The sequence below is a fragment of the Stegodyphus dumicola genome, chromosome 3 (genome assembly GCF_044657685.1).
Source record: "Stegodyphus dumicola isolate Sdum_Otavi_A_Nest chromosome 3, ASM4465768v1".
Taxonomy (NCBI): domain Eukaryota; kingdom Metazoa; phylum Arthropoda; class Arachnida; order Araneae; family Eresidae; genus Stegodyphus; species Stegodyphus dumicola.
This window is the reverse complement of record NC_140770.1, coordinates 53,180,651-53,466,431: the sequence shown is the minus strand read 5'-3', so window position 1 is coordinate 53,466,431 and position 285,781 is coordinate 53,180,651. Positions and strand designations below refer to the sequence as shown.

The 285,781-nt window shown below is 33.5% G+C and overlaps 2 long non-coding RNA genes across 3 annotated transcripts; one reads left to right on the top strand and one right to left on the bottom strand.

Moving 5' to 3' along the window:
* Positions 1-64,518: 64,518 nt before the first annotated feature.
* LOC118191502 (uncharacterized) lies at positions 64,519-243,804 on the bottom strand. 2 transcript variants are annotated; one of them, XR_004758609.2, is made up of 4 exons: positions 243,657-243,804; positions 134,834-134,918; positions 70,203-70,324; positions 64,519-66,026 (listed from the first exon to the last, which is right to left on the bottom strand). It is a non-coding gene; the product is annotated as an uncharacterized LOC118191502 (long non-coding RNA). The 2 variants fall into 2 exon arrangements; XR_004758608.2 differs by lacking the exon at positions 134,834-134,918.
* On the top strand, positions 226,617-232,162 carry LOC146997985 (uncharacterized). Its single transcript, XR_015039982.1, has 2 exons — positions 226,617-226,874; positions 232,033-232,162. It is a non-coding gene; the product is annotated as an uncharacterized LOC146997985 (long non-coding RNA).
* Positions 243,805-285,781: the final 41,977 nt, after the last annotated feature.

The following is a 285,781-nucleotide window of genomic DNA, read 5'->3' as shown; positions in this document are numbered from 1 at the left end:
ACTTAAATGCAGGTAATAAAGATTTAGCAAATTTCATGCCAAATTTGAAATTTTTTTAGGAGTTTTGGAAACTTAAATAAAATTCAGATTCATATATTATCAAAGACTTCTGGAATGGCTTCGCAATCATTTACTTTAATTTATAGAAACAAAATCTCTCGTTTTTATACATTTTTACGACGTTTTATATATTTTATTACGAGAAATAATGCCATTTTCTCAAAAATCTCACTTTAACTCCGTCGATTTTAGAATATAAACATATTACATATACACAAACATATTTCGTATTCATTTCATATATACAAACATATTATATATGCACAAACATATTACATAAACATATACACATATTTCTTTGTACCCTTTTTTTCTCGTTTACTCGGTTTTCGTAACAATTTCCCGGAGAGAGAAATAGGATGACATTTAAAAAAATTTTTGGTACTAAATGTATTTTAAACTAGCGGAAGCATCCGATGCCAGTTAAGTTAAATTGAGAGTAATGTATCTAACAACAGAGAGAATGATACCGCTGTAATCCTTCCCTAATAACGATGCAAAAAATACGATTCATTAGTCATATATTTTCAGTCTGATGCGATATGGAACACACATAAAAAATTTCGATAGAAAAATAAACTAATTCTCTCTCATTATATCAGTAACATTGGCACGCAGTTTTTAATGATTTTCGTCTTTCTAATCAAATGGTCGTAAAAGCTCAAGTCCCGTCCACCATTTCACCTATATTCAATTTTACTCAATTAAATGTGGCAAAAAATTGATCATAATTGATCAGAAATGAATAATACGAACAAACCCGCAGTCTTCTTTATACATATATATAGATTTCGTAAAACTTGAAAATCTTTGATTAACAAACTCTACGATTTGAAAGCGAGCAGTAGCAACACTTTTCGAAATAAAGCATTTTTATCTCCAACTCGCGAAACTGTTGCCACTCGGAAAAATGAGAGCGAAAATTTATGTTTTCGGAGTTTTTAATTAATATCTCGGCTGATTAAAGTCGTACGAAGATGGGAATGGTCGAAATGGCTTCCCACGAATTTTTGGAATCGGGAGTAATGTATATAATATTTGGCAATGCTATTTTTATTTCATTGTAAAACTTTGGAAATTTTTATTAACAAACTCTATAATTTGAAAGCCAGCAGTGGCAACGCTTTTCGAAATAAAGTAGATTTTTATCTCCAGCGTGTGAGACTGTTGCCACTCGGAAAAATGAGAGCGAAAATTTATGTTTTCGGAGTTTTTAATTAATATCTCGGCTGATTAAAGACGTACGAAGATGGGAATGGTCGAAATGGCTTCCCACGAATTTTTGGAATCGGGAGTAATGTATATAATATTTGGCAATGCTATTTTTATTTCATTGTAAAACTTTGGAAATTTTTATTAACAAACTCTATAATTTGAAAGCCAGCAGTGGCAACGCTTTTCGAAATAAAGTAGATTTTTATCTCCAGCGTGCGAGACTGTTGCCACTCGGAAAAATGAGGGTGAAAATGAGCGTTTTCAGAGTTTTTAATTAATACCTCTGATTTTAGCTATTTCTTTTTTGGGAAAAGTGGACGTCGAACTTTCCCATGACACATCAGAAAAGAATTGTAGAAAGTTTGGTGACGATAGCTATAGTAGTGACTAAGTTAATCGCAAACAAATACAAGCACACAGACTTTCTTCCTTATATATATAGATTTAATTTAACAACAAAAATGTGATCTGCATAATTAGCATTATTCTCTTCGAAAAACTTCAGTTTTTCTTCTTCTTTTTCCTTTTTCTCCATTCTTCGCCTCTTAAACAACGCCCTGAAAGAAAACGTAAAAGAAAATATAACATTTGGACAATCTGCAGACTGGAGTTACATTATTACCAACACGTTTCAGAGCTTAATCTAACGCGAAACTCAATTAAGAAAGATGATGCATCGATTAATCAATCACTCGTTCTTCGTTTTATTACTCAAATATAAGAAAAAAAATAATGAATGAACTTATTTCAGGTTATCGTAATTGGCCAATTCATTTAATACTAAATAAGAGCTGTTAGGAAAGTTATTTTTAATAAAACTGAATATTTTTCTGAAAAGAAATTGGAATAAACGTTTCTTTGTTACGTAATTGACCTTTCAGCATTGATTTAGTACAGAAAGGACAGTCACAAAAAAGGTCCATCCATCACAGACATAATAAGAAATATCGAAATTTCCTGATAATACTTGTACGCGTTATCATTTCATTTTCATTACAGAGTTGAAAAGAAACTAAAGCAAATAACATATTAGATTGGTAATGGAATTCATGAGAAAAATATGTATTAATTTGTATGTTCGTAATATTTCTTGTTATTATGGGCAGTTCTTAGTATGAAAAACCAGATTATGAATAACGATTTCACAAATAATGTTTAAAATAATAATAAACAGAAATTAATGCTGAAAATATTGCATTTGTTTGTAATATTTAAACATTAAAAAATTGATGAAATATTGGAAGTTTTACGTTTTGGAAAAAACTGTCATATATGAAATACCACTTCAAAAATTCTAATGTTAAAAGTATTCACCCATGATAATAAAAAATTGTTCGTTTAGAAGAAAACATGCTTACGCAATTTTACCTCAAAATATGGCATTTAAACCAGTTAATTACAGAATATCTTCGACATGGCTGTGACATAATATATAACTGTTTTAATTTTAAAAACTTATTTTAAACTTTCAAAACACTCTTAAACATGAAGTGTGCGGTTATCTTACATTCGAGCCAATATATTTTTGACATTATGAATGTCAAAAACACAAGAGGATCAAATAACAACTATCTGAATCCTCTCCCCCTCCCCTTAAAAAAAAGAAAATCTGAAAGCTTTCAGGTTTTATATTAAGCCCAAAAAACTTTTCTTTTTTTCATTTATCCATACATACATGTTTCGAGAATATTTGGGCTAACGACCCTTTGGGCTAAAAATATTTAAAAACAGCATATCTTTAGAATTTCCGATAGACAGTCTCGGACGCTGGAGATAAAAATATTTTATCCCGTATAGTGTGTTGCCACTGCTCGCTTTGAAATCGTTGAGTTTCTTAGTCAAAAATTGGTTAAATTTTAAAAAATATGACATAGATAATAAAACAAATTCGAAATTCAAGAATCGGGCTTCCAGTTGCACATATTCGGGTGGACGATATGTATTCAAAGTTTGGGGGCTCTAGCTATCGTTGTTTATTCCACAATGCGAGAAACATACATACATACATTCATGGAGTTTCTTCGTTATTTAATTTCTTTAAATAAGATACAGGGCGATAATATTTTGTGGCAATAGTTTGAAAAGTGATATAGCCATTTATCGACGAAAAATGTCGTTTCGAGACTAAGAGCCCTTCTGGGCTAACGCCCCCTTAGGGCTAAAAAATAAATAAATAAAAGAAAGAAATAAAATCTGAAAGGTTTCAGAATTTAAATTACGTCCAAAGGGGCGTTTCTTTAACGGTTTGTGTGTTACTTTTATTTATTAAATATCATATTCTTCGCACTTAAACCACAAAATTAAGTTCAACAGCAATATCGCAAAATAATTCTAAAATGAACACATCTTTGGAATTTCCGATACACGGTCTCGCGCGCTGGAGATAAAAATGTTTTTTTCCCCCCATACAGTGTTGCCATTGCTCGCTTTGAAATCGTTCAGTTTGTTAATCAAAAATTCGTTGAAGTGTTACAAAATCTGAAATCGATAATTAAACAAAATTCAAATTCTAAATTAGGATTTCCACATGCCCATATTCTGTGGAAGATTACGTTATTCAAATTTTGATGGCTCTAGGTTCCGTTGTTTTATCACAGTACGAGAAACATGCAGATTTTTCATTATTTAATTTCTTTAAACGTAAGACAGGGCGATAATATATGGTGACAACCATTTGAAAAGTAATGCAGCCTTTTAAAAGTTTTGGACGCAAAATTCCAAAACGAAATTAATAGTCCTTCAGGGCAAATTTCCCCTTTGGAGTAAAAATAATTTATAAACGAAGTTCTCTCTTCATGTACTTGGTAAGTACTTTTTACACGCACATGTACAAAATGCTGTCAGCATGTACTCGGTATGTACGCTTTGCATAAGATTGTACAAAATGCTTTGTGCATATATAGCATTATATTACTATATTTGTATGTAAAAGCATTGTTACGTATTTGCCATTATGTATTATGTCATAAGTACAAACGACACCATCTGTCACATTTATATTGTAACTATAAAATTGCAAATATGTCAAAATTCTTCAAAAATAATTTTCGAATAAATATAATCGGGCACTTGGAGAATACTCACATTGCCAAGGTTAACCAATGGGTGTCATCTGCACTTCAAAAGCCTGACGTTAAGAATTTCTTTAAAGTAACCTTTCCAAACAGTTATGTTACGTTAAGTTACCATATGCGCATCATCTACATGACTACATTGCGTGAAAGTATGTATATTTCTCGCATTGTGAAAAACAAAAACGCTACCTAGAGCCATCAAATTTTGAATAACGTAACCTTCCACCCGAATATGACCACCTGAAAGCACGAATTTAGAATTTGTTTTATCGTCTGTTTCATATTTTGTAAACATTAACTAACTTTGAATGTAGATATGTTTCTCGCATTGTGAAACAACAAACATACCTAGAGCCATCAAATTTTGAATAACGTAATCCTCCACCCGAACATGGACACCTGGGAACCCGAGTTTTGAATTTCGAATTTGTTTTATTATCTATTTTGCATTTTGTAAAAATGTAACGGATTGTTGATAAACACAATGTACGATTTCAAAGAGAGCAGTGGCAACAATGTACAGGGGGGGGAAAATTATTTCCAGCGCGAGAGACTTTTTATCGGAAATTTTAAAGATATGCTGTTTTTAAATATTTTGTGATATTGCTGCTGAATTAAATTTTTTGTGGTTTAAGTGCGAAGAGAATGATAAAATAAAGGTTACATGCAAAACAATAAAAAAAGTCTTTTAATAAAAATTTAGAAAATCTGAAAGAAAGAATATTTATGTTTTAATAGCAAATTGTTAAAAGTAACCAATTTAATTTCAACGAAACATGGTCTGAAGAAAGATGCTTTTTGTTATTTATTATTTCTTAATTTTCGGGATTCAGTTTGTTAACAAATGTTTACTTTTATATAAGTACTACTATCTGTAGAATGTTTTTACCATCAAAGATCCTTGAATATTTTGTGTTTTTTGATACAAAGAAAAATGAACATTTCAGTGTATATCGTGGAAACTGTACAGTTTAGAACATAATTTCTTGCAATAACAATTTAAAATATAAGAAAATTACACCAATGATTTCGTAGTCTTTGGGAAGCAGATTATTTTTCTACCTATAAAATGCCAAAGAAATCTACTAACATCGGAGGCATAAGAATACAATCAAATATCTAATCCTTCAAATTTACACATCTGTTTTTGAAAAGAAAAGGAAAAAGAAGTTAGATTTTAATCTCATTCCAATCAATATTTCATTTCCTCTCACCTATTATTGCTCACAGTCATTTTCAAGATGGAGTACTCTTAGATAAAGCCTCATCGTTTACCATATTCGTGCAGAAGGTAGCGATTTTCATTTTTCGCATCTCCTCTCGCATTGTTTGGATGTAAATGGATACTTAAGGGGTGGCCCTCCTTAATGAAAGCCGGCCTCTTTTGACCTCGGAGGGTCAAGAGGGCTGCTGCCACGTGCGATTGACAAATTACCAAGAAGACGGCCCATTTAAGTCCAGTAGCGCTGAATAGCTGATAATTAGCGGTCTTGAAATACGGTGATTGGGGCTTAATGGAGGCCTGGCGGTGCTAGATTAGGTAGCCCAGAATCACGCGAACGCTCTATTATATTGGGGGATGGTTTCATTCATGATAGCCTTGCTTGTGGTTTCGTGGGTAGGGTGGGTTGATCGCTACATAGCAATTTATACGGATATATCTAATTCGGTACTTCTACACCCGCTTAGAAGAAGATGAATGAAAAAGGTTTCTTCACTGTATGACTGATGAGTTGGCGCATGTGTAATGTCTTGATAAGTAATTTTTGATTACTATCAAATTTATTATTGCAGCAAAACTTCAAATTTCCGAATAAGATCAAAGATTATGAGAACATTCGAAAAATTTAAGTTATTAGTCCAAAGGGATTTGAATCCCGAAGGACTATTAGTTTCGTTTTGGCATTTTGCGTCGGACTCATAAATGTCGGTTCACTTTTCAAACTGTTGCCACAAAATGTTAGAGTCCTGCATTATATTTGAAGAAATTAAATAATGAAAAATCTGCATAAATGTATGCATATTTCTCGTATTGTGATAAAACAACGGTACATAGAGTCATCGAATTTTGAATAACGTAATCCTCCAACGAATATGAGCATGTGGAAGACCAAATTTGAAATTTGAAATTTGTTTTATGATCGATTTCCTATTTTTTAAAACTTTGACGAATTTTTGATAAACAAACTCAAGGATTTCAAAGCGAGCAATGGCAACGTTGTGCAGAAAAAACATTTTTATCTCCAGCGCGTGAATCTCTGTATCGGAAATTCTAAAGATATGCTCGTTTTAAAACTATTTTGCGATATTGCTGTTGCACTGGATCTTATGGTTTAAGTGCGAGGAACATGATATTTAATAAAGAAAGGTAACACACAAAATGTTAAAAAACGCCCCTTTGGACGTAATTTAAAATCTGAAACATTTCAGATTTTTTTTTTTTTTTTTTTTTTTTTTTTTCCTTTATTTTTTTAAAAGGGCAAAATTGTATTTACAGTAATGCAAGTGAAAGAAATTTTTTTTTTTAATTGATCGCACATAATTTCGCCAAAAATTATATACACGCATTTAAACAAGGTAATTATTTAATTACCTAATACTTGCGCTAAAGCTGCAAAGTAATCAAATAATAATTTATTTCCTAGTAGATTATTTTACATATTATCTCCTTTGAAAAAGGTAGTTAGAATTTTTTTGAAATGAATTTACTCATAAATACTATATATACTATATATAGAGAGAGATATAGATATAGATAGATAGATAGATAGATAGATATAGATAATTTATTTACTAGTGGATTATTGAGTGTATTATCTCCTGAGATAAGGTTAGTAGAATTGTAGAATGAAATAACTTAAAGCACTGAAAATTGAATTTAGAAAAATATTTTTAAAGGAACTTCAATATACATCTATTGAAAATGAAAAAATTGAAAAGGAAACTCTTGATAATGAAAAATTAATCAATCAACCAATTTCCGATCAATGACAATAATTACTTCATTTATTGATTAATTTTTCATTATCAAGAGTTTCCATTTCAGCTTTTTCATTTTCAATAGTTTCCATTCAATTATTTCATGATGCACATTGAAGTTCCTTTAAAAATTTATTGTTGTAAAATAATACAATTATAAAATTAACAATAATATGCAAAATTTCATGAAAACGTATGCACTATATTACTTTTATACAATTTACATTAATGGAAAATTTAATAGCAAAATGCGAAATAAATTGACAACAATCATAAATTTACTTTCCTAAGGAAAATCAAATGGTGCAGTTCAGCGAAATTTAGGTATGAGAAAATTTTTAGGATTTAGAAGCGGCACGGATCTGCAGAATATAAGGGCAGCAGTTACTTTCTAAATTAAGGGAGGCACAAAAGTAAGGACACGTCAAGATTGCAGCGGACGGCAAAAACCTAGGACCGGCCCCGTTCTGCGTGTAATTTATGTATTACAAGGACTATATTATAAAACAATGCATGAATGGCAAATTTAATATTTAATTAAGAGTCTAACATAAATAATATTCATAATTTTTTATAAAAATCTGTCATGGTGGTATTCTTAATAATTAATTTCCATATATGTTGAAACTTTATAATGTATTTCATTAAAAGAATTAGCAAGAAACTCGAAAATAAATAACGTAATAAATAATTTAATAAATTATTATTACTGAGCTAATAATACTTGTTAACTATTTAACATTATTGTAGTAGAAACATACTGGAAGAAAGCAAGTAAAAGTACAATTTGCTCTCCTTTCGATTGACTGGTATTTAACATATGCCACTCTCCCGCATTTCTTATACTATTAAAATTATTTCTGTATAGTAAATACAACTATTTTTCAGTCACATTAAAAAGCATTAAGTTCTTAGTCTAAATTAATGGAGTCTGTTATGTTTGTATTTTATTTTAAGTAACCGTAACTTTCGTGAATGTAAATTTCTAAATACCTAATAACTTTCACTTTAGTGACAGTTTCAAGCTATACATTACAGCAAATCTTATTTTATTTCCTTTTCATTTTTTAAGCCTCATACTACCTTATTACTCCTTTTCATGGTACATAAACTACACTGTGTAAGAGAATAAACCATTGAATTCATATGCAACAGACTTTATTTGTTGCCGTGTGACATGCATACAGATAAAGTCCGAGACACAAGAATTAAAAGAGGAAAAAACAGAAAAAATTATTTATACGAATTTTAACACTTTTCACGTTCGAGCTCTGTTTTAAATTATGTTTACTAACCCTAACTTTAACCTACTGTCATTTATCCCGAATATTATCAACTCCTACTCTTCGGCAGTGCTTTTGAAGTGCAGACAAGTTAAGGCTCTTGAAAAAACAAGCAAAAATTTTATTTGGAAACAACGTTTAACCTGAAATATATACGACACAAAGGCTCAGCGGGGAAGATTATCGTTCACGGTCCCGGAGATTTTTGTCTGCTGAAATGCGTTTCAGTGCCGCCTGACCCCAAACCTATTGTCAGCGACCCGCTGCCGCACACTGTGAGGTCAGTAGTGTCATCTGCCCACCACGAGCTGGGGTTGCCAACTCAGTGGTCATCCGCATGTCAACTTTGCGGCGAAAAGTAGGCACACGATTTGCAGTCTATGCTTAACATGATTTTTAACTCGATTTTGCAATACGTGATACACATACTGCCAATGTTAACTATCAACGGATGCAAGTATAATCAATGTCCTGATTTGGTTTTTTAAACTAAACTACAATGTTTACAGGAATTCCCTATACTACATTTATAAGGTATTTCTCCCGCTTTCCTAGCGTGCCTTCGTGGTGTAGTGGTCAGCACACTGAGCCGGTATTTCGGAGGTCAGTGGTTCGATTCCCGGCGAAGGCGTTGCTAATTTTTCAATCTCTCTCGTTCCAAAAATTCCTAATGTCTCTACAGTGGCGCCCGAACTAAAAGAATTGTGGATGATGAATCGCCACACCCAGGATTTGGCGATTGGGTCCCCTAAAACCCCAGTCGCCCATTAAAAAGGGGAGTATATAAGGTATTTCTTCTGCTTTCCTAGCGTGCCTTCGTGTTGTAGTGGTCAGCACACTGAGGTCACGGTATTTCAGAGGTCCGTGGTTCGATTCCCGGCGAAGGCGTTGCTAATTTTTCAATCTCTCTTGTTCCAAAAAATCCTAATGTCTCTACACCTTAACATAAATCCTTGTTAATATGATGTAATGTAGAGAACTCACCTTCATAGATCCTTTAGGTAATTTTCAAGAATCCCTTGCAAAAGATCCCTTGTACTACATGTTCCATTTAAGCTTTTGTTACGTAGGCGTCATCATCAACTACGTCACATACTTACGTTTCCTATGAAGAGTTTAATTTCGTTTCATTATTTTAAAACATTCCCTGCAGAAATAACGTAGAGTAGAGAGTGTGAGTAAACAAGTTAACACCAACAGACACACTTTAATAATAACATACTAAAGTATAACAAAGAAATTGAAGTTAACCAATTTATAGATTGGTTGAGGCTTCCTTATTTAAAGTGAACATCTGAAATCAACTATTACGTATCAAAGCATTTATTTTCAATTTTACCACAACAGTCATTTTTAGTTATAGGTTCAAGGCTTCCTTATTTAAAAGCGAACATATGAGGTCAATTATCAAAGCATTCATCTCCATCTTTACCGCAATATTCGGTCTTAGTTATGGATGACGCTTTGTAATACGTAATATATATTATATAATAAATATATAATATAACTTCGAGAAGAGCTTTGACAAATTTAGGCGATAATTTGTGAGAAACTGCTGCATAATTGAGCTCCATCATTTAAGGCAACGGCATCTTTACGAAGATTAGTTTTCAACTTGAAATTATCAACCTTCATATAAATGCTGGTAACATCAGCCAAGGGTACCACTATGCAAGTAGGAATTTCATTTGTTGCATTAAACAGAATATAACAACTAATAATATAAGTAGGCTACTCAAATTATAGGGCACTGGTATAAGAGAGCCGGTGCTTTTCCTGGCTCACATTTGCTAAGTTTTCTTACCTTGTGAATATTAACCACCTTATACAAAACTCTACGCATCTCTAAAATCAGGGTTTGATTGCTGCGTAGGCTTATAAAGCCCAGGTTTAGGATCCTAGATTTTAAGGAGTCTCAAAATAGCCCTGTAACTCATCATAACCTCAGATCTGATTTTGTTCCTTCCCCCCCCCCGGAGTACCAGCTCCTATATTCTTCGAGAATCGTCGACGTCGCTATGTTTGTTTTAGATTCTTTTGGTCCTATTTGACCTTTCAGAAGTAACCTTTGGGCAAGACAACAACAACCTCATCATAACCCATCTTTTCTCTTCTGCAAACAAAGGAACTGGGCGTTGAAGGCCCGGAAAGAATGATGCGTCTAGCATCCATTGCTTTCTTAATTGGGCCTTGTTTATAATGAGACACATTTATGAAAGTGTTCGATTTAGATTTGTCTGGAAATGAGGTACGGTGAGACTTTATTATCAATTGTATAATGATTTGCACTTTTTATTACTAAAGTGCATTTAGAAATAAGTTTAAAGGAACAGGTTCTGCTTTCATTTGCCTAAAAACTGACTATCTGCCTATTCAAGGTCAGCTAAAATGGCTGTTACTTAAAAAAAATTTTTTTTTTTCTCTGTATTCGGTAAAATTTATGTTTATTAATGTGGTTAATTCTTCAAATCTTTTGAAACTTTCTATGGGTTTATCAATGCGAAAATAACAAGTATTAGATTTGTAACATTTGTAATTTTCCTCATTTAATAATTAGATAGTTTTTTTTTTTTTTTTTTTTTTTTTTTTTTGTGGGAGCTTTAGAAATTTTTGCTTTTGTTTGCAGAGTTTAATCGGGAAATAATGACCGCTCATTACCTCAGACGCAAAAATTAATTTTCTTTTTTTTTCTTTTTAGCCCAAAGGGGGTACCAAAAACAACGGTACCTAGAGACATCAAATTTTGAATTACGTAGTCCTTAATTCGAATATGGGCGTTTGGAAGCCCAAATTTGGAATCTGGAATTTGTTTTATTATCTATTTCCCATTTTCAAGGAATTTTTGATTAACAAACTCAACGATTTCAAAACGAACAATGGCAACACTGTACAGAAAAAAAAAAAAAAAAAAAACCTTTTATCTCCAGCGCGCGAAACTGTGTATCGGAAATTCTAAAGATATGTTGTTTTTAAATATTTTGTGATATTGCTGTTGAATTGAATTTTATGTGGTTTAAGTGTGAAGAACATGATATTTAATAAATAAACGTAATACAGAAAACGTTAAAAAAAGCCTCTTTGGGCATTTTCAGATTTTATATATACATATTTTTTATTTCATTTTTTATTCCCCTCTCCCTCTGTTCTATTTTTATGATTAAAGAAAATACAGAAATCTCAGGGCAAATAGCAAACAATAATTATGAATATAAATGATAGTAATATTACATAATATCTTCGTATATATATATAATTAAAATACACCCAATATGCTACGCCTTCTGTAACTAAATACATGATGTAAACAGCATAAAATTAACATATTTAACAATGAAGGGGAAAACATTCTGAATTTTTACTTCCTTATTATATTATTTTTGTAATCCCTCACCCAAAAGCACTTCCATTTATAGAGTTTGGCTTATTTTGGGAGCATAATCCAATTCCAAACTAAACATAAAGCGAATTATCACCTACCAAACGTAAAGCGAATCATCTCCTACCAAACGTAAAGCGAATTATCACTGTATCTGAAATAACTACAGAAACTGAAAAAGGTTTAAAACAACCTTTTCATTAAAAGAGAACTTTGAATATATAAACGCACTTCTTGTGCTAACAGAATTAACTATTATTTGTGTCGATACAAATAAAGTAACAGTTATATCTAAATTTAAATCGTACACAAGTAGTCCAGGACTACACAGTTAAGTCTAAATCTAAGCTGGCTGAAATACTCTGACCGGCGTATCAAATTTTAATGTCGGCAGCAAATACCGCAAAGCCGAATAAAGAGTTGGCAGAAACTACGTAACGTGGCCACGAAAGGCAGAAACACGCTCTGTCTTTCAATCCAAAAGTCTCAACTTAAACACTCTCTAAATCATTTATATTTCTGGTGAGAAAACGGAAAGGGAAAATTACAGTATAGGTTGTAATTATAAATAGCTGGTTAATTTAAATAATAACCTTATACACTCTTTAGCAAAGGCTTAAACAATAGGTAAATTATACTCCTAAAATGTTGTTCTTTAGTGATATCTGCTAAATATACAACTATACATATATACAACTAATATATGTATATATACAATTAATAAAACTACACTTATATTTTTATATATAAATGAGATTTAAGCGGAAAAATGAACTTCATCTACACATATGTCGTTTGAAATGATAGAAACATTTTTAAAGAAGTCGTTGGTCTTCACATCGATTAAAAATTTTTCTAGAGAAAATATTGTTATTTCTCGTATTATCTATCCATAAACATGAAATCATCTCTAATTAAAGACTAAGCATTAAACATTTAGATGAAGCCAAAAGGGCGATAACTTGCCAAATATTTGAGCCCCCAAAACCTCAACGTTGGCGGTTCTTCAACATCTGCTGATAACTAGCCGAATGATGCACACGAATTGTCTTGGACTTTGGAGTTATGAAAATCGCCAGCTGGTCTCACAGGGGGTTCATCTTCGGCACGAGACACTGGCTACTTATGTCGAGGATGGCGGCGACATAAGTAGCCACCCTTCCTTTTGTCACCATAATTATACCCATAACTGGTCGGATAGAAGGGAAGAGCACACTAGAAGTACATCTTTCATGGTAATCTTTCTGTGACCATATGGCGAAAATTTTCTAAGTGGCCACAATAAAACTACTCATACGCTGAATTTACAAATAAATTTACTGCAAAGTTTCCTTTGGGGAATTATCTTGAGTGGAAATAAATGCAAGAAAGAATAGCCTCATTTTAACACTCTTGATAGAGTATTTCACCTTTTCATTTAACAGATTAGCTAGCATCCTTGATTAATTAACATCCTAAATAGCATTCTTGCTATTCGGCAAAGAAATGTATTTATTTATTTTTGTTAACATGCTCTTTCAGTTTGCAGAACAATAAAAAGTTGTGTCTTCCTTTTTCCGCGATTCCTGTTTCCGCGAAATCATCAATCTTTATTTACCCCATTCCCAAAGGGGTTACATAGTGGAGGCCGAGTGGACCTTGGCCTCTCTCGAAATGTAAGAGAGCAAAAATTTTTAGATTTCAAAATAATTTTTAACAGAAATAATCGAAAAATATTTACGATCTCAGATCTTTGCATGAATGAAGCTAATACTGTATTTAAAAGGTGAGACAAAGAGAGAGTTCAAACTCTGCGATTATTTTGCCAGTGAACTAAAAGATTGTTTCCTAAAGTAAAAAACAATATTCTCCCATTGTTTCCTAAAGTAAAAAACAATATTCTCCCATTGTTTCCTAAAGTAAAAAACAATATTCTCCCAAAGTTCTGCATAAAGGTGAATTATAATAAAATCTTTCAGAATAAATATTCATTCTAAAACTACGTTCTTTCTTCTAACGTTCAGTTCTAAAACGACGACTTCTTTGGTCTTAATTGCGCTTTTGCAGCTTTTAATTCTTTCTTTTATGCAAATCCAATAAACTACATTTTCCTTATTTTTATTCGGAATTCGGTTCTGATAACCTTTATAAAGGGCTAAAGTTTTTTTTTTTTTTTTTTTTTCTCCCTCTTTTAGTTCCAATAATGTCTAAAACATCCGTTTTGATTAACATAAGATGAGGAAATAACAGCTAATATTGTAGCAGGATTACAAATGAAATGAAACTAAACATTTCGAGAGGAACCTAAACTGATACAAGTCTTCAATCTAACGAAGAAACTGCAGAAATTCACAAAGAAACTGCCCAGCTCTTCTTAATGTCTCATCGTGACATCTCCTAAGGAACTGTGGGAGGGATACTGTGCTCTTCGATTTCGCGGGAACAGGAATTTTGAAAAACTCGGAAACAGAACTAATTCATAAAATGTCCCCCCCCCCTCCCAATAAAAACGTTTTAACTGAAATTTTGCTTTTAATTTTTGATATTGGAAAAGTAAAATTCTGTATTACCGATGAAAATTTAAATAATCATGTCCACCGATGATTAATGCGTTGGAATACTGGTAACTTGCTCCACGTTCGATTCCTCATTTCTCATTTATTTCCATAAGTTTTTTTAGGTTTTTCTCGCATATAATTTTATATAATTTGTTATTATTCCGTATTTTATGCAAGATAAATATGTTATATTTTCGATAAGGAATCACAGATTTATCGAAGCCATGTATGTACGCAGTAGTAAAATGCTCTCCCTTCCCCGTAGATTTTAAATCTAAACATTTAAAGAATTCAGGAACAGGCTTGTCGTATGTCTTGTCTATGTATTTCATAGAAGAGTGGTTGGCAGAGCCTGAAGGAGGTTGGACTTCTACTTCCACCTCAGTTTTTGAGGTAGAGCACCCCGGGGAAGTGCGAGGGTCTTCCACTCCTCTCCCTACCGCCACCAAACCACTTGAAATGACTTTCGGCTTGTCATATTATAAGATATTTGTCCCGCCTTCTTAACATGCCTTCGTGGTGTAGTGGTCAGCACGCTCGACGGTATTTGTGGTTCGAGTCCCGGCGAAGGCATTGCTCATTTTTTATCTCTCCTGCTTTAAAAAAATATCTAATGTCTCTACAGTGGCGCCCGAACTAAAAGGTGGTTGAATGATGATTCTTCACCGCCAGGATTTGACGATTGGGTCCCCTAAACCGCAGTCGCCTTTTAAAAGGAGAAGCATAAGAAGCATATAAGTTATTTCTCCCGCGTTCTCAGCATACCTTCGTGGTCAGCACGCTCGACGCGTATTCGAGAGGTTCGTGGTTTCAGTACCGACGAGCTCATATTTCATCTTTCCTGCCTTTTTTTTTAACTAATATTTCTACAATATGTTTAGAGTTCCCTCATGTTGCACAGATACTATATGTTTACAAACATCCATGTCTTCTCCGGGATTCGAACCCGGGCCCTTCGGTACTGCAATAGACAGACATCGCACCTTCAGTATGGCATTAACTCTTCTTGAACTGGCACATTTATTAACCTGAAGACAGATTACTTGCTCTGCGAAGCATAGCAGTATGCACGTTAGAACTATATATGCTAGTTCAATATGTCAGCAACAGAGTATATGTGATATGTATATTCAATATGTAATTTTGTATATATGCAGTGCCAGGTTTTCATACACAAAGTTTGTACTGTATCTGTACATGTTTATATCTTTTATTTATGGTACCTAATTTATACTAAGGATCACGCGCACCTCAATGGCATGCTTCATGTAAACTTTAACTATCATGATAACGTATATTGTATAGATGAATATATGAATATGAGTGAGAGTATGTATACTTTTATTTGTTTCGGACTATATATGTATGTAAGTGTGTAATATATTTGTATCTGAGTTGGTATTTATATGTATAGACATATATTTTTATTGTTCTATTCTTCAAGTCCCTTGTATGCACATGTATATTTCTATTTTGCATTTTATAAATGTCGTCTGCTCAACGGGGCTGCGGCGTGGCAGTGGTTAACTCCCGCTGAGTTGGTAACCAATTCTGCATTGATAAATCTATACCTGGGTCGGATGCCAACTCAGCGGTTTACTCCCCTAACCGCTATAAGGAGGAGTCTTACAATATGGAAGTAAATAAAATAAAATATTTAGTAATTTCTGCTTTTATACGCATAAATAATGTTAAAATTTGTTATGATAATATTCTGTTGCAAGATTTGCTTTTAATTCTTTCTTGATTTCTATGCAAATAATTTCAAATTTGATTTGTTAAATTAATTTTAGGTAAAAACATTGATTGCGACTGAATTCAGCTTGTTTGGATCACAAATTCCCAACGAGGTCTGTATGGACCCCTAGGAATCTCTTAAATGAACAGAAGGCTCTACTTGTGAGATTAACGAACCTCCGCTACTTTTGGATACTTAACGTAATATAGGATGAAATTGATTTCAACGCAAGTAATCCAGTCTCGAGAATACAACACAAAATAGACTGCTGAAGGTGATTCAAGATAATTAACAGCGCGTATTTTAAACGTCGGCTATCAAGATGCTGAAGCTGGAATAAAATTTTGACAGAGTTGGCGATATATGATAGCTCAAGCTAATAAACAGTCAAACCTTCTGCTTAAGTACACAACAGCTAATTTGCATTCTGATGAGGATTACAGAAAGAAGAAGTAAAGTTAAAATCATAATAACTGGTTAATTATCATAAAATCCTATAGTTTTCTTCACCAAAGTTTAAACGAATCGCAAACGAAGGGGACCTTGGATAAGAGTTTAAATTCTAAAATCTAAAAGCAAGAATGAGACTTTACAAAAACATTTTTCAACTCTACAAAATTCCATCTAACTTCAATATTTTCTTTTCATATCTACTTCCATACTTTTTTTTTATGAAAACTTTCTTATATTTGCTAAATTAATAAAAATTATATCAATAAACAAAATTTTTTTTCGAAACTTTTGTTGCTATTCACAATCTATTTTGTTACATACAAGTTATTTAGGTGTAATTATTTGTAGTATGATGATATTGTCGTGTAGGTGAAGTGATCATACAAATGAAAACGCTCAAGTCTGAATTCAAAAATCTATTGTTCGAAATGAATGAGTAACCACTTATATACACCTGATAAACGAGCTGGAACATTCTAAACATGGAACGTTCCAAAACATGGAGAAAATTCCCCAATATATGGGACATGAATGTTTGGTTTATGTGATTACGGGCACATAAACCAAACCTTCATGTTCCATATATTTCCTTAAGCAGTTATATAGTTCCTATTCCCTTATATGGTATATCAGGTTCAATGTTCCTTCTTACCTTCTTCGGGAACATACAAGGACCTGACTCGGAACAGAGAGCTTACTAAAGCTATGTTCACTAATTGTGGTAAGTAAACAGGATACACATGAAGGGTATACAAAATCCTTTATTTTTCTCTATATACAATAACTTCCGTACTTCGGAATACACTGACCCGCCACTTGGGGTCTAACGTAAAAGTATAAAAATAAAACTAAACTCTAATTTAACTTTAAACTAATAAACGTGGAAGATTGGCCTTATATTAACAGGAAGCGTATGTAGTACAGAGACTGTGAACACTACAATACGTTTAAATTTATCAAGAGGATTAAAACCTCTGGCCTGGAAGGCAAACAGCAACTGCGTAACTTCTAAGGTAAGCGGCCTGCTTTGACTCAACTGCTTCCTCTCTCTCGCTTGGCAAAAAGCCACAACTTAAATACTTGGCGTTCGCCAGACAACTTTGCATAAAAACCTTAACGCTTATAATTCTGGCCGGAAGTAGAAAATAGTAAAGTGATAATAAAGATTTAAAATAAAATAAACGTTAGTAAAACTTAAGATCCTTACATACTTCCCGCCAGAGTTAATTAGTTTGAAACTGAGGTCTAAAACGACCTTGTTGAAAACTTTTAGCTCTAGAATCTAACGCGAGGCCAATCTTTTACAAACATACTTCGCTAGAAACTAGAAATTTAAAAGAAAGAAATTTGTTTTTTTTTTTTTTACAATAGCAGCTCCCAGGAAATACAACAATTTTTTTTCATCTGTACTGCATCTAAACAGGAGCTTTCATTCAATTCTGGTTCCTCCAGAGATCTGGAAGGAAAACTAGTTTAATGAAATGTTACACAATGAAATGGCAAGTAACATATAATTATACTTCTCTTAACATTCTTATTTCATTCATGACTATTTTAATTATCTCTCCCCGTGCTCTCTGACATGTGTTGTAAAAGAACACCAAACACGAATGTGTTTCTGTCTACGTGTTCCACACTTCCTCCTACAATCAAAACATTAACGTGTTAAAATTCAACATAACCAGACCTCTTAACACACCCTAATTTCAACTCTAAACTCTGAGGTACTATTCTGAAAGTGTCTAACTCTAAAGTGTAGCGTCAGAGAGCCTAACTACATCATTCAACCTTTAACACATATTCTCCATGCTTTAGTCTTTTTACAGTCACACGAATAAAAAAAATTTTAACATTCAGTTTTACAATATCACGGTATTTCTTAACATTTAAAATAACAGTTCACATTGTATATAAGAATATATCAACATGCCGTTAATTTTACACATTTGAAAACATACATTAGTAGTACATTGTTAACTTCTATTCTTTTCAAAGCAAGTGCCAATTCTTTCTACATTGAAATACTACATTTCAAAAAGTCTTTCAGACTAAAACTTCTCTCTTGCTAGAATGTTTTAAATAAAATTTATACAATAACTTTTTTTTCAATATTTAAGTCTTTACACAACGCTATTATACATCAACTTTAGTTTTACGCGCGAGTAATTTAAAAACATAATACGAAAATCGGTAACAACTCATTTCTCGCCCTTTTGGCGATAAAGGTAGACCTCGCATGAGGTAAAACTTCTTGAAATCTGCCACTTGCAGTAAGAATGAAAGATTAACTTAAGTTTGCAAAGTAACATAAAATTTTACTTATCTTTGTGATATTCGGACATCCTTTTCTGGGCCCAGTCTTTAAAGGTATTGCAGATAGTAGTGTGATTTATCCTCCTTCTTGTACGGGCTCGCCCTTCAGTGCTTTCCTCTGGAAGCTTCCTTTTTTCACCAGTTCGGTCACCCTTGAATACCTTCTTTTTCTCCTCTGCTTGTGGTCTTGGCCGTTTGATGGCAGCTGGTCTTGGCGGAACCGGGAAACTTCTGTCGTGTTCCTGCTTGGACCTCGTTGTTGGCCGTTCAAATTTTCCTTGTAACTTTTCCTCCGCCGCTGATGGCCCTTCCGCAGTTCGGCTACATTTACTGCGGAGAGTCCTGTCGGATGAGTCGATCTTCCGATTTAGAGCCGGGTTATAGTTGCCGTCATTTCTCCTGGTTCTCTTCACATACGTCGTCCTTCTCCCTTCTTCATTCTGGGGGTGTTCGTGAACTCTCTTTTCTGGACGGTGGAACGGCTTCTTTTTCTTGCTACCTTCAATTTTTCCGCGGGGCAATTTTCTTTTCACTTGCTCCTGCCTCTTATTGGCTTGCCCTTGTACTTGTCGTTTTTCCACCTCTGGAGCTTGTGCCTGCGGTGTCTGCCGTGCCGGATCCTGCAAAAGATCTGAAAATATTTGCATTTTATTACGATCGAAGTAGGGCTTGATTTGATCAATGTTTGCGGAACAGGTTTCACCATTTCTGGCTTTTAACACTACTACAGCGTGAGTTATTTTTTCTATAACATATGGTCCTTCAAATCGTGGAAAAAATTTGGCAGTTTTATCTTCTGGTGCTGAAGAAAGTGAATGCTTAATTTTTAAAACTTCATCCCCTACTTTATAAGTTACTCCCCGTCGTTTCAAATCATAATAGAGCTTCTGTTTTCTTTGTGCTACTTCCGTATTCTTTTTTGCTTCTTTTATTAGTTTTTCTATATCACCCATTTTAAATTCTGGGGCTCTTTGTTGCACATAAAATAATTTATCTAACGGTGTTATAATCTTTCTGCCTAGAAATAACTCAGCAGGAGTTTTGCCCGTTGTATCATGTTTTGCGGTCCTAAGGGCGAAAGCAAATTCATTGACATAGTTATCCCAGCTTTTATGAAAATTTTTAACATAACTACGGATAATTTTCACTATATTTCTATTGACCCGTTCCGCTATATTTGATTGCGGCCGATACGGGACCATTTTTAAATGACGTATGCCCAGTTTTTGGCACATGTCTTCAAATATATTACTTACAAATTGAGGACCATTATCCGATATAACTTTTAGGGGCGCCCCGTATTTTAAAATATACTTATTTAAAATAGAATCAGTAACTAATTTCGCGGAGGCTCGTTTTAAGGGAACAATTTCGGTCCATTTACTAAAATGATCAACCATAACAAGGAGATAGCGACTTTTGTTTAAGTGACTTTTTGGGAAAGGGCCCAATAAATCGATGCCCATTATTTCATTTGGAAATTCGGATTTAATACTATTTAGAAACCCGGCCGGGCGGAAATTAATATAATTAATGGCTTGACATGTTGAGCAGGACTGGACATACGCCCTTGTTAACTTTTGCAGTTCAGGAAAGTAGACTGCCTCGCGTACGCGTTGGATAGTTTTTCGAATACCAGCATGAGAAGCTAAAGGGCTGTCATGGAGCTCTTGCAGGATATTTAATCTAAGACTAGCTGGGATAACTAAAGCTATGTTCACTAATTGTTGTTGTTGGAATTCGTAATTGTTGTTGTTGGAATTCGTAATTGTTGTTGTTGGAATTCGTTGTTGGAATTCGTAGTTTTTGTATAAAATAATAGACCATCTATTAGTTCGTAATGGGCCGCCCTATTTCTTATCGCCACAATATCTTGGTGGCTAAAATTTTCAGGATCCTTCAAATACTCATAAATACTTCCAAACTCAGGATCCTTACCCAGTTCGGTTATTACAGTTTCTCGGGAATTTATTGTACACGCTGTAAGCATTGCAACTTTTACAGTATTACCCTGTTCGTCTAATTTAATTCGTGATAGGGCATCTGCTACGATATTTTCCTTTCCGGGGGTATGCTTGATTACCAGATTATATTCTTGCAGCTTGAGTGCCCATCTTATTAACCTTGGGGATAAATTTTTCCCTGAGTACAATCTAGTTACCGCCGCATGATCAGAATATACTGTTATCGGCGCCTTTCCAAAATAGATTCGGAACTTTTGCACTGCTAACAGAACTGCAAGTGCCTCTCTCTCGGTCGCGGAATAGTTTCTTTGTGTTTGATTTAAAGTTAGGCTAAAAAATGCCACGGGCTGCTGATTTTGCGAAAGTATCGCTCCTACCGCATAATCCGAAGCATCCGCTGAAATTTCTAAATTTTCATCCTTTTCAGGAAATTTCAACACAGGGGCTTGCGTTAATGCTTGTTTTAATTTTTCGAAAGCACTATTGGCTTCGGCCGTCCACGAGAATCTTGCCTTTTTCCTTTTTAATTTTAACAATGGTTCAGCAATAGCTGCAAAATCTTTTATAAAGGACCTATAATATGAACAAAGTCCTAGAAAAGAAGAGAGCTTCTTCACCGTGTTTGGCGGCGGATACTTTTGCACAGCGATTATTTTTGATTCGTCTGTCTCGATTCCTTTCTGAGATATTTTGTAACCTAAATATTTTAATTCAGGGGCTGCAAATTTGCACTTTTCGACATTAACTTTTAGACCGGCCTCATTTAATAAAGAAAACACCTGTCTTAAATCCTGTACATGTTGGTCGAGATTATCACTAGTAATAATGATATTGTCTAAATAGATAAATGTGGACTTTCCAAGAACAGGTCTTAACACAATGTCCATGCATCGCTGAAATGTTGCCGGGGCCCCTGAAAGGCCAAACGGCATACGCAAAAATGCATAAGTGCCAGACTTGGTTATAAAAGCAGTCTTAGGCACGTCCTCAGGCCTCACCCCTATTTGAAAATAACCAGTCGTTAAGTTTAAAGTCGTCATAAATTTGGTTGATTTTATGTTCCTTAGAATTTCTTCTATAATCGGTAACGGATATACCGGATATTTAGTTATGGAGTTTAATTTACGGTAATCAATAGCGAATCTCCATCTTTTTGGATGCGTCAAAGGATAGTCATTATTTTTCTTACATAAAACCACCGGGCTAGCATAACTACTTGAGATGGGCGTTATGATCTTTTTACGTAGCATATCGGTAATATGCCATTCTATAATTTTTTCCTTATTCTTATCATACCGGTATGGTTTTTGACGAACTGGCATTGCATCTCCGGTGTCAATACTATGGTTAGTAACCTGAGTAAATCCTGGAATATCACTAAATAACGAAGCAAATTCACTTACCACTTGTCGAATTCTATCTTGCTCGTCATTAGGGAGGTGGTCAAGTTTTAACATCGGCGGTTCAGCGTTTTCTGTACGAACTGGTTTCATTGTCAGCTTAAGGGACGCTTCATTAAAATCCAGCGTAGCTTGTGCTTCTGAAAGAAAATCTATTCCTAAAATTAAATGTGCTTGCAGATTCTTTACTATAAAAAACATCACCTTTACTTGTTCGTCCTTGATACGGATATACAAAGGTACTTTACCTACGCACTTACATTTTTCTCCTTGCGCCGCTAACACTGTCGTATTATCCGCATTATATATGCGGTATTTGCGAAAATACTTCCTAAAAAACTCTTCTGCCACACAGGAACACTGCGCGCCGGTATCCAGGAGTGCGGTGGCTGGGATATTATTCACCAAGACTTCGATCTTCGGAAGAGTCAAATTTTTCACCATTACTGTATTTAACTTGTAGGAAGAGGGGTTTTCGTGGCCTTCGGATTTCCGCACCCTCTCGTCAGCAGAAATCCGTTTTAGTTTAAATTATTTTTCCTTTCCGTGCTTTCCTTCTTTTTCCACTGGCCTTGAGACTTTTTTCCTGGGTTGCTATTGAACTGTCGACGTTCGCCGGCTGTTTTTGAATGCTCGGGTTTCCTTGCCCACTGACTCGCTTTTTCTCCGTAGCCGTGTGCTTGAGTTTGCTGTAGTCTTGGCGTACCAAATTGGTTTCGCTGTTGATATTGGCGTCTTCTTTCGACGTCCGCCGTTCTTCTACTTTCAAACTGGATTGCTAGCTCAAATAACTTTTCCAGTGTAGTCGGATTTCTCAATTCAATAAAGTCTTGCACTTGGGGCAGTAACCTCGGCAAAATCACTTGAATTATTTCAGGATCCGGACGGTTTCCATACAAGAGCTTGAAAACGTGAATTTTTCTTAAAATAAAGCTCGAGAGATTTTCGATTCTTTGTTGATATATACTGAAAAGTTCCGTTTCTAATTTCGCACGATCCCTTACAACAGGGAAGGCTCTTAGTAGGGCAGTCTTGAAATTTTCGTAAGTATAGGTGGGACTTCCTGCTTGACCCAAGAGACTTCTGCCTATACATTTGAACCAGTTAAGCGCTTGGCCCCTCAAAGCGCTGGTAGCTAAGGTAACTTTTTGAGTCTCGTACACGGGGTAGAGCATGAAGTGGTCATCCAATTTTTCCAAAAAAACTGGTTACCGGTGAGTTTCCCTTAAATGTTGCTTCTGGTTTCATCGAAGCGCGCATGGTCTGGACGATGTAACCAAATCCTTCCAGGGCGGCAGCTGGCATTTCTGGATTCTGAGCCGTTTCTGCAGGCAGCACAGGTTCTTCTTGAAACTCGGCCATGGTTATTCTTCTTCGTTGGGCGCCACTATCAGGGTCAATGTTCCTTCTTACCTTCTTCGGGAACATACAAGGACCTGACTCGGAACAGGGAGCTTACTAAAGCTATGTTCACTAATTGTGGTAAGTAGACAGGATACACATGAAGGGTATACAAAACCCTTTATTTTTCTCTATATACAATAACTTCCGTACTTCGGAATACACTGACCCGCCACTTGGGGTCTAACGTAAAAGTATAAAAATAAAACTAAACTCTAATTTAACTTTAAACTAATAAACGTGGAAGATTGGCCTTATATTAACAGGAAGCGTATGTAGTACAGAGACTGTGAACACTACAATACGTTTAAATTTATCAAGAGGATTAAAACCTCTGGCCTGGAAGGCAAACAACAACTGCGTAACTTCTAAGGTAAGCGGCCTGCTTTGACTCAACTGCTTCCTCTCTCTCGCTTGGCAAAAAGCCACAACTTAAATACTTGGCGTTCGCCAGACAACTTTGCATAAAAACCTTAACGCTTATAATTCTGGCCGGAAGTAGAAAATAAGAAGTGATAGTAAAGATTTAAAATAAAATAAACGTTAGTAAAACTTAAGATCCTTACAGGTATACCACTTATATAGTTCCTATCCCCTTAGGCAGATAGTCCTAAAGGTTACCTGTCTAAGGGGAGGGAGATCTTCATGGATGACTTTCTAAGGGAAACTGGCTCGTATGCACGTTATACATGGAGAAAACCACGAAAACGCCCATTCAGCCAATCAATTCTATGTATTCGAACCTCGAATCGAACTACCAGTGTTCAGCGGCTTTACCGCTCGGACGCTGGTAGGCCTGCGGAATATAACAGGAACAACTTTTATGCAACTTCCGTTTGATGGGTTTCGAGCTCGAGGCCTTTGGTTTCCGAATCCTACGTCTTCTCCATTAAGCCACAATGTGCTCATGCAAAAGGAACAATTTTCGCTACAATCGGAAATTTTGCCATTTCGTTAGATTATTTTTAATAGAATCCCGATTAAAATTGTTTTATTTCCCCGTGCAATGCAGCGCGTGACGAATTTTAAGAAAAAGCTACTTCGGAAAATTAAAAATGCAAGAGCGCGTGCATTTAACATTGAAGAAAAGTTTATCACTGTAATTGATATTTAATTTGAATAAAGGTAATTTGAATAAAGAATGTAATTGACTTTTATGATAACTGTAACCGTAATTCTACGCTTTTTGCTTTCCAGAAATTGCTAGAACTATCTCGCGCGGCCGATTTTAAAAAGCTATAAAAGCCGGAAAGAAACATCTCAGCTCAGTTGTTTACGTAGTTGTTGTGGTTAATGGTAGCGAATTCGCTGTAAGATCGAATTAGCTTTCTCTGCGCTTTGGATTGCGTTCTATTTTATGTTTTAGTAATATAAAATATAGCTACTGATTATATTGCGGGATATTGTGATATTGTACGAATATCTCTGAGGAAAAATCCAGCGTTTTGTTATATTTCTTGTGATAAGAATAAATTTTATTAACTTTTTATCGGACTTGTGCATTCAATCTGTTACGAACCCTTACGCACGCAAGAATATCGTATGCCGTATATTATAGAGAAAAACATACCATTCTTTAAAAACCATTCTTTTAAAAGGGAAAAAAATAAGGCTAGAAATTCCTGGTTTAGATTCTCTAGAGTTTAATTCCCCCTTTTTAAGAAAATAAATAAAAAGCATAAGACTATGAAAAATGTTCTTTCGATCTAAAGGATCTTTTCCTTTGGCACAAAGAATTTGATACATTAGTTCAGCCTTTAAGAAGAAATGCATGTGCTCTTTGGAAACAACACTGGATTCGCAGCATGATGTCTGTGTCATTAATGTTTACAAGAAAACCATTTTTATGGTTTCACTGTCATGAAATGTTATCCAATAATACGAAATGATTTTACTTTTTTAAACTAGACATCTTTTATTCTGCGAAAAACGATTTACCCTTATAATTTAAAGGATAATCCAGCACAACATTTTTCCTTATTTTGCTCCGAAAAAATTTTTTTTTTTTTTCTTTTGAGGAAACTTACACAATAAAATAAGAGTATTAACTCCACTTTTTAAAAGGAAGTAAGACTGTACAAATTTCGTTGGGAATTCAATTAGGTAAAATATTTTGTGTGCGTATGATCTACACTGATGTGCAAAAATTAACGACGAGACGGTTTTTTCAATATAACTTTGTACAAAAGCTTTCCAAATCAACACATTTAATACCGTAAGATCCCCAATACGTAAGGACATGAGTAATGTAAGCAACACTTACTAAAAGAGAAATCAGAGGGATAAAAAGAACCTTTATTGAAAAAGTAGCATGGAGCGCAATGCGACTGAAGGCCGAAACATCCCTGTGATGGGTGTCCAGCAAGAAACATCCGGTGTTTAATAGGGGATATGATCTCCCCTGACTGCCAGGCAGGTTTCACAGCGTCTGCCCATGCTGAAAATGAGGGTGTCAATAAGTTGTTGAGGCATTGCTGCCCATTCGTCTTGCAGCGCCAATCGAAGCTCCGGAATCTTTACTGGTAGTAAGCTACGAGCTGCCAAGCGTCTGCCTAGAAAATCCCATACATGCTCGATGGGATTGAGATCCGGAGATCGTGCCGGCCAATCCATACGTTCAATATCCTCACTCTCTAAGAGCTGTTCGGCAGCTACTGTGCGATGACATGGTGCATTGTCGTCCATGAAAAGGAACTGCGGACCCATAGTGCCTCTAAAAAGACGCACATATGGAAGAAGAATCTCGTTACAATATCGGGTTTTGTTGACTGAACCTGCGTCGAAGATGTGAAGGTCTGTACGACTACCAAGCATGATGCCTCCCCAAACGAGAACACCGCCACCTCCATACCTGTCCCTTTCAATGATGTTCGAGGGATGATTGCGGCTTCCCCGCTCTCTCCTGATGAGAATCGCTACTCAGACTGAATCTGCTCTCATCTGTAAAGAGTACTCGTCCCCATTCATTGTCTCTCCAATTCCGGTGCTCCCGGCACAACAGAGAACGCCTTCTCCGATGGGCAGGTGTTAGAGGTACACACCGTACAGGGCGTCGTGCAAACAGACCACCACCGTGCAGTTTTCTGGCCACGGTAAAACGCGATATCTGTCGTCCAGTCGCCTGTGTCGTGTGTCTAGCGATTTCTCCCGCTGTCTGCCACCTGTTTTTTCTGGCCTGTCAGGCAATATACCGGTCATCTGCGGGTGTGGTTCCTCGTGGACGACCACTACTAAACCCCCGGGTAACTGTTCCTGTAGTTTGAAATTGTCTCCAAAGTCGTGAAACGATGCTGTGAGCAATTCCGAACTCTGCAGCCACACTTGTCATACTGCGGCCTTCCTCCAACTTCCCAATGATTCGACCTCGTGTAAAAGCATCTAGATGTCGTCTAACAGATTGATTATTCGCCATTTCTCGCTGAGGCAGCAACTCGGTGTGATTTTAACTGCTATACGGCGTGCAATCTCTTTGCAAGAAATACTGATCTTACACCGACAACATACTTTATACTACTCACACTCCCCCATTATGCCTACCTGCATATCTGCGCATGTGCTACCGTACATCACCTTTACTTAATCTCCTAATGGTCTTTCTGTCCGCTCTGCCTCTTCGTTCAGCTGATATGCTAATTTTTCGACTTCGTCCTTAATTTTTGCACACCAGTGTATACACCGTATGCTCGAACATTTCCGAGACGAATTTTCTTCCAGGCATAACTGGGATAAAACTAGCAATGCAATTCCCAGGTGTCATAGATTGGTTGTGCAAGTGGATTTAGTGGGCTTATTCTGAACGATAAAAAGAGAAGGATTTATTCTTACTGCACGACAATATACTCACTCACACGGCTGGAACTGTGCAGTTTATAACAAAAAAAAAACGTGTTTAGTACTTAACCACCCTTCATGTTCACCCGAATTGGAACCGAACGACCTTTTTTCATTTCAGGAAATCAAACTTTCGCTATCATGACGTAACCGACATTCAAGCAACAGGGACACGCAAGTTGAATAACATCTCAAACAAGATTCTTTTCCACTGTTTTATAAAGTAGTATTATAAGGTAATTTCTCTCTTCTTCCAGCATGTCTTCGTGGTGTAACAGTTAGCATACTCGGCCCGTATCCGAGAGGTCCAGGTTCGAGTCTCGCTAGGGCATTGCACATTTTTAACGTAATCCTGCTTCAAAATAACCTAATAGCTCTACAACGACGCCCGAAATTATTCAATAATTCCTCACCACCAAGATTTGATGATTGGGTCCCCTAACTTCCAATCGCTCTTACAAAGGGGGAGTATATGAGGTATTTTCTCCTTCCTTTCTGCATGCCTTCGTGGTGTAACGGTAGCACACTCGGCGTGTATCCGAGAGTTCCAGCTTTGAGTCCCAGCGAGGCATTGCTCATTTTATTGTGTTTCATACTTCCAAAATCCTAAGGAATTACAGTATGAACGTCTTGTTGATGTTGTTACTTATCCAACTTGGTCTGACAGTAACATCAGAACAATCCCAGGAAATTCATCCTGGTAAGCAGTGCAAGATTGCATCTGTCGTTGGCAACAACCTTAAGCACTTTGCAGGTGACATCGTGAGCTCAGTTCCGCCGCCAATTTTGATGAAGAGCACCCCGGGAGAGACAGATCCGAAGGTCTACTACCCCTCTTCTCCTACCACCAACCCCTCGGGGGAACTTTCGGCTCGCCGCATATTTAGAGTGCCCCCATGCCGCACGGACATTTCCGTACAGTGTTGCCATTTCTCGCTTTGAAATCGTTGCGTTTGTTAATCAAAAATTCGTTAAAATTTTACACAATATGAAATTAATTTCCAGACATCCATCCCTTCTCCGGTATTCGAACTCGGGCAGTCAACGACGCTAACCACTCTACCGGTGTGGCAGCTTTTCGGCACTTCTGTATGTAAATATACTCATATACAATTTTTCTAAGGCCCAACTAGCGCGCTGAACACTGGTAGATCGGTCCCAACAACTGTCCGAGTTTTGAACGGACTGGCTGCATATGCGTTTTCGGGGTCTCACCTCATGTGTAAAATGTGTACGAGGCAGTTTCCCTTAGAATGTCCTCCACGAGGACATTTCTCTCTTTAGACAGATAGCGGTCAAGTACTTTGCCAAATAAACCAAACAAAGCCATTTTTCTAAGGCTGTGTTAGAAGAACACCTAACGTAACCAATACAGTATAGAGCGACAAATTAATAAAAGAGAAAAAGAAGAAGGAAAAAAAAACAGGTACCAGAAATTGTTTTTTAAGAAATATCAAATGTGAAGGCAGGCTAATGTAAACACCACGCCAAATTTTTGGTGTAACGAAACGAAGGTGAAGTATCATAAACTCTCCCATCTTTACTTTTATGGGTGGAAAACGAAGGCTAATTTGGGAATAATGGTCGAAAGCTCTTTCTGCTTCATGCTGAATCGGTAATAAAATCGTCAAGGCTCTTTTGCGATAAAGCTATTTTAAGACATAACAAACACTGCCAGGCGTTTTTAAACAGTCGTAATTAAAAATAACGCAAAGATGGGCGTTCTCTCGGTTTAATTTAAACATAATTTTGCTAAATTTGCTATTTAATTCAGTGATTCAAATAAAACTTCTATAGTAATGTGTAAAGGACAGCTTGAAAATCTGTTGAAAGAGCACCATAGAAGAAAATAAAGAAGATAGTATGCGTTTACACATAATTAAAAAAAATTCCAAACTTAAAAATGCAGTATGTGGATGCTAGGTATCCCATGGTTTTGCAAACATATGTTTCTGATTAAATTTTCATGAATAAAATATTATAATCTGGAAAACTTGCAAAGCAAAATCGGATTTTCTTTCTACTAGCACAGCATCTTCCGATACTTTTTTTATAGCGTGAAACTAATGTATAATATCGAAAAAAGGTTAAAAATAACTAACAAAAAGCTCAAAACAAAAACCTGGCAATTTCACAATGCATGAATTTCCGATTTCACACGTAATGTTGCTACATGGAAGTTCCTGCATTTCGGACATGATGGTTTACATTAGCTTATCAGCCAATATACTGCAGTTCGTCTCCTCCATCTGTAGTGTGTACTATCTGTATGCAGGAAAACTTGAAAATATAGTAACTATATAAACGGCAGACTTATGCTGTTAAAAAACATTATGTTTAAAAACAAAAAAGAAAATCTGAAAGGTTTCAGATTTTAAATTACGCCCAAAGGGTCGTTTTTTAAACATTTTGTGTGTTGCCTTTATTTATTAAATATCCCGTTCTTCGCACTTAAACCAGTTAAAATTCAGTTCAAGAGCAATATCGCAAAATAATTTTAAAATTAGCATATCTTTAGAATTTCCGATACACAGTCTCGCACGCTGGAGATAAAAGTATTTTTTCTGCCCAGCGTTGCCATTGTTCGCTTTGAAATCCTTGAGTTTGTTAATCCAAAATTCGTTAAAGGTTTACAAAATGCGAAATCGATAATAAAACAAATTCCAAATTTCAAATTTAGGGTTCCAGATGCCCATATTCGCAGTAGGATTACGTCATTCAAAATTGGATGGCTGTAAGTACCGTTGTTTTATCACAATGCGAGAAACATACGTACATTTGGTTCAGATTCTTCATTATTTAATTTCTTCAAATATAATACAGGGCGATAATATTTGGTGGCAACAGTTTGAAAAGTGAAACGGACATTCAGAGTGATTCGACGCAAAATCGCAAAACGAAAGCAATAGTCCCTTAGGGACAAAGCTCCTTTGGACTAACAATAAGTTTCATCAACACACTTGTTGTTGTGTATATATATTTAGGGAGCTAAAATTTTTATGCAAAAGCTATCTTTAATTATGGCTAACTTTTTGTGTAACTGCAAAGCTCCCTTATTTGGGTAAAATTTTTTGTGTACATTTTTTAAACATAAAATTATCAACAATATAAAAACAAGAGTTTGGCACAATTGAAGGGTAAAGTGACGGCGAAAATCACACCGAAATTTAAACAAGAATAACTATAATGGCAGTATTTTCGATAACATTCAAGAGCACTGCACACAAAAAATCACAATTTAATCTTTAAGTACAATAAATAAATAATAAAAAAAAAAAAAAAAAAAAAAAAAAGAACCAAGAGAAAACAGAGCTACTCGGCGACTCGCCAGCAGTAGAGTGTGTGTGTGTGATTACGGCAAAGCCTCGAGGGCTATCTGCCTAACCGGAGGGATGCCTTCGTGGAGGACTTTCTAAGGGAAACTGGCTCTTATACACGTTACACATGGGGAAAACCACAAAAACGCCCATGCAGCCACCCCGTTCGGGGGATTCGAACCTCGGACCGAACTTCCAGTGTTCAGCGACTTTACCGCTCGGCCGCTTTCGGGCCCCAGGAGTATAGTAGTAGGACCACTAAGTACCGGAAACTCGATATCGTTTCATATTCCGACCAACGATATTTCCATGAATATTCCCATGCGCAACACTAGCCAGTTTCCTATAAAAATTCTGACTGGCCACATAAATTTACATTATTTTTATGGTTTTCTTCATGCGTAACAAGAGGGTTTACTTTAGAAAATCTTCCATTGACATCCTGCATAAGCTTTCAGAAATCAATCTTGTAAGAGATCTACGGAAGTAGTTGGTTTAGCCTTTGTTATTTCCATTTCGAAATCAGTTTTTAACAGTTCTTTCAAATTAACTTGATATCGTCATTTAACTAAATTTCTTTTCCGATTTTAATCACATAAAAAAGAGGAGTTAGAAGTAATTTGCAGTACAAACAGTTGTTCAGCCAATCAATCAGTTCAATAAAAACGGGACTTGATTTGTAATATAAAGATCCATTGCTTAACAAAAGGAGAATATTAAATCTTACCTTGAATTATCTCGCAGATTATTAATCTTACTTGGAAATCTTTAATCCAAATGTGTCAGTATACATTTAATCCAATGTTAGCAACACTTTTTGTATTACCATATTCTTTATTCGAAGCACAAACAGTGTAAAACTTTCAGTATTGTATATTCCCGGCCGATGCCCCAACTGTAAAGAATATAAAAACTATATTTGTTGACTTCATAAGAGAGAGCTGGTCATACTTAGTACTAATAGAAGCCAATACTTCAACATTTTGCAAATATAATCATTTTATTTACAAAAACAAACCCGAAATTCATCAGTGGTTCTTCATACTTCCGTATCATAATACAGTGCAAAGTCTGTAATCCGGACGTCCATAATCTGGAATGATCTATAATCCGTACCTCAAAGCTACAAACTTTATGCGCATTATAACGGACGGTATAAGCTAGGCTAAAATTATCTACGGCATTTCAGTTAATGTTGCAGATTGCGCCTTTCCTTAATCTTCTAATTGGATCCGGCTTATTATTTTTTGCAGACTGTTAGAACAATTTTATAAAAATTAAGCTTGAACTTTCGATTATGTCAAAAAGAGTTTCCAATTCTGGAGCTGCTAAAGGATCTACAAAGCGAAAGCATGTTTCGATGTCCATTACACAAAAAATGGAATTGCTGCAAAAAATGGATAAAGGCCTAGCCGTCTCAAAATTATGCAAATTATGCGAGAAGTACGGCATTGGTAAGTCCACTATATATGACACAAGAAAAAGGAACTTTTTGAATTTTTTGTGGAAGCATTTTAAACAACTTACATTGAACGAAATGTTTAATAAAGTAAACAAATAAATATTAAGCTTTTTTTTGTAAATTTTGATATCCTTTAGATCATAATTGTTCTTTATTTCATAAATTACACTTTCATATTTTTACTTGTATAATTTCTGCCTGCCATCTTACCAGATTTAAATTGATGATCTATAATCCGGAAAATCCCTAATCCGGAACCGTCGAAGTCCCGACGAGTCCGAATTACGGACTTTGTACTGTAGTAAACTAACACTGTTTCCTAAGAAGAGAAGCGCCTCTAAAGGCGGTACAAGTAGTCCTTGTTTTTGTCAGTTAAACTAAACGGACTTTAGAAACTCGTCCACAAAGGCATCCTCCTTTATATAGGTAGCTGTAGTGTGCTTTACTAAAATTAGTCAAACAAAAACGGAGCTGTTAAAGAATGAAATTACAAAGATAATTAAAATTTGTAAATTTAACAGACTGCGAGATTTTAATGAAAAATATATCGAGGTCAATTTACCTTGATATTTTAAGAACAGGGTCTCTCGAAGTTCCGATAACCCCAGGGATACGCAAAATATTTGAGAAATGCTATCTTAAATTAATTGTCGTTTTCATAAATATCACTGAAATCTAAAGTAAAAAAACTATTTTTCCTAGGGTTATTTTCAGGAAGACATGAAATACTTTTTATTACATTGACCTTTGTTCTATGTTATAAATGTGCTAACCCTCATGTCGATGATGTATATTCTCAAACGCCTCAATTTCAAAACCAACTGCTTGCGTGTTTGCAATTTATTAAAGCTGATGATACAAAGGTCATTCACTCTCGAATATCACGCGAGCATTTTAATAACAAGGGATTAGAGATTAGCTCGTAATGGATTTGTTGAGTGTTTTGAAAAATTGTTCGATCAAGTAGATGGATTGAACACATATCTTAAAGCATTTACTGTATTAAAAAACAAGGCCGTTACATTCTGCGGCGTTGAATTAGAACAGAGTAGATCTTATAAAGCCATAAATAACAACATAATGTTGCTTTAGGGTATTAACTTGTTTTGCGTGAAGTTTTATTCTGAAAACAAAAGATTAAAAGAGTTTTGCTATCTTTACATTATTTAGGCTTTATATGTTTCCCAATCATATAAAGAAATCGAATTAAAAATTTAAGCGAGTTGGTTATTATCTTTTTTCCATCGCATAGGAGAATTTATTTATATCATCCCCCCCCCCGAAAAAAAAAGAAATTTAATTAATTTTCATTCCCTGAAATGTAGACGCCATATTAATCATTTACAACTGCTTTCTCCTGGGCAAATTCAATTTTCTACAACATAACAAAATGGTGATGAAAATGACGTAAAATTAAATTTTAGGAATTTTCAAGAAAGTATAGTTTTCATTTTAATAAGCGACCATTTTCGTATTTTGTGAGTTACGGGACATATGGCACATAAATGGGCGTTCTTTTTTTAACGTTTTGTGGGTTACCTTATTAAATATCACGTTCTACGCATTTAAACCATAAAACTGAGCTCAACAGCAATATCGGAAAATTTAAAATGAGCATATCTTTAGAATTTTCGATACACAGTCTCGCGCGTTGGAGATAAAAATGTTTTTTCTGCACAACGTTGCCATTGCTCCTTTTGAAATCCTTGAGTTTGTTAATCAAAAATTCTTTAAAGTTTTACAAAATATGAAATCGTTAATAAAATAAATTCCAAATTTCAAATCAAAATTTGATGGCTCTATGTACCGTTGTTTATCACAATGCGAGAAATATACATACATTTATTCAGATTTTTTATTATTTAATTTCTTTAAATATAATATATAGTATACAGTATATAAATTTAGGCAGTATTTTTCGCACATGAGATAAAATTGTATGTAGAAAACGGCTTTGTCGCCCTTAATATGAGAAGTAAAAATCGCTCGAGATTTAACTTCTTATTGTAGAACTTAGGTTTGTTTTATTCCAAGTCACTGTTTTATACGCACTGAAAAACTACTCAAATTAAAAAATGTAACGCTTAAAAAGAAACAATTCTGATATTTTAAGGACGGCATAATTTGTAGAAAATTTGAAATTCTCTTGTAAATTGTGTTTTATGCATATTTATCGTAGTCGATAGAAGGCGGCACATTTTATTTCGATATCCTCTTTAGTGATCATAACCGTAGAGTCCCTCACCACAGCAGTCACTCTATTTCCAATTACTTTTGTAATTTTTTTTTTTTTTTTTTTTTTTTTTTTTTTTTTTTTTATGTTTAAAGGGCTAGCCAGAAGGGCAATTAATTTCGTTTTGGTATTTTGCGTCGAAAACATTCAATGTTCGTTTCACTTTTCAAATTGTTGGCACCAAATATTATCTCCCTGTGTTATATTTAAAAAATTAAGTAATGAAGAATCTGCATAAATGTATGTATGTTTCTCACACTGTGAAAAAGCGACGGTACTGAGAGACATCAAATTTTGAATAAGGTAATCCTCCACTCGAGTATGGGCATATGAAAACCCAAATTTGGAATTTCGAATTTGTTTCATTGTCTATTTCATATTTTGTAAAACTTTAACGCATTTTTGATTAACAAACTCAAGCGAGCAACGGCAACACTGTACAGGAAAAACATTTCGATCTCCAGCGCGCGAGACTGTGTATCGGAAATTCTATGCTCTTTTAAATATTTCATGATATTGCTGTTGAACTGAATTGATTTAAGTGCGAAGAACGTGACATTTAATAAATAAAGGTAACACACAAAGCGTTAAAAAAACGCCGCTTTGGCAGCTTTATAAGATCTGAATGTTTTCAGATATTTTTTAGTTAGTTTTCTTTTTTTTTTAATTTAAAATTATGTTTAATTTTATTTGTATTTTGGGCACTAACTTTTTTTACGCTTTCACCACTGCAAAGGGCCAATTTATGATGCATTTATGGCGTATTTAAGATGTAGGCGGCCGCAGGAACTCCTACGAAAGAGACAGACAACTTACATCCAGTTATTGAGAATTCCACCGGGATTCGAACCCGGGCCCTCTGGTATCGTATCATAGTAGGCGCTCGTAACCAGCGTTAGAGCGGTTCTTTCGCAAATCTTCTAAAATGCATTTTGTTCTGTATTTATTTTTAACTGTTAATCTCTAATTCCTGCCATTGCTCGCTTTGAAATCGTTGAGTTTGTTACTCAAAAATTCGTTAAAGTTTCACAAAATATGAAATCGATATAAAACAAATTCCAAATTTCAAATTTGGGATTTCAGATGCCCATATTCGCAGTAGGATTACGTCATTCAAAATTGGATGGCTCTATGTACCGTTTTTTTTTTATCACAATGCGAGAAATATACATACATTTATGCAGAATTTTCATTATTTAATTTCTTCAAATATAATGCAGGACTCTAGCATTTTGTGGCAACAGTTTGAAAAGTGAACCGACATTTATAGGAGTCCGACTCAAAATGCCAAAACGAAAGTAATAGTTGTTCGATATTCAGATCCCTTTGGATTAAAAACAGAATTCATGCATTTAAGGGTTAAGACTTCCGTGCGTTCATTAATCGACATTAATTAGCCAGCTGACTTAACCCTCCCAGATTTGGATAAGAAAGGTCTTTGAAGACTCCATCCAAAAAAAAAAAAAAAAATCTGAAATGTTTCAGATTTTAAATTACGTCCAAAGGGGCGTTTTTTTAACGTTTTTTATGTTACCTTTCTTTATTAAATATCATGTTCCTCGCACTTAAACCATAAGATCCAGTGCAACAGCAATATCGCGAAATAGTTTTAAAACGAGCATATCTTTAGAATTTCCGATACAGAGACTCACGCGCTGGAGATAAAAATGTTTTTTCTGCACAACGTTGCCATTGCTCGCTTTGAAATCCTTGAGTTTGTTAATCAAAAATTCGTCAAAGTTTTAAAAAATAGGAAATCGATCATAAAACAAATTTCAAATTTCAAATTTGGTCTTCCACATGCTCATATTCATTGGAGGATTACGTTATTCAAAATTCGATGCCTCTATGTATCGTTGTTTTATCAAAATACGAGAAATATACATACATTTATGCAGATTTTTCATTATTTAATTTCTTCAAATATAATGCAGGACTCTAACATTTTGTGGCAACAGTTTGAAAAGTGAACCGACGTTTATGAGTCCGACGCAAAATTGCAAAACGAAACTAATAGTCCTTCGGGATTCAAATCCCTTTGGACTAAAAAAAAAAGAATTGGTACATTTGTACTGAGCAAATTTTCATTGCGTTTGGTCCTGCGACGTTAAAAATGAATGAATGAACAAGTAAATATATTGCAACATTATTTAAAATAAAGTAGCCAAAATAGTGATAAGTTGCCAAATATAGAGCATTAATCGCAAAGAACGGTTACTATGGAATGCAGTCAAGCGACTGGTCAGGAAAAGACGTTAACGTTGTTTGCACTCCACGAGCAAGCACTTTTAAAAAGTTACGGACATTTCGACGAAAGCTCGATAAATCACACTGACATTCCAAGACGCCACGCCCACTAATATCTCGCTTTGTTCTCCATCTTTTAGGTTCACCAGACTGGCAACAGTTGCTCCGATTTTTGTTCTTGTTGTTCCCGAGTTAATAAATCGGAGAATGCATTTTTGGCGTTCTTATCGGATGATTATTTTTTCCTTCTAGCGCGAATAACTGGTCGAGGCGTTAATGTGATTTACGGATTTCGGAATCGGTAACGGAGCAGAGGAGAAAAATCCCTAGTCGTACATTAGACACAGATTCCAAAGTAAATGAGATTAGAAATTACTACTATTTGGGGTCATACGTCACTTGAGTTTTTCTTCTATTTTTGTCGAACTTAGTTTGGAGTAATTTTTATAAATTCTTATTCTTAATTTGGTACGTTGATTATACACTTTTTAATGCGTTATATATTTGCATGTTATTTATTTAGCTTGTTTACCTTTACATGTGTCTGGAATTAAGTGATTAGTCACAGAAATTGGTAATTTGCCATCGCTGTGGCTGTTGTTGCTTAAACGCGCTGTGCAAAGCAGCAGGAACCAATTACCCATAAAAAGGTCTTCAGTGTCATGCCTTCTCAGGCAGTCTTCGAGCATTTTCTATAATTAAAGAACCTTTCGACTATTGAGGCATCATAATTAGTTCACATTTCCAGTGAACCAGAAAGCCTGCATGATGATTACTGTATTTTATGCAAAGACTCTCATTACCGCCTAGGCCTACAAGACCCGATTTTAGGGCCACTTATTTTAGAAAGTCCTCCAAATCATCCAAAAATTCTTCTTTACTATTTTACTTTCTGTACTGTTTTTCCTAGAAAGTCATAGTATTAAATATTTAATAATAATAAGTCTTTATCTATTAAATGGTATTTTATTATTCGTTAAGAATTCTTTTTGTTACAAAGCATTAACAACGTTTTTTGTTAAACAAAAAACGTTGTTAATGCTTTGTAACGGAAGAATTCAAAATTTTCAGATATGGTATGTTTCGCGGCGGAAGTTATGTCCCACGGTTATAACTTAGGTTATAGTGTATCATGTACTGCGATCTTTAAATATATGGATATACTCTATCCTAGGTTATAGAACGGGCGGGGGGAAATCCCCCTTACTTCTTGTATATCATATTGAAAGCGGCATAACAAATTAATAGTTTTTTGTTTTTTCAAAATTCAATAGTTCATCTGTATAGATCAGGGGTCGCCAAACTTTTTTGATCATCGCCCCCTATATAATTTTTCGAAATCTCCATAGACCCCCACAAAGGTAATTTTCAGGTAATTAAAATAAAACTATATATTAGTCTAAATATTTAATAAATCAGAAACAGTAAGTAAAGTAGCTACAGATTTTTTACTTCTTAATGAGATGAGTGTGCCTGGTGTTTCTTGGCAAGGTTCGCTATATTGGGTTCGAAATTAGTCAATTTTAACCGTAAATCCCCTCGAAGCTCCACATTTAATTTATTTCTGTTTTTAGTTAAAATTGAATTAACGTGACTGAAACCGGCTTCAACCATATACGAACTTGGAAACACCAGCATAAATGGCTGAGCCATTTCGTAAAGTTTCACATATTTTTGCTTTATATTTATATTAGTCCAAAATTTGTGTATTGTCAAATTTTTAATAAGCGTTTTTGCTTCAAGATCGGACAATATTAATATTAAGTCAATTATAAAAATATTTTAAATTTTTACGTACGCAGTTAGATATGTGTGATTTGCGTATTAAGAACTGTTTTTCCTTCGAGTCCCAATAGACCCCCATTCGACCCCTTGGGTCAGATAGACCCCCTACTGTTGTTAAATAGACCCCTAGGGTCTATATAGACCACTTTGGCGACCCCTGGTATAGATGATTCTCATACAATGCACAATTTTTATTATTGAACTATCTCTTTTTTATTATTGTGTTTCATCTAAAATAATGCATTTTCATTAATATAAAGAATTTCAGCTAATTACGATAATAATTAAATCTTCCAAAGAGAACGCCTGTTTCAAACAATGCCCATAAAATATTAGTCAAGTAAATTTTTAATAATTTCTTTGCTTGTAAGTCGAATACAGGAAATTCTTATATATCTGCTACTTAAATAAGAGTCGTCCAACTGGGATAATGATTAGCGACTCTGAAGGCCCGGGTTCGAATCCCGAAGAATAGGCATGGATGTTTGTAAATGTATAGTGTCTGTGCGGCATGGGGGTCACTCAAAATATGCGGCGAACCGAAAGTTCTCACGAGAAATTGATGGTAGGAGCAGAGAAAAGCGAGAAACTCGGATCCATCCCCCCCTTTCGTGGTGCTCTACATTAAACTTGGGGGCGGAACTGTCAGACAAATGAGATAAGTCACAAAAACAACAACAACTTAAATAAGAAAAGTGTTATCTAAATGCAACATCTAAGGGTCCAAAACTTCAACTACTCATCCTCAGGCAAGAGAAATATATTGAATTCTCACATAACATTTAAGTCATACTAGCGGTAAGACAGTATAATAATGTATTATTATTATCTTATCTCACCATTGTTCTTTAAGACAATTTAAATAATTTAATTAACAGAGAGCTGACATTAGAAACCTTGTTAAAATATTCTTCAGGCAAGACTTTATTAGCATAAACCCTGCACAAAAAATGAGTAATAATGCACAGGATTTCCTCATGTAGAAGATTAAATAAAGACTATGGAATATACGAGTAGTATTGTATGCAAATAAAACAGCTATGCAGTGAAAAAAAAAACCTTAGTAGATTAAATGAAATAATAACCGGTTTGGAAAAGTATAATTTTTTATCATTATTATCTGTCTGCTTTGTGGCATTATTATTTTATGTCAAATGTTTAATAAGGTTCAAAGAAAAATAATTGTTCTCATATAAAAGCTAACTCTATACAAATCATCTGTTTATTATATTATTTATAGGCGTGGAAGTTTTCATCTTTGTCCTTTAATTGTTTCGTTAACTATGATTTTGAGTTATAATCATCGAAAGAGATTATGTTAATAATTTGAGCCTTTATAGAAAAAATTAATTTGATTGTCGCCTGAAGGACTATTAATTTCGTTTTGGCATTTTGCGTATAAAACTTTAAAAGGCTGTATCACTTTTTAAATCGTTGCCACCATATATGATCGCCCTGTCTTATACTTAAAGAAATTAAATAATGAAGAATCTGAATAAATGTATGTATGTTTCTAGCATTGTGGTAAAACAACGGTACCTAGAGCCATCAAAATTTGAATGACGTAATCTTCCATAGAATATGGGCATGTGGAAGTCCTAATTAGAATTTGAAATTTGTTTTATTATCGATTTCAGATTTTGTAATACTTCAACGAATTTTTGATTAAAAAACTAAACGATTTCAAAGTGAGCAATGGCATCATTTTAAGGGGGGGGGGGAAATTATCTTCAACGCGCGAGATTTTGTATCGGAAATTTTAAAGATATTCTCATTTAAAAATTAATTTGCGATATTGCTGTTGAACTGAATTTTATAGTTTGAGTACATAGAACATGATATTTAATAATTAAAGGTAACACCCAAACCGTTAAAAAAACGCCCCTTTGGACGCAATTTAAAATCTTAAACTTTTCAGATTTTTTATAGATTTTAATCTATATTTATTTAGTTAGTTAGTTATTTATTGTCAGTTTTTCAGTCATCTCTGATTTTAACTATCACGAATAAATTAGTAATGATACTGATATTACACACTCTTGAATCGGAAAAAAAAAAAAAAAAAAAAAAAAAAAAAAAAATTTTATGGAATTTAAACCTTGGAGTCAATATCTACCCAATAATTATCATTGTCAATGTCAGTTGTTGTTGTTCAGAGTAATCTCATTTGCCTAACATCAGGAGAAACCCACGAAATTCATTTTGGTAAGCAGGCAAGATTGGATCAGTCGTTGCCAAGAACGTGGCACCTAACAGGTAACATTACGACTTTGCTAAGTTCCGCCCCCAGTTATGAAGAAGAGCACCCCGGGGAAGCGACAGGTGCGAGGATCTTTCCTCCATCTTTCCCCACCATTAGCCTCTCGAGAGGACTCTCGGCTCGCCGTATATTTTGAGCTCTACCATGCCGCGCAACACTGTTACATTTACACACATCCATGCCTTCTCCGAGATTCGCTGTTTTGGTTTATTTGATTAAGGTAATAATTGATTAAGGTTTATTAGATAAATAACCCTCTAGGGTTATTTGTCTAAGAGGAAGGATGCCTTCGTAGAGGCCTTTCTAAAAGCAACTGGCTTGTAAACATGCTACTTACGAAGAAATCCACAAAATCGCCCATGCAGCTAGCCCGTTCGCGGGATTCGAACCTCTAACCGAAGTACCAGTGTTCAGCGACTTTACCGCTTGGCTGCTGGTGGGCTCTTCGGGATTCGAACCCAGACACTTCGGTGCGGCAGTCAGAGTCACGAACCACTATCCCAGTAGGGCGGCGTCACTATTATTTACTCGCGTATTTTCTTTGCTAATTTTACTAATTTTATCCCATGAAAACCGAGAGGAGAAAATTATGTGAATAATTTAATTTACAAAGGATGCGGTTACAGTAAGAACCTAACAAAGGAAAAGTATTCATGAAAAGACTACCGATAATAATCATAATGTTATTTCCTTAAAAAAAAAAAAAAAAAAAAAAAAAAAAAAAACCTACATTCCAGTAAGGATACATAATATTATTAACACTGCTAGTTATCCAATAAGACATCTTCATTTCTACTTCCTGTATCTTGAATCCCCCCCCCGCTCTTATCTAAGCTTCAAATTATTTTTTGCTGCCGGAACTCCTGTCTGCGTCATCTTCTGTAGTCGCTTTCCTCACTATTGTCATCGACTTCTTCAGCGTTCAGCCTGTCTTCCCATGTGCAATGATCTTCAGAACCATCATGAGCATTGGATATTCTCGTTTTCTTGTAGCTCAGCGCTGTTGTTATTTCATTAGTCAGAAATCCTGAAGCACCGGCGATCCCTACGTGGTAACCAAAACATTGGGTCATTTACCATTGAGTTCTATGGGATTTGAAGCGTTCGGGTGTAAATATTTTGTAATTACGTAGCAAATATACATATAAATGTATATATTTTCTTTTTCTTCAACACTTCAGTGTCCTAAGTATGTGAAAACAACATATTTTTAAACAACATTTCATTCTGAACGGAATTAAATGCTATGCTTTTCACAGGACAGTTTTCTCAGAATGGTTTAATTTGAATGAAATATTTTCACAAGTTTTCGTTAATTACATTAGAAAAAAAAATTAAGGTAATTCGATTTTATTCGGTTAAGGTACAAAAATTAAGATCAAAGTTTATTGTATTATTAATATTAAAATTATGCATTATTTCTTTTCTATTTATAGAGCTTCTTCCTAAAATACTTTCTTAAATATGACATGATTTTTTTTGGCTTCTTTTAAATCGAAAAATGTAAGTCAATTTATAATTAATGCTCTATTCGGTCCATTTTAAATTAGAGAATTATTAGGAATTAGCGAAATACTTTAAATAAGTATTTCGCTAATTCCTAATAATTAAATAGGTATTAAATAGCATTTCACTTTCTCTGAACATTTCTGAAAGGGAATAAAATAAGTTTTTTTTTTTTTTTTTTTTTTTTTTTTTTTTTTTTTTTAAGTATTATTTAAAACTTGTAACTGAGTTATTATAAAATGTAAAGGGAATAATTCTTTTAATTATACCTATCAGATTTTTTTTTTTACCCTTCATTTCAACAATACATATTCCAAAACTCTTTATTACGTTCTTAAGTGCGCATCTCATAGTATTTGCTTTACAATACCTTTTAACAGATTGCTTTCGAATACGAACAATTCTTGCTTAAATAGTTTTATAACGTATTTGTCAACAGGATTTCAATTTATGTTTACAATTCAATATTAAGGTTATTATATATTTAGATAACATTTATAATCATTATAAATTAGATGCATTTAATCATTAGATTTCTTCACAGTACTTTCACAGTTGTTTGTAAGTGAATAAATTCTTCATTTCAAATACATTTATAAATAATTTAATGAATATTTAAGTATTTTGTCAAAGGCAGATACATGCTTTTTGCAAGCACAAGCATAAATACCCATACATATTTCCTATTTATCATTTCCGGCATGTGCAAATCTTTAATTTCTGTGCATTCACTATATTTTTCGTGTAAAGTAATTTACACTAATTTAGCATACACCCGAAAGTTTTACATAAAAAATATATATGAATATAATTTGAATGAAGATTATAAGTATTATTTTTAATACCCACTCAAAGGTCAGTTTTTCTTCAAAATTCCTCCACGATGGCATCTCTCTCTTTAGGCAGATAGCCTTTGCATGCGTTACTCTATTTAATAAAAACTTAATCTGACCTATGTGCCTAATTACAAATATTTTAACATACATAATTTTATATTTATGTTTAGCCATCAAGTTTCAAACTTTTCAAATCATCTAGAAAATAAATTTTGGCAGATCTCTTTTAGCAATTTTCTTAAAATCTATATTTTTGTAGTGCAACAGCTTAGAATTTTATAAAACAAATTCATAATCAAAATCGCTGTTGTTAGTTATCGAAAAATAACCAAGATGTGATTTTTGCGTAAATGTCAGTAAACTATATAAATTGCTATTATCCATTACGCTATGAATGTTTCTTTCATGCGAGAGTGTCCCTTTTCCGATTTCTATGGAACTGTCGTGTGTCGAAATACTATCAGAATCTTGACAAGCGAGCTTCTGAATGTAAACAAAGAACACCCCGTCTGGTGACCCAAGCTTCAAAGCAGTGCTTCACTTCTAGCGCGGAATGGCGCCTCCTCCCTTTCCTACCTCCATGAGTTTTACCGAACCACCATCCTCAGCTGCAAAACCGCAAATGAACAAGATAGGAAATAATGATTAAATAAGATAAGAAAGCCTGGACAAGAATAAGCAAGTGGCGCCATCTTTTGATGAAACCACAACTAAAACATAATTTCTTTAATGGTCGAAGGCAAAGATGGATTGGAATTAGGATCGTTAACTAGAAAGGAAAGATTTTTTTGAATGTGAAATGCCTCTAGAAAATCCAGTTCTCCAATAGAAGATAATTTTTGAATAATTTTGGCAGCAGAAAAATTGAAAGTGTGATTTTCGGACCAACAATGAATTTACTCATTATATCTTTTTTTTTAATTTTTTTTTAAACAGTGCTCTTGCAGGGACTCGAACCTAGACCTCTCGAATAAGCGCCGAGTGTGGAACCGTTACACCACGAAAGCATGCTGAAAGGAGGGAGAAAATACCTTATATACTCTCCCTTTTAAAGGGCGACTAAGGATTAGGGGCACAGTTGCCAAATCCTCGTGGTAACGAATTATCTTTCACCACCTTTTATTTCGGGAGCCACTTGTACAGTTATTTTGAAGCAGGAGGCATGGAAAATGAGCAATGCCCTCGCCGGGACACGAACTTGGACGTCGCTGGACCACGAGCTGAGTGTACTACCGTTGTGCCATGAAGGCATGCTGGAAGGAGAGTGAAAACACCTTATACATTAAATCATGAGTTTTCATTTTTTTCCCGCTTAAAACACATTTAATGCTTAACTTCAGCTGAAATGCCCTTGACTTCAGTTTTATTGACAAAATGCATAATTTCTGCCAGTCACTCCTGAATTTCTGCCATTGCACTCCTGAATTCTTGCTTAAACTGTAGAGAAATTAGGTTATTTCGAAGCCAGAGAGATGAAAAACTAGCAAACGCCTTCGCCGGGAATCGAACTACGGGCCTCTGGATACCGGCCCAGCGTGCAGAATCACTACACCACGAAGGCACGCTAGGAAAGTAGGAGAAATACCTTATAACATAAGTATTTAAACCATTGCTCTCAAACTCAAATTGCATGTGGACTGAACGCACTGTCTAAAAACAGTTGACGGAGCAGACCATTTTTTTTAACAAAATGGATGTTGTTTATCAAAAAAACAAAAAATATTATAACTAAATTTTAATTTCCCTTACTAAATTCTTATCAATACATACATAATCAATAATAACGTAAAGGAGAAGAAAATCAAATTTATATTTATTTTCTATCTGAGATCTAAAGTCTGGCACTTAAATATTAATATTTCAGACCGATATTTATTTCAAATAATTCTATGTTCAGTCAGTTGTTCAATAATTTAATTTAAACTAAAAACAAGCAAATTATGAAAACTTTCCAGACGAGACAAAACTTATAAATAAATAATAATAATCTAGTACCTTTCTCTCATTTATTAAATTTTTCTAGGACACATACATATAGTTTTGTGTAAATAATCATAAACTTTTTTATTCCTTATTACAGCTTGACACTTCATGGCGTTATGATTTTGATAAATGCCTTGCATAAAAATTGTTTGAAAGTATTGTTGTAACGGATAATTGATGCTCATCGGACAATCGAGTTTCTTTTTTTGACCAAAGGGGTAATTTGCACAGAAGGGTTATTAATTTCGTTTTGGCATTTTGTGTTGGTTCACTATAAACGACGTTTCACTTTTTAAATTGTTGCCACCAAATATTAGAGACCTGCATTACATTTAAAGAAATTACATGATGAAGAATCTGTATGAATGTATGTTCCTCGCACTGTGAAAAAACTACGGTACCTAGAGTCATCAAATTTTGAATAACGTTAAGTCCTCCACTCGAATGTGGGGATATGGAGGCCCAAATTTGGAATTTGTTTTACTATCAATTTCATATTTCGTAAATCTTTAACGAGTTTTTGATTAACAAACTCAACGATTTCAAAGCGAGCAATGGCAACACTGTACGGGGAAAAAAAAAAAAAAATTATCTCTAGCGCGCGAGACTGTGTATCGGAAATTCTAAATATACGCTCTTTTTAAATTATTTTGCGATATTCTGAAACAAAATCTGAGAGCTTTTAAGATTTTTTAAGCTAATTTTTTTTCTTATTAATTTTCAACAGTGAGAAAAGATGTTCACATTTAAGTGCGTTTCCAAACAAAGCCGTTGTTCTTAGTGCAAAAATTCGTAACTGAGTGTGTTTAATTTTTTGACAAGTATGGATAACAGTCAATAAAATCAGTACCTTCAGAACTTTGAATAAGATTTATATCACATTCTGAATTAATTGGCTTTATTTATAGATTTACTGATGCGTTATTTATGTTCGTTTTTCCTGGCAATAAAAATAATGCAAACTCTGAATATTTAAACTAAATTTTGAAATTTTTTTAACAGTGTGTTTGCAACAAATACATAATTAAAGTGCGGAGCGGTAAAGTCGCTGAACACTGGTAGTTCGGTCCGAGGTTCGAATCCCACGAACGGGCTGGCTGCATGGGCGTTTTCGTTGTTTTCCCCATGTGTAACATGTATACGAGCCAGTTTCCCTTAGAAAGTCCTCCACGAAGGCATCCCTCCCCTTAGGCAGATAGCCCTAGTGTGCTTTGCCATAATTAAAATACATACACACATAATTAAAGTGCATTCGCTGGCTGCATAAAATTGCTTATCGGGCCTCAAGTTTGAGGCCATTGATTTAAACCAAATATTTAGTTGCGTTTGAGTCACTTGATATCGGTCTAATTTCTAATCGATAACTATTGCTTTTGGCAACTTTCTTACTTAACTACATGTCTTAAATGTGTCATAAAATTAAAGCTAAGTTTCATCTTTAATAAATATTTAAAAAACTGATCCTTGAATACTGGAGTAAAAATTACATGCAGAAATTAGTCAAAAAGTCAAATGATATATTAAAAACTATTTACGATTTTTTTAGCTTTAGACTCTCACACCATCGTTACTTCTTTGTTAATTTATTTCCTTTTTTTATTATTAATTTTAGCATAGAATTTGAAATTTAATATCTTTATTACTATCTTATGTATTTTATTTATATTTTAGTCAATGTTCTAGGTACTTTATTAGAGGTTCTGCACTTTTTCTTTCAAGAATCAATCGTACAGCGTATCTAGCTCTTTGTATATGTTTTTCAGTTAAATTTTATTGATCATTTCATTAATTAAATGTCAAAGATACGCCATTTAAATTAGGCACTGAATCAGGTGAAAACATATCTGAAAATAATTAATTAGCTAAACAATTATTTTAAATTATTCAACAAAATTGCTTTAAATTATAATATTTTGGAACGGTGTTTCCGAAACTTCTGGTTGGGACCCAGCAATGGGAAGCAGAAAAAAATAAAGTACAATTACTGTATTTGTAACTGCTGATTCACCTGCAATAACTAATTTGTTCTCGATAATTGTATATATTAATTTATTATTAATTCATTATTAAAAACTTTTCTATAAATTTCCTTCTTTTCCCTTTCTTTTTACATATTAGTAGATGTATTTTTAGGCACAGATGCGAAAAATTAGAGTTTTTTATCCAAAATTTTCTAAGATATACGGGAATTTACGTATTGGCGCGTTTTGAAATTTGGAATCTTTTTCTTGGGGGGGGGGAGCGATAATAACGCCAAACGTAGTTTATGGATTTTGTTAAAATTATTTGAAAGTATAGAACGATATTTTTTTTTTTTTTTTTTTTTTTTTTCCGCTCGTGTACAATGAAAAAATGGAAAGGAAAATAGGTTGCTATAAAGTAAGAAGTTCGCCAAGGGAATTACTCTTGGCGGAAACTGAAAAAAAAATGTTTGAAGATAAATTTTTAAATTTCTGCATAAATTTTGCACCAAAAATTACAAAATTTAATACCCAGGCATACTTTGAGTTGTAGAATCAAAATATGGAAAAAAAATTGGCATTTCATTTCAGAAAAAAGTCCGATTTTGTGTTAAAATACCTATATTAGAAAAATGCCATATATAAATCTAATATATATATCTTAAGTTGCGCTTTCGAGACATGAAAAAAGCAAGTTGAATTTCGTCAATCGCCTCAGTAGAACGGGAGAAAAACTGTCCCCTTCCCCTTTTTTTTCACAGTCTAAATATGTGAGTCAAATTAAATCACAACCATACGAAGGTGGATCTGCAGATGCATCGCCGTGAGAAACTTTGGGAAACACTGTTTTAGACAATGTATCAAACTATCAGATGAAAAATTCATTTTTCTCTAATAAAAACCAGAATAGTTTACTTCATTAAAAATATATGATGCATTGCTAATATCAAAGAATACTTCATTAAAAATATATGATACGTTGCTAACATCAAATAAATATTTTTATTATTTCTTAGAATAACAGTATTTCCAAATTTAATTAAATCTAAGACTGGCAAGAGATTGAACGATTCAATGGTAGCCGGTTGAGTAAAATTATACGATGCAGTTCCATGTTCACTTCTTTTTTCAACATAAAATACATGCTGTCTCTCTCTTTATATATAATTAAAATCTTAATTCTTGACCTCACAGATCCTTTTTGTTTAGTTCATAAGCTTTTCTTACATTATCTCTCTCTATATATATGCAATAAACTTGGTTTAAACTACTATTGAATATGTGATTTAGAGAATTTCATATGAAGTAAAGTATGATCTAGGGTAAATATTGAATTAAAGCTATGGAATAAAGATGTGCCATTAAAAGCTAAATCAACTTGCCTCTTCATTTGGATTAGCTACCACTCTGCAAAAACCATGCCTGAACTTTGAGGCCGAAATATCACATATATATATAGTTAGTTATAACTACATATGGATATCTAATGTGTATTGGATAAATGAGAGTATAAGCTTCAGGAGAAAATGTTCTAATTTTATAACAATGATAGCTCTATTTTGAAAAGTTCTTATTCTACAAAGTTCAAGTCTTATTCTACAAAAGAGATCCTGCAATGTATTTATAAAAATAATCGCAATATTTAATATCATAACAAAAGTAACAATTACTTTTGAATAATGGAGTGTATATCTCATTTCTTGTCTTCGATATACCATTTTTATTCAAATATAAGACCTCCTTTACAGTTTCAGAAAAATTTAGAAAAATAAAAATGTAGGTGACAACAAACTAAATGGCAGCAGGATTTTGATTAAAATTTATTTGTTTCTACTTAAAGTGAAAGGTAAGTTACCAAATTAAATACAGTATTTTACTATATAGAAAGAAAAATTATTAATAATAAATACTATATAGTAATAATAAATACTTGAAAATACTATATAGTATTTTCAGGCATGCCCAAAAAACAATATAGTGGGTGCAAGCCTAATTAAAACTATTCAACAAAACATGGCTATTAAATTAGCAGCAGTTATGCAGTTTATAAATAAATGGCACGAGTATATTCGTGCCATTTATTTAGTTTTAAACAGTGTAATTCTTCTGTTGAATTTTCTGTAATTCTTCTGTAGAATGATAATTATACTCCTTATTCTGGAATTTAACCCTTTGTTGTATCATGTCCACTCTAGTAGACAAAAGTTTAAATTTGTTTATTCTTCTGTAAATGCCTTAACAGATTCCATTCCTGTGTTTACTCATTTTATATTATTAGAACTTCCAACTGTCAATCATGGATGGCTGTATAGCATCACTAAGTAAACCACTGCTATTTGAAAAATGGCTGCTACTTCTGTTTCCAAGTTAGTACAATTTCTCATAGCAAACATTACATAATATTGCTTACATTTTCTTATACTGGCATTTTTTATTCATAATTAGTAATTTTAGACATTTTATTTTAAATGTCAGTTTGAGAAAATTGTGGAGTGGGTAGATAAAGATCTACCGAAAAGAGTGAATTGAAACCCAAATGTACTGCTTATCGAGCCAAAACACCACTGTGAATGTTTATGTTTAGCAAGGAATTTCTAGAACATTTGACATTTGAATCCAATAGGTACAGGTTACAAAATCGTAGCAAAATGAATTCAATCACAATCGACACAAAGGTATTTTGGGGGATCCGTATGTACATGTCAGTTGCAGATTTACCATTTAGAAGATGGTAATGATCACTGCAAACAATGCAGGAAATGATTTCAAATGCAATGACCGTAAATCGTTAGGAAGAGATTTGTATGCATGTACGTATATGCATGCTGTCCACTGCAGTGAACAAACTGTAGCAATTATTTAAAACGAAATTTAAATAAAATATTTTTTTATTATTATTACTAAGGTTATTTTAAGTAGAAAAAATACAAACATTTTTGTTTAACTTCTCTAGATTATTTGTATGCAACAAAGGGTTAATTAATCCAAATGCACAATAATTATACTCTGCCAATGTTAGAATAAGAATATAACAAAAAAGCGGATCTTATTTTCGACGAAAAACAGCACTTCACTAATAGAATAAAGATCATACTAAAAAATAGAAGAGAAAAGAATATTTTCTCCAAAGGCGAAAATTTCTTATCACGTGGGCTTCTTTCTTGAGCAAGTGCCATCTGCTCCGTAGTAAACAGTAATATCTCTAACACTTCATATATTGTCTCTGTCTTGTCTAAATAGAGCTAACTTTCGCCGAGCTTTTACCAGAACAGCAACCTTTCCCGTTTTTCGACACCCCTATCTACAAATCACATGAATTTTGTTATTTTTTGCTGCTACACTCCCTCCCCCAGCCTCTCTTTAGTAGAAGTATCTCAGCTACAAATGCTTATATCCACCATTCAGTTAACGTACACGTACTTGAGAGGGGTAAAGGTACGGGAGTGTGATGTAGAAGCGCAAGAGTAAGACCGCCATTTGTTCTGTTTTTCTTAACTTAAACGATTCTTTTCTTCGACACTTTACTCGCGGAGTTGTGCGAATTTGTTGTTTTCATGCTGACTCCCACTCGTGGTTACTTATGACGAGGATGAAAAAGAAAACCCGTCTGGAAAAGACATCCTATCTGTATCACAATTTTACTGAGGTTAGTCCAAAGCCATCTTAACGCATGGACCCACCGGCACTTGCCAGGGATCCCCTTGCTAATCCATTTACATCTAATTTCTATGAATGGTTGTCATATTAAGGGGACCTTAGCTCACCGATTTGCCCAGGAATTCATAATGCTGTTAAAGGCGGCGCTGGGTTAGTCATTAGATTGCCATGCTCCCATGCTCTTGGAGAAAAAGATGCAATTTTATTCAAGACATGATCTGCAGCTGTTTCTTTATTTTTTCGAGGGGGGGATATGGGCATCATTTTGATTGTTTGAGTGATATTGTTTATAAAGACTTTCTTTACCCTTTAATTAAATAATATTCCTTCTATACTGTCAGCCATATTGCTTATAAAGCCTACATGGTTTAGTTAAATTATGTGCCCTTGGCATCTAGAACCTTGGAGAAGAGAACAGCGACTTCTTGCTGTTCTTCTTACAACTATAGAGACAAAGTCCAAAGAAGGGATAAAATACCCTTTTATTCCACTCAATAATAGCAGTTGGCCTATCTCGGGTTTACAAGAAAGCCTGCATTTGGACTTAAGATAGAAAATAAGAAACTAAACTAATTCTAACTGACTAAAATGTAGCCGAAGCTGTACAGAAATAACTTATCGAGTTGGCCTTAGCGTGCGTATATTCAATGAGACAGAAAGAAGTAAGTAGTTAAGGAAAGGTTTTGGAAGGTGATTTTAGACAGTGTTCTGCCTGCATGAAGACCACATTGCTATCTTTGATATGCTAGCGATTAGATTTCTGTGGCGTCGAGCACTTTTAGCCATTACGCTGGTTTACGTCGACCTTTTTACGTGTTAGAGCTTGCCTGTGAAAACCTGTGAGACCTGTGAGTAACCTGTGAAAAACCGTTATGCTAACTTCATTCTATTCTACTTATTACCTTTTGAGTTAAGAAAAAAGTGTTGGCTTTTTGCACGCGCGAGTTGGCGCCATACGGTAACTAACCATACTAGATATTTAAACCAACATTACTAGGATATCTACGCATCCTAATCGTTTGTTTATGAGTTTAAGATAGTGGAACTACCCCCCATCATACCTTAGATGATTCATATTGATACGATTGGCATCGTCATGGAAAACGTGATGTTAAATTTCTAAAAACGTCAAATATGTTTAATATAGGAAGTATGTATACGATTATATAAAATGTGATTAATTTTTGAACAGTTTCACGTATTGTTTAAGTTGGTACTCGAGAATTCTAGTTTATCTTCTGTATATAATGTGGATTATCCTGCTTTTTCTTTTAGTCTACACTGTGCAATAGTAGTATTATGTGAAATTTATTAATGTTGAGCTATGAATATAGGACTTAAAATAGTTCTGTTCAGTAAAAAATATTGTAATATAGGAGTAAACTTTAATTTATTTGATGTAATAATTTGCATATGAAAGATATAGACTTCTATTTTCGGAAAAAATACCAGAAATGTATCAAATCATGTGATAAGTGTGGTTGGTCTTCAAGTTCGACTGAAGTGATATATCTTCGAATATAACTTTATATAAGAATATCTAAAATTTTCTATGGGAATTGAGATTTGGAAATATTTTTATATTTTTGATACTGTTTCATCGCACGAAGTCTTCAAACTTTTATGAGATATCACTATTATTCATAAGTTTTCATGAAGGATGAAAAATATTTGATTTTGTTCTTGAAAGGTTTAGTGTCACTCAGTAAACACCTGTTCCGTAATTAATGTGAAATGATATATGCTCTTTGAAAAAGATTGGTATATGTTCTAAGAATCTACGAAATAGGTGAAATGTTTAGTACGAAAAAATAAAAAACTTGCATGAAGTTCAGTATATTTTCACTCTCATTATTGAAAATCTCTTCCTAAGATCTGAAATAGTGATGTTTTTACTCTTATTATTTTCAATATTTGGCATTTTATGAATTCAATAACTGTACAGATGTACTAAATTTTGCTGAAAATTCAAATATTTTACTAAACGATTGGTTTCCTTTAAATGCAAAACTACAAGTTTGTTAAACAGTTCCAGTCAATACAAATTGACTGGTATTCCAACAATATAAAGCACATATTCTAAAATAAAACGTCTAATGGAAAACAGAAACTAATTCCCAATTAAAATAGACATAAAATACATAATTATTCAGCACAAATTATATATTAGAAGTAAAAGAGCGGCATGTTTGGCATTTGTTTCAGAAATATATCCGTATTTGAGAACCATGTAGATAATGTGCCTGAAATTGATCTAAATTTTTTAAAATATATAGGTGCTATGATGATGTTATCATCTAGAGTGTCTTTTCTCTTTGCAAATAATGTTTAGATTTATAATTGGAATTGAATCTTCTTTCTAGAGCAGAATTTATTAGTATTTCTAGAAGAGGAATTGAAAACAATTTTTGTGTTTTTATAAACAGTAATGTAGTATCTGGCTGTCATTATGGTAAAAAGTGTTTCATTCAAAAGTTTCAGAGCGGTAAAATGAGATTTTGAAATGAAGCTTTCTGAAAATAATCAATGTACTTCTTAAGGGTATTTCTCAATAATATAAATTAAATTAGTCAAAGCTGGAATCTTTTAAACAATATGAGTATGAAAGCCACTTAAATGTCTATTGCAGACGTATAAAATTCAACTGGGAGATGATATTCGTTGCATGTATGATTAAAAAGCATCAAAATTTGGTTTGAAACTGAACCACTGAGTGATAAATATAGATCTGTTCGTAACTGTTTCAAGGTCTTTTAGTAGAAGATATCCTATTTTTTAAGTAAAATCATTTTCTTTTTCTGATCAAAGTAAGTCTAAAGCTAAATCTATGGAAAAGCGAAATATTCCGTTTTTCGTCTGTTAGGAGAAATGGGCATGCCTTCATAGGAACAAAATGGGAGTTTCATTGAATTTTCTCTTTCATATAAAAGGGTAGATTTAGAAAAATGAAGGAAAATTCCTAAAACCGTTTTTTTATTACCTTACTCGTGCTTCTTAAGGGTTAATAAGTTATCATAAGAATACTCTTTTTAACCGTATACTGCTTATAGGAGGAATTAACAAATTATTATAGGAAATAATTTGTTACTCAGGTTTTACACTAATTCTTTACAAGATTTGACATTTCATGAAAATATGCATAAAGTTTTGCTATACTATTGCATATTTCCATGAAATGTCTATTGTTCTTAGTGGGCATGCGGGTCTTGGATACTTAATTGTATTTTCTCCCCAATAATTTTTGTGACTAATCTAATAATATGTAGCATAATTATGCTTATCTTTTAAAATTATTAATTAAAATTAGTTGAATCAGTATTAAATGTATCTAAAGTGCTGATTGCACTTCACAATGATTCATGGTTTTTATGTGTATAGTGATAAGGCTAGATAAAGCGAACTTCAGGTTTTTCCCACTGATAGTAAATCTGAAGCCGATAAGAATCTGTTAAGACTCATTTTTAGGTAAATAAATTGCTTTCTATAGCTCATTTTCTAAAATTTGTTGGAATTCTGAGTAAAAAAACTTAAATTTGGTAAAGGTTCTATCCTCATTTTGGATAAAAGAATAAATATTCTACAATGGACAATGCTTCTTTCGTATTTAGTTCTTCAGAAAATAGTTCTAAGATAGTTATTCGGTGCTGAGGAGATACTGCAGGAAAAGGTGAATGATTTGGATATCGTTTAGAGTTTTTCTCTTGGAAAAAGGTAATATGTAGCAACATTAGTTAAATTAGAGTTCTCAAATATGTATATAAAGTTCCTATAATGCAAACATATGTGTCCAATTATAAGAAAATGTAACAATTATTTGAATGTAATTTTGTATTGAAAAAGGGGTTATTCCTCATTAAATGATTATTAGTAAGGAATATTTAACTGATATAATGAGTATTTATGAATAAATTTCTGTATTAGAGATGGATGAACGTTAAAATATTCGAAAATATAGCGGAGATTTGGGTAAAGGATTTCTTACTGCTTCTTTCTTTGGTACGTTCTGTAACTATATGTATATTGGTAATAATAATTTATTTACTAAAGAAATATTCATTATATTATCTCCTAATATAAATTTAGTAGAAGTATAAAAAAAGAGTGAACCCATATGTAGGAAATTTAATTCCGAAAATTGTGTTTTAAAGTAACTTGAATGTAAATTATTAAAAATGTTTTACGGGGACTTGAATTAAATCATGAATAACAAAATTTCAAACTTTGAAAAAGAAATTAAATTAAAAGCAAGTAATTATCGCTATTGATCGGAAATTAGTTGACTTTGCAAGGGGAAAAAACCAACTCCCGTTCAATGAACATATTGGTAATGATATATGTTGTGTAAAGGTATGATGGTGTTTCACAAGATTTCGTTCATAGTACAATAAATTGGTAAATAAATTAATGAAAACTGACATTCACGAAAGAAAATCCAAGTATAAGAAATTAAAAAATAGACTATATATGCAGTTGTCTAGGCAAATTTAGTTGGAACTGAACTAGGTTCGAAGAAATGTGTTAACATTATGCAATAAAATTATATCGATTATACAAAATTTCAAGAGCTGAAATGATAACCAATGGGTAAAATCGATGGTCATTCATCTCTGATCCGATAGCGGAAATGTTTATTTTGGGATTTTCTTTTGTACATGTAACGTAAATAATTTCTAATTTCACTTGAAAGTTGTCCATGAAAGCAGAAATACCCGCACTTGGTGCAGAAAAAAGGTGCTAAATTTAAAATTTGCATAGTAGGGGCATTTAAACTCTAAAAATTACGGTATAAATGCAGTGAATTAGCAAAAAATACCGGATTAAAGGGTATGAAACGTCCAAAACGATATGAAAGATTTCTGCATGTGTACATGAAACAGTGAATATGATTCTAAAATTGTAGATTAAAGCTGAGATTTCATGCTAAAAATGCGGAATCTATCAAGTTAACTTAATGAGAATCGAGGTTCAAAACTGAGGTTCAAAATTGTTAACATTGAAGAGCTTAAAAACATATATTCAGATAAAAAGGGTATTAATAATTAGAAGGAAATACAAGGATATGCAGAAAATGTTAAAGTTTGAAAATGCGAATGAAGTTAATAATGAAGTAAAATAGTAGGATCAGTCATGGTAAGAGTATTACAAAATGATAAATTGTAGAGTTGGCAAATTAAAATAGCACTATAAAATATAGATTAAGTAAGGGCTATTCAACGAAATGGATAATGAATAATAGTTAAAGGTTATAAAATAAAATGCTGAATTGAAAACTATCTCTATGTTTAAGAAATTTAAACATGTAAATTTAGCTGAAATAGTAAAATCTAAAGCGTGATTACAGTAGAAAATTATAAAAAAAAGAGTTAAAATTTAAAGTATGTTGGAAACTAGAAAGAAAAAAAGTATCAGAAAAAGTATAAAAATTACATCTAAAATTAATTAAAGTTCATGTATATGGTAGAAAAAGGTAATAAACAAGTTCAAAATTAGAGTACTTTAAAAATTACGAAGGTTTGCAATGTACGGAACAAGTTGAAAATAGCATCTAAAATTAAATAAAGTCCATATATATGGTAAGAAAATTTAGGAATTAAGCTAAAATTAAAAGTATGTTTAAAATTATGAAGGTTAAAACATATAAATTAAATGAAAGCCCCGTACTTAGTGTGAAAATATAATAAATTATGTAAAATTCAGACAATGCTGGAAACTGAAAACTTTAAAAAATGGATATGAAGGTAAAGTTTGCATCCAAAATTAAATAAAAGTCAGGTATGTAATCTGAAAATATAGGAATTATGTTAAAATTAAGACATGTATATATCATGTATATAGCGTAAAAATATTATGAAGGTTAAAATGTATAAAACAAGCTAAAAATTTTACATCTAAAATTAAGTAAAGGTCATCTGTATGATCAGAAAATACATGAAATAAAATACAGTATATGCTGAAGATCACTAGCGTTAAAAAGAGCGAAAATAGTTGACATCTAACATTGAATAATGTAATACACAAAAAATCATATTTTTTAGTAATTACACTCGTAAAATATAACAAGTAAGTTAAAATGAATTATATCCCATCAGGTCAGTAGTCAAAAGATTAAACTACTGATCTCATGAAATATTTTCATTCCGAGTTCAAATCCCGGTCTCGAAAACGTAATAACCGATATGCACTTATTCAAACTAAAACATTAGTACTACCGAAGACCCCAAAATTAAATCAGTATAAATTAAAATTATAGCAATAAGTATTCATATTGTAGTATGACTACTATTAAAAATGATTATATGTGCGTGTGTGAGAAACTAAATGATGAAATTTATTCTTTACAATAGTTTTAACGGCAATTTCTTTACAGAAAAGGACATTGTTGCCTGGGAAACACTTATGACACCTATTTTTGGATTTTCCTTGGATTAGGAATTTTACTTCTAGCTGTGTGGATTTTAAGTATTAGGTGCCAATACATTTCCTTACACAAGTCATCGTGATGGAAGAGAATCCTTGAAATTTCATGGTTCTTGCAGACATGAACACAATAAAATTCAATTAAAACTTCTTGAATGAGTCTCTATTTGAGAATTAACTTAAAAAATATTGATGACAGTGCACCAGGGAGAAGGGGCTACTAGACCAGGCTTATTGAATGCCTTATACGGTAAAATGCCCCAATCCCTAAAGGCGATCCAAGGTGATTCTCGACCTCGGTCGGCGTCCCTCGGTCAACCCAGAGTGACTTATATGATGCACAAAGTCTGGGAATATGTTTCGCAAGTCAAAGGTGGATGACAAGTATCCACCAACAAAGTAAAGAATAAAGCACATCGTAGTCAGTCTCCGAGTGTTGAGCAATGACAACCTCTGACATCAAACGCACAACCACGGGACAGACAGTATCAGTACAGTCCCTGCCAAGCCTGAATCTACCACCGAAAAAACGGCGGATCTAGTCATTGTGAAGGCTGGTTATTGATCCTAGAAGTCCAGTCTGTCTAGGTACAGGTCCTACCCAGAACTTCGGCAGTTGCCCCCCCCCAGTTGTCCCCAGGGGGGAATACAAAATAGAGATGACAGTCTTGTTAACCATATATTAAATTCATGATAAAAATTCATAGCTCAGTTTTTTTCCCTAAAAAGAACGGCTGTTCTATTTAACGTGCTAAACTTTCAACCGTAGCTTATCGTTTCGGATAGGACTTCTCTAGAATCAACTACATCGGCCAAGATTAAAAATCAACTGCCACACCAACAGCTAATTTTCGCGAATCCATAGCTGGGCTTTCTTGATCCACCACGCCAAGGAACAAGCTCGGGATGATGCTCTTCAGACAGCAGACAACAGACCGCTGATAGACAACTTCCATGGTTTCGGTTATCCTTATACTCCAATGCTCATCTGAAAAATCTATATAACGAGCTGCGTAACTAAGTGATAGTAAAGTTGCAAAGTGAAATCCAACACTTATTAGTTAAAAATAAACTACCATACGCTATGCTGCCAACATCAAAGGGATTCTTCAGTGTATTCCTTCAAAGTGAACTACGAGTCTTATCACTTACCACCAAATAACAAGCTGAACATGACGTACGTCAACTCAATATGAACGAAGTAGGTTTGCCTAATATGTCTTAGCAGACCTATCTCATAAAAATCAATTGAAATAGTATCGGGAGATTACACAAGAATACCTATAAATGAAATATACTTTCTTACAAATTTCTTTTACCGCTTTACATTATAAATTTTGCTGTCTTATTAGACATACAGTTTAAGTATTGGTACTCTTATATCCATATTAAATTTTTCTCAGCACTCTACATTTGGTTTATTTTACAATTATTCCTTGGAGAACTATAGTTGTTGTCTGTTAGGAAATTTGCTTTCCCCTCTTTGCGTCTGGGCAGTGCTGAAGAGGATAAAGTATACAATCCCGGGGTTGAAGCCAAGAAATGTGTGAAGACTATGTGTTCTTCCGATGTGTCTATCCGGGATGCGACGGTTATCGACGTGGCCAGCACATGGAGGTAGGAAAGGGAGGAGGGGCCATTCCGCGCTAGAAGTGAAGCACTGCTTTGAAGCTTGGGTCACCAGACGGGGTGTTCTTTGTTTACATTCAGAAGCTCGCTTGACAAGATTCTGATAGTATTTCGACACACGACAGTTGCATAGAAATCGAAAAAGGGACACTCTCGCATGAAAGAAACATTCATAGTGTAATGGATAATAGCAATTTGTATAGTTTACTGACAATTACGCAAAAATCACATCTTGGTTATTTTTCGATAACTAACAACAGCGATTTTGATTATGAATTTGTTTTATAAAATTCTAAGCAGTTGCACTACAAAAATATAGATTTTAAGAAAATTGCTAAAAGAGATCTGCCAAAATTTATTTTCTAGAAGATTTGAAAAGTTTGAAACTTGATGGCTAAATGTAAATATAAAATTATGTATGTTAAAATATTTGTAATTAGGCACATAGGTCAGATTAAGTTTTTATTAAATAGAGTAACGCATGCAAGGGCTATCTGCCTAAAGAGAGAGATGCCATCGTGGAGGAATTTTGAAGAAAAACTGACCTTTGAGTGGGTATTAAAAATAATACTTATAATTTACATTCAAATTATATTCATATATATATTTTTATGTAAAACTTTCGGGTGTATGCTAAATTAGTGTAAATTATTTTACACGAAAAATATAGTGAATGCACAGAAATTAAAGATTTGCACATGCCGGAAATGATAAATAGGAAATATGTATGGGTATTTATGCATGTGCTTGCAAAAAGCATGTATCTGCCTTTGACAAAATACTTTAATATTCATTAAATTATTTATAAATGTATTTGAAATGAAGAATTTATTCACTTATAAACAACTGTGAAAGTACTGTGAAGAAATCTAATGATTAAATGTATCTAATTTATAATGATTATAAATGTTATCTAAATATATAATAACCTTAATATTGAATTGTAAACATAAATTGAAATCCTGTTGACAAATACGTTATAAAACTATTTAAGCAAGAATTGTTCGTATTGGAAAGCAATCTGTAAAGTAAATGCTATGAGATGCGCACTTAAGAACGTAATAAAGAGTTTTGGAATATGTATTGTTGAAATGAAGGGTTAAAAAAAAATCTGATAAGTATAATTAAAAGAATTATTCCTTTTACATTTTATAATAACTTACTTACAAGTTTTAAATAATACTTAAAAAAAAAAAAAAAAAAAAAAAAAAACTTATTTTATTCTCTTTCAGAAATGTTCAGAGAAAGTCAAATACTATTTAATACCTATTTAATTATTAGGAATTAGCGAAATACTTATTTAAAGTATTCCTAATAATTCTCTAATTTAAAATGAACCGAATAGAGCATTATTTATAAATTGACTTACATTTTTCGATTTAAAAGAAGCCAAAAAATCATGTCATATTTAAGAAAGTATTTTAGGAAGAAGCTCTATAAATAGAAAAGAAATAATGCATAATTTTAATATTAATAATACAATAAACTTTGATCTTAATTTTTGTACCTTAACCGAATAAAATCGAATTACCTTAATTTTTTTTTCTAATGTAATTAACGAAAACTTGTGAAAATATTTCATTCAAATTAAACCATTCTGAGAAAACTGTCCTGTGAAAAGTATAGCATTTAATTCCGTTCAGAATGAAATGTTGTTTAAAAATATGTTGTTTTCACATACTTAGGACTCTGAAGTGTTGTAGAAAAAGAAAATATATACATTTATATGTATATTTGCGACGTAATTACAAAATATTTACACCCGAACGCGTCAAATCCCACAGAACTCAATGGTAAATGACCCAATGTTTTGGTCACCACGTAGGGATCGCCGGTGCTTCAGAGCAGGGTACGGAGAAACTTGTTTAGGGCGACTCCATCTTACTTCCTACCTCCATGGGCCAGCAGCCGTGATTCTCTCCAGGGTGGTGTGCCAATGTGATATTCGGAATCCTGAAATGGATAGCTGTCGAAGGAAGGATTAGGAATATGGATCTAGTAGAGTGTCTCGGACAGCATTTCCTACGACGTCAAGTACCTCCCGACCTAAAAGGAATTGCCAAGCAGATTCTACTACATAACGCAGCAGTTTATACCACTGAACAGCAATGATTCAGGTTATGTTCTTTCCTCACATGTCATAGGTTGACATATTCTGTTTATCTGCTTTGTAAAGTTCAAGATAAAGCACCTACTAAAATTTCTGTTTCATCATACATCAGGTACGCTTCTTTCGTAGGCAACCGCGTTTTAAACTATGCAAATACTTTCACCATTGCTGAAAACCAAATAACATTGCCAAAAATAAAGCTTATCGCCATCTTAGTTTTATTTTCTATCTAGAGTGAAATATAAAAAGGTAAGGTAAGTCATGACTTCCGAGTTTCGATTGAGCTGTTTTATGGTTTATAACAAAGCAATAAACTGGACTTTTTTTCTTGCTTGAAGTTTGATATCGATCTTAAGAAAATGCCTCAATTTCTATTTATTTGAATAAAAAATAGGAGAAAAATAATCTTCTGTGCAATATATTATAAAAATAAAATTAAATAGAAGCAATGTGTTTTAAGTTTTGTAAAGATATGTATTAGTATTATTGTTGTTATGGGTTAACATTATAAACTAGATTTTAAATTTCGAAGCACTTTCAAAAGCATTTATGATGAAATGGATTTTGAGTGAACCAGAGACACTGGTGTTTTTCGATTATTTTTACGACGAAAAAAAAAAAAAAAAAGAAAAGAAAAAAGAAAATCTGAAAGGTTTCAGATTTTAAATTACATCCAAAGGGGCGTTTTTTTAACGTTTTGTGTGTTACCTTTATTTATTAAATATCACGTTCTTCGAACTTAAACCATAAAATTCAGTTCAAGAGCATAATCGCAAAATAGTTTTTAATTGAGAGTATCTTTAGAATTTCCGATACGGAGTCTCGCACGCTGGAGATAAAAATGTTTTTTCTTTACAAAGTTGCCATTTCTCGCTTTGAAATCATTGAGTTTTTTAATAAAAAATCCGTTGAAAATTTAGAAAATTTGAAATCGATAATAAAATAAATTCAAATTCCAAACTAGGGCTTCCACGTGCCCATATTCTATGAAAGATTACGTTATTCAAAATTCGATGGCTCTATGTACCGTTGTTTTATCACTGTGCGAGAATTATACATACATTTATGCAGGTTTTTCATTATTTAATTTCTGCAAATATAATGCAGGACTCTAACATTTAGTGGCAACAGTTTCAAAAGTAAAACGGACATTTTTAGTGAACCAACGCAAAATCGCAAAACGAAAACAAGGGCAAACAATCAACGTCCAAAGGCCCTTTGGACTGTAAAAAAATGTGATGTCCACATCCAGAAAAAATGCCATTCTACATAATTCGTAAAAACAATTTGCATCGTAATTATATTAGCGTTTTAACACAACTGACTGCATATCCGATTCAGATGGCGTTCACAAGAGAACACATAAAACCTCCTCTCAGGCTACAGTCCAAAAGGGTAGCCAAGCTTCCAGGATGTAAGGAATAAGAAACTGTGGAAGACGGTATAGGATAAAGAGACATTATAAAAGGAATAATGCCTAGCAGTGATTTAGAGTGCTTAATGCTTGACAAACAAAACTAGGTTCGTGAACATCTAGAATCAATATACTTTGCTTTACAGTGATATATTGAAAAAAGGCTTGTTAAAATATTCTTGAGTGTGAAAAAGCTGTGGTAATACCGGTCAAGAAAGATATTTTGAAGAATGGAAGATTTAGGGATTAAATTAACAGCCTATCATTTTTTTATGTGTAATAAAGTTAAAACCCTCGGTTTCATGAATGAAATAACTTTGTTTTATTATAATAATGCCTGCAGATTTTTTTTATTAATTTAGTTTGGAACAAACACCGAGTTGTTACCAAATGCATAGGTGGTAGCGTATGTTTTTCAATCTCGGTTATGCGGATCTTGTATAATAGAACAAGTTGTGGCTCGTCCTCCACACAAAACAATCTGGAAATGTTCTCGCAAATGATATACTGGATGGGACTATCAATCAAATGTCTTTTTCCATTTTCGTGGCTTTAACGCCGGTCTGAGGAGGGCTTGTCCACATCAGCCAATTTATGAACTCCCATTTGTCCTGCAGAAAACGATTTCATTTTCCAGTGAGGGAAATTTTTACACGCTTGCGATCCCTTCCTGCCCTCCCCCCCCACACTTTCTTGAGCAAAAAAAAAAAAAAAAAAAACCGGAGGTTGTATGGGGGAAAATAGAGAAAAGAAAAAAACCTCTTTGGATCCGGGTTATACTTGTAAATCGCGGCAGAAGCTGGACTCTGAGATCATCAGGAACTACCTGTCACTGGGCCATTGCGCATTGTGACGGAATTCCTCCCCGAGACACGTGGCCCTGACCCGCCCCTCTTTCGCTAACACCCTGTCGCCCCCGGGCGCCGTATGCCTCTCGCACCTTGGCGAAACAATCTTGGCGACCACCTATCTTCATCTTGATTTTTATAATACCTAGAATGGCGGAGGTTACATCAAAGAATATGAAGAGGGATTCAAATTCTTGGGTTACATCTCCAAAATTGCATAAAGTTACCTATTTTGAAAATAGCCACAGATGAAAGAGCAGAAAACTTAAGATTACAGAAAATTATTAGAAACTCAAGTTTCTCCGATTCTTAGGTTTGCCAAAATTCTAAACATGAAATTAAAGGCAGAAAAATTTTCCCTGTACTTTATTAAGGTTAATAATAAAGAAAAATCCTTACAAGTTATTGGCCTTGGTTAATAAAGATCTTTTAAAATATAAAATATTAGTGTTAGGATTTAGAAAATAAATTGACTTTTTAAAATAATTTAAAATTTCATTATAAATAAACTGCAACATATAAAACCAAATTTTTTATATGTCTTTGAAAATGTAGAATGTCCTATAAAACTCAACGTAAAGATTTAAAAATTAATCTTCAAATCCTCAAATTCATCTCGATTTTAATACCCTCTCCCCGCCCGAAGGTGGAATGAAATGTACAACAAATAGATGCTGGAAGCTCGCTTGATAGCGATTCATTGCGTAACCATTAATTTAAATGTAGAGTGTCTTTATTAGAAGAATATATTGGATGATTTTTAATATATGACACCACTGAAATTATTCAAATTTGTTCAAGACAGTGACATGGCAATGATATCAAGACTTGGGAATTTAAAGCCCAATATGTTCAATGTGTGACCCTTCCTTGACACGGACATTGTGCAACCTAACACTCAAACTGCACATCACTGTAACTAATGTGTCGCCAGAACTGTCGAAAATTTCTGCCTCTGTTGACTGTTTCAGTTTGGGAATCATACTGTAGTTGAAAAGTGCTTAGCACCAGGCTACGTTGGCGCGGGGCCCTAACCCAAATCGAACAAAATTAAAACTTTCCAAGTACATTTCCGGGAATAACTAGTCCAATGAAGAATAAATTTGTATAAGTTTTTTTTATATCTATATAATAATGTTTTAAGGTAAGGTAATGTACTCGGATGGTGACTAATACATAGATACATAAGGTAAGCATGAATTACAGATGCCAGATTAAATAACAATATATACAGTGTATACAGTATAATAGAGATTTTTTTACAAGACAGTAAATAAAAGATACATCAATCCTCCAAAATTATACTAGGGTTCAGTACTATCATAGGACTTTTGTTACTAGCAGTATTCCTATAATCACAGTTGTAGATATTTAGTTCAGTATTGTATAGGGCATCTTGGCAGGGAAATTTATAGCTAAATAATAATAATAAGCACGGAGTGCAACAACTGTTAGTTCCCCATGAATTGCGCACGTACCAGGGTGCGTTACAGGTCTGATGCACAACACAGTTCTGCGCCTTTTGTAATTTTTCTGCTAGATTTACAGAAGTATGCCAAGACTGGACAGCGTAACATAGCATGGGACATATAATCTGTAAGTGAGTAACCTGTTATCTATGGATAGAACACTGTTTCGAGCAATCAAAAAGTGGAAAAGTTTTGCTTTACGCACTCGGCGCTTCTTTATGATATCCTGTGTGTGTGGGAATCCTGTAAGACACTTTGTGAGGATCACCCCAAGATAAGTGACTAGTTCGGGAATAGTTGCAGGTTGTTTTAAACACTCTGTCTGTCTCAAGAAACAGTCACATGGAGGCAGCACATCCCGTGATATTAGTGGCCATTCAAGTCCCTTCCAGCAACACACGTTAGACAACACAAGTTGATGAAATATCTCATGAAGATAATAGAGGCTTCTTCTTGTCGCGTGAGGTCTTGCATCGTGCTGTTGAAATTAGCAAGTTGAAGGATCATCAAGCATGTCAAGCAAAAAAGAAACACATTCTTCCTGAAGAGTCCTGAGCTACACTTCATTCATGATGTTTCTATCAATGAACACTAGAGAGAAAATGTCAACATAAAATATTTCCCACCACACGGTAACCAGTTCTAAATTTAAACGATTATTAACAGCGGCATGTGGACTCTGCAATGCCCATAATCGTAAATTTTGTTTATTGGTATATCCGTTTAAATGGGAATGAGTCTCATCTGTGAACCATAGGTTGTTCGACACATCAGAGTCACTTCCCAGAAGTTGATTGAAAGCAGTTGTAAACTCGAGCCTTTCTCATTAGGCGACAAAGGTTGAATGAGTTGCATTTTGTATGAATATGCTGACAGACCACTGCCACAAATTTTTCTAGCAAGCAGTACTATGCAACAATGAAAATTTTGGCAAACTTGTTCTGGGACTTTGCAACAGTATAATAGGTGATAATCTCGCCCTTCTGCAATTCTGTTCGGATTCCTGATTGTTTTTCGTCCATTTTTGTATTTTCTTCCACCACAAGCATTGCTAGTATTTGGAATTTCTGTACTAACCTTAATATTGTATTTTCGTGTGATATAATCCACACATTGAACTGAATGCGGTAGAATTTTTGAGTTAATGGAGTTTCCTTTATTGTAAGTGCTTCAGAGTGACGAATCTTTGCTCTTTATTCTTTTACCCTTCCATTTATCTCTTGTTAGGGAATAACAATTCCACAAGTTTGACACTCCATACAGCTCACCTGCAAAAAAAAAGGAAAACATTGATTTAGAATCGTTTTGGCCATAATGTTCCTTCTTCTTTTTGCTTTCTTTATCTCTCTCTCAAAATATAACATGGTACTAAAAAGTAGAAAAATGCTTCAAAGCCATTTGCACTACAAAACAAATTACGCAATCTCAGATAATGACTTCGTAGTACAAACCTTCTACACCGAGTACTCTAATGACTACTGACAGCAAAATTCAAGTATTGCAAGTTACACGGATGTGGTATGATTCTGTTTCTTTAAGATTTTGAAGACAGAAATATTTTCAGTGGTGCCTTCCATGACTATTTTATAGCTAGAAAGCAAAGGACTCGAAAATTTAATGGTTTTGATGTATGCGATTTAAAGAAAGTGTACACAAAGAATACCTGACACGTCAAATTTTTATCCTTCCACCACCTGTAATATATGACTCACATTTGCATTAATATATTATGGTTAAAATTTGCATTATTAATTAAATTTTCTCCTTCGTTATAAAACATTAGATATTTTACCACATATATGTCAGTTAAATTCTAAGTTTGTCAAATTTTCATACGAAAACTAAAAGCATTTAAAGTTTATACTGAATGTAGTATTGTAAACAAAAGAGCCTTATTCATAATCAAATATTTTCAAATTAAACTACCTATCAGTCAGTTTTATCCCTTCAATACGAAGACTTCTTAGCAGATTAAGTGATTAACGTGTACTGTGCAAGCCAGTTATTGCTAAGCAGGAGTTATTTAATAATGTTACAGTATATATTATAACACACTTTGACAAACTACTAAAAATAGTTAAAAGCAGACTTTTTATTACAACTAAAACGTTCGACTGTTATTATTGCAACCGTTATCAAAATTTTCTCTGCTACGACCGTTTTATTTACACTGGTTATCATAAATTACGGAAAAATCACAAAAATCACGATTACTGAAAACGTTACATGTAGAATTTTCTGAAACTTACCCTCAATATACAACACATAGTAAGGTATCAAATAAAATAAAAAGAAATTACCAGACAATTATGGTAGTATAGAAATTAGCACACATATAAAATGAACAAATCGAAGATGTCAATTTGCTATAGTAAAAGTACCTTCAACATGGAATATAATCGCCTCTAGAAGCAATACAGCACATTCAGCATTGTGTGATGCTTTCAATTATGCTGTCTATCAGTTCCATAGGAAGCGAGAGCCTATGCTCTTGCAAAGCAGTTGCAAGCGCGGCAAGGGTCTAAGGGGGCGGATTGAGAGCAGCTAGACGTCTCCCTAAAGCATCCTAAACGTGCTCGATAGGTTTCAAGTCAGGGATTGAGCTGGCCACTCCATGCGCATAATTGTTTCCTGTTGAAGATAATCACATACGATGCGAGCCCTGTGTGGTCTTGCATTGTCGTCCTGTAACAGGAAAGCATCATCTATTGCCACAGCATATGGGCGCACATAAGCATCAAGGATGTCATCTCTATAAACATGAGCATTCATGTTTCTCCTTGGAAAAACATGAAGGTCTGTGCTTCCACCCAAAGAGATGCCACCCCAAACACTGACACTTTCCCTTCCGTATGCATCTCTTTCACGGATGTTTGACGGAAGATAACGGGTTCTAGGTTCTCTCCATATCAAATAACGCCTACTATCGCTTTCTAGACTAAACCTGGACTCATTCGTAAAGAGAACCGCCCACCATTGGTCAGGCGTCCAGTGGACATGTTGTCGTTCCCACTGAAAACGGTCCCTCCTATGGCGTGACTTGAGCGGCACGCAAATGGTTGTTCGCCTCGCATACAGACCACCTTCGCGAAGCCTTCTACGCATAGTTGACGTTGACACCAGCCTTCCGGTGGCTGCAGCATGGGAGGATCTAAGAAGAGTCGGAGTAGCGGTTCTATTCCTGCGTGCACATAATGTCAAATATCGGTCATCGGCCCTCGTCGTAGCAGTTGGCCGTCCTTGGCTGAACCTCCTAGATACCGAATCTGTGGTTTGAAATTGCCTCCAAAGTCTATGAACCACAGAAGTACTCACATTTAGCCATCTGGTCATTTCTGTTTGACTTTGTCCTGCCTCTAGTCTCCCAATGGCTCTCCACCGCAGTTCTGCAGGCAAATGATGCCTGGAGGTCTTTATTACAAATTGGCTATCTCAGATTTCTGATGTCACTGTCACAGTGAAATATGTGGGCTTGCTCTCAAACATGGACTTTTATGCTCCTCGCAGATGACGTATTCCGAAAGCAGCGCCACTAATTTGCATATCGCAGTTTTACTCAGCTACTCTTACTTAGCAACATATTCAAATTTTACACCGTTTAGCTTTTTTTTTAGGGAATTATCGCTATTTTTGTGATTTTTCCTTAATTTATGATAACCAGTGTAGAAAATACTATATTCATACTATATTCATAAAATACTATATATATATATAGTAAGGCATAAATAAGCTAACATGTATGTTCAAGAAAATAAATGATCGCTAGCTGGAGTTCTCAGCCCGTAGGGGGGTGGGAATTCTCTCCTGGAAGTGAATCTCAGTGCCAGGGGGGGGGGAATGCGATCAGTCAGATTTCAGAATATTTAGAAATATCCCATCTATGTTTCTTATTATGTTAACTCCCAATGTACGAATGTTCAAACGAACCTCATAATGTCAGGAGGGAAATGCAGTCAGCCTTTTATTTAGTTGTTAAGTATTGAATTTTAGCTTATGAATATGCAGATATAAACTAGTTTTATTAAATTTTCGGTATTTATCAACATTTTCTGTACTTTTTGTTGTTTAACCATCTGAGTGGCACGGCGTTTTGAATCTCCTCATGAAAGCTTGTATTTAAAAGTGCTCTAGCTAAATTTTTCTAATAATTTGTTTTAGTCTCTGTTTCCTTAAACTTCCATTCATTAAGATATAATTACATCGTTAAATAAAGTAAGAAAGCAAAATATTTAAATATTATTTTAATTATTTATAAAATTATTGTAAAATAGCTTAAATTATAATCTAATATGCATCAAAAAGCAACAAAATTCATTGCAAGAGAAAGGCGGTCATGCCACTCAAGGGGTCCATTTATTCAATATGTTAAAAATAATCTCAATGTAAATAAATATATATACGTATATAGTATTTTTCGAATTTTGGAGATGATGTTCTAGCGATGGTAGAAGGGGTACGTGAGGCAAAACCGATTAAGAAACACTGATCTAGAGAGAATATTTTTGATTCCGTTATTAATCCATCTGTATATTGATGCTGTTGAGATGTAAGATATCTAACAAAGGTTCCTTCTTTGAAAAATGTTCTCTGAAGAATTCAGAGAGGGAAAGAGAATACGAGACACTTCGATTTCAATCAGAACTGTGATGCATCTTAAGCCCTGAGGATTAACAACCCCTCGTAAATTATTTGAATGTCTGTAAGAAAAAAGATAACATTTTAAGACTGATCCATGCTATGATCAAACTGATAGAAAAAATTGCTTATAAAAGGCTTGACATTTTTTTTTCTGGAAGACATTTTCACCAAAGAAACTAAGCATAGGAAAGTATCATTAATGAACATCATTAATGAATCATTAATGAACAAAACGTTTAAAACTAGAACTACGAGTAGAAAACCGTGTGGAACTAAAAAAACTAAGATATCGAGCTGCAGAATTTGCACGAGCAGGCAAAAATCCTCTTTGACGGAAAGAAGAAATTATACTAAAAGAACCTAATCATAAAAGCTGATTAATTAACATAAAATTACCTTACAAGCTATTCGTAATCAATTCAAATTTCTGTTTTCAAGCTCTTGATAAGAAACACTTTAAAAGTTTCAAAACCTACCATAAAGAAAGACTTGAATATTCCTAAGTAAAATAAGATTTTTGACTCCCTATATTACAAAATAAAATTAATGTTGAACATATGCTAGATTAACTAAGCAAATGTAACCCAAACAAGATTAATGAAAAATAAAGACATGAAATTTAAATTAGAATATTTTTTTTTTTTCAATACTAGTCGTTCTATATATTCTATATATTATCATGAAATAATTGAACTTTTAGAAGTACAATGTTGTAATTTTAATAATGCATTAATATTGATGTAAGTAGTAACAGTATGGAAACATGAAAAGACATTTAAAATTAAGCATTCCTAACATAAACTTACTTAATTTTTCCTTTATTATTTAAATAAGATGTGTTTTTATAGTTCATCCAACTCAGCCAGTCACTTTAATAAACTTCACAATTTTCAGTTGCATATGTGGTTGGTAACTCTGCTTGAAAGTTCTGCAAGAAAGAAACAGAAATGCAGGTTATTAGAAAATTGTTTCTTTCAACTGCATTAATAATAATAATAAAGTCCGAAAGCTTTCAGATTTTATATTACCCCAAAGGGACTTTTTTAACGTTTTTTCTGTTACCTTTATTTGTTAAATATCATGTTCTTCGCTCTTAAACTACATAAAATCCAACAGCAATATCACAAAATATTTACAAAGAGCATATCTTTAGAATTCCTGATACGCAGTCTCGCGCGCTGGAGATATATATATATTTTTTTATCCGTACAGTGTTGCCATTGCTTGCTTTAGTTCAGTTTGTTAATCAAAAATTCGTTAAAGTTTTACAAAATACATAATAAAATAAATTCAAAATTCAAAGTTTGTGCTTCCAGGCACCCACGTTCCGATGGAGGACTAACGTTATTCAAAATTCGATGAATCTATGTACCAACGTTTTTCCACAGTGCGTGAAACATACATACATTCATGCAGATTCTTCATTATTTAATTTCTTTAAAAATTATACAGGGTGATAATATTTTGTGGCAACAATGTAAAAAGAGATTCATCCTCTATAACGAAACGCCACAAAATGCCGTTTTGAGACTAATAGCCCTTCTGCTTAATAGCTACAGCTCTTTTGGGCGAAATTAAAAAGGCTGTTCTTTTAAAGATTAAAAAGTTATTTTCTTCCTCCTTTCCGCATGCCTTCATGATGTAACTAGAAGAATGCTCGATGCGTATTCCGGAGATTCGAAGTCAGAATCCCGGCGACGGTATTGTATATTTTTTATGTTCCGGCATCGATTTAATGACTCACCAGATTTAAAAAAATAAACAATAGTATAATATAAATTAAAAAAAAACTAAAAGCTTGCAGATTTTACATTACGAGGGGCGTTTTTTTTAAACGTTTTGTGTGTTACTTTATTTATTAAATCTCATGTTCTTCGCACTTGAATCATAAAGTTCAATTCAGCAGCAAAATCGCAAAATAATATTAAAATGAGCATATCTTTAGAATTTCCGATACACAATCTCCCGTGCTGCAGATGAATTTTTTATTTATTTATTTATTTTTTACAGTGTTGCCATTGCTCGCTTTGAAATCGTTCAGTTTGTTAATCAAAAATTCGTTAAAGTGTTACAAAATATTAAATCGGTAATAAAACAAATTCCAAACTAGGTCTTGCAGATGCCCATATTTGCAGCAGGATATTACGTTATTCAAAGTTTGATGGCTGTACATACTGTTGTTTTAACATAATGCGATAAACATACAGTCATTTACGCCAATTCTTCATTATTTAATTTCTTTAAATATAATACAAGGCTGTAATATTTGGTGGCAACAATTTGAAAAGTGAATCGACGCAAAATGCCAAAACGAAATTAATAGCCCTTTACGTTAATAGTTTATATTATTTGGTAAATTAGCTAAATATTTTAACGAAATTGCAGAAGTGTCTAATATATTTCAGTTTATGCTGTATTTTCATGTTTTTCTAAGAATAATATATGGAAAGAGGGGTTTGTTTTCGAATGGAAAATGTGTTGGTTAGATGTTTTTTTTTTTTTTTTTTTTTTTTTTTTTTTTTTTTTTTTTTGCTGTAAATTATTTCTTCAGAAGTAATATTGCATTATAAAATATGCAGATGCAACAAATGAGAGAACAATTATATTTTGAGTAAATCTGAACTCACTTCTAGAAATTTCCCTATATAATAATTTATTCCTTGCATCATTCATAAGCTGTTACAGCAACTAAGGTGCAAACTTCTGCCATCTGTTATTAATAAAGCTAATTTGACAGAGGTAAACCGTTATTAATATTTTAATCGATGTGTGAATTGCAAACTCAGGGCAACAGAATAACTAGGGTTGAACAGTATAATCTATTTGGTCAGTGGTAATTTGGTAATAAATATGGATGCGATGTTGATATTGATTTCAAGGAAAAAAGAGATGTTATTAAATAACGGCAAAAGGATTGCAAAATGTTTCATCAAAGTATTATATTTACAAAATAAAACTAAACAAATATAATAAAATAAAAATCCAGAAACGAAATGCAAATAAAGGTGTAAGGATTATGCTAATTTTAGTAACAGTTAAATTTTAAGTTAAAGTTCCTTTCCTGTCAAATTCTTAACTTCAACTTACTACTTCCGGCCAGAACGTAGTTTTGAAATCTTATTGAATATTTAAAGAGGAGGAGCGGTATTTAAACCACTAAGTTACTTACAGAGTGAGAGAGAATCAGAGTTTCTCGATTTACGCGAGTCTGCCCTTTTGGCCACTCTCTCTCTCAAAGCTGCTATTAGACTCGTCCGTACTCAGGCCCTTGCTAAGCTTCGTAGTCAAATAAGTTAAAGGGCCAACTCGATTTGAATCTTGATAGCTTCGGCTATATTTCTTTAGTTGATCTTAGTTTTAGTTTAATTCTTAGTCTCTTAAGTTCAAGCCCAAGTGTCGGCTTTGTTTGTACACTCCCAGGCGGAGTTTTGTTAAATCTTATTGGAATAATAAAGTTTTAGTTACCCTTCTGTCTTGTTGTTTCTTGTCACCCGAACTTAAGCGATTATTCGCTTATCAGTTCTTAAGATTCTTCACTTCCAACATTAACTTAAAAACTCTACAAAGGAAAGAAATAACTTACAAAATTTGACTTTCTGTGGTAATGTAAATTAGCATGAAATTCCTAACAAACGTACAGAGAATCATCTCTGTGTCTAAAGTTAACGACAGAGATTGAAAAAAGTTAAAATAATCTTTTTGTTAAATCAGAACTTGAACATAAAATTAGCCAAAAGGTTGAAAACTGCTGGTCTAAGCTCTTAAAAGACTTGTTTAGATGTGATTTGTTTTCATTTCGTTTCAATCCTCAAATCCTGAGCAGAACATAAAATTGAATATAGGCGGGGAAAAAAAAAGAAGCTGCGTTGAATCCACAGAAGACATAAGACTTTTCACAGACCTTGTGAATTATAGCAATATGTTGTTTATAGTAGAAGTAAAAAGAAAAAAAATATCAAGTAAAAGAAAGTAAAAGAAAAAAAAATATATCAAATTAGTAAAAGAAAAAATTTAGTAAAAGAAAAAAAAGAAAAAATTAGTAAAAGAAAAAAAAATATCAAGTAAAAGAAAAAAAATATATCAAATTAGTAAAAAAAAAAAGGAAAAATTAGTAAAAGAAAAAAAAATATCAAGTAAAAGAAAGTAAAAGAAAAAAAAATATATCAAATTAGTAAAAGAAAAAATTTAGTAAAAGAAAAAAAAGAAAAAAAAAATATCAAACAAAATGAAACATTAAATATAGATTCTTTCTGCTAATAAAACTTGATGATGATAAATCTCAATAGCAACAACGAAGTGATAATTCAAGTGATAACAATTTTCAAGTTAAGGAGTAATGGAGAGCTTGATCACTACTTAATAAGATCTGATGGCGCAAGGCTCAGATAACACAGATAAGATTACAAGGGCTCAGATAATATTCTCATCAGAAATTAAAACTAAATTCCAGGTTTAACTTCCGTTTCTTTTATTGTTGTTACTAGGCTCACTTCTCTGACAATGATCAGCACAAGCCCACGAGATTCATCGTAGCAAAAAGTCAAATGCGCCTGTCATTGGCAAGAGCCTTGAGGACCATATAGGGGACAGCCCGACTTTAGCCCTCACTTATACCTTGTTATTACACCTTATTATTCCTGTGCATCATCCCACTACAAATTGTCTTTTCTCTGGTACCCTTGCTGCATATATACTTACTTTGTAAATATTATCTGCCATAATAATTGCATATGCACGTTCTTTACTTGCGCACTTACCTTCGCCTCAGGCCTGCTGCCGTAGGTGTTTTCGTTCGGACTCTCCCATATGGTGTATACTGCATATAGTGACTTTCACATTTCGTTGGACTTTTGTGTGTTATTTTCCGATTCCAAGTGCTCGTACAACTCAAGGAATCGAAAATCGACTACCATTATGGCGGGTTAGCGATCATATGCGAGCACCCTTTTCTGCGAACTTTTTAGAGTTCGCCTGAGCCGACTTTAGCTCAGTCTCGTCCTCAATTTTAAGAAAAAGCACGTCAGGGGAGGAACGGGTCCAAGACTCTCCTACCCCTCTTACTCTACCACAATCTTGTAGAGACATTAGGTGCTTTTTTGGAAGCAAGACAAATGGAAAATGAGCAACACCTTCGCCAGGATTCGAACCATGGATCTCTGGAATAGGCGCCGAGCGTGCTGACCACTACACTACAAACGCATGCTGAGAAGGCGGGAGAAATACCTTATATGTCCCCCCTTTAAAGGGCGACTGGTGTTTTAGGAGACCCAGTCGCCAAATCCTGGGTGTGAAGAATCATCATCCACCACCTTTTTTTTAGTTCGGGCGCAAGTGTAGAGATATTAGGGTTTTTTGGAAGCAGGAGAGATGAAAAATGAGCAGCACCCTCGCCGGGAATCGAACCACGGACCTCTGGAATACGCGCTCAGCGTGCTGATCACTACGCTAGGAAAGCGTGCTAAGAAGACGGGAGAAATACCTTATAATCCCTCCAGAGGATTTTCGACCTGCCGCATATTTAGAGTGCCCCATGTCGCACAGACACTATTCATTTACAAACCCCATGTCTTCTCCGGGATTCGAAACCGGAACCTTCGGTGCTGCAGTCAGAGTCTCTAACCACTATCAAGGTTGGACGGCTGGCTTCTCTTTTATTAGCCATAGGGACTATTTGCTTAATTAAACGAAAATCAAGTACCAGGTTACAGCCGGGAAGCAAAAAATTTTACCTGAAAACTGAGCAAATTCTAAACATTAAATAAATATCTTACTCTAAAATTTACATCTTCCGGAAGAGTTGAAGTAAAGCAATGGGCAGAAATAACTTGAACCAAACGAGTTTAAAAATAAAGTTTTATGCAAATATTTATTATTAGATGGTAAGTCTGAGTATTAGGTTTTTATTTCGTAGCATCTGATTCTATAAATTTTCAGTTTACGTAATTTACCTTATTAATACGAACAAGTATTGTGCACTCATCATTAAAAAAGTTCAGTTCAGGCCTTTTTGATTGACTTTCCAATATATTGGTATCTAAAAAATTCACGTGATTTAAATTTCCTGTATTTTCAATAGATTGTCGTCAGCTGTTAAAATGAGCTAAGTAAGAACGTCATTGAACAAGCGTCATTCACCTTGCATTTGTGCTTTTCATGAAATACTTATTAAAGAAATCTAGTTTGTATATATATTCCACACACTGAAAGCACAATTAAAAGTAACCTTACATAACCGAGATGCTTTTCTGATTATAAAACACAAAGTGAACTAATAGCAACGCAAGAATTGAAATAGTAGTGTAAATGAAAAACTCGTTACAAAATTTTAATTAAGGCAGCAAGTAAAACATAGCTTAAAATAAGCTTTAAAAATCTGATGTGTATACCACATGACTTCCTTGTACGGAATATTAAATTATACGCATTTTTTCTTGAATTTCATTTAAACTTATTGAATTGAATTAAATCTTCTTCGCCGACAGCGCATAAACCACGATAGAATAAATGCATTCTTAAAAATTCACTCTAGTATTTGTTTACCATAGCGACACTCTGGCGCTAGATTCACTTAACAGTATTATATTTCGTTCAAATTATAACTCATAATGCATAAAATTTATATCATTTAAAGAATAGAATTATCTAATCGTTGCCGCATGTTCTATTCAAATACTATAATAAAGCTAGAATGATGTATAAAAGAAATTAAGCAAATAAAACAAAAAATAAGCAGTTTTTCACAGGCGATTGAGTATTTCTCATTCAATTAATTCAGTTCTCACTTCGCGAGAAGGTAAAAATACATAAAAACTCAAAATATCTATATTAAAAATTACGAAGTAAATCTCAAACACTTATTTCCTCGAGAAAATTCCAGAAAGGTTTAAGCATGATTTAATTGGCAATAATAAATGAAGCCGTTATCTTTGTTGTTGCGAAGCTAAGTTTCTCTAGATTGGCAACAAATCCACTAGTCTGCTGTTTCAAATGTAAACATTAATGGCCGCCATATAAAAAAGGCTTAGCGGCACATAAACAACTTTAAAATTGTTGATAATTCTAAAAATATTGCATACAGATTTACTAAAGGCATAAAAACCTTAACCGGAAGATAAGAACAACATAATTCAATCATTTTTAAAGTAAAAAACGTACAATTTACAAACATATAAGAGTAAAGAAACTGAGATCACGAGCCGGGTAAAGAGTGGATATATATATAAATATATTTATATACGTTTGGTGCGGCCGATTGCAACCAAAATACGAGGTGCACATCTACATGTTATAGCAGTCATATATACAAAATTTCAACTTTCTGAGGCTACTCGTTTTTGAGTTATGCGAGATACGCACGTACGTACATACGTTCGTACAGACGCCACGAAAAATTCTTTTCAGAATTAATTTTAAAGCAGTTTTATAATTTTTTTGGAGGAAACGAGTCTTTTATTCTGTCCTTACGTACCGATATCACGCAAAAACATCGTTAAATTGCATTCGATAGCGGTCAAACTGGATATTTTCGTTGAAATATGCTGCCTGAAACTTTTTGTGATTACAATACTTCCTTTTTACTTCGTACAAGGAAGTAAAAAAAACTGAAATTATTCAGATTTGAACTTCGCCCTAGAAGATTTGTTTAGGTTTTTTTATGCTTTCGCTGAGCTCACAGTAAACCATTCTGCTCTTGGATTCTCTCCTGCTAACGCAACTTTTTTTTTTTTTGTCTTTTTAGCTTTATTATTAAACACCACTTTCTTCACACTTACACCACATAAAATTTTAAAGAAAAATCGTAAAGTTTTTAAAAGCAGCATATTTTTAGAAATCCCAAAAGCACAGTGTTAAATTTCACCATTTGTGGGGTTTTCCCACGCTTTTCTCAGTTCATCATATCAATGTTCAGTTTTCTTAATAAGGTGACTTACACACTTTTTTTGTTATCTTTTTTAACTTAAGTAATTAAACGTCACCTTCTTCGTACTTAACTTACTTTGGCCACATAAAATTCGATAGCAAAATCACAAAATATTTAAAAACAGCATATCTTTAGAATTCTCGATGGAATGCTAAGTGTTGCCATACATTCTTTTATATTCTTTATAATATTTGTTTCAAAATAAAACATGATGATAGCATTTGGGGTCAATATCCTTTTATTTAAAAAGTGATACTAACAAAAAATTGAGGACAGAGTAACAGCATCTCTGGAGCTAAAAATAAGTTGAAATGAAACGATTATTACATAACCTTTATTTTTCTCTCCTGTGAGGCCCACCAACAGCTGAGCGGTAAAGTGGCTGATCACTGGTAGTTCGGTCCGAGGTTCGAATCCCGCGAACGGGCTGGCTGCATGGCCGTTTTCGTGGTTTTCCCCATGTGTAATGTGTATGTTACGGTGAAACACCGAAATCTGGAGAATGTCGACTTTTACCGGTGAATGTCAACATTCACATAGTCTCTTGGTGTATGTCCGAAATATTTTCCAAATACTCTTATTTCTGACTTACACCGGTCAATGTCGACATTCACCATGTACTAATGGTGAATGTTGAACATATAACAATGTTATACTTTCTTCTCCGTAATTCAGTCGCGAATAAACGCACTTGAAACTTGAAATAAGAACATGAGAACCTAAAACACGCAATACATTCAAAATGAGAAAAGTGTAGTGGTGTGGTGTATTTAATTATGGCAAAGCACACTAGGGCTATCTGCTTAAGGGGAGGGATGCCTTTCGTGGAGGACTTTCTCAGGGAAATTGGCTCGTATACACGTTACACATGGGGAAAACCACAAAAACGCCCATGCAGCCAGCCCGTTCGCGGGATTCAAACCTCGGACCGAACTACCAGTGTTCAGCGTCTTTACCGCTCGGCCGCTGGTGGGCCAAAATGAGAAAGGAAAATAATAGAAGTTAAAAACTTACTTAATTATACAGTACGTTCTAAATGAGAAAATAAAATAACAGTCATAAGAAACTTACTAAATTATGTGATTCAAATCTTATTTATTGCAACAACTTAAACTATTATGGCACTTTATGATCTCTCTTTTCGACTTTCACCAGAGCATATCTGTGATTGTCGACATACACCGGTGAGGGTCCGAATATACAAGAATGTAGTGCAATATTCGATCTTTCACCGACGTATTTGGTGAATGTTCATATTCTTCGGTGAAAGCCGACATTTCGGTCTTTCACGGTAACATGTATACCAGCCAGCTTCCTTTAGAAAGTCCTCCACGAAGGAATCCCTTCCTTTATGCGGATAGCCCTCGTGCGCTTTGCCATAATTAAATAATCCAATCCAATACTATCCTTTCCTGTGCAGTAGGGATACTTAATTTTACCTTCAAAAATCACTTATAATATTGAATATTAATTAAAAATAAGCCTTCTTATTCTCAAATAGATTGTCCTTAGGTTACCAAAATATAAAGAGAGATATCAAATCGTTACATTCTCCACGACACAGTATTTTACGGCTATCTCAATCTTCAGACAGCAAAAATCTGAACCTGAATGTTTGGAATTCCTTTCTTAACGTGGGGTACGAAAATCAAGTTGTTCGAAAGGGAAGAGAGCGAAAGAAAATATACTATTTTGGCGAGTTGGCGAAAAAAAAAAAAAGTTCACTGGGCTACCAGAAGCTAGAGTAACCCACATATTTTATTTATTTTTTATTCCTTCGTCCGGTTCATTAAGTTTTTTTCGAGCGAGGCACATTCCAGTTGTCGACACCACGCAGTCTGGGACTCGCTGCCGTGCCCTTACCTCCCCCCTTTTTTTTGGAATTTTTTTTTTCCCTGCTTATTTCACAGTTCTCTCTTTTGTATAACATCTTCGGTTTTGCTTTCTTTTTATTTTACTTTCCAATCATACCTGTCTTCCGTGGGTCATAGCGTAGGGACTATACATAAATTTAATTTACTACGCTCTGTTATTCGAACAGCAAATTGTTGCCACTTGTTTTGTAATAATAATCTGTCTTTATTATACAATGCAAAGTTCCGAATTTTGTAAGTAACTTTCTTCTCAATGAATGTTCATAATTATCAGGATTACGGTGTAAAGCACGCAAGGGCTACCCGTCTAAGGGATAGATGCCTTCGTGGAGGAAATCTTCATAAATGCGTTTGCTTCGGCGCAAAGTGCACGAATATAGCTAAATTTATTCGCAGTTCATTCAGAAACGAATTTAAGAAATTATGTTAATTCTTATTAAAAATATAAATAGTAATTCCGATAGTTAAAAACTATGTAAGAATCCTGTTAGAATTATTGAACCGGAAGTGGTAATTTTTCATCGAAAATTTTACGTTACTCTAGTAGTTATAAACTTTCTTTATAAAGCAGTTTCTTGACGCCATTTTGAGTTTATTACACATTTTCAACCCAAAATAGCATCAAAAGACTGCTTTGTGAGTATTTACTAATTAACAGAACAGGTATATTAATAATTGTTAATAGGTCTAGTCACAAAGATAGCTTGGTTGGGAAAATTGCCTTCGAAGAAGCGATTATGAGGAAAGTTTCACCGTCTTGCACGTAAGCAAAGCTAAGAAAACTTCAATTCATGAAGAGGGAGTGTTCTGCCGAAAATAAAATGAACTCAGTACCAAGCTGTTTAACAATCTATGCACACATGTTATAGATTCAACAATAAGAAGTAACTATTAGTTCAGATATGTAACGTTTAAAAACTTTTTTGCTCCAATGGTGAGCCCTCGGCCGACTTCGGCTTGGCCACCACTAAGGACTTACTCACTTAACTACCAGCTGAGTTGCTGTACCGCCTGTTATATGACTATCAGCATTAAATCTCTTTGGGATATTAAAATTTGTAGCGGAATTTATAATGTTCTTTCAGAAGATGAGTATTTGTCACCTGTGGTTATGGAAGAGACCCTGTCAAGACTTTGCTGAATGAGGATTACTTAGGGCAGAAGTGGTGGTCATTTTATTATGGAGGCAACTAATAGGTGGGCCACCTTTGCCTCCTATGAAAAGACGGACAGTTTCATCCATGCCATCTTCGGGATTCGCACCCAGGACTTTTGGTATCGCAGTCGATTCACCTAACCATTATATCATTAGGGCGACCCGTTTAAAAACTTCTAATGCCTAGTTTTAAAACAAGCATTGAATTCTAATAATTCTTTCAATGATTCTCTTAACATTAAGAATAACAACTAAGTTTCTCAAAGATGCTTATGAATAGAGAAAAGAAATATTCCGTCGGCTTAAATATATATATGTGTGGGTGTATTTGAATACTTTTTTTTTTTTCCTTTGTAACGAAATTCATTTTGTTAAACCAATTTTATTAGCCCAAATGGCGTTAGCCCAAAAGGGCTATTAATTTCTTTTTGCCATTTTGCGTTGATTAACTATAAATGTCGGTTCACAAATTGTTGCCACCAAATATTATCGCCCTGTGTTATATTTGAAGAAATTAAGTGATGAAGAATCTGCATAAATGTATGCAAGTTTCTAGCATTGTGATTACCTAGAGCCATCGAATTTTGAATAAAGTAATCCTCCACCGAATATTGGCATCTGGAAGCCCTAATTTGGAATTTGTTTTACTATCGATTTCATATTTTGTAAGACTTTAACGAATTTTTGATTAACAAACTCAGCGCGTTCAATGGCAGCACTGTAAGGAAAAAAAAAAAAAAAAAAAAACTCCGGCGCGCGAGACTGTGTATCGGAAAATTTAAAGATATGCACATTTAAAAATTATTTTGCGATATTGCCGTTGAACTGCATTTTATGGTTTAAATGCGAAGAACATGATATTTAATAACTAAAGGTAACACATAAAACGTTAAAACAAAACGCCCCTTTGGGCGTAATGAAAAATCTGAAAGCTTTCAGATTTTTTTTTTTTTAAACTATGATAGATTTGTTTATAAAAAAATTGATTAATGCTATCCGAATGTTATTCTTCAACATATGTTATCATGTTTTTATTAATTTAATTGGATTATCAAATTATTCCTCTGTAAATTTTTATTTATGTTCTTATATAAATTTTCAATTATTTCATATCACTTTGTATCATTAACATATATTAATGAATTCTTGATTATTCTTTAAGGCAAAAAATAATTTGTAAAGTAGTCGGTTAGTAAGAAAATCACACAATGTATCTAATTAAAATTCAGTTTTATCTTATCAGAACAACTGCGGTTAATAGTGAATTTCATAAGTAATAATTATTTTCTCCTTTCCTAATTTATTACTTAAATATTTTCGGCTTCCATAGGTTCTGCATTAAAAATATTTAGACTAATTTGCTAGCGCTTTGGTTTTTTTCTAATACGCATACGAACTTGCATACGTTCGAATGTGCAAGTATCCGGTTATGACGGTCCCTTAAATGTTTGTTCCTTTTATCGCACATCCCCTGCTTTCCTTCGACCATATTAGAAGCATAAAGCCGTGACTCGCGGATAAAAAAATAAAATAAACTGTAACCGTCTTCATCAGAGTTTTCATTCACTAAGTGTCAGTGAAGTGATGTGAAGCCAAGCCGAAACAATTCGTTTCCCAAGTTCCGCTTAACCTGTTGTTGTAGCAATTCGCACGATTCCTTTTCTTTATTTTTAATATCTATTTTATTTATTTTTTTTAACTATAATATGAACTATATGAGTGAAAAGGACAAAAGATCACATAGCTGAAATTTTCGTTTTTGGAGCTGTGTAGGTTTTGTGAGTAAAACAATTAAGACGGTAATGAATGAAAATGGATCGGACGGAATTCCCACTGTTGCCATTCACGGTGGTAAATAACGATGGCATGGTAACAATTATATTACAAGGCGGCACCCCAACGTCATAGATCCGTTGAACACTTTATATCTAGGTCAGTAGTTTCGCTAGATTTTGGTAACAGAGCTCTGTATTATATTGAATAAAATTTTTGCCTTTTCAGAAACATTGTTTAAACTTCCAGCAAATTGTATTCACCAGTAAAACAATATACAGGAAATTATCAAAATGATGGAAATATCCATTTCTAAAAATAGAGTGTCGAAGTTCTACAGAAAGCCTGCAGTACAGGTGAAGCAAAAACAATTAAATAAATACATAAAATCAAAATTTTATATTAAGCCCAAAGTGGCGATTTTTCACGTTTTGTGTGTTACCTTTATTTATCAAATATCATATTCTTCGCACTTAAACCATAAAATTCAATTTAATAGCAATATCACAAAATAAAAACATCACACAATTTAAAAAGAGCATAATGCTTTAGAATTTCTGTCTCGCGCGCTGGAGATGGAAGAGTTTTTTTTTTTTTTTTTTTTTTTTTCCCATATAGTGTTGCTATTGCTGGCTTTAAAACCATCGAGTTTGTTAATCAAAAATTCGTTTAAGTTCTACAAAATATCGAATAGGTAATAAAACAAATTCTAAATTTGGGCTTCCAGATGTCCGTATGCGAATGAAGGACTACGTTATTCAAAATTTGATATCTCCAGGTACCGTTGTTTTTTCACAGTGCGAGAAACATACATACATTCATGCAGATTCTTTATTATTTAATTTCTCCTCGCAGAGCTCTATTTGATGGCAACAGTTTGAAAAGTGGAACACCATTTATAGTGAACCAATGCAACATGTCAAAACGAAATTAATAGCCTTTCTGAGCAAATTGCCCCTTTGGGCTAATATAATAATAATTAATTAATAATTAAAATCAAGCAATGTAAAAGAGGTAAATAAAAAATAAATAATTAAACTTATAATATATAAATAAATAGCAAATTTAAGTACCTAATTTAATGTTGTTTAGAGCTTCAGCTAGAATCACGATTTTAATTAAAAACTCTAAAGTGCTGGTGTGCTCTGGCTCTATTTAAGCTGCGAAAATATGTGCCAGTAATGTGTTTTTTTTTTTTTTTTTTTTTTTTTTTTTTTTTTTCCAGTAGCGTGCTTTGCATTCATAAAGTAACATATATCAAGGGCAGTTTTTGCCCTTTCTTTCCAAATAGTATACACAATGTTTTTAGCTAACTAACTGTAGTTAAGCTGTACGATTAAGCTATTTTGTGAGTAGTTTAAAATGCCAGATTTTACAGACTTTCAAAGAGACAAGATTGCTGGTGGCCATCTGATTGGAGCTTATATCATGTGAACTTACAGAGCATTGATTGTTTCGCACCGTACGCTATGGAAAGCTATGACAGTCCGCTTTCACGAAAAAACATCTTTTGCAGAAAGCGAGAGATATGAATGACAGAAGCGAATTAGAACATGGAAAGAAGACAGTTTCAGACTAAATGATCACAGGACACAAACTACATCTGCAGGCTGGAATATCAGCCATCACATGATGGCAAAATTGTAATTTCTTAGATACGAATGTAAGAAGTATCTGCAGAGTGCCACAAGCGCAAACTCATGTCAAACGATGTGTGTCTAGGATAATTTAGGTTAACTGATTAAGGCAATGCCGTTCGAAATCAATCTGCCTATGAGGAGGGATGCTTTCGTGAAGGTTTTTTTTAAGGAAAGCTGGCTTCTATCCACGTTACACACAGAGAAAGCCGCAGCCGGCAGCTGATGGGTCCAATTGCTGTGTGGAAGAAAATAAAATTTTTCACGGTGCTTTTCGTGACAGAATATGCATAAGTCTAGAGAGCACATAACAAAGCATATGACACGGATTATCTCCCTCTGCATAATTTTTCTATTTAAATATGTATATATATATGAAGAATAATTAAGAATAATAGAATAACTACTCGTATATTCCTCTAAATATAGTAATATAGAACATGCCAGTTTGAAAGCGATTTCTTTAGGAATTCAAAATATTTTACAGACTTGAAGTAAAAATGTTATAACAAAAAGAATTACAAACAGATCAGATATACAGAATTGCAGACAGATAAAGCTGTAAATGAGTTTCCTGAATACAAGTTGCACATGACTAATCTAAAATTTTATTCAGAAACAATTTTTGCATGGTGATAACATTCTTCAAGGAAATGCTGAATCCAACCTCTGGTACATTTCCGATTATAATGCTTGCAAACACATCGTTAATAAAAGGGGGTGAGAGGAAATCGCCTTATTAGAGCTTACAAAATGTATCATAGAAATCCGATTAATTTAGACTTATGTGCAAAGAAATTACGGAAGCCACAAGATCGCAGCTCCCATTCTGCACGCGTGTAGGCCATCTGTCATAAAGCTCCATAGTATCATCCAGCGGGGATCAAAGTCGAAAATCTAAGATTTTTATCATCTTTTTTTCTTTCGATGTTGGTTTTGGTGACTCCTGATCCTATTGTTCGCAGGGACCAACGCATAACATCCTCCATCAAACACGGCCACGTGCCCCCTGTGTTCAAGCGTTTATATTGGTAAACCTATAAGTTACTAAAGTTGCATTAACGTATGGAGGCCTCTGAATTGATCGTGGGATCCCGTTTGCCGGGGCCAAGTGTATGGAGAGGCCTGCAGGGGGGCTGGATGCGGGTTACAGAGAGGTCGCTTTCGGTAAAAAGGGTGGCGGATATGAATATCCCTTTCCAAAGTTAATATGTTATTTATTAAAATGCAAAGGGACGATTATGGGAACAATTTTTAATGATTTTCCTGAATCGTAAATTTAAATTTATGATGCAACACGTTTATTACTCGCTCAATTCATTGCATAAAATGAAAAAAAGAGTTGACTCTGAAAAACGTTAATATGCAAACTTGCAAAATTATTAAAAACGACAGCGACGGGGGGCGGGATGAATCATATTTAGAAACGTGTAGATTCTTTGGGAAAAGTTGAGTAGAATTCATTAACCAAAATAATAATCTGAAGAAAGTTAAATAGAATCTCACTTCGGGAAAAAATCTGAACACTTGCAAAGGGATTTTTTAACGGCTGGATTTTAAGTTCTTCAGCGGAACTGCTTTTCAAGGCAAGGATTCTATAAGAAACGGTATTTTGCCTGCATAATATAGTTTATATATATATATATATACGTATTAATTCAGAAGTCAAACAACAAGGAGGATTTTAGGAGATTATAAAAATTCTGTTGTCATTCCCTTCTTTCCATCAATTAGCTATAAAGTTGCACATATTTTGCAGAAATTTAACTTTCGGGTTGTTTACTCTCCCATCAATAAAATTCCAACTTCTATACTCAAGGACCCCATTCCGGATATGAATTCCTGGGGTATTTATAGGATTCCTTGCCAGTGCGGTTTAATTTACATTGGCCAAACTAAGAGAGCCTTAAAATTTCGCGTCAAAGAACATGAGGCATATGTTAGAAAAAAGGAAACACAGAAGTCTTCTGTTGCTCAACATTGTTGGTCCGAAAATCCCACTTTCAATTTTTTTGCTGCCAAAATTATTCAAAAAACATCTTCCATTGGAGAACTGGATTTTCTAGAGGCATTTCACATTCATAAAAATCTTTCTGTTCTAGTTAACGATCCTAATTCCAATCCAAATTTGCCTTCGGCTTTTAGAGAAATTATGTTTTAGTTCTGGTTTCGCCAACAGATGGCGCCACTTGCTTATTCTTGTCCAGGCTTTCTTATCTTATCTAAACATTATTTCCTATCTTATTCATTTGCGGTTTTGCAGCTGAAGATGATGGTTCGGTAAAACCATCGAAACTAGTCCTGTGAAAATTTTGCAAATTTACGCTGATTTTTGTTGTTTGAGAATTAGTATTTATTCGGCGTGTTATTGTGTCTTAATATATACGTATGTTGTGTTTTCTGCGCTTACATTATAGACATCTGTATACTTTTGAAATGATTAAAAACAATTAGAAAAGTGAAGAAAGAGTGTTATTCAGAATGAAATTGATGAGGTGGAAACAAAACTTCCATAAAAACGAATGAGTTTACAAACTAAACACCAAATTTTTCCGGTACTTCTTTTTTTCTCGTGAAAATGTAATGCATTCCCCCCCTCTTGAATGAAGAGAAGTATGCCTGGTCTTTATGCATTCCATAATATGTGTGCGTTGACGTAAGATTTCGTTCTATGTTTTCATAAATATGACGTAAGACTTTGCTCCAGACGAAAAGGCACCTAAAGTAAAATGCATCAAATATTTTTCGCATTTAAAACCCAGTAAAGGTTTAATTTTATCAATTATTAATTAAAAATTTCTTGCACGAAGTTTCAGGTTCAGAAATTTAAGGTTCCATAAGGTCGGTTGCTGTATAGTTACATGAAAACTATTACTTATTAAATCGATAATTAAATTATTTATCTTTTATCTCTGTCGTGTTATGCAAAAGAAATGCTTTAACTCTATTTAATAAAAAAAAAAAAAAAAAAAAAAAAAAAAAATAAAAATCAGAAAATAGAAAATAACGCTATAAACATTTTTGTGATATCATTGATGGGAAAATCGTATTTCGGATATTAAAAAACAGTGAGATTGCATTTAACGTAACAAAGTAGAATTTTTGTTTACAATCACAATAAAAAAAAATCGAATGTGTACTTCATATGACTTCCTTGTACGGAATATTAAATTATACTCATTTTTTCTTGCATTTCATTTAAACTTATTGAATTGAATTAAATCTACTTCGTCGATAGCATATAAACCACAATAGGATAAATGCACTCTTTAAAATTCACTATATTTTTTTTACCATAGTGACACTCCGGCGCTAGGTTCACTTAACAGCGTTATATTTCGCTCATATTATAACTCAGAATGCACAAAATTTATATCATTTGAAGAATTATCTAATCGTTGCCACATGTTCTATTCAAATACTATAATAAATCTAGAACGATGTATAAAGGAAAATAAGCAAACAAAACATAAAAGAAACAGTTTTTCATAGACGATTCAGTATTTCTCATTCAATTAATTCAGTTCTCACTTCGCGACAAGGCAAAAATACATAAAATCTCAAGATATCTGTATTAAAAATTACGAAGTAAATCTTAAACACTTATTTCCTCGAAAAAATTCTAGAAAGGATTAAGCATGATTTCATTCGCAATCATAAATGAAGGCGTTATCTTTGTTGTTGCGAAGTTTAGTCTCTCTAGATTGGCAACAAATCTACTAGTCTGCTGTTTCAAATGTAAAGAAGCATAACCCCCATGTTATATCAAAATTAGGCTTAATCCCACTTAAACAGCTTTTAAATTGTTGATAATTCTTCAAATATTGCTTGCAGATTTTTCTAAAGGCATAAATTATTAATATAGGCATAAATAGTAAATATTGATACATTCTACGGGTTCGTGGATTTGGAGTAGCTGATGACAACACTTAATGAAAAATCAAAACACAATTTATTTGCCATTATTACACAGGAGAATTCCAAACACACATTTACACTCGTCGAAAAACTGCGACAAGAAAGCTAAAACAATCAGCAACGCAGCCTTTAGGCTGTAATGGTAAAGACAGCTTCACAGCAAAGCACTAAAGTGCAGCTCCCGACTTGTCCGATCACTCTGGCGCTAATCTCGGAACTAAAGATATTACTCGCTCTCAGGACAAGCAGAGTATAAACAGCTTTAACCTACCTTCGAGAATATTCTCGAGAAAACCGCTAAAAATGAGGTCTAGAATATTCTTGCTCCGTCTATGACATGTCGCCAATTTTACCGCCTAATATTACCAAATGGGCGATTTCGCGTCACATTTGGCAACCCTGCCACTTTCTGGCAACGCTAAGCCAGCTTTGCGGGGAAGCTATCTCATTGTGTATTTTACAGCAATATATAGAACTTTCGTTGGTTCTTGATCTATTCAGTCTATTACGGCGAAGCCTCGAAGTCTATCTGTCTAAGGGGAGAGATGCCTTTGTAGAGCACTTTCTAAGGAAACTGGCTCTTATACACTCTACACATGGAGAAAACCACGAAAACACCCATGCAGTCAGGCTATTCGCGGGATTCGGACCTCGGACCAAACTACCAGCGTTCAGAGACTTTTACTGTTCGGCCGCTGGTGGACGACACTGGTTAAAAGAGAACAGTTTACTGAATTTTCTAATGACACCGACTTTAAGGAAAGGTATAACTTTTCTTCTGTAAGTTCATTAATACTAATAGGGCATTAAATGGATTTTAATAAACTGTTTTTGTAATAAGTAAGTATACTATATGCTAAAAAACTGCTTTCGAGAGGGGCAAGAATACGGTGATCCGCAGAGCATTCCAATTTATGAAAATAGTCAGAACTTAAAAAAAAAGTTTATGAAATGATGATTTAATGGATTATCTGCAAATGGAAACCACCAACTTTACTATTACACCAGACCCTAAAACATTTGCATGTGACAGAATTCTAACAATTTTCCTTCCCCGAGCGCTTCAGCTAATGAATTATCAGTGATATGATGTACTTCATATTTTATCAGAGATGAAAATGTCAAAACACGTCCGTGGCCTTTTCAGAAATATTAAATTCAAGTAACAGGATTTAATTATTTCAGCACATGTATTGAAATTTATTTCCAAATCAGAAACATTCACAATACATCTGTTTTGCAATACGTATTGTCAACTATTTTCCTAAATCGCTTGCTTATTTTACGAGACTAAACAAGGGAGGTAGACCCCATTATTGTATCCCCTCTCTTGTCAACGTGGGTGGCTCAGGACAATAGAAGAATATCATCCTTCATTCACCGAGGAATCCGCTCCATCTGATCACTTTTGTGTTCCAGCGCATTCTACAAAAGGCGGAAGAGAGAACGGACGATGGAAGCTTTGTTGGCCGATCCAAAAAATCCTTTTCTCACTCAAAAAAAGATGAATCTCTCTTGAAACGTTTTCTTCCCACGCTTTGAATTTCCGGAGGGGTGTCTGTCCACCCCCGCAGAAGATAATGGCGAAGGGGGATTCGATCGACTCTACCAGTTGCATCATGCTTTTTATTCAGTCCCTGTCATAAAGGTGGTAATGAAACAAGAATTTTATGTAGGAAATGTGGCATACTCCCCTCATGCTGAATTGCGAAAATTCTGAGGTGTTCTTTCTAAGCTTGAAATTCTATTCTTTTGTATAGCAAATTATTTTCCACAGGCCTACGACAAATCAACATTTTAGAACATTTTTACTTGTTCCTAATGTAATTCAGTACAATAGCATCAAAATTTGAATCTGCATTAAAAGTTATACATCACATACCATTTATCCTCCAAATATACTTTTCACTTCCTTGTATGAAGTAAAAGAAGTAATGTAATCACGAAAAATTCCGGGTCTCATATTTCAATGATAATATCCATTTTGACCGCTATCGAATGCAATTTAACGATGTTTTTGTGCACATCTCTACGTAAGGACAGAATAAAGGACGCCTTTTCTCCAAACGAATTATAAAACTGATTTAAAATGGATTCAGGTGAGATTTCTAGAGATTTCTTTGTCGCGTCTGCACGTATGTACGTACGTATGCATGTATGTATCTCGCTTAACTCAAAAACAAGTAACCTCAGAATGTTGAAATTTTGTGTATATGACTGCTATAACATGTAGTTGTGCACCACTCGACCTCACCGATAGTATATAAATACATATTCAGTGTTTTAAGTGAGCTCAGTTTTTTAAATATATGTGTTGGTAAATTGTAGATTTTTTGCTTTAAAAATGTTTGAATTATGTTGTTCTTAAAGTTAAAGTTCTTCCGCTTAAGGTTACTAAGGCTAATTTTTAAATAACATGGCGGACATGTTTGTTTACATTTGAAAACAGTGGAACAGTAGATTTGTAGCCAGTCTAGAGAGACTAAGTTTCGCAACAACAAAGATAAAGCCTTCATTTATCATGGCGAATTAAATCATGATTAAGCCTAATTTTTTTTTTTTTTTTTTTTTTTTTTTTTTTTTTTTATACTATAGCAGTCGTATTTGCTTACATTTGAAATTTATTAGAATAGTGAATTAAGTCTTTCTGCTCCTTCAGTATCCTTTTGCCTAGTGGGACGAAAACGAAACTTTTAGTTTTGTGCACCGAAAAAATTTGTCCTCTTGCCTGCTGGCCGAATTGCTTGTCTTTTGCGTAGAAACTGTAATTTTGATTGTAAAAATTGTCTTTTTAATTGCTTTAACTGTATTTGGTGTTTCACGTTTTTCTGTATCTTTCAATTCTTAATATATTTTGAGTTTTCATGTATTTTTGCCTTGCCGCGACGTGAGAACTGAATGAATTGAATGAGAAATTTATCTTTAATGAAATTCGAGGAAAGTTTAAATGAAATGCAGGAAAAAAATGCGTCTTATTCCGTACAAGGAAATCATCTGGTGTACACTTCAGATTTTTTTTAATACCAAATACTTTATATCACTTGAGAGACCCTTCCTGAGAGATATTGCTTACCTTCCTCTCAGATGGGGAGGAAAGAAAAATGTATATTTATCATTGCTAACTTCATGGAGCTTGGCGACTAGATTGTGCTTGGTAACCCCAGCATGGCCCTCTGCAATCGGTGAAATATGGGGGCGATCCAGTTGGGAAAAAAAAAGGAAAAGAAGGCGGTTCAACCAAAATAGTTCTCAACAAAGGACCCCTTGGGTTCTCTGCAGCATAAAAGGAAAGCCAGCCCTCAGAATAAATATTACACTAAAAGATTTCTGGAAACCGAATGCGAAACTGTTTCGGTTATTCGACTGAGTAATCGAAGGGTCGTTATTCACTCTTTCAAACTTATTCTTTAAGTTCCACAAACTCGCGGGCTGTTCCTTCTCCCCCCCCCCATCCAGAGAAACGGGAATTCAAAACTGCTTTCATATTTTTAATATTTTTTTCAAAAATATAACTCCTTTTTTCAATGGTCCGGTCAAGATGAATTTTTCGGCCATGTGTTCGTGATGCCATTGTCCAGCTTATGTAGAATTTATTTTTGGAAAGCTTGTCTCTAATTTTTTTTAAGGGCTGATATACGAGCATTTTAGTTGGGCTATTCAAAAATTTGAGCAAACTAAAATTCAAAGGGGTAAAAAATATCGTAACCAACTCTAAAGAGGGAAAATGCCATTCGTCTTTTTTAAAATGGTTTACTAAAACCTTTTATGTCTTGAAAGATAACTTTAGGATTTTAAAGAATACTAGCGGGCTGCGACCAAAGCAAAATTTATAAGTTCTATGTACACCTGAGAAGAAAATGCATAAAAACACTTCAATATGAATGAAATCATTCTTTCCAAGAAGCAAACAATTCGTAAATAATTTTTTTGTTGCCAAAGCAGGAAACAAAAACTTTTGACACTTCAGGTTAATATGCGAACTTATAACGTCATCATTTAAATGTAATATACTATAAGAAATTTATCTCAATAATCAATAAAAGAATTAACGTGGCAGTGGCAAACTGTGTCAATTATCCTAGCCCGAAACAAAAAAAGTTGCCAACAGAGCTGTTTATTTAAAATGCTGACATTAGCGAAATATTTTCTATATACAATGACGTCACATGCAATCGTGTGCTTTCTTCAACGTCAGAATATAGCCTTATACAATAATAATATATTTAATGTTTGGCAATGCCATTTTTATTTCATATTTGGCAAAACTCACAATTTTTTTATTACTAAACTCTACGATTTGAAAGCGAGTAGTGGCAACACTTATCGAAATAAAGCAGTTTTTTTTATCTCTAGCGTGCAAAACTGTTGCCACTCGGAAAAACGAAGGTAAAAATTAGCATTTTCAAAGTTTTTAATTAGTGTCTCAGCTGATTAAAGTCGTACGAATATGAGAATGGTCTAAATGGCTTCCCACGACTTTTTCACGAATCAGGTGTAACTCTCTGGTGTAACTCTCTCGAAAGCTCAACTCGCAGTTGTTCCGGAGGAGATGATGTCACAAACAGACAGATGTGTAGAGATTTTAATAGTGTAGGTGTTTAGCGAAAATTTCACAATTGAAGTCCAAAATGTTATCTGCAAGTATGTGCAATCACAGCACATCCAGGAAAACAGTATACCTTCTATATGAATGCAAATTGCAATGATTACGTATATCGGTGTCCACAGTAGTCATATAGAAATTATAGTTTTATTACTTATAATATTAGCTATTGTAAGGATTAGGCTAATTTTATTAACAGTTAAATTTTGAGTTAAACTTCTTTCCTGTCAAATTCTTAACTTGTGATTCTAAAACTACGTACTTCCGGCCAGAACGTAGTTTTAGAGTCACGTCTGAATACATAATAAGGAGGAGCGGTATTTAAAGCGCGAAGTTCTTCGGTCTTAGCGAGAGAGTTACCAGGTATTCTGTCTGCACGCGTCCGCCTTTTTAGGCTACTCTCTCGTAAGCTATTATCACCCTCGGCCGTACTTGAGCCCTTGATAGTTTCACAGTCAATTAGCGTTAAGGGGCCAACTCTGTTAGAATCTTGATAGCTTCGGCTATATCTCTTTTAGTTAAGATTAGTTTTAGTTTACTTCTTAGCCTCTTAAGTTCAAGCCCAAGTGTCGGATTTTATTGCACACTCCAAAACGGAGTTCTGTTAAATCGTATCTGAATAATAAAGGGTTATTTACCCTTCCATCTTGATGTTTCTTGTCACACGAACGCAAGCTATTATTCGCTTACTAGTTCTTAAGATTCTTCACGTTCAACTGTAACTTAGCATTTACAAAATGGGGAACTCTACACTGTATAAATATTTTATTAGATAGCGAACCTTTTTATAACTTTTATGTTTGTCATACTAATGTATTAATTAACGATGCTGACATGTTGGAACTCTAATGACTTCCCTGACAAGACTATATCGGCTGTAATTCTTGTATCGGACGCAAATTCTTATGCCATTTTACTGCAAAATTAATTAAAGAATTAGATTTTATTGTAAATGCCATGTTAAATGATTGTAGCAAAATTTAATATTCTTAACAAATAATTAATTTAAAGTTTATCATTTCTTAAAACATTAGAATGTTTTCCATAACAATGATTTTTGTAAATTTGCTTTACTCAAAATTTAATAAAATATTATTTATTTTTGGTTGCATAAACGTCTGTATGTTCTGTATTTTGCTTAGCAGGAATGAGTGTAAAATTATATTCTATCTTTTGGAGCTGCTAAATTAATTCTCATATTTTGTCCTAAAACCTGTAACTCCCTTTTGGGAATATACTGTAAAATGAGTTTTTAAAAACAGCTCAAAAACTACTGGATACAGATACAAATAAGGCTTCAAAAAATTCGAACATCTCTCTTGAAAATTAGTTTAAGTTAATTACCGCTATGGAATCTTACTTAAATTGAAGTCTAATCATAGAATTATTAAAATTACAGATTCAATATTTTTACTCTGTATACCATAACAGAAACTTTTACAAGATTTTTTTCCGTAAAGTAGGGTTTAAATATTATAATATTTCTTTAATTTAAAAGCAACATGTGTGTTAAAACGTATTCGGATATTTTATTATAGTTTTAATAAAATACAACATCCTATCATGTTTATGGTGTAAAATTATTTCGCGCTTCCACATCGAAACATTTAACTGAAATACGAGAAAACGAACACTACAATCATAATAATAGTAACAACGCATTTTTTTAAAAGATTTATTAATTATAAATATAAATTATTAACCATGAAGTCTATTACTTTTGAAGAAGAGGCTTGAATATCAGTCTATCTCAAAATCGACATACAGTGGATGGACAAAAATATGGAAAAACCTTGTGAAATGCATGTTTGAAAAGAAAGATTGATTTTAATGAAATATGTAGGTGGCGCTGGCGTTTTTGACTACTGACGCCACCTATACAACTTCGTAAATGTGCTAAACAGTTCAGTTGTTGTCTAAGTACTGTTATGTGAGGTTGTCATTGTATTATGTCAGAGTTAACAGACTTCGAACGTGGGCAAATTGTTGGAGCACGTATGGTAGGTGCTTCCGTATGCAAGGTAGCCGAGGTGTTTAGTGTTTCAAGAGGTACTGTATCGAAGATTTATTCCGCATATTTGAAAAGCGGAAAAACATCATCTGCTAAATCACAGCGCGGACGAAAGTGTGTCCTGAGTGATCGTGACAGACGATCATCAAGGGCAATTGTGACGAAAAATAAGAAGACCACATCTGCAAAAGTTACTGTTGAAATGAATGTTGTGTTACCGAACCCTGTGAGTACCAAAACAATTAGAAGGGAGCTTCATAAACAGGGAATTACTGGCCGTGCTGCAATTGAGAAGCCACTCATCAGTGATGCTAATGCCCGTAACAGGAAAAGGTGGTGTTTAAGTCATAAAGCCTGGACTATAGAGCAGTGGAAGCGAGTAATATGGTCTGACGAGTCTTCTTTCACATTGTTTCCCACTTCTGGCCGAGTTTACGTCTGGAGAACGCCATCTCAAGCCTATAATACAGACTGCTTGTTGCCAAGAGTGAAATATGGCGGGGGTTCTATTATGGTTTGGGCAGCCATATCGTGGTTCTCTGCTAGCCCCATGATAACTGTGTCAGGGCACATGACTGCCAAGACTTATGTGAACATTTTGGCCGATCAAGTTCATCCCATGGTACAAACTTTGTTCCCCGATGGTGATGGTGTCTTCCAAGACGACAAAGCCCCTGTTCACACAACTCACATTGTCCAGGACTGGTTTTCTGAGCACGAGGATGAGTTGTCCCATCTCCACTGGCCACCACAGTCACCAGACCTGAATATTATCGAACCTTTCTGGTCTACATTTGAACGGAAAGTGCGTTCTCGTTATCCACCGCCAACATCGTTATCTGAACTTGCCACCGTTTTGCAGGAAGAATGGTATAATATTCCCTTGGCAAAGATACAGGAACTGTATTTATCCATTCCGAGAAGACTGCAAGCTGTTTTGGATGCCAACGGGTTTCCTACACCATATTAAGCAAAGAAACATATTTTTTTAAAGGTGTTTCCATATTTTTGTCCAACCCCTGTATATTACGTATGCATGTGTGTGTGTGTGTATATATGTATATAGTTATAGTTTGTAGTGTTATTGTCATATTTTAACACTTCCTGAAGACGTTAAGAATCTGAAAATGATAATTTAACTATATAATTTTTTGCTTTTTAACATTTATTTTATTTATAACAAATTTTAAAAATAATTTATACTCTGAAATTTTTCGACATCATCGACACTGGAGATTAAATTTTGGAGCATCCGAACATTCTTCATAGCGGCTGGAATAATAACATTTAATTTTTTAATATAAAGAATTTGTTTTAAAAATATGGGGGGGGGGAAATGTAATTTCATTAATTAATTATAATATTAATTTATATATTATTATATAGAATTAATGATAAATTTAATTTAATCACAAAATTGTCCTCGTTTCTTTTGGCTTTACTATGCTATAGCCACTTTCGCACTGTAGTAGGAGTGTAAATACCGTTAGATGCCCGAACAGTATAATCTTGATTTTTATCCTAATATACAATATACAATGCTGAAGATAGATCATTGTTTTCTACTGTACGCAACTAGTGTTGGTGACGAGAATTTTTTCTGTTATTCAGTTATTCTACTCCGGTCCGTAAGCTGAGAAGTAATAGAGTTTCTACTAAATGCATTTATAATTAGCCGAAAAAAAGGTTATTGGTCTGGAAATGAGATTTTGCGTTGAATCACTGTAAATGCGTCTTTTCACTTTTTATTCGAGTCTGTTGCCATTCGACAAAATATATTTATCTTTCAGATCGAATTTGCTTGTTGTAGATTAACAAGCTACGCTGTTTGGAAGCGATAGATGCAGCTCTTAAAAATTTTTGTTTCTTACTTTTAAAACCGATTGATTTAAGTAGTGAAAATGCATTTAAAAAAGCAGTGGCAACACTGTTCGAAATAAAACATTTTTTATCTCCACCGCCCGAAACTGTTGCCATTCTGGAAAACACAAGATAGTTAACTTTGAATTTTACAATGAAATTACACTAGCTGGAGTTATTAAATTGATTACTTTTTATGATGATTGTTTTAAGCGGCAGGCTAGGCAAGCAGCTAATTTTTAAAGAAGTAACATAGGGAATACAAAAATATGTATAGTATTTATCGGGGGCTCTAATATGCTGATTTTGAATATTCTGTGGTTCTGCTATTGAACTGAATTTTATGTGGCGTTAAGTGCGAAGAATGGAATATTTAATAAATAAAATAAACACACAAAATATAGGGAAATAGAAAGACAAAAAAAAAAAAAAAAAAGTCTTGGAAATTTTGTAAAGCCATCTTAGTAAGAAAACTGAACATTGATACGATGAACTAAGAAAACTGAACATTGATACGATGAACTAAGAAAACTGAACATTGATACGATGAACTAAGAAAACTGAACATTGATACGATGAACTAAGAAAACTGAACATTGATACGATGAACTAAGAAAACTGAACATTGATACGATGAACTAAGAAAACTGAACATTGATACGATGAACTAAGAAAATTGAACATTGATACGATGAACTAAGAAAACTGAACATTGATACGATGAACTAAGAAAACTGAACATTGATACGATGAACTAAGAAAACTGAACATTGATACGATGAACTAAGAAAACAGAAAAGGTATCGGAAATTTTAAACATATAACCGCTATCCTGCTTTCAAAATTTTTGTAATTTCGCTGTTGAATTGTATATATAGCGTAAGTGCGAAGACAATGATGCTTAAAGCTAAAAAGACAAAAAGAAAAAAAAAAAAAAAAAAAAAAAATCTGAAAGGTTTCAGTTTTTAAATTGCGTACAAAGGGGCGTTATTTTAATATTTCATTTGTTATCTTTATTAATATCACATTCTTCGCACTTAAACCATAAAATTCAGTTCAAGAGCAATATCGAAAAATAGTTTTAAATTGAGCATATCTTTAGTATTTCCGATACACAGTCTCACGCGCTGGAGATAAAAATGTTTCTTTCCGTGCAAGTGTTGCCATTGCTCGCTTCGAAATCGTCGAATTTATTAATAAAAAATTCTCTAATGTTTAACAAAATATGAAATCGATAATAAAACAAATTCCAAATTTGGGTTCCAGATGCCCATATTCGAATAGTTTATTGAAAATTCGTTATTTATTATTTAAAATTAGATGTCTCTAGGTGCTGTTGTTTTGCCACGATGCGAGAAACATATATATATTTATGGAGATTCTTCATTATTTAATTTCTTTAAATATAACACAGGGCTCTAATATTTAGTGGGAATAATTTAAAAAGTGAATCCCCGTTTATAGTGAATCAATGCAAAATGCCAAAACAAAATTAACAGCCCTTCTGGGCAAATTGCCACTTTGGGCTAAAAGGAAAAGGTTAGCAGGAACGAGTGCAACCGCAGACTGCAAGCTCAGCGACAGGGTAAATAAACCTTAACAAAACTTTTTGAGCAACCATTAAAATATGAAACTGTTTAGATTTTTTAAAATTTTGATTAATTAATTTGCAATTATAATAATTATATAAATCTATCTGCTACAATTTCATTATTAAATCATTATCAAAAATCGCATATACTTATTATTATAAAACGCAATAACATGCATTCCACTCGCTGTTGCTAAAACGCTTATGAAACATTAATGCATAGCATTCGTATCCATCCAATAAATGCTTGTCAGATTCTTCAATAGGTAATGTTTACACGAGAAAAAGTCAGATAAGAGTGAATTCTTTCTCTCTCTCGAAGAAGAAGAAAATATGTTAAAAGGTATTTCATTCAACGTTTTCTGTCATAATTCTGTTCTCCCTTTTGGTGTACTATTTATCGAGACACAACTCTCGATTGTCGCTGCGGTGTCGGCGTTCCGCAGCTTATCCAATCTAAACCCAAATGTTGACAAGGGATTATGGAAGCTTTAAAACGCTTCCGCGACCAAAGCATCGGCACTCTGAAGTGAGTAATCTATCAGCGGGAAATCCACGCACTTTCATAGCAAGTCAAGACCCCCGTGTTATCGTAACCCCCGAAATCCCTCTATTCTGAAAGTCCCCATGATCGAGGAGGTTTTCCACTCTCTTTTTATTTCTTCTTTTCGGTCTTTCTCCACTCCTTGGACTGTTTATGCCCATATAGAATAACGAAAGAAACGTACCAACAACCGTCGAGTGTTGTCCGTCCGTCTGAGGCCTTTTGTGGATAGACCCTCACCCCATCAATTGCCCGACCCCTCTTTTTTTAATCCCTCTCTCCCCTACTTTTCTGTAGAGGGGGAGAAGAGTGTAGAGAAGAACACTGCTCAGTGTTATTTACTTAGAAATGAAATGTTCCTGTTTCAGGCAAATCTCCCTTACGGTGAACAACAATACCCTGAAATTGCTTTTGAAATGATTCTTGAGAAAATGACAGAAGAGCTGACATTTTGTAAATGAACAGTTTGAGTATGATACTTCTCAAATAACACTCTTTTCTAAAAAAATACCTTTTAAGGTTTATTTCCTTGCAGAAACAAAATGATTATATAATTAAAAATGACAGAAATAGGATAGGGATAGCAAATCAACATTTTTAGATAGGGCTGATATAACGGAGCCCGATTTGTAGCTTATCTAAAAAGAATTGTCCTGTACTATCAGCTTGTGGAATTATCCTGTATTGTCAGCTCGTGGAATAATGCTGTATTATCAGCTCGTGGAATTGTCCTGTATTATCAACACGTAGAATTTACTGCATCAAAAGTCAGTTACAGATCTGAAGGCTCAAGCTTAAACAAGATAAACTTAGATAAAAGATAAAAAGATCCTGTATTCCAGTATATCTGGTGGAATTGTCCTGTATTATCAACTGGTGGAATTTTCCTGTATTATCAGCTCATAGAATGGTCCTGTGTTATCAGCTCGTAGAATTTAGCGTATCAAAAGACAGTTACAGATCTTGAAGGCTTAAGCTTAAGCTTAAGCAAGATAAACTTTTTTTTTTGGCTTTTCCCCCCCCCTTTTTTTAAATAAGTTTAATCATATCCTAAAAGAATTGTCCTGTATTTTCAGTTCATAGAATTCCTGTATTATCAGCTTGTAGAATTTATTATATCAAAATACAGTTACAGAGTTGAACGCTCAACCTTAAGCAGAATAAACTTTTCTTTTTAAATAAGTTTAATCATATCCTAAAAGAATTGTTTTGTATTATCAGCTCGTAGTATTGTCCTGTATTATCAGCTCTTAGAAGTGTCCTGTATTATCAGCTCCTAGAATTTAGCATATCAAAAGACATTTGATCTGAAGTTTCAGGCTTAAACCAGATAAACTTTTTCTCTTTTTTTTTAACTTAGTTTAATCGATTTCTAAAAAAATTATCCTGTAATATCAGCACATAGAATTGCCTTGCATTATCAACTCATGGGATTGACCTGTATTATCAGGTCTTTGAATTATCATGTGTTTGAATTATCATGTGCTCGTAGTGTATACTATATCGAAAAACAGTTACAGATTTAAAGACTCAAGCTTAAGCAAAATAAACTTTTATTTTCTTTTCCTTTCTCAAAATAAATTTAATCGATTTTTAAAAGAATAATTTCTGCTTATCCTTTGTATTAGACTTCCTCAACAGCTAAAAATAAAATAAGAACTCTAATGATACAGAGCAACACTTAATAATCACCTTTATGCAACATGTCAGGAACAATCGACCTCTCTACTTGGTCAGGAGCAACATGATGCAAAATGAATCTGCTGTGGATCCAAATCTATAGAATGAATTTCTGAGATTGCTTACATATTAATCTACAACGAGCAAATAAAAATAAAATTCTTCTTTAAAATCTTTAAGATATACGACAAAAGTTAATAGTTTCATTTTCCACCACTCCTTACAACACTGAATAATCCCGATTTTTATTGACAACAGGGATAAACTTCTTTTTCGAACAAATACTATTTTTAGCAGGCTTGCCAACTTCGTTTCAGAATCAATGGAGTGTGGAACGAATGTTCCACATTTCAAGCGGGGTCGAGATCCCCTCACCTCACAATTCCTTGGTATAGAATTTTGAATTCCTACCCCCACAAACATTACTCTTGTATCTCCCCACCTTTTCTATGGGATGAAGGTACACATTATTCTTTCTATGAAGTACTCCCTGGAATGTCTTGCAGTAGCTCAGCGCTGTTGTAGGGGTAGTCTGTTAGTCAAGGTCCACTGCTATGGGTCAGAGGGGTGTGTGGGATGTAAGGGAAATAGAACTGGGATGGCAAGGGCGGGTGGTTCTTTTCTTCAAATGGGGCGCAGAATTCACTGATAACAGAAAGTAAAACCATTTTGTATTTTTGAGTCTTATACCATGCCGAATTGAAAGCGCAGAATAATGAATTGCACTGAATTGAATTTATGTATAACCCTGTAGGGTTTATAGTTATTTTAACTAACATTTATTCTAAGTTTAAACTATCTTTCCTGTCAATCCTTACTTTCCCCTGGAACTGCCAATGCCAGAATATGTAAATTTGAGTAGAACGCGCAAGCATTCAAATTATCAGCGGAAGTAGTATGATTTAAATAGAAGGAAACAAGTTCGGTGAGAGAGAGTTATTCTTACTTAGCGAGCGCGGAGGTAGTTATAGAGATTTGAAAAACCCCGCGTTGCGGCCTATGTGCTTGGCGGGAAGTAGTTGCAATTGTTCCAGTGAGCTTCAAGTCTGCTGAATTAGCAGCCGTATTGTAAAACGCGGTGAGTTAGTTATTTGAGAGAGCCTCGTAGTTAGAATATTGTCTTTAATTTCTTTTCAGGTTTTTATTTTTATTTTGACTGCCGAGTTGGCACCGTTTGTAAGCGTCAAGAGAACGCAATTGTAAATTAGTACGTTGAACAAAAAGGGACTTAAACCCTTTATAAGACTCTGTGGTTTATACAAGCTTTCACAGTCACCTCTTGGTTGCGTGCTAGTTAGAGGCGCACAACGTTATATTGGCGCCCGAACACTTATCGAACTGAAATGGCCGAAAACTGGATGGAAGCCGCTGGACAACACCAAGAAATGACAACGCAGTTAGAAGGATTTGGATACCTGGTCCAGACTTTGAGAGCATCAATCAAGCCAAACGTCTATTTCGACGGAAAAAATTCGGTCTCCGTATTTTTAGAAGGTATAGAAAACCACTTTCAGCTCTATCCTGTGCCCGAAAGACAAAAAGTTGCTATCGCCACATCAGCACTAAGAGGACAGGCCGCGCTATGGTGGAAAAATATAGGCAAATTTCTTCTAGGTGAATTTGGAAGCCCGACGTATACTTTTGAAAATTTCAAAAAATCGTTAGTAAAGGCCTTCCCCATAGTGAAAGATCGCGCACGGCTGGAAGCCGAGCTATATAGTTTCTATCAACGGGATACAGCACAATTGACGGACTTTATTTTACGAAAAATCAAGCTAACAGATATGTTGTATGGGAAAAAACCCGATGCGGAGATTATTGAAATAATATTACCAAGATTGTTACCCGCTGTCCAAGACTACTTTGAAATTAGAAACCCAACCACATTGCAGGAACTTTTCGAATTGGCGGTGAAGTTTCAAAATCGCAGAATCGCGGAAAGAGCGAGAGGGGAAACATATTCTCAAAGTACCAGAAGGAAGGAGGAAACAAGAAATGGAAATCGCTCATATGGGGGAAAGAACTATCAAGCTAACGCATCGAAACTTGAAGGGCAAGGCCCAAAAAGAAAATTTGAAAATAAGCATCCGCGTACCCAGAAGACACAGATTGAAAGGAAAGCTTTAAACGACTAGAGGGGCCTGTGAAAGGGAGGGTCCAGACCCCGGAAGTTTTAGAAAAACCCTCAAATAGACATCTAAATACAGTCATCGTAAAAAACTCACAGCTACCAATTATACAAGTCCTGGTTGGCGATGTACCAGTAGAAGCCTCATCGATACAGGGGCAGAAGGCAATTTCATGAGTGAAAAGTTCTTCAAAAAGAATTTTTATAGGATACGACTCTTTAAAACCAGAAATACGGAAATTATAGCGGCGCAAGGAAAAACATGTCACTGCATCGAGAAAGTAGCATTAAACGTACAGGTAAAAGAGGAAAATCTCAAAGTATTAATTTTTGTGGTGAAACACCTCCAACACTCTCTTATTTTAGGTATGGACTTTTTAAGGGCCGCGAGGGCCAAATTAAATTTTCAAGATAGTTCCGTGGTGCTGGAGATGGACCAGAGGGTGGTGGAACCGGTGGAGACAACTGAATTGGACCTTAGCCATTTGAATGACCAGGAAAGTAAAGCAATACAGCAAGTGGTGAGTAATTTTTCTCATTTGTTTTCAGAAAAGCCGGGAAACTGTCAGATTGTAACTCACAAGATTCAATTAAATGCCGAAAAACCTTGTAGGACTAAACCTTACCGCTATGACAAACAAAAAGACGTAATCATCGAAGAACATATTCAGGAGATGTTAAAGAATAAAATAATAACGCCCATAAATAGTGAATACGCGAGTCCAGTCGTACTATGTAGGAAAAAGAACGAGTTTCCTCCTTCGGATAAAAGGGCTTGGAGGTTTGCTATCGATTATAGAAAACTAAATAGCATAACTAAATTCCCAGTTTACCCTTTGCCGGTTATAGACGAGATCATTAGACAGATCAAATCGACGAGATATATGTCTACTTTGGACTTAACGTCTGGCTACTATCAAATAGCTATGAGACCCGAAGATATACATAAAACCGCGTTTATAACAAAATCGGGCACTTATGCATTTTTACGCATGCCTTTTGGGTTGTGTGGGGCCCCGTCAACATTCCAGAGAGCTATGGACATTGTTCTAAAGCCTGTCCTAGGAAAATCAACTTTAATTTATCTAGATGATATAATTATAACGAGTAGTACGTTGGAACAACACATTAGTGATCTCGAACAAGTTTTTAAATTATTAAAAGAGGCCGGTCTTACAATTAACGCCTCAAAATGCAAGTTCGCAACTAAAGAACTTAAATATCTCGGTTATAAAATTTCGCAAAAGGGTATAGAAACGCAAGATTCAAAAATAAAAGCTATTAAGAATTTCCCACCGCCCAACACCGCCAAGAAACTTTCGTCTTTCCTTGGACTATGTTCTTACTATCGATCTTTCATAAAAGATTTCGCTAATATTGTTGAACCACTCTTAGTAATCAAAAGAAAAAAGAGTAAATTTACGTGGACAGCGGAAGCTAACACGGCTTTTGAAAGATTAAAAGAAGCGCTTATTAATCCCCCTGTTTTAAAATTCCCTGAGGGGGATGAAAACCTGGAAATTGCGGCAGATGCATCAGACTATGCGGTGGGTGCGGTTCTTATGCAAAATAACCATCCGCTGGCATTTTTTAGTAAAACATTGAATCAAACACAAAGGAATTATACAGCTACAGAAAGAGAAACATTAGCCGTATTAATGGCTGTACACAAATTTCGAGTTTATTTCGGCAAATCGCCAGTAACTGTCTTTTCGGATCATGCGGCTGTTGGTAGACTTTACTCGGGAAAAAACCTAACGCCCAGGTTAATAAGATGGGCTTTAAAACTCCAAGAACATAATATCACAATAAAATATAAACCGGGTAAGGAAAACAATGTAGCTGACGCACTTTCTCGTATAAAACTGGACGAGGAAGGTAATGAACTTAAATGCGCTGTGTTGACTTCAAAAATTTTAGATTCTAGAGATACGGTTATTACTGAACTGAAAGCTGATCCTGAATTTGGAAATATCTATGCTTATTTGAAAGACCCCGAAGGCTTTGAGCATACAGATATCGATGCGATAAGAAATAGAGCAAAAAACTATGAAATAATAGATAATTTATTATTCTATACGAAAACAACGAACGAAAATCTTGAGTATAAGCCAGTCATCCCAGCCTCGCTTCGATTAAGCATTTTGAGGGAGTTGCACGAAAAAAAAACAGCGGGCCACCTCGGGGTCAGAAAGACTTTAAAAAGGGTACGCGAGGCGGTATATTTCCCGCAATTATACAAAATAGTAACGGCGTATGTCAGGTCCTGCAATCAATGTCAGTTAATAAATGATATTAATTACAGCCCGGCCGGGTACTTAAATAGCATTCGCGCTACATTTCCGAATGAAATTTTAGGCATAGATCTCCTTGGTTTCTTCCCCCAGAGCGAGTTAAACAAAAATCGTTTTCTTTTAGTAATAGTAGATCATTTTTCAAAATGGATAGAAATTGTTCCACTTAAACGCGCGTCAGCCAAAACAGTCGCAGATGCATTCTTACACAGATACATTTTAAAATACGGTGCACCGATAAAAGTCATTAGCGATAACGGAAAACAATTCATTAGTCAAATATTTGAAAACATATGCAATGGACTTGATATACGCCATATCAAAATGGTTCCGTATAGACCACAGGCTAACATAGCAGAAAGAGTTAATAAAAACATTGTAAAAATAATTCGCAGTTACGTTAGCACACATCACAAGCGCTGGGATGGCTACATAAATGAATTAGCTTATGCTTTAAGAACGGCACATCATGATACTACGGGAAAAACTCCAGCAGAATTATTTTTAGGCAGAAAGTTAATTACGCCTTTAGATAAATTATTCTTTGTGCAACAAAGAGAGCAGGAATTCGAACAAAAGGACGTGCAAAAACTAATTGATCAGGCGCTTAAAACCTCAGATACGGCAAGAAATAGGCAGAAAATTTATTACGATAAAAAACGCCGTGAAGCAGATTTTAAAGTTGGTGATAAAGTATTGAAACGGAAATTTTCTTTATCAAGTGCCCCAGACAATTTTATGGCAAAGCTAGCTCCAAAGTTTGAAGGCCCCTATGTAATTCAGGAAATCAAAGGAGTAGTTTTATATCTTAAAAACGAGAGAGGGGAAATCTGTAAAGCAAGTCCCGACCAGGTGAAAAAATACTATAATCCCAATGATTTTGAAATCCTTAAAAGTTCTTGCAGGACTCAAGTCTAAACGAAATAGAAGGGCCAGAGACTGCAACAACTATTCCACCACCCAAGAAACGGAGAACTGAAGAGAGACCTAGCACTTCTACAACCCGGACGTCGGTATCAAAAAGAAAAAATGATTATCAAACTCCGGCGTTTAAGAAAAACAAAAGTACAGATGAACCGGGTAAAGAAACCGTGGTAAAAAGAAAAACACCACCTACAAAGGATGGCAGGAGGAATTACACATCAAGAAGAACGCGCACACGGCCACAGAGTCAGGTGCCAGCAAGGCCGCCGTTCCGGAAACTGAAACGCCAACAGGAAGCACAGAAGTACGAGGAACAGAAGAAATTCAAGGACTCCAGACCGGAGGACGTCAAGACCAGCCGTCCCAGGCAGAAACGCAAAAGCCAACAACCAGACGATTACTCCGTCAAGAGGCCAGCATGTAGAGGACGCAAAAGAAAGATCAACGGGGACGACAATTGGAGATCAACAAGGAGAAGATTGACATCCATGACACCTCTAACTTGGGATCAATTTTGTCAAAAACGGATGACGGAGTTTCAAGCATCGAAAACTCAAAGATAAGTTAAAACCTTCTATAAATATTTTTCTCTTTTGTTCCGAAATGTTATGCATAAGTACGAAGTTCTATGTTTTGACGAAAGTCAATATGTCTCGGTTGAGACTTAGTTTTGTTTTACTTTATTTAGCTAAGGCAAAAGTATTATTTTCTTTAAGTGTAAAAGCTAAAAACAAGCATTTTCTGATGGTCGAAAGACTAATTCTCTTATATTAAAGCCAAAATTTGGCCGGAGATAAAAATAACTTCGTATTCTTGTATGTACTAATAAGAATTTTAGTTTCAGTGCCGCCAGCTTGGCGAAGATTGAGTAAAGTAAAAATTTATTTCTCTTATTCATTTTATGGTAAATTGTAAAAAGCATATGTATTAAACTTTTGTAAATGTATGTAAATACTTGCATGTTATGTAAAAGTAGAATTTAGTCTAGAAGCATAAAATTGTAGATGCTAAAAGTGAATGCTTAAAAGCAATGAAGTCAAAATTTAAGTATTAAACTGTAAAGTCATGCTTTAGAGCGAAAGCCTGCATGTTTAAAAGATGAATGAGGGGGAAGTTAGAATGAATGTGTTTTGTAGGGTTCTCCACCTACATTTGAATTTTTAAGAATATTAAAGTAGCTCATTGAGTTGTAGAATGTCGAGTAAGGTGTGTCTATTTGGTTGTTGAATTCTAACAAATCATGGTGGTTAGGGGAAGTGTTGTAAGACTAAAACACGAATATTCCCGTTTGACACCACACACGGTGGAGAGCCAGGGTAAAGTTAAATTAATGCTTGAAAAATTGAATGAATGTGAAGTAAGCAATAACTAAGAAAAACGAAACGTTAAAAACAAAAATTTATTGTGTCAAGAAAGTGTAAATTATATGTATGTAGAAAGATACTGATACTTATTCCTTCCAGATGCTGGAAGGAAAGACCAAGATTGATTGATGAAGTCCAGGAAAAGTTGCTGTAAGAAGAAACCTTTGTAAAGAGTAACAGAATTTTAATTGTTACATAAGATTATTTTTGTGTAAACGAGGCTTTCGCCAGTTAGTTCAGAATTAGATAAACTTACAACAGGTCGTTTGTAGGACCTGCTTCCAAGTTTTCCAAATTCTGGCAGCGGCAAATGTAGGGTTTATAGTTATTTTAACTAACATTTATTTTAAGTTTAAACTATCTTTCCTGTCAATCCTTACTTTCCCCTGGAACTGCCAATGCCAGAATATGTAAATTTGAGTAGAACGCGCAAGCATTCAAATTATCAGCGGAAGTAGTATGATTTAAATAGAAGGAAACAAGTTCGGTGAGAGAGAGTTATTCTTAATTAGCGAGCGCGGAGGTAGTTATAGAGATTTGAAAAACCCCGCGTTGCGGCCTATGTGCTTGGCGGGAAGTAGTTGCAATTGTTCCAGTGAGCTTCAAGTCTGCTGAATTAGCAGCCGTATTGTAAAACGCGGTGAGTTAGTTATTTGAGAGAGCCTCGTAGTTAGAATATTGTCTTTAATTTCTTTTCAGGTTTTTATTTTTATTTTGACTGCCGAGTTGGCACCGTTTGTAAGCGTCAAGAGAACGCAATTGTAAATTAGTACGTTGAATAAAAAGGGACTTAAACCCTTTATAAGACTCTGTGGTTTATACAAGCTTTCACAGTCACCTCTTGGTTGCGTACTAGTTAGAGGCGCGCAACGTTATAACCCTATGCCGGGAACTGGAAAATCATGGGTTGATTGAATGTAAGTTTCTGCTACCACGTGAGCCATGTCATAGAATTTTCAATGCGTTTCCGCTTCACAAAGGAAGACTGGAGCATTAAGATGTTAATTCGGAATGAGACGACTGTCGCAAAGGAAATAAACTAGATTTTGAAAATAATTATGGTATGTTACTGAAAATGGTTTCATCGGAATGATATGAAACAGAAATGAAAAATTAAGATAAAGGGTAGGTAAGCACTATCACGAGCCCCCTTGGAAATGTAAAATAAGCAGATTTACTGAGCATATTTTGTACACCTAAAAATATACTGGAAAAAAAGTTTAAAAAATCTCAAAGGGTTCGAATAATAAAGATCGCCAAGAAAGTCTCTTTTAAAGTTTAATATATAAAACTTCTGTGGTTTATCAATAGAGACCATATATAGTTTATAAGGTATTTCTCCCACCTTCTGAGCATGCCTTTGTGGTGTAATGGTCAGCACAATAGGCGAGTATTCGAGAGGTACCGGTATAAAACGTATGTCTCTACCCGGCATAAGCATATGTTTAAAAACATATGTCTATGCCGGGTTTGTAGACATACCTAATGTCTCTACAGTGGCGCCCGAACTAAAAAAGGATTTGGCCATTGGGTCCCCTAATCCCCAGTCTCCCTTTAAAAAGGGGAGTATAGAAGGTTCCCGCCTTTTGAGCATGTCTTCGTGGTGTAATGATCAGCACACTCGGCGCGTATTCGAGAGGTCCCTGGTTTCGAGTCCCGGCGAGGACAGTACTCATTTTTCATCTTTCCTACTTTCAAAAAATAACCTAATGTTTCAGCAGGTTTATCAATAGAGATGATCGATGCGATGGCTCAAGCGGAACATACATTTCGAGAGCATTTGGACTAACGCCCCTTTGGGTTGAAAATATTTAAAAAGCATATTTTTGGAATTCCCGGTAGACAGTCTCGCGCGCTGGAGATAATACCTCCGTACAGTGTAGCTTTTTAAAATCAAAAATTCGTTAAAGTTTTACAAATATGAAATAGACTATAAAGCAAATTCAAAATGTAGGCTTCCAGGTGCTCACATTCGGATGGAAGGCTACGTTATTCAAAAATTGATAGCTCTAGGTACCGTTGTTTTTTTCACAATGTTAGAAACATACAGGCGTTCATGCAGATTCTTTATTATTTAATTTCTTTAAATATAATACAAGGCGGTAATATTTGGTAGCAACAATTTGAAAAGTGATACAGACTTTTTAAGTGATTCAACGCAGAATCCTGTTTTGAGACTAATAGCCCTTATTGACTAACCCCATTTGGGCTATATAATCCTGAAGCAAAGTACTGACTTTTCACTTGGCATATTTGTAATTGATTGAATGTAAGTTTCTGCTACCAAGTGAGCCATGTCATAGAATTTTCAATTTCAATGTCATAGAATTTTTCCCCTCTGCCAAATAATCTCTCTTTCTAAACAGCGGTGGAGTAAAGAAAGACAGTTCGTTTCTCAGTCCAGGGTAGTTAGCATCTGTGAATAAATTTCTATAATTTGAGTACGTTTTCAGCTCGTTAATACGTTTTCAGTTTCTAAACTCTCTTACAGAAAAAGACTTTGTTACTAAAACTTACAGACCTTAAGATAAGTCTTTTATGATTATTCAGTGTAAAAGTAGTTCGCCTAAAATAATGTTATGGACCACACAAGCAGGTTTTTCAGACTAACGTGACAAACAGCAAACATATGCAGTCACGAGAATGATGTAAATTAGAATAAAATTAATTAAAGTGTCAAAATGCGTGAATGTGAGAAGGAGTTGCAAAAACTCCAACTCCGTAAATATTACGAGAGGGGTGGGAAGATACATCCGACCTCGAAATTACTCTTGTTGAATCAGCGAGCTTGTAGAGTTCAAAGAGAGGTGGCAACGCCTGTTTTTATGACACAAAAGTAAGAGAACGCGAAACACAAGCGGGGCGAGTCGTGCGCTCGGCCCGTTGCCACTCCATCCCAAACAAAAGATGCTCACCAAAACAGCTGCTTTCGAGCCATTTTTATTTCTTTTTCATTATGAGGTTAGTCAGACACGTAGTCGTAAATCTCAGCAGAATGGTGGGATTTCCACATTTATGTTCCTAACTTGTGTTTATATGCTCAAAAGAGAGAGAGAAAAAAAAAAGCATTTCCCTCCCCCCCCCAAAAAAACGTGTAATTTAGACAACGTTTCCTCACTTTATCTGTGAAGTAATTTTATATTAGGGTCTTTATAAATATAACAAAGAATGCTATTATGCTCACTCAAGATGTAAATAAAAGAAGATTCTCGAAGAAATATGTGCTCTGATGGTGTTTTTTTTTTTTTTTTTTTTCCATTAACCTGGAAAATAGGCAATTTAACACTAGAAGCGCCAAGCTTTCTCCCTAACTAGAAGCGCCAACGGCAGTCAAATTGACTGCTCAACGAATCAATGTATATATTCAAATGTAAATGCTTTATAAAGCTTTTAAGAATATTAATTACTATTGTTGAAGAACTTTAAAGAATAACAGATTATTTTAATAAAAAATAGAGGATATTTTATTATAAATTTTAGCCTACTCTTAATAAAACACATTTTACAGCTTTTCGCAATTTTTACAAAACGCAACTTTTTCAATATTGGAAGTGCATTTTCCACACACATAATATGAACATTTTTTACACACATCACTTGTTTTGTTGTTGTTACAAAGTCCAATCTGGCATTGATGTCTTTTCTTCGAGAGTCTATTGCTAGATTTGGAAATTTCCTGGGGCAATTTTGCGGTTTTTCTTCTGTTTAAATAAAGCTCTCTTAATTCCTCTGCTAATTGAAATAGGAAGTCGTGCCTTGTAATATTTTTATCACACAATTTATGGTAGATAATGCAGGCATTCGTCCCTGCTAAGTCCAGCATATTGTAGAAAACATGCACAGGCCATTTACGTGAAGCAGCGCGAACAGAATATTTACGCGTCTTCTTGTCAACGATATCAACTCTACATTTGGTTTTGTTGTAGAACTCTACAGTTTCTGGAAGCTTTTTCTTATTTTGTGAGTCTATATTTACACTTTTGGATGTAAGGTACTTAGTAGTAGGACATTTTTATTCCTTTTTCCCTGATAGACAGTGAGCGTAGTTTCACCATTCTTTAGCAAAACTGTTTCAAATGGCCGGGTTTTTGATTTCCTTACTTCATGCGGAATTTCTTGTCGATGTCTTCTTATTGTACCGACAAAACTTGTGTTTTTCATTTTAAGTCTTCTAACTAATGATAGTGAGGAAGAATAATTGTTCGTTGTCAAATTTCGACCTGAATTCAGATAATGGCTTAGAAGACGCATTACTACACTTTCAGGAAGACTTTCAGTTTCACTTCTCGATGTATTTTTTCCAAGATATGGAAAAGCATTGCACATATACTTCGAGTCTACATCGACTAACATCCAAAATTTGATACCGAATTTATCCGGTTTATTCGGCATATACTGTATAAACTTACACCTGGCTTTGGATAGAAATAACTGCTCATCCAACAACTAGATTTTCTCCTGGTTTATAGGAAATCGCACAGTTCTGTATAAATTTATTCCAAATATCAGAGAAAAGTGCAAATTTATCACTTTCTAAACGCTGAGTCCTAGTTGACTTCAAGTCAAATCTTAGATATTTCATAATGTCTCGAAAACGATTGCGAGACATTGTTTCTCGGAAAATAATGTAATTCTTCCGTAAAATAATGTAATCCCTTCTGTAAATAATCAGTGAATGAAAGGAATATATATGTACGCCAGATGTTTTTCCCAAGAAAAATATTTTCTGAGCGAGAATACCATATAAATCTACCCAGTATTACTAGCAGTCATTATGACTGTTCGTGGCGCTTTTAGGTATAACTAATAACATCTCCGTTAATTTTAATTTCATTCGATTTATATTTGGTACCAATAATTTTCGGCATATTTTAGGAAAATACCAAAATTTGTGACTTCTTAAGATAAAGGGTTCTTAAGGAATCCAAGGTCAAATGACGAAAGCAGTCAAAATGACTGCTCTGGCGCTTCTAGTGTTAAGAAAGATGATGCATTTTGAAGTGGGAATTTCGACTATAATGTCTTCTTGTTTGACCTCTCTATTCAAATTAAAAATTGGTTTTCCATATATATATGTAAAACATTAATTCTTCCTCTCTATTCTAAAATCGTAATAACTTATCTGCATTGCGTCATTCAAATTAATCATGCGATCTTACGTAACCATTTATTCCAGATGCCTCTTGACAACCAATCACCGAATTGTAAACCAAAACTTTTCTCTTCGCGTGCTTCCATCTTTCATAACTACGCACTTCAGCTTTTGCTCTCTACTGTGCTAAGATGTAATTTCGCTGGCTTGCTTTCTATCTCAACAATATCAAAAATGTAAATCTTCTGTGGAAAGGCACGACTAGAGTGTCAAGTGATTGTGGCCACAAATATCAATTGGAAATAAAAATGGAATTAAAACTGCTTCGACTGCCAAGTTCTTTAGATATTACCAAGTTAGCATTACTAGCATACTACGCAATCAAAATTCTTCTTCAATATGGGTCTAATCACGCATCTACAGTGTTCCGTCATTTCCTTTGCTTTTATTATGACATATATATATATATATATGATATTTCAAGGCGTAGTCGTGATGGCTGAGTGGAAAAGGCAGGACGAAGACGTTGACGAAACTGATTTCAGCGAATCACCATCTTTATTTTTAGGCACATCAAAAATCATTTCTTTATAGATAATATACTTTTCGATCATAAGCAATTACAATAATTTTTATATACACGTTACGTCATGTTGGATAAAGAACAAATGAGGGCATAGTAGCGTAGAGATGTTTGCATGGCAAAAGTTAGAAAAAGGAGTGACGTAATTGCTCGCGAAGCAGGATTTTTACTACGAAGGTGCATAAGTACAGCTAACCCGTGACTGGTTAATTTTAGTTTTAGTTGCTTTTTTCAAACAGCGTTATGTAATATGGAAAGATCTCGAATTTGGGAGAACAGATGAACTTAGGGGCGAGAACACCAAATTTAGAACAGTCAGTTTTGATGTTCGCATTATATCATCTCCTAAGATTAATTTTAGTAGAATTATCTTAAAAGAATGAATCCATACTTAGTAAGCTCAATTTCGAAAATTGTTTTAAAGTAACTTGAATGTAAATTGTTAAAAATGTTTAACGGCGACTTGAATTAAATCATGAATAACAAAATTTCAATTGTAAAAAGAAATAAATTAAAAGTAAGTAACTAAATTAAATGCAAGTAATCTATGCCATTGATCGGAAATTAGTTGACTTTTCAAGGGGAACAAACCAACTCCCGTTCAATGAACAATAATTAAGAAATAAATACCAAGGTGTTTCGTCCTTTACTCGAGTAATAAGGCGATGCCAAAACGGCAATTCAAGCTAGGCCAAATATTTTTGTGAATGGTAAGGATCAAGAACCAATGCAGATAAACAAAGAACTCATTCCGATTAAGCATTTTAGCTAATTCAATTTTGAGTGAAAAGTAATTTCTGCAGTAAAATTGATATTGCTCGAGTAATTGTCCCCCGACACCCTCGTGTTTATGCACTTTAATTCAAAACTATTTGTAAACATCAAACATTGGAAATTGGCATTATGAAATAGAATTCAAAGTAATTGAAATAAACATTAGAAAATTTCAAAATATAAGAAATATAAGGCAATCTTTGCAAAAACAAATCAAAAAAATAAAAAATAAAAATTTAAATTTAAAAAATATATAATAAGAAAAGGGAATTGAAAATGTAAAACGTAATGTTAAACTAGAAAAAAATTTACAAGTTTCACGAATATCCAAAGGTGGATTTATCAGGTTCTAATTAAAAAAAATTAAGTCTGTTTATTGCAGAAGAATGGAAAAATTGCTATCAAAAATCATCAGAGCTAAAAAAAAATTATATGGAAAATATGAAAAGCAAAATTCCGTGGGCTAACTGTAATAATAGCAGATAGTCATAGTATTTGAGAACTGTTCTGATCCATAATAATGCGTAATTTGGAATATGTTAACATTAATTTAGAGTATTCCTTCAGGGTGATTCAAAGAAGCTTATTTCGAAATGACAGTGTGGAGGGGTCTGGTAGAGAATTTCGCCGTCATTATAATTTAGGAAGCCGTGTTCCATCAAACTCATTCAAAATTTTATGGCTCTACATTCCGTTATTTTTTCACAATACAGAAACATTCCTACATTCACGCACATTCTCCTTTATTTAATTTCATTCAAAATAATACAGGGCGATAATATTTGGTGGCAACAGTGATTCAACGCAAAATCCCGTTTCTAGGCTAATAATCCTTCTGAGCTAACGCTCCTTTGGGCTAATAAATATTAATATTCCAATTAATGAGATAGATGAGCATGCCGATGATTCCTAAATAGCTGTTCTATATTTGGATGTATGCTGGCAACAAACACCACACTCATAGTGGTTTAAATCCTTCTTTTGTTTCTAAGACTAGGGTGGAAAATCCGTAGGTAAGATAATTGGGGAAAAAATTTCATAAAATGTCGGTGTTGGAAGGAAAAGTGACAGAAGTTTGCTATGTGTAATTTACAAACTCTGTATGGTTTTGCTTATTTTGCCTAACAAATTTACGTCAAGCTTTTTTTTTTTTTTTTTTAAGTTTGTTAACTTTCCTGAACTCCTCAAGTTCCCCTCACATTTTCTCGCCAGGATGTAAATTTAAAGTTAATTAAAGTGAGTCTTTCAATGGGTGAATCTCTGAGTTTATTCAGAGTGTGTTTTCGCTAGACAGGGCACGTTTCGTTGCTATTTCGCTGTTATGCTAGTAAGCCTCTTAGCCATCTCGGATTATCGTCACGCCTGTTGAGTCAACCTGTTAACCTGTGCTAATCCAGCACTACTTTATTTTAGATTTTGACTTGAATTATATTTTGCGTTTCAGTTTCACAGCAAGTTGACGGTACCATTGTAAAGCATAAGGATCATGCCTTTCTGTTATTTATTTGAATTAAATTGTAAGGATTATGTTAATTTTATTAACAGTTAAATTTTGAGTTATACTTCCTTTGCTATCGATTCTTACCTCAACTTACCACTTCCGGGGGAACGTAGTTTTAGAATCACGTCTGAATGCTAATGAGGAAGAGCGATATATAACCGCGAAGTTCTACATGCGACATGCAACGGAGGACGTGGGCACCACCCCTCTACCAATACGGTTAATCGGTAAAGCGCCACGTCCACCTTTATCCAGATAATCATACGTAGTCATTGTGTTAATACACTAAAACATAAACATACATATAAATTTGGTACTTAATACAGTGTTAAAGCTAATTAATGTTAGACACTAGATAATGCATTGCCATGTTACAAGGTGTATGCAAAAGCATAGATACGGTAGTATATATACATAACGTGTGTACTTGTATGTTGGTTACACTATGATCCTTTGAAGCATTGTCATTAGATACACAAGACATGTTAATACTGAAACATTAGGTGCATAGTCTTAGTGAGAGAGATACCAGATATTCTGGCTGCACGCGTCCGCCTTTTTAGGCTGCTATATCGTCAGCTATTATTACGCTCGGCCGTACTTTAGGCCTTTGATAGCTTCGCAGTCAGTTAGCGTTAAGAGGCTGACTCTGTTAGAATTTTGATAGCTTCGGCTATATCTCTTTAGTTAAGATTAGTTTAGTTTAATTCTTAGTTTCTTAAGTTCAAGCCCAAGTGTCGGCTTTATTGTACGACTCCGAGATGGAGTTTTGTTAAACCTTAATTGGAATAATAAAAGGTTATTTCACCCTTTTATCTTGTTGTTTCTACTTAAGCGATTATTCGCTATCTAGTTCTTAAGATTCTTCTCTTTCAACTATAACTTAGAATTACACATCCTACAAAAGAATTACACATACTACAAGTGGGAAGGCCTACAAAATAAAGGGTCATTTTCACCTTTTATGGTAATTTATTCACGTCTGTGCGAGAATCCGCCGGGTTCATTGTAGGATCTAGTTTAGTTTACGGGGAATAGCAGGGACAGATCTTACAACTCTGGAACTTTCATCTACAGTGTGGTTGGTATAGGCAATTAATTTACATTTACCTTTTTTTTGTCTTTTTTGGAAATCTAGGAGGAAGACAAGGACTGGCTTTGAGGACAACTTGTGATCTGCCCATCACAGATCGGAAACGCTGGTATAGACAAACATCAGAGGGGGAATTCATATTTTACTTTAAAATTTCTTTATTTAATGCAATGTAGCATATGTGTTTTTTTATTTATTTATTTAAATTCTAATATACTAAGATTCAAATGCTGTTTTTCATTTGCATTAGACAATGTATGGAGAATCACCTTCACATCACACGGAGAATCACAGCACCTTCGTGAAAGGTTTGAGTTAATTTGCAGTGCCACGCCAAACCACACGCAGCCGCAGAGGATTTTGACAAATGACTGGAACTCAATCATTCTAAAAAGAACTTCTTTAGACCTGAAGACCGTGGAACGAATCCTCCTGAGAAACCATAGATCTCGGGTGGGAATCCGGCATCGAAATCAATTCCAGAAACCCCAAGAGAAATACAATGATACCTTGATTGCCGTAGAAAGACTCTCCCCGTAGGGCTCCTGCCTAACGATACTTTTATGAAAAGACCAGCCGTGGCAGGCTATTGTAAGACCCCCAGGTGGCTTACTGATGTATCTGAACGAATGATATTCACATTTACACGTCTGTGACCGTGTCCGGTATTCTCGTCTGTTGGGATTTAACCAGCATGTAATGTGAGTCAAAATAACAAGTTGACATTCTCATTCGAAATCTTGAAATGGTATTTAAATTCAGTTACGTCGAAATTTAATCTGTAGCAAAATGAATGTTGCGAGGTTATAGTTAAATAGATCATTATTCATAATTTAAATCGTAACATTCATAGCTATTATTCATTCAGGTTACATTTAGTGTTCTATTCCAGTAAATGAACGTAGTTAAAAATCATAAACTTCCTCTTACGTATTTATTTTAATAAATTAAGTACTAAGTTTTTCCACCGAATTTACTCTGCGTGTACTTGTTTAAGTTTTTTTTTTTTTTTTTTTTTTTTTTTTTTTTTTTTTTTTTTAAATATATAATTTCCTATTTTTTAGACCAAAGGGGCAATTTCCCCAGAAGGGCTATTCATTTCGTTTTGACATTTTGCGTTGGTTCCCTATAAACGGCGTTTCAACTTTTCAAACTGTTGCCACCAAATATTAGAACCCTACATTATATTTAAAGAAATTAAATAATAAAGAACCTGCTTTTGTAAAATTGATTTAAAATGGATTAAAAAGGGATTTTTTTTGTGACGTACGTTCGAACAGATGTATGTATCTCGCATAATTCAAAAACCCTTAACCATAGAACGTTGAGATTTTGTATATGGAATCGCTACAACGTCTAGTTGTGCACCTCCCTTTTTTTTATTATTTTTTATGTACTTACAACCTGGTTTATAATATATATATATATATATATATGTGTGTGTGTGTGTGTGTGTGTGTGTGTCTATGCCGGTTTGGCTTGACCTTATTACTCGAGTAAAGACGAAACACCTTCGTATTTACGTATTTATTTTTTAATTATTGTTCATTGAACGGGAGTTGGTTTGTTCCCCTTGAAAAGTCAACTAATTTCCGATCAATGACAATGATTACATGCATTTAATTTAATTTTTCCTTTTACAATTGAAATTTTGTTCTTCATGATGATTTAACATTTTACTTTCAAGTTACTTCAAAACATAACTTACTAGTATGGATTCACTCTTTTAAAATATTTCTACTTTAATTAAACTTAGGAGATAATATAATCAATTAATCAATATTGTTTAGGAAATAAATTATTATTAACTTACTTCGCAGCAATTGCGCAAGTAGTAGTAACTTGTTTTCGCACTAAATGCATTTAAGATCATACAACATTATATATATATATATATATATATATATATATATATATATACCGACCCCCTTGCCCGATTTATTTTGTACCCATCGATTACAAAATAAAAGCAGTGTACTTCCAATTACAAAAGTGTTTTAAATGATGAAAATATTCATGTTTGGGCAATGTCAGATTAAAAAAAAAAAAAAAAAAAAAAAAAAGACAAATAACGAAATTTAACTACATACGAGTATACAATTTAATAGCAATTTATTTATGTAATTAATCTAATAATAAATACCTAACAATATTTTTAACATAATTTATTGATGTAACTATCCAACCATATTCAATATCAGCTTATTGTTGTTCTAAAAAGAATATATAAGAAGTCTTACAAGAACGTCATGTGGTGTCCACATTACATTGTTTTTTAATATGCTACAAAAAGAAACAGTAGAGGAAATATCCGATCTTCAGTTTCAAAATTATGATGTGATTACACCATACTATTCCATACCTTAAAAACAAGAAAAACCATAAGCATTTAAAGTTATTTTCAGTGAAATCTACCTCTCCATTTTTAACGTTTTTTCATTTCTTAAGTTTAGATACATCTTTCTCAGTATTTCATTTTAAATTTAATTTATATATTTTTATAGTAGTACGTAATTTAACATTCCTTTGAGGGATTTTAAAATTCTGACATCCAAAAGTGTAGCTATTAAAAATATTTGAAATTTTCAAAGATTATGAAACACACTCATCAACCTCTTTTGAAACAAGAATTATTTAAAAATATTAATTACGCGACTTTCTAGAATTTTAATAAGTTTTTATTTAAGTCACTCATAGTGTTTGTCACTGTGGACAAAACTTTGCCAACAGTTTTAAAACTATTCGTTGATAAAGTACCGATTTCCAATCTTGCAAACATTCTCATTATGAATGATTGACATACAATGCATTGCAGCAAGTTTTTCAAAATTTAATTTAGATTTTTTAAAATTTAATATTACAATAGTTCATCTCACGTATCTTTGTTAAATAACCAAACTAATAAAAGTCTCGGGATTATACTGTTTACACTATCGGACAGAGCGAAAAATTTCTTTTAAATGAAGTTTTTATGATAATTTAACGTAATTTCTGATTCTTTGGGACAATCGTTGAAATTTTTCGACCATGTGATAGAACAGAATCATTGGAAGAAAAGGAAGATTACTGATTGTTGAAAAATTTTTCTCAAGTAAGTAATTTGATTAACAGCGTACCATTGAGATTAAAAAGATGAAAATAAAAAAATAAAACTCACAAAATCATTAATGAACTAAGAAGAGAAAACTAATTTATAGTTTAGTTTAATGGGAACGAGATGTTAAATAATTCTCTTTACAAAATTCATCTACAGTTTTATATCAGAATAATAAAATCAAAAATAACGAAATAATACATATAACGGCATATAAATAACGAAATGGAACAGTCAAATTGAAATGTCAAAAGCATAACCTGGTTTCTGTTCGTATTTGTCAAGGGCGCTCTAATATATACATGTAAATATATATATGTAAAATATACAATGTATGAAAGATATAAAATGTATGTTAGATATAAATACGTGTAAAAAGGTACGTAAGATGCAAAAATATGAAGGAAAATTATTAACAAATTACTAATTTAATTGGCAAGAGCCCTTTAAATTTCTAACTTTAATTTATATACAACCCTCTTCAAAGCATCTATACTGCTTCACTGACGTCATTTTTTCACTGCACTGAACCGCAATGCGAAAGCTCTTGCCCAATCGTCGTTAAAAATTCAAACAAAGATAACAAGCTGTAAATGCTCCAGCTGTGCAATAGATATCATTGCGTTCTTTCTTACTTCTGACACCAGTTGTTACGTTATTTTCTTCCTTTGCGTTCATACGGGGTTTGTAGATTTGGAATGAATAACGACGACACTTGATGAAGTATCGAAACACTCCCTATTTAACCAATACTGATCAGGACAGCTCCAAAGTCACGTTTTACAGTCGTCGAAGATCTACTATAACACGCTGACACGATCAGCGACACAGCCTTCAGGTTATCAGGCTATCACGGTGGAGACAGCTTCATTGCAAAGCACCGGAGTACAGCTCCCGAATCTGCTTGGTATTTCTCGGAACTCCACTTACTCTCCAGACTCCACACGCTGCAACTCGCGATGCACTCGAGGACACGCAGAGCACAGCTCCTGACTCTTCGGTTCAGTCGTTCTCGGAGCTCAACACGCTCTCTCGACACTACACTACGCGATACCGCGATACACTACGAGACTCTTTCAGTGCCCTCGACGACCCACTCGGCACTCAATGCCCGGCTGTCAACGCGATCGACGAGACACCAACTCGATACTATCTCGCACTCCAGATGAGGCGCACACACTGACTGCGGACCAGCAGAGTTTATATAGCTTTCGGCTCGTGTTCGAGAACATTCTGGGCTAAACTGGTAAGAATTCGTTCCAGAAGGTTCTCCATCTGTCCATGGCGTATCGCCAATTTTGTCGCCAAATGGGCGATTTCTCACCAAGTATGGCAACACTGCCTTGCCATTTTATGGCAACCCTAAAACTGCTTTGCGGGGAAGCTGTCTCACCGCGCCTGTACAATTCGTAACAATATCACTTTCCCGCCTGCTGTAGCTCCGTAAGCATGTAATTAACCGCTCAGCATCTTCCTTTATTGTAACAATATAATCTAGGTATATAAAGTGAGACACTTATAGCCCCCTACTGTTGTACCAATTAAGAAGATACATGATATGAAATTCGCCTAGAAATAAAAGTGATTTTTAACCATCAGACTGGTTTGTGCTTTTCCCATACTCCACTCACCTACATAACGGTTTAAGCTTTTGTGACCGCTTTTTGACTCGGCATGGCCTAGAGGAACTCATTTACAATTTTATATTTCTACATCATGAAAGCATGATGCGCTCGTGATAAGTTTATACAGATTATGCCTTTTAATTTCCATATCATAATGTGCATTAAAAACAGTGAATAAGCAAAGCTTAAAACAGGTGATCTCAACCAGATGAGAATTTCATAGTTTAAGGCGGGGGGGGGGAAGGGAATATGATCAGCTTTTATTTGTCTGTTAAGTATTTAGTTTTAGTTTAAGCATATAAAACACTATTTTTTATTAGTCCAAAGGGGCTTTGTCTCTGAGGAACTATTGTTTTCGTTGTGCGATTTTGCGTCGAATTACTCTGAATATCCGTTTCATTTTTCAAACTGTTCCCACCAAATATTATCGCCCTGTATTATATTTCAAGTATTGTATTCCCTGTATTATATTATTATTTTTTAAAGTTTTGGTAATATCTATACATTTTGTTGTTTAATTTATAAAACACGTTAAAAGAAATCGAAATCTTAATAAATGCATATACGTATTTTTCATGTTTTGGGAAGGACGAGGGGGGCGAACAGGGCCCGATTAATGTATAAGCTACATAGGGGTTTCTTGGGGGGTTCCCAAAAAGATTAAAATATAGTATAAATAATATTAAAATATATTATAACAGACTTTTAAAGGGCCTCATATCTCAAACTGTTTATCAAGTCTAAATCTGGCTGGGATCTTTTAGCAACGGTAAAAAGGATGAAAACCATTGGCTTAGATCATTTGTTCAAATGACATGCACCAGTGCATTTATAATATTTAGGCAGACTTACTCATTTAATTTTGTTTCTTAAACTGGTCTTTCCAGTGTATGGAAATTGAAAAGAACAGGAGATAAAAAATGCATACATGGTAAAAAAAAGAATTTATGTTTCCAGGTAAGCTAAAAGATAACAGCGTTGCCAATCAATCCATCTTTCAGTGATTTTGGTCGCGTCAAAACGCATGTTACGACGATAAGAACGGAAAATTTGATATCGTTTTACGAGCACGATGACAGCTGATGATTAGATTATAAACGCCCATGTTATACAGTTATATGGTACGTAACAGTGCTCAGAAAGCTCTAAATGGCAAAGTTTTCGACACTTTAGACATTTCAAGATAAGTTATCGTGTCTTATGAGGACAACTTTTTACGTTTGCTGTTGCTTGCAAATTTTACATCGCAAATTGCAGAATTTCTTCTCGAATATTTTTATTGTATGACGCTATGCCAGTTTTTTGATTTTCAATATTGAATTTGCTGTTTCAGTGAGTTAACGACTAAACTCAAAATGATCGTATTTCCTTGTTTCATGAATCCTGTTACAGCATCCAAGTTTAACGGAAAGTGTGCGCATCACCATAGATGTTCAATTATAATCAATGACTTTTTTACTTCGCTATACGAAGTAAATCATATTTCAACGAAAACATCCATTTTGACCGCTATTTTGATGATGTTTTTGCGTAACATCTGTTTGCATGGATAGAATAAACAACTCTTTTTTTGTATGTAGACATGCATATATCTCGCATAACTCATAAATAAGTTTCTTCAAAAAGTTGAAATTTTGTGTATGGGAATGCTATAATATGTAGTTGTGCACCTTTCTTTCTGGTTGCAATCGGCTGCACTAAAAGTATACATATGCATGCATACATCCATTCCGTTACCCGGCTCGCTGAGCTCAGTATTTTTGTTTTTCTGTGTTGGTAAATTGTGCATTTTTTGCTTTAAAAGTGATTGAATTATGTTGTTCTCATGTTCCGGTTAAGGTTTTTATGCCTTCATTAATGTGCATGCAATAGTTGTAGAATTATCAGCAATTTAAGCTTATAATTAGCTTTAAGCTTATAATTAATTTAAGCAATAATTATCAGCTTCTTTAGGCTTAGTCGCTTAAGTGCAACTAAGCCTAAAGAAGCCGTCATTTGTTTCCTTTTAAAACTCTTAGTAGAACAGTGAATGAAGTAGAACAGTTTCTGCGCATTCAATGTCTTTTTGCCGAGTGGGACCAAAAGTAAACTTTGAGTTTGGGCACCGAAATATCTACCTTCCTGCCCTCTGACTGAATTGCTTGTTTTTGCGCAGAAACTCTTAATTTTAATAGTAAAATTGTTTTTTAACTGTTTTTAACTGTATTTGATATTTTATAGTATTCTGCATTGTACAATTTTTTATGTGATTAAAATCATATATCACTTATTTCTTTGTGTTTTCCTTGGTTATGCCTTAAAAGTAACATATGTACTTAGTTTTACTTCAAAGTAAAACCGTCTGTTACAACTCCCTTAACATACCAAGCTCATTTTTACATCAAGCTGTTCTATTTACAAGCGTTTTATTTCATCTATAAAACACGTTTAGAATTGCAAAGTTCTGTCACATATGAGGACGTACTGTATTAGCGAATACAGTAATGTCCCAGTACCATTAAAACATTGTACACTAGTACCGTTTGAAAGCTCTAGTACAATTCAAATGCCTTAAAGGCATAAAGGTGTCTACAACATACTGTTTATGAGCTTTTAGTTCCAACAAAAATGGAAAAAACGCACAATTAAAGGTGGCTCGTCGAAAAAATGTCAAGTCAACTAACACTTTTAGGGAAAATACGACTTGCAAAGGGGTGTTTCTTTACGATATGTTTCGAACTTCGTACTGACAAGTTAACGTGACGATGTTATATTTACATCAAAATTAATTTATTATGCACATAACATTATTTTATGATTAATAATTTAATTTAAAAATATTAATAATAGAAAAATATGAAAACTTTCAGATTTTACATTACGCCCGAAGGGGCGTAATTGTAGCAGTATGTATGTTACCTTTATTTATTAAATACCATGTTCTTCGCACTTAAAAAATTCAATTCAACAGCAATATCGCAAAACAATTTTAAAATGAGCATATCTTTAGAATTTCCGATGCAAAGTCTCGTAGAAATATAAGATACTGGAGATAAAAATACTTCCCCCCCTCGTACAGTGCTGCCATTGATCGCTTTGAAATCTTTGAGTTTGTTAATCGAAAATTCGTTAAAGTGTTACAAAATATGAAATCTATAATAAAACAAATTTCAAATTCTAAATTATGGATTCCAGATGCCCATATTCGGTAGAAGATTATGTTATTCAAAATTTGATGTCTCTAGGTATGTTGTTTTATCACAATGCGAGTAACATGTGTGCATTTATGCAGATTCTTCATTATTTAATTTCTTTAAATGTAACAGAGGGTGTTAATATTTGGTAGCAGCAATTTTAAAAGTGAATCAACGTTTATAGTGACTCGACGGAAAATGCCAAAACGAAATTAATAGTCCTTCTGGACAAATTGCCCCTTTGGACTAAAAATTTTCATTTAGTTTTAAAAAATCCCTGTAAGACTTTTATTGTTTTTTGATTTAGTATTATTATTTTAATTACATTATTTTATGATTAATATTGATAAGCGTTATCTTGAACTATTTATTCAGTAGTTATTACTGAATTAATTACCATTCATCTAATTCTATTTTTAATTCAAAGGGGTTTTGTCCCTGAAGGATTATTGTATTCGTGTTGCGATTTTGCGTTGAATCACTATAAATGTCTGTTTCACTTTTCAAACTGTTGCCACCAAATGTTAGAGTCCTGCGTTATATTTGAAGAAATTAAATAATGAAAAATCTGCATATATGTATGTATATTTCTCGCATTGTGATAAAATAACGGTACATAGACCCATCGAATTTTGAATGACGTAATCCTCCTACGAATATGGGTATGGGGAAAATCAAATTTGAAATTTGAATTTGTTTATGATCGATTTTATATTTTATAAAACTTTAACAAATTTTTATTAACGAACTCAACGATTTAGAAGCGAGCAATGGCAACGGGTGTACAGCAAAAACATTTTTATCTTCAGCGCGCGTTTCTCTGCATCGGAAATTTTTAAGGATATGCTCATTTTAAAACTATTTTGCGACATTGCTCTTGAACTGAATTTTATGGTTTAAGCGCAAAGAATGTGATATTTAATAAATAAAGGTAACATACAAAATGTTAAAAAAACACCCCTTTGGACGTAATTTAAAATCTGAAACATTTTAGATTTTCTTTAAATTAAATTGTTATAAATATTATATTTTTATTTTATGAATAATGATTTATTTAAAATCTAATATTAATAAAATTTTTATGACGTAGTGAAACAATTTTTTTTTCCGTTAAGAGTTTTATTAGTTAAGAATGAAAAGAGTTAAATTCTAATTGTACAGCAATTTTAATTAGGAATTAAATCTCCTCATTTATAGAAATAATTACTTTGATGATGTTTATCAAGATGACGCTTATCAATAAAACAAGTAGAGCCAACGGAAAACAATATATTTGTTAATATTATTTTTATATTATTCGAAGACAAGAAGATTACAAGTATATAAGATTTGCCTCTTGAACTAGACCATAAAAATAGCAAAAACTGTCACTCCAAACCTTTATTTGTCAAGATGAAAACTGGCGACTTTAAAAACGAAAAATCCCTCGGAAAGCGGAGAAATAGGGTAGTTCCATAGAAAGCTGTTGATCGCAAAAGAAAACGGAAGAGGAGAGTGAATGTTGTTTGCAAGTCAAAGTATGACAACAAATGTCGTAATTTATGGCACTTGCGAGAGTGTAAATGGGTATAAACGGCAAAATATTTTTAAAAAATAAATAATAAAAAATGATGGAAGCAAAGAAATATATGCTCACTGCTTCAGGTGGTTTAAAAAAGTCCCTGCCACAGGTTACAAAAGAATATTAAAGGTCAAATTGCAAGTTCTCTTTTAGCCTTGAAATAATGATTAGAAATATATTTTATTACTTCGAGCGGAAAACATTTACGACCACGCGAAGATTATATTATAGCACGGCCGCAAGTGATACGAGAAAGGTTAATCTGTGCACATATCTCTTGTAATCTTTCATTCATAATCGCATAAACTGTCGCCAGAATTCACGTGTCGGCACGTGAACAAGCAACCTTGCGCGGGGAGCTCGTAAAACCATTTAATAACGCAATTCGGACGATGCTCAGATCACAATGGTGATTTAATTGAGTGGCGATCCGCAACGCCTTTCCCGTCCGCAATCAATATTCATTGAGCTCTCGTCGTCTCCTCCCCGCCCTTATTCGATTATGTTTTCATCTTGCTGCAGTTGATTTACAGCAAAGACTTTGGTTTGTTTTTTAGCCCTTAGGACGCTTAGCCGAGCGCGTCGGTTCTTTTCAAATTATGCAAACGTTTCAGTTCTCTGCTTCTTCTACACCGTGCCAGCTTTAAATAGATGAATAAATGAATAAAAAGCGAGAGAAAAATATGTAAAGGAAAACGGTTGCAAATGATTGCAACACGGTTGCATTTATTAAAAAAAAAAAATTCTTAATTCTTTTCCCTCTGATTCAATTTCTATTTCGATTTTATATATATATATATATATAAAGCCTGAGTAAAAACTTTAAGGCCAGTAAAAATATTTGAGAAAATGTAAAATGAAATAAAAGGGATTCAAATAATATTAATTATTAAAGTTCATTGATAAGAAATAAATACTATAAACATAATTTGTAAATACATAATTATGAGAAACATGTGGTTATTTACAAAGTTAGTATTTCTGCCTGAGTAAAAAACTTTAAGGCCACCAGTCATTTTTTAAAAATAAATATAATATAATCGTGTAATTACCATTGCAACTACTAGCTTGTGACAACGCTGCAATTTTCATATTTGTCATACGTTTCTTCGAAGTATTGGTGATCTTTGTGAAGATGGCGAAAGGTAAGAAGTTAACCGATCGTGAAAGAGGAGAGATCGAAGTTTTGTCTTCAACAGGAATGAATAGTCGTGCTATTGCGATAAAGATAGGAAGATCAAAGACTGTAGTCAACAATTTTTTAAAATTGAAAGACAATTATGGTAAAAAGAATACTGGGGGGAAGACCTAAAACTTTGTCCTCGCGTGATGAAAGAAGAGTTTACCAACTTGTATCTACTGGAAAGTACTCAACCAGGAAACTGATTCCGACGACAGGTTTAAAAGTTTGTCAAAAAAAGATTTATAACACAATTAGAAGGTCTAGGTTCACTTATACAGCAAAATTGACTAAGCCTCAGTTACTGCAGAGACACAAAATAGAGCGTTTGAACTTTGGTCAGAAAGTCATGACCTGGGACAACCAATGGATAGAAATTATTTTTTCTGACAAAAAAAATGGAATTTGGATGGACCAGATGGCTGGTATTTCTACTGGCATGATATAAGAAATGAAAAAGAAATATTCTCCAAGCGCATTTTAGTCATGACTTGGGGCTGTTTTGCTTACAATGGTGCGGGCTCAATTGCATTCGTTTCAGGTAGAATGAATTCACAAAAGGATACCAAAATGTCCTAACAAGTCATCTTTTGCCAAATGCTGAATGTCTTTCTGGAGAAAATTGGAAATATCAGCAAGACAATGCATCGATCCATTCGAGTAACAGCACAAAAAATTGGTTCCAAGTCAACAATGTTGAAACTGTGAAATGGCCAGCTAGATCACCTGACCTCAACCCAATCGAGAACCTTTGGGGTGACTTCTGACTTAGCAAGAAGAGTTTATACAAATGGGAGACATTTTACATCAACAACAGAGCTGAAATCTACTATCGAAGATGAATGGTATAAAACCGACCCCACCCTTTGTCAAAAACTCGTTTTATCCATGAAAACAAGAATATTTGAAGTAATTCGAAGAAAAGGCTTCAACACAACCTTATAAGAATTTGTAATTTTTTTCTTATATGTTATTTTCTATGTTGGCCTTAAAGTTTTTACTCAGGCTCAAATATTCATCTGTGTGTTCTGTAATATTTTCTAATAATAAAATATTTGCAAATTAATTTTTCTACTTTTTTTACTTTTATTTAAGCTCAATAATTAGCAATCAAATGCTATTTTAATTCCTCAGTTTAAATGTTTCCATTTTCTCAAAAATTTTTACTGGCCTTAAAGATTTTACTCAGGCTTTATATATAATTTAAAGTAAAGTATTAAGAACAAACGAAAAAAGACCTATGTGGTCAAAAAGATAAATTATAGTACGCACGCTAAAAACTTGCCAAAAACTGTGGCTCCGCGAAAATTTCAACATAAGCAAATTTAGTTGCTATGAAATGCGTGAAAAAAGAGAAATATACAACATTTGAATTAACAAAATTAACAATTGAAAATTAACAAAAATAGTAAGCTATAGGCTAAACGAATTAATTAGATTTAAAACACAGTAAAATACTAATCAATTAATCGAGGTAAAAATAGAAATAAAATAAATATTAAGAAGCGGTAAATGGTTAATTAGCTCAATTCGAAGTTCATTTTGGCTTCTCAGGGGAAATTTTTTTTAAATGAATTTCGAATTAAGCTAACTCCATCACGCGTTTCGCCGAAACAGACAATTGAAATTGTGCGCGACAAATTTTTTAATGAATTAAATAAACTATGTCAAAAACTTTAGTCTCAATTCTCTGTTCCAATTTCCCGACGCGTCCGCTTACATTGACACATTAAGGTGTAAAAAAGATAATAAATAAATAATGGGAAGGCAATTCCGATGTACAGAAAAAAATAAATAGCGATATGCTATTAGTCAAAATATACAAGATCTTATGGGTGGACCTGCGAGCTTGAAAAGTTAATACTTTGTAAAAGTACTGTAAATTATATTTAAATCAAAACGTAAAAGATAATATAATAGACGAATTGAAGCATGGGTCTTATCAAGACCAAGAAAAAAATTATTAAAAACAGACCTGGATCATAGCCGTCTTCCTTGCTTTCAGATTGTATATTACGCCCAAGGGGCGTTTTATACGTTTTGTGTGTTTGTGTGTTACCTTTATTTATTAAATACTAGCCAGCTGTGCGGCCAGCCTTCGTTTCGCTTTTAAATGTACTAGAAAATGCCTAACACGAAGCATTAAATTTAAAAACTGCACAGAATTTTACTCTGCAAAACAAATTTATAAAACAAAACAAAACAAAAAAAAAAAAAAAAAAAAAAAAAAAAAAAAAAAAAACCTGAAATGTTTTAGATTTTAAATTAAGTCCAAAGGGGCGTTTTTTAACATTTTGTGCGTTACCTTTCTTTATGAAATATCATGTTCTTCGCACTTCAACCATAAGAACCAGTTCAACAGCAATATCGCAAAATAGTTTTAAAATGAGCATATCTTTAGAATTTCCCAAACAGAGACTCATGCGCTAAGGAGATAAAAGATAAAAATGGAGGAGGAGAATAAGGATTAATAATAAGGATAATAAGGATAATGGATATTAAGGAGATAAAAATGCTTTTTCTGCGCAACGTTGCCATGGGTAGCTTTGAAATACTTGAGTTCGTTAATCAAAAATTCGTTAAAGTTTTACAAAATAGGAAGTCGATCATAAAACAAATTCCAAATTTCAAATTTGGTCTTCCACATGCCCATATTCGTTGGACGATTACGTCATTCAAAATTTGATGGCTCTATTTACCGTTATTTTATCACAAGGCTAGAAATATACATACCTTTATGCAGATTATTCATTATTTAATTTCTTCAAATATAATGCAGGAATCTAACATTTTGTGGCAACAGTTTGAAAAGTGAACCGACATTTATAGGAGTCCGACGCAAAATGCCAAAACGGAAGTAATAATCCTTCGAAACTCAAATCCCTTTGGACTAAAAAGAAAGAAAGAAAAGAAAAAGTAAATCTGAAAGGTTTCAGATTTTAAATTATGTGCAAAGGGGAGTTTTTTTTTTTTTTTTCCAATATTTTGAGTGTTACCTTTAGTTATTAAATATCATGTTCTTTGCACTTAAAACCACTTTGCACTTAAACCACAAAATTCCCCATATTCGTAAGAAGATGACGTCATTCAAAATTCGATGGCTCTATGTACCGTTTTATTACAATGCTAGAAATAGACATACATTTATACAGATTTTTCATTATTTAATTTCTTCCAATATAATGCAGGTCTCTAAAATTTGGTGGCAACAGTTTGAAAAGTGATTCGCAGTTTATAGTGAATCGACGATAAATCGTAAAACGAAAATAATAGTCCTTCAGGGAAGAAGCCCCTTTGAACTAAAAAAATCTCAAAGTTTTCAGATTTTAAATTACGTTCAAAGGGATGTTTTTTAACGTTTTGTGTGTTACATTTATTTATTAAATATCATGTTCTTTGCACTTAAACCATGAAATTCAGTTCAATAGCAACGTCGCAAAATAATTTTAAAATATGCGTATCTTTAGAATTTCCGATACACAGTTCCGCGCGCTGGAGATAATAAGGTTTTTTTCCCTCCGTAGAGTGTTGCCATTGCTCGCTTTTAAATCGTTGAGTTTATTAAATTAAACAAAAAGCTGTTTTTGTTTTCATTACATTTAAATCACGTATTGGGGGGGGGATCAAAGGGAAAAAAAAGAGAAGTCAGAGAGAAAAAGAAGCTGTTGCCAAATCACATAGCTTGATAATTCATATTTATACAAATCGCAGCAATGAATTTTTAATCAAAGAAATGAAGGAGCCATTTAAAAATAACATGAATCCTTTTAATTATTATATTATGGTATGAAAAAAGCAAATCTTACTTAAAGTAATATCTTAGCTACCTATTTTGATGCATAACAAAATTAAATTTCGTTCCATTACATTATAAATAAATAATCTCTTTTACATCATAACGATAACCGTAGAAATTTATTATGTGATTTTAAAACAAAGGGTTGGCTGTATCAAAACATATAGCCAATGTCGCTATATATATTTATGTATAAAAAAAAAGAAAAGGTTTATTGTTTTCTAATTTTTGCAGCTCAAAGCGCAAAATTCTTGACCGCAAAGGTCTTTCCCCTTCCGTTCTCCCTTCTTTAAAGAAAAAAAAAAAAAAAAAAAAAAAGGTACCTAAAAATTCGAAAGCTTTCAGATTTTATATTACGCCTAAAAGGGTCCTTTTTTTAGCGTTTTGTCTATTGCCTTTATTTATTAAATATCATGGTTTTCGCACTTAAACCACATAAAATTAAATTCAACGGCAATATCGCAAAATTGTTTAAAAAGAGCATATCTTCAGAATTTCCGATACACAGTCTCGCGCGCTGGAGATAAAGATGATTTTTTCCGTACAGTGTTGCCATTGCTCGCTTTGAAATCCTTGAGTGTATTAATCAAAAATTCGTTAAAGTTTTACAAAATATGAAATCGATAGTAAAACAACTTCCAAATTTCAATATTGGGCTTCCAGATGCCCATATTCTCAGTTGGATTACATTATTCAAAATTGGATGGCTCTAGGTACCGTTGTTTTATCACAATGCGAGAAATACACATACATTCATGCAGATACTTCCTTACTTAATTTCTTCAAAAATAATACAGGGCGATAATATTTCGTGGCAAGAATTTAAAAAGTGATTCGCTGTGTATAGTGAAACTCCCCAAAACGCCGCTTTGAGAACTAAAATCCTTTCTGGGCTAGCGCCCCTTTGGGCTTTAAATATATATATAGATACATAGCGTATATAGCGGGAATAATATTGCATACATGTAAAACAGGGATCGATATTTTTCAAGTAAGGAATAGTTTAAAGGTAATACCATACATAATTAAACAAATTATTAAATTTGCTTCTAAAAACGTTGCGCGGAATCCAGTTTGAATACCCATTTGTTTCTTAGTTACCCCCCCCCCACATACACACACACACACACACACAAAAAAAAAAAAAAAAAAAAAAAAAAAAAGAAAGTTTTCATGTTTTATATTACGCCCAAAAAGGATTTTTTTTTCCCTTAACGTTTTGTGTGTTTTTTATTTATTAAATACCATGTTCTTCGCACTTAAACCATAAAATTCAATTCAACTGCAATATCACAAAATAATTTAAAAAGAGCATATCTTTAGACTTTCCGATACATTCTCGCATGCTGGAATATTTTTTTTCCCTGCACAGTGTTGTCATTGCTCGCTTTGAAATCATTGAGTTTCTTAATCAAAAGCTCATAAATGCTTTACAAAATATGAAACAGATAATAAAAGAAATTTCAAAATTTGGCTTCCAGATGCCCATATTCGGGTGGAGACGTAAGTTATTCAAAACTGGATCGCTGTAGGTACCGTTGTTTTATCACAATGCGAGAAACATACATATATTTATGCAGATTCTTCATTATTTAATTTCATTAAATATAATACAAGGCGGTCATATTTTTTGCTGGCAACAATCACAACAAAAGTGAAACGCGACAAAATGCCAAAGAGCTATTAATTTCGCCCTTTGGGCTATATATATATATATATATATATATAATATGCTACTCATGCATGTTTCCACAGAAATTAAATATTTATCAATACTTTTATCTATTAAATCTGTTTTACCTTCCCTAATATAAATAAAACAATTTTAAAATTAACTTAAATATTTACAATATTAAATATTTACATGCACAACTATAATAATTTTCTTTTGCCTTTTTTTTCTAACATTTAAGCAAGACAAAACGTTAAGCAGTCTAGCTAGCATACATCAATACCATCTTCATTTGAAATGCTTGTAACCTTAACAAAAATAAAAAGTTTATCATAATAGAAATTTTAATCTGTCTTTATTTGATAATAACTGCGAACATTTGTTGCTTTTCATACCGTCCGAATAATTAAATTATTTTTGTAGCACTTGTAATGAGTATTGTTCCAAAAGGAATATTATAGTGCCAAACAGGCGATATCTCGCCAGAAACTATACTTTTCCAGAATGCTTCGTAAAGAGAATGGGGCCGCAGGGGGCCCATTCTTTGGCGAGCTCGAGCTGTCAGGCCCCGTAGATGGATCGCCAGGAGACTGCGCCCCTAATTTCATTTGCACCCTCATTCGAGCGATTCGGGGGAGGGAGGCTCAATTGATTAATAATTCCTTGTGACAAAAAAGGAAAAACAACAAATGTTGAAAAAAAGTGAAATGACACTCCTTTATAGGAGCTCGATGGTAAATTGTAGTTACAAACCGCAAAAGAAAATGAGAACAACTCTCCCTGACTGCGTTCGCTATGTCGGCTTGTCAGTAAATCAGTTTTCATCAGACATTGTGCACGATCTATCATTATTTGGATTAAATTATGTATGAAAAGACTGAAGCGTGTGATAAAGTTTATACTCTTCTCATAGCATTTACCATTCAGCATTTATTAACAAGTAACTCGTGTTTTCTCTTTCGATTTTCGACTAGAAGAGTAGGCAGTTTTACCTTGAATATAATATAAGCATTTATCATCTCAGTGTTTCGACTGATTAGATTAAAAGTGAAGGTAATAACCATCCAAAACTTTTGTCACATTCTACAATTTTCGGTAAGACAAATGTGATCTACTGGGCATTCTGGGCTATTACTGAAAAAAGGATAACTAATGGGCTCCTCGAGCCTTTTAACTTAGAAAAGTGCACTGCTCGTGGTAAGTACATCAAACCACGTTACTTTAAAAAATATTTTAGATTCCTGAATCGAGTGTTAAGGAAAACTAATTGAAAGAAATCTTTCGGGAAGGATAAAAAAATCCCACAAATTTATTTTAGCAAGAAATTTTGGATATCTTGGGTCTGAGCCAGTCTGAGGGAATTTGCAACATGAAATGTCCTGAATGTCTTTTCGCCATTTGTCCACGTGGAAATTTGTGTTGGTTTGCATCGCTGTCCATTATTTTGACATATAGTTTACTTCGAATTGCTTCTGCAAAAAGGAGATGTTTCATGTTTTTTAATGTAGTAATAAATTCAGATTTTGTGATTGTTAGGTATTGGGTAGGTATGGCATTGCACATTTATTCTTGGTCTACGAAGAAGTCACTTCCACAGATATGAAAACATGCTCAATCGCAAGTGCTTGCTATACAACTGCGTTGCAGAATTACATAATTCCAGAACTGCACCAGTGAAATGTCATTAACGACACTGATGGATGCAAGATAGTGCTCCTCCAACGTCACTACATTTGTTCGGCAATCAAACGATGTCCTTTGTCACTTATCCTTAACCATTTTAAGCCTCCATGCCCATTGTGGTCCATACAGTGGTGATACATTTCCGTCGGCATTTATTAATGTGACCTATAATGAACTCTTGGTCACAAAAACCTTTGTAAGATTTGTGAATTTCCCAGCGTGACTATGTAATTTTCATGTATTTCATGTCTTTCAATCGAAAAGCTGTTAATAGAACAGCGAGGATATCCGCTTAGTCCTCCCCCCAACCCAAGCTAATTGACGTGGTCAGTATTACAAACGTTTAGTAAGGGCCGTATCACACATTCAAAACACTTCGGAAGAATAACTGTTCAATAATTTTTCTGATTTCTTACATAATATACAAGAGCCAGTCACCATGGATGACTTTGGGGTTACCATATAGAGAAACCTGGCTCTTCATTGCCGTAGTCTGTTACTTTAGAACAGGCATTTCAAGGCCATTTCTTTCCTTCGCGGACTATAATTCGTAACCATGACAACAGCTGCTGCGAAAGAAATGTTCGAATCCTCCAATTTGCCTAATGCCTTTGTACGGCGATGTCGACACACGTGGCGATCGTCAATGAAAGGAGTGTCGTTACGACCTTGAAGTGCCTAATTTAAAATTGTAGACTATAAGAGACTACAAACAAAAGAATCCCATTCAAAGTTCTTTAGTTTGATGCTGATTGAGTGAAAAAGTATTACCCACACCTTTTTAAAGAAGGGAGGAAAAAATCGTGTTTCTTGCAATGATAAAGCTGGTATAGAAATAGTTTAAAACAATCATTTGTCCAAAACAAACTAATGCATGATAAAGCCTTAAGAGTGCTTTTTTTCTTTGCGTATGTATTTTGTGAAATTGATTTTTTACAGACTGTTTTACTTCTTAAATTTATTAAATTTTCAGATTTTGTGACAATATTATGCTATTAATCTTATATTAATAATTTATAAAACCTGGTTTTCCTAAACTTTAGCTTAAAATTTAGAAGACTTTTAAACTGAAATGTACTAAGATGTGAGTGATAACATAGTACTTGACTTGGACTATCATAAATCCAGTTATCTGTTAGGTGAAATAGATAATGTGGTAATAAAATAGATAATGTGGTTATCTGTTAGGTGAAAGTGATGAAGCATATTTTTTTTTAAACAGATATTGTTAAAAAAAAACATGGACATTTAGAATAGAATACAGTGATAACAAAAAGATCATAATTTTCTCATTTGAAACACCACATTCTAGAAAATAAAATTTTATTTTACCTTCAAGTATTTGACGAATTGCAACAACTTTCTGTACCCACTGTTGAGAAAACTTCAGAAAACTTGAACGCAAAATTCGCCTAAACTGGTAAAGCACGGAGAAGAAAGACAAATAATTGTACGTTATTAACTATACCAAACAATACCTTGCATAATAATAATAAATGTTACTAATTATCAGCAAATTCGTATTAATGTGCAATATGTAAATTTATATAGGATGCTGATTCATATAATTGACTAAAATTACAATAAAATTATAAATAATTTATCTTATATAAAAAAAGACGTGTTTACTGGATAACTAAGCTGGATAAGCTTACGTTTGCCCATTCTTTTAATGACTGAAGTAATTTTTCCAAAGTAGACTTTGAAATTATCTTAAACATCCAACCTGATTTCACATTTATTTTTATAAAGCTGTTGAAAATCTAAAGTCAAGTTCCTAAGATAAGCCGCAACAACGGTACAGTTCAGCTACTTTATTGTTACTAGACCTAGAGACTTTTGAATTAGATCCATAGCAAAATCAACGAATTTCTTCAAGAAATTTCTCAGCGCTTCTGTAAGGTATAAGCGATAAGCAACGGAGGACGTGGGCACTGTCCCTTTACCAAAAGGTTAATCGGTATAGCACCACGTCCACCTATATCTAGAGCCTAAAGAGGAATCACAAGACGCCACGCACCGGGCTCCCAAACCCAAAGCCAAATTCAACCCGGGGGCAGTCCAACAGACCAAATGCCCACGAAAGACAGTCCTAACAACCGCCCAGGCCCCACATTTATTAAATAAAATAACAAAAGCGTGCAGGGCCAAAAAGGGCGAGTTTTGACAATAAGCAAAACTTTTACAAAGGTGTAATACACACAAATATAGAATATACATAAGCTAAAGTACAGTCTGATGTTGGGCAGCCCAATAATATACAATGAGTAAAATATAGACAGTAGAATTAAACTTAATGACAATATAACATAAAAATAGAGAACATAGTGACATAATGAATGTAAATGATTACAGCAATACACAGAGGATATACCAAAAGAAATAAAAATAAAATAATACAATAGCCATCAGTGTGTGACTGGAAGTACTGATACATGGGAAATGCGTAAAGCATTCAGAATTCGACTTAATTCAGAAGACTAACAACTGGATCGGGATACATTGCATAGCCAAGTACATATATTTGACAAAACAACATATTGAAAGTCAGTGTAATAAACTAGATATTCGCTATGACAAAGTCATGTTACAATACCGCAGGTAGTGATGTGATACAGAAGAAGTAGGTAGCGTACAATATAATTTGATCTCGGTACGCATTCAATCCCTATAGTACAACAATAGTTAGGAAAAAGGAATATGTTATACAAAATATATTTAGCATGCAACTGTGTTTAAGATATACAAAGGTCGATACATTGGTTACTACCAATTATGGTACAGGATTCGTACCAAACTTAGTAACTGAATGCAATAGCGGTACAATACAATTGATCACGTGGTATTGTGGGAAAAACATGCAATAAGGCTAATTATACGATTATGAGGAATAAAAATAACATATTTAGCCTGCATAAAAGTTAACGAATATAAGATACCATACTATACAATATTACAATACAATACAATACAATACAAAAAAAAAAAAAAAAAAAAATTATTTAACCTGTACTAAAAGCAACTGATAAAAGATACTATACAATACTATACAATACCACAATACAATACGATACAGTAGATACAATACCACAATACAATACGATACAGTTTGATACGATACGATACAGTATTGATACAATACGATACAGTATTGTACTGCTGTACAATACTATACAATGAAAATACAAAATACATTCAGTGTTGGTGACACAAAAATACATTTAAAATTGTCATGACACCAGTGATCCTAATGCAGCAAATAAATTGATGCAGTTACCTGCATAAAAGATAACTAATATAAGGACAAGTTAAGAATCGCTGATCTATATCAAAATATTCTAGGACTATTTACATAAAAGGAAAAGTATCCTTTCTTTTTGGCTGTTATCTAAAGAGCTTCAATTCGTAATTGCATCAAGCATAGAAAAGCCATATAAACAGGCTCTTTCGTTTGCTGTGACACTTTACGTCCCGTGGCTTCAGCCATTTAGCTTCTTGGAATCGAAACTCGTTTTAAAAATGGTATTAAATAAGCAATGACGCTTTAATATATGAATTTGTGTTGTTGTTGTGACTTATCTCACTTTTATGACACTAACATCAGCACAAGCCCATGGAATATTTCATGGCAAGGAGTGCAAGACAACGGCTGTCTTGCATTCCTTGCCATGAATAAGGCAAAGAGCCTTGAGCACACCATACAGGAGACGGCACGACTTTGTTCACTTCCGCACCCAATTTTGATGAAGAGGACCCCAGGGGCGTAATGGCAAACCGCACATTGAGTTGACCAATGTTAAACGAATTTCGCTTACTGCGCATGCCCAAAAGAGAATTTGGCGCAGTTACGACTTTGGCGCAATTTTAAAAGAAGATAAATACGGTATATGGTTGATATTGTGTTATCTTGGGCGTAAACAGTTCGAGGTTTTAAAACGTGTCAGGTTGTAAGTTGCTTCACTACTTGGAGTGTAAATGTCGATTGTAAATGACCCAAATTTTCTTCTAAAAAGGATTACAAAACAGGAAACATTACAATATATATTAGCTGATTATACTTCTGAGGAATAAAAACAATTGAGTGTTGACCATACGTTCCATGCATACATACTTTAACAAATTAAAGATTAAATCTAGTTTAAATTACTGAATTAAAGGTCAAATAAATTGCTTTAAGTAAATGAAATAGACTGTTGCAATTGTAAGCAGTCGATAAGACCTACATGACGAACAGGCTTGTGTAGGATTGCTTATGCTTAGTCGCCAGTATTTTCTCCCACGTCAGCGGTACACCATTGAGCATGCGCAGTAACCGAAATTCGTTAACATTGATCAACTCAATGTGCGGTTTGCCATTAAGCACCCCGGGGAAGGGGACGGGTAGGAGGGTCTCTCACCACTCTTTCCCTACTACAAACCCATGGAGGTAGGAAGTAAGAAGGAGTCGCCCTAAACAAGTTTCTCCGTACCCTGCTCTGAAGCACCGGCGATCCCTACGTGGTGACCAAAACATTGGGTCATTTACCATTGAGTTCTATGGGATTTGACGCGTTCGGGTGTAAATATTTTGTAATTACATCGCAAATATACATATAAATGTATATATTTTCTTTTTCTACAACACTTCAGAGTCCTAAGTATGTGAAAACAACATATTTTTAAACAACATTTCATTCGGAACGGAATTAAATGCTATACTTTTCACAGGACAGTTTTCTCAGAATGGTTTAATTTGAATGAAATATTTTCACAAGTTTTCGTTAATTACATTAGAAAAAAAATTACGGTAATTTGATTTCCTACCTCCATGTACAAACCTCTCGAAAGGACTTTCGCCTCGCACGCAGTCAGCATCGCTAACCACTAACCCAGTTTAGCGGCACTTATGAATTTAACGTAGCTTTATGAATTTAACAGAGATGTTTGATATGCGTCACGGTGTTTGATATGCGTCACGGTAATCTTTCGGTAAAGAAACGAATGACTTCAGCATCGGTTTCCGTAAGAAACAATTTTAAAAAATGCCTTTATGGGCAGCGGCCGAGTGGTAAAGTTGACAAAATTGGTAGTTCGGTCCAGGGTTCAAATCTCGGCGAACGGGCTGGCTGGGTGGAGAAACGTTTCCACGAAGGCATTCCTTCCCTTAGGCAGATAGCCCTCCAGTGCTTTGTGGTAATTAAATAAACCAAACCAGACCTTTGTGGGTGAGGAACGAGACTTTGTGAAAGGATTCCACATGATCAACATCGTGTTTTTTCTAGATTTTTCATATGCATGCTTAAGCTATCCATTAAATCTTTTAATATACTCGCTAAAATCTTTGTACCTTTAAGAGGAATTTAATTTCAATTTCTTCTGATAAGTATTTAGTTATGTTTTGTCTTTAACGCTTTACTCATTTATAAAATTCTTCATTCAAACTCAAAACACGCCATTCAAATTAAGCGAAGTTATATTTGCAAACTGTTTGATTTGTTTTTATTTTCTTTATTCATGTGAAACAAATAAAAAGTTTAAATAACTAAATAACGAAAGTAATCTTCATATTGTTTATCATAAAAATAAGTAATTGTTAGATACTGCTTGGATTCATTCTGTGTTGTTAACAGAATTTATTTTTTATTTATTATTCTTTAAAACCTCAATTATTACTCTCTTTTGACTCACATAGAACTGCCTGAACATCCACCACAAAACTACAACGAAATGATTGTCCTCGTTCATTGCACTTTTATTGCTTTAGGACTTTGACAGATTTAACTAGAAGAAGAATCTTCGCAACATCCTTTACATTAAAATAATATCCATGCAATAAAACTGTAAATTTTATAAAATAAATGAATGCTCTTAGGATACTGCTAACAAACAAAAATTGTATTAACGACCAATAATTTTAAAATACCAATAATTTTCGACCAATAATCCTTCAAAATGATAATGCTTTTTTTTTATCTCATTGATGTAAAGTTGATAATTCAATAGTAATTAAGTTGTATAATTACTTCTTTTTGATTTCAACGAGAAGAATTTTTGTAAGCAGTAACAAGAGCAGAAATTCGTTTTCTTAGGATGAGAAGTACAAAATAATGCCCCGTTTTATATTAGGTATTTTAACTGAAAGAATGTTTCGTAGTTGTAATTTCGCCACGACATTTTTCCAAGCACTTATCTTAAAATTTTTCGGTACTTTTCCGTTCCGCCGGCGCAAATCTCGCCAAGCAGACTTTATTGGCGACAACATACAGTATTCACATAAAAAATGCTAACAAATATTAGTTCTAAGAATTTTTTATTTTGAAGGCATAAACATTTTAATAGCATTTAAAATTTTATAAAAAACCAATAAATAAAGACAATAAATTTGTGAAAAGACATTAATTTAAGAATTTAATTTGCTTTCATGGTTCAACAAGCTGATTCGCCGCTTCATATCACGTGACCCCAAGTGATCGCATCTCACGTAAACTACGCTACAAAAAAATAATTCTCTCAGTAATTATCTACATTAATTTCAAGTTAAATTTTAATTTGAAATACAAGTTTAAATGCAAGAATTATTTCGATTTGTACGAATAGCTTACTCAGAAATTATGTAAAACCGCAATGCTTTACTTCCCTAGTGTATTCTCATTAGAATTTAACCCTTGGCTTTTCCCTTTTCTATATTTTCGCCTTTGGGTGAGTGGTGTGATTGCATTTTAATTGACTTAATTACCGCGAATGGCCTTAGGGCATAAAATTTTACTATCTGGTAAAAATGCTGTGTAGTTGTAATGCCAGTATTGAAAGAACCAATCAATCTGATAAGAAATGGCTGCAAGTTGTTTTGACAATGAGGCGTAAAAGGTTACCAGCGAGGATATTCCATTTGGCATCAGTTGTAGTATTATCGGCGACTTTAATCGTCTGCGACGGCAAAACGGAAAAGTACCAATTAAAATGCAAATATTAAAATTAAAAGCCCCTATTCAAAATGAATAAATGATGGGTTTTTCGAATAGTGAATTTTATTTTCAGAATAAAAGAAATTAAATATTTTACGTTGAGCGAATGTTTGCACTATCACAAAACTTTCCAATTCTCAACAAAATGAAATTCTAAAGTTATCAACTAACCAAAAACTTTTTAATTAACTTACTTGAAAGAATTACGCATACGCATGCTTTTCTATCTTCTTGAGCTAATCGTAAACATAAAGTACCTTTTTTAAGTTCTACTTAAAAAAACTAAATAAACAATTTAAAGAAATATAACTTAAAGAGAGTAAAAATAATTTAAAGTAGCTCATTTCAAGGTTTTAGAATGCTTTTGTCTTAAAAATGTGCTCTTAGAAACATCGAAACTTTAAGTTCAATATTTTTCGCTTGCATTTAGAAAACATATCTTGAGTACAAAATAAATTTTCTCCACGTATTACAGCGATTAACACAAACATATAAACAATTTAATTGTTTCTGCGTCTCATTTCAAACTATCTGCTTGAGATTTTAGGCCTGAAATTAAATTAAATTTTTCATTCTAAGTTTGTCTTTATTAATAACATAATTATGACTAGCAGGACAACCTAGACTTGCTGAATGAAAGCCGAAACATCCAGAGTATAAGATGCCCCAAAATCCAGTTTCTGTTGCACATTTGCATGTCTTTCCTCATAAAACGAAAGTAAATATTGGGAGTTCCTTGAAAAACGCTTTACTTGAAGCCCAAGATTATCTTACCCGGAGCGTCGTCATGACAGAATTCCAAATTAAACGATTCTAATAGGATTCTCTACAAAATTATGTTATTTATAACATAGTTCCATAACGTAGTTCATAATCATTGGTTTATAACATAGTTTCATAACGTAGTTCATAACCATTGGTTTATAACATAGTTTCATAACGTAGTTCATAACCATTGGTTTATAACATAGTTTCACAACGTAGTTCATAACCATTGGTTTATAACATAGTTTCACAACGTAGTTCATAACCATTGGTTTATAACATAGTTTCATAATGTAGTTCATAACCATTGGTTTATAACGTAGTTTATTACAGGTTATTCATAATATAGTTTTGGACTTATTTTAGAACTAGAGATCCCGGCGGTCATACGAAATGACCGCTGTTCTAGATATTATAAACTGTAATTAAAATGATTTGTGCAAAGGTGTCTGCTAATTCAAACTGAATTACCCAGGGCAGGCGGCGAGGACGCCCCTTTGCTTACTGTCCCACAGGGTTTTCCCCTTCTACTTGCTTAATTGCTTGAAGTAGAGTGCAATGAAGGAAACCATTGGCGATACATTTCTTAAGAGCCACCGCTAGCTCAATAAATAAAGATGATTTAAATAATAAAATATTAATTCACATGTCAACGATCTCTTTGTACACAGCATTTCTTGTGTAGATCTTTCCATCATTTTTAAGCTCGCCTTGCAGAAGACCATCCATTATTTTTAATTTTACGTCCGTTCTTTCACGAACTCTTGAACAGGCAACATAAAATTAATCGTGACCAAATGCAGGCTCAGGTAAAAAAATGCCAACACGCTTAAGTGTTTCGCCCTGAGATTTATTGATGGTTATAGCAAAGGTTTACAGGAAATTGTCTACGTTTCAATTGAAACGGCAACCCTGTGCCGTGGCAACTTTACCATTGGCTAGTACAGTTACGCAAGCAACCAATAAACTATCGGCGACAAACAGACACTTAAGCCGCATATAATAAAGATATTTATTTATTTCATTTCATATGTTTTTTTTTTATTGTTGCCGGTTGCATATTTCCGAATTCTATTATATATAAATATTAAATTTATTTATTAAATGTTAAATGCACGTGCTCTTGTATTTTTAATTTTTCCTGCTTAGCTTTTTCATAATATTCGTCACGCGCTGCACTGCGCGGGGAATAAAACAATTTACAGTTACGCAAGCAACCAATAAACTATCGGCGACAAGCACTTAAGCCGCATATATATAAGATAAGGCATGATGCTGTTATGAATTTTTTATTTAGAGAGTTAATTTTAGTATAATTATAATCAAAATTGTTTTATTTCCCCGTGCAATGCTGCTTGAGACAAATTTAAAAAAAAAAAAAGGCTATGCCGGAAAAGTAAAAATACAATAGCATGTGCATTTAACATTAAATGGATATCTCGGTAATCTGTGTTGAAATTGAATAAATGTAATTGGCCAATATGTTAGCTGTAGGCGTAATTCCAGGCTCTTATTGGTTTCCAGAGATCTCGAGAAGCAGAAAATGCTAAAACTACCTCACGCAGCCGGTTGGAAACTATTTAAAGCAGGAGAGAGACATCTCAGCTCAGTTGCTTAGTTACTGTTGTTGCGAGTTGTTTAGTTCCGCGTGAACTTAGATATATGAATTAGCTTTCTCTTTAGATAATGCTTTGCATTGCGATATACACTGAAGTGACAAAAGTCATGGGATACCTCCTAACATTTTGTCGGTTCTCCTTTTGCCCGGCGAAGTGCAGCAACTCGACGTGGCATGGACTCAACAAGTCGTTGGAAGTCCCCTGCAGGAATATTGAGCCATGCTGCCTCTATAGACGTACATAATTGTGAAAGTGTTGACGGTGCAGGGTTTTGGGCACGAACTGACCTCTCGATGATGTCCCATAAATGTTCGATGGGATTCATGTCGGGCGATCTAGGTGGCCAGATCATTCGCTGGAATTGTCCAGAATGTTCTTCTAACCAATCGCGAACAATTGTGGCCCGGTGACATGGCGCATTGTCATCCATAAAACTCCCATCGTTGTTTGAGTACGTGAAGTCCATGAATGGCTGTAAGTGATCTCCAAGTAGCTGAAGGTATCCATTTCCAGTCAATGATCGGTTCAGTTGCACCAGAGGACCGAGTCCATGCCATGTAAAAACAGCCCAGACCATTATGAAACCACCACCAGCTTGAACAGTGCCTTGTTGACAACTTGGGTCCATGGCTTCGTGGGGTCTGCGCCACACTCGAACCCTACCATTAGCTCTTACTAAGTGAAATCGTGACTCATCTGACCAAGCCACGGTTTTCCATTCGTTTAGGGATCAACCGATATGCTCACGAGCCCACGAGAGTCGCTGCAGGCGATGTCGTGCTGTCGGTAAAGGCACTCCAGTCGGTCTTCTGCTGGCATAGCCCAAGGAAGACAAATTTCGCCGCACTGTCCTATCGGACACGTCCCTCGTACGTCCTACATTGATTTCTGCGGTTATTTGACGCACTGTTGCTTGTCTGTGAACAATAACAACTCTACGCAGACGTCGCTGGTCTCGGTCGTTAAGTGCAGGTGGTCGGCCACTGCGCTGTCCATGGTGGGATGTTATGCCTGAAATTAGATACTCTCGGCACACTCTTGACACTGTGGATCTCGGAATGTTGAATTCCCTAACGATATCCGAAATGGAATGACCCATGCGTCTAGCTCCAACTACCATTCCGCGTTCAAAGTCTGTTAATTCTCGTCGTGCGGCCATAATCACGTCAAAGCCTCTTCACATGAATAACTTGAACACGAACGAAAGCCCTGGCAAAGCACTTCGCATTTAAACATTTTCTACGCGATACTACTGCCATCTGTATATTTGCATATTGCTATCCCATGACTTTTGTCACTTCAGTGTACTGCGTGATACTGTGAACACTTATACCAATATCTCTGTGGAAAATTCAAGCGTTCTGACATATTTCTTTTGATAAAAAAAAAATTCTATTAAACTATTATCGGACTTATGCATTCAATCTATTACGAACCCGCACGCACGCAACAATACTAACTGGAGTCATTATCGTTTTGATAATGGCACCAATCCATTCATGGCTTCTATTTGATTGGTATCTTTTTCAACTTCCCAATCATTTCTCGATCCATAAGCTTCTCTGACATCAGTTTCTAGGAATTAACATATTCACACTATTTCAAATAACGCTAGGAAACGTTTCGACTTTTCTTTACCTATATTTCCAATGCATGTCTTTGTGAGAAAATAACTAAAAATGAAAGCCTCTTAAATAGCAGTTAATTTAATAGTTTCTCTAAGTGGGTTAGGTTATTCGAATATGGCAAAGTACGCGATGGCTGGATAAGAGAAAGGATGATATCATTGGAGACTTTCCAAGAGAAACAGTCTCCTGCTTACATTACACAAGGGAAAAACCACGAAAAACAAATATTCCCGGATCTATTTGCATGGAATCGAACCCTGGTTGAACTACCAGTGTTCAGCTGTTTCAGCCACACGATCACTGGTATGAACGGCTTCTCTACGTAAGCTAATACCACAAAGCTAGAAATGAGCTAAAAAAACTCCGCAACAGACCGTTGCCGTGAATTTAGGGTATAGAATGTGTACAATATGTATCCTTTTAATAATTCTGGTCTTCAAAAATTGAAAGCTAAGCTGTGAGATTGCTCATTGGCTTTTACTTCAAATGACTTAAATTCACTAACTTCGCACATATTTTCGTTCACAGTTGCTTCTTAAATTGTAAGTTACTAAGTTTTTACTAAGTTGAGAGAAGAGAGTAAGCCATTCTGTTAAGATGGGCATTTTTCAACTTTAGCTGATCAAAAATAAATTTTTAATTTGAATTTAAGATTGTACCTATTTAGTGACACTCCAGTTAAGCTTGATGATTTGCATTTATTGTAAAAAAGTGTTTATAAATTATTTATATTTTATTTAAAAGTGTTAAATAATTTATGCTCGCGACTTATTTGAAAATAATTGCTCTGAAATCGTGACAAAATAATCTCTACACAAATTAAGCTTTGGATAAAACAATTGCAAAAAAGAGCATAGCATAAAAGAATATGCATTAAGAAATTTTACATATAAAAGAATTTTTTGCATAAACGAGATAGTATTTAATAAATATTATATGCAAATATTTTATAACAAATACGTATTTTATTTGAATTACACATAAATTATTGGATATTTTTTAAGTGTAAATTTTTATAAGAGCGAAAGGCACCAACTGTTCTACGTCGTCGTAAGTGCAAAAGGCACCAACTGTTCTAAATCATCGAAAATGCAAAAGGCACCAACTATTCTAAACCATTTAAGTGCGAAAGGTACCAATTATTCTAGATTTTTGTAAGTGTAAATTTTTATAAGAGCGAAAGGCACCAACTGTTCTAAATCATCGTAAGAGCAATAGGCACCAACTGTTCCAAGCCATTTAAGTGCGAAAAGTACCAATTGCTCTAAATTTTTGTAAGTGTAAATTTTCATGACAGCGAAAAACACCAACTGTTCTAAGCCGTTTAAGTGCGAAAGGTACTATTCTAAATTCTTCTAAGCTCAAGGACCCAACTGTTCTAAATCCTTGTACTTGCGAGCGGCCGAGCGGTAGAGACGCTGAACACTGGTAGTTCGGTCCGAGGTTCGAATCCCGCGAACGGGCTGGCTGCATGGGCGTTTTCGTGGTTTTCCCCATGTGTAACGTGTATACGAGCCAGTTTCCTTTAGAATGTCCTCCACGAAGGCATCCCTCCCTTTATCCAGATAGCCCTCGTGTGCTTTGCCATAAGTAAATAATCCAATCCAATCCAATCCTTGTACTTGCGAAAGGCACTAACTCTTTTAAATTTTTGCATATGTGAAAAGCACCATTTGCGAAACATTTTCCCACATAGTCTACGGGTCCATTATAGGACCTTGCGGTGTATTGCCGTTTAAATAGTAGATTTAGTAAATAGCAGTTGGACTATTCCCACATTATAGCTATAGTTAAACATTGGGTGTCTATTCTACTTCAACCTGACAGGAAGAAAAAAGTGAAGGGAAGGAGATTCCTGAAAGAAAATGATATAAGAATGAAGTAATAATAAATAGACACGAATAACAATTAATAAATAGATACTGCGATATTAATTAACAATTAATTAGTATATATTATAAATTATCACAAGTTAAATAATAGATTAATTAACAACTAATTTAATTATTAATTAATTAATTAATTGTTAATTATTTTATTAACCATTAATTAATGGATGTTATAAATTAATTCCGTGTTCATAGATAGATGTATAAAATAACTCAATGAGAAAAAAGAAGAAGGATACTTCGCAATTTTTCAAAACCGCCTAACGTTGTCTCATATAACCCCCAAATGTAATTGGTGGCTTATTTTGCAATGAATTTTGCATTTTAAATAATATTTCAATAATTCTGATCCAAGCAGAATACTGCAGTCGGTTTAAACCGCTTTCGAGATGAAATGTTTTGGATGAACCAGAGTATTTAGACGATCTTCGTTAATGCCGGGCGTGTACCCTGTATCGTATGCTCCGATGACATCAACCCAGTCACAGTGACAAGACTTTCGAAGCAAAAGACTGAAAGACGACAAAGAATGAAAAAGCTGCGCAATGTTGCAAAACAGAAATGCTTGCATAATTGATACCGCGCATTATTTTTGCTTTGTTGGTCGCTCTTTCATGGCTCGGGAAGGTTGTGATACTAAATTAAACAACGAACCCCAATATAAAGCGCTTCTCTCTGCAGGGAGTCTCGCGGGGACTATGAATTTCGCCATTTTGAGAAGAGGTGGTGGGGGTGATTTAGGAGGGGGAGGAAAGAAAATAAAAATAAAAACCATATGCTGCATCGCTGATGAGCTCATAAAGATCGTGGTTAGGAGCGTATTCATTGTAAGTTGAGATGGAGACCCCGCCCACTGGCGCGAAAAGCACCAATTGGGATGCTCCATTCTGTTAGATGATGAGTTCGTGATTTTGATGCGAAAGGTATGGCAGCACTCGCCATTGATAATGACCACCGATGACGATAACCGCAGCTAAAAATCCGCGCATGCGTTATGGCGGGGATGCTTACCTGAGAATGCGTGCTCCCGCGAAGGTGGAAATGGGACCAGATATTGCTGCGGTTTTCTGCTTTCTAAAGGATCTTGGATCAGTTTCATTCCACAGACGAGTTGTCAAAATTGATGAAAACCACTAACCAATAAATTTGCAGACTCTTGGATATGAATCCGGAAAGCAAAATAAATAAATAAAATTTAAATTTTAAAAAAATTCTGAAAGGTTTCAGATTTTAAATTACGTCCAGGATATTTTGTTTTTTGTGTGTTACCTTTATTTATTAAATATCATATTCTTTGCACTTAAAATTCAGTTCAAGAGCAATATCGCAAAATAATTTTAAAATGAGCATATCTTTAGAATTTCCGATACACAATTCCGCGCCTGCTGAAAATAATTTTTTAGGGGGGTGGCTACAGTGTTTCCATTGCTCGATTTGAAATCCTTGAGTTTGTTAATCAAAAATTCGTTAAAGGTTTACAAAATATTAAATTGATAATAAAACAAATTCCAAATTTCAAATTTGGTCTTCCACATAAACATATTCGTAGGAGGATTACGTCGTTCAAAATTCGATGGCTCTATGTACCGTTGTTTTATCGCAATGCGAGAAAAATACGTATATTTATGCAGATTCTTCATTATTTAATTTCTTCAAATAGATTAGAGCGATAATATTTGTTGGCAACAGTATGAAAATTGAAATAGACATTCAGAGTGATTCAACGCAAAATCGCAAAACAAAAACAATAGTCCCTCAGGGACAGAACCTCTATGGACTAAAAAAAATCAAAGCTTTTAGTATTTTATATTACGCCCAAACAAGTGTTTTTTTTTTTTTTTTTTTTTTTTTTTTTTCATAGACACATACACGTTTTGAGACCATTTGAGCTAACACCACACTGGGCTAAATATATTTAAAAACAGCATATCTTTAGAATTTCAGATAGATATTCTCACACGCTGGAGCTAAAAATGTTTTATTCTCTGCAGCCACTGGTCGCTTTGAAATTGTTGAGTTTTTCAATCCAAAATTCATTAAAGTTTTACAAAATGAAGTAGACAATAAAACAAATTGCAGTTTCGGGCATTTAAATTCCAGTTCAAACAAATTCAGTTTAAATTCCAGTTCAAAATTTGATAACTCTAGGTTTCTTCACAATACGAGAAACATACATGCATTCATATAGATTCTTCATTTTTTAGTTTCTTTAAATATAATACAGGACGATAATATTTGGTGGCAACAATTTGAAAAGTGATTCGGGCATTTAAAGTGATTCTACTCAAAATGTCGTTTAGAGAATAATAGCCCATTTAGGCTAACGCCCATTTGTGATAAAAAGTTAAATTAAATCTTTGAAATAATTTATTTAAAGCTGCAATTTACTTAACAGTAATTTTGTCACAGTTATAAGATACATTTGCAGTATTTTGCAACGCTTTGAATAATAATTTATTATACAAATAATAAAGATTCAAGGTTGTATTCTTAAAAAATCTAGAAGAAAAAGTGCAGCTTAGCTTTTTACATCCCATTGTGTCAAAAATAATAAGTACGGCAATTATATATAACTAATGTACGTAACATTACAGTTCGTATTTATAGTGTACCTAGCATTTTTTCTGTGACTGCGGAGATACTTTCTACAATTTATTTTACCTTTCAGTTCGGTGTTATGCAGCAAAAACAGGACACAAACACGAATCTTGTTGTAGCTGCGAGTACATACATTCAAAGAAATAAATTAAAATAAAATAAAACTGATTTCAAGCCAAGCAAAATTCAGAGAAAAATAAATAAATTACAATCTGAGAATCTCAGATTACAGTTTAACATCTCGAAGAATTTCACCTTAAAGTTTCGAAAAATTAAAAATACAAAAGCCATATGATCAAAACGAAATTGCAGTCTGGTCATAGCATGCAATTTTGAATTTAAATCTGGAACAATTTTAAGTTATACAGTTAAGATAGGCCTACTAGTATTAAAAATTAATCCTCCAGATACTAAAACTACAAAGCATAAATTTTTATATTTAAAATGAGCTGTTAAAATTAGAAACTCAAAATACAGGAAATAAATTAATACACTGATATGTTTTTAATTTATTGTATATTAATGACATTAAAGTGACATTGCTCACGAGGCTTGATAAAAATATTTCGAGTAAACCGTAACTAAATTTTGGCTATTCAGCTTTTCAGACAAATAACTAATAATTATTAGACTTTTGTGACATTTATTCAGCACCCAGCATTTTTACTTCCTTGTACGTTCAATGGAAATATCCATTTTGAGAGTTCATCCATTGGGACTACTTTTTTAAACCCATTTTTAGAATTTCCAATACACAGTTCCGCGCCCGCTGGAGATAAAAAGGTTTTCCTTGCCATTACTCGCTTTTAAATCATTGAGTTTGTTACTCAAATATTCGTTAAAGCTTTACAAAATATGAAATCGATAAAAAAAAACAATTCTAAATTTCAAATTTGGTCTTCCACATGCCCATATTCGTAGGAGGATTACGTCATTCAAAATTCGATGGCTCTATGTACCGTCGTTTTATCACAATGCGAGACACATACATACATTCATGCAGATTCTTCATTATTTAATTTCTAAATATAAGACAGGAAGATTATATGGCGGCAACGATTTGAAAAGTGATACAGCATTTTAAAGTTTTCAACGCAAAATGCCAAAACGAAATTAATGGACCTTCAGGGCAAATTGCCCCTTTGGACTAAAAATAAAAAAATCTGATGTGTACACCACATGACTTCCTTGTACGGAATACTAAATTATACGCATTTTTTCTTGCATTTTATTTACACTTATTAGATTGAATTAAACCTACTTCGCCGACAGCGCATAAACCACAATAGAATAAATGCATTCTTTAAAATTCACTTTGTTTACCATAGCGACACTCTGGCGCTAGGTTTACTTAACAGTATTATATTTCATTCGTATTATAACTCAGAATGCACAAAATGTATATCATTTAAAGAATTATCTAATCATTGCCACATGTTCTATTCAAATACTATAATAAAGCTAGAACTATGTATAAAAGAAATTAAGCAAACAAAACAAAAAAGAAACAGTTTTTCACAGACGATTGAGTATTTCTCATTCAATTAATTCAGTTCTCACTTCGCGAGAAGGCAAAAATACATGAAAACTCAAAATATCTATATTAAAAATTACGAAGTAAATTTCAAACGCTTATTTCCTCGAAAAAATTCCAGAAAGAATTAAGCATGATTTAATTGGCAATAATAAATGAATGCGTTATCTTTGTTGTTGCGAAGCTAAGTTTCTCTATATTGGCAAGAAATACACCAGTCTCCTATTTCAAATATAAACATCAATGGCCGCCATTAAAAACAGGCTTTGCGGCAATTAAACAACTTTAAAATTGCTGATAATTCTAAAAATATTGCACACAGATTTACTAAAGGCATAAAATCCTTAACCGGAAGGTAAAAACAACATAATTCAATCATTTTTAAAGCAAAAAATGTACAATTTACAAACATATAAGAGTAAAGAAACTGAGATCACTGAGCCGGGTAATAGAGTAGATATATATATATAAATATATCTGTATACGTTTGGTGCGGCCGATTGCAACCAAATACGAGGTGCACATCTACATGTTATAGCAGTCCTATATACAAAATTTCAACGTTCTGAGGCTACTCGTTTTTGAGTTATGCGAGATACGTACGTACATACGTTCGTACAGACGCCACAAAAAATTCTCTTCAGAATTAATTTTAAAGCAGTTTTATAATTTTTTTTGAAGGAAAAGAGTACTTTATTCTGTCCTTACGTACAGATATCATACTAAAACATCGTTAAATTGCATTCGATAGCGGTCAAAATGGATATTTTCGTTGAAATATGCTGCCTGAAACTTTTCGCGATTACAATACTTCCTTTTTACTTCGTACAAAGAAGTAAAAAAATAAGTAAAAACCTTTATAACATTGTTATGTGTTTTATCACAATGCGAGAAATATACATACATCGATGCATATTTTTCATTGTTTAATTTCTTCAAATATAATGCAGGACTCTAACATTTGGTGGCAACAGTTTGAAAAGTGAAACGGACATTTATAGAGAACCAACGCAAAATTGCAAAACGAAAATAGTCATTCAGGAACAAAGCCCCTTTGGACTGAAAATAAAACTGAAAGATTTCAAAATTTTACGCAAAATAATAAAAAGCGCAAAGTAATTTTAAAATGAGCATATCTTTTGAATTTTTCTTTCCAACAAGTGTCAAATAATTCACTGTTAAATAGTTCTTTTATGCAGGCCTTTCAATTTTAACGCTTTTGTTTCAAATTTATAAGTTCAAAAATATTAAATGCATACAGAAAAAAGACTTATTATTATTATTTCAGTAACTTTCTTTATTACATTATAACAGGAAAAAGAAACTAATATATTAACTAATATTATACCTAAGAAAATTAAAACTAATATTGTAACAGAAAAAAGATTTATTATTTTCTAGCCCTTTTTAAAATTAGATTTTCTCGACAATGCCCAATATACTGCAAAATACCCAAAATTACTTTCTTCACATTCTTAACATATTTACTTTTTTTTTTACACTGTCAGTCATCGAAACACGAATCGACCTTTGTGAAACACATGTTCAATTTTTCTGTGGTCCCGTACCAAAAAACTGCCGCGTGCGTTTTTAATGAAGGCAAGTCTCTTTGACGGCTGATGGGTAAGCTAAAGGAGGGTAGACTGGGGGGGGGACACATTCGGACGTGAAATACTCTCCACAAATGCGGATGCTTCTCCCCTTTGCGAAAAACTTAGCTGGTGGTCACAATACCGGAGACATTTTGAAAAATTCGTTTCAATCTTGCCTTCTATTGTTGTTGCTAAGACTCTTCTAGGGTTGTAGAAATTACAATTAATCTCTCTTCGTCTATCAATATAGGTCATTTGAGTCACGTTTTGCGGTTCTTTTAGTAGAAGTAAGAGTTGCTATTGTGGGAGTATGCTTGTGTTGAACATGGTACTGCATAAAATGTGCGATGTTTAAATTGAAATGTGTTTCACATAAATTTTATTAATATTTGCTTTGTTTAATTAACACTTTTGTTACTTACCTTCTTGATCATAAGAAAACGGATGCCAAAAATCATAATACGCTTAGACGTCAGAAAAGTTACACAGACGTGTTCAAGTTTCTTTCTTTGCACATGAAAATGTCTTAGAGGCATTAAAAAGTATGCTGTGTCTGCCATGGCACCATATGACTTAAAAAAAAACCTGTTTTTGTTTTTATTACATTTAAATCACGTACGGGGGGTAGGAAAGAGAAAAAAAGAGAAATCAGAGAGAAAAAGAAGCTGTTGCCAAATCACATAGCTTGATATTTCATATTTATACTTCAAATCGCAGGAATGAATTTTCAATCAAAGAAATAAAGGGGACCATTTAAAAATATCATGAATCCTTTTAATATAATACTATGGTATGGAAAAAGAAAATCTCACTTAAAGTAATATTTTAACTACCTATTTTGATACATAACAAAATTAAATTTTGTTCCATTGCATTAAAAAAAATAACCTCTTTTACATCATAACGATAACCATAGAAATTTATTATGTGATTTTAAAACAAAGGGTCGGCTGTATCCAAAAATATAGCCAGCAGTGTCGCTATATATATATTTATGTATAAAAAAAAAAAAAAAAAAAAAAAAAAAAAAAAAAAAAAAAAGCTACATAAAAATTCGAAAGCTTTCAGATTTTATATCTCGCCTAAAATGTCCTTTTTTTTAGCGTTTTGTCTGTTGCCTTTATTTATTAAATAGGTCTTCGCACTTAAACCACATAAAATTAAATTCAACGGAAATATCACAAAATTGTTTAAAAAGAGCATATCTTCAAAATTTCCGATACACAGTCTCGCGCGCTGGAGATAAAGATGATTTTTTTCCGTACAGTGTTGCCATTGCTCAATTTGAAATCGCTGAGTTTGTCAATCAAAAATTCGTTAACGTTTTACAAAATATGAAATCGATAATAAAACAAATTTCAAATTCCAAATTTGGGCTTCCAGAGGCCCATATTCAGTTTAAGATTCCGTTACTGAAAATTTGATGGCTCTAGATACCGTTGTTTTATCACAATGCGAGAAATATACATACATTCATGTAGATTCTTCCTTACTTAATTTCTTTAAATGTAATACAGGGCGATAACATTTTTTGGCAAGAATTTAAAAAGTGATTCGCCGTGTATAGTGAAACTCCCCAAAATGCCGCTTTGAGAACTAAAAGCCTTTCTGGGCTACCGCCCCTCTGGGCTTAAAAAAAGAAAAAAGAAAGAAATATACATAGATACATAGCGTATGCCTTCTCTTTTAAACATAAAATTAACGATTTGATAAAGAGTAAATGAAAAATTTGTTAATCATCTAAGTATGCATTTAGTTGCAAGAGTTCCAATCAATGGAGTCTTAAATTTAAAATACTGAAATAGTTTACTGCTGTTTCCGAAATTTCTGTTGTCTGCCATAGCTGTTATAACTGCAACTGACTTAGCATAAGTACTTAAAATAACTGTCATAACTGTAACTAACTTAGAATAGGTATATATAGAATAAATAGAACAGAAACTTAAGAAGCATTTTCTTTCAGGTACAATGAAAAGAAAAAAATCTGATGTGTACACCACATGACTTCCTTGTACGGAATATTAAATTATACACATTTTTTCTTGCATTTCATTTAAACTTATTGGAACAGCGCATAAACCACAATAGAATAAATGCATTCTTTAAAATTCACTCTAATATTTGTTAACCATAGCGACACTCTGGCGCTAGATTCACTTAACAGTATTATATTTCGTTCATATTATAACTCAGAATGCACAAAATTTATATCATTTAAAGAATAGAATTATCTAATCGTTGCCACATGTTCTATTCAAATACTATAATAAAGCTAGAACGATGTATAAAAGAAATTAAGAAAACGAAACAAAAAAGAAACAGTTTTTCACAGACGATTGAGTATTTCTCATTCAATTAATTCAGTTTTCACTTCGCGAGAAGGCAAAAATACATAAAAACTCAAAATATTTATATTAAAAATTACGAAGTAAATCTTAAACACTTATTTCCTCGAAAAAATTCCAGAAAGGATTAAGCATGATTTAATTGGCAATAATAAATGAAGGCGTTATCTTTGTTGTTACGAAGCTACATTTCTCTAGATTGGCAACAAATCCACTAGTCTGCTGTTTCGAATGTAAACAAACAATGGCCGCCATCAAGAAAAGGATTAGCGGCACTTAACTTTAAAATTGTTGATAATTCTAAAAATATTGCATACAGATTTACTAAAGGCATAAAAACCTTAACCGGAAGATAAAAACAACATAATTCAATCATTTTTAAAGCAAAAAATGTACAATTTACAAACATATCAGAATAAAGAAACTGAGATCACTGAGCCGGGTAACAGAGTGGATATATATATAAATATATTTATATACATTTGGTGCGGCCGATTGCAACCAAAATACGAGGTGCACATCTACATGTTATAGCAGTCCTATATACAAAATTTCACCATTCTGAGGCTACTCGTCATTACTCGTTTTTGAGTTATGCGAGATACGTACGCACGTACGTACATACGTTCGTACAGACGCCACGAAAAATTCTCTTCAGAATTCATTTTAAAGCAGTTTTATAATTTTTTTGGAGGAAAAGAGTCTTTTATTCTGTCCTTACGTACGGATATCACGCAAAAACATCGTTAAATTGCATTCGATAGCGGTCAAAATATATATTTTCGTTGAAATATGCTGCCTGAAACTTTTCGCGATTACAATACTTCCTTTTTTACTTCGTACAAGGAAGTAAAAAAGGTCAAATCATCTAATGTGCTAAAACTTCATAATTCCTTTTTACGGCTGACGACTCACATTGCGATTATAAATGAGGGAGGGTCACTTGAACCTTGAAGTGCCTTTTTTAAAGTAACAGACTATAGAAACAATGGCACTTCTGAGGAAAGCTCATTTAATGAGAAAATAAATAACGAGCTCAGGTATTATTTATTAGAAGTTTTGAAGCTTTAAAGGAAGATATACAGGAAAGTATATAAATGCACATTTTTTCCTATTTTGTAAAATAGCGAATTAACAAAACTGTTGATGAAGTTTACATGAAGAAAGATACTACGAATGTTTGCTTTATACGCATAAAAACACGAGCATGCTCTTGGGGACCCAAGGCACACGTGCGTTATGATGATGCTCTATGGAAAAGGGGGATAACCGTTGCGTCTGAGAATGGTGACGGCATTGGCTCCTTTCATAAACCGGAGGACTCTAATTGGAGACAGCTGGGGATGTCAGTTGTTACAATACCTAAACCTCCCCTCTCCAGAAGGGAAAAGAAAAGCTTTACGTATAAAAAGCCCGCTAGAAATAATAAAGGGAAAAAAAAAAAAAAAATACAAAAATATTTTCCTATCGTATTTATCCATACTAGATCTATTATCTCCTTGACGTCTAAACGCGATTTGTTTTGGAAACCCAAACTCTCGGGAGATTTAAGAGTAGAATCTAAATCTAAATTTACGTTGTTTTAATGCTATGAATATAATAAGACAAATTTGGGAACGGACCTTAGAGGGTTTTTTTAAGAGGGTAAATAAACAATTTCACAAAATTCTGAAAATTTCATTATTTTTAATCTCCATTTGCAACATATTAATTCAGTAGAGGCTTGTTGCTTAATAGAATTAATCAATCACTTTCTTCGCATTTAAATTTTTAAAACAAAATGAAACATTGAATAGAAATGTTGCTTTGAGGGAAAAATAATGGAGACAAAAAAAAAAAAAAAAAAAAAAAAAAAAAAAAGATAAATAAATAAATAAATAAATAAATAATGTGAAAGGTTTCAGATTTTAAATTACGTCCAAAAGGAACTTTTTTTAATGTTTTGTGTTAACACAAAGTAACAACCTTTACTTACCAAGCATCATGTTCTTCGCACTTAAACTGTAAAATTCAGTTCAACCGAATATCGCAATTTTAAAATGAGCATATCTTTAGAATTTCCAATACACAGTCTCGCGCGCTAAAGATAAAAAAGTTTTTTTTTTCTGTACAAGCTCATATTGCTGGCTTTGAAATCATTGAGTTTGTTCATCAAAAAGTCCTTGAAGTGTTACAAAATAGGAAATCGATAATAAAACGAATCCCAGATTCCAAACTAGGGCTACCAGATGCCCATATTCGGTGAAAGATTGCGTTATTCAAAATTTGATGGCTTTAGGTACCGTTGTTTTATCACAATGCGAGAAACATACATTACATTTATGCAGATTCTTCATTATTTAATTAAGTATATTATAGGGCGATAATATTTGGTGGCAACAATTTGAAAAGTGAAACAACGCAGAAAGTGAATTAATGCAAAATGCCAAAACGAAATGAATAGTCCTTCTGTGCAAATTGTCCCTTTGGATTAATAAGATAAAGTTCTCAGATCACGTTACTATCAGTTGATTGAATTCAATTTAAATATCGCCTCGAAGACATGTATCTCAGTGGTGGTAGGAACGTTGGAAACTGATAAAGCTGAACGTAATGTCTTGAAATGTAAATTTGATAAATTCAAATACTTTACGAAACTGGATTACAACTACCATGCAAAAAGATGAGTCTATATTTTTATAGCAAGCCCAAAATTGTTATTTATATTCGCAGAAAAGCGGAGAAATTGGCAGCTGACATTGCTTCATACAAGGAACTGATATGTTCAAACAGTATTTGTGAAAACTATTTTCGTATATCTTAGCTAACTTAAGAGTTAAAATTAATGATATTAATATTGATATGAAGGCTGCACCCCAAGAAGAGCACTAAAATCTTCTGCTGCTAAATTGCGAAAATTTGCTTTTTGAATAATTTCACATTCGAAATCATTACTTTTAAACTAAAATAACGATTAACAGAGCACATCCAAGTCCCACACACTTTTTTCTCTCTTCACCCTTCTTTTTTCTTAGCCATTTATTTCTCTTTGCCTTTCTGAATTATATTAATCAAGATGCTGATATCTGCTAATAGTAGAAATAATAAGTTAAGTAACAAAAAATAGTAACTAATGCAAATACGCAACTCTTCCCTTAAAGGACATTATCTCATAATATCTTAAAATTAACATAAAAATGTTAGCAGAATGCAAAACATAAAATTACATGATAATAAGGTTTATAATATCCTATCTATTGTATGGTTGGAATCTTAAAATTTGCAATTTTAAATATACAAAAATAAACATCTGAACTGTTTTCCGAAATAAAAGTCTTAAAATTAAGATTTCGTTTTAAACTATACTTTACAAATCATCGCCATCCCCAGCTTCATCAGCTTCAAAATGAAGAATAATTAAATTAAGCATATTTTGATGTTTTCCAGTCGTTTCAAGTACTTAAAAGTGATAATTTTAATGTCTTAACAGTTTGTATAAACTTTGTGAATAAACGTATCAAAAGAGCAATAAAATTAACCAAATATTTGAAAACTTTTTTTTTTTTTTTTAATTCCTGTTATTAGATCACACTCTTCCTATATCTTGTTCAAATTTTCAGTCGTTAAAATACTTTTTATTCATCCACTCAATTTCAAATACATTTTTTTAAACTTGTAGTGGATGACACTTGATGTTAATATAGTTTTTTCACATATTAAAGTCAATTCCTACTTATTTATTCCTGTTTTTATCGGAACTAAAGATATGCTGTTTCTTTAAATATACTGAAGAGACATTAGGTTAATTGGAAAAGCCAAAGAGATGAAAAATTAGCAACCGCCTTCGCCGGGAATTGAACCATGGACCTCTGGCATACCGGCCTAGCGTGCAGAACACTACACCACGAAGGCACGCTAGGAAAGTGGGAGAAATACCTTATAATATCATAAGACTTACAAATAATGATCGTTTATTAGGAATTCTCACGTGCTGTAAAAATTAATTTTATAACAACTTATAAATAATGACTGCGATAAATGGGATTGTAATATTTAACAAAAATAAATGGCAACAGTAAGTTCTAAGTTCTAAAGATTTTGAATGTGTATGGAATTAAAGAATTGGGCTCTACTCTTATATGCGCCCTAAGATCACCAAATATAGAGATATGTGTTCTGCGCTGGTTTTTGGCACGATTCCGTGCTGTGGGATGGTTTGGTGGACGATGCTGTTTGTATGGCAACCCTTTTGACGTTGAAACTTAACTCTTTTGCTGCAGTGGTTTAATTGCTCGTTGGTTCGTGTCGTGCGTGTTTTGAATGTTGCAATGAGAGACGTGGTGGCAAGATTTCAGTCGCGTATTTTAGATTGTGTGCAAAGTAAATTTAGTATTAAAAGGTACGATGTTGGAGTTGTTAAAGAGTCTTTTGTTCACGGGTGTGTTTATGAGGATAGAAGTGCATTTTTGGAATTTCTATGGGAGTCAGGACTTTTAAAACGGAGTTTCGCGTGTCCGAAATGCGGAGCTGATATGAGAACTCGGACGAAGAATGGTGTTTCTGATAGACAAATGTGGGTTTGCAGTCAAACGGCTGCTGGTAAAGTGTGGTAAAGTGGTATGTGGCTGTCAGCGGAGTTTAAGATTTGGATGGTGGTTTTCGTGTAGTAAGTTAACTTTGGAGGAAGTTTTTATCGTTATTTTCGAAATTTTGAATTACATGATATAGCAAAATCGTGGCACTTTTGTTCACAGACGTTGTGTGACTGGCGAAATTTTCTTTCACGTATGTATTATGGTAAATGCATTTTATTTTATTGTTTTTATTTTGTAGAATGTTATGTTCATTGTTTTTTTACTATGAATTTCTGTTGCTATTTGAATTGCTTGTAATTTATTTTAGTTATTTTAATTTATTTTGTTGATTTGTGCGCAGTGCTTAGATTGTACAATTCGTAGATTTTTTTAAAGTTTAAACAGAATGCTGTGTACATGGTATTCTTAGAAATTTATTGTTGTTATGTTAATTTATTAAAGCGAGGTGTGCGTAGTTCGTAATTCTTTCGCTGCCTAGATTGTGCCATTCGTAGATGATTTTATAAGTTAAAACATATCGCTGTGTACATGGATTCTTGTCAAATATTTTTGGTTAGAAACTTTACGTTTTTGCTATCTAATTTTTTTTTTTTTTTTTTTTTCTTTTTTTTTTTTCTTTTTACGGATTTTTAGCTTAAATTGTTTGTTCAAAACGTGTTTTTTGCATGAACGAAAACCGCGTTTTTGGAGACATTTTAGTTTGAAATGTAGACAAAAAATTTAGATAGTAATAGGCCACCATTGAATTTCTCGCCAAAAATATTTGGCGAGACATTTGTCGCCAAGCAAGGGCGTATATAAGAGTAGTTCCAAGAATTGTAGTTTTATAGAGTCGGATGTTATGTCCCATTATGTAGCGAAAATTCTCCCCATATTTCTGTGTTTATGTGATCATAATATATGTATAAAACATAACCCTTTAAAATGTCCCTTGCTTATTAAAACAAATAAATAGCACTGTAGACTGTGCAGTAATTAATATATCTAGGACGAAAACTCTTCGCAGCAGGTCAAGTATATATAGTCGTGTGAAATCATTAGATGGAATATTAATTGAAAAACTGGACTGCTCTGAACTCACTATAAAGGTTCCTTGTAATAATGAAGCGTTACAAGAGATGGATAGAATGAGAAATTATAGACCACTACCAGCTTCATAAATTAGAAACGAAAAAAATATTAATAATGTTAATATAAAGTAACTAAAATAAAATTTTTCCTTGTTGGCCTAATTAGGAATTAACTTTAAAAAATTTTTTTATACAACTTGTTACAATTTCAAACATTAACAATTTTAATTCCTTCGGATATCTTCATCATCTGGATACTTCCTTCAGTTTACATCCCAAATATAAATAGTACAGCAAATGTAAGAAAAGTAGGGCAATACTTAGCACTCTATTAACATGAGCAATTAATCAGCTAATTGCTAATTGCGTCATGGCACAGACATTTTTTTAATCTTCGCCTTTTTACTTCCTTGTACGAAGTAATAAGGAAGTATTGTAATCACGAAAAGTTTCAGGCAACATATTTCAACGAAAATATCCCATTTTGACCTCTTTCAAATGCAATTTAAAGATGTATTTCCGTGATATCTGTACGTAAGGACAGAATAAAACACTCTTTTCCTCCAAAAAAATTATAAAACTGCTTTAAAATGATTTCTGAAGAGAATTTTTCGTGGCGTCTGTACGAACGTATGTACGTACGTGCGTAGGTACGTACGTATCTCGCATACTCAAAAACGAGTAGCCTCAGAACGTTGAAATTTTGTATATAGGACTGCTATAACATGTAGATGTGCACCTCGTATTTTGGTTGCAATGGGCCGCACCGAACGTATATAAATATATTTATATATATATCCACTATGTTACCCGGCTCAGTGATCTCAGTTTCTTTACTCTTATATGTTTGTAAATTGTGCATTTTTTGCTTTAAAAATGATTGAATTATGTTGTTCTTATCTTCCGGTTAAGGTTTTTATGCCTTTAGTAAATCCGTATGCAATATTTTTAGAATTATCAACAAGTTTAAAATTGTTTAAGTGCCTAATAATGTTTTTGATGGCGGCTATTGCTCTTGTTTACATTTGAAACAGCAAGATAGCGGATTTGTTGCCAATCTAGAGAAACTTAGCTTCGCAACAACAAAGATAACACCTTCATTTATTATTTAAATCATGCTTAATCCTTTCTGGAATTTTTTCGAGGAAATAAGCGTTTAAGATTTACTTCGTAATTTTTAATACAAATATTTTGAGTTTTTATGTATTTTTGCCTTGTCGCGAAGTGAAAACTGAATTAATTGAATGAGAAATATTCAATCGTCTGTGAAAAACTGTTTCTTTTTTGTTTTGTTTGCTTAATTTCTTTTATACATAGTTCTAGCTTTGTTATAGTATTTGAATAGAACATGTGGCAACGATTAGATAATTCTTTAAATGATGTAAATTTTGTGCATTCTGTGTTATAATATGAACGAAATATAATATTGTTAAGTGAACCTAGCGCTACAATGTCGCTATGATAGACAAATAGAAAGACTTTTAAAGAATTTATTTATTCTACTGTGGTTTATGCGCTGTCGGCGAAGTATATTTAATTCAATCCAATACATTTAAAGGAAATTCAAGAAAAAATGTGTATAATTTAATGTTGCGTACAAAGAAGTCATGTGGTGTACACATCAGATTTTTTAATATAAGACTATATATTTATATAGTATTTAAAAATAAATAAATGTACAAGCAGTAATAATGATAATAAATAATAATGAATATATTCTCAGATATTCGAGGTTTCTTAATCAAAATTGGCTAAATGATAGCTCTCTTGCACCTTTGTTTTTATTAAACAATAAAATTATTACTCAAAATTTTAAAAGAACACTTAGATTAAAATTAGAAATCATAATTAATTCATATATTTTATTTTTTAATATAAATCCAAGTCACGTAGAAATAAATTTAGCAGAAATACAAAAAGAAATAGAAATAAAAATGCAAAAATTAGTTTTCATTTGAATTTTATATTATAATTTAAAATTTTAAAACAGCATCTATAGAGAAGTACCTTGGAAACTATAGTTAATTTACCTGCTTAGTTAAAGCAAAAATGCAAATTACTTAAGAGATTTAGTAAAATTTTAAAAATACGAAACAAAATAGTTAGTTTAGTAAAAATTAGTTCAGTAAAATTAAAAAACTCCGAAACAAAATAAAAATGCAGATGTAAAAATTAATTCAATTCTTCCAAACAATTGATATTTTTAAGCATAGTATTTCGAAACCTATTATAACACACCCACAAATACCAATTTAAGTTTGACAGTTTCTAAAATTGATTTTGAATCTTATTTTTAACAGCTGCCAATGATTGGTCATTTTTTGCAAGCTTCTAAGTTGGCTACGTTGAAATATCTTCTGTCTAAACGACATCAGTTTTGTGATGGATCTATTCGGATTAAATCAGAGAATTCAGCGATGATTAACTTTTGTTCTTTACAGGTGCTTGATGTAAAACAATTTCTAGTCCCCCTTTAGGGAGACCAGGAAATGAAACATAATCGGAACATTAACTTTATTTAAAATGCATTAAATTGTCAAAAAGCTCTCGTTGAAGCTATATATAAAACAAAGTTATCAAAGCGATTGAACTTCATTATTTTTCGCCTTTTCTTTACCTCATTCAAAATGAGAGGTAGCTTTTGTCCGGCTTTTCACTGTATAGAAGTACCTATAATATAATGCTATAATCGGTCTTTGGTATCTGTTGAAAATCTGAAGAGAGTAAAATATTTATGTTTCAAATTTGATCAGAAAACTCGGTGATGTAATGGAAGTCCGTTGCTACTCACAAATATATTTGTTTTTCAAATTTAATAAACAAACTCAGCGATTTAAAAGAAATGTGTTGTCACTGAATAAATAAAGAAAAAATTAGCTTGCACGCGGCAGTGTTTCGCCGTTCAGCGAAGAGTAATATATTTATTTTTATCTTTCAAATTTATTCTGTTATTAATAAACAAAATGAGCGATTTAAAAGCAATAAATGCAAATTAAGTCCAATTATTATTAATAACTAAATGGATTCGTGATATGACACTCGCTGGATTCATTAGAATCGTTTCTATACTTGTATATATACAGGGTGATCATAAAAGAATTTTCCCGATACATGAACCCCCAACGGCCTCTCCGCTCAACCAACTGAAATGAGACACGTTTAGAGTCGTCGGAAAAACTACGATAAACACCCTGAACCAATCAGCAGCACAGCCTTCAGGCTATAACTGTAAAGACAGCTTCACGGCAAAACACTAAAGTACAGCTTCGGAGTCGGTCGATCGCTCTTGAGCTGATCTTTGAACTTAAGCTATTACTACTGAACTTAACATACTCCTTCACTCCACGTATAGGCAGGATATATATAGTTTTTAAGTTACCTTCGAGAACATTCTCGGAAAAACCGGTAAAAATTCGTTCTAGAATGTTCTCGCTCCGTTTATGGCATATCGCCAATTTTGTCGCCAAATAGGAGATTTCGCGTCAAATCTGGCAATCATGCCTTTCCTTGCCATTTTCTGGCAACCCTAACTGCGGGGAAGCTATGTTAACGCAGCTGGGCTTTTCGTAACAATATTTTAAATTATTACAATCTCGAATGCATATCTTCAAAAAATAATATCTTAAATTTAATTTCGATTGGTTGATAATATAAATTGGTTGATATATTGATTGGATAGGCCGCTAGGAGGTTCATATATCAGGGAAGTTTGTTCATGACAACCCTATATAAAGAAGAGTGTCCATTTGTTTGCTTGTGTGCGTAATTCATACAGATCTATAATTTTGTTCCGATCTTGCTAAAATTCTGCACATTTGACTTTCATAACAAGAGGAAAGTCACTATCTACATAAGATTTCGAAAACCCACATCATGGGCTGCTACTCAGGGCGTTTATATCAGAACATAGCGCACACGTCTTCCATCTTAGGTTCAAATCGCTGTTGTTGTGTTTAGTGGAAGTTATTCATGTTAAACAAGGAATTTATAATTGTTTTTTTAAATAAAAATTAACATTTCTACTCAGTTTAAATTTTGAAATCACCTTATACGTCTTAGATTCACGTCCTGGTTGTTGCGTTACCCCTAACAGTTCACAGTTCTTACTAAAACGGTTCGATGGTCCCATGTTTGTTTATTTTTTAGAACAGCGTGGAACTTCCCAGGACAATATAAAACTTTAAATTAGAATTTAAGTGCATTGTCTATTAGCTTTTCGTTTCGAAAACAGTGAAAAAATCGGAGGGGATTTTTTCGAGTGCTTCACATGAAAGCTCGCTATCATAATGAGCTTATTCTTGTTGCATTTACGATAATACTAAGAACACATTTAATGTTTATAAATGTAATACCAAATTTGGGAATTTTTGGACTTTCTCATAATATATTTTTTTTTACGAAAGCTACGAAGAGCTTCACGTAAAATATCACTTCGGTTTTATCAATTTTAACCAAAATGTAGTATGTTATTCAATTTGATTTAAAAATCAGAAGTAATACAATTGAAAAGCTTGGGTTTTCCAGTGGCTTCAAATTAAACTAGCACTTTCGCTTGTACAATTTTAACTAAAATCTAATGATTCTTCACCACCAGCATTTGGCGATTGGGTTTTCTAATCCCCAGTCGCCTTTAAAAGGGGGAGTATATTTTCTCCCTCCTTTCTGCATGCCTTCGTAGTGTAACGGTAGCACACTCGACGCGTATTCTAGTGGTCCTGGTTCGGGTCCCGGCGAGGGCATTGAGCATTTTTCATATCCTCTATTTAAAAAAAAAAAAAATCCCAATGCTCTACAGTAGAAAGCTTAAATGCGGAAAATAGAAATTTTTGAGAGTTGCCAGAAAATGGCAAGGAAAGGCATGATAGCCAGATTTGGCGCGAAATCTCCTATTTGGCGACAAAATTGGCGATATGCCATAAACGGAGCGAGAACATTCTAGAACGAATTCTTACCGGTTTTTCCGAGAATGTTCTCGAAGGTAAATTAAAAACTATATATATCCTGCCTATACGTGGAGTGAAAGAGTATGTTAAGTTCAGTAGTAATAGCTTAAGTTCAAAGATCAGCTCGAGAGCGATCGACCGACTCGGAAGCTGTACTTTAGTTCTTTGTTTCATACAGAAGTTATTTGGAACAAAAAAATCGCCACACACAAACATACGCACAGAGAGACAGACATTATTATCGAAAAGTGAAAACGTGTTGTGGGGTCCTAATTTATGTTATCACAAACTCACTTTCGAATTTTTGAACCTAAAGCTTTACCTCTGTTACCTATATCTACAGACTGGGGGTGGGGGTGGGTAAAATGATTCGATAAACAAAATTTAGCGAATGCAAATATGCGAAAAATTTAACTGCAATAAGTGCCTACTGAAAAAATAAATTCCATTTTAAAAATTTTCTTTAAAAATACAACGCCAATTTTTTAAAGTTAAAATTAAATTCGTGAAATGATTTTATTTGATCATTGTGAAAATTTCATGCTATCAAACCTTACAGTTTTTAAGAAAGAGGTAATATAAAATTGGAAAATTAACGTGAGAAAGATTGATATTTTCCTTCTTCCTTAAGCGAATACTTCCAAACAATGAACACTTCAGTGGCGTTTGAAGAAAGTTATAGTATAGCTTCTAAAGGATAATTTGTAGAACAAGGAAACAGATATTTTCCAGATGTCCTGCTGGGGCACAACTTCGAACAGCAACCATTTCACATTTTTGATGTTTAAAACCATCATATCTTAGATTGTACACTTGTCACTGTTACATTGCGTTACGTTAAGTTACGCTATCAGGGTATCAGTCGGGTGGCCTGTTACGTATTGCTAAAGAGATAGTAAATGACAAAAATTCCTAACGACAAAAAATTCTCACGAATATTTAGTAGTGGCTTTATATTGGAAATGCTTTTATCTTTCCTTTGATCAGTGGCGTAGCAAGCGTAACTGGCGCCCGGGGCAAAATAACTTTTTGGCGCCCCCCCCACAAAAAAAACTTTCAGTAATATAATGTATAGAATATATTCGTAATAAGAAAATAATGCAAATAATAATAAAATGCTGAATCTGCCATAAAATACTCAAAAATATATAAATATTAGTCACTACCTAACTGCACTAGCCTTGGATTCGGAAATGCATCTGTGTCGGCGGAAAAATCTGACCTACGATGATCTAGAATTAGTTAAAAAGGTGTTATTTATTTTACATATTTATATAAGTGTTTTTAAAAAGTACAGTTTTTAAACAATTAAAAGTTTAATATACATTATAGATAAACAGATATGTGGCAACTTACCTACTACAACTCAACTCTGCCAGTCTGATAACCCATAGCAACTAAAAACAAAAATAATATTTGTTCCATTCAATTGTTATAATTGTTTAACGATCTGTCTCAAAAAATTGTACTACCATAATTGGTGACACGCATTTATTAGGAATGGCAACCTTCAATGTTGCACAAGTATGGAGTTTATATGTCTAAATTCTGAGCAGCAGTAAGTTATCCAGTGTGATGAGATGCAAGTAAGACATTTCACCTGTCATTTCAAGCTTTTTGCCGCATTCCGGTGAGTCAACATATTTCTGTCATAATTTCAGCGGATATATGTATCGTCTGCTGCATTTGAGCCTCCAATTTCTCTGATTTCGAGTACCAAGAAACTGTGTCACTATATACATATTCATTATTTTTCTATACATATTATTATTGTGCATATTTGATTGAGCTAATGTGGTTGACAACGATGCTGCTTCGCAATTGGCGAGAGTGGCAGTTAAGCCACCGCCTTTTTCTCGCCGAGACCCATCGTTATGGTTCATTCAATTGGATGCGCAGTTGAGTCACATTACTGCCGACGAAACTCAATTTTATACAGTGATCGCTGCGTTAGAATCAAAGGTACTGCAATCAGCTCATGAAATAATTTTGAATCCATCGACGACGGACAATTACAAATCTTTAAAAAAAAATTAATTTCTGTTTATGAAGAATCCGAGACAGTTAAAATCGAACAGATGTTGCATGATTTACGGTTGGGTGATATGAGGCCTTCTCACTTGCTGTCTAAAATGTCAGATTTAGTCGCCGGTAACCTAATGGATAACATTCTTAAAACATTATAGACTCCCATCTAACATGCAAACTATTTTAGCGGCCAGTAGCGAGCCACTTAAAAATCTTCCCGAAATCGCTGATAAAATTCACGAGATGGCCATTCCAGCGCAAATACACGCAGTGCAGGCTCCTGGTCTAGGTATTGTGGTGTTACAAGCTTATATTGATGATCTGTCCAAACAGGTTGCTCAATTAGTAGTCATCCAAGCTGAACCTTTTCAGCGCAACAGCTCCGCATCACGTGGTCGAAATACACGCTGTAGCCAACTGAGGAAACGTTATCAAAGCCCTCCTCCAAGTCATAATAGTCATAATACAGGGAAGACCCAATCCTCCTAGTCCCATGACCATATAATTATGAAAGGTCGACCCCCTCAAGACCAAAAAAGGAAAGAAGAGAGAAAAAGAAGCTAATTATCTAAAAATAATTGGAGGTTAATTAACGAACTAAAAATAAGGAAGAGACATACAAACAACGAAGCACAACACCAACATTCAAAATTGAAAAACTCCACGAGCAAACAGAGTGGCTGAAACTCTCAAGAAATATTCATTCACATGAATTTTCGGAACAGGCACAGGCGGTCCAAAGCCATCGAGGAATTCCCAATTTAAATAACCTGCAGAAGGTCAAACCGAATTCCCTACAGTATTACTTTAATAGCATATTATTTGTAAAATCATAATTCTATTTAAACTATTAATTTATTTAAAAAATTTACTTTAATAGTCCTACTGCTATCTGAATTCAAATGTATTAATTATCCTTAATAATCATAGAAAAGAAGCTCCAGGACTGCCAATAACCGAAACTGGAAAAATTTAAGATTGCCATGTATCATATTAAAACCCTAGTAATTACTCCATTAAGAACAGAATATAAGAAAAAATTTTAAAACTTTAAAATTTCAGAACATTTTAAAATCAAAAACTACAATTAAAAAATATAAAAATTCCATAAAATTTAAAATTTAAAAATCAAAATCCTAAAACTCAAAACCACTAATTTCGATAATTTAAATCTGGTAATCCATCAGGATTCTCAGCATTTGCAAAGCCATATCTATGTAACAATCAACTGCATCTCTTCGAAATACCGCATGTACAAAACATCCACAATGCATTAAATAAAACACTACACAGAAAAATTTCAAAATTTTCGTAGTAAACCTATAAATACTCATAACTGAAAATATAATACATATAATCAAAAGATAAATATACACAATACTAAACAAATATTCCAAATTCAATATTAGAATTGATCAAATCCATTGCACATTTAGAATATGTTTTTACGATTTTCAAGTTCCATGACTTATCTCCCAAACATTTCTTTCTCAAATTTTCCAGTAAGGAACAATGATTCAAGAAGTGATCTGCGTTACCAACTTGATAGCAATGACCACACAAGTCTGAATTTTGTAAATTAAATCTCGAAAGGTACGCGGGAAATCTTCCATGCCCAGTTAAAAACTGGTTTAAATCAATATTACTAATTGGTCGCATACCATTTTGAATTTTAATAGACTTCAAAAGACCCACGCACCTCTCTGATTCATTCCATCTAGTAGTATTCCAAATATCATTATAAAAATTGTTCATGTTTCTAATTGCATAACTTCTCAAACCAGAAATTTCTGTTTATATTCACAATCATCATTAGTGGTCGGCCTCTTTAGCCAGCACGTCGGCCCTTTCAGTTCCAACAAAGCCAACATGTGATTTTATCCAGTGTAAATGAATGCACATATTCTGCATCAAAAATTTCAATAGACATTTAATATCAAATATTAATAAATTAGTAGGACGGGCCGAGGTCAAGGATTGAAGCAAAGACATACAATCAGTATATATATGAATAGAATTAACACAAGTCAAAATTTCCTTAACCCACTGAAGGGCTTTAAGTAAAGCACAGCATTCCGATTGAAATACAGAATTATAATTATTAAGCTTATATTTTTTATTTTCAATTTCAGTTCCATAATGATAAATCACAAATGCTGCACCCAATTTATCATCTTGCCTGGACCCGTCAGCATAAATATCCAATTCTCCGACTATTGGGAGTTTACAATCAAATTCAAAAACACATAAACCAGAAGGATGTACCAAAATATTATTAATTCTTTCAAACATATGCCTTGTAATCAAAATATCTTTATACAATTTAAAATCAAGTCTACCAGTTCTAAACAAAAATTTTTCAAAATATAATTTATATAAAATTGAAAGAGGCGGCGTGCCGGCTAGAACGCAGAGCACCTCAGTTGAGACAGTACGGAAACATCTTGTAATCATTAAGCACCAGCTCCTCTGTATGGCATCGAGTTTGTTCCTCAACCTGACCAATCCCCGGCACTGGATCCCCAGGCACCAATTCCATAGAAAACTCTAGGGATAATTACATTATTCAAAATATCTTTAAGAATGCATGATTTGTTACAAAGTGTCTCACTAGAAAAAGGATCTCCTGTAAAACATTAACATATCATCTGAGAGCCGATGAATTGTTTTAAAATGATCTGCGAAGGTCAACTTGCAATCAATCTTGACTCCCAAATATTTAATAACATCAACAAACTTTATTCTTTTTCCTTGATATCTAAATTGTGGAGCTCTCACTTTGATCCCAGCCCGAGGGAAAATGATTGCAAAAGTTTTTCTAAGTTGAATTCAAGACCCTCGCCGATTCTCCAGTTTTCCAGTTTTAACATAACATTCTCAAATGATTTCTCGAGTTTTTCCAATGATGCACCATACATCAGAACAGCAAGATCATCTGCATATGCAATAAAGTTAACATCACTGGGGAATTCCAAAATAAGAAATTTGTTTAATATGATATTCCAGAGCAGGGGAGCACTGAAGGAGCCCTGCGGACAACCAATGAAAATCTCTAGTTCTATCTCTGCAGTCTCATCCTTAAAAGCATTAAACAAGATTTTGCGATTGTTAAAATAACTCCTATAACATTGAATCAAATTCCTTGGCAATTTAAGGTTAATCATGGTTTGTAAAATAGAGTTCCAGCACACTGAATCGAATGCAGACGAAATATCCAAGGACAGCAGCACTACGTGATGCGAACTCTTATTGCTTTTAATAAAGTCAATAGTATCATATAATGCATCATATGTAGAACAGCCAGTTGTGAAACCATACTGTCGCCGACTGAGTATCATTCTACTATTCAAGTAAAACTTCAATCTCTCAACCAAGATTCTTTCATACACTTTTCCAAAAACACTCAAAAGTACAATTGGTCTATATCTGTCATTCTGCTTTGGAATTAAAACAACTCGACCGATTTTCCAATTTCTTGGAAACACATAAAATTTAAAACAGTAATTAAAAAGCAATATAAAAATATCCAGATATGTAAAAATTAGAATCTGAACAAATATAGGATTAAAACAGTCCGGGCCCGGAGCGCTTCGACGCCTTATTTGTTCAACTGCACTTCTGATCTCTGCCTCTGTAATTACAGCGTCATCCAATGGCAATCAGAAAGTCTATCCTCATCTAATGAAATATCCTAAGGTGCTCCCAATTTGAGTGATTGCGAAAGCTTCTGTCTATTGAGTTCAATCAAACTGTCAGCGTGCTGTGGATTATACAGAGCAACAGCACGTCTCACTTTTTCAGAGGCAATTCGATAAAAACCATCATAATAATAAAGATTATTAAGAAAAAATTTCTTCTTAGTTTCAAATTTTGTCTTCCAAATTAGACGTTTATAAGTTGCCAATTTTTTTTTATATGCAATTTTCCTTTCATTACGTATATATTGTCCGTTAAATTCAAAATTTGCGAACTTTTCCTCAAAGCACGTATCCGGCGTCGCATACAAGTAAGTTGTGGAGTCCACCACGAAATCTGCCTACTTCCCTTTTGTTTTGTTCGTAACTTCTTTTTAACATCGATAGACAGATCCTCAAAAATTTTTCAATACAATTTTCAATTGTATCAGAGTCCTCACATTTCAATAAACTAATTTAAATTTCTGCATTATCGGAGCAATTTTATAACAATACCTTGTAATCCGGTGGACATCTCTTGTTAAAACAATCTTAGGAGCACAATGAATATTTTCATCATAATTCAACTGCAAATAACGATGATCACTAAGACTCTCATCCATCAGAACTTGCAGAGCTCCAGAATTGATAGACAAACCTGGTGAGGTCATAACAAGATCAGTCTATACCTCACCGATGGTAGATTTGAAAGTTGCAGGAAAACTCAAATCATTTAGTAAAATTATATTATTAGAGACGATAAAGTCAAATACCAATCGCCTTCTTGCATCAATATCTCCTGCGCCCCAGCTTGGATGTTTAGAGTTAAAATCACCGGTAACAATGAATTTATTATAATTTTTCATGACCGGGTATTTGTTTTTACCACCACAAATTTCGAAACAAGGCAAACAAATGCCGCCCGCCGTGTCGTTATAACGACCAGGGAAACGAGAAGGGCCGTTGCTTGAAGTTGTGAACGACAGCGGCTGGAATTTTGCACGCCTTTTTCTCATCGAAAAGAATTCGGGCTTAAGTTTCTTGTCGTTCTTGTTTTTTGATGTTTCTGTCGTTCCACCACATTTTCACGAACAAAAGCGCCTTACCAAGTTACAACTTTATGTAGCAAATGGAACTCCTATTCAAACTTTTGGTGAACGCCTGATATCTGTTGATTTAGGATTGCACCACAACTTCCAATGGCCATTCACTATTGCTACTGTTTCAAGTTCTATTATTGGCGCAGAATTTTTTCAAAAATTTTCTTTGCTTGCCGATCTTAAAAATCGCCGTTTGATAGATTCCACAACCAACTTAACTTATCCGGGAGTAATTCGCAATAGTCAAGATTTGAGCATTAAACTGATTTCGGGTAACTCCCCCATGGCATCAACTTCTCAGAGAATTCCCTACAAACACGCGCCCAGTTATGGGTATTTCCGAACCCAAGCAGGATGTATTACATTATATTGAAACTACCGGACCTCCGATTGCCGCTAAACGAAGACGCTTAACTCTGGACAAGCTTAAAGCCGCCAAAGAGGAACTTCAATACATGATGGAACAGGGAATTTGCCGTCCTTCAAAAAGTTCTAGGGTCAGTCCGCTCCATCTAGTTCGGAAACGAAATGGTAACTGGCGCCCGTGTGGCAATTATCGCCGGTTAAATGCAGCTACAATTCCTGATCGTTACCCAATTCCTCACATTCAAGGCTGTATGCAAGTTTTCGAGTGAAAAGCTATTTTTACAGCCATTAATCTTGAGCAGGTGTATCACAAAGTGCCCGTTAAGCCAGCTGATATTCCAAAAACTGCGGTTATTACGCCTTTTGGACTATTTGAGTTGCCGGTCATGACTTCGGCTTATGCAATGCTGCTCAAACATTCCAACGCTTCATGAAGCAGGTGCTAAATGGCCTCGACTTATGGTGTACCTTAAAATGGTGTACCTTATTTTGATGACGTCTTAATCGCCTCCTCTTCAGAGCAAGAACACCTTTCACGTTTGAGAACAGTTTTTGAACGTTTTCAAAGGTACGGTGTCAGTCTTAATCCTTCCAAATGCGTTTTTGGCCAGTCAAGAGTATCCTTTCTTGGTCATGAAATTTCCTCTGATGAGATTCGACCCCTTCCAGATAGAGTCACCGCTATCCGCGATATGCCTGAACCATCTACAGTGAAGGACTTACGACTTAAGAAGATTTCTTGCTATGCTCAATTTTTATCGACGTTTCTTACCTCATGCAGCAACCATACAAGCACCTCTAAATTCCTTTTTGGTTGGAATCAAGAAAAACGATAAACGTGTTATAACCTGGACCGCAGAATCTCGCGAAGCGTTAAAAAAATGAAAAAATGATTTAATTTCGGCAACAAATTTGCAGTATCCTTCCGCATCTAAACCATTATCACTCTATGTTTATAAGGAGAGGGACTCCCGCTTTCCTAGCATGCTTTCGTGGTGTAGTGGTTCTACACGCTGGGCCGGTACTCCAGAGGTCCGCGGTTTGATTCCCGGCGAAGGCGATTGCTATTTTTTCAATCTCTCTTGCTTCCAAATAACCTAATGTCTCTACAGTGGCGCCCAAAATAAAAGGGGTGTTGAATGAGGATTCTCCACACCCAGGATTTGGCGATTGCGGCCCCTAAAAACCCCAGTCGCCCTTTAAAAAGGGGAGTTTATAAGGTATTTCTCCCGCTTTCCTAGCGTGCCTTCATGGTGTAATGGTTCTGCACGCTGGGCCAGTACTCCAGAGGTCCGCGTTTCGATTCCCGGCGAAGGCGCTGCATATTTTTCATCTCTTCTGCTTCCAAAAAATAACCTAATATCTCTACACGTTGACGCATCAACGACAGGTATAGGAGCACTTTTAAAACAAAAAGGTCAAGAATTATGGAAACCACTTTCATATTTTTCTAAAAACCTCTCACTAGCACAAACCAGATACAGCACTTACGATCGCGAATTATTAGGAATTTATGAAGCTGTCAAATATTATCGGCATATGCTATAGGGACGCGTTTTCATGATCTTCACAGATCACAAATCCTTAATCTATACTTTTCAGCAGCGTTCGGATAAAGCTTCTCCTCGTCAAATGAGACACCTAGACTTCATAGGGCAATTTTCAACAGCTATCCGTTATATTGCGGGTTCGCAGAATATTGTAGCAGACATCTTGTCTCGTATTGAAGAACTAGCCGTTCCTTCGCCAATAAACTTTGCTGCCCTTGCGGATGAACAACACCGGGATTCAGAACTACAAACCCTCTTGAAAAGCAAATCTTCCACCAATCTCAACTTGCAGCCTATGCAGCTGTCACCTGGAAAATCACTTTATTGTGATGTTCAGGATTCAAGATTTCGACCTTATGTTACCTCCGTGTTTCGCCATGCCATTTTTAGTCAGTTACATCGTCTGTCACATCCTGGCATTAAGGCTTCAAGGAAACTGATATAGCAAAGTTTCGTATGGAATAGCATGCAAAAGACATAGCCAACTGGACACCATCATGCTTGGAGTGCCAAACATCTCAAATTGTCAGACACACCACCAGCCAACTTAAAAATTTTAATTTGTCCTCATCTCGCTTCAATCACGTGCACCTCGACTTGGTCGGGCTCTTATATTTATTAATAATAATATAATACATGAATAAAATTAATTATTATGTATACATTTTTCTTACCTTGAAAATTTAGAAGCAAATTTATCATTTACTTCATCAAAGTAGATCCTTTCAAATTTTTCTCTTTCCACACTTAAAAATGCTAGATGACTTAGGGGATCTTGTCCCACCGTTGATTGTAAATATGTGAAAATTTATTTTAATTTGCTGAACGTTCATAGTAAGTAGTATTTAAAGTGCGACTCTTAGGTTTGGAAAAACATATTCCCTATAGATCTGCAGTGGAGTTTTAGGTTCTGTTTCTTTTCTACTACGGAGTAACGTCATGCAGTCACATTCACTGCTCAAAACAATTAGGGTGTATTGTGGGTTCGGTATGAAATAACCATATAATCGATAACATTTTTGAACAAAAGAAAATAGAAGAGATTATAAAGGAAAATTATAACGTTTACAAAACGGAATATGCAAATTTAGTCTGTGACGTCGAAAACTATGCGTTTTAGATAAGGAGTAAGGAACTAATGCTTTTTGTAATAGAAGATTAAAAACAATTCACATGCGTTGAATGCTTCGTAGCAGTGAATATACGACATCTCAGCAAGATGACTTAGTTGAATCAGTAGCCAGGAAGGCCATCAGACGTTTACAGGAGAGTCAAACGCAATCCATTGTAGCGGAAGCGTTACGAATCTCAAAAAATGCCATTTCCAGATTATGGAATCGGAATTTGGAAACTGGATATATTTGAGAAATTCGGGACAAGGTCGTGTTATCGTTTTAAAATAAAAAGCGAGAGATATACGTGCATTTCGTTTAAATATATATCTCTACTTTGGAGAAATAAAGTGGTCAGAAAGAACGTTTTGGTTGATGTACTGCAAGCATTTTATTACACAAATCAAGAAAATAAATAATTAATTATATTACAATAGTTATTAATTTTAAATATATTTTCCAGAAATCGATCAAAATAAAAACTGAAATTTTCCGGAAAATCTTGTTTGGAGACCATTTGGCGCCCCTGTACGAGCGGCGCCCGGGGCATCATGCACCCCCTTGCCCCCCTCTCGCTACGCCACTGCCTTTGATAAAGATATTTACAAAGTAAGGAAATCCGTTGACTGGGTTATCCATTATGCAAATTATCCATGTATTACCTTATTTTTCTAGGAAAAACTAATAAAATGCCTGAATATTATGTGCAATATTAACATATTATTTTCCTATTCCTGAACTGCGACAACTTAAAGAAAAGGTCCGGGTTTATTCATAATTACAATGAAGGTTTACAGTAGAAAAAGCTAATGAAATCCTCTTTCCAAGTAGGTTTTGTTTCTTGGCGATTTCTTAAAAATATTGCTTTGCCCACTATTCTAGTAGCCCGCTAGTCTATGCTATTAAAATTTACGAGCGTCTATCTGTCTATCTGTTTGTGGCAACATCTCCTCCGGAACGGCGGGGAGTTAAATTTCAAGAGAGGTACCCGGATTGCAAAAATTAGGTGGAAGGATTTCAACCATTTTTATATTCATACGATTTTAATCAGCCGAGCTATAAATTAAAAACTCTGAAAATGCTAATTTTACCATTTATTTTTCCGAGTGGCAACAGTCTCGAGCACTGGAGATGATAATCTGCTTTATTTCGAAATGTGTTGCCACTGCTCGCTTTCAAATCGTAGAGTTTGTTTATAAAAAATCTGATGTGTACACCACATGACTTCCTTTTATGGAATATTAAATTATACGCATTTTTTTCTCGCATTTCGTTTAAACTTATTGGATTTAATTAAACCTACTTCGCCGACAGCGCATAAACCACAATAGAATAAATGCAATCTTTAAAATTCACTTTGTTTGTTTACCATAGCGACACTCTGCCGCTAGGTTTACTTAAAAGTTTATATTTCGTTCATATTATAACTCAGAATGCACGCACAAAATGTATATCATTTAAAGAATTATCTAATCGTTGCCACATGTTCTATTCAAATACTATAATAAATCTAGAACGATGTATAAAAGAAATTAAGTAAACAAAACAAAAAAGAAACACTTTTTCACAGATGATTGAGTATTTCTCGTTGAATTAATTCGGTTCTCATTTCGCGAGAAGGCAAAAATACATCATAAACTTAAAATATCTGTATTAAAAATTACGAAGTAAATCTTAAACACTTATTTTCTCGAAAAAATTCCAGAAAGGATTAAGCATGATTTAATTCGCAATAATAAATGAAGGCGTTATCTTTGTTCTTGCGATTTCTCTAGATTGGCAACAAATCTACTATTCTGCTGTTTTAAACGTAAACAAGCAATGGCCGCCATCAAAAAAATTATTAGGCTTAGCGCACTTAAACAATTTTAAAACTGTTGATAATTCTAAAAATATTGAATACAGATTTACTAAAGGCATAAAAACCTTAACCGGAAGATAAGAACATAATTTAATCATTTTTAAAGCAAAAAGTGTACAATTTACAAACATATAAGAGTAAAAAAACTGAGATCACTGAGCCAGGTAACAGAGTGGATATATGTATAAATATATTTATATACGTTTGGCGCGGCCGATTGCAACCAAAATACGAGGTGCACATCTACGTGTTATAGCAGTCCTATATACAAAATTTCAACGTTCTGAGGCTACTCGTTTTTGAGTTACGCGAGATACGTACGTACGTACATACGTTCGTACAGACGCCAAGAAAAATTCTCTTCAGAATTCATTTTAAACCAGTTTTATAATTTTTTTGGAGGAAAAGAGTTTTTTATTCTGTCCTTACGTACAGATATCACGCAAAAACATCGTTAAATTGAATTCGATAGCGTAAAAATGCATAGTTTCGTTAAAATATGCTGCCTGAAACTTTTCGCGATTACTATACTTCCTTTTTACTTCGTACAAGGAAGTAAAAATTACACGAGGAAATACGGATATTTTTAGTCCAAAGGGGCTTTGTCCCTGAAGGACTATTGTTTTGGTTTTGCGATTTTGTGTTGAATCACTATAAATGTCCGTTTCACTTTTCAAACTGTTGCCACCAAATGTTAGAGTCCTGCATTATATTTGAAGAAATTAGATAATAAAAAATCTGCATAAATGTATGTATATTTCTCGCATAAAAAAACGGTACATAGAGCCATCGAATTTTGAATGACTACTGCGAATATGGGCATGTGGAAGCCCGAATTTGAAATTTGGAATTTGTTTGATTATCGATTTTATATTTTGTAAAACGTTAACGAATTTTTGAGTAACAAACTCAACGATTTGAAAGCGAGCAATGGGAACAATCTACGGGATGGGGTGAAGGGAACCTTTTTATCTCCAGGGCGCGGAACTATGTATTGGAAATTCTAAAGATACGCTCATTTTAAAATTATTTTGAGACATTGCTATTGAACTGAAATTTATGGTTTAAGTGCGAAGAATATGATATTGAATAAATAAAGGTAACACACAAAACGTTAAAAAAACGCCGCTTTGGACGTAATTTAAAATCTGAAACCTTTCAGATATTTTTTTTTTCCTATTCTTTTTTCGTTTTTTTTCCCAACTAAAGCCCCAGTTGAATTATACTACTTAAATTATAGTAGAAATTCCTCTCTAGAAATCATAAATCTATGGGAATTAAAGGAAAAGAATTTTCTGACTCATAACAGCCGTGTTTCCCATCTCATAAAACTGATACCAAACAGATAACTACAAGGAAAATATTCCTTAAAAAAAGTTAACGAAATCTCACTGGAAAAGAATAAAAAAACTGCATGATTTATTTGACAAGGAACCGTGCGGCTTTATTTTGTTTTGCTGTCGCATCAATGAGAAGCTATGTTCCAACCGCAGGGATTTAGACAAAGAGTACATTTTGTCCAATTGAGGCATCCTCAGCAGCAGAATGATTGGGAAGAATATATATGTCTGCCGTAAATCTCACAATACATCTGGGATTTATATGGATTCATTTCGCGTGGGTCGTGACACAAAGCTGTCACTTCAAGTGGAGCTCTCTGGTATTTCTTTTCTTTCAGTTTTATGGGATAAGAGGAAGGAGAATGGGATCATGCTGTCAAGATATACACGCTCAGGGTTAAAATCTTTGATTTGATATTGACAAATGCCTTTGTTTCGGCACGTGGAAGTCAACTCAGCTTGGGAAGACGATCTGTTTAATGGCGAATTTTGTATACCACTCGATGTTCTTTTTGTTGATAGGAAATAAATCTTTGACAACGACGAATCTTTCGCAAGTTGTAGAACAGCTATTTTGCATTAAGTTAGAATACTAGGTATTTATTGGGTCGGCCAAGAAAATAATTTCATTTTGTTATTCTTCTGTCAATCTTAGAGACACCGTTCGCCATTTTTTAAACGACTTTGCTTTGCTATAAAATTCGTCCGCCTGGGAAAAAAAAAAAAAAAAAAAATTAACTGCAAGTATATTTTCCAAAGTGTAAATTATCGTCTGCTACTTGACGATTTTGATTTCATGCAAAATGGCACCTTTAAAGAAGCAATGGACAGAAGGCTATGTTTGTGCTCTTTCCAAACAAAATTATTTATATTTAGCTATTAAAAAATGCTCTGAAAGCCATGGTGTTTTTGTACTTTTTCTTTACGACTTTTAAGAAATTACATTAATTGACATTAATGAGATTAGACTTAAGACATTAAATAAATTAAAGACAGACATAGATTAAGGACATTATATTAATTGATATTAATGAGATTAGACTTTTAAAGACATTATATTAATTGACATTAATGAGATTAATTACCTGTTATATAAACTGCAAAAGGAATTTGTAAAGCTATCTAGCGACTCAAATTTAAAACTTGAGTGTTCACAAAAATTGATGAATTCTGGATCAGAGTTAGAACTAAATTTCTCACTATTTCTGAAATAGTATTAAATGTTTTTCTCTCATTTAGCAGCACATATTTTATAAAACTTTTTGAGCTTTAACGCTAATTAAAATTAAAATGTCGTCAGCGTTGAAACATGTTGAGGATACTTTATGTCCAGCAGTGTCAAATATCGTACCAGCATTTAATTTGTTATGCAGCAGAAAACAAGCACATCTGTTTGCTCAAAATAAAATTACTTCTTAAATAAACCTAAAACTACAGCTTTTTATGTGTACATTGTAGGAGATCACTATTTCTGATGTGTACATCACTATTTCTAATGTGTACATCACTATTTCTGAAATAGTATTAAATGTTTTTCTCTCATTTAGCAGCACATATTTTATAAAACGTTTTGAGCTTTAACGCTAATTAAAATTAAAATGACGTCAGCGTTGAAACATGTAGAGGATATTTTATGTCCAGCAGTGTCAAATATCGTACCAGCATTTAATTTGTTATGCAGCAGAAAACAAGCTCATCTGTTTGCTCAAAATAAAATTACTTCTTAAATAAACCTAAAACTACAGCTTTTTATGTGTACATTGTTTACCAAAGAAGTAAATTATTTACGGGATGATATTTATTTTTATACCTTTATTTCATATTTCATATCCGATGTCGTGAAAATAATTTCGTTGATAAAAAAGGGTCGCGATTGAAAAAAGTTTAAGAAGCTCTGATCTAAAGCAGCGATAGATAACATTGTCAACAAGAAAGGAAAAAAATTCAGGGTTTGGCTTCAAGGAGAAAAATTGTTCAAAACACAAATCCAAGGAAAATCGGAATGTTTCGAAAGTTGCAAAGGTAAGAACTTTAATGTTAAAAGAAAATCTGCGAATTCAAAGGACAGTTGAATAGTCATTAAAGTGCTTAGTGCCAACTGCAAACAAAGTGATTAATACTGATTTGGATCTTAGAAAGGCGAAAACACGTAATGTGCATCGTCTTTCTCCTACGGCATATCGCCGAAAGTAGAGCGCGCTGCAGAATTCTCTTTGAGAAACAATTATTCCAACAAAAATGGAAAAAGGTTGTCACAATAGCTGAATCCTGGGTATATTTAAATGACTGCAATAAAAATACATCCACTTATTATCATCAAAGAGAAGGAAAAAATCGTAGAGCATGAGGCAAAGCATGTAAAAAATGTTTTTCAAAGGAATTTATGATCGTTGTTGGTTTTTGATACAACGGCAAATAAAAATTAAAGACAGCGCATAAAACTTTTAAGGTCAACTTCACATATTATCAGGAACAAATTTAATACTCAGTTTTCAAATATGAAATACGTTCTCATTAGTCAAAGTGCCATTAATCAGTAGAACTGCATTAAGACAAAGTAAGCAGCCACGAGTCAAAGTCGACAGTTAATTTCCTAGAAAAAATGGAACAAGAAACAGGCATCAAGACCATACCTCACTTATATCTCTACTTAATGTTTTAATGTATCATCCCCGGATTTTTTGCTCTTTTGGACTTTTATAAAAAGAATTCTCCAAACGTCGACCTACAACCCTTCTTAAACTTTTTTCAAGAGAAATGATAAAAAATACCTCTTTTAATGCTAAAAAGGCTTTATTGTTTTGGAAATTACGATGTAGAAATATAATGAAGAATAAGAGTTAGCAAATGGAATGTTTAGACACAAAAACTTTAGGTAAAATATTTCTCTAAATGCAATGAATATCGTTAAAAAATTGTGCGAACAGCATCAATATACAATTAAGACACAATAACACGCCGAATAAATACTAATTCAGAAGCCAAACAACAAAAATCAGCGTTATATTTTCAAATTTTCGCAGGACTAGTTTCAATGGTTTTACCGAACCACCATCCTCAGCTGCAAAAGCGCAAATGAACGAGATAGGATATAATGATTAGATAAGATAAGAAAGCCTGGACAGAAAATAAGCTAGTGGCGCCATCTGATGAAACCAGAGCTAAAACATAATTTCTTTAAAGGCCGAAGGCAGAGATGGATTGGAATTAGGATCGTTAACTAGAACAGAAAGACGTTTTTTGAATGTGAAATGCCTCTAGAAAATCCAGTTCTCCAATGGAAGATGTTTTTTGAAGAGGAGAACTGGATTTTATAGAGGCATTTCACATTCAAACAAATCTTTCTGTTCTAGTTAACGATCCTAATTCCAATCCAGCTTTGCCTTCGGCCTTTAAAGAAATTATGTTTTAGTTCTGGTTTCATCAACAGATGGCGCCACTAGCTTATTTTCTGTCCAGGCTTTCTTATCTTATCTAATCATTATACCCTATTTCGTTTATTTGCGCTTTTGCAGCTGAGGATGGTGGTTCGGTAAAACCATCGAAACTAGTCCTGTGAAAATTTGAAAATATAACGCTGATTTTTGTCGTTTGACTTCTGAATTAGCATCAATATATGTCTTTTTCTTTTGTGATTTGTCGGATGACAATTTTAGGTTGCCATAGAAACATATTCCGTTTTTTTTTTTTTTTTTTTTTTTTTTTTTGTTAACAATTGTTAGTTATGGTCAGTTTTACATGGGGTGAAAGAATATATATTTTGGACGTATTTTACTTCTTTATCTTCACAAAGACAAAAATGCGGCTGAGGTTCACAAAAAGCTACGTCAAGTTTATGGTGTTGATTGCTTAATAAAACGCATGCATTAGAATTAATTAAAAAAGTTTCCTTCTGGAGATTTTTCACTTGACACAAAGAATCAATATTTGCGAGACGCATTTCAAACACGATGCTATTGACCTTTTTTGAAACGAATTATCAATGGTGAGGAAAAATAGATCGTCTACAACAGCATTAATAGAAAAAGATCCTGGTCCAAGCATGATGTATCAGCACAAATCATACCGAAAGCTAAATTGCATCAGAAAAAGCTCATACTGCCTGCTTGGTGGCATTACGAATGTGTAGTGGAGTTACTTCCAAGCAACCAAACGATCATCTCAGGTGTCTGCTGCTAACAACTTATGAAATTGGAGGAACAATCAAAGGGAAAAGGCCAGAATTGGCAATTCGCAAAGGAATCATGTTCCACCACGACAATGCGAATCTTCATATATCTTCAGAAACACTTCCGAAATTACTGGAGTTTGTTTGGGAAGTGATGTCGCATTCCCCATATACCCCTAACTTTCACCACTGGATTATCATTTGTTCGAAAGTTTACAAAACTTCTTAAATGGTAAAAATTTCAGTAATGCCGATGACCTCAGATCCGTTTTTTTGCTGATAAAACACAGAAGTTCTGTTAGCGCAGAATCATGAAAATAACAATAGGTAATCGAACGGAATGGAAGCTATTTGACTGATTAAAATTCATCTTTGTATAGAAGGAAGTAAGTTTTACTTCCCACCAAAAGGTACGAAATTACTTTTTCACCAACCCGATATTATCCAAGGAAATTTACAAGTAATGCTAAAGTGTTATAAACACTCAGTTATTATAACAGACTCTCCAGTGGCCAAGAAATAAAGTTTCTGCTGATTACTGGTAGTTAGATTTGGGCTCAGATCCTGATGAACGGGCTGGTTGCATGAGCACTTTTGTGGTTTTCCCCATGTGCAATATAAATACAAGACAGTATCCCTTAGAAAATCCTTCAAGAAGTCATCTCTCTCATAGCCCACACGTGCTTTACAATAATCAAACAGACCAAAAACTACTTACTACAACATATGAAAAGACAGGAATTCATAAGTAACAAATTTTAAAGCTATTTTTAAAAATATTTGAAATTAAATTTATTTTGGAATATCACAGTCTAACATTTACTCAACAGTGTCAGGAGAAAAGTTCGCCCTCGTCACAAAAAGGGGTGAGGGTGGGAATTTGATGCCATTCTTAAGAGAGAGATTTTTGTAAAAATTCTATGATTCTCATATCAGTTGAATGGAGATAATAAAATTTGATAAGAATGAAAGACGGATGGTGATTAAAAAGAAAAAAAAAAAAAAAAAATGTTTAGAAGAGGGAATGGATAATGATATTTAATCTCATTTCTAACCACATTCACTATTGTCCTTCTTAAAGAGTTCATCTAGCTGCAAGTTTAGCTGTCTGATTCAATGCATGGGAAAACGTAATTAAACTCGTACTTTTTCAAACTTACAAATAACGAATCATCGAAATTGAATATTATGGCCTTAGAAACAACTTTTGTTGCCGTCTCCGCGTGCATCACATAAAAGAAAAAGAAAATTATTTCACGCTTTGTGATTTTTTCATTCGATCTGTCATCACAAGAATAGAAACAGCGACTAAAAGCTTACAAGCTGAGCGGGGTTCATGCTGAGTTAATTTTCAATCAACGCTCTGCCGGATCTTTTTGTTACTGCTTTCATCGTCTGCTTCTCCTTAAACAAGCATTGTTCGGAATTGCAAATGGTTTACGATTTCTGCCGACGAAGTGTTTCTTTTTCGGTCAAGGTCGATGCTTAAATAATTACTTAAGCTAGTTGTAATTTTCCCCCCTCATAAGCAAACACTATGTTCAGCTTCCTTCGAACGATTGTCACTGTCATAATAATAGCAAGGTCTGATTCAAGCATTTTGATGAATTAGCCACTAAAATTTGAAAGCCAAAGCTCTTAAACCTTGGTGATTATTCATAATACCAAAGCCAAACCTCTTTCATCTTTATTTTCGTTTTTCAAGGAAAGTTCTCGTTTGTAGTGGTCCTTTGGAAAGTAGCATGCACATAACTATTACAAGAAATGATTTGATTTGGCAAACAATAATAAAAGAACAGCCTTTTCTTTTTATCTAACTTTAATGTCTAAAAAACGTAAACACGCAGTCTAAAAATGTAAACACGTCTCGAAAAATTGGATAAGATTTTAGAAACAGATAAAGTAGTCAAATCGACAGACATGAATTGAGTAAATTTGACAGGTTCGCCCAATAACTTCACAGCATGTGGTAACCAGTAATTTACATACTAAAGGCCGAAAGCAAAGATGAAGTATTCGAGAAGTATGTACTGTCTTATAAAGAATAAGGATGTTTTTGGCCGTAACTATTTAGAAAAGCAAGCTAGAAACCTTAAATTTTGTCCATGGTTAAGACAATGTTTTATTGCATGCTACATCATTTATAGTTCCATTACTGCTAAAAATTTAACCTTCTGTTTCGGAAATCAAAGGTAAAATGTTTTTGGAAAAACAGCTAATGAAACAGATCTGTCGTTGTTATTGTTGCTACTGCTCACTTCAGGAGTCACTCACAGGAGTACTATTTCTTCTAATCTGTTTGGCGAACATGTGGGTGTCCTGAGGAGAACAGTGAGTTTAAACTACGTATGTTCGATGAAATTGTAGAAGATGTGACAAAGATGGAAAAGGTTTAATTACCCTTTATTCTTCACAATTTATAGCTGCTTCCGCACTTCGGGATACGAAGACCAGTACTTGTGATCTGAACGTAAACAAAATAAGAACTACAAACTAACTAAATTTAAAAATAAAAGCTAAACTGAATACTTTAAAAAGACTAGCAGGCCTTTTAATTTTTACATATGTAGCCCAGAATCGATTTGTAGAATTTCTCGCCCAGATCATGATATCACCTCTTCCATAAATATCCCACTTTTCTTTCGATGTTACCCGTGCCGTATACTCTCCTCTCCCTTCATCAACTACACACGTCAAACTGCAGAAAACACGGACTTTATAAGAACATGATGGAACATGAACATAAAACATGGACTTTTGTAAGGTCCATAGCAGAAAACAACTGGAGTGACAACCCAGTATTGTCAATTCTATGTTATCTTACTTATCGTTACTCCATTTACTTCAGTTCAATTCAGACAAGTAAGTATATTCCAAAAAATAGTTCCTCTGAAAAAAAAAAAAAAAAAAAACCTAAGAAAAGGTCACAAGTGGCTCAGAGGGTAAAACTGCTGAACCTAGTAGTAGTTTAATTCGGATTCAAATCGCGGGGAAAGAGCTGGCGAAGATTAGTTTTAGATGTTTCCTTTATGTGTGATGTGAAATACGAGCCAGTTTTTCCTAAAAACGCCCTCCAAAAGCATTTCGTTCCACAGGCAATAAACTTTCGTATGATTTGCCATAATCGAAACAACAGAGTCCATGGAAGAAAAACAAATATCCATCTCTTTTTTACTGTAGAACGATCAGTAACAAGTTGAAACACAACTGTGTTTATTTTTTTTACTTCCATAATGGCTACACTCATTATCTTAAACAACTGAACATGTTCTGAGTACAGACCGTAACCGATGAATGGATCTCGTTCGATCTTAAAATTGTAGGTCTTCTAAGAAAGTAGTTCAGCAGTCTGTGGAGTATGTTCGCAATACAATTTATACATATTTTTGCCACTTCAGCTTATAACTGGTCCACCTACATGAAAACAAATTCTTAGGCATCTTAGAAAAGAAAACAAATCCTTCAGAGCTTTCTAGTTCTAATGCATTTGTGCAAGTGAAACTTTTCCAACCTACCCTTGCAAACCAGAGTTGTTCTTAATAAGGGCTATCTTACACTTACACAATTTTTTTTCTTGTGTGCATTAACATTTCTGTAAATAATGTCTGATGTCCTTAATGTTCTCATATTTGCTGTATAATACTGATGAAATAGTTGGCCCTTTGTTTTTAAGAGCAGCATACGTCTGCTTTAAAAGTGAGCTATAATCTCCAGTCACCATCGAAAACATCCTTACTATCATTTCTCAATCAATATAACCTAATTCTTATGCAAAAATATTGTTGCGTGCGTACGGGTTCGTTACGAAATGAATGCACAAGTTCGATCTAAAAGGAACAAAATTTATTATTATCACAACAAATATGCTTAAATTTTCTCAAATTATCGTGCAGAATTACAATATCTCACAGTAGTTATCTTTTAACTACTCAAACGTTCAATAGAATTTAATTCAAAACAGCTAAAGAAAGCTAATCCGCGAATTCACTACAATCAACAAAAGCAGTTTTCTAAACAACAACAAACTAAGCAACTACTAAGAACTGAGATGTTCTCCTTTTATAAGATTTTAAAATCACGCGCTAGAATTTTCTAGTACTTTCTCGAAATCAAAAAGAGACATTTATTTATTTAATGCACGCGCTCTTGTATTTTCAATTTTCCGGCTTAGCTTTCTTTTAATATTCGTCACGCGCTGCACTGCGCCAGAAATAAAACCATTTAATTTATAATTGAACTAACATTAGCTTTTTAAATACCAAATTCGTAACAATATAGTTTAATATAGCGAGTGATGGGATACAACTACAAACCACACATCATGTCTCTCCTAAATGTATTCAGTCAAGTTTCAGATTCATAGACAATGACTTCAAACAGGATTGCGTAAGTCGCCCTGATTTATTAGTGACTGTGTGAGACTTATCTGTTCCTTAACAGGCATTCAGAAAATAAGCAAAAGCTCTTTGAAACTGAAAATACCTGAAGAATATTCCAGCCAGCTGCTATGTAAGAAATTCCCGATATGCACTGACAAGTTAAATTCCTGCTCTTAAATCTTCGACTGGAATTAAAGAATTTTGTCTTACGGTATTCAAACATTTGAAATATCCAGTTTTGATGAAAACTCACATTTTATCTGATTGCTTAATTTGATGTAGCATACTTTTAACTTTGCAAAAGCAAGTTCTTTCACCTGTACATTAATTAGAAGAGAAGTTGCTAAAGATTTTATGAAGTCGAATTTGAGTATTTTAATCTCAGAAAGCTAAGGGGCTAGGAAGCTATCAGAAATTAATTTAAAAATCACATTTTTACCCCAAATGAATGTTAGCCGAAGAGGGCTATTAGGCTGCGTTCAGACGGCGGCGTAAAGGGCTTAGGGGCGTAGTCATAAGGGCATAAAATACGGGAATTCCATTCACACTTGCGAGAACGGGGTGTAAGCCGTGGCCAATGAGAGAAGCTAAATTTGCACATGGGTGGATGTGTCTACAACTTTCCAGCGCTGTTCTCCTGCTCGATTGATTTCCCGCGTTCGCTCTGCTTGTTTTGTGACAGCGAAATCTTCTGTAGAACTCCGTTTCGCTTTAGCTTCTCTCTGATTGGTCAACGCTTATCCCAAACTTAGCGTAAAGTTGAAAACTTTGAACCCTATGCCACGAGCCCTAAACCAGATTTTGTAACGTAGCACAGACTGGTTGCCTTGGCAACGGAACTCGGCTTTAACCACTTATGCCCTTTACGCCCCCGTCTGAACGAAGCATTAGTCTCGAAATGGTATTTTGCGTTGGATCATTATAAACGAATGTATCACTTTTCAAATTGTTGCTACCAAATATTATCGCCCTATATTATATTTAAAGAGATGAAATACTGAAGAATCTGCATAAATGTATGTATGTTTCTCGCATTCTGAGAAAACGATACCTAGAGCAATTAAGTCTCGAATAACGCAGTCCTCCACCCGAACATGGGCACCTGGAAGCAATAATTTGGAATTTATTTTATTTTCTGTTTCATATTTTGTAAACCTTTACCGGATTTTTGATTAAGAAACTCAACGACTTCAGAGAGAGTAATGGCAACACGAGTAGGGAATAAAATATTTTTATCTCCACTGCGCCAGAAGGTATGCTGTTTTTAAATATTTTTAGCCCAAAGGGACGTTAGCCCAAATGCTCTCGAAACGTGCATGTGTGTGTAAATGAAAGAAAACGCACTTTTAGGAGTAATAAAATTATTTAATTTAATTTAATTAATTAAAAAAAATTTAAATTATAGTTTCAGTAAGATTTTGATGTAATATTTATAATTATCTTGAAAATTTCATGCCCTCAAGTATGAATATATTAAGCTTATTCAAAAGCGTGTCAGATCTAAGCTTCGAAACAAGTCCCAGAAAATTTACTAAAGCTTTTACTGCTAAGCTATAGTATTATGCAATACGTAGTAAATTTCAGTAAATTTAATAATATACCACGAAATAGTTTACGAATTTTTAATTTATTAATAATTATTTATTATAATTTAAAATTAATTTAAAAGTAATTTACGAAAATCTTAAAAATTGCACCAGTACTCTGCTGCTGATCAATGTAAACCATCCGGTGCATAGATGCTTACTGACAGCCTGCGCAAACTGTAACAAGTTGCATCAACTGCAACGAAATGCATGAAGAAGAACGGCCAAAGAAACTTAATGAACATAAAATTTAAAATAAAATTTTAATGAGTGCTAAACTGTTGTAACTATCAATGGGGATTCTCAAACATCATTGGAATTATTACTTTGAAGTGCAGATAGTTTAAAACTCTTTCATAGGCGAGGCGTAAACAAATTACTGTACCAAAATGCGTAAATATATGGCATTTGATTCATCTTTATTTTAACTATAATAATGGTACAAATGCTTACAGGAATCATCTGTTAGACATGTCATAAATCGTGTGAAGTAGCTGCATTCTGAACAATAAAGTGCTTAAAATAAACTTAAGCTATGTATGATAAACGATATGTATATTGCTTTTAAATCATATATAACGGGCAATTTTAATCTGAAAGATAAATCAACACACTAATGCCAAGTCGAATAGCAACGCCATCGAGAATCGCGGTGAATGGTAAATTATATGATGCATTAAATGGCAAGAGTTTGCAAGATTACATTTTGATGGTTGAATGCGGTCGCAAGTGAGTACCAATTGTATCCTGAATACTTCCATATTTAATTTTCAGCATATAATTATTGAAAAATGCCTTTGAGTAATATATTTAGTATATTTACAATAATATTGCGTTTACAGTAATAAAATATATTTAATTTATTTATAATAATATTATATTTACAGTAATGTAACATATTTAATATTGTTTAAGAATGATGTATCTCCAGAAACCAATAAATATAGGTATTTTGTTACCAATCTAACAGTTTTCATTGCACTGGTGGAAGGGAAAAAATAATTTTACTGCAGAATTTCTGTATTTAGTGATGATAGTCATCATAGCAATAGCACGTAACAAGCAATAGCACATGCCATACGATTATTCAAAATTCCGGGTTATATTTTAAAAATTCACAACAAATAAACAAAGCAGATCAATACCACATTTTGTTACATTGAAAGAGATAAACACATTTTCTTTCATTTTTCGCAAAATTTTAGTTAGCTCATCTTTATTAATTTAATTTATATCTATGTATGACAGGAAGCGATTTACACTTGAGTATATTAGAATGTTGGTTGATGCCAAAGCTGAATACCTGTTTCAGTAAGATAATTTTTCTAATGCATCACCACCGAGAAATCATCTCGGCCTATCACAACTGAGTACATATATGATCGTTATGTTGTTAATTGCTATGTTAGATTGCTATGCTGTTCCTACTTTCCTCATGCTTTCGTGGGGTGACTGGAAGGATACTCGACGGGTATTCGAGAGGTACAGGTTTCGAGTTCCAAGAGAGGCACTGGACATTTTTCACCTCTCATGTTTCAAAAATCCTAATGATTCTACAGTGATGTCCGAACCAAAAAAGGTGGTAAACGATAATTCGTCACCACCAGGATTTGGCGATTGGGTTCCTTCATCCACAGTCGCCCTTGAAAAGGGGGTAGTATAAGGTCCTTTCCATATGCCTTCGTGGAGTAACTGGAATCATACTTGACGTGTATTCAAGAGGTCCAAGGTTCGACTTCGTCCAGGATAATGGACATTTTTCACGTCTCCTGCTTCAGAAACCCTAATGACTCTACAGATAAACACTGGTTAGTGACCATTTGACCACTTTTACATCCTGAGATGGATTTTCTGGAGGGACTTTTGATATGTAATGTAATTCACATTTAACATGAGTAGTAGTTTGTTTGCTTTAGAAAATCTACCACGAATTATAAGGAGATAGCCGTCTCCACATGCTTTTATTAAATCGATTAGAACAAGCATAAGTAAGACTGCATCTATCAAAATTTGCCACAAGACTGGATAAGACGTATGAGACTTTCAGATGAATGTGGTTTTCGAATTTAATCCCCTATGGATTTTTGGTGCTTTGTTTCTTTGCGGTTTGTCAAAGATACTGTTCTTTTTTTTACTTCCACAGATATCCAGGATCTTCAAAACCTTATCACTGATATTGTGGCTTCAATAAATCATAATATGCTCGCATGCTGCGTATGACAAAACGGAATACCACGTAATTATCTTATGTAACAGCAAAGATGGGCAAAATAAGCATGCATTAAATGCGCATAAAAAGTACCTTAGTATAATAAAATTTGGTTTCGATTGCGGAGTTAACTTGTTATGAATATTTTAAATTTTCATGGAATTATGAATAATACAAAATAACAGTAAGAAGCCTTTGCAAAATACAGTGGAAATATTACAAGCCAACGATTTTCTAGCTTCTACTATTCCTTATTGGCATATTTTACATCCTCAGACTAGATTGGTGAGCTAAGGAACGCCAGAATTTCAGATGGTATACTGTTACCTGACAACAAACAAAAGGTTCTAATACCCAAAACTCTATTTCCGCATTCAGTTATATCGGAATATGAAACGACCGTGCTGGTGCGGGAGAAAGTAGAACTGAGCATGCTCGAGATGTAATTTCACTATGATAGTTCATTGTTACTAATGTGTATTTCTGAACTTATGATTTTCCCCACTTCACTTGGTCCTTGCAGACAACTGAAATCTCGGAAATCCGGGGGAAAGGTTGAAAACGGTACAGATAAACCTCACTTTAGTGTTGGTCAAAGAACTAATAAAAATTACCTAGCTCCTTAATAATACTATTTCGAATTTTGTACTTAGATAGGTAATTTCCGTAGAATTATAAGTAAAATTGTTGTATTTCTTTTGTAACATGAAAAATATAAAGAGAGGTTATGCCGGAAATTTAAGAATAGCGGGGCGCATTTAACATTGAGTAGCTGAGTATCTCGCTAATTTGGCGAGATATCGCCAAGTTGACGACGAATTTGGCGACTTAGTTTGTCTCAAAATTTGGCGAGAAAACGCCAGAAGTCGCCAAATTTGGCTACATTTTGGTTCGATTCCTGTATTACCGTAATATGTATTGAAATTGAATAAATGCAATTGACCGCTATGTTAGATGTAATCTTAATTCCACTCTCGTATTGCTGTCCAGTAATTTCTAGAAGCAGAAAGTACTAGAAAAACTCGGCGGCCAGTGGAAAGTTATTTAAGGCCGAAGAGAGAGCATCTGCTTTCAGTTGTTTAGTTAGTTGCTTAGTTATTGTTGTTGCGAGTTGCATTGCGGTGTGTTTGTTTAACATTCTTAGTAGTTTGAAGTGCAACTACCGATTATATTGTGTGATACTGTGAACACTTGTACCAATATTTCTGTAAGAAAATCCAGAGTTCTGAAATATTTGTCTTGATAAAAATAAATTTTTATTAACCTATTATCGGACTTCTACATTCAATCTATTACGAACCACTACGGAAGCAATAATATTTTAAAACCCACGTGACGTAAAAAATAATTTTATTACAGTCCTACTTCGTTTTAAATTTTATTGCAATACTGATCACTGGTTTATCATTAGGGAATGCGTTAAAATAATCTTGCGCATTTCAAGCATAACCAAATATATTTTTAGACCTTCATTTGCATGAGCACATGTTAACTTTTGAACACATTGACAGGTTTCATGTACGTATGTACAAACGAAGTCCTTACCTCCATGAAGGCAAGCCTTTTTCAGGCAGATAGCTCTAATATGCTTTGCCATATCAAAAACAATTTAATTCACCCACACCTAATTTTCTTCCGAAAATGGGTGATTCTTAATCTGTCTTCTGTTCATCAAGCAGTTTCAAAACTCACAAATTTCAAAATATTAATCAAAATTTATAATATTATAAACATACTAATTAAAGAAAATTAAAAGCTGTGAATATGGTGAGAAATATCAGGCCCTGGAGGGGATTAAGATTTGATCGCTACTTGTTCGCTGAATGCGCATTTTTATGAAATGTTATCTTGTTAATTGATAAAATGTGTTGTTAACTAGTTTTACATTGGTTTTATGTGTCTGGGACAGAACAAATAGGAAGAAGTGTTTAAATAAGGATACCATTAAATTTAGGACTGCCCATTCTTATTACAGAAGTGTGAATCTTGGCAGTCTGCACAAAAGCGTATGTCATTTATAACACACGTCAAGCGTACGTCATATTAAATAAACCAGAAGAACATAAACATAACAAGTATTACTAGACACAGTCGAACTCGCTTATAACGAGCATGAAGGGACTGCGATATTTGCTTATTATAACCGAGTGCTCGTATAAAACGGATTAGTGGAAAAATCATAAAAATTCATACATACTTACTATATTATAAACAATATATATATATTTGTACAGTACAAAAGAAGTTAAGAATTTGGTTAATTTTGTTTTGAATTGCTTTGTTGTGATGCTACTTATCGGAGAAGATTCGTGGCCCAAAAAACATCGTCCTTTGCACCAATGGTTTCGAAAAAAGTTTAAAGTTTTATTCTTCTTCCTCTGCGATTTGCCTCCCCCCCTTGAGCAATGTCCAATCCAGACTTACGGAAGCAATTGGTAATGCACGTTGATGTAAGGCTTTTCCATGCATCGTTCATTAAACGTATCTCTTCGAAGTACGTTTATATTAGCATTGGAGGTTGATTTCCCTTCTACCGAGAAGCATCAAAACCAGGTGCTTTACGAAAGTTTGATATAAAACTTCTGATGGCCTCTTGGCAATACTTGTAGAATTCGGTGGTTAAAAATTCAATCATGGTCTTCCCCGAATATAAAAAAGGCCGCCGTCATGTATGCGCAGGATTTTATGACTCATCACTAATTTTCGGTTGGCTTCAGAATGTTAAAGAAATTTTTCCAAGAAAGTATTAGCTGAGTTGAAGAGGCGGAAGTGAAGAGAAATTTTATGAATCACAAAACTACTGCTCGCTATAACCGGGATTTGCTCGTTGAAAGCAAGTTGCGCTCCCAAAGACTGACCCATATACATAAACCCAATGGTTGTATTTTCGATTTCCTCGTTAAATCAGGGCCTATTATAAGCGAGTTGTACTGTATTTAGCTTTTTGCAAGATATGCCTCCCATCTTCAACATTGTCCTCCAATCCTTTAGGCCCTTATAGGCATTTGCATAAAAGCTGTAGAAATGTCTGGCTTTTATCCAAACATATTTTTTTTTATTAAAATCTACTAGAAATTTAATCATTAAACCGTAAGCTCTAGATGGTACTTGAGTTCAATAATCCTTAAAAAACTGCAATGGAATCTGTGGAATCCGTGGCTGAATGATTAAGACAGCTGAATACTGATAATTCGACACGGGTTCGAATCCAGGCAAGCTGGATGCCTTGCATGGATGGTTTTCTTCATTTTCTTCACGTGTAACATGACTACTAGCCAGTTCCTTTGAGAGCCTTTCCTTCTCTCAGGCAAATAACTTTCATGACATTGCCATAGTCAAATAATCTAATCCTCACCTAATCCAACCCCTTCAGTCTTTCTCGTTACTATGCATGAAAAATAAAAATTTTAGTTTGGTGATATTCTTAAAGCCAACAGCATTTGACTTCTGTGGAAGGATTGGATTGTAATGAATTATTTGATACGGCAAAGGGCACTAGAGCTATCTACCTAAGAGAAGGAGTGTTTTCGTTAGGAATATTTTAGGGAACTAACACATATTCACATTACACATGTGGAAACCCCGAAAATATCCATGTCCGTTCGCAAATGTTCGATTATTCGCAAAATTATTCCGTTCGCAAATATTAGAACCAGGCCTAACTACCAGTATTCAGCTGATTTGCCGTGAAAAAATAAAAATGAAGTACAAATGTTTATCCATAAAATGGCACTTATGATTTAGATCTGCAGAGGCAAACATTTTACTCGAGGCAAGCCAAAATTTTTATTCAAAGTATGTCTGGATATTCAAATGTCGGTTCGATTTTGGTTCCAAAATTTTGAAAATTAGATGAAAGCATAAGAGCTTCAAAAGGTATTGTACCTTAACATGTTGTAAAAAAAGGCCCACTTTGATTACTGGATAAATCAAACAACAAGAATCAGAGTTATATTTGTAAATTTTTGCAGGATTAATTTCGATGGTTTAACTACAGAACCATCTTCCTCGAGTGCTAAAGTCCAAATGTTATAAATTATTAGAGAATTTTATTATTTTAAAATAAATTATACAGCATACTTTATTATAAAAAGCCAAATGTATTGAATAAACATTGCAATTAATTATAAGTATTTATAAAAAGTTTTAGCCCAAGGGGGTCAAGCCCAGATAAGCTGATGTGTCGAATCATTAAAAGAGTTGAATCAATTTTCAAAATGTTGCCACTAAATATTATCGTTTTGTATTATATTTAAAGAAATTAAATAATGAAGAATTTGCGTGAATGTATGCCTGTTTCTCGCATTCTGAAAAAGTAACGATACCTAGAGTCATCAAATTTTGAACTACGTAGTCCTCCACCCGAATATGAACATCTGGAAGCCCGAATCTGAATTTCGAAACGAATTTTTGATTAACAAACTCAAAGATTTCAAAGCGAACAGTAGTAACACACTGTGCGGAATAAAATACTTTTATCTCCAGCGCGCGAGACTGTCTGATAAACTGAGAAACTTTAAAGATATGTTATTTTTAAATATTTTTAGCCTAAAGAAGAGTTAGCCCAAATGCTTTCCAAACACGTATGTGTGTGTAAATAAAAAAATAAAAAAAAAATTTTTTTTAAAAAAGGCCCCTTTGGACGTAATATGAAATTTGAAATCTTTCAAATCTTTTTGTTTAATTTTATATTTTTTTACCTTATATTTTATCTTTAGTCTAATTTAAACTATTTAAAACAGTAATATATACAACAAATAAATTTTGTCCTTATTTCTCTTCCTCCTAATCTGAAAATATACTTCATTTTATAAATTAAATCTGACAATTTTGTTCACAACACTCAGATTATCCTTTTAGAACGATCCAAATTGCACTTTATATTTATGTAAGAGATAAAAAGTGTATCTGCATCTGAAGGAATATGGTGCATCTTGTTTACCTTGCTAAAAGGGATGATTTTATTAACTTATATTTTATCGTGTAATTTTTTTTAAGTATAATTTTATTTTTCTGCTATTTTGCTCTGAGAATGAACACATGCCCTTTCAAACAATTTGTGTAATGTCCGTTATCTTCGGCAGCTGCGACAAATTGCGAGTTGTTATTTCTTTCATCTCAGCTCTTACAACAGCTCTTTTCAAATACCTCTTGAGGGCCGCGCCTTTGTATGCGGTATGAGCATTATTATAGTCGCCTACATGTACGAAAAAGAAGCGCAGGAAGAAAAAAAAAAAAAAAAAATCCATACATCTTTCGTGTAAAGCAAATATTTCCTAACACCAGCAAAGGCACAAAAAGGTCTTTTTCTCAGAGGTGCATTCCTCAGTCCACCCCCATTAAAGAGGATGTAATGCATTTCTCGCACCTGTGTGCTTGCCAATGTTCGACCAAATAAGCCACCGATTTTGAAAAGGTTGCATTATTTTTTTGCTGTTATACATAACTGTTAGCAATTGAAATACACAGAATTTATCGCCAAGTTTGGCGAAAGTGGATTTTAAACTTTAAAGTGCGAGGTCTTTAAAGATGACGTCGCAGTTACAAATAAAATGCTTTTCATGGGAAAAAAAAAAAAAAAAGAGAGAGAGAGAGAGAGCACTTCTGGGGATTTTTAAAGTCAAATATATGATTTAATTGTGATTTGGGAGTTGTAGATTGTATAAAAATACCTTAGTCATTACGGTCATTAGGGTTGCAAATGGTCTACAAATGGTTTACCATGTATTTTAATCTATTTAAGCAACAGAGAAAAAATTATCAGGAATTTGTTTGACAATAATCTCTAGTAAATTTTTTAATTTCAAGAGAAGAGGAAAAAAAACTTGAGTTCTGCAAATTACAGTATAACACCTAAAAAAAGAGCTTACTATTAAAAAATTCTTAATTAAAATACTTTTTTAATTTTGAACGAGCTAAAAATCACATAAATATTTAGCTTCCTTTTCTAAAAATAATATCTATTGTTGCCAACTTCTAAAACTAAATCTTTACTATTGAATAGCGTTAAAACTCAGCTAAAAACCAACTTTAAAATCTTCGGTGTTTGTTTCTGCATTTCGTTTTTAAATGTAAATTTTATGAAAAAGGTATCGAAGTATTACAGAATTATATTATTCTTTGAAAGTAACATTAGAAAAAGTATCAAAATATTTTAATATTATATTTCTGCCAGAACAACTTCCTTAAAAAGCGAATATACATGTACAAGAACTTGTAATCTGCATATAACTATAAATTTCCATCTTAACATTAAATTTTCTATTTTATGTAATTGGGTACTGAAATGGTAATCGGGTACTGATCAGTTATTTTTTTATGTAACTGTGCAGAAAAAAGTGTGAAAGAAATACTGCCCTTTACCTATTGTAGAGTGTTACAAACTTATTTTAACTAGAAATTTCGTAGTATAAGTTGCAAAATATTCTTAGGCCGTTAACTTGACTCTGCATTCCGTAACGCTGTTCCGTAATATTGAAGATAAATTAAAAATTTTATTCATCGTCGACAACTAATAAAGTATTTTTATAATAAACAGGAATTTCATTAGATGCGAAAACAATAACACTTTTTCAAGGTGTTATCGGGGTGTCCGGAAAATAATGCAGGTTTTTGCAATTCCATATCTTTCCTGTATATATTTAGCAACAACACTATTTTGAATTATATTGGTTTATATATAATTTTGAAGCTCTATTTTGTTTTATATTTCTGTAATAATCATTTTGTTCCAAAATTATTTAAAAAAATATTTACTAGGTGTTTCTGTTTAGATGTTAAAACGGAATTTTCAGCAAATTGACCTTTATGAGTACAAGCTAGGCCACAACGCAGCACAAATGGCTCGAAATGTCAACAAATTATGGGGCGAGAAAAGTGTTAATGAATCTACATTTCAACGGTGGTATCAAAAGTTTCGCCGTGGAGATTTTGACCTGGAAGATCAAGAGCATCGTGGACGCTGTTCAGCTGTTGATGACGACGATTTGAAGACTTTAGTTGAAGCAGACCCGTGCGCAGCTGTTCGAGAGCTTGGCGTAAGCAAAACAACGATTTCTGATCGCTTGAATCGTATAGGAAAATCAAAGGAGCTCGATGATTGGGTGCCTCACGAATTGAAGCGAAAATACAAAAAATCGCCGTTTTGAAGCATCGTCTGCTCTTCTTCACCGCAACAAAAACGACCTTTTTTTTTTTTTTTTTTTGATCGAATTGTGACGTGCGATAAAAAGTGGATTCTCTATAACAAACTGGCGACATTCGGCTCAATGGTTGAACCGCAATCAGACACCACAACACTTTCCAAAGCCAAATTTGCACCAAAAGAAGAATATGGTGACTGTTTGGTGGTCGGCGGCCGGTCTCATCCACCACAGCTTCGTAAATTTGGGCGAAGCGATTACGGCAGATAAGTAATGTCTGTAAATCGACGAAATGTACCAAAAATTGCAGCGCATGTGCCCGGCATTGGTCAACAGAAAAGGACCAGTTCTTCTCCACGACGATGCTCGGCCACACGTCGTGCAACTGACCCTACAGAAATTGAACAAATTGGGATACGAGACTGTCCCTCTTCCCCCATATTCGCCTGACCTCTCGCCGACCGATTACCACTTTGTCAAACATCTGGATAACATTCTGCAGAAATAAAAGGCTTCAGAAACCAAGATGAGACCAAAAACGCCTTTGACAATTTTATCGCGTCCAGAACTCCAGAATTTTATTCTACCGGCATAAGTAAACTTATATCTCGTTGGCAAAAATACGTTGATTCGGCTGGTGCTTATTTTGATTAATATAATTGTTTTTGAGTTGAGTTATGATACTTTAAAGATATAGGTTAAAAACCTGCATTATTTTCTGGACAACCTAATAATAACATTAATTTGGGACCTAATCTTTGACCAGGTGATGAAGTAGGCTGTCTGTACTAATGTTTTAAAAACTGTCTTCATTTGTAAGCTTTGTTTCCCAAAAATGTTTACGAACGTACGAAGGAACGTTGAAATCCTTGCATCTAAAGAGATAATATTCTAGTAACATGTCATGATTGGGCTTCATACGCTATAGGCTTCACTTAGGGGATTTGGAGGTTATATATACATCACAGCCGTTATGATAACATGCGAAACTAAGAGTATAATCAGGATAAATCCTCACGATAAAAAGCATTTAGCTCGGAGTTTTTAATCTGTTGATTACTGGACAGCTCCGATACCAAATCATAAAGAAAACAAAATTTGATGTGGACACACATGACTTTCTGGCATAACCTATTAAAATATGCATATTTTTGTTGCACTCCATTTATATTGTTTCCTCGAATGATTCTAACTTAATGAACCGATACCTCGAGGAAAGTTGAAAATAATATCAAAACCTTCAAATTTTGAAACTAAATACCCCGGTCAATTTTTGTTGTACGGGAGTCAAGCTTCTTAAAACTTTATTTTTTCATAACGAATATAAAACTTCCCAAATATAAGTGTAGGAAGCGGGAAACCGAATGAAAAGTTAGATTTAGTTATTTGTCGCATAGTAAATAGTAGTAATAATAGTAAAATGCTGCATGATGACATCAAAATCTTCAAGCAAATAAAAAAAAATGAAGTGCTGCTACTTCATTTTTACATTCGATAAACTTCAAAAGCAAATTTAGTCTCGTCGTCCAACCGGTACAATGGAACTCTAACCGTACCTAGCAGGCCGGGTTCGAATGCCGGAGAAGACATGGAGGTTTTTAAATGTATACTGTCTCTGTGGCATGGAGGCACTTTAAATAAACAGCAAGCCGAAAGCTCTGTCGAGAGGTTGGGGTAGAGGAAAAGGTGGTGGAAGACACTCAGAGCTGTCCCTTTAGGGGCTCTCCTTCAAAATGGGGGGGGAGAGAACTGGCTAAGTCATATTGTCACCTCTATGGTGCCCGAGGCTTTTGACAACGACAAGCATAATCTTGCCACACTGCTGCAATGAATTTCATAGGTTTGTTCTGATGTCAAACAAGCAAGATAAGTCACATCAACAAATTTTATCTCAGAGTTAGACAAAACTTACCCTTCCTTAAGGAATAATTCAGCTGGAATTCGCGATTCTATGTATTTCCTTTCATCAACTTTTTCATCATAATATTATTATTTCAATTAAAATTGATAGAGAAATAATATCTAAAACATTTAACAGAACTAATGAATCAAACAGTATTCGAAATCCGATATAGTTTCAATTCTATTTATATCAAATACACACCATAGTGGGATTACTCGCTTATAGATGACAGTTATTTGCGGGATACTATGGATTTACCTTTCTGCTTAAAAAATAAATCATTACATAAAGGGCATACGGTGAAGGGGCATGCGTAACTTAAAGAGCAGAAGGAAAAATATATTCCGTTGAGTACTCTAATTTCTCATTCACGTCACGGTACATTTCATGCCATTTTTGGGCCCGATATAAGCTAACAAAAGAGAAAGGGGAGTGCAGGCCAAACATCCACACCCCATGTTACCCAGCAACCCCTCGAAATCCGCATTAAGGTCTTCGGGTTTTGTCGAACACGAAAGCTTACTCGAAATCCTCGAACAGAACAACCCCGTAGCCCGGTAGCCAACATGGCAAAGAATGTTGTTCAGGAGCGAGCAAACCAAACTTTCAGCGCCTCAAGCACCATTTATTTACATGGCTCTTGAACCATGGGGTTATCTGGGCGCTGTGTGTAATACTCCCTCCCCTGGGTCTTATACATCCCCCCCGCCCGCTCTTGGCGGCTTAAAACGAAATACATCGCGCTTCAGGTGCTCAGTGACGTGAGTCAGATTTTATCGCGATTGGAACCGGATTAATGGAGTCCTCGATTAAGTTTATGTGGTGGTTTATTATAGTTTATCATAAAGAACTCATAGATACACAATTTGTGAAGATGCCTCGAGGCTCATTGTTATCAAAGAAAATTATATGTGACAGGTGTTAAGTGACAATGGATGAATTTATTACGTTTTGAATCTCTTCATTTATTTGTCTGGGAACTCACAAATTGGGGACTCTAGATGAATGTGCAGCGTAATTTCTCCAATAAAAGGTCCGGTTCAAAAAAGGTAAGCAAAGCAAAAAAAAAAAAAATAAATAAATAAATAAATAAATAAAATAAAATAAAATAAAAAAATAAAAAAATAATAATAAATAAAAAAATAAAATAAAAATAAAAATAAAAAATTATAAATTAAGTTAGATTAATTCGTGAAATATTCTGTAACTTCTTAATTACAAGCGTTTATTATTGCGAAAGATTATTCGTAAACAAATTGCTAAGGCGTTTCTAATAGTTCGCAATGGCTATATCCAGTCTGGGAACAACGTATCAAATAATTCTGCGTTTCATTATAATCTTTAATTTCAAGAAACATTTTATATCTTCGCTTTCTTGTAAGCAGAGCATTAACTTGCCGATCGTCATTCTTACTTTGCTAAGACTAGTTGCTAAAGTAACACATACAGTGTCTCATAAAAGTGATGGGACACTTGTGCTTTACAAAAGGAAACTGCAATAAAATAAATTTAAAAAACATGTAAAATTTTTTGTGTGTTTCACACTTAAATTTAGTAACAATTATTACATAACATACATTTTCTCAAAATATTAAAATATTAATTTAATAAAAATACAATTGTTTAGAACGGAGCAGAAAATGGCTCACTTAAGTGATGGGACACTACGTACTATGCAACAAAAATCGTCTGAAGTAAGCAATAAAAATATCTTTTGGGGTATTTATTTTTACTCAAAAGCAATTGCCAATAATTTATAAAATCGTCTGCAGTATTTCTCTCCAGTTTGTTTTGTAATTTTTGTGTTTTTTAGCTCTGTGCAGCCATGAATACTAAACGAAAAGAAACTTTGCCTGGAATTCGAAAATTAGTTATTAATTTGCATATTGAACGTGGAAAGTTTATTAGAGAAACTACTGAAACAGTTAACTTCAGTCATTCAATAGTTTTCAATATCATTAAACGATATAAAAAGAATCATATGATTCAGGATAAAAGAAGACCTGGCCGACCATCAAAGCTATCCAATGGAATAAAGCGAATTATCGTTCGAAATATTTAAAAAAAATCCAAGAATGAGTGCTCCTAAAGTTGCTGCTGATTTACAAGCATTATATGGAGTAATTGTTAATTCTGAGACTATTAGAAGAGTAATTCGATCTACTGGATATCACGGTAGAGCAGCCAGGAAAAAATTCTTCGTAAGTGAAAAGAATAGAAAACTCAGACTGGCTTTCGCAAAATCCAACATAAGTAAGAATTCTGATTACTGGAATGAAGTTATATTTGCTGATGAGAGTAAATTTAATATATTTGGTTCTGACGGTAGAATCTTGGTGTGGAGAAAACCCAGGGAAGAATTTCACAAACAGAACTTGGTGCCAACAGTAAAACATGGTTGAGGAGGAGTTATGGTATGGGGGTGTATGCCGTTCGCTGGAGTTGGTAATCTTGTTTTTATTGACAGTATAATGGATCAGTACAAGTATATTGACATTTTAAATCAATATTTGAAATCTTCAGCACGAAAATTGAACCTTCATAACGATTTTAAATTCTACCAGGACAATGACCCCAAGCACAGTGCTTTGAACGTTAGACTCTGGCTGTTGTATAACTGTCCTGAAATAATAAAAACACCCCCACAATCTCCACAATTAAATCCCATAGAGAATATTTGGCAAGAATTGGAATCAAGAATTTGCAAACACACCATTTCTTCAAAACAACAATTAAAATCGGTGCTTCAAGAAGAATGGGGTAAAATCACTCCAGAAATCACAAAAAAATTAGTCGAATCCATCCGAAGAAGATTAAATCATGTTTTAAAAGTAAAGGAAATTCAACAAAATATTAAAACCTTTTAAAAAGTAAAATTTTTCGATAAATATTTGATGGAAATGTAAGTGTCCCATCACTTAAGTGAGCCATTTTCTGCTCCGTTCTAAACAATTGTATTTTTATTAAATTAATATTTTAATATTTTGAGAAAATGTATGTTATGTAATAATTGTTACTAAATTTAAGTATGAAACACACCCACAAAAAATTTTACGTTTTTTAAATTTATTTTATTGCAGTTTCCTTTTGTAAAGCACAAGTGTCCCATCACTTTTTTGAGACACTGTATGTACTTAGAAGATAGACTTTATTTTACTTATTACTCGCAAGTACATTTGAAGGTGTATGTACTTGAAAGGGCGACGAGAAGAGGCTTAGTTCGATTAGCACTCAGATTGTTAACAGATTCACAGAAAATATATGAGACGAAAATTTCAAATAATTTTTGACAATATTATAACAAAATCAAGAATAAATTTTATAATAAATACTAGCCGAAGTACCCGATGCCAGTTAAGTTAGATTCAGAGTAATGCATCTAAGAACAGAGAGAACGATTCCGCTGAAATCCTTCTCTAATAACGATACAAAAAAATACGATTCATAGTCATACATTTTTCAGTCCGATGCGATATGGAACCCCCAAAATTTCGATAGAAAAATAAACTAATTCTCTCTCATTATATCAGCAACAACGGCATGCAGTTTTTAATCATTTTCGTCTTCTCATCAGATGGTAGTAAAAGCCGAAGTTCCATCCAATATCTCACCTGTATTCAATTTTAGTTGATTAAACGTGACAAAACAATTTATCATAATTGATAAGAAATCAATAACGCAAACAAACACACATCCTTTTATATATATATATATATTTTGTAAAACTTACAAATTTTTGATTAACAAACTCTAAGATTTTAGAGCGAACAGTAGCAACACATTTCGAAATAAAGCATTTTTATCTCCAAAGCGCGAGATTGTTGCCACTCGGAAAAATGAATGCGAAAATTATTGCTTTCAGAGTTTTTAAATAATATTTCGACTGATTAAAGCCGTACGAAGATGGAAACACTGGAAATGGCTTCCCACGAAGTTTTGGTATCGGGAATACTGTATTTAATGTTTGGCAATGCTATTTTTTATTTAATTTTAAAATTAGAAATTTTTTATTAACAGACTGTATGATTTGAAAGCGAGCAGTGGCAACACTTCTCGAAATAAAGCAGATTTTTATCTCCAGCATGCGAGACTGTTGCCACTCGGAAAAATGCTGGCGTTTTTTCTTCGAGTTTTTAATTAATATCTTTGATTTTATCAACTTTTTTTTTTTTTTTTTTTTTTTTTTTTTTGGAAGAAAGTCGACCTTTTCCAGGACCCAGAAAAGAATTGTAGAAAGTATGGTGACGATAGTTATAGTAGTGATTGAGTTATTAAAGGACCAACACACATACTTTCTTCTTTGTATATATAGATATGATTATGAACAAACATGAGTTCACCATTTCCATCCTAATGGTCAACAACAAATAAGCATGACCTAGATATATAATTCTCCTATGAGCAAGAAGCTGTGCATATCAGTATCATAGGCAAAACTGGACCACTGTTTTCTGAAATAGAAAAGCAGTTTAATGATGATTGATTACTTTAAGCGTGGAAAAATAGTCACATGGTATTATTAAAGAATTAATGGAAAAAGTTCTCCACAAATTAAGAGTAAACGAAGAGGAAAAGGTGACGAAGGGAATTCTTTATGATCATATCCATGCGCGTAACATGCTGTGCGAAGACAACGGCGGTTGTAACTGTTTGTAAGATTCTAAATGCTATCTCACCTTCCCTACTTAATTTCAAAGGGATTTTCCTATTTGAAAACCTGAAAGACCCTCGTGATATGGACTCTTACATGTCATGATGATGCTAAAAATGTTGTTGTTATGACTGGCGTTAGAGCGTAATGAGGAAATTTTTCCCAGAGATTGAATGCACTACGGAAAAGCTGGGAGAACTGCATTGTCATAGGAGATAATTATAATGCGTAATAAAACATATTTATTTCCCTTAATGTTATTCCAAATTCTACTAACTATTTACGCGCCTTTTAGAATGCATGGAAATGAAATAATATCTAATCGCAATGAATTTTTAACTTTCATACATACATATTTCAAATTAAAGGCGTTTGTGAGAGAAAGATTTTTCTAAAGCCGTAGAAACTTTTTAAAAATTGCAATTTCTAAATTAATTAATTCTTTGCGAATCATGGATGAAAATTTTTGTTTGTCTATTTATAACCTCGCATTTCAAGAGTTTCAATTGCTAATTATTCTCATGCATTTCGTAATGATAATGAGATTTTTTTATGTAATTTCGTCTATGCAATTGCTCAGATTTCAAATCTTTTCAGATAAAACTACACGTTAGTTCAGAAATTATTGTATTAGATGCTAGGAAGAAAAATGTTCCGTCATATTTCAATGCAGTACAACTCCAGTTTTCCGAACTCTGACTATCCGGATCGCTGATTATCCGAATCACTTTCAGGATTTCAGAATTTTTCAGAATCAACTGAAGATGAGAAAGAAAAGGAGAAAAAAGAAGCTCAAAAGGAACGGGAAGAGACATGAGAAGATGAGAATGACATGTCAGTTGAGAAATAAAGAAATATTCTTTTGAAAACTTCTGGAAATTAGTGCTGAGGATACAGCAGAAGGGATGGTGAGTGGTTCATCAGACCCTGAGTCTCAAATTCTAAATGATGACGTTATAGAGAAGAAAGTGTCGAGGAAGAATATAACCTTATTGTCGAAGTTGAAGCAGACGCAAGACAATCAGCTAGTGAAGCGTTTTCTGGCCTTAAAACTGAGCTGAACTGGATAGAGCGTCATCCAGAGTGTCACCACATGCAACTTCTCATTTCGAGAAAACGCGCGACTTGGCTGCCCGAAAATGGATGAAGACAGTCAAACAGCGTACTTTGACCAAGATGTTCAGCAAGCAATGACTTTCAACACTTGTAGGTAATGTATTGTACGTTATATAACATGTACGTGAAAGTGTTGCCATTTCATTTTAATTAATTAAAACCTCTTTTTCTTTAAAAATAGTTTTTCTTCCATTTTTAACATACAGTACACACAGTAATTAATTGAAGTGTACGTAGACCCTCTCTTCGGAAAAATCCAATTATCCCAATTTTTGATTATCCGAAATGGGGTCTGGTCCCAATTGATTCGGATAATTGGAGTTCTACCGTTCTTAATATCCGATGTCGTTCTTAATATCCGATGTCACAGAAATGTTTCACAGTCCTGAGTAAATATGCTTTTGAATAAAGAACAATGGTTAATCTTTGGATTATGGTAACTTGGCGAAAATTTGGCGACCAACCCTGCTACAGCAACCTGCGAGTTTTTGTTTGGACGCCATTTCGTTTTCACGAAGTAAAGGCATTTTTTTTTTTTTTAACTCAACATTTCCAACATTTTTTTCCAACAATCTGCTAGCCGAATTACGCTTATGCTAGAACTTTTATGGAACAAAAGTGCTTAATCATGACGAAGATTAGGTGCGAAATTGGGACAAAGTGCAGAATCGCCCATTGCGTGCCGCGTTTTTACGAATTGCACATACACGGTATCATCCATGTACACGTCGACCTATTTTCACTTAAAAAAATCTCAGAATTGCACAAAAATGACATTGCGCACACTCTTGACTATATTCATGTACTCTGCTAAAGTCCTAGCTAGTAACCTTTATCACCTTACCAAAATCTCGCCAAACTACCTGTTACCATATTCCAAAGATTAGCTAGAACGGTAAATTAAAAGTGAAAATATATTAAAAAAAAGAAAGAAAATCTGAATTTTAACTGAAACACTATTTTTGCATTTTCGTACGAAATGCATGTACTCATATTTACGAGTAATTTTTAACTCTGTATAGCAAGCTACATAAGACTACTTAAGATTGGTAAGTCGAACTGAGCTCAAATCCTCGCAGAAGGTCTAGGAACATAGACGTTTCGTAGTTTTCTCCATGTGTAATACGAATTCAAGCCATTGTAGCACGTGTACGTGTTGGTAAAGATTGAATGCACACAAAATCGATGCTGGCTTGATAAATCGATGCTGGCTTGATGATGCTGGCTTCTGGAACTTTCTACAAAAATAGTCTTACAACTCTTCACACTATCGCAGAGTACAATCAGTAATTACACTTCAGACTACTAAGAAAGTTAAACACAATTCAAAGCAAAGTTCATCTAAAGAGCGAATTTAAGCCAAAGATATCTCAGTACTCCGAGTCACGCCGAACTAACAGCTACAGCAATAACTGAGAGCAGATCCTCTCTCCGGAATTATATAATTTTCACCCGGCCGCAGAGAAATTTCTAGTACTTTCTGCTTCTGGAAATTACTGGAAGGCATACGAGGGTCGAATACAGTTACAGTTATACAAAACATCAATTACAGTTATTCAATTACAATACCTATTACGGTGATACAGGGACCGGAAATAAATGTCGCCAAGTTCGACGATGAAAATTAGTCGCCAAAACCGTTGCAAGCCTGGCGATATCTCGCCAAATTAGCGAAATAGCCATTTACTCAATATTAAAACTCTTCTGTAAACATGCTGGTCTGTTACTTTTTTAAAAACAGTTGAATAAATGTATGCAGAAAATGCACAGCATATAAATATTTGCATCAAATAATATGCATTAAATGCATCGATATTAGGTACATTTTAATTTTTACTATGCTCTGTGTTCAGAACATTCGTATGCCTAAAATATATTCCTCCCAAGTCACCTGCTAAAGAATACAAATCGAATTCAGAATTCATTTATTGTCAAAAGGAGAACTGCTAAGAAGAATATTTTTCCTCTCCCGCACTTTTTCAAGATCTCCAAGCATTTGAAAAAGAACAGAATTTAGAATTAAAGAGAGTCAGAAATTTATAAATGATCTTACGAAGAAGAGAACAAACATATAGACAACGCTAATGCTCCCAAAAAATTGGAACTATGTTGCAAAATAAAAAAAAATCTGATGTGTACACCCCATGACTTCCTTGTACGAAATATTAAATTATACGCATTTTTTCTTGCATTTCGTTAAAACTTATTGGATTGAATTAAATCTACTTCGCCAGCGCATAAACCACAACAGAATAAATGCATTCTTTAAAATTCACTCTATTTGTTTACCATAGCGACACTCTGACGCTAGGTTCACTTAACAGTATAATATTTCGTTCATATTATAACTCAGAATGCACAAAATTTATATCATTTAAAGAATTATCTAATCGTTGCCACATGTTCTATTCAAATACTATAATAAAGCTAGAACTATGTATAAAAGAAATTTAGCAAACAAAACAAAAAAGAAACAGTTTTTCACAGACGATTGAGTATTTCTCATTCAATTAATTCAATTCTCACTTCGCGACAAGGCAAAAATACGTAAAAACTTAAAATATCTGTATTAAAAATTACGAAGAAAATCTTAAACACTTATTTCTTCGAAAAAATTCCAGAAAGGATTAAGCATGATTTAATTCGCAATAATAAATGAAGGCGTTATCTTTGTTGTTGCGAAGCTACGTTTCTCTAGATTGGCAACAAATCCGCTATCCTGCTGTTTCAAATGTAAACAACCAATGGCCGCCATCAAAAACATTATTAGGCTTAGCGGCACTTAAACAATTTTAAACTTTTTGATCATTCTAAAAATATTGCTTACAGATTTACTAAAGGCATAAAAACGTTAACCGGAAGATAAGAACAACATAATTCAATCATTTTTAAAACAAAAGATGTACAATTTACAAACATATAAGAGTAAAGAAACTGTGATTACTGAGCCGGGTAACAGAGTGGATATATATATAAATATATTTATATAAGTTTGGCGCTGCCGATTGCAGCCAAAATACGATGTGCACATCTACATGTTATAGTAGTCCTATATACAAAATTTCAACGTTCTGAGGCCACTCGTTTCTGAGTTATGCGAGATACGTACGTACGTACATACGTTCGTACAGACGCCACGAAAAATTCTCTTCAGAAATCATTTTAAAGCAGTTTTATCATTTTTTTGGAGGAAAAGAGTCTTTTATTCTGTCCCTTACGTACAGATATTACGCAAATACACCATTAAATTACATTCGAAAGCGGTTAAAATGGATATTTTCGTTGAAATATGCTGCCTGAAACTTTTCGCGATTACAATACTTCCTTTTACTTCGTACAAAAAAGTAAAAATCCCGAATATTCACAAATGCCTATGATGAAAAGAAACTGAATAACCCCCCCCCCCTCCGCAGCATCCCTTAACATGTTGATTATAGAAGTCATCGGAGGGAAGATATTATTTGAAATATACGCATTTAGTTATTTTACGAAAGTTACATATAGTTACACAAAACGTTAAAAAAACGCGCATTTGGGCATAATATAAAATCCGAAAGCTTTCAGATTTTTTTCTCCCCCATTCCATTTCGTACGCCATTAATAGTCAGTACAAAATGCTTTCCTTACTTGTCAGTACTGCAATCATAATGGAAAATACGTGAATATTTTCTAAAAGCCTATATATTTTTTCATCAGCGACAGTGTACACTGCGTACAAAAAAGGGGGGGCAGTTCTATATCTCCCGTTCTAGTGAACCCATTGACGAAATTCAAATTGCATTTTTCATGTCTCGAAACACGGACTTAGGATATATATTAGATTTATATACACCAATTGTTCTACTATAGGTAGTTTGACACAAAATCGGACTTTTTCTGAAATGACATGAAATTTTCTTTCCACATTTCGATTCTACGACTCAAATTATGCCTAAATATTAAATTTTGTGAAATTTGGCACGGAATTTACGAAGAGATTCAAAAATTTATCTTGGCGAATTTTTTTCAGTTTGCGCCAAGAATAATTCTCTTTGTGAACTTCTTAATTTATAGCAACCTATTTTCCTTTCCTTTGTTTCATTGCAGACGAGCGGAAAAAAGTCATCCTCCATACTTTCAAATAATTTTAACAAACTCCGTAAACCACATTTGGCGTTATTATCGTTTATAACAAATATGCCAAATTTCAAATGTAAATTCATGTATATCTTAGAAAATTTTGAATAAAAAAACTCCAATTTTTTGCAGATGTGCCTAGAAATAGATCTACTTTATGATGATCTTAAAAATTTTATAAGCTGTAATACAAAATGTTTTTCGGAAAATTTATAAAAATTATTTAAAAATACAAATTTTTAAAATAAATCATAAGAAATAGGCGAATTTTATTTGGAATGAACCTAAATTTGGAAATGTGAAAAGAAGAATCAAATAAGTGTAGTAAAAAAGGAGATATTAGCAAATATATAAAAATCCAATTAACACTGAGGAGCTTCCCTCCTGCAGTTTACATGAGCATCACACATAGTTTTATATAAACTGCATATTCCACGAAATTTATGACTTTGTGATGCCATCAAGTATTTACAAAAATTCAAAAAAGTGCGCTCTCCTTGTCGTTTCGGACACTCAGAAACACTTTCCCGTTACTAATGATGCACGTTAATGAATTGTTTTATGCATTTATTTCTGTTAAATCTCTGTTTTTCAGAAATTCCTCTCCTAAGAAATGCAGTTATCGATCATTTATTTGTTAATGTGGTAGATTTCATGAGCGTTTGGCAGAATACATATCCATTTTATATTCATTTTATTCATATGAAAGAAAGGAAATAACTCTTTAAATTTTGATTATTCAAAATATTCATCAAATCACGGCAAAATATCCCATTTACTATAATTTTCTCACATTCATATGAACAGTATTACCCAATATTTTATGTTGTATTTTTTTTTTTTTTTTTTTTTTTTTTTTAACAATAGAAGTAACTGCAGAATACATAGGACATGAAATCAAGTAAATGCTTTACGAGTGTTTTTTAGCTATAGAAAAATTGTAGCTTGTTCACATAAACATGTAAATATCCTTCAAATTTGAAGAATTTCTGGAATGACATAGTGTATGAATTTACAAGTCCGAAAAAGAATAAATGGCAGCTATTGTAAAAATGTTTGACAGCAACTGTTTACAAGTGATTGCTTTCTTATTCTCTACAAGGTACTTATCTCTCAAAATATAATATGTACACAAACTCCTTAGCGAGAATTTGCTCCTCGCACTTACCAAAAACTTTTGTAGAATGTAATTTCTACCTAAGAGTGATGATCAGATGCTCACTTTTCAGTTTCAGGAGAGAGTTCTCTCCTGTTTACGTACGTTATTCTAGACCGTCACATAAAATATCAACTTTTAGAGGCTTTTGAAAAATTTTGTCATGCGTCTCGAGTTGACATACACCGCTTGTCTCCCCGAAGCTTTTGCTCTCCGCTGTAACCATTTATAATCGTGATTAAGTGATTTCTATGAGCTACACCCACGCTTTGTGCTCAAATTGAGTTATGGAATCAATAAATGCTCAATTAGAGAGCGGGTTCGCTATTCGTTCCCTAGAGCTCCTCATAACTTTTTCTCTAACCCACCCTGCCCCTGTCTTTTCGTCAGTTCCCCCCCCTTTTCTCCCCTTTCTGCGGTAATCAGCGGGGTTTGAAACCATCAGCGGCAGATGACAGACATTAGGGCGTGCTTTTAATAAGGGAAAGCGAGGGCCCGTATTTAGCTCTAAAGGTTTGTTTAGCCTACCAATCCTGAAGCTTTCGATAGGAGAATCCTGCTTATTTAGTGCTTGTATCAGAAGACTCAGCATAAAGGTGCTAGGACTTTTTGATAAGGCATCGTTACGCAGACCAGGAGGAAAGTAAATAGAAAAAAAAAAAAAAAGCAATCTTCGTAAAAGTGATGGCCTCTTCGTGCAGCTATACAAATGTGATTTTCATTTGCATTCAAGCAGAGTAGCAAACTAAAATTCGACTTCGGGTCCAAGGTCAGCAAGGTTATGCTCTTCCCAACCCTGATGTCACTTACTTACAGAAGTGGGAGAAAGAGACCACAAAGGGAGCAGCTGCTTTTGAGCAGATTAGAAGTCAGTGACGTCATACAAGAGAAAAACCTTGTAGTATATTAATCCTGATGGTGCCCAGAACATAACAGTACCGGCTCCTTTATTATGAAGCAAGCTTTTTTTTATGATGAGCGTTTATCGTTATAACGATACTAGTTCTTTTATGCAGAAATATTACTATGAAGAGCTTCTTCTTCATGAGCACAGGGCGACTGCGTAAAATTACCAATACCAATATGATGACACCACTGTGAAGGCGTCTTCTTATAAAGTCTTTAAAGCGAGCGTTCTCTCCCTTCTTTCTGCATGCTTTCGTGGTGTAACGGTGTCAGGAATTGTATTCCTTTTGATTTGTTTCGGGAACATGATATGTCCTGAATAGGAACAGAAAGCTTACTCAAGCTGTGTTCAAATATGTGTGGAATGGACGACACAAGCAGGAAGGGTTAACTTTACTCTTTATTGTCCACGATAGTACGGGTGCTCGCTCACTTCGAGATACAAAAACCAACCACTTGTGGTCTGAACGTAAAACTATAAAAAAATACAAACTAAAATTTTAAATAAGAGCTAACTTTGAATTAGTTTACACAAATGCCTAACTCTAAGACTGGCCTTTTAAATTATTACGTATGTAGTACGTAAACTGCCGAAACTACAATGCATTTTAAATATCAAGAGGACTAAACCTCCGGCCTTAAAAGCAGACGGCAGTTGATGGAAAACTCGTGCGGAATGCAGTGGCAAGGCGGCTCACTTTCCCTCTCTAACTCTTGGCAAAAAGCCACAACTTAAATACTTGGGCGTTAGCAAGTACAGTTTACATAAACAAGTTAACGCATTTAATTCTTGGCGGAAGTGGAAAATAAGAGAAGATAGTAAAGTTTTAAAATAAAATAAACTTCAGTAAAACTTAAAATTCTTACAACGGTAGCACACTCGGCGGGTATTCCAGATATCCAGTTTTGAGTCCTGACGACGACATGACTAATTCTTCCAGTCTCCTGCTTTAAAAAAAAATCTTAATGACTCTAAAAGACTTTATCCTAGTTATCCCAAATTATTCATGAAATACTAGCCCCGGGAAACAATTTGTTAAAAATAATACTAAAATTACTGTATGTAAAGTTTATGTAGTATTAGCTATTTAGAAAGTAAAAAAAATAAATCATTCGAATACTCTTAATGGGCCCAAGTTAACAGAAATTCGGTTAAACAGGCTCGGATAATTGAGGTATGGAAAACTACGAAAGCTGCTCGTTCTAAGTCTGTTCGACTACTGGAAGACGAGGTCGATGACAACTCTCAAGGCTTTATCCATTCGTAATGTTTCTAATTGAGAACTTTTCGGGGAAAAAAAAATGAAGTTTTTGAATTTTCATGCTTTGCAAAAGTGCGTAGCTTCTCGATAAATTTGCTAAAATTATCCTACGGTAAATGAAAAACTGTAAAAATTAATTTAAGTATTTTTTTTCGTGAATTGTTCTTGAGTACGTAAGTAATTTAAAATGTCATTTGAAGATGGCAAAAATATTAAAAAAATTATCAGTTAGAAGAAATACTGGTTTACAAAAATTTTCAAATGAAGATGCACGAAAAGAGTTATATTAGATTTTGTATCATAGGTTTGGTTTATGTGATAATGGCAAAGCCTCGAGGGCTATCTGCATAAAAGGAGGGATGTCTTCTTGGACGACTCTTCAAGGGAAACTGTCTCGGATACATGTTACACATGGGGGGAAAACCACAAAAACACCCATACAGCCAACTCCTTTTCTGGATTTCAACCGAACTACCAATGTTCAGCGACTTGGCCGCTGGTAGGCCTTGTATTGTAGAATTAAGTGACAAAAGTGAAAAGAAAACTGCATGAAGTTTTAGTTATCGCACATAAAAAGCTGTTAGCAGAATTATCAAATTTTAAAGTAGATACTTTTAACTGAATTTTAATTAAGTGAACTTTAATTTAACACTTTTAACTGAAGGAGAGACGCTGAGAGTTTTGTTTACAAATTTAATAAAAAAACTGACAACGAATTGTCTCAAAAACGTTTGACTGAAATTAAAAATGAATATGAAAACCAAAACAAGAAAAATAAAACTATAATACTACATTAGTTTTTATAGTTCTTCTAAATTCGAATTTTTAATAAAAATATAAACAAATTTTAGCTTCTTTAAAAAATTCTCCTGAATAGGAAACGGTATTCCTCCAGAATGGGCATTTTGAAAGCAACTAATATATTTCTAATTTGATGTTGATAAATATATTGAACAAATTCCTTCCAACAGAACAAATATTTTTTCTGCAAGAAATTTATCTTTGACTACAAACTTAAGAAAATTAAAATCTGATTTTGATGACAAATATCTGACTGTCACTCAAAGATTTAAGCTTTTATAAGTGACTGGCAAAAAAACAGTAAACGCAGAGTTGCAGATATTTGCTACAATTAAATTCACACAAAGTTAGTTCAAATTCTATTTGCTAATAAATTCATACTTCGCACGCCCCGCCCCCCCCAAAAAAATCCACTGATATGTTCAACTAAATATGCTTTTAGTTTTTTAAAGAAATTTAGTCATTTTTTAATTATTCTTTTTTTAAAAAGATCTTTTCGATGTTACAAAACGCAACGTTTTTAATTATTACTGAAAATTCACTTCCAAAGTAATAGGAATAAATTTCTGAGTTTCTGTTGCTTACCAAATTTTATTTACTATTTAATGAGTACATAATATAAAACTCATAAAACACGTACGTTTTAAACAAATATAATTTCTATACTTGCATTCCTATTGCTCTTTGTAATTAAAGTATGAGGCATTTTCTTCTCCTTTCTGCATGCCTTCGTGGTGTACCGGTAGCCACTCTCGGCCCCTATTCGAGACGTCCAGGTTCGAGCCCCGGCGAGCGCATTACTCATTTTTTATATCTCCCGTATTAAACAATAAAAAAAAAAAAAAAAAAAAAAAAAAAAAAATTTAAAATGCAATACACTGGAAACTCGATTACATGTCATTTTTTAACCGTAAGTTTCTTTTATCCGTTTACGTCACTGCAATAAGGTACAATATGCAGTATCACATTTAATTTTAATTTAGGTTAAAACTGAAAAGTACTTACAGTATTTGATGTTTATCGCAGTGAAGCCTGATGCAAATTTGAATTTTTTTCTTAAATATTATTTTTTAGCCTATATAACGTTAAATAAGCCGGTAAATGGGACATATTTCGGATTCTTATCTTGATTTTTATCTGTATTATACTACTGCTTCAACTGTCTGTATCTAATTGTAGTGATAGATATCACTACAATAGTAGGTGATAGATAATTGTAGTGATTGGTTATTTAAATAACTACTTATAGGAAAATGAAACATAATTTCCTTATATTTAATAATATCGATTTTCTCGAAAACAGGCAGAAAATTACCCCCCCTTTCCGAGAAAGGGAAAACATTGAAAAATCTTAACGCTTTGTTCATTCGTTCACTTACAGGCCTGTGGTGTGTTTTGGAAAATGAATAAATGCAACATTTTTACTATAATATCTTTATATACTTTCTCTCTTTGTAAACCTAAGAAATATATGGAATACTGCAATACACGTTATTAGGTTATAGAGTTATTATTATTTAAATTAACCAGTTATTCATAATTTCAGCTTTACTATCACTTCTCCTTTCCTTTTCCTCATCAGAATGCAAATCAGTTTTTACTATAATATCTTTATATACTTTCTCTCTTTGTAAACCTAAGAAATATATGGAATACTGCAATACACGTTATTAGGTTATAGAGTTATTATTATTTAAATTAACCAGTTATTCATAATTTCAGCTTTACTATCACTTCTCCTTTCCTTTTCCTCATCAGAATGCAAATCAGTTTGAAAGTATTTAAGTCGAAGGTTTGGGGATTGTAAGACAAAGCGTGCTTTTACCTCTCGGGCCCAGGAGTGGCCAGCTTTGATAAAACTGTAATTCTTCGGTAATTGTAATTCTGATTACTAGGTTCGCCAGCTCTGATAAGATTGTAATTCTTCGGCTTTAAGTTATTGTTGCCGACATTTAAACTGCTACGCTGGTGAGAAATTTTGAGCCAACTTCGCGTTAAATCAGCTGTATAATCGTTGACCACTAGACTTCGTTATATCTTCTGAATTGACTGTTACTTGAAGTGAATCGTAAGTAATCTGTCAGCAATCTCACGATCACAATCCATTCTTTTAAATTAATGTTTATACAAATTCTGTTCTTTCGAAAAGTGAAATTGGGTCCAATTTAAACTCTGTAATTTCGTCTTAAAGCTTCATTTCCGGTAAATCACATACTCCACAATCCAATACTGATTGGCGGAACTTCACCTTCCGTCTTAGGAAGGACATTTGAAGGATCATTTCAATTTTTGGATGGCTGAATTGTCTGAGATTTCATGTACAATCTCTTCCCCGCATTATACGTAATATGTATGTATTATATTCCCTGTATTGCTCAACGCCGTCCAGCCCGTGTAATGGTTAGTGACACTAACTGCTGTATCAATGGTCCCGGGTTCGAATCCCGGATGGGTGTTTGTATGCGTATAGTGTCCGTGCATCATAGGGGCACTCAAAATACACTGAGAGCCGAAAGTCCTCTCGAGAGATTCATAGTAGCGGAAGACGGGCGGGAGACGCTTGGATCGGCCCTTCCCCCGGTGTATTCTTCATTCAAAATTGGGGCAGGAGTTTAACACTTAGCTAGGTTCAGCAATATCCCAATTACCTGTGGCGTTACGGAGGTGCTGGCCTAGATTCTACCTGTACCTGTTTCTTTAAGTTACATAGACGCAAATGGTAGTTGATCTTCTCAAGCACGAGAAATGGATTTATTAGTCCAAAGGGGTTTTCTCCCTGAGGGACTATTATTTTCGCTTTGCGATTTTGCGTCAAATCACTCTGAATGTCCGTTTCACTTTTCAAACTGTTGCCACTAAATATTATCGCTCTGTGTTATATTTGAAGAAATTAAATAATGAAGAATCTGCATAAATGTATGTATGTTTCTCGCATTGTGATAAAACAACGGTACCTAGAGCCATCCAATTTTGAATGACGTAATCCTACTGAGAATATGGGCATCTGGAAGCCCGAATTTGAAATTTGGAATTTGTTTTAATATCGATTTCATATTTTGTAAAACTTTTAAATTTATTTTTGGTTAGCAAGCGCAAGGCTTTCAAAGCGAGCGTATGGCAACGTTGTACAGAAAAAACATTTTTATCTTTATGTATCGGAAATTCTAAAGATATGCTCATTATAATTTTTTTTTTAGTCCAAAGGGATTTGAATCCCGAAGGACTATTAGTTTCGTTTTGGCATTTTGCGTCGGACTCATAAATGTCGGTTCACTTTTCAAACTGTTGCAACAAAATGTTAGAGTCCTGCATTATATTTGAAGAAATTAAATAATGAAAATCTGCGTAAATGTATGTATATTTCTCACACTGTCATAAAATAACGGTACATAGAGTCATCGAATTTTGAATAACGTAATCCTCCAACGAATATGAGCATGTGGAAGACCAAATTTGAAATTTGAAATTTGTTTTATGATCGATTTCCTATTTCTTAAAACTTTGACGAATTTTTGATTAACAAACTCAAGGATTTCAAAGCGAGCAATGGCAACGTTGTGCAGAGAAAACATTTTTATCTCCAGCGCGTGAGTCTCTGTATCGGAAATTCTAAAGATATGCTCGTTTTGAAACTATTTTGCGATATTGCTGTTGCACTGGATCTTATGGTTTAAGTGCGAGGAACATGATATTTAATAAAGAAAGGTAACACACAAAATGTTAAAAAACGCCCCTTTGGACGTAATTTAAAATCTGAAACATTTCAGATTTTTTTTTTTTTTTTTTTTCGATATTGTTCTTGAACTGAATTTTATGGTTTACGTGTGAAGAACATGATATTTAATACATAAAGGTAACACACAAAATGTTGAAAAAATGCCCCTTTGGACGTATTTTAAATCTAAAACCTTTCAGATTTTCTTTTATTTTTTAAAGTTCGGTTTTAATAAAAGGGTTGTCAGAATCTTTTCAAGATTCTGTTGTTGTTAACTTATGTCCAAGCGATAATTCGTTCTAAACCTGTCAGGAGTTTGGCACCAGGTTTATGCTACTAAAGCAAGTCAAACACTATAAGGTGATTAAGTAATTAAATAAAGAAAAGAAAAATTAAAAAATTGGAGTGATGTAATAGTTCAATTCGGATTGCATTTCGAAGTTTATATCCAGAAAAGAAGACAGAAACTCGAAACTAAGTAGCGAGCATCGGCAATGAAAAGGAGGATCCACCAGAAAAAAACCAAAAGCAGAAAATCATGCATTAAAAATCAACCCTCCATATATGGCACTTTTTCTTTCTGCTTCATTTTTAAAGCAATTTGTCTCCCGGAGAATGATTGGGGATTTGCAGCTAAAAGTGACTTTTCCATCGAAATCAATTTTCCTTGATGATTTTTACATTAAAAAAAGGACAGGAATTTTAGAATTGATGCGTTAGGGTTCCATTATATGCAGCAGTTGAAGTAAGACTGATATCATTTTTCCAAAGAGAAAAAAAAAAAAAAAAAAACTCTTTGCATATAAAATATTTTGCTTTATTTCAAAAAAGAATTATTTTCTTTCTTACAAAGTCCTATCTAAGACAATTCAAGGTACTGAAGCCTATGAAAGTACAACAACATGACAGCTGAAAAAGTGAATAAATTACAACGGCACTACGGAGTAGTCAGTCAGGTATAGGATTCACCACTATGATTACTTCGTAAATTAGCAGTTGCTAATTTATTTACTTTCAATTTATCTCACTATTTAAGGCTTTAAATTTTTCTTTCTAGTTGCTGTCAACAACCTGCCATCAGACAGCCATTGCAGTTATTAATTATGCTTTATCACATTTAACCTCTTTTCTAAGATTCATGACTTTTAATTTAATTATTTTCCTATTAATTGTTCATTTCCAGTTATGTTTAATCTTTAACTAGGCATTCCCTGGAACTCTGGTTCATCAAATCCCGCCTTATCCGTAATGAATTTAGAACTGTAATATACTATTTTTTCCTTAGAGTTATATGCATAAACATTTGTCTTGTGCCAGTTCTGGGCCAGGGCTCTCAAAATCTAGGTCAGATTTTTCATGCATGCAGGTGAACTAAATAACTATTGAAATATTTATTGCTTTTACATTACAACAGACAATACTTAACTGCTATTGTAATTTTGTAAAGGCTGATTTCTATGACTGTTGTAAAGGCTGATTTCTATGACTCATGTTCGAATTTCGAAGGATTTAAGAACACGTAATGTCTCTCCTAGTATTCTCTTTGACTTTGATGGTATTCTTTGACCAACGGTAATGTAACATTGGTTGGTACTCCGCCAAAAATAACTTCTCGGTATTGTTGTTGGCTAGGAAGCTCAGCTAGTGAAGAGTAACATGGTAACTCAATGACCTTATCTCTCCCTTGCAAATCGCATTCATCAATTTTACATTGTAAATAAATTAGTCCAAAGGCGCATGCTTGTGTTGATATTTTCAGCTATCGTAGGCAAACTGTACATTCTTGGTTTAAGGAAATGTATAGAGTTGTAGGGGATCCGAAGCAAAGGAACAGATATCAAAGCCCGCTAATCGACGTACATGATACGCCTAATCTGATTCACATGACACGCTACGTATGCAGTTTTTAAATATTCTTAGCCCAAAAGGACATTAGCCGAAATGCTCTGGAAACGTGTGTGTGTAAACAAGGGAAAAAAAAAAAAAAAAAAAAAAAAAAAAAAGCTCTTTGAGCGTAATCTAAAATCTGAGAGCTTTCAGAGCATTTTTAATTAATTTTATCGTCCAAAAATTGAGAAGAGAAAATTACGAAAAAAAAAAAAAAAAAAAAGATTCAGATTTTAAATTACGTCCAAAGCGGCGTTTTTTTAACATTTTGTGTGTTGCCTTTATTTATTAAATATCACGTTCTTTGCACTTAAACCATAAATTTCAGTTCAATAGCAATGTCGCAAAATAATTTTAAAATGAGCCTATCTTTAGAATCTCCGATACACAGTCTCGCACGCTGGAGATAAAAATACTTTTTCTGCCCAGTGTTGCCATTGCTCGCTTTTAAATCCTTGAGTTTGTTAATCAAAAATTCGTTAAAGGTTTACAAAATATGAAATTGATAATAAAACAAATTCCAAATTTCAAATTTGGGCTTCCAGATGCCCATATTCATAGGAGTATTACGTCATTCAAAATTCGATGGCTCTGTGTACCGTAGTTTTATCACAATGCGAGAAACAGACATACATTTATGCGGATTTTTCATTATTTAATTTCTTCAAATATAATGCAGGACTCTAACATTGGGTGGTAACAGTTTGAAAAGTGAAACGGACATTATAGTGATTCAACGCAAAACGAAAACAATAGTCCTTCAGGGACAAAGCCCCTTTGGACTAATAATTTATTTTCTGAAGAACGCGGTTACAATAAGAACTTAACAAATGAAAAGTAGTCATGAATGAACTGCCACAATATTACGGGTAACTAACAACAACTATATCACAATCAGTATATTAACTATCACTATATTATACGTAGCTATCACAATATTATTTCTCTAAAAGAAACCTAGATTTCAATTGGATTATATAGGAATGTTAATATAGCAATGTCTACTAAGATGCCATCTTTTCTACTTCCCTTTATCTGGTCCGTCTTATTGTTGTTTATGCTGCTCCTTAGACCTCAAATATCCATAAATAATTAGAGAAGGTGAATGTGTAGCTTACTCACAAAAAGAAATTTCGAAATTGTATACTGAATATCAGCTCGAGTTTGCTTCGCTATGATGGGTCGGTTCTTCTGTTAGGATGACATAAGGTTCAACAATTAGAAGGAAAAGGGTCAACGTGACCTTCGCAGATATTTTGTGAAGTAGTCATTCTTAGTATGTCGAAAATAATCATTACGTGGATGAGTCTATTTTAAAATTTAGGGAAGCTCGTTCTCTGAAAGCAATGAGGAAGGAGAAAATTACAGGAATATTTTAAAATCTTTCAGAACCTGTCGCTAAAACGCTGGAGCGAAAATATGAAAGGGGGGGATAAGCGAGGAAATTTCAAATTTATATTCTTTAAAAAGGTTAGTTTATTATTTTAGTGCAGTATATATTAAGCATTAATAATTTGTTTTTATTGTTTACTTAAAGGGATATATTTAAGCACATAATCGAAAATCAGATTTATTGCAATGCTGCAGAAAATTGATTTCATTACCGCATAATACATATGAAATTGCCGATACAGAAAACTCAAATACTAATATTTATTGGGAAAAAATAAAGATAATTTAGACAAATTAAAGAATATTTTTCCAGAAGATTAAAGATGTAAACATCATGGCACCAGCAAACATACAGCAAAACCTCAAGATTATACATATCATGAAATCATGAAACCAAATTACTGACTGGGATTTCATGCAAGTGTCGTCAGGCTTCAGCTCTGAAGTTTACAATGCATTAAAATGTAAGAGAAGGAAAGTTTTTCTCTTGTGAGGTTTATATATTTATTTTTAACTAATAGTTTAAGTTTTACTATTTTCCTATTACCCTCTTTTCACCCATGCTTTTCATGCCAGAAGGTAAATGAGACAGCGAGCGTTTATTCAGATTAAGGTAGAGAGAAATGCTATTTAAGCAAGAGTTTCGGAAGTTAGTTTTAGAGCATGTCTGTTTATTCCAGGCCACGTTGTGGCGTGATTATTAGCGATTTGATTCTGTGACGTTGAGTGCTTCTATCCATTCGGCTTTGTCTCGCCGGTTTTCTACAAGCCAGAGCCTTGCCTGCGCGTTAAATTATCCTGTGAGCCGTTAGGCTAATCTACCACATTTTTAATTTGTTCAAGGTTACGTATTTCTGTTAAGCCAGAAGTGCTTGGCTTGTGTAAACCCAAGTTGGGTATTTGTTAAGTTTGTGTTCGAATAAAAGGGTTCCTCTGACCCTCTTCTGGCTTTATTTTGTTTCACAAGGCTAGAAAGTAGTTCTTCAATAGTATTTTTTTAAAGTTTTTAGTATATGCTCCCTAAGAAGACCAGATTTTATACTCTAAATGAAAGAGTTAAATAATGAAAAATTGCGAAATCCAATAAAATCTATATGCTATGAAATGTTATGAAAAATGAATAAATTTTATATTAACCTCTCGAATTTATTAACGCTGCTTATACAATAAAACTCCTGTTAAAAAAAGTTTATTTTCATTGATTCCATTCGAAAAGTATAAAACCAACGGGAAAGTATCTTGCAGTAAAGATGTTAATATACATTACATTAAAGGTATCTGCGGATCATAAATTATCTTGCATTTAATATATTAGTATTCTTTATAGTTGCCAATTACACAACTTTGCATTCTGAGAACACACATAATAGATATGTCGCGTGTATGTGCACAACACCAAATTGTTGTGCGCTTGGTAAGCTTAAAGAAGGACTTTAGCGTTTCCTAACGCTTATATACCGTTTATATAACGTATATGTACCTTATAAAGGTATATATCCCAGACTGAGCTGAGACAAACCTCGATCTAATGACAGTTTTCAAGAATCACATCAGGGTTTGACTATATGTTGAAAAATAACTGAAAAATAATTTACTGTCCATAGCAGAGTCGTAGCTAGGGTTTTCAGCGCCCAGGGACAACTGAAGATTTCGCGCCCCCTACTGCTTTCCAAGGATGGAAAACGTTTAATTCTAAAATGTCGTAACATCAGTTTGGCGCCCCTTGGATTCTGCGCCCGGGGACAGATGCCACCCCTTGCTCCCCTCTAGCTACGCCCCTGGTCCATAGAAATTAAATTTTAACCACCTTCACAGTTTTCCTTCCGAGACAGACTCGTCGATTTGAAAAGTGTCCTCAGGCGTCAGCAACGAGACAAATTCTTCAGAGTTGAGCGAGACTCGTCTCTTCGTGTTTTCCAACCCCCATAATGTAGCGAAAATGAAAAGAGATTTGTGGCCAAATTTGTCATGCTCTATCCAGAGCACGGTTGTATCAGGATCTTATACACCAGAGTTCATTTAAAAAGACGAGAAATGGAAATGCACTTTCACCTCCTTTTCAGCTGGAATTGCAATGTGAACTACTGCTCTCTGAAAGCGTGCCTTTAGGGGACCGTCTTTGTTAATTTTCAGATAAGAGACTAAGGAACATAAAGAAATTTTTTCTCCTGGACAGGGTGATGCTGCGCAACATTCTTGAGTGTGAAAAGTAGGCGGTTGGCAGCTGGTGAAAGGGGAGAAAAGGAATATTTCTATCGTAAACTGAGGTTGGTGTGACAGAAAGTTTATCTTGAAAGGAAAAAATATGTAACAAATATTTGAGATACGGAGTATTATGAAGTGGTTAAAGCAAGTGTGAAATTCGCTTTATACTTTCTACGCATATTAAAATATAAAATTTTAAAATATAATTACTGGTTAAACAAAATTTAATGCATATTAGTAAGCAATTTAGAATCATTTTTGTTACTCACTTTGACTGTAGTTTCGCTTGGAAGTGTAGAATCTGCTAGCAGACATTTTAGCTCTTTTAAAAGATAGATCCTTATTAATTACGTTACGTTTTCAAAAACCTTATACCGTCCGAAGAGAAGGAAAATAATATAAATGTCCTATAAAGTTTGTTTTATGATTTAGTTGATATTGCGGGAAGGTAATATCATCCGCTAAATCGGCCGATTTAATCCGTTTTCTTGCATACTTGAACAGCCTTCTTAAACAAATCTAGATATGTATACTTTTAAAAATGCATGCACGCAATTCGCAGCTATTTTCATGCAAAATTCGCGACAGCAGTTATAAGCTAATATGCATGCTATTATCACCACTATTAAATAATGAAAAATCTATAGGTATGTACGTTTTGTATGTTCCTTGCTGAGTGGTATAGAGCTACGAAAGTTTGAACTCACTCTACACAAATATGTGCATGTTGAAGTCAGAATTTTAAATTTCGTATTTTTTTAAAAAAATTATTTAGCTTTTTGTTTGAATTTAAGGAATTTTGATTAAAAACTCTAGCAATTTTAACTCTTTTTGTTGCTATTTACGTTTCAAATTTAATCATTAAAGTCAGCGATATAAAAGAAGTGTACTGTAACTCGGCAAAAATATTTGTCTTTCGAATTTTGATGAAGAAACTGAAAGGTCTGAAAGAAATATGTCGCTACTACTCGAGTTAAAATATTTTTATCTTTCACGCGGTGGCGTATTGACGCTCAGCAAAGCATAAGATACGTGTACAATACATAGTACATAGTGTAGCATAAGGTATGTGTACGATAATTTTTCTTTCAAATTAATTTTGTTACTAATTTATCAACTTAGCGATTTAAAAGCCATAAATGCAAATTCATTTCAATTATTATTAGCTACTGGATGGACCCGTGAAATTACATAACAGTTAAACAGGTAAAATTGCACGGAGCACCAGAAACTTCACTACCGGTATTGCGCCAATACACTAAACAGCTAGAGTATGAAAAACTTGAATTGACTATATGCTATTTCTAAGTAACACTGGAGTTATACATCGGAGTTGTTACATTTAAACATAAGAGGATAATAACACAAACTTAGGTTAAGTGACATAATATAACTCAAAATGTTTAGTATAGTCATTAAAATATTGTATTACGTAAATACAGTAGCGTTGATGTCTTGGAGATCATTGCCCTGGAAAATTTGCATTTTTAAGTATTATGTAAATAGATAATCCATATGGGATTTGACTTGCGGTGCTACTTTGGTAGACGGTTGCACGGATTTTGGCGAGTTTTTGGCAATTTTTCTTTTGGCGAGTAATACGACTTATGGTAAATCCATTGCCGGATAAGTTATTTATGGTAACCGATACTTTGTTGACATTTTATTTAAAAAATAATGCGTGTTATTATGCATAAATTCCGTGTTTTAAATATTATTTATGGCTTCTAAATATTAAAAATCAATTTAATTTTGCATTTTTATTTGAAATAAAAATTTTATTCTTTATCATATTTTATGGAATTTTATGCTGTGGATGATGTAATCAGTGACGTCACCTTACTTTAAAAGTAATTGGTTTTAATATCTATAAATTTAATCTAATGTTTTAAACATTATTTATGGTTGTTAAATATTAAACTACAATTTAATTTTGCATTTCTTTTTTAAAATGATTTTATTATGTATGATTATTTAAATAATTTTAATTCTAGGCGTGATGTAATCAGCTCTCTGATTGGTTATAGAATATTTGTGCATTAATGAGCTGTAATCAGCTCCCTGATAGGTTGCTGAAAATTTGTGCATTACCGCGCCATTTTAAAATTTAATTCATATCTTCGAATTCCTTCAAAAATGTCTCCTTCATAGATGAATGTTGTTTTTGATAAGTACCAAGAATTTTTGGTTTCGGAATCAAAAAATTGTCCTTTGAGACCTTATTTTCGCCAGCCTGACTTTCCTAATTAAAGATTTATTTATAAATTCTTACAAGGGTCAGAGGAAATTTATTTTAAAGTTTTGGAGGAAACGTCGCTAATTGTTTCTTCAATGAAGTGCGAAAATGTAGATCACAGATGAAGACCGTTAGAAGAGCCGATTCTGAGACGGCCGTATATGATATTGTGGTCATGTTGGAAGAAATAACCGCTGTAACGGTAAGAAAATTATTAGACATTTCTCCTTTTTTACCGACAATAAACTAATTGCTGTCATTTTAGCTCTAGTGTACGAAGCGTTCTTATTTACTTATTTTAAAGTATTTAATTTAAGTAATATTTTAATTCTTTTAAACGTTGGTATGATGGTTTTTAATTCGATATTTAATCTACGTAATATTTTAATCCAATTAAACGTTGGCGCAATGTTTTTATAGTGTATTTTTATTCTATTTCTATGCTATATGAAAGTAATAATTTAACCTTTCTTTAGTATTTTATACTCGTAATAAATGTATTTATTCTATATAATATAATATATATATATATATTATATTCTATATAACGTATTTTAAAGTATTTAAATTTAATAATATTCTAATTCTTTTAAATGTTGGATGATGTTTTTTATTTCGATATTCAATTTCAGTAATATTTTAATCTAATTAAACGTTGGCACAATGTTTTTATAGCGGTGTTTTTATTCTCTTCTTTGCTATATGAAAGTAATAATAACCTTACTTTAGTATTTTATACTCATAGTAAATGTATTTATTTATTTACACTTGCCTGCCATTTTAAAAAACGACATTTTTAACAAAAAAATTAATTCATTATTTCTAACGATATTTATTTATTTTTTTTAAAGTTTCGAATACTTTACTATGCGTAAAAACAGCGTTTTTCAAGATGGCTGACGTTTGTAGAAATCGCGCCAACAATCAACAATTGCGCCAACGTAAATCGCCAAAAATCCGTGCAACCGTCTACCAAAGTAGCACCGATTTTGCTAATATATTGGGAGTCTGATTCTTATTATGTCAGGATATTTTGTTACAGATAAGACTATACTGAGTACAAATAATAAAATATTACAAACTTTTTTTTAAATATTTTAGGCAGCTGGTCGCGCAAGCTTCTGGTCAGCTACACTCAATTAAAGTGTACCAGCTGTAAACATCAAATAAGATTTTTAAGCACAAAAGCGCAGATACATAACATTAACACTCAAAGGAATACATATACAGCGGATATGACCATGAGATAGATCAAGGAATATGTATAGAATAATTTATTATAAATTATTGTTTCGAAATAGATATTAAACTCAGATCGAAAAAGATAAATCTTATCTGTCAGCCTTATTCAAGGATATGCTTTCATATCAGTTAAGAAGAAGCTATAGAAATCTGCATATAACCTACCCTTAATTTTACATAACAGTTGCGTGGTAGATTTTTTTAACACACACAGCCGTCAAGCATTGCTACACAGTGAACATGCGATAAACATTGCATGATAACTTTACATATGTTAAGATTACTTGAATCAGTAAGCGTTAATAAATAATTAAAGTGGGACTGGCCAGCAAATCATAATGTGACATCCATTACGATTTTGCAGCTATACAGCGTTTAACGGAACACGAAATACGATACGAAAAGGCAGTCTGTGAGTATTTCGGATTCAGGAAATAGGAGCTTCCCATATCTTATCACGTGAGAGTAAAGCATATGGGGAGTCTAACAAGTCATAAACTATTGTTTACAGATGCGGACAAGACATTAAGATGTTAAGACACGTTCGCTTGATAAGAGGAATACATCCTCGAGAAAAATAGACAATCATCCGTGCGTAGATGACACATGTCGTCTGAGCAAGCCGCAAATGCGAACGATTTTCATCTACAATTAGATGTGGTTTTGATTAATAACTTCCTCTCCTACCCCGCATTTGCATCTCCATCCTATTGTTCTGGAATTCATATGGAGTCCACGAGCGGCACATTTGAAAATGAAGCTGACAGAGGTATGTCTTTTTAATAACTTACTAAAAAATCTGATGTGGACACCACGTGACTTCCTTGTACTTTCCTTGTAAATTAAGCACATTTTTTTATACACTTCATATAACTTATTTCCTAAAATTTCTGTAGAGATATATTTCTCATTCAATCGATTTAGTTCTCATTACATAGCAAGGCAAAAATGCATAAGAACTCAAAACATCTTCATTAAATACAGTTTTTATACAGAATGAGATACATTCCGCAAGAGAAGAAGAGGAAGAATGACCTTGTTGTTTACATTAGTTATACATAAGTCATGTGATCTCTGAGGTCATCTGCAATGTTTGTTTACATTAGCTACGCATAAGTCACGTGATCTCTGATGTCATCGGAATGTATCTCATTATTTATTCGATTCTATTTTATTCGATTAAAATTAGAGTTTCTATGCAAATACAAACAATTCTCCAACGGGCAGAAAGACAAACATTTTGGCGCATCGAAATCCTAAGTTGGTGCATCAAATAAAATAGACAAGCGCTTCTGGAAACTCAAAATACATCACATCTGTTGTCTTTTGAAACTACAGCTGACATCTCCCATTGCATTAATACAGTAAAATCTCTCATAACCGGCACGCAGTTATCCGGTTATATCAAAGCTAGAAAGCCCGGCGGTCATACGAAATGGCCGCTTTTCTAGATATTATAAATTGTAATGAGATACATTCTGCTGACCTCATAGATCACGTGACTTATGTATACCTTTTGTAAACAAACAATGCAGATGACCTCAGAGATTATGTGACTTATGTAAAGCTAATGCAAACAAGCAAAGTCATTCTTCCTCTTCTTCTCTTGCGGAATGTATCTCATTAAAATGATTTGCGTTCATTGTAACTATTGTTGTTGTAAACTATTTCAAAAACAGATGATTGCTAATGCAAACAAATGTTCACGTTCCCCCTAACACGCTCAATTTGCGTTCAGTTGTAAACCATTTCAAAAACAGATGATTGCTAATGCAAACAAATGTTCACGTTCCCCCCTGGCATGCTCAATTTGCGTTCACCTGAAAATTCAGTTTAAAATACAATTCCGGAATAAAATCGGGCAGAATTTTAAACTCTTTACGCGAAAGGATATTTAGCATTGGAGTTTGGGTAAACCTATCTGATGAGATGTACTACGCACAACTCCTTAGGTGGTTTCGTCTCCTTTAATTTATCAACGTTTGCAAGTTTCTAGCTAATTCATATGTAAATATAGTTATGGATAATGAGCAACAATTGTATGAATTAAAAATATTTAAATGTTCTTAAATGCCATGATAATTTAATTAAAACAATGACAACTGCATGTATAGTATCAGTGTATATGGACTATTTGAATGCCGTGGCAACTTAACCCCATTGGCTAGTACAGTTACGCAAGCAACCAATAAACTAACGGCTACAAACAGACACTTAAGCCGCATATAATAAAGATAACGGCACTTTAGAGCATCTAAATTGAAATCTAAAATTTAGGCCTATAAAATAAAAAGAACTTGTAGTGAGCTAACAAACTGAAGATTTAAATATGGAAAACATTTATTATATTTTTCCCGACCAACGCAGCAAGTTTTATTCAACCAATAAACCGAGTAAGTACCTAGAATATAAAGATGAACCACGGATCTTTTTTTTTTTTTCATGCGTCGACTTAAAAGGTAGTACTCATGATTTTCGGATACAGTACACATTGAGGGGAGACGTCAGATTTATTTAGTTTTTTGTTTGAAAAGACGTAAAGAACACTACTTGACGTCGTTGTTGGCTGTGTGGGCTGCGATTATGTTCGTAATGAACAGTAAACCGTATCGGAAATTCTAAAGATATGCCCTTTTAAAATTATTTTCTGACATTGCTGTTGAATTGAATTTTATAGTTTAAGTGCGAAGAAAGTAATATTTCATAAATAAAAGTAACACACAAAACGTTAAAAAATGCCCGTTTGGGTGTAATATAAACTCTGAAAGCTTTAAGATTTTTTTATTCTTTTATTTCTTTTAGTATTGTTACTATTTGTTACAGATATAGTTAAAGACTTTTCAACTGATTTCTGCGTCGGCAGATTTTCCCTTCATACAAACAATTTAATTTTAGAAACATTAGAAAACAGTACCTTTTTCGGATATTCATTTGGAGCCTTCTTTCCACGTAGAAATAATGATTAACGGCTTTTTCCTTTCCGATTAATAATGATCTTTATTTTGCACTTAGAAATTCTGATAGCATGTATTTACAATGTTTTTAAATTATGGAATAGGAATATTTCGCATCGGAAAGCGCAAAAACAATCCTTCAATGCACAGCTTTTGAGTTAATTTTAGTCAGCGTTCATTATTTAATGAATCAATAGGAACATTTATATCTCGCTTAGCCTGCTTTGAATATGATGAAGAACAGCTTTGCTTTGAATATGATGAAGAACAGCTTTGCTTTGAATATGATGAAGAACAGCTTTGCTTTGAATATGATGAAGAACAGCTTTGCTTTGAATATGATGAAGAACAGCTTTGCTTTGAATATGATGAAGAACAGCTTTGCTTTGAATATGATGAAGAACGGCACGAACGTATGCTGTATGTTAAAAATCATCATTATGAACGGAAATAAAAATGTAGCAATGAAAAATAAAAAATCATGCATAATTATAGCTTTAAATGTTTGGATTATTTATTAACAAGTTACAATTATTTATAAGACAGTATGAAATTTCGTAGCTATTTTATAAAAACATTGGTGAGGGTGGAAAGTAAAAAAAAAAACTGAAAGCTTTCGGATTTTATATTACCTGAAAAAGGGTGCTTTTTAACGTTTTGTGTATTACCTTTATTTATTAAATATCATATTCTTCGCACTTAAACTATAAAATTCAATCCAACAGCATTATCGCAAAATATTTAAAAGAGCATGTCTTTAGAATTTCCTATACACAATCTCGCAAGCTGGAGATAATTTTTTTTTTCGTACAGTGTTGTCATGGCTCGCTTTGAAATCGTTTAGTTTGTTAACAAAAACTCATAAATGCTTTACAAAATATGAAATAGATAATAAAACAAATTCCAAATTTGGGATTCCAGATGCCCATATTTGGGTGGAAACGTACGTTATTCAAAACTGGGGAGCTTTAGGTACCGCTGTTTTATGACAATGCGAGAAACATACATACATTTATGCAGATACTTCGTTATTTAATTCTTTAAATATAATACAGGGCGATGATGTTTGGTGGCAACAATTTCAAAAGTGATTGGGCGTTGTAGTGAATCGACGCAAAATGCCAAAACGAAATTAATAGCCCTTCTGGGCTAACGCTCCTTTGGGCTAATATTAATTGTAATATAAATATACTATATTAAAAACATACTTTTTATTCACAATAGTGGATCATACGTTTATTAAGTGTTCTAAATTAAGAACGTCATAAATCATATGAATTAGATGTGTTATAAATCATGGGAATTAAGAGCTAATGAGATTTAGAAACCACCTTTTTTAAAAAAAAGTAATGGGAAGTCTGAATCGAATGGAAAATGTAGATTGCTGTTCATAGGGTACTGATTTTTTTCCATCTGTCTGGCTGGATTTTGGATTTTTCTTTCTGTTTCAGTTGTGTTAGCCAAGTGGCCATGGCAGACAGCGAAAAAAGGTGTTCCCCCCCCCAAATATTGTCAGCAGTGAAAAGAGACGCATAGAGGAATGTACGTTAAATGGTACGACCTCCCCCAGCGATTTACATATTCTGAAAAGCTGTGGACAGTTATTGTGAAGCTAGAAAATACGATAAACGTCGAGAAAATTACTAAGCTGAATAAATATATTTCTTATAAGGACACGGTTTTAAATTCCGTAACGAGAAATAAATCACTACAGCCTTGTTTGAAATTCCCGATACACCATTAAACAACTAATTTTTCATTAAATTAATTACTTTTTTAGAAGAGAGACGTGGTGAAATACGATGGTTTCAAACTCAAAATGCCCCTTGGCCTAATGCGCGATCTGAAACCAACTGAAGAACCGAATAATTTTTTGACAAAACGGAATTTTTTTTTAAATAAAGAAAATTCTTTAAATTTAAAATTTTAACTGCTAAATATTTACCCAAAGTGAAAAGTAATACTAATTAAGCAAAGGAAACCTTCAAATTCATACTTTGATGCTTTGATACTTGGTCGGTATACTGGCTTGTAGCAGGTGATAGTGATTCCTACTCTTGCCAGTTATTGAAAGAGTCCCATTAGGGCCTGACTTGTGATACAATAGAATACTCACCAAAAGGTATAAGTACCTGACGGGGAAAGAACAGATTGAAGCGCTTTGCTTCTAAAAATTGAAGACCGGGTAGTGGTCTGGAGACTGGTCGAGGTCGATGTTAGTGTTCTCCCAGAATTCATACATTTGCAAAGACACAATATCAAACTAAGTAGTAAAAGCACTATGGAATTCTGCTTTCTCATTAGTCATCCTGTTGTTCAGTGCAATATGCAGCAAATGAGCAGCGTAGGGACTTAAAAATCTATCTTCCTCTAGAATGTCGTACTCCAAGACTCTTGCGAAATTTCCTGGGTTATTTCTTAAAGTTTGCTCATAAAATCTATAAGGTATTTATCCCACCTTCTTGGCGTGCCTTCGTGGTGTGGTGGTCTGCACACTGGGCCGGTATTCCAGAAGTCCGTGGTTCGATTCCCGGCGAAGGCGGTGCTATTTTTTCATTGCTCCTGCTTCCAAAAAAACCCTAATGTCTCTACAGAGATTCCATTGACCCATCTGGTGAAATTTTTAATTGAAAATTCATACTTATTTTCTGTCCGAAATCTAAAGGTTGATATCTGTAAGAAATTTCCGGTGGTTACACTTTGAAATGTTTTTATTAAGCTTTCAGGCCGACATTTGTTTAAAATATTTCTAATATAATGACGTTTTCACTAAATAGCTTACTTTTAAGTTAAAAATAAACAAATTACGAAAACTTCCCAAGTGGAACAAAACGTGAGAATAAATCATGGCAACCTAATCTCTTTCTTTTATATATTTGTGAACATTTTCTTCATCTCATACAGAAAAAAATGCATATATTTGTATGTAAATAATTACAAAGTACTTTATCTCTTTATCTTTATCTCTTTCAGCTGAAACCCCTCACCTGCTTATCAGTCAAACTGGTTCTTATTAAGTTTCAACGGCGGAAAGAAATTTCTACTATATAAATGTATTCCTAAAACAAACCGATTATTATTATTGGGAAAAAAATAGTAATTAAAGTTATTTATCTTTTGACAACCACGAGTAAGAGTTAATCAAATTTGTGTCTTCAAATTCTTACATATAACTTATATCAAAGCGTAAATTAATTAGTTTCCCTTATAGATTTTCTGGTTCATCCCTTATGCTCAATTTTGATAACGAAAATGTAAAATTGGACCCCATGTCAATAAAATCTTAATTGTTTTCGTCAAATTCTTGTCATAATAATTAATGTCATATTAACACTAATTAATTTATAGAAAATATGTTCACGGCAGTGCAAAATTGCTTCATTGCTGCCAGTTTCAGATCACTGATGCAATGAATAATTCAAAAAAATTCATACTCGTGCAAAAAAGGAAGGTAAAAAGTAAAACACAAGCTAAGAAATCTTCGCAAAAAAGTAGGATGTCTCTCGGATGATTGAACGTAGGAAAAACCAGAAAACTGTCATGAAACGGAATCAAATGACCAAAATCCTGCACAAAATGTTGGTGTCCAAAATACCAAATGTCCAAAATGATGAACGCAAAATCCCTCTTATGGAAGATTTGAAAAGGACGCGGAGGATCAATCCAAACAGGTCGACATTAATGAAATCGTTACCCCAGATATTTGCCGAAAATTCCGGATCATTGATCAAATTGTCATCAAGGATTGCAAACTCAGCTGGTTGCGAGTAAAATCATTTTGTTGATTATAAAAGTAAAATACAGGCTGGGAACGAGTGCGAAATAAAAGTCTTCGTCTCAGAGGCACATAGACATGTCACAAAGTTCATAGATGCATAGGATAATAGATACTATATTTACCTTCTTCCAGAAAACAATGATATTACAGTAAACATTCGCAGTCTTACTATAGACACTACAGCAGTGAAAACACAAGATAAACTGCTTGAAGGATTCAACATAAAAAGAATCTATCTGTATTTTCTAAAGAAGGAATCAAGATAATTCTTTTAACTCACATTTTAGAAAAATGATACATCACGTTTGATCAACCATCTTCAATACTTTATAGATTTGAGAACCAAAGAGGACTCATATTGTGGTAAGAGAAGGCCCATGAAATGTTACCATTGCTAGGTCGTCTACCAAGCTGAGCATTCTTGTAAACATTCCCCACTCTACGTTCACTGCGGGATGAGACGCGAATCCATGGACTGCCCCAAGGATAAAGCAGGACTGAAATGTGCTAATTGTAAGGGCCCCACACTGGTAATTACATAAGTTGTCCTTACTTTCCTGAGAGAAAGTTGGGCAAATCCTTTACTTTGACGTCTATTGGGCATCCGGAAAGAATCATCACTACCAAGAAGTACATGGACGTTACAAAATCTTTGGATTCTTAACTCTTAGGACAAACTGAAAAGGCCAAGAAGATGCTCTTATAACTGCTATCCTATTAAGATTTCCCAGCGGAATATTCAGAATGATCTGAATAAAAAACATGAATTTCAGGATTTTCTACTGTATAATGGAGCTGACATTTGCTTTAACTCGAAAACATACGCCCTTTGCAAACTGGTATAGGTTAATTTTTATTATTGCTATTATTAGTAGTAGTAATATTATCTCTATCAATTAATAATCATCAAAATTACGCGTCAAAAAACTATTTTATATTGCCAGGAGTTTCCTGAGGTACATTAATACCATTAGCTGCTTTTTGCTTTATGGCTGTTTTAAACAGGATAATAGTACAATGTGATCTTACTTTTATATCATTGATTTTTTTTTTCTAACACATGCAAAATTGTTATTTAATATGTGTTTCGTATACAAGATGAAAATACTGATTCTAGTCAACACCAAATGTCTTACTTAGAGAGATAAGTAGGTTTTTATAGCAGTTCTTTGTTTATGGATTCAGCTCTGAAAAGAGACGAATTCTTGTTGGTTTGCAAGAAACATTAAACTTAGGTTCGTGTAGGTTTCAGGATTACTGAATCAGGATACTGATTCTACACATAATATATAAGATTGTATAAATATTTCTTATTGGTAAAAAAATATTTTTTACTTTTTGATGGACTCCCACTCTAGGAAAATATCGCTAATATAACACTAACATCACCAACTTGCATTTTCTGCGAAGAATGCTGTTTTTATTTTTAGTCATTTTGTATGTTATTTTTCTATACTTTATACTGGTTTAAAAGAGATAAGTATGCAATTTGTAAGATGAATATGTGGTAATTACTATGTAAAATCCGTGACTTCCATGGAGGTAGGAAGTAAGATGGAGTCGCCCTAAGCAAGTTTCTCCCGTACCCTGCTCTGAAGCACCGGCGATCCCTACGTGGTGACCAAAACATTGGGTCATTTACCATTGAGTTATATGGGATTTGACGCGTTCGGATGTAAATATTTTGTAATTACGTCGTAGATATACATATAAATGTATATATTTTCTTTTTCTACAATACTTCAGAGTCCTGAGTATGTGAAAACAACATATTTTTTAACAACATTTCATTCTGAACGGAATTAAATGCTATACTTTTCCAGGACAGTTTTCTCAGAATGGTTTAATTTGAATTAAATATTTTCACAAGTTTTCGTTAATTACATTAGAAAAAAAAATTTAGGTAATTTGATTTTATTCGGTTAAGGTACAAAAATTAAGATCAAAGTTTATTGTATTATTAATATTAAAATTATGCATTATTTCTTTTCTATTTATAGAGCTTCTTCCTAAAATACTTTCTTAAATATGACATGATTTTTTGACTTCTGAGGCATCTTTTAAATCGAAAAATGTAAGTCAATTTATAATTAATGCTCTATTCGGTTCATTTTAAATTAGAGAATTATTAGGAATTAGCGAAATACTTTAAATAAGTATTTCGCTAATTCCTAATAATTAAATAGGTATTAAATAGTATTTGACTTTCTCTGAACATTTCTGAAAGGGAATAAAATAGGTTTTTTTTATTAAAGTATTATTTAAAACTTGTAACTGAGTTATTATAAAATGTAAAGGGAATAATTCTTTTAATTATACTTATCAGATTTTTTTTTTTACCCTTCATTTCAGCAATACATATTCCAAAACTCTTTATTACGTTCTTAAGTGCGCATCTCATAGCATTTGCTTTACAATACCTCTTAACAGATTGCTTTCCAATATGAACAATTCTTGCTTAAATAGTTTTATAACGTATTTGTCAACAGGATTTCAATTTATGTTTACAATTCAATATTAAGGTTATTATATATTTAGATAACATTTATAATCATTATAAATTAGATACATTTAATCATTAGATTTCTTCACAGTACTTTCACAGTTGTTTATAAGTGAATAAATTCTTCATTTCAAATACATTTATAAATAATTTAATGAATATTTAAGTATTTTGTCAAAGGTGGATACATGCTTTTTGCAAGCACATGCATAAATACCCATACATATTTCCTATTTATCATTTCCGGCATGTGCAAATCTTTAATTTCTGTGCATTCACTATATTTTTCGTGTAAAGTAATTTACACTAATTTAGCATACACCCGAAAGTTTTACATAAAAAATATATATGAATATAATTTGAATGAAAATTATAAGTATTATTTTTAATACCCACTCAAAGGTCAGTTTTTCTTCAAAATTCCTCCACGATGGCATCTCTCTCTTTAGGCAGATAGCCCTTGTATGCTTTACTCTATTTAATAAAAACTTAATCTGATCTATGTGCCTAATTACAAATATTTTAACATGCATAATTTTATATTTATAAAACGTGTAAGCCCAAAGTGATTATTTTTCAGATATATAAAATTAAAACGATGGGTTTAAAATGAGCAGCAGTAAAGCCTCTCCTCTAAAAAATTTTAAAAGGTACATGTTACAATAATATATGGATGTGAAAAAAATTTGTTTTATTTAAAACATTTTGACGTTTGGAAAATAAAATAAAAGTAGCGAATACTCTATCAAGGGTATCGAAAGACGTATACAATTTTAAATGTACCGTAAGGTATTTTTCATTCTTTAAGCATAACATTTTTCTTAAAATCTATATTTTTGTAGTGCAACAGCTTATAATTTTATAAAACAAATTCATAATCAAAATCGCTGTTGTTAGTTATCGAAAAATAACCAAGATGTGATTTTTGCGTAAATGTCACTAAACTATACAAATGGCTATTATTCATCACACTATGAATGTTTCTTTCATGCGAAAGTATCCCTTTTTCGATTTCTATGGAACTGTCGTGTGTCGAAATACTATCAGAATCTTGTCAAGCGAGCTTCTGAATGTAAACAAAGAACACCCCATCTGGTGACCCAAGCTTCAAAGCAGTGCTTCACTTTTAGCGCGGGTTGGTCCCTCCTTCCTTTCCTACCTCCATGGTGACTTCACATTTTTTTTTTTTTTTTTTTTTTTTTTTGTGTGTGTGTGTGTGTGTGTGTGTTTTTTTTTGTCTATTCCTATTCCTATACATTAACGTGCCAGACTTTTAAATTCATCACACAAAGTCACGAAATTACAGAATCAGAGCTCCAAAACAATAATTTTACAGATTCAGGATTTTAGCTTAATGCCTGCAATATTATAGGTTTCAGGTGTTAAATTAATTGAAAACTAGGCCTGAACTGCTAGACTTTTCTTTTAAATGTAAAATTTATTTGAATGATTTTTAGATAAGTGCCATATGTTAGACAGTATAATTTATTTGAGTTATTCGATTTCTCATTCGAATGTAGAGAATTAGATCAGAATTAAATGCATAACAGTTATTGAAAGTGAATAATTTCAAACAAAAGAATTGAATATTTACGTACTATGAATAAAATACTGGGTATATATAATATTCAACAGCAAGTTTTAAAAACCTCTCTTACGCATGCGATTGTTATATAAAATCAACAAATAAAATGGAATGGGCTCAATTTCATGTACAATGCAAACAAAGTAAATGCATATATTCCTATGGACACACGCACATATGAATCAAAATCAAGCTATGCACATTTTCTGTTTATTATGCATGTAACTTTCGGCGATATTTCACTCTGTTTTTAGGCGCGTTACTAGGACGGAGTTATTTACATTATTTCTCAAGTAATGAAGTGTAATATTCGATATCGGTATACACCGAGCAGCATATTAATGAAGTATAGTTTAAAACATTTTCTGCTGTCCTCACTCATTTCCCTGTCTTACATTTCGTGATTAAAATGTTCATGACGTCTTCAAGTCACTTAATAACTTTGTCTTATTCCTAAGGTAAAAAAATTTAGGAAAATATAAATGGTTTTGTAGCATCCATGTGTCCTTTTCTATTTAAACTTCCCTCCGTAAATGACCTCCAAAGAAAAAAAGAAAGGAAAACTCCTCATTGTTCTCAAACACACACACACAATCACACACACACACACAAAAAAAAAAAAATAAATAAATAAATAAATAAATAAATAAAAAGAAAAAAAAGGAGACCCCTCGACGGCGGCCCCAACTTGAGGATACGCAATTGGTTACACACCCATTCATATTGTAGCAAGCCAATTATTCAACGTATTTTCTTAATTTCAAATGACCGTCTCGAAAATCCGAAACATACAGCGCTCTACGCAATAAAAAATTTACTTGTGAGTAACATAAACAACTTTAGTGAAGTATTACGTTTTTCGCAATACATTTTTTGTCTCATGAATAGTTATTTCACTTAGCATTCTCACTTTTATAATATGTCACTGCTATGTTATTAGAAACAATAGATAGAATTCAATTATGGAATCCTTTCCCTCGTTTATGTCGATCCCAGATATAGTAAAAAAAAAAGTTTGTTAGTTGTTATATACCCTTATTTAAATTATGGCAGCTACATGCTTTAAAAATTATTATCTTCTCAAAAATAAAAATCTAAAAGGTTTCAGATTTTAAATTACGTCCAAAGGCGCTTTTTATTAACGTTTTGTGTGTTACCTTTATTTATTAAATATCATGTTCTACGTACTCAAACATAAAATTCAGTTCAACAGCAATATCGCAAAATCATTTTAATGTGAGCCTGTCTAGAATTTCCGATTTAGTCCGCGCGCTAGAGACTTTTTTTTTTTTTTTTTTTTTTTTTTGTAGAGCTCGCCAATGCTCGCTTTGAAATCGTTTAGCTTTTTAATCAAAAATTCCATGAAGTTTTGCAAAATTTGAAATCTGTAATAAAACAAATTTCGAATTTAAATTAGGGCTTCCACATGCCCATAGTCTATGGAAGATTACATTATTCAAATTTTGATGGCTCTAGGTACTTTTATTTTATCACAATGAGAGAAACATACATATATTCATGCAGATTCTTCATTATTTAAATTATTCAAATATCATACAGGGCGATAATATTTGGTGTCAACAGTGTAAAGAGTGATTTGCCGTTTATAGTTTTCAACATAAAATGCCAAAACGAAATTAATAGTGCTTCAGGAAAAATTTCCCCTTTGGACTAAAAATGCAATAAAAGTTAAAATTTAGATAGTTTAATTTTTTTATATAAACTTTTTATAATATTTGATGCATTAAAGAATTTTAAGTAACTATTTTCTTGAGCATTTTACAGCTCCGTTTATTCTTATATCAATTTTTAATTTTCTTATAATCTTTCACTGAAATTTAGGCCTGCCATTAATAATGTCATATAATGTAATTTATCAGTAAAGTCTAAAATTATAATAAAATTAAATGATAGGAATGTAATTTTATTACAATTTTAGATTTTAATTAAAGTCATCTGCTGAAATCAGCATTGCTTTTAATGCTTATAACTGTACTGATTTTGCAATTTACAAAAGAAACCTTTTCTTTAAATAAATAATTCAAAATTTCTTTTAGGTAAAACTTACAGCACAAGATAGCTTGGCCTTAAAAATAAATTTCTAAGAGAAGAAAAAAAGATTGCAGTGTCTTGGAAATTGATTTTACAGATAACAGCTGTGAAAAGTTTTAAGAAAATCAGATTTTCATTGTTATGAATGGTTTTGATTCTCATCTAATCTGACAAGAGGAAAATGATAATTTCTATAAAGCCGTCGGGCAGGCAAAACCATATATCAGATTAAAACTAAAAATAAATAAATAAAATTTTAAAAATAAGGAAGTCATTAATATTTTGAATTACTGGTATAACGAAGAGTTGAACTTATTACTCCGCTTAGTGATCTCTGCTCATTTCGTTCTATCTTATATTTACTGAGAGAAAATTCAAATTGATTTCAGTTTATATCTTAAATTTTAAAATACTAGCTCTGTCTTATAAAATTACAGCGTCTGTTAGTATAAGTATTCCTTCATTATAAACACTGACGTAACACAAGTTTAAAATAATACGTGTATTTATGACACTTCTGCATTTAACCTGGTAAAAAAATAGAAAAAAAAATTGACAGATTTCAAATTACGTCCAAAGATGCGCGTTTTTTAATGGTTTGTGTGTTACATTTATTTATTAAATATTATGTTCTTTACACTTGTAGAGTTCCTCACTTATTTTAAGTTAATGTTGGAAGTGAATAATCTAAGAACTGATAAGCGAATAATCGCTTGAGTTCGTGACAAGAAACAACAAGATAGAAGGGTAACTAACCCTTTATTATTCCAATAAGATTTAACAAAACTCCGCCTGGGAGTGTACAAGCAAAGCCCGCACTTAGACTTGAACTTGAAAGACTAAGAATTAACCTAAAACTAAGATTAACTAAAGAAGTATAGCCGAAGCTATCAAGGTTCAAAACGAGTTGGCTCCCTTAACTTATTTGACTACGAATCTTAGCAAGGGCCTGAGTACGGCCGAGCGTAATAACAGCTTTGAGAGAGAGAGTGGTCAAAAAGGCAGACGCGCGTAAATCAGAAACTCTGATTCTCTCTCACTCAGTAAGTAACTTCGTGGCTTAAATACCGCTCCTCCTCATTAAATATTCAGCAGGATTCCAAAACTACGTTCTGGCCGGAAGTAGTAAGTTGAAGTTAAGAATTTGACAGGAAAGGAACTTTAACTTAAAATTTAACTGTTAATAAAATTAACATAATCCTTACACACTTAAACCATAAAATTTAGTTCAACAGCAATGTCGCAAAATAATTTTAAAATGAGCCCATCTTTAGAATTTCCAATACACAGTTCCGCGCAGCTGGAGACAAAAAGGTTCCCCCCCCCGTAGAGTGTTGCCATTACTCGCTTTGAAATCGTTGAGTTTGTTAAAAAAAATGTTAGAATTTTGAAAAATTTCAAATAGATAATAAAACAAATTCGAAATTAAAAATGTCCAAGTGCCCATGTTCGGTTGGAGGACTACGTTATTCAAAATTCGATGGCTCTAGCTACCCTTGTTTTTTCACAGTGCGAGAAACATTCATGCATTCATGCATATTCTTCATTACTTATTTTCTTTAAATGTAATACATGGCGATAATATTTGGTGGCAACATTTGGAAATGTGAACTAACGCAGAAAGTGAAAAGATGCAAAATGCCCTTTTGAGACTAATAGCCCTTTAGATTTGACGCCCCTTTGGGCTAATAAATAAATATGCAGGTAAATATAGTATTTGTCTCTTAATTCATTCATTCCAGTTCACCAAGAGATTGCATCTGATACAGAATAGTAACTCACTAGACAGCTTCACTCGTGGTGAAGGCGAAATATGAAGCTGAATGTAGAAAATTTGATTTCATAATTGAAATCAACACCTCAAAATACAGAAGAATCACTAGAATATTTTTCTGTAGCAGAGTCATTATTGATAGGTGTTAAAGGAAAGCTTTTCAAATGGTTATTATTTTGTATTAAAAAATAATCTTGTCATCTGCGCAAAAAAAAAAAAAAAAAAAAGTGTGAAAAATAAACTTCTCAATTAACTGTAACGGTACTTTTAAGACCTTCATCTAATTACAACGAATTAAACACTAACGTCTTCGCCAGGGCGACGACCCTGTTTTTCGCTAAAATTTAAGTCCTGAGTGATGTGAGACTTGACGTAACGAACAAAAGCACTTGATGTTTTTCTTTCTTCTTTATTAATTTTTTTATTTTTATTTTTAGCCCAAAGGGGCCATTTGCCTAGAAGGGCTATTAATTTCGTTTTGGCATTGTGCGTCTGTTTACTACAAATGTGCGTCCACTTTTCAAATCGTTGCCAACAAATATTAGAGTCGTGCATTATACTTAAAATAAATAATGAAGAATCTGCATGAAAGTATGTATTTTTCTTGCATTGTGAAAAACAATAGTACTGAGAAACATCAAATTTTGAATAACGTAGGCCTCCACTCGAATATGGGTATATTGTAAAACTTCAACGAATTTTTGGTTAACAAATTCAGCGATTACAAAGCGAGTAATGGCAACACTGTACAGGGGGGAACTTATCTCCAGCGCTCTAGACTGTATAGCGGAAATTCTAAAGATATGCTCTTTTAAATAGAGGAAATTCTAAATATATTGCTCTTTTAAATATTTTGCAATGTTGCTCTTGAACTGAATTTTATGGTTTAAGTGCGAAGAATATGATATTTAATAAATAAAGGTAATACACCAAACGTTAAAAAAACTCCCCTTTGGGCGTAATATAAAATATGAAAGCTTTCAGATTTTCTTTTTTCTATTTCCCCCGCCCCCCTAAATCTATGAAACAGAAGTCAAATTTCCTAGAAGATCCAACATGAAAGCAGCGATGAATTTGAGTCTGGTATTAAGATGGAACTAATCTTTACAAAATAATGTAGTTAGAGCATCACAGTTAAAACTGAGAGCAAAATTATCAAAATAATAATAATAATAATAATAATAATTAATAAATAAATAAAAAAATTTTTTAGTTAAATGAATTGGTAAATGCTCAACTACAAATATTGTGGAAGAAGAAAATCGATGTTTTGAATCTCGTATGAGCTTTTAAATAAAGCTATTTTATTGCGGGAAAAAAATTTAAATTATACGTCTTTTTCGCAATAGGACAACCTCCGTTTTTATTTCGTAACAATAATTAAATTTTATTATTTGTGCTAAAACTTATTAAAGGATAATTTACTTCATCAAAATTATTTTTTGAAAATTCTTTTTTCGTTTTAGGAAACAATTTGGCACGAAGAAAATAGTTCAAGATAATATATACTGATTGCAAGTACAGATAAAAGAATTTTTTTTTTCCTGCATGCTCTTGACAATTATTTTTCTGTTGTTGTTTAGGAAATAGTTTGCTGGCAAATAAGTATTTTTATGACTGTATGAAATCTTTGCTCTTTGCAGATACAGCTGGTGATTTAGCATTACATTTTTCACGAAACTCTCGATACACTACTAAAATAACGTAATACGTTGTTAATAATAATAAAGAAGGGAAAAAAACGCAGTTTTAGTAAATAATTACCCGTATACATGAAAAAGTTTTCAATTTTCAGTCTCTATATCGAAATAATTCGAGTGTTTTGGCAACACTGAATCCGTTTGTATGCTCTCAGCCAATACCGGAATGGAGTTCAGTTAGATAAAGAGTTATATATTCTTTGCCATTATTATATTTGTATCAATATTCTAAATAAAATATAGTTTCGAACAAGCTTATGAAAATATGAATAAAAATTTAAAATTTCCTGAAAAAGCCCTATCTCGGAAACTGTGTACAGCTTACATACTATTACTATTAGCCATACTATCTTGCATATTGCACATATTTTAACAGAAAACGTTTGGTACTATAACAAAAAAAAAAAAAAAAAAAAAAAAGATTGTTATCATTAAAAAATCTTTATCATGAAAGCATTGTTGTATACGAAAAAGAAATTATTATGGTTAGGGGCAGTAATAACTTACAAGATTATTATTATGAGTGGTAGTACATTTACTTCAAGATTTATTTTGTGTTATTCTAGACAAGTCATGGATGCTGCTCATCTGGACGTGTGCTCTGCATTTAAGAGTTTGGTCTGTATTGTAAAGAAGTATTGGAAATCTCGCTGCCTAATGACCTGATAGTCAATGGCCAGGTATTTGATAAATAAATAAATTTACTTCAATTCCAGACATTTTTAGGTACTGATAGAGAATTAAAGGCTACCTTTGGAATCAGTAATGATTTTCAGAGAGATCATCATGATTCTGATAATAATTTGCCGCCATTAATTTCATTTTCAGCGGGAACCAAAAGCGTATATTTTATCAACCGTCGCTGATATCAATCATCGTTAATAATTATAACCAGAGCGAGGTTTAAAATCTGAAAATTACTGTAGTCCATATATAAAAAACGCGCAGGATGTACCATTTCATGAGCAATTAAGGGAGTTAGCTCATTTCCATAATACATAATTATAAATTTTCCACATACATAATTATAAATTTTTATATATTTATTACGCGAATAAAACATAAATAATTAGTAGTAAAAACGCGGAATCCTGGTATTTGGCCATATACAGAAAAATCTTTAACAATATCAACTGCCAAGAGAAATGGAAACCGAAACTAAACACGAAGATCGCCCGGCATGTGACAAAAGAATACCAACTCACCTCTCGTTCTGCGGCGAATCGTCTGCGGTGGAGGCTCGTGGCTCATCTGGCAGCATTTCGGCAAGTAAATCCTTCCGAAAATCTCCCTCCGCCTCGGCTGACCAGGCGTCCGCTGCATCGCCTCCGCAAGCCGTCTGCAAAGCCGATGGTGAGTTCCGCGGCCGCATCGGGCGAGGTTTAAGCGGGGCCCCCTGTGGTGTCTCTTAGGGGGGCCCCCTGCCCAGGCGACATCCAGCTGGTAGGACACAAAGCCCTCCATGCATCACGCATTGTTCTGAGCCGGATTTTATGCTGGTTTATTTGGAAAGTTTTCCGGACATGGACTGCCTTTTGTTTTGCTTTCCTTGTTTATTTTATTTGTTTCGATTTTTACGTTGGTGGGGTGATAGCTCCACTATCTGAGATCTCATTTTTATTTTTTTCATTGAGATCATGCCTTTCGGTGTCATCTTATTTAAATAGAGTGAGAAAGAGAGAGATCTATCAAAAGGAGAGTTTGATTTTTTAAGTTTCTCAATACGACCACGCAGTTCTTAAACTGTGAAAACTGAAGCGTTTGAAATGAAAAGAAAAGAACTCGAGAAAGATAAACTTAAAAGTAAAATAAATAAATTCCGTGTTACCTGTAATAAAAAATAAGTCGCGTAAAATAACTACGTATTTAATTATAACTTTATACTTCCTGCAGAAAAATAAACAGCTATTGTTTAGCAATAAATAATTTAAGTTGTTCATTAGTGCGTAGTTTTATCCTGTATTAATTTCCTTATATATTTACTGAATTAATGTGTTTAGAAATATTATAGTTAGCAAAACGCTCAGAAAACACATATAAGATTATGGGCAAATGACAGACAGCAAAATTTTATGGATAAAAAACATCTACGTTAAAATTGCATTATTAATGCAAATGTTAATGAAAACTAGCTTTAGATTTACTAGAAATTAATAAATGCGTATAAAAGAATTGCACATAAAATATAAATGTTGTGTATAAAGAAGAATGTGTGTTTGTTCGCGTTTAACTCTGTCACAACTATAGCTATCGTCGCCAAATTTTCTACAATTCTTTTATGGGTCTTGGAAAGGTCGACGTCCACTTTTTCCCAAAAAGAAATAGCTAAAATCAGAGGTATTAATTAAAAACTCCGAAAGCGCTCATTTTCGCCGTCATTTTTCCGAGTGGCAACAGTCTCGCAAGCTGGAGATAAAGATCTGCTTTCTTTCGAGAAGTGCTGCCATTGCTCGCTTTCAAATCGTATTCAATCTTAACAATAAATTTCAAAGGTTTACAAATATGAAATAAAAGTAGCAAAATGTTAAATACATTATTTCCGATTCCAAAAATTCTCGTTAAGCCATTTCGACTATCCCCATCTTCGTACGACTTTAATCAGCAGAGATATTAATTAAAAACTCTGACAACATTAATTTTCGCAATCATTTTTCCGAGTGGCAACTCGCGGCGTTGGAGATAAAAATGCTTTATTTCGAAAAGTGTTGCTACTGCTTGCTTTCCGATCGTAGAGTTTGGTAATCAAAAATTTGTAAGTTTTATAAAATCTCTCTCTATATAAAGAAGAATGTCCGTTTGTGTGTTGTTGTTCTCGTTATTGATTTCTGATCTATTATATTATGATACATTTTTTGCCATATTTAATCGACTAAAATTGCATATAGGTGAGATATTGGATCGAACTTGAGTTTTAATGACCATTTGGTTAGAAAGACGAAAATCATTAAAAACTGCGCGCCATTGTTGCTGATATAATTAGTTTATTTTTCTATCGAAATTTTTTATGTAGATTCCATATGGCATAAGACGGAAAAATGTATGCACAAGTACATTTTTCCGGAAAGGTATTGTTTTTATCTAATCTGTCCTAACAAAATAAAATCCGTCGATACAATCATACGTTGGAACTCACAAACATGTAGAAAGGAAAAGGTATAGAAGCAATCCTTATTAGCAAGTGCTGCCATTGCGTTAAATATAATGACTTCCATTTACTGAATCTTCTCTTCACTATCGCGCATAGCTAGTATGTTGCCATTTACCAAAGCTTAAAGCCTTTTATTTATCTTTCAAAATTAATCACTTTATTATTTACTGAGCGATTCTAAAACAGTAAACAAATTTCTTAATAGTATTGCTACTATTTTCTTAATAGTATTTCTTAATTGTATTAGTTTTCTTAATAGTATTTCTTAATAGTATTTTTGTATTTATTTAGCTATTTTTAGTAGAATTTGTAATTAAAATTGTTTTATATTCCCGTGCAATGCAGCACGAGACTTATTTGAAGAGAAAGCTACGCCGGAAAAATTAAAATACAGGAGCACACACATTTAACATTTTAATAAATAGATATCTCGAAATTGTACTCTTGCTACCCAGAAAAATCGAGAAAATACGAGAATGTTCTCGTGCATTTAAAAAGCTTATAAAAGCTGGAGAAAAGCATCTCAATTTAGTTGTTTACTTATTTGTTGTTTGTTGTTGTTGATTGTAGAGAATTCTCGATGAGATCGGATTAACTTTCTTTGTTTTGAATTGTATTCTGTAAAACGTTTTAGTCGTTTAAAATATAACTACTGCGAGATATTGCGATGTTGTACGAATATCTCTGAAAAAATTTCAGTATTTTGTTTTATTTGTTGTGATAAGAATAAATCTTATTCACTTTTCATCTGACTTGTGCATTTAATTTATTACGAACCCGTACCTACGCAACAATATAAAATTTTATTTTATATTTCAATAATGCATGTAATTGACATAAATAAAAACGCATTAAATTTATGAATCGAACTGATAATATTTACGAAAATTTTCAGCTTTGTTGCCAATAATAACAGATGCTTATAACCCCATATATTATGAAACTAGTACACAACCATTGTCTTTTTTTTAATTTCTTATGTTATAAAGTATTTTCTACCTTCTTCCAGCAAGCCTTCGTGGTGTAACAGTAGCACACTCTGCGCGTATTCGAGAGGTTCATGTTCGAGATCCGGGGAGGACACTACACATTTTCCATCTGCCCTGCCTCAAAACAATTTCATGGCTATGCTTACATGGTTTAATTTTTTCAATTTTTAATGGGAAATGAATGTAAAAATTCATCTTTGAAGAGAAATCTAAAGATTGAATTTAAACATCAATTATGTTTCTAAAGATAAAGAGGAGGGTTTATGCAGACTCTCCATTTTTGCTTTTGTCTCCTTGACTGTTTAACAAAATGTTAGCCGTACTGTGAAGCTTCTTTACAGCAAATAAAAATAACACAAAGGTTAAATAAAGGAGAGCAATTTTTAACAGAATCTTACAGGAGCTATTAGCAGTCAAACGGATAAATTATCCAATAATAAGAAATATTATCATTATATAAAATGCTAAAAAACTGATAAAGTTGTTAAGTTCCTTCATGCTAATTTAACTAGTTATTATGATTTAGATATTTACTCTCACTTCACTTTTCCGTTTTCGTTTCAGAATGCAAATTAGGTTAAGAGTATGTAAGTTGAGGTTTTTGGATTGTAAGATAGAGCGTGTCTGCCTCCCGAGGCCACGTTATTAGGTTTCGCTAGCTTGGATAAGACAGCAGTCTTCGGCTTTGCGTTATAATTGCTGACATTTAAATTGTTACGTCGGTGACAATTTTAAGCCAACTTCGCTTTAAATAAACTGTGCAGTCTTCGACTACTAGTCTTAATTTGAATTTGACTGTTACTTTTAAGTTATCTCGCCACAAGTGGTTGACTGACTTCGTTAAGCATAAGACGTACATTTCATGTTTAAGTTTCTTATTTTATGTTCTAAGTTATTAGGATATTGCATACCAGTTTATACTAACAAAGAACACAAAACTTTATAAAGTTAAAAGAATAAACAAAAATCTAGAATTGATAAAATGTCTTCATCTACTGGATGCTAGTGATCTACCTCTAGATTTCGTTTTTTACTCATGCGGTATGCAAGGAACGGTTGGTTTGGTTTAATTGATTATGGATATGTGCTCCAGGCTATCTGCCTAAGGGAAGGAATGCCTTCGCGGAGAACTTTCTGAAGGAAACTAGCTTATATACACGTTTACATATGGAGAAAACCCAGAACACGCCCATGCAGCCAACTCGTTTGCCGGAATTCGAATCTCGAACGAAACTACCAGTGTTCAGTGACTTTATTGTTCCACAGTTGGGGTGCTTTCAAGCGGGTGAAAGGACTTAAATATGTATTTTGACTCAAAACATCCACAATTTCAATTAAATTAAATGGTATTTGTTTTACGTGTTATAGGGCGGTTATTTATGAATCGTACACTATGAACTTGAGGTAAGTTTAATGAGTACTCAGTGAACTTGAGGTAAGTTTCATGTTTCAGAATGCTTATTCTGCCTACCAGCGCCCGAATGAATCGTACACAATGAACTTGGAGTAAGTTTCATGTTTCAGAATATTTGTTCGGCCCATCAGAGCTCGAATGCATAAGACCAATATTTGATACAGTTCGAATCGAGATCAAATTTAAGGAAAGAGGCTCACTGCGTGGGCGCCATTGGTTTTTCCACGTGTATAATGGGAATACAAGCAAGGCAGGTGCAACCGGTGCCACAGCACCTAATAACTAAAAGAGGAGTGATAAAATTTTTAGAATTTACCGAGATCATTCGGTATACTGTACAATGAAAAAGTTAAATAATTTTTTGTCAGTGATCTTAAAAGGTTAAATATTATACTGATATTAAACTAAAACTAAACTAAACTCAGCGGCGCAAACAGCCCTTAGGGACCCATGGCCGGCCAGTGCCCTGATATCTGTCTTTTAGACCGTGGGCTCCGGGGTGCTTGTGCATATTGCCTAGACAAGTGGCAACAGCTTGTAGAAGGACCCCCGCCCGGTGTTTAGCCCCAAGCGAACTTGGTACTCATTTTATTGACTCTCTCAAGGGATGAAAGACAGAGCCAAACTTGCCCAGCCCGGGGATCGAACCCTGGACCTGTGGTGCTGCTGCGTGACGCGCTAGCCACTGCGCCACTGGGTTTCCTGATATTAAATTGGTGATATTAAAAAGTTAAATAAATATTCAAAGATTAATTTTTTAGTAGTGATGTTAAGAAATTTTAAGTTTTGTTGCCAGACCAGCATTTCTCAACCTATGCTCTCAGGAATATCAATATACCGAGCAAAGTCTCTGAGCTCTGCGAAAAATGACTCTGTGAAAAGGACTAAAATATACTAGTTTGTTCTTATTTTTTGTTTCTGCTTCGTCATCATCAATCACATTTTGCTTTCATATCTTGCTGGTTTCCCTCATTTTCTGACTGCACGATTTTTGAAAAATAAGTCTTAAATTTTGCATTTAATTTGCTTCTCTGTAATATTAGCAATCAATGGGGAAAAAAATTCCTTTTCAAGGGTCATATAAGCATTATTGTTGCATAGTTATTACACAACAGCTATCGTATTTTCCATTTACACGTTTTTCCTGAAAGCTGTTCTATTCTCTTGTCGCTTCATTTTAGATTTTTTTTTTTTTTTTTTTTTATTATCTGCTAATGTGTTATCCTCAAAGAGAGATAATTACAATCATTTACTGAATTTCGTCTCTGCTTATTTTTCTCTGTGTTAAAGCACTTACATAGGTTTACGCATTCATGCAAATTGTTTATTCGTGTCTTTTATAAAAAGAATATTTGCGCTGTTTAACGCCGATTGAGTTGTTTTTCGGTGGAAGTATACAAACTGTTCTTTACATCCTTAGCACAGATGCACGGATTCAGGAGTTTCATCATGCAAAGGGAAGGATTCTCTCTCTGTTCGTGTTTCTCCAGGAAGGAAAGATGCCCCGACAAACCCACGCAAGAAAACGAAAGGGGAGGTCGCGAATGAGAAAGGGTGGCACCCAAGAAAATAAAGCCGCACGAGAACAATTAGTGGAGAAGACCTAATTAATCAGGCCCAGTTCTGCCGCTGAGTGGCGCATTGTTTCTGGGCGGGTAGCGGGACTCCCGGTGTGCTCGTCTTTTCACCGAGCCCCGGGGGGGCCGAAGACGGGGTTTCTTCCCACCCTGTTCTGGCTTGAAATGCAATTTTTTGGCGACTTTTGAACTCCATGGTTCTCGTTACCGAATTTCCAAGATGCCAAGGCACAGGTGAGTATATGTTTTGACGGCAGTGTTGTGGATAAACAGAAATGTCTGCAGTCGGTTTCATTGTACTCCCCCCTTTTTTAAAAATTATAATGCAAGATTTAAAATCAGTTACTTTTTAATAATGTAATAGGTCCTCGATTACGCATTTGTCTCTGAATCGCTACTGTACCGGATAAGAGAATATACCCGTAATAAAAACTCCTACCACTACAACCAAAAAACAGGTAATCGATTAATGAAGATACACAGTTAGCATCGTACATTGTATAGTACGGAAAAAAGTGGAACTGTAAATTGATCCTATCATAGCCTAGAACTTGATGATTATTATATGCAGTAACAGTATAATATTAAAAAAAGAATCCAAGATGGTTTTTAGCCGTAGCTCTGTAAATATCAAAAGCAGTTGAACAATCCCGTTTGGAGACACTCAAGTGACCAAGAATTTAATCATTATCAGGGAGTTTATTAGTATCATACTTCAACAGTCCCAAAACTCAAGAACTATTCGTTAAAAGGAAATGTCCGTCAGCGGAGATTCAATCGTATTTTTTGGTAGCAGTTTCGTGTACTGATAAATAAAATCTTATAAATTGTTTGAAAAATTAATTATAAAGAATTGGTGCTATTGTGATAGCGGAATTTACATTGCAATGTTTATTAAACCTTTTTACTTCTTTGATTTTTGTTAATGATTATCTTTGATTTTATTATTACCTCTTTGATTTATCTTTCCTCGAAAAGTATTTGTCTTTTCTCTTTCCAATTCTTTTCTTTTAAAAAATATTTATCTTTCTTAAAGTATTTATCTTTTCTTTTAAAAGTATTTAGCTTTTCTTTTAAAAGTATTTACCTTTATTAAAATGTTTATCTTTTCTTTTAAAAGTATTTATCTTCGTTAAAGTATTTATCTTTTCTTTTAAAAGTATTTATCTTCATTAAAGTATTTATCTTTTCTTTTAAAAGTATTTATCTTCATTAAAGTATTTATCTTTTCTTTTAAAAGTATTTATCTTCATTAAAGTATTTATCTTTTCTTTTAAAAGTATTTATCTTCATTAAAGTATTTATCTTTTCTTTATTTATTTATTCAAGATTTATCTTTTATTTAAAACGTTTTATTTAATAAGCCTTTTATTTTAAATCCATTCTAATCATATTTTGTTGTACAATGTGGGTTGTTTATACAATTTGGGCTATTATATTTGTTTTGTGCTCTTTTTTTTTTTTTTTTTTTTTTTTTTTTTTTTTCAAATGCATTATGTCCATCGGTCTGTTTCAACAGTTAAAAGTTAAGAGAGGATCGGATAATAAGTGCTCGGTAATAGTAATTTGTACATGAACTAAATCGCTGTCTGCTTAAAGCTGATATTGGACGCATACGGTTGGTTTAGTATACGATATTAAACTACAGCAGAAGGAAGAACGTGTAAACCGAATAAGAAATACGTGCAGGAAACTGATACTGATGATAGGCCAAATAATCGATATCGATATCATGCACAAATATTTTCTTGTAAAAAATAAGTATTTTATTCAAATTACACGTGAACTATAGGAGATTTACAAATATAATTTTTGTAAGTGTAAAAGGCTCTAATTGCTCTAAATCTTTATAAGTATGAAAGGTCCCAGTTGTTTTAAATCCTTATATGTGCGAAAAGCACAAATTATTTTAAATCGTTCTAAACGCGAAAGGCATCAACTGTTCTAAATTTTTGCAAGTGCGAAAATCACCAACTGCAAAGTATTTTTCAAGGTACTCGGCAGGTCCCTTATAGGGTCCTGTAGTGCTTTGCGGTCTAAATAGTTAGTGCAGTTAGACTATAGCCACATTATTTATAATTAAACATTGGGCGTCCAGTGTACTCAAGAGACCGTCAACTTGTCACTGGTGAGCAATAACCTTGATAAACGCTGTGGTGCTTCGGTTTCCTTTTAATTTACAAAAATCTGTCTAAATTTACTCTATCATCGAAACATACCTACAATATAGTACATCCGTTGTTATATACCTACTACTATATATATAGTCTGCTAATTTAGAATAACCCTTTTCAAGTTCTTTTCCCTCCCTTTTCGTTAGCCTCTTGACCATAATAATTGTCAAGAGAGTTTTTTTAACATTTTGTGTGTTACCTTTATTTATTAAATATCGTGTTCTTCGTACTTAAACCATAAAATTCAATTCAACAGCAATATCGCAAAATAATTTTAAAATGAGCATATCTTTAGAGTTTCCAATACACAGTCTCGCGCGCTGCAGATAAAAATGTTTTTTTTTTGGGGGGGGAGAAAGCGTTGCCATTGCTCGCTTTGAAATGAAATCGTCGAGTTTGTTAATCATAAATTCGTTAATGTGTTACAAAATGTGAAATCGATAATAAAACAAATTCCAAATTAGGGCTTCCAGATGCCTATATTCGGTGGAGGATTACGTTACTCAAAATTTCATGGCTCTAAGTACCGTTGTTTTGTCACAATGCGAGAAACATACATGCATTTACTCAGATTCTTCATTATTTAATTTCTTTAAATTTTAACATAGAGCTGTAATATTTGGTGGCTACAATTTAAAAAGAGATTCGCTGTTTACAGTGAATCAAAAAAAGCCAAAACGAAATTAATACCCGTTCTGAACTAGGGCCCTTTGAAGTAAAAAAACTTGATTTTAAAGTACTAATGTCAAATAGAATTTAAAACCAGGTTACTGTGTTACGTAACATGATAACGTTGTGTTAGTTAAAAAAAATAGAAAGGAGACTTAAATTATTAAATTTAATAGCACACGTTAAGCATTTTTACAGAGTTGCTTCTAAGATGGTGTACTTGCCTATCCCTGCACGTAAATAACTTTTACTACATAGCCACCTCATGTTCTTGTAAGTAACAATATTTTGCAATATTTTTTTCTTACAAGTAAAATAAAAATATCTTCATGAACATCAGAAATAAAATTGCAATACTAAACAACTAATAAGGATTTATTAGTTATATAACCGTTGATTTGTTCTAGCTTAAAAATATTGCAGTCGCTGCTCGTCATAAGGACCACGCATTACATCGACCGTTCCATTACAGCGACAGGTGCAGAAACTACCGAACAGATGACTGCATTAAATTCACTTTTATTATAGAGGTCACTCATTGCAACGCTTTCCCCCTTCTCTCTGGGATTCGAGGCGTCATTCAGACGATCGTCAACTGTTTAAACCTCGAATATTGCAACTTCTTAAATGAATTATTTCAATTATTTGCATTGTTTTGCTAATGAGAATGTGAAGAGAATGTCAAATAGCTGAAATATGCATTTCCAAATTATACTGCAGTATCATTAATAATGGTATCCAATAGCCTGGATTCGTTAATTTACGAACGTCTAATTTAACACTTCACTTGCATAGTTTTTAGCCGAGAGGTGAAAGTTAATTTAACTAGTAATCAATCAAACGTAATTACTAGGTAACGAATGCTTTGATGATCTAACTATGCAACTGTTACAGCAGAGTCGATTCTTGAAAGAACGAATTTCAAACGAAAGACATTTTAAAACATAATAAGAATTGTCTCTACCGTAACAATTCTAGTCAAAATCTTCAGAGATAAAGAAACATTTTCAGCATCACAAGAAAGTATATGTAAACAATGGCTTAATTGTAAAGATTATGTAGGTCACTAGAGCTGCTAAACGATTGAATGCTGATATACAGACCCGTGATCCTGAAAGCTAGTCGAAGAAAACAAAGAAGGCGTTTTGGGTAATATATCATAAAATTCATCAATATAATCAATGCCGAAGTTGTTACTGAAGCTCTTCCGTTGTTGATCACATGTCTGTTTCATTTTTTTTTTCCTTATTTTAATTGTAAAATTAAGATGCTTCAAATTGACATCTTTTTCTACGTCATTTTACTTTCTATTTTAATTTCAAATTTAAAAGTTGCAGTATGGAGATAGAGATTTCCCATTCAATTTGTTAACAAAATGAACAAAGTTTAGAAGCAATTTGATAAGAAAATTTTTAAATTGGAGAGTGAAGAAATTTATCTGCTATTTTTGTTTTCTATTTTAATTGTAAAATTCAAAATATCTCTAATGAAATTTGAGTAAATAAGTTTAAACGAAGTGCGGAAAAAAAAAATGCGTGTAATTTAATATTCCGTACAAGGTGCACACATTTGATTTTTTCAGTTTAAGTGTTGTTCTGAATGAATACTATATCTATTTTTGAAATTAATTGTAATTAATCGTCCGCTCTTCTGGGAATAATTTCACACTTCTGAACTGCTTTAAATTTGAAATTTATAAAATTGTCAAGAAAATTTGAAACTGGAATAGATATTTTGTTCAGAAATGCGAAACGACGAAACGCGCTCTTCATGAATAATTGGTGGTTGCATAGAGATTCCAGTTCCCCTTGAATAACTTGGGATTTTTCTATGGAGTCAGCAATAATTCTTCTGTTTTATTCGTTAGTTTTGCATTTTAATTTTCAAATTCCAATTATTAATTTTCACAACAGTACATATTTACTACCTAAATTTTACTTCACGTTTCATAGCAGATAATTTCATACATATATTTGGATGAGGTGATTTAAAAATTCAGTTAAGAAATGTTGTCTAATATTAAAGAAAATTGCATCAATAAGTTAACATGCAAAACGTTAATGATTAAAAAAGACAAAAAAAAGTTTTGTAAGCTATCTTATACTTAAGAAAACTGATCACTGCATCTGGAATTCTAAACATATGCTGCTTTTAAGAATTTTGCGATTTTTCTGTTGAATTGTGTGTGGGATAAGTGCGAAGAAAACTATGCTGAATAATAAAGCTAAAAAAAATTTAAAAAAAAAAAAAAGCTGAGCAGAATTGAGTGCACAGCAAACTGATAGACTACAAGCTCAGCGAGAAATTAAAAGAACTTAACAAATCCTTTTTGGGCGACCGGTAACATCTGAAATCTTTCAGATTTTTTAAAATTTACTCATTATTATTATTTTATGTGTATGTGGTGCAGTATTTTATAAACAGAACATTTGTTGTGCATACGGAGATATTTCCGTAGAATAAATAATTGTAATTATTTTTTAATTTATTTCTGTTCCAAGCAACTGATTGAGCACAGTAAAAGAAATACTAAAATTTATTGACACAACAAATATTAGCAATAAGAATAAACAAAAATTTAAAAAGATTTATATGTACGTTTATTATAACAAAAATTTAATTTATACTGAACTTAATTTCTTTATTTTTCTTTCCCCCCCTTTTTTTTTTTAATTTATTTTCAGTTAACATATTTTATATTAGTGTACAGTAAAATTTAATTTTAATTGTTAAGTAACATTAAAAAAAAAATTTTTTTTCTCTTTCATTTTTAAATTTGCCTCTTCATCTAAAAACAGAAAACTTCCAAAAATTCTCTAAAAAAATTCTTTTGACTTATATTTCAAAAATAAAGCAAAAACTGCGAAGATCAATGATTTTAAATCGTTAAGAGAATTAAAATTTCTTAACAGGAATACAGAATAAAAAATATGATTCGGACATCACATGACTTGCTTGTGCGGTCTGTTAAGTTATATACATTTTTTGCAGCACTTCATTTAAACTTTTTTTTTTTTCTACAAATGGCGGGCACTTGCCTATAACGGCATTGGACACTACTAAGGCCAGAAGCAGTGATTATTTTATTGTGGAGGCACCTAATAGGCAGCCACCGTTGACTCCTAAGAAGAGACACACAATTTTACATCCATGCCTTCTCCGGGATTCGAAACCGGGCCCTTTGGTCAGTCAGGCCCCCTGACCACGATATCGTCTGGTCGGCTCTTCATTTAAACGTATTTCCGCGAATTTCTTAGAGCTATATTTCTCCTTTACTGTCTGTCTACGAGAACAGCTCCCGCCACAGTGTCTTGCGGGTGGCGGTCGCTATAGCAACAGGCCTAGTATATTTCAAATAGGGGGTTGCCAATTCCTCTTTAAATGCGCCAAGATGGCAAACTGAAAATTAATTCTTCAAGGCACCCCTACGGAAAATGGGTCAAGGCTCGTTTCTACGGCAACAGACAACTGCAGACTAACTGGCGAGAGCTTTTCTTATGATAGACAGACTATAGTCCATTCAGTTCTCGCTCCGCAATAAATAAATATCAAAACTCAAAACTTCTTCACTAAAACTTGTAAAATACTAAAAAAAAAAAAAAAAAAAAAAAAAAAACCTAAAACACTACAATACAATGACACACAATTAAAAAATTATTTATCAAAATTAGAGTTTCTGCACAAAAACAAACAATTCAACCAACGGCAAGAAAGGCAAAAATTTTTGTGCACCAAAATTTAAAGTTGCTTAAGTTGGTGTACTAACTGACTTAATTCACTATATCACTAAGAGTTTAATATGTTAACCAATTCCACCTCGGTAGGTTTAGCTCCACTTACACTCAAATTATTGATAATTTTACAACTTCTGCAAGAGATTAACTAAAGGCATAACAACCTTAACCGGAATATAAGAATAACATAATTCAAGCATTTTTAAAGCCAAAAAAAAAAAAAAAAATGCACAACTTACTAGCATATAAGAATAAAAAGCAGTGTTCACCGAGCCGGGTAATAGGGTAGGTGTACGTTGGTATTTTCAATTGCAATAATATACATTTGGATACAATATTTTCGATTGTAATAAAAAAGGAAGCTGCTCAACTAGATGTTACAGCAGTCCCATATATAAAATTTCAAAGTTATGCGCTTCAACGCTTTCGGTTATGCTAGATACATACATACGTACGTACATACATACGTACAGACGTCAAGAAAAATTCCCTTTTGAATCCATTTTAAATACATTTTACAAGCCGTTTTAGGGAAAAGAGTCCTTTCTGGTATCCGTAGTACAAACATCAAGCAAAAAAATTGCATATATAGGTTCGAGAATGGTCCAAAAGGGATATTTCTATCGAATTGTGCTACGTGAAATTTTTCGCGATTTAGCACTTTATAAATAAAGCATACTTTTTGCTTTTATTTTTGTTCTCTTCGTTCTAAAAAATCAAATATTATTTTTGTAATCTATTAAACTTTGCTGAGACAGGACTTTTTGGAAGCAGGAGCACATGAAAAATGAGCTATGCCCTCGCCGGAACTCGAAACACGGACCTCTCGAATACACGTTGAGTGTGCTGACCACTACACCACGAAGGCATGCTAAGAAGGCGGGAGAAATACCATGTAACTTAATAAAAATATTTTTTAAATAAAATTTTTAAAGGCTGGTACTGATTTATGGTAAAGCACGATACAAACTACGAACTTAAGAGGTCTTCACAGTGAGCTTTCTAAGTTTAAACGAAATAAGTTTTTCTGCAAGTTAATAATTTAAAATTTGTCATGTAACAGCAATATACACCTCCTACGAAGAATATCATACACTCCCCCATTACATGTTTCTTTTTGTTACTGTAAGAAGAATATATCATAAAAATCTGAAACGTAATTTAAATATACTATCTGATACATACCTTTTGCTGTTATACCATTTTACTTTTTGAAATCTCCTGTAATAAAATTTCATCAAAACATTTTAAAACCGAATTTCTTCTTTTGAAGTAGCTTATCAAACGAAAGAAGAAAATAAATGACATAATTACTGATAATCATATTTCTTCATTATATTAGATGTGATAAGCATCTTTTAAAGATTAAGCAACTTTGGATGAGCAGCTAGAAGAAAACACACGCATTATTTTTGATAAATAAAAAATTAGGAATTTAAACCTTTGGCGATCTAACTTTCTCGCCAAGAATTTCCGGTAACCTTCTTCCTGAGAGAGGAACACCGCCAGGCAACATTTGTGGAACAGAAACTTTCCTAGCTGGAGACCAACACTTGGAGACTGCTGTTTCGATGACACTTTTCCGCCAACTTTCGCAAATGATCTTCTCTCTTACAAAGCAATATATCATGGCTATGTGAAAAGGGCAGAACATGAAGCGTCTCTCGCATGTTCAACCTTTAATAATAAATTCAGCATCAGTTTGAAACTTTGTACAAAGTTGAGGAAAAGGTTTGTCATAAATTTTCATAGAGTTCTAATCATCAAATATCTTAGAAAGGAATTTCCAGCCTCAGGGTTTGAAAACTTCCTTCAATATAAAACTTACGTTTAAGTTTTCTTGATAATTTATAGAAACAGAAAGCGCAATAAGGATAAAATATTTAATGGAGAATCTGATGCGAACATCACGTGACTTCCTTCTACGGCCTATTGAATTATATACATCTTTTTCGGCACTTCATTTCGGCATTCATCCCTCAAGGCAAGTTGAAATGACATCAAAAATTGCAAATATTGTAATTAAATATCTCAGTCAATTTTTGTCGTACGGAAGTCGAATTTCTCATAATTTTATTTTTTCATAACGAGTATATTAACTTTTCCAAATATAAGTACAGGGCAGGGCTTCATTTTTAAAATTAGAAGTGCCGGGGTCGTATGGAAGACTGTCAGGAAAGACGGTAAAAGCAAATAAATAAAAAAACAGTAAAATAATTAAATGATCAAATTAATTACATTACTAGTGATTAAAATTCAATCTAACGTTAAACAGATAAATAAAAATGTATGAAAATTACAGTATAAGACCTCTTATTTAAGGCTTTGGTGCGCCCGGCTAGAATCACTATTTATCTCAAGAATTAAGAAGAACCGGAGTCGTGTTACAGCACAATTTAAGCTCTGGAAGACCACATTAAAAGTTAGATTTCGTGATTTGCCCCCCTTTTATTATTATTATTATTATTATTATTACATTGCCGAAACATGGATATTTTCGTCATTTAAAACACTTTTGTAACTGAAAGTATGTAATTACGATGAACGATCACGAAAATAAAAACCGACTAATGGGGCTGGCTATTTATATATACTTTTGGTAACGTCAATTGCAAAATAAAAGAGAGTTGGACAACTAGGTGTTATGGCAGTCCCAGATGCAAAATTTCAATATTCTATGGCTAATCGTTTTTCAATTATGCGAAACACATATATACGTATGTATGTACAGACGTCACGAAAAAAATCGATTTAAAATCCATTTTACAATTTCTTTTGGAGAAAAGAGTGTTTTATGCTGCCTGTGCATACACACATGTCAAAAAATAGTCAAAATGGATTCGGGAATGGTCAGAATGGCTATTTCCGTTGAAATATGATACCCGAAATTTTTCGCGATGACAATACTTCCTTTTATAAGGAAATCAAAATCTTCCGCCTTTAATACTAGTTCTGTTCTTTACAAGCGCCATTAACTTGCAGTACCCAATTTTATATTATTTAAGGATTATATTATTTATATTACTATGTCTGCAATTTTTACTTAATTATTATTTACTAATTTTTAATTTTCAAAATTTTAATTTAATTCCTAAATGTTATGGGAAATTTTTAATCTCTTCACTCTCTTTTCAACCTCGACGTCGAGCGAACGAACTCTCATGTGCTTGTGACCTCGGATGCTGATCGTCATTGTGTAGTTAAGCTTAGCATGCTAAAATAATTCCCATAAAACCTGCTTTTAATCTAAGCAGATTTATATTACCTTCATAAATAATATTTTTATAACAAAAAGAGCATCCCAATACTAAAAATTAAAATAAAATTCAAAATAAGTTGAAGTGCAATATTAGTAATAATGAGTAATCCCATATTTCAATTATTTCTTCACAGTAAATAGAGTAAAATCTTCAGAATTTAAATATGCAAATAATTCAAATATATCCTATTTTCATACTTACCTACAAAAATTTTAAACCGCTTGCACTGTGTGAAACGCTTCTAAATTATAGGCACACATTTTTAGCATCGTGCTTTCGTAAAATAAAATATTAAAAAAAGTTTTAAAAAAATCCGAAAAATTTCAAACATTACTCCCAAAGGGGCTTTTTTTTTTTTTAAGGTTTTATGTGTTACTTTTATTTATTAAACATCATGTTCTTCGCACTTAAAACACGTGAAATTCAATTCAACAGCAATATTCCAAAATATTAAAAAACAGGATATTTTTAGAATTTTCGGTAGACAGTCTCTCGTGCTGGACATAAAAATGCTGTTTTGTACAGTATTACCATTGCTCACTTTTAAATTGTTCGGTTAATAAAAAATTCGTTAGTTTTACAAAATATGAAATAGATAATAAAACAAATTCGGAAATTCCGGCACCTAGATGCTGATGTTCGGATGGAACGTTATTCAAAATTTGATGGTTGTAGGTACTGTCGTTTTTTCACAATGCAAGTAACATACATACATTCATGCAGTTTCTTCATTATTTAATTTCTTTAAATATAATACAGGGCGATAATATTGGGTGGCAACAATTTAAAAAGTGATCGAAAAAGTTAAAGAGATAAGAAGTTTAATATATAGTCTCTAGTGCAAAAAACCTTGATCGCAGTTTCTTAAAACGGTGAGCAGCGGTCTTTGGAAGACCACAGGGAGATTATAAACACACCAAAAATTTCATTAAATGATGTTTTTATTAATTCCTTCCGACAATACATCGATTATTATATTTAACAGAGGAAAGTGAATCTCCTGAATTAACTGTAAAGGTGATTGGTCATCAGTCATATAGATCTTATGAGTATAGCGATTTAGATTTAAAAAGTTTTGATTCTTATATGGTACCAAGAGAGAATGAGCCTATATTATGGTTATTAAACATAGATAATTCTTTATTAATATTGTACTAATATTATAGGATATGGAAAAATCTTTAAAAAAATTGCTATCCGTCATAAATAAAACTATTATGCAGAAGAAATGTTAAACAGGTTTACTCAATGTAAATAAATATAATGGTAAATCTATAGAACAGCGTTTTGCAAAATTTAATTTTCTTAAATTAAATTGAAAAAAATTTTTTACCAAATATCGCTTTCTCACTACTACATATAAAACAAATATTTAGATTACTTTTAATTGCAGTCTCATAAAAAAATCATAGAAGTCCAATATCTGACAAAAAATATGAAGAATATACATAATATCCAAGTCCATTCATCATAGACTAGAAGAGAAACACGCTAATGTGACAATCAAAATCGTAAAAACAATCTTACGCTAAATACAAGGTTGTCTTTACGATTTTGATTCCATTCATCATATTAGATAAATGTCAAACATAGAGCTTGATCTATTTTATTGTACCCAATATGTAGTATATCGTTACCTTTTTAATTAGTCTAAATTATTTTTTGAATGATGCCTAAATTTTTAGTATTGATTTTTTAATTAGTCTAAACAAGTTTTGGAATTTTTTAATTAGACTAAATTATTTTTTGAATGATGCTTAAATTTTTAGTATTGATTTATTAATTAGTTAAATTATTTTGGGAATTTTTTAATTTGTCTAAATAATTTTTTGAATAATACCTTGTGATTGCTTCTCTAAGCTAAGTGTATGAAAAATAAATTAAATATAAACATTAGCTTCTCCAAGACATGAAGATTATCATACACAATCAGTGCTAATCTGAAAATTAAAAGCTGCACTTACTTAATTGCTATAGACAGCGAGCAACGAGATATAATTCTTGTCTTCAGGATATAGAATCTCGAAAAAATTTGAGAATCATTTTCTAAATATCTATTAATTGATTTACATATAATAAGCAGGTGAGCCAGTTTTGGAAAAAAAAAAAAAAAAAAAAAAAAAAAAACACACATATTAGTTATTTGTCTGAAAGAAAAGATGCTTCGTGGACGATATTCATAAGTAAATTGGTTTGTATTTATGTTATACATGAAGCAGCTACAAAAAATCTCCTGCAGATATTTCCTGCAAGCATCATAATGAAATTCTCTAGGGAATTATGGGAAAGGAGAGGAAATACCGCTTTGAAAATTATTATTAATCCAAACGGGCAGTTTGCTCTGACGAATTATTAATTTCGTTTTGGCATTTTGCGTCGAAAACTTTAAAAGTCTGTATCACTTTTCAAATCGTTGCCACCATATATGATCGCCCTGTCTTATATTTAAAGAAATTAAATAATGAAGAATCTACATAAATGTATGTATGTTTCTCGCATTGTGATAAAACAACGGTACCTAGAGCCATCCAAATTTGAATAACGTTAATCTTCCATAGAATATGGGCATGTGGAAGCCCTAATTTGAATTTGAAATTTGTTTTATTATCGATTTCAGATTTTATAACACATCAAAGAATTTTTGATTAACAAACTAAACGATTTCAAAGTGAGTAATGGCAACACTGAACGAAAAAAATTATCTCCAATGCGCTAGATTCTGTATCAGAAATTCTAGATATGCTCATTTTAAAATTATTTTGCGATATTGCTGTTGAACTGAAATTTCTGTTTTAAGTGCGAAGAACATGATATTTCATAAATAAAAGTAACACATAAAATATTTAAAAAACGCCCCTTTGGACGTAATTTAAAATCTGAAACCTTTCAGACTTTATTATTATTATTATTTCTTTATTTGTTTTGGTTACACTCGTAAGGAATTTTCTTCATCTTTACTGCGTGCCTTCGATGTGTAACAGGAAGCACGCCTAACTACCAATCGCATGATCCGAGCTTCGATTCCCGGGGCATAAGGGAATATCTCACCTTTTTCTGACGTAAAAAATTATAAGACATTACAGGTGAAGCTCGAATTAAAATGTAATAGGTGGTATTTCGTTACCACCTGGATTTGACAACTGAGTTCTCTCCTTCTAAGTTGCCTTTTGAGTGAGAGAGAATATAAGGAATATTCTCTTTCTTACAACATGCTTTTGTGGCATAGTTGCAAGCATGTCCGGCTGGTAGTCGAAAGATCCGGAATTCGAAACCCGGCTAGGAGATGTTTGATTTATCATATTCTCTTGTTTCAAGAAACCTAATAACTCTACACAGAGCTTGAGAAATAATTTTCCTTAAGTTTAGGCAGTAGCCTTCCTTTTATTCCATTATCCTTCTACATTTTCTTGCATTTATAACACCTATTGAAATTGTCTCAGCTTGTAAATATAACTCACCAGTTAAAGCAGCACATATTTAATATCAAGTAAAAAAAAAGAATGCAGTAATTTTCCCATTGCCGTAAAGATATAATCGTCTGTCGATTTTCCTCAACCCCTCTTGGATTGCATTCATCGTTGCAATATAAACTCCGATAAGCCCATTTCGCCGAAGGCAGTTTCTGATTACATCTTCTTGTCATCTTCTGTGATTCGAATAAATTTGCAGCAAAACAAATACATTCAATCTGCGAAATAAAATGAGAAGTTAAACTTATAATCTACAAAGGGTGTGTATGTGCGCCAGTAGATTAGAAAGCCAGGAAAATTAAAACACGTATTTCAAATAAAACCTATTAAATGTAGGTGGGGCCATTTACGTATCTCTGGGTAGATGGAATGGGCAGAGGGCAATGATAGATCACACTCAATTGTCATTGCAATCAGTCCTGTAAAGGTGGGGCTAGTAAGAATTGCATCAAGGCATCAATGTTTTTTAGGTTCATTCATATATAAGTTGTATGCAATATCACGAGCACATTAAATTAGAATTTTAGCATGCCTTAATTTTGCAGATAAATGTTTACTGACAAAGAAAAAGTATTCGAAAAAAGTGTTTACGAGATTTATTTCGAGTCCCATAAGCATACATACTATCATGTAGTTTCTTAAGATCCAACAGATAATTTTTGGGAGTTTTTTGGCTACTGATGATGGTTCACCTCAGCAAAATAAATAAAATAAATTAAAAAAAAAATCTGAAAGCTTGTATTATGTTCAAAGAGAATTTTTTTTAAACGTTTTGTGTGCTACCTCTATTTATTAAATATCCTCTTCTTCGCTCTTAAACCATAAAATTCAATTCAACAGCAATATCGCAAAATAATTTAAAACGAGCATATCTTTAGAATTTACGATTCACTGTCTTGCGCGATGGAGATAAAATTATTTCTTTTATAGTGTTGCCATTGCTCGCTTTGAAATCGTTGAGTTTTTTAATTAAAAATTCGTTGAAGTTTTACAAATATGAAACAAGTTCTAAATTTGGGCTTCCAGATGCCCATGCTCAGGGGAAAACGTATGTTATTCAAAATTTGATGGTTTTAGGTATCGTTGTTTTATCACAATGCAAGAAACACACATATATTCATGCAGATTCTTCATTATTTAATTTCTTTAAAGATAATACAGGGCTCTAATATTCGATGGCAACAATCTGAAAAGTGAACCGACATTTATAGTGAATCAATACAAAATGCCAAAACGAAATTAATAGTCCTTTTGAACTAATACTTCTGGTCTTTAGGCTAAAAATAAAGAGAAGTAGTTCTTAAAAATCTGTGATACTAGGGCAAAAATAGTCTTGAAAGGAAAATATATTAGAAAAAATATTTCAAAGAAAAGTTCAGAAATGAAAAATCATATCCGATCTGTTTAGTAGCTAAGCCTAAAACGTGCTAAATAATGAATTAAAATAAACTAAGAATTTAACTGATGAATATTATTGAAAACAATTGAAAACACTACATTGTAACATTAAATATGGTGTAGCAAAATGAGAAATTTGTACAATTAAAAATAGTGGAATTACCTGGATCGAAACTCTTCTTGTTAATCTTTATTACTTCCTTTAAGCATCTGTCCTTTCGACGTGTTATTAAAACTTTATTTACAAGAGCACCTTTAAATATGATGAAACTAAAATTAATAATTGATGTATATAGTATTTATGTGGATAAACTGAGTAATGTACAATATACTGAAGTTGCAAAAATAAATTATAGTATTAAATTATTAAACATTGTTCCAATCATCATATAAAAATTTGACGTGGATTCCACATGACTTCCTTGCACGGCTTGTTAAATTATACTCATATTTTGCTGAACTATTTAAGCTTATTTCCTAGAATTGCTCTAACTTAATAAACCAATCCCTCAAAGCAAGTTGAAAATGACATTAAAAAAGGAAAATCTGAACTTATGTAACCCGATCAGTTTTTGTCATACGGGAGCCAAATTTCTTGCATTTTTATATCGAGTATAAAACTTTCCCAAGTATGAGTATAGGAGCTGGGAGACCGGATTAAAAGTTAGATTTCATAATATTTCGAAAATTATTAATTTTTTTTTTCAAATTTTATATTGCACAAACATGGATATTTTCGTCATTTTAAACACTTCTGTGCTTTTGCTGCACTTCATTTAAACTCGTTTCCTAGCATTATCTTAATGAACCGATCTCTCAAGGCACGTTGAAAATGACATCTAAAATTGCTCTGATTGATGCTGATTGCATTAAAAAGGCGAGGTTCATAATTAGTTGGTCAGCATGCCATATACGAAATACGAATACGTACGTACGTACGGGTGTCACGAAAAAATCCTTTTTGAATCCATTTTACAATCCGTTTTGGAAAAATGACTGCTTTATTCTGTACGTACATATAGATGTCCCGAGAAAAAAAAAAAAAAAAAAAAAAATGTCCGAATGGATTCAGGAACAGTCAGAATGGACATTCCTGTTGAATGATGCCCGAAATTTTTTGCGATTGCAGTACTTCCTCTTTACTTCGTACAAGGAAGTAAAAATCTGCTAATATCTACAATAACACAAATAAAATAAAATTTAATAAGAAATATTTAATAAGATCAATGAAAATGTAATAAGTAGTACAATTCGGATGAAATAAAATTTAGTAAAAAATTATTCTGAAAATCACTAGACGTAGGGGGGTGTAATTTGTCTAATTTAAGTTTCATTAATTCAATAAATTTTTCTGGGAAATATTTTCATTAGTAAAGGCTAAAAATTAAAAACTTAGTGATTTGCCGGAAGATATAATAAAAACCGGTAGTCTCCTGATAAAACAGGGGAAATTGGCAGCTACGCAATTAAAATAGAATGAATGTTATGATTCCTACATAATCGGATAGAGCGAAAAGACTGAAAAAAAAAAATAGTTGATGCCACGTACTTCATTGCTACGTTGTGATTAAAGAGAAAATAATTCTCCGTTCAAAAGCAGCAACTCATTAGCCCCCTTTCTATATAGAGAATAAGTATGAAATTAAGTACATAAAAAAATCATCTTTGGTTACACGGTTTTAATAAGGCTATCACAACATTTTCTTCATGTGTGAATAAAAAATAATAATAGCCTGTGTGTCCATTATAACAGCACTGAATTGAAACAATCACAAAATTTTAAGAAGCGACAGAAACTATATCGCAAAAATCACATGTGTATGAATTACTTTGAGTCTTTTTTTAATTTCTCTTCAGCAACTCAGGGCCCACCAGCGGCCGAGGGTAAAGTCGCTGAACACTGGTAGTTCGGTCCGAGGTTCGAATCCCTGCATGGCTGCATGGGCGTTTTCGTGGTTTCCCCCATGTGTAACGTGTATACGAGCCAGTTTCCCTTAGAAAGTCCTCCACGAAGGCATCCCTTCCCTTAGGCAGATAGCCCTAGTGTGCTTTGCCATAATTAAATACATCACCACCTCTTCAGCAACTTCGATCTAAAACCCACCATTTTCAATAATCATATATAACAGCGTTGGCCAACATTTTTGGGAAGCATGCCACTGTCTGAAAAAAAAAAAAAAAAAAAAAAAGTTATGCGTGCCACTTTTAACTTTTCTAACATACTAAAAATCATAAAAAGGCGGAAAAAGTGTTATTAATAGGATTTTTATGCAAATAGCACATGTTTTTACGTAAGTCTGAGTAATGGAAATTTAAAAAATAATATAATAAATAAAACAAACATACAAAGAGTTTTACTGTTAATAAAAATTTTTTAAAGATTCAGTCGCAGTTAGGTTATGTATAAAATAAAATTGAATAAATTGAAACATTTAATTCTAAATAACAATTTAACAGTCTGTACTTAATTAATGTGGTTTTCGAATATGTAATTTTTTTACCAAGGATAATATTAGGATTAATTCTTGAAGATGCGAACTACACTCATGTCGATAAATTAAGGATAATGCAAAATCAGGCAAAGGAAGAGTTAGAAGCAAAACAAATTTGACTTATTTGTAAAGCTTATTTATTAAACAAAAGGTAGAGAGCAAAAAAAGATGCTATATGTTTGATATTATTAAAAAAATTAGCGATTTTTTCTCCCTGGAGCAAATTACAAAAAAAAGAAAAAAAAAAAAAAACCTATTTACAAAAAAACCAATATTACATGGTTGGTATGATTGTTAATACATTGTATGTCTCCCAGACGATGCAATACAGTCCGTACAACGCCTAGGCATGTTGGGTATCAAATTATCGCTCTGATCTTGGGGGATATTACACCACTCAAAAAGCAATGCTCTCCGAAGTTCCGGTAGACATGTAGGAGGAGGTTGACGGGCTGCAACTCGTCGGCCAAGCATGTCCCACACGTGCTCTAAAGGATTCAAGTCCGGTGAGAATGCTGGCCAGTCCATACGGGTGATATCCTCCGACTGAAGGCATTCGCTTACGATGTTTGCACGGTCAGGACGGGCGTTGTCATCCATAAACACAAATTGTGCGCCCATGGCGCCCCGAAACAAACGTACATGTTGTTCCAGAATGACGTCCCGATAGATTTAGCTTGTTATGGTTCCAATTTGAACATGCAGGTCAGTTCTGGAACCCAGAATAATTCCACCCCAAACGAGCACTCCTGCACCACCGTAACGGTGTCGTTCAATGATGTTTTCTTGGTGGTAACGGGTACCTGGAGTTCTCCATATGAAAGTCCGGCGAGAATCAGACTGCAAGCTAAACCTGGACTCGTCGGAAAACATCACGCAAGCCCACCGTTGCCGTGTCCACAATGCATGCTCTCTACTCCAGGCTAACCGCAGGCGACAGTGAGTTGCAGTAAGTGGAACGCATCTGACAGGTCTACGAGCATATAGACCAATCTGTCCTAAGCATCTGTACACGGTCTGCCTTGAAATTGTCGTACAAGTGGCTGAAGAGAGCTGACGAGACAGGTCTGAGGCTGTTTCCGCCTGTTTCTTTTGGCAGTAACTGCCAAACACCGGTCCTCATTCGGCGTTGTAACTCTGGGGCGACCTGTGCTGTAACGTCTACTCACACTACCATCATCTTTAAATCGTTGCCAGAGCCTGGAGATGACACTCTGGGCAATTCCAAGTTCCTCTGATACTTCCAGTTGGGTACGCCCACATTCCAGACGGCCGATAATTCTACCACGTAAAAAAATCATCCAAATGCGTCCTTTGTGTCATAACTATTCGGTTATTGCACTGAAATGCTTATAAAGCGCCTGCGAACAATTTTACTTCTTTGCCTGTATTCCTTATATATCACTCTCTTACACTCTCGTCATTGTGTCGTACCATCGGTGTCATCTGGTTACTTCCTGAAATTTGCATATGATTCTTGAAGATGTGTGTAGTGATTTTTCAGGTGATATATTTATTTTAGAGTTCGATTTCCGTGTGACTCCGAATTATCCTTAATTTATGGACATGAGTGTAAATTAGGTGGTTTAGGAACATATTAAGTTAATCTTCAACGATATTTTCATTTTATTTTATTTATAATAGAAAATATTTGTTCGCAAACGTAAGTTGATCCAAACCTACAATAACACCTGACAGCCAAATCCCGTAAATTTAGAAACTTGCATGTTGGTATAAACTTCCAAAATTCGATATAATTTAGTTCACTTGCAGATGACATAAGTTCCTTATATTTGCCTTTTCAGTGTAGTACGCTGCTGCAGGTCAATAATTCCCATTTGTATTTCTGTTGGGTAACAGTTAACGACTTGCAGAGAAATTGAATTATTATATTTATGTGTGTATGGAGATGATAAAAATTATATGTTTTTCAAATTTTTTAATTTGTACTACCTTGTAAGAAGCAAAGGAAGTATTGTAATCACGAAACATTCCGGGTATCACATTTCAACGAAAATATACATTTAGACCACTATCGAATGCAATTTAACGATGTTTTTTGCGTGACATCTGTACGTAAGGACAGAATAAACGATTTTTTTCCCCCAAAACGAATTAAAAAACTGATTTAAAATGGATTCAGAAGAGAATTTTTGTCGTTAGTCACGAAAAAAATCTCTTCTGTATCTCCCATAACTCAAAAAGGAGTAGCCTCAAAACGTAGAAATTTTGTGTATAGGACGGTTATAACATGTAGTTGTACACCCCCCTTTTTGGTTGCAATAGGCCGCACCAAAAATAATCGAATTATATTGTTTTTATCTTCTGGTTATGGTTTTTATGCCTTTAGTTAATCTGCATACGATAATTGTAGAATTATCAACAATTTAAAAGTTTTTTAAGTGAGACTAAGACTAATTTTCTTACCATAGCAGCCAGATTTTTTTACATTTGAAACTTAGCAGAATAGTGAATTAAGTTTTTCTGCCTTTTCAGTGTCTTTTTGCCGTGTGGCACCAAAAGGAAACTTTTAGTTTTGTGGACCGAAAAATCTGCCTTCTTGCCTGCTGGCCGAATTGCTTGTTTTGGGGTAGAAACTCTAATTTTAATTTGAAAACTTTTTTTTTTTTTTCGTTGTTTTAATTGTATTTGGTATTTTGTGTTTTTTGTATCTTTCAATTTTTAATGACCATATTTTGAGATTTTATGGATGTATGCCTTGCCGCAAAGTGAGAGCTGAATTAATTTAATGAGAAATCTATCTCATGAAATTCGAGGAAATAAGTTTAAATGAAATGCAGCAAAAGATTGCGTATAATTTAATATTCCGTACAAAGAAGTCATGTGGTATCCGCATCAGATTTTTCAATAAGACTTCCTGTGCCACTGTTAAAAACTCCGCCGTGCCACTCAGTGGCACGCGTGCTGCGGATTGGCCATGTTTGTAATTACCAAAAATAGCCATTTATAACCATGAAAGAAGAGAACATTATTGACTAAAACCGTATGAGCATTCAAATGTAAGCTAAAGAATAAAAACTAAAGTAAATATAAACTGGTAAATATAAACTAAAGAAAATTAAACTCATGTAGTTACTCTCTTTCTGAAACTTTTCTTATAAAAACTACGTACATTACATTAACTCAACTGGCTAAAATCACCTGCTGAAGGAAAATTCAAAGCTTACTCAGCTCATTCTCAAATGTCGGGATTTTTAATTACTAACTGCTGTCCAGCATTTAAGAAATGTAAAGGCCTGTGGTTTAATCTATTAGAGCAGTTTATCCACAGCAATTTAAATAATGAATTACTAACACAGCTTCCGTCATTTCTTCAGAGAAGCAGATGTTGTTTGTTCACAGTTAATTTTCAAATGCAGAGCATGCGCGTAGTTTCCAAATTGGGGACCACCGAGTTTCGCTGCCACTGTAGGAAGAAAATCATCATTTACATAATCGAAACTGAAAAGCTTGACGAAATTTCCTTCCAACTTTAAGTTCTGACACATATAGATTTAGAAGCATATCAACTGCTACTGTGCAGCGTTGTTTAAAATTACTCTGCCAGCCGGTTTCTGTGGATATCTAGACATAAACCTAAACCTTATCAGCTAAAAGCGTTTTTCGTAGTGTGGATAGGGAGATAAATTTTAGTGGACGGTTGTATAGGAATTTCATTTATTTCGTTGCATCATATATATTATATGATAATAATTGTAATTTTGGCGGAAGATGAAAACAATGCTCACGTTTAGTCATGGCCGGAAAAACTGCTGCCTAGATGACTGGACATTATGGTGTAATGGATGATCGGAATGAAATTTTAGAAGCACGATCAGCATAATTTTAGATATACAATTACATTATAAATAACTGCACTGTCTTTTCTCTCACTTTCGCCTCTTCGCTTACGTGCTGACAGCTAAAAAAAAAAAAAATAAATAAAAAAAAAATAAAAAAAAAAAAAATAAATACATAAATAAAAAAAAGAATAATAATAATAAAAATAATAATAATAATAAAAAAAAATTTAAAAAAAAAAATCTGAAATGTTTCAGATTTTAAATTACGTCCAAAGGGGCGTTTTTTAACATTTTATGTGTTACCTTTCTTTATTAAATATCATGTTCCTCGCACTTAAACCATAAGATCCAGTGCAACAGCAATGTCGCAAAATAGTTTTAAAACGAGCATATCTTTAGAATTTCCGATACAGAGACTCACGCGCCGGAGATAAAAATGTTTTTTCTGCATAACGTTGCCATTGCTCGCTTTGAAATCCTTGAGTTTGTTAATCAAAAATTCGTCAAAGTTTTAAAAAATAGGAAATCGATCATAAAACAAATTTCAAATTTCAAATTTGGTCTTCCACATGCTCATATTCGTTGGAGGATTACGTTATTCAAAATTCGATGACTCTATGTACCGTTGTTTTATCACAATACGAGAAATATACATACATTTATGCAGATTTTTCATTATTTAATTTCTTCAAATATAATGTAGGACTCTAACATTTTGTGGCAACAGTTTGAAAAGTGAACCGACGTTTATGAGTCCGACGCAAAATGCCAAAACGAAACTAATAGTCCTTCGGGATTCAAATCCCTTTGGACTAAAAAAATCTGAAATGTTTCAGATTTTAAATTACGTCTGAAGGGGCATTTTTTTTAACATTTTGTGCGTTACATTTATTTATTAAATATCACGTTCTTCACACTCAAACGATAAATTTCAATTCAACAGTAATATCGCAAAATAGTTTTAAAATGAGCATATCTTCAGAATTTCCGATACAGAGACTCGCGCGCTGGAGATAAAAATGTTTTTTCTGTAGAGCGTTGCCATCGCTCGCTTTGAAATCCTTGAGTTTGTTAATCAAAAATTCGTTAAAAGTTTTACAAAATAGGAAGTCGATAATAAAACAAATTCCAAATTTTAAATTTGGGTTTCCACTTGACCATATTCGTAAGAGAATTACGTCATTCGATGGCTCTGTGTACCGTTGTTTTATTATAGTGAGAGAAATATGTATACATTTATGCAGATTTTTCATTATTTAATTTCTTCAAATATAATGCATGACTCTAACATTTGGTGGCAACGGTTTGAAAAGTGAAACGGGCATTTGTAGTGAACCAACGCAAAATCGCAAAACGAAAACAATAGTCCTTGGGGGACGAAGCCCCTGACATAATAAAAGTAAGGAAAAGACTGAAACACTGTCGATGTGTACGTAGATCCATATTGAAGAATTCTGATTGCGTAGTATGCTACGTAATATCTAAAAACAACTAAACGTACGTAATATCTAAAAACAACAACGAGGCGATTTTAATTCCATTTTTATTTGTAACTGCTATTTGTGGCCACAATTCACTTGGCACTTGAGTTGTGCCTATTCAAGAATATTTAAATTTTTTATATTACTGCAGCATAGCATAAATTATTACCTCATCAGCGCTGCGCAGGCCATGAAAATAGGAATGATCTACAAATGACGATTTTTAGAACGATTTAAGAAAGTTATTACGATTTTTAGAACCGAGAGGGAGAATTAAAAACTTTAGCGTTAGTTTAAATTATAATTTTGATTCACATATTTTTTGTTTTACATATATATATAGAGATATGTATGAAACTATTATTTAACTAATAATAAACTAATTGTCTTTATTTACTATCAGTTCATTACTACATCGTTTCTTTTAGGATTCTTTCTTACGTCCTTTTCTTTCAAAGCAACTGGCCCATCAGCAGCCGAACGGTAAAGTCGCTGAACAATGGTAGTTCGGTCCGAGGTTCAAATCCCAAGAACGGGATGGCTGCATGGGTGTTTTCGTGTTTTTCCTCATGTGTTACGTGTATACGAACCAGTTTCCCTCGAGAGTCGTCTATGAAGGCATGCCTCCCTTTAGGCAGATAGCCCTCGAGCCTTTGCCGTAATCACATAAACCAAAGCAACTATGATCCCGTAGGTCGCAATAAATTTCATCTACATACAAGGGCATCGCCAAGCTAATAAGTAAGAAAAAAATTTATTCAAGAAGTTCAAGAAAACCTTCTTCCTAGATTTCTAATCTCATTTTATCATGGAAGCCGTCCTGTTAGATATGGTGGTTAACAAAAGCAGCTACCATTTGCAAGGATCGCGTTCGAACCCCTAAAGGAGCACTTAAGTTTGAAGTTGTCTGTCCCTCCCTTCTACGGATGCAGAATCAGTCCATCTTGTGGTGCACTCTGGGCAACATATTTGATGATGAAATGGCTGATGAATTCAGCTATTCCCAGTGATGCTTGACAAATAAATGTCTAGTCATTAGAAAAATAAAGTAAATTCGATTTTCAGCGCAACAGTTTAAAAGTTTAAGTGACGCTAGGCCAGGCGAGGCCGCCATTTGCTTACAGGTGAAACTCTTAGTAGAATAGTGAATTAAATCGGTTGGTGCACCAACTTCAGTGTCTTTTTGCCCAGTGTGATCAAAAGTTTACTTTCAATTTTGTGCACCGAAAGTTTTGTCTTCCTACCCGTTCGCCGAATTGCTTGTTTTTGCGGTGAAACTCTAATTTTAATCGTAATTTTTTTTTAGTTATTTGGTGTTTTAGGTTTTTCCGCATTTACAATTTTTAATGGAGACTGAGATTTTATGTATTTTTGCCTTGCCGCGAAGCGAGAAATGTTTTGATTGAATTACAAATCCGTCTCTAATGAAATAAATTTAAATTAGGTGCAGCAAAAAATGCATATAATTTAATAGGCCGTACAAGTACAAGGAAGTCAAATGGTGTCCCCATCAGATATTTATGAATAAGTAGTACCAGAGGTCAATAAACCACTACACGCCTTTTTAGATGTACCAGTATATTATTCATTTACGTTACTTCAAAATTCCTTTGAATACCGACATCATTTTTTTTTCATTTAATTGACAATACTTTCATAATGAGTAATTGGAAACTGAACAGATTTATATTATTATTAAATAAATCTAAATTTCAGGAACTGTTTTTGCGTTTAGAAAGATATGTCAAAGCACTTCCATTCGCTTAATGGTAAGGATAGCTTCTTAGAAGATATTCTAAAGGAAATTAGCTCGTACTTCATCTACACGTACAGAAAACCATGAAAATTTTCATATTGTCAGACAGTTCAGTTAGATACTGCTGCCATTTTTTTTAAAATAATGATCTGCATCTTTTTCAGAGAAACGTCTGGGAATTCCTAAACATGTAAAGACGATTTCTGGTTTCTTTATGTCACTTCTAGAATTGAAGGAATCCATATTTTTAACTATCAACAAAACAGTTCGTTTACTGCGCGGAATGAATCCTCATATTGCATTGAATTAATATGGATCGCAGAAGTTTATAGTTACTTGAAATCCTTTTTTAATTCAAGTGCAAAGCAGCCTGAAGATTCGCTCACCAAAATCATCCTACCCCTTGATTCGATTTTTCCTCACTGAAATTAAGAAAATGGGCCTAGAGTTCTTCTAAATGAGAATTGCGCGTAAGATCCCAAACTGGCTTAATCGGGTCATAGTATAAATTTTGTCACGAAAACTCTTCACGAAATTCTTAGCTTCTTCATAATATCATCCATCGCAAAGAATCTCCAAACGATTTGTATATAATTCGCTAGTTTGGCGACAATTAAAACAATCAAATTCTATGCTTCATTGCAAGTAATCTTTGGGCGTAAGGAAAAAAAAAAGAATTTTAAGGGCAGCCTTTTTTCTTGACTCTCTTCCCAGCAGGTGGACCCACAGGTATCCATCCATCAGCAAGCAATCCAAAGACACTGACAAATACCATACCACCCACTTTTCCTGTCCACCCACCCCCCTTTACGCAGGAGGTCACGTGATGTTCCGGGTGCGTGCTGACCTTTTTTTGTCACTCCCGACTCTGCGGAAATGATGGAACGAATGTGGAGTATTTGGTTGGAAAGACATGATTTCTTCCCCCAATCGCTCTCTTTATTTTTAATTCTAAGAACGTTACCTGTTACAGTTTTGGGCTGTGTTTTGTTTTCTTTGGTTATGTCACAAAGGCTTCAGAGAAAGAGAGTTTCCTTTTGATAAACTGCTATTAAATGATTAGGGGAGAAAAAATCAATGGCTGCCAGTAGGTGATTTTCTGCATCCTCATTTTTAATGTTCTTTAAGATTTCAATTGTTAGCCATGCCTAGCAAACAGTGCTTTAAACTTTCAATTAAATCCTGTTCCAGTTTGCTTCGCAACTTCACGTTTAATTTAGTAGAAAAACATGTTGACGAGATAAAAAAATAGGAGGCAACTTGAGTCAACATCTTACTACCTATTTTGCTTTGAGAAGAAAGAGCATTTACGAAATGATAGAAGACTGCACAGAAGCAAAATTGCTGTGCTTACAGGAAAATTTTATATTATATAAAATTCTGACTGCATTTATACATATATATATTAGAATTTTGACTATATTTATGAATCGCTTGCAATAATTATCTGATATGAAAATTTACCTCTTTCTTTATCGACCTGTCGACAAAATTAAGTTCGCCAATACATTCATCTTCTCTCTCTCCTTATAAATATCTGAAAGGTTTCAGATTTTAGATTACGTCGAAAAGGAGCGTTTTTTTAACATTTTGTGTGTTACCTTTATTTATTAAATATCACGTTCTTCTCACTTAAACCGTAGAATTCAGTTCAAGAGAAATATTGCAAAATAGTTTTAAATTGAGCATATCTTTAGAATTTCCGAAACGCAGTCTCACGCGCTGGAGATAAAAATGTTTTTTCTGTACAATGTTACCATCGCCTGCTTTGAAACCCTTGAGTTTGTTAATCAAAAATTCGTTAAAAGATTTACAAAATATGAAATCGATAGTAAACCAAATTTCAAATTTGGGCTTCCACATGCCCATATTCGTAGTAGGATGACGTCATTCAAAATTCGATGGCTCTATGTACCGTTGTTTTATCGCAACGCGAGAAATACACATACATTTACGCAGATTCCCTCATTATTTAATTTCTTCAAATATAGTACAGGGCGATAATATTTGGTGGCAACAGTTTGAAAAGTGAAACGGACATTCAGAGTGATTCGACGCAAAACGAAAAACAATAGTCCCTCAATGACAAAGCCCTTTTGGACTAAAAAACTTTGTTTGTTATCCTAAAACAAACATGCACTAGCCAATCTTTGCATTTGATCTTTCAGGGCTTTTCAATGTGCATGAACAGTTTTTTGCATCGAACTTAATGTAGACATTAAATGCTCTCGAAACTCGACATTTTAATTTTTGAGAAAAATGAAATTAAACAAAGGTATGTTATAACTTCAAAATTATAACAAAATACTATTAATGGGTAAGATTTTGGTGAGATAACAACTTGCTGCCTTGTGGCATGTCTTGGAAACGTTTAAAACGAGATTAAAGGGTTCTACTAAAATAATACGAAATAAAAATATGTTATGTCACTGACAGTACTGAATTTGTTCTCTGATTTTTAGAAGGGGGTATAAAATTCCACGCAGTGTTAGAAATGAAATGAAGGGGTATTTCCTGACTGGGCTCAGTCGGGAATAAAATTACTGAATCCTCCTATCTAAGGCTCAAACGGGAAGAAAAGTTTTAAGGCTCGTTTCGGAATGGGCTGAATTGGCACTAAGCCTATATCAACGTAACGCACTGATATAAACAATCATCGAATATGCTAAAGCTCTTTGCTCATTACATCAGAAACCTATTATTCTCATTCATGTCATAATCAGGTTCAAGTGATGCCAAAAATAAATAAATATAAACAAAATATAATAAAATTAAAATAAATGAATAAATAAAATTATGGAAGAATTTTCTTAAACCAGGTAATATTCCACTGCATTTTTAGGACTCTGCAAGATGGATTCATTTACTTTACTGTCCCAAAAAGGAGAGAAGATTAGAAAAATAAGCGATATTTACTCTATATCTCACTCTCGTAATTTAAATGGTCTAACTCAAGTGTGCACCAAAAGCGAACGTGAACTTCAGTGAAATCAGTGCGTCGGAAGGAGCACACAGAAAAATGCCATAAACAAATCGATTGCTATTCCTTTTCATAATTAGTAACTATAATAAAGATAACAAATATGTAAAATTTATTACTACATAAATTAACACTGAATTCTATCACTAGTTTGGGGACATCATTATAGAAATAGAGATTATATATATAGTATATATACAGGTTTGTGAATTCCAGCCTTTATCACTGCGCTGCAAAACGTAGAAATAAATAAATTTATAAATAAAGTATAGCAAGATTTGAATATCCGTTACTCTCTGTACCTTCATCCTGACGGATAATACATACTTCTCGTGCCACCACTACTGACTGGAGCAGTCAGCAATAAAGTCTATTTTTAGCACAGTACACTGTGTAATACGGATGGAAACAGAAATTATAATTAAACATAAGTCACTTTATATATGACCTTAGCTAGCTTCGTATTATATCCCAAATAAATCCAAAACTGTTTCTAGCGACAAAACTTTTGAGTTAAAAGTCAAATATCTTTTACTTTCTTAAAATGGTATTTTATCTTAAGAACTCTATCTTTTACTTTCTTACAATACTTTATCTTAAAACCTATGTCTTTTACTTTCTTATAATCGTACTTTATCTTACGACCTCTATCTTTTACTTTCTGATAATCGTACTTTATCTTACGACCTCTATCTTTTACTTTCTTATAATAGCATTTTTAATGTAATTTTAAACGAAATTTCAGTACTGTTTTTTATCTTTTGCAATAACCAAAAGATATAAATTAAGAATGTAACCCAGAGGCTAATGAAACAAACCACATTTTGCTATTTAAGGTAATGAATGTACAGTTAAAATAATACATTTTTATTGTATTATTATACAATTGTACAATTAAAATATATATATTGTATCTAAATACATAAATACGAACACGTACGTTAATTATCTGTTCAAACTAAAAATCGCTGTTTTGAACAGCATTTCCTGTGACCACCGAAATTTAAAATTTAATTTTTAAAGTAAAACTTTTGTTTTGTGCACTTTTGCTATACAATATGCTAGTCATTAAAACAATATTTTTGTTCTTATTTAAATAGAGAGACAACAGCATATTTCACTGGGCAATAATCTACTGATTTAACTGTAAATAATGCTTTTATTTTTCACTTTACTTTTTTGATAAATTCCATCGGCCTCAATAGAAATTGACAGTTCAAAATATAACTTATAATCGAGTTACTACAGTGTGTGTATGTAAAACAAAATTTTAATTTTTAACATAGATATCTCCCCTTTCTGTCTTAAAAACAGCAGTTCTTTCTCAATCACATCTCCCAAAATTAATAGGTACAATATGATTTTTATAAAACGCAGGTGACGGATTTTCTTCAGTAATGGCAAAAGTGAGAATGAAATCATTTATCCAATAATATTCAAATCGAAGCTTTAACCAAAAGTAATAAAACAAATTATATCTCCTATTCAAAAATATAAAAACACTTCACCTTTCTTAATTATAATATCAGTCACATACAACTGAGTGTAGAAAATATACTACGATAAGCATTATGATCTAAAAATGCCCTCGTTGACGATAATTATAAGCTTAAATTCGACAATAATTTAAGTATGTATAATAAAATGTACTTTAATATTTCCTTGTGAAATTTATATGAAGTAAATGCACGCATAAAAAAAGACATTTACAAAACCAAAACGATCCATCATCTTTGTGGTGTAAAAAGCATTCGTACCTTATACATAATATTGAATATTTAAATATATAACTATATCGAAATTAATACCTTTCAAGGTATGCTTTAGCGTGAGTAACGGCTTCGAGTCTCCTTGGTGCATTGATTCAATCAAAGTTCCTGTTACGGAGCTAGATATGGACTCCGTTCTTATTTAAGAGCAGTTAGTAAGCCATACTTATTAGAAATGTGCCTCGAGCTATCATTTTTATCAAGAGTTTTCCATAATTCTCAATTTGTTCGATATCAGTTGACAAAGGAGGAAATTTCGTAAACTTTGAGGTGTTATGTAACATCCAGGGATATTATTTAGAGCTGTATGCTTGAGGTCATTGCCATTCTCTTGCATGAAAATATATTCACTGTCTAAATCCAATTTTGTCGCACTAGACCATAAATTATATTTAAAAATATTAATGTGTAGCAGATGGTTCATATTGTCATTAATGATGACTAAATTACCGACCCTAGAAGCACACCTACAACCCCAAACCAACATGCTTCCACCTCCATGTTTCAATCTTGGTAGTAAACTCCTTGGATATACTTTTGCATTTCGTTTCCTCCATACCATTCGACTCTCTTGCGATCCAGAAATATTGAATTTATTGTTCAATTTTTTATTGTTCTAACTGTATTTGGTATTTTATGTTTTTCAATTTTTAATTTTGAGATATTTTGAGGTTTTATGTATTTGGGCTTGCTGCAAAGAGAGAAATGAATTGAATCAAATATCTATCTCTAATAAAATTCGAAGAGATAAGTTGTACAAAGAAGTCATGTGGTGTCTGCATCATTTTTTACTTCCTTGTACGAAGTAAAAAGGAAGTATTGTAATCGCGAAAAGCTTCAAGCAGCATATTTCAACGAAAATATCCACTTTGACCACTTTCGAATGCAATTTAACGATGTTTTTGCGTGATATCTGTACGTAAAGACAGAATAAAAGACTCTTTTCCTCCAAAAAAACTAAAAATTTGCTTTAAAATGAATTCTGAAGAGAATTTTTCGTGGCGTCTGTACGAACGTATGTATCTCGCATAACTCAAAAACGAGTAGCCTCAGAACGTTGAAATTTTGTATATAAGACTACTATAACATGTAGATGTGCACCTCGTATTTTGGTTTCAATCGGCCGCGCCAAACGTATATAAATATATCCACTCTGTTACCCGGCAGAATCACCCACTGATCTGTTTCTTTACTCTTATATGTTTGTAAATTGTACATTTTTTGCTTTAAAAATGATTGAATTATGTTGTTTTTATCTTCCGGTTAAGGGTTTTATGCCTTTAGTAAATCTGTATGCAATATTTTTAGAATTATCAACAATTTTAAAATTGTTTAAGTGCCCGCTAAGCCTAATTTGATGGCGGCCATTGATGTTTACATTTGAAACAGGAGACTATTCGATTTGTTGCCAATCTAGAGAAACTTAGCTTCGCAACGACAAAGATAACGTCTTTATTTATTATTGCCAATTAAATAATGCTTAATTATTTCTGGAATTTTTTCGAGGAAATAAGCGTTTAAGATTTACTTCGTAATTTTTAATATAGATATTTTGAGTTTTTATGTATTTTTGCCTTCTCGCGAAGTGAGAACTGAATTAATTGAATGAGAAATACTGAATCGTCTGTGAAAAACTGTTTCTTTTTTTGTTTTGTTTGCTTAATTTCTTTTATACATCGTTCTAGCTTTATTATAGTATTTGAATAGAACATGTGGCAACGATTAGATAATTCTTTAAATGATATAAATTTTGTGCATTCTGAGTTATAATATGAACGAAATATAATACTGTTAAGTGAACCTAGCGCCAGAGTGTCGCTATGGTAAACAAAGTGAATTTTAAAGAATGCACTTATTCTATTGTGGTTTATGCGCTGTCGGCGAAGTAGGTTTAATTCAACCTAATAAGTTTAAATAAAATGCAAGAAAAAATGAGTATAATTTAATATTCCGTACAAGGAAGTCATGTGGTGTACACATCAGATTTTTTTTTCTATTAGCTACTGTCTTTTGAAGAAGTTTCGACAGAATCAGTACGCCAAAGCAATAGTTTCTTTGGCAAAACCACTCTTGTACGAATAATTTCTACACTCACTATAATCTTTCTCGTCTCATTAAAGCGAATATTTTGCCAGTTCTATTTTCTTCTCTCACCAAATACCGTGAATGTGACCTATGTTCAAAATTATATAATAGCTAATGCATTGTTTCTGCGTTTGTATTGCCTCATTATTATTCTAGAAGATGTGCTCAAATAAAGCTGATCTATGAAAGTGACTCGAATGTAACTTCACAGAAACATATCTTCGTATTTACACACTATTTCTAATGTTACTATCATTGTGTGCATTATATCACTCTTAATTTTTATCATACACACAAAGCATATGTATTTACTGGTAAAAACATGTTCCGTGTTAAACAATGCCTTGTAAAATATCTCTAACAAATAAACTCTTTTTGTCAGTTTGAAATAATAAAAATTATAAAACACTATTTAATTGATATTTGTTGAAAATACACTTTGAAATATTTGCTTATAATAATTTTATTCAACAATTCAAGATTAGAAAAAGACAGCCAGAAGCATAGTAAATTTCACTCATTTTATTACATTTGTACAAAACAATGACATTGCATCAATTCTATACACATGATCATCAGATACTGACTAAAATTCTTAAAATATATACAACCAATGACAATCAATTGCTCGTTGACCAAGTCATCATCATTTCGTCTTTGGTTTCATTAGTGATCCAATAACAGAATCACTAACAGTGTTGACCACATAATTTTCAACTTTGTTATCTACGTATATGATGGGTAGTGAAAAAAATAGCAGCTATGTAAAGAAGCGAGGGAAGCTTCCAATGAAGATGTAGTTCACTTAAATATTAATAATGAAAAAAAAAAGTAATTTAACATTCTCTAGTTAAAGGACGGTGGTAATATTTTTTGGGGGGCCCCCAATGCGGGCTGTAGCTGTTTATAGGCGTTTGCGACTACTAAGGTCTAAAGCGGTTGTTCCTCTGTAATGTAGTTGCCTAATAGGTGGGCCTCTTTTGTCTCCTATGAAGGGACAGACAAATTACATCCATGCCCCATTTCGAACCCAGATCCTTTGGTGTAACAGTCCGAATCACTAACCACTTTCCCATCTGGGAAACAAAAAATGATAATAATGGAAGAATAATAATTTAATTTTAGTCATTTTTAGTGTTTCTCATAAAGCAGATGAAAGTAATGTTCGTTGATGCAAAGTCCAAAAGGTAAGACCAAAATAGGAAGAAATGGGCTTCATTTAGTTCAATCTTTCATGCAGACACCTTGAATTCCAAACCTTCTTTTTAATGACGTTAATTGTTATCTACCAAATCCCCATTTCGGGATAGTAATTAATACTATTATTAGTAGCAGTATCCCCATTTCAGAGTTATTTTAATTATTACTTGGGTAAAATTGATTTTTAAAGTAATTTGTTTCATTCCCCTTAAGGCATCATTATTACCCTAAAGGGCAATTAATTTCGTTTTGGCATTTTGCGTTCGTTCACTATAAACGGTGTTTAACTTTTCAAACTGTTGCCACCAAATATTAGACCGTGCATTATATTTTAAGAAATTAAATAATGAATAATCTGCATGAATATGTGTATGTTTCTTTCACTGTGAAAAAACAATGGTACCTAGAGACATCAAATTTTGAATAACGTAATCCTCCTGCGAATATGAGCATTTGAAATTTGTTTAATTATCGATTTCATATTTTGTAAAACTTTAACGAATTTTTGATTAACAAACTCAACGATTTCAAAGTGAGCAATGGCAACGTTGTACAGGAAAAACATTTTTATCTCCAGAGCGCGAGACTGTGTATCGGAAATTCTAAAGATAGGCTCATTTTAAAATTATTTTGCGATATTGCCGTTGAGTTGAATTTTATGTGTTTTAAGTGCGAAGAACGTGATATTTAATAAATAAAGGTAACACACAAAACGTTAAAAAAAAAAAAAAAAAAAAAAAAAAAACTTTGAGCGTAATCTAAAATCTGAAAGCCTTCAAATTTTCAGCGTATTGTGCTGTCACCCTTATGCCCGTTCAATATATTATTTCTGTCCATGATATTTAAACTTCAGATTGTGTGATGTAATAATTTAATCATAAGAAAAGGGTTAGGAGAAGCATACGCATTCGAAACTTCATAAGTATAACAAAAGACTCTGATATTTACACAAGGAAAATTCGATTCCAAAAAATTTGCTTCTTAAAATAAAAAGAGCACTGAATTTCTGAAAATTACATTTCCCTCGGTAGGAAAAATAAATAAAAACCGATGCCTCTTACAATTGCTGACCAAATAAAAGGAAAATAGTGGGAGATAGCTAATAAAATATAGCTCACACACTGTGTCAAAAGGAAGGCGATTATAAATCGTATTTTCCCACGATGTAGCGGCTACATTCCAGTGCGTGAGAATTCTAGTCTTCTGAAAGAACGTTACGTATCAGACTAATTTCAGCTATTAAGCTCTTTCCCACACCAATTTACAACCTGACCACCCATTCAGTTGACCAATGGCCCCCCGCGTTGCAATTAGCAGAGCATAATGAAAGTTGTAAAACAGGCGTGAAAGGAAGAAGAGGTGTGAGTATCACCAGAACACCGTGGGGCAAGTCCACGCTCTTTTGTGTAAGTCAGCCTGTCGTAAAGAGAGATGAATTTCGAGACGTGTGAAAGTGGCCAATGTGTAAGACAAGAAATACAGCCCTATTTTGGAGGTCCTTCGCGTAAAATCTGGCAAACACAGCGCTGATCCGACATACAGTATCTGCAAGACATACTGCATTTACGGGTATGTGACAGCCACTGAACCTGTAGAATGAATATGTCGACAAATTTCATTCTTTTCGTGGAAATGACAATCTGCCCCATCCCTCATCTCAGCAACAAAACGGCTGAAAGTAAACGCTGTCGATTCTCACTCATATTCCTCCTTTTTGTTGCTAGCTATAAGCAGCTTTATAGCCAAAAACATATTGTAAGCTAAACTTTCAATTCATTTTCAGACCTACAAGTATTTATTGCATATGCATCAAAAATGTCGAATAAAAAGAAAAGAAAACAATTAAGAATGGAAATGAAATTGGATATTTAAAAGAGAGTGGAGAAACAAAAGTGTATTAATAAAATTGCAATGGAATTTGCCAAGTATTGTGAAATTGTGAATAATCCATCATTTCTTCCGTAAAAATCGACATTTTTATAACTCGACATCTCATCAGTCAACATTAGATCGAATTTGCGGGACATTGCCGTATATTTCTAAAAGAAAGGAAGGATTTATTTGGTATATTTAATTGTCGCATGGAGGACTTTCTAATTGAAACTGGCTCGTGTACACATTACACAAGCGGGAACCAATCATACAGTCGGCCGATTCGATCGAACTATTCTCTTTAGGTGAAGATGTTTCGTATCGATTAAAGGTTAATATTAATATGGTTTAGTGCTGTAGCCTTCCAAAGCAGATCTAAAAATTACCGTTCTTAATTCAGTCACAGATAATTCGGTCTTTAAAATTTATGAACTCATGTCGGTAGATAACTGTTCATAGCATTCTAATTTCAGAAACTTCTTGAACAATAAATATCAGAAAAGTTTATTTCTTTTGTGTGTGTAAGAATAAACGTAAAAAATAAATAAATCGCTAAAGAGAGAATTTAATCTACTCATAGTATTTTTTTAAATGGCCGCCCAACCGGTATAGTAGTTAGCCTCACTGATTGCCGCGACGAAGGGCCTTGGCTCAAATCCCGGAGAAGGCATAGATGTTTGTAAGGCATTGCGGCATGGGGGCACTCTAAATAAGCGGGAAGCCGAAAATCCTCTCGAGAGGTTGGTGGTAGGAGACCCTCGGAACCGTCCCCCCGTACTGCTCTCTATCAAAACTGGGAGAGAGGGGAATTGAGCTAAATCGTACTGGCACCTGTAAAAGTAATTTTTGAATGTATGCCGTAAAAGATTTAATAGACCAAAAAAATCATTTTTCAAATATATACATATTAAACGTCAGTCCCACATAAGTTGAATGTTCTTAAAACTACTAAGGATTACCTATGTAATAGAACTTTTGTAATGAATATCTGAAAGTGTGTGTGTGTGTGTATGTGAATATGGCAAAGCCTCGAGGGCTATTTGCCTAAGAGGAGGGATGCCTTCGTGGAGGACTTTCTAAGGGAAACTGGCTCGTATACACGTTACACATGGGGAAAACCACGAAAACGCCCCTGCAGCCAGCCCGTTCGCGGGATTCGAACCTCGGACCGAACTACCAGTGCTCAGCGACTTTACCGCTCGGCCGCTGGTGGGCCGCGAAAATATCTGAAAGAATGGCAAGTCAAATAATATTGAGTGTAAGGAAAGACAATGTTGATTAACGCAGAATTTATTGGCCGTGATCGTATAGTGCTTATGTGCATTGTATCAAGGTTCGTTAAAGTTAAATAAATCTATGCCGAACAGCTTTGTTTTTCTTATACTCAGCTTCTGTGCTAATTTGAAACAATAACTGAGATTCGAAAATCTCCGATAGCACATAGCAATTTAGACAAAATGAAAAAATTGTCAAGCAGGGTTTCCACATACAGGTTAAAGTTCGGTATACTCTAGCCTATATTCTAAATTATAATTGTTATAGAATTTACCAAATATTTACATGTTTTGGGCAAAACAGTATCTAACAATTTAAGTATCGCAATAACCTTGAAAGTGAGTATCAATAAGCACTTATTTTGTTTCTTTTACAGGGCTTGCATATCTTGCTTTTATTATAAAAACCATATACAGTACAGAAAGTATTTTTATTCATTTTTATATACTAAGGCTGGATGTGGATATTTCGAATGATATAAAAAGTCGATATTCGCAGAAAAAGGTTCAAGAATTGAAGATAGAAATAAGATATTTAGCCTATTCTGACGGGTCACATCTTTTTACACAATGCACAAAGGCAGAGCCAGAACACATATTCGAATTTAAGTAATTATTGTAGAATATCCATTAGCGTCTAACGAAACATCCCACAAAATTTTTTATAAATATTTCACTAGTTCTTTAGCGGGAAGTATGTCTTGAGCGGAAGACTTTGTTGACCTTTCGAAGTCCCTTCTTGCCCTTCTCTCAGATAAGATTTCCATCGTTCACGAACACATGTA